Consider the following 281,749-nt stretch of genomic DNA (forward strand, 5'->3'; position numbering starts at 1 on the left):
GATTTGGAAATGGAATTGTAACCCCAAAAAATGGGATTTGGAAATGGAATTGTAACCCAAAAAATGGGATTTGGAAATGGAATTCTAGCTCAAATAAATGGAATTTGGAAATGGAATTGTGACTCAAATAAATGGGATTTGGAAATCCAGAATTCAGATTTTGAAATGGAATTCTAGTTCAAATAAATGGGATTTGGAAATGGAATTCTAGCCCAAAAATTGGGATTTTGATATCAAAAAAATGGGATTTTGAAATGGAATTCTAGTTCAAATAAATGGGATTTGGAAATGGAATTCTAGCCCAAAAATTGGGATTTTGATATCAAAAAAATGGGATTTTGAAATGGAATTGTAACTCGAATAAATGGGATTTGGAAATCCAAAAATTGGGATTTTGAAATGGAATTCTACCCCAAAAAATGGGACTTGGAAATGGAATTGTAACCCCCAAAAAATTGGGATTTTGAAATCCAAAATTGGGATTTTCAAATGGAATTCTAGCTCAAATAAATGGGATTTTGAAATGGAATTGTAACTCAAATAAATGGGATTTTGAAATCCAAAAAATGGGATTTGGAAATGGAATTGTAACCCCCCCCCAAAAAAAAGAGAATTTTGAAATCCAAAACTGGGATTTGGAAATTGAATTTTACCCCAAAAAATGGGATTTTGAAATGGAATTGTAACTCAAAAATTGGGATTTTGAAATCCAAAAAATGGGATTTGGAAATGGAATTCTAGCTCAAATAAATGGGATTTGGAAATGGAATTGTAACTCAAAAAAAAGAGAGGATTTTGAAATCCAAAACTGGGATTTGGAAATTGAATTTTACCCCTAAAATTGGGATTTTGAAATCCAAAAATTGGGATTTTGAAATGGAATTGTAGCTCAAATAAATGGGATTTGGAAATGGAATTTTACCCCAAAAAATGGGACTTGGAAATGGAATTGTAACTCAAAAATTGGGATTTTGAAATCCAAAAATCGGGATTTTGAAATGGAATTGTAACCCCCCCAAAAAAAGGGATTTTGAAATCCAAAAAATTGGAATTTTGAAATGGAATTGTAGCTCAAATAAATGGGATTTGGAAATGGAATTGTAACTCGAATAAATGGGATTTTGAAATCCAAAAAATGGGATTTGGAAATTGAATTTTACCCCAAAAAAAGGAACTTTGAAATGGAATTGTAACTCAAAAATTGGGATTTTGAAATGGAATTGTAACCCCCCCAAAAAAGGGATTTTGAAATCCAAAAAATGGGATTTTGAAATGGAATTCTAGCTCAAATAAATGTGATTTGGAAATGGAATTGTAACTCGAATAAATGGGATTTTGAAATCCAAAAAATGGGATTTCGAAATTGAATTTTACCCCAAAAAATGGAACTTTGAAATGGAATTGTAACTCAAAAATTGGGATTTTGAAATGGAATTCTCCCCCAAAAAATGGGATTTAGAGGAAGAACCCCGGGCCTGACCTCACCCCCCCAAATGAAATAAAATCACTTTCTTTAACTCCTCCTTTCTCCCTTGGGAGCCCAACTCTCCCAAATCCCGGAGCGAGCAGGAAAAGCCGATCCCGCTTGGATCCGGCACCGCAGCAAAGCCAAAATTGGAAAATTTGGGTTTTTTCCAGGCACCAAAAAGAGCCCAAAAAATCCCGAGGAGAGGGAGAATCACCAAACCCACCCAAAATGGCTCCGGCCGGGATTTTCCGCCGCCTCCGCTCGATCCAAGCAAAATTCCCAAATTTTCTTCTCCCAGTGCATCCCCTCCTTGTTCTGATCCGAGGAATTGGGGTGGGGGGAGGGGGAAAGGAACATTTGGGGATGGGGAGTTGGGGAGGGGGAGGGGAGCTCGTTAGAACCTGCGTAATTAAAGGAGTCATTAAGACGTGGCAATGATTACTCAGAGGCAGCAGCAGACTCGGCTTGGAATCCTCACCTTCATCAAAACCTGGGCAATCCTCCCTTAAATCCAAATATTCCAAAATATTCCAAAGGTTGGAAGGACCCCCCTTCAATTCCATGCTGATTTTATATCGATTTTATTGGGATTTTAATTGAGTTTTAATCCAATTTGCCCAATATTCCTTTTTTTTTCCCAGAGGCAGCAGCAAACTCTGATTTCAAATCCTGACTTTTACTCCCAAAACTGGGAAATCCTCCCTTAAATCCAAATATTCCAAAATCCAAAAATATTGGAAGAACCCCCTTCAATTCCATGCTGGTTTCCTATCGATTTTCTTGGGATTTTAATCAGATTTTCCAAATATTCCTTTTTTTTTTTTCCCAGACCCAGCACTAAGGTTGAATTTCGGATCCTCACTTTTAATCCAAAACTGGGAAATCCTCCCTTAAATCCAAATATTCCGAAATCCAAAAATATTGGAAGAACCCCCTTCAATTCCAGGCTGGTTCCTATGGATTTTATTGGGATTTTGATGGAATTTCATCAGATTTTCCCAATATTCTTTCTTTTCAAAGCCAGCAGGAAACTCGAATCGTGACTTTTACTCCCAAAATTGGGAGATCCTCCCTAAAATCCAAATATTCCGAAATCCAGGAATACTGGAAGACCCCCCTTCAATTTAAGCTCATTTAATAGAGAAATTATTGGGATTTTAATCAGATTTTCCCAATATTCCTTTTTTCTTTCCAGAGCCAGCAGCAAACCCGGATTTGGAATCCTCACTCTTAGTTGAAAACGGGGAGATCGTCCCTTAAATCCAAATATTCCAAAATCCAAAAATACTGGAAGACCCCCCTTCAATTTAAGCTCATTTAATAGAGATATTATTGGGATTTTAATCAGATTTTCCCAATATTCCTTTTTTCTTTCCAGAGCCAGCAGCAAACCCGGATTTGGAATCCTCACTCTTAGTTAAAAACGGGGAGATCGTCCCTTAAATCCAAATATTCCAAAATCCAGGAATATTGGAAGACCCCCCCCTTCAATTTAAGCTCATTTAATAGAGATATTATTGGGATTTTAATCAGATTTTCCAAATATTCCTTTTTTCCCAGACCCAGCTCTAAACTTGGGTTTCGAATCCTCACTTTTAGTTGAAAACTGGGAGATCCTCCCTAAAATCCAAATATTCCGAAATCCAGGAATATTGGAAGAGCCCCCTTCACTTCCATGCTCATTTTATACCAATTTTATTGGGATTTTAATTGAATTTGATCAGATTTTCCCAATATTCTTTCTTTTCAAATCCAGCAGTAACTCAAATCATGACTTTACTCTCAAGACTGGGAGATCCTCCCTAAAATCCAAATATTCCGAAATCCAGGAATATTGGAAGAGCCCCCTTCAGTTCCATGCTGGTTCCTATGGATTTGATTGGGATTTTGGGGGGTTTCAACGGGATTTCCCAAAAGTTGCCTTTCCTGCCCACCTTTCCCTGACACCTGGCTGCGAGCAGCCTTCCCCCCTCGTCTCCCTCCTCCTCCTCCAGCCCTGGATCTGCTCGGAGCTGCCCTGACTGGTTGGACTGGTTGTAAAATGAACGTTTGGATTCATGCGCTGCCCTCCCCTCCCCCAGCGCACACAAAACCTGATCTGTCCAACAAAACCCTCTCGGATCCACCTGGGGGGAGAAGGAGGAAGAGAAAAGAGGGAGGAATCCCGGAGAAAGTGAAGTGGGAGAGGGAATATCCATGGAAAAGCCCTCCAAGGAGTCGCTCTCGCACTCCGTAAATCCCATTTTTTCCCCCTCCCCGCTCTACCTGGATACTTTGGATCTTACCAGGACCAGCACAAAATCCAGGGAAAAACTTCAGTGCTGGGAGCTTCTCCCAAAGCCAGGCTGGCCTCCAGGCGGGGAAGGAATTTTGGGAGGATGAGGAGCCAGGAGAGTTTTCCTCTTCCGCATCCCGGAAAAGGCGACCTTGGATTTCGCGGGGAAATCGGCGCCGGAGCGAACGGTGGCAAAACCCCAGCCAGACCTGGAAAAACAACACCTCTACACCTCGTTAGGCTGCTGAAACCGAGCTTAAAACAACAAAACCCAGCTTAAAAGGGCAAAAAAGCAGGCCCGGGAAGGGCCGGGCCGAGCGCGGCGGCTCGGAGGAGCTGCGTGTTGGAGCTGGAATTGAGGAGGATGGTTGGGGAGCGAGGCCAAGGCTCGTCTTACATGGAGCCCTCCACCCCTCCCTGCGCAGGTGCACGCCCGGCCCAGCCAATCGCGCGGCCCCGTGGCCGACAGGTGTGTCCTGGCCTTGGGGAGCGGCCGCGGGAGCCGCCTCGGAGCCGCTGGGGCTGGGCCCGGCCTAACAAAGGCTGGGTTATTCCTGGAGCTCTGGGGGGGTGGCGTGCGGTGGAAGGGACGTTGGAGATCCAGGGTCACCCCAGGATGTGGGCAGGGACCTCACACCATCCCAGGGTGCTCCAAGCTGGACTTGGACACCTCCAGATTCTCGGATTCGCAGGCCGAGGCCTCGCTGCCCTCACAAGGAACAATTTCCTCCCTATTTCCCATTTAGTCCTGCCCTCATTCCACACAAAGCTGTTCCCCAGAAGGGACGTTGCAGATCCAGGGTCACCCCAGGAAGTGGGCAGGGACCTTCCACCATCCCAGGGTGCTCCAAGCTGGACTTGGACACCTCCAGATTCTCGGATTCGCAGGCCGAGGCCTCGCTGCCCTCAATTTCCTCCCAATTTCCCACCTAAACCTGCCCTCATTCCACACAAAGCCGTGCCCTGGAGGGACATTGGAGATCCAGGGTCACCCCAGGATGTGGGTAGGGACCTTCCATGACCCTGGGGTGCTCCAAGATGGACTTGGACACCTCCAGATTCGCAGGCCGAGGCCTCGCTGCCCTCACAAGGAACAATTTCCTCCCAATTTCCCATTTAGTCCTGCCCTCATTCCACACAAAGCCGTTCCCCAGAAGGGACATTGGAGATCCAGGGTCACCCCAGAAAGTGGGCAGGGACCTTCCATGACCCCAGGGTGCTCCAAGCTGGACTTGGACACCTCCAGATTCTCGGATTCGCAGGCCGAGGCCTCACTGCCCTCAGTTTCCTCCCAATTTCCCACCTAAACCTGCCCTCATTCCACACAAAGCCGTGCCCTGGAGGGACATTGGAGATCCAGGGTCACCCCAGGAAGTGGGCAGGGACCTTCCATGACCCCGGGGTGCTCCAAGATGGACTTGGACACTTCCAGGTTCCCAGGCCATGGATTCGCAGGCCGAGGCCTCGCTGCCCTCGCAAGGAACAATTTCCTCCCAATTTCCCATTTAGTCCTGCCCTCATTCCACTCCAAACCTTTCCCAGTGTCTTATTCCTGGTTCCAAATCCCTCTCCTGGAGCCCCTTTAGGCCCTGGAAGGGCTCTGAGCTCTCCCCCTCCTCCTGCACCCCTGAGCTTTGCCAAACCCACCCTCACAAGGAACAATTTCCTCCCAATTTCCCACCTGACCCTGACCTTACCCAGCCCAAACCCATTCCCTGTGTCCTGTCCCTCCATCTCTTACCCCAAATCCCTCTCCTGGAGCCCCTTTAGGCCCTGAAGGGCTCTGAGCTCTCCCCATTTAAAATAAAAACATTAAAAATAGGAGCATTTAATAGAAAAACATTTTAAACAAAAGCATTTAACAGAAAAGAATTGTTAAAAAATGAGAAGCGTGGCCTTCTAAATATCCTTTAAAAATGGGGAATCGTCCCCTTTCAAAGACGGTGTCGGAGAATTCCCCTCGGTGCCGTGAAAATCAAACAAAAACACCAAATGTTTTCTGCTTGTTACGAGGGCAGCAGGCTCGGATTTCCCAGGGAAGCTGCACTCCTGACTCCAATTATCCCCTTAATTGGCCCCCAATCCCCCCCAGAGCCGAGTTCTCCTCCTGAGATGCCCTGGGGAGCTCAGGGTGGCTCCGAGGGGGTTGAGCAGCACCAGCTGAGCTCCTGAGCTGCTCCTTCCCCCAGCTCCGCTTCCCGACAAACCTGGAACGAGCTGGGAGTGTGGGATTGGGGAATGGGGCCTGGAATCTGGGGGGCCGCGTTTGGGCTGGGTCCTGCCTGGGGCCGTGGGTGCCACGGGCAGGACACTGCCCAGAACGTTCCCAGAGAACATTCCCATTTGGTGACAATCCTAAATATTCCCTGCCCCACCAATCCCGGAGAACATTCCCAAAGAACATTCCCAAAGAACATTCCCATTGGAAGATCATCCTAAATATTCCCTACCCCATCAATCCTGGAGAACATTCCCAAAGAACATTCCCATTGGAAGATCATCTTAAATATTGTCTACCTCATCAATCCTGGAGAACATTCCCAAAGAACATTCCCAAAGAACATTCCCATTGGAAGATCATCTTAAATATTGTCTACCCCATCAGTCCTGGAGAACATTCCCAAAGAACATTCCCATTGGAAGATCATCCTAAATATTCCCTACCCCATCAATCCTGGAGAACATTCCCAAAGAACATTCCCATTTGGTGACAATCCTAAATATTCCCTGCCCCACCAATCCTGGAGAACATTCCCAGAGAACATTCCCATTTGGTGAAAATCCTAAATATTCCCTACCCCATCAACCCCACAGAGCATTCCCATTGGAAAATAATCCCAAATATTCCCTGCCCCAGCAATCCCAGAGAACATTCCCATTGGAGGATAATCTTCAATAATCTCTACCCCATCAACCCTGGAGAACATTCCCAAAGAACATTCCCAAAGAACATTCCCATTGGAGGATAATCCTAAATATTGTCTACCTCATCAATCCTGGAGAACATTCCCAAAGAACATTCCCATTGGAGGATAATCCCAAATATTCCCTGCCCACCAATCCCGGAGAACATTCCCAGAGAACATCCCCACAGAATGTTTCCATTGGAGGATAATCCTAAATATTCCCTACCCCTTCAACTCCACGGAACATTCCTGTTGGAGGATAATCCTAAATATTCCCTACCCCATCAACCCCACAGAACATTCCCAGAAAACATTCCCGTTGGAAGATAATCCTAAATATTCCCCATCCCATCAATCCAGGAGAGCATTCCCAGAGAACATTCCCATTTGGTGAGAATCCTAATTGTTTTCTACCCCATCAACCCCACAGAACATTCCTGTGTTGGAATAATCCCAAATATTCTCTACCCCATAAACCCTGGAGAACACTGGGGGAAGAAAAACCACAAAAGCTTTGGAAGAACCTTAAAATCGTTGGGAAAAAACCTCAAAAGCTTGGGGAAAAACCTCCAAATCTTTGAAATAACTGTCAATATTCCATATTTTTTCAGTTCCAGCCCTTGGCTCTCGCCGCAGGGCACAAGTGAAAGGGGAGATGGATCCCAAACCCCGGGAAGCATCCAGGGGTCCCAGGAGGGAATCAGGATCCCATTCATCAGCCCCAGGGGATTTGTTCCCTGCTCCAAGCACAGCAAACACAGGGAAATCAGAGCCCTTAAGCTGAGCTTAATTCCTGGTTCTGAATGAAACCCAGACCAATCAAATCATGATTGCTCAAGGCCTTTTACTCAGCTTTTAAATCACCCCGGGCTCGGCACAGGATTTGGAGAATCCAGCTTCAGAATTGTCCTTCAGACCTCAGACTCGGTTTTAAAACCATTCCTTGAGACCTGGGACTCAGAATTTTGAGAACCCAATTAAAAAACCTCCCTCGAGACCTTGGGCTCAGAATTTTGAGAACCCAGCTTAAAAACCCTTGGGATCAACAACACAGAATTTTGAGAATCTAACTTTAAAACCTTCCTCGAGACCTTGGGCTCAGAATTTTAAGAATTCAAGTTAAACCCTTGGGCCCAGCACAGAATTTTGGAAATCCAGTTTAAAAACCCTTGGGTTCAGCACAGAATTTTGGAAATCCAGTTTAAAAACCTTCCTTGAGATCTTGGGCTCAGAATTTTGAGAATTCAAGTGAAACCCTTGGGCCCAGCACAGAATTTTGAGAATTCAAGTGAAACCCTTGGGCCCAGCACAGAATTTTGGAAATCCAGTTTAAAAACCCTTGGGCTCAGCACAGAATTTTGAGAATTCAAGTGAAACCCTTGGGCCCAGCACAGAATTTTGGAAATCCAGTTTAAAAACCCTTGGGCTCAGCACAGAATTTTGGAAATCCAGTTTAAAAACCTTCCTTGAGATCTTGGGCTCAGAATTTTGAGAATTCAAGTGAAACCCTTGGGCCCAGCACAGAATTTTGAGAATTCAAGTGAAACCCTTGGGCTCAGCACGGAATTTTGGAAATCCAGTTTAAAAACCTTCCTTGAGACCTTGGGCTCAGAGTTTTGAGAATTCAAGTGAAACCCTTGGGCCCAGCACAGAATTTTGGAAATCCAGTTTAAAAACCCTTGGAACCAACAACACAGAATTTTAAGAATCCAGCTTAAACCCTTGGGCTCAGCACAGAATTTTCATAAACTGATTTAAAACCTGTCCTTGGCACCTTGGGCTGAGCAGAGAAGGCTGAAAGCTCCACATCCCCTCCTTCCCAGGAATTCCAGCCGTTCCTGCCCTTTCCTCCTGCCACTCCTCCCTGCCCGCGCTCGCTGATCCCGGCAGGACAAAGGGGACTGAAAAGAAAGAGGAAAAAAAGGAGGAAAAAAGGAACAAAGGCTTTCATCTGAGAGCAGGAAGATTTCACATCTGAAGCTTGGGGCTGCCGAGAGCCAGGCTGAGCTTAGGGATTGGTTTTCCAGATTGGTTTTCAGCCCATCCCGGGGGGTTTTGGGCCATCCTTTCCCTGCTTTTGTTTGTCCTGGAGCAGCTGAGGGGAGCAAAAATCCAAATTTAATCCCAGATTGGTTTTCAGCCCATCCTTTCCCTGCCTTTGTTTCCTCCTGGAGCGGTTGAGCGGAGCAAAAAAACCCAATTTAATCCCAGATTGGTTTTCAGACCATCCTGGATTTTCCAGGCCATCCTTTCCCTGCCTTTGTTTCCTCCTGGGGCGGCTGAGTGGAGCAAAAATCCAAATTAAATCCCAGGGCCTCTCATGGGTTCTCTGGGAAATCCATCCCAGGGATTTCTCAGTGTCCCAAGGAAGGATTTATCCTGAATTTCTCATCCCTGGCATCCAGAGTTGGGCAGCCATGGCTTCTTTGGGAATCCCATCCCAGGGAAGGATTTATCCTGAATTTCTGATCCCAGGGAAGGATTTATCCCGAATTTCTGATCCCAGGGAAGGATTTATCCCAAATTTCTGATCCCAGGGAAGGATTTATCCCAAATTTCTGACCCCAGGAAAGGATTTATCCCAAATTTCTGACCCCAGGAAAGGATTTATCCCAAATTTCTGATCCCAGGGAAGGATTTATCCCAAATTTCCAAACCCAGGGAAGGATTTATCCCAAATTTCTGATCCCAGGGAAGGATTTAACCCAAATTTCTGAACCCAAGGAAGGATTTATCCCAAATTTCCAATCCCAGGAAAGGATTTATCCCAAATTTCTGATCCCAGGGAAGGATTTATCCCAAATTTCCGAACCCAGGGAAGGATTTATCCCGAATTTCTGATCCCAGGGAAGGATTTATCCCGAATTTCTGACCCCAGGGAAGGATTTATCCCCAATTTCCGATCCCAGGGAAGGATTTATCCCAAATTTCTGACCCAAACAGGCAGAAGGCACGGGCAGCCACGGCTTATTTTGGGAATCCCATCCCAGGGAAGGATTTATCCCGAATTTCTGACCCCAGGGAAGAATTTATCCCGAATTTCTGAAGCCAGGGAAGGATTTATCCCTAATTTCTGACCCCAGGCAGCCGGGGATGGGGCAGCCACGGCTTATTTTGGGAATCCCATCCCAGGGAAGGATATATCCCGAATTTCCGATCCCAGGGAAGGATTTATCCCGAATTTCTGACCCCGGGCAGCCGGGGATGGGGCAGCCACGGCTCCTGTGGGAATCCCATCCCCGGGCAGGATTTCTCCCGGCTCTCTCCCGGCTCTGGCCGCGGGCGGTGCCCGGGGAGCGGGAAGCGCTCAGGTGTGCCAGGTGCTGCCAGCTCTGAGTCACCTGCGCGGGGAGAGCTCCGGGCACCTGCCCTGCCTCCCCCGGCGTGCCCCGACAGCTCCGGCCCCTCCTGCCCCAGCCCCGCACCCAGCACGGCTGGAATCCCACGGCCAAAATCCCAAATGGCCCCTGGGAAATCCCCAAATCGGGCAGGAAATGGTTAAAAATTCAATTTCCCGCAGATCCGTGTGAGAGGTTCTGGATTAAATCAATAAAAGGAAAGTAAAATTCACACCGAGCGCCTTCCCTTCCTTCTCCAAAGGTGAAAAACCCACGGCCCCACAGCAAAATCATCCCAAATCCAAATTCCCAAATATCCTCTGGAAAACCCCAAATCGGGGAGGAAATGGTTAAAAATTTAATTTCTGGCAGCCCAGTGTGGGCGGTTCTGGATTAAGACAATAAAAGGAATGAGCACCTTCCCTTCCTCCCACAAAGGGTGAGAAATCCACGACCCCACAGCGAAATTCCCAAATATCCAACCCCAAAACCTCTGGAAAACCCCAAACCGGGGAGGAAATGGTTAAAAATTCAATTTCTGGCAGCCCAGTGTGGGCGGTTCTGGATTAAGACAATAAAAAGAACATAAAACTCACACTGAGCACCTTCCCCTCCTCCCCCAAGGGTAAAAATCCACAACCCCACAGCAAAACCATCCCAAATCCAACCCAAACCCTCTGGAAAACCCCAAAAGAGGCTGGAAATGGTTAAAAACTCGATTTCTTGCAGCCCAGTGTGGGTGGTTCTGGATTAAATCAAGAAAAGGAAGATAAAATCCACATTGAGCACCTTCCCTTTTTACCCCAAAGGACAAAAACCCCACAGCGAAATCATCCCAAACCCCTGAGCCTCTGGAAAACCCCAAAAGAGGGCAAAAAACCCAAAAGAGGCTGGAAATGGTTAAAAACTCGATTTCTTGCAGCTCAATGTGGGTGGATCTGGATTAAATCAAGAAAAGGAAGATAAAATCCACATTGAGCACCTTCCATTTTACCCCAAAGGATAAAAACCCCACAGTGAGATCATCCCAAACCCCAAAAGAGGGCAAAAAACCCCAAAAGAGGCTGGAAATGGTTAAAAACTCGACTTTCCCCAGCGAGTGCAGCTGGAGTCAATAAAAGGGAGATAAAGGGCCGGGAGCTCTTTGTTGGGGTCAGGCCTCGCCTTGGGGTCGCTCTTCCCAACGGGAATTCCGCGGGAACGGCCCCAAAGCCCCCCGAGGGTGGGGCTGACCCGGGCTGGGTCACAGCAGGTGCAGGATGGGGATAAATCCCAAAAAAAAGGGGAAAAGTGGATTGGGGGTTAGGGACAGGTATGGCTTCAGTCATACAACTGGGATTTTCGTCATAAAAGCATTGGGTTTAGTCCTAAAATCATAATTTTAATCCTAAAATCATCATTTTAAACATAAAATCATCATTTTGAACATAAAATCATCATTTTAATCCTAAAATCATCATTTTGAACATAAATCATGGGGGAGTTTTGATCCTAAAATCATCATTTTAAACATAAAATCATCCTTTTAATCCTAAAATCATCCTTTTAAACATAAAATTATATGGTAGTTTTGATCCTAAAATCATCCTTTTAATCCTAAAATCATCATTTTGAACATAAAATTATAGGGTAGTTTTGATCCTAAAATCATCCTTTTAATCCTAAAATCATCCTTTTAAACATAAAATCATCCTTTTAATCCTAAAATCATCATTTTAAACATAAAATCATGGGGGAGTTTTGATCGTAAAAGCATCATTTTAATCCTAAAATCATCATTTTAAACACAAAATCACAGGGGAGTTTTGATCCTAAAGTCATCATTTTAATCATAAATCCTTAATTTTTATCAAAAATCTATCATCTTAATCCTAAAGCTATGGGATGGTGTTAATCCTAAAATCATCCTTTTAATCCTAAAATCATTGTTTTAATCCTAAAACCACGAGATGGTTTTGATCCTAAAACCGTAATTTTAATCCTAAAATCGTAATTTTTAGACACAAAACCATCATTTTAATGATAAAATCATGGGGGAGCTTTGATCCTAAAATCATCATTTTAATCATAAATCCATCACTGTAATCCCAAATCCATCATTTTAATCCTAAAGCCGTGGGATGGTGTTAATCCTAAAATCATCCTTTTAATCCCAATTCCTTCCCAGTCCAGGAGAGTTTAAACTGGGAATTCTCAGGGATATTTTTGGGGCAAGAATAAAAAATTCCCAAAAGTTTTTCCAGGGAGTTTGATCTGAATTTCCCTTTAAAAACCCCAAAAATCTGGGATGAATTCTCCTTCCTTATCAACCCCTCCCCAGTTCCCCAGATCCCATAAATCTGCTGGAACAGGGAATTTTCCTGAGGGATTAAGGTCCTTCCCCTGAATTTCCATCCCTATTTAAATATGGGATTAAAGGGGCTCGGGGCCACCTGCCAGGAAACAAATATGGGAATGATCCATGCAAATCCCAAGGGCTGGGGTTTGGGATTGCAGGGAAAAGAGGGGCCTGGGCCACCTCCCACCCCATGCAGTGGGGAATCGATGCAAATTCCCAGATTTCCTGCTGCAGCCACTCCCAGCTGCAGCTCCGAGCTCTGGGTTGGGGTTTTTTTGGGATGGTGACCCGGATTTATCCCTGAATCCTCCTGGATTTGGGGTGGGAAAGGCTCAAACCCCAAATTATCCCTGAATTCTCTCAGATTTGGGGTGGGAAAGGCTCAAACCCCAATTTATCCCTGAATCCTCTCAGATTTGGGGTGGGAAAGGCTCAGATCCCAATTTATCCCTGAATTCTCTCAGATTTGGGGTGGGAAAGGCTCAAACCCCAATTTATCCCTGAATCCTCCTGGATTTGGGGTGGGAAAAGTTCAAACCCCAATTTATCCCTGAATTCTCTCAGATTTGGGGTGGGAAAGGCTCAGACCCCAATTTATCCCTGAATCGTCCTGGATTTGGGGTGGGAAAAGCTCAAACCCCAAATTATCCCTGAATCCTCTCAGATTTGGGGTGGGAAAGGCTCAGACCCCAATTTATCCCTGAATCCTCTCAGATTTGGGGTGGGAAAGGCTCAGATCCCAATTTATCCCTGAATCCTCCTGGATTTGGGGTGGGAAAGGCTCAAACCCCAAATTATCCCTGAATCCTTTCAGATTTGGGGTGGGAAAGGCTCAGATCCCAAATTATCCCTGAATTCTCTCAGATTCGGGGTGGGAAAGGCTCAAACCCCAATTTATCCCTGAATCCTCCTGGATTTGGGGTGGAAAAGGCTCAAACCCCAATTTATCCCTGAATTCTCTCAGATTTGGGGTGGGAAAAGTTCAAACCCCAATTTATCCCTGAATCCTCTCAGATTTGGGGTGGGAAAGGCTCAGACCCCAAATTATCCCTGAATCCTCTCAGATTTGGGGTGGGAAAGGCTCAGACCCCAATTTATCCCTGAATCCTCCTGGATTTGGGGTGGGAAAGGCTCAAACCCCAATTTATCCCTGAATCCTCCTGGATTTGGGGTGGGAAAGGCTCAAACCCCAATTTATCCCTGAATTCTCTCAGATTTGGGGTGGGAAAGGCTCAAACCCCAAATTATCCCTGAATTCTCTCAGATTTAGGGTGGGAAAGGCTCAAACCCCAAATTATCCCTGAATCCTCCTGGATTTGGGGTGGGAAAGGCTCAAACCCCAATTTATCCCTGAATTCTCTCAGATTTGGGGTGGGAAAGGCTCAAACCCCAAATTATCCATGAATCCTCTCAGATTTGGGGTGGGAAAGGCTCAAACCCCAATTTATCCCTGAATCCTCTCAGATTTGGGGTGGGAAAGGCTCAGACCCCAATTTATCCCTGAATCCTCCTGGATTTGGGGTGGGAAAGGCTCAAACCCCAATTTATCCCTGAATCCTCTCAGATTTGGGGTGGGAAAGGCTCAAACCCCAATTTATCCCTGAATCCTCTCAGATTTGGGGTGGGAAAGGCTCAAACACCAATTTATCCCTGAATCCTCCTGGATTTGGGGTGGGAAAAGCTCAAACCCCAAATTATCCCTGAATCCTCTCAGATTTGGGGTGGGAAAGGCTCAGACCCCAATTTATCCCTGAATCCTCTCAGATTTGGGGTGGGAAAGGCTCAGACCCCAATTTATCCCTGAATTCTCTTAGGTTTGGGGTGGGAAAGGCTCAAACCCCAAATTATCCCTGAATCCTCTCAGATTTGGGGTGGGAAAGGCTCAAACCCTAATTTTCCCTGAATCCTCCTGGATTTGGGGTGGGAAAGGCTCAGACCCCAATTTATCCCTGAATCCTCCTGGATTTGGGGTGGGAAAAGTTCAAACCCCAATTTATCCCTGAATCCTCATGGATTTGGGGTGGGAAAGGCTCAAACCCCAATTTATCCCTGAATTCTCTCAGATTTGGGGTGGGAAAGGCTCAAACCCTAATTTTCCCTGAATCCTCTCAGATTTGGGGTGGGAAAAGCTCAAACCCCAAATTATCCCTGAATCCTCCTGGATTTGGGGTGGGAAAGGCTCAAACCCCAAATTATCCCTGAATCCTCTCAGATTTGGGGTGGGAAAGGCTCAAACCCCAATTTATCCCTGAATTCTCTCAGATTTGGGGTGGGAAAGGCTCAAACCCCAATTTATCCCTGAATCCTCTCAGATTTGGGGTGGGAAAGGCTCAAACCCCAATTTATCCCTGAATCCTCTCAGATTTGGGGTGGGAAAGGCTCAAACCCCAAATTATCCCTGAATCCTCTCAGATTTGGGGTGGGAAAGGCTCAAACCCTAATTTTCCCTGAATCCTCCTGGATTTGGGGTGGGAACGGCTCAGACGCCAATTTATCCCTGAATTCCCTCAGATTTGGGGTGGGAAAGGCTCAAACCCCAATTTATCCCTGAATCCTCCTGGATTTGGGGTGGGAAAGGCTCAAACCCCAATTTATCCCTGAATTCTCCTGGATTTGGGGTGGGAAAGGCTCAAACCCCAAATTATCCCTGAATTCTCTCAGATTTGGGGTGGGAAAGGCTCAAACCCCAATTTTCCCCCCACACCTCCTGGATTTGGGGTGGCACAGCCCCAGTGCCAGGCGGGGCCCTTTGCAGGAGGAAGTATCAGGTGACAATCTGGTGACATCTTGGTGACTCAGCTGTTAAAAAAAAAAACGCCCAAAAACAACAAAAGGGAGGTCACGGCCCCGGAAAACGTCCCCAGAATCGCTTTTTGGGGTTGGGGACCTCCGGGAAGGATGTCCCCGCAGTGATCAGTGTAATGGAGGGACCCCTGGGGGTGCTGTCCCCTCCCCTGGCCTCGATGTCCCCTCCCGGTGGCGCTGGCACTCCTTAAAGCCGGTTTATCTGGGCGGGGCTGGGCGGGAGTGCCAGGGCGGTGACACCGCGGTGACACCGGGGTGACACCGGGGTGACACCGGGGTGACACCGGGGTGACACGGGCCGGCAACCCTGCAGAGAGAGAGCCACGGCTCTGACACCGCGGTGACACTGATGTGACATTGATGTGACACCCATGTGACACCGATGTGACAGCAGGGTGACACCAATGTGACACTGATGTGACACCGATGTGACAGCAGGGTGACACCCATGTGACACTGATGTGACACTGATGTGACACCGATGTGACAGCAGGGTGACAGCAGGGTGACAGCAGGGTGACACTGGTCAGCAGGTCCCCAGAGTCCCCAGGCTGTGACACCGCTGTGACGTCACTGTGACACCGCTGTGACGTCACTGCGGCCCCGCTGTGACACCCACCAGAATTTCAGAGCCTTTGTCATTCCCCTCTTTTTTAAAAATCTCTTTTTCCTTGAACCCCTCGAGGATTCATCCCATGGATTTCCTGGGATCGTCTGAAAATCCCAAATAAAAATCTGGGAATTTGAAGGATCTGGAAAAAGGAAAACCACAGGGAAAGGGAGGGAAAACTGCCCGGAATTCCAGAGGGATTTCCCAATTTTTTCATTATTTTTTTTTCCTTAAACACCTCGAGGATTCATCCCATTATTTTCCCTGGATTCTTTGAATATCCCAAATAAATATCTGGGAATCTGAAGGAATTCTGAAGGAAGAACACGGAACAGGAGGGGGAAACTGCTCAGAATTCCAGAGGGATTTCCCAATTTTTTCATTATTTTTTTTTCCTTAAACACCTCAAGGATTCATCCCATTATTTTCCCTGGATTCTCTGAATATCCCAAATAAATATCTGGGAATCTGAAGGAATTCTGAAGGAAGAACAAGGAACAGGAGGGGGAAACTGCTCAGAATTCCAGAGAGATTTCCCAATTTCTTCATTCTTTTATCCTTAAAACCCCTCGAGGATTTATCCCATTATTTTCCCAGGATTGTTTGAATATCCCAAATAAATTTCCCTGAGCTCGTTTCACTTGCAAAGGAAATCAGGGAAGCTTTAAATCCCAGCAGGAAGGTGGAATTCCAGGCAAAACTATTCAAATCCACATTTTTCCCTGACAAAACCATCCCTGGCACCTGCCACACTTTCTTCGTGCCACGCGCTGCCCTCATTAATATTTAATTATGCAAATCAGGTGTTAATTAGGGGAGCCGGTGATTGCTTCTGCTGCGTCCCAGAGGTGAGTTCAAAAATCCCAGGAAAAGGAAGAAAATGTGGAGGTTTGGGTCTTCTGATCGGGAATAAAATGGAATTTCTCTGCCCTGGGAGTTTTAAGGCAGATCAAATTCATGATTAAATTTCAAATCATGGAATTCGGGAGGGGTTGGGGAATTTTTCCTCTTGGAGTTTGGGATTTTGAGAATTTATCTTTGGGATAGGCAGAAAATGGAGCAGAGGAAGAGAAACTCAGTGAAAATGGAGCTGGGGGATTGAAAAATTCCTGAATTTTGAGAACTCAGCCTTGAAATCGGCATCTCCCCCTTCCTAAACATTCCCAAAGATTTTCCAGCCTGGATCTGGGTGGAGCTGCTCCTTCCCAGGGCCCAAATCATTCCCAAATTTCCTCTTCCATCCTTTCCAACTCCATCCCCTGGCAGGAATGACCAGGAATGACCAGGAATTCTCACTCCAGGCCCCAAAACCATTCCCAGATTTCCTCTTCCATCCTTTCCAACTCCATCCCCTGGCAGGAATTACCAGGAATGACCAGGAATTCTCACTCCAGGCCCCAAAATCATTCCCAGATTTCCTCTTCCATCCTTTCCAACTCCATCCCCTGGCAGGAATGACCAGGAATGACCAGGAATTCTCACTCCAGGCCCCAAAACCATTCCCAAATTTCCTCTTCCATCCTTTTAAATTCCATCCCCTGGCAGGAATTCCCAGGAATGATCAGGAATAATCAGGAATTCCCAGGAATGATCAGGAATAATCAGGAATTTCCAGAAATTATCAGGAATGATCAGGAATTCTCCCCCCAAAACCATTCCCAAATCTTCTTTTCCATCCTTTAAATCTCTATTCCATGGCAGAAATGACCAGGAATTGCCAGGAATGACGAGAAATTCCCAGGAATTCTCACCCCACACCCACAGCTCCTGAGCTGGCACAAGGCTTTGGGATGGATCCCAAAAAGCCCCAAACCCTCCAGCCCCATCCCAAAAAAAGCATTCCCAGAAAAATTTGGGAAGCAGGTGCTGCCCAAGCCCAGCAGGATTTAAAACAAAAAAAATTGGGAATTTTCAGCTCCCATCAGCCTGGACAGGGATCCAACCCTAAAAAACAGGAAAAGGCCTGATCCCAAACACTGGGAGGGATTTTTGGCTCCTTCCCCATCCCGAAATTCCAGGAATTCAGGAGTTAACTCCGTGCCTGCACCTTTTATTTGCCTTGGATTTGCCCCAAGTTTGAGTCACGGAGTTCAAACAAAAGGAAAAAAAAAACCAAACCAACAGAAAACCCCAACCCTTTGTGTTTCATATCCCAAATATCCCTGGGAAAGGAGAACTTTGGGAATAATGAGGGCACATCTTTGTTTATCCAAAAAAAACCCCAGGGTGTGTTCAGAGCATTAAATAATCCAAATTTTCAGGGGCTGGAATTAATAAATGATGGCAAAATTCTGGATTTTCAGCAGCTCCACGGAAGTGCTGGAGGTGGCAGCGGGTTTTTATAGGATCAGGCTCCCAAAGGAACGTCAGGAATGTGGGGTGGAAACAGAGCAGAAAAATAGAGAAAAATCTGGATTTTTTTTCCTCTGAAAGAGAGCAGAAAAACAGAGAAAAATCTGGATTTCCCCCCATTTTCCTCTGAAAGAGAGCAGAAAAACAGAAAAATACGGATTTTTTTTTTTTCCCTCTGAAACAGAGAAGAAAAGCAGAAAAAAATCCGGATATTTTCTTCCAAAACAGAGCAGAAAATTAGAGAAAACATTCGGATTTTCCCCTCTGAAACAGAGCGGACCAAGAAAAACCTGGACCTTTTCCCCTTCTTCCTCTGAAAAAGAGCAGAGAAATAGAGAAAAATCTGGATTTCCTTCCATTTTCTTCTGAAACAGAGCAGACAAATAGCGAAAAATCAGCATTTTTTCCCTTTTTCAACTGAAAGATAGGAGAAAAATAGAGAAAAATCCGGATTTTTTTTCTCCATTTTTTCCTGTGAAACAGAGCAGAAAACCAGAGAAAAACCCGGATATTCCCCCCAAAACAGAGCAGAAAAATAGAGAAAAATCCGGATTTTTTCCCCCCGAAAGAGAGCAGAAAAATAGAGAAAAATCCGAATTTTTCCCCCCCGAAAGAGAGCAGAAAACCAGAGAAAAATCCGGATTTTTTTCCCTTTCCCCCCTGAAACAGAGAAGAAAACCGAGAAAAATCCGGATTTCCCCCCTGAAACAGAGCAGAAAAATAGAGAAAAATCCGGATTTTTCCAGCTGAAAGAGAGCAGAAGACCGAGGAAAATGCGGATTTTTTGCCTTTTTCGCCCTGAACAGAGCAGAAAAGCGAGAAACCCGCGGGTTTCCCCTTCCCCTCAGGGATCCCATGGAAACCGGGCCCGGCGCCGCGCCCGCAGCCCGCGGCCTTTTCCGGCTCCCTCAGGAGCTCCGGGAGCGGCTCCGGCGGCGCTCGGGGCTGCGGCTGAGGGGAAAAAGCCCAACGTGAGCCTTGAAACTTGCAGGGTTTTATCCTGCAGAGCCCAAAAATATCCAGCCTGGGCTGAGGGGAAAAAGCCCAACGTGAGCCTTGAAACTTGCAGGGTTTTATCCTGCAGAGCCCAGAGAAACCCGGCTTGAGCTGAGGGGAAAAAGCCCAACCTGAGCCTCGAACCTGGCAGGGATTTATCTTTCAGAGCCCAGAGAAACCCAGCCTGGGCTGAGGGGAAAAACCCCAACCTGAGCCTCAAAGCCGGCAGGGATTTATCCTGCAGAGCCCAGAGAAGCCCGGCCTGGGCTGAGGGGAAAAATCCCAACGTGAGCCTCGAACCTGGCAGGGATTTATCCTGCAGAGCCCAGAGAAACCCGGCTTGGGCTGAGGGGAAAAAGCCCAACCTGAGCCTCGAACCTGGCAGGGATTTATCCTGCAGAGCCCAGAGAAACCCGGCTTGAGCTGAGGGGAAAAATCCCAGCCTGAGCCTTGAAACTTGCAGGGTTTTATCCTGCAGAGCCCAAAAATATCCAGCCTGGGCTGAGGGGAAAAAACCCAACGTGAGTCTTGAAACTTGCAGGGTTTTGTCCTTCAGAGCCCAAAAAAACCCGGCCTGGGCTGAGGGGAAAAAACCCAACGTGAGCCTTGAAACTTGCAGGGTTTTATCCTGCAGAGCCCAAAAAAATCCAGCCTGGGCTGAGGGGAAAAAACCCAACGTGAGCCTCAAGCCCGGCAGGGTTTTATCCTGCAGACCCCAAAAAAACCCGGCCAGGGCTGAGGGGAAAAAGCCCAACCTGAGCCTCGAACCTGGCAGGGATTTATCCTGCAAAGCCCAGAGAAACCCGGCTTGAGCTGAGGGGAAAAATCCCAGCCTGAGCTTTGAAACTTGCAGGGTTTTATCCTGCAGAGCCCAGAGAAACCCAGCCTGGGCTGAGGGGAAAAAACCCAACGTGAGTCTTGAAACTTGCAGGGTTTTGTCCTTCAGAGCCCAAAAAAACCCGGCCAGGGCTGAGGGGAAAAATCCCAACCTGAGCCTTGAAACTTGCAGGGTTTTATCCTGCAGAGCCCAAAAAATCCGGCTTGAGCTGAGGGGAAAAATCCCAGCCTGAGCCTTGAAACTTGCAGGGTTTTATCTTGCAGAGCCCAGAGAAACCCAGCCTGGGCTGAGGGGAAAAATCCCAACCTGAGCCTTGAAACTTGCAGGGTTTTATCCTGCAGAGCCCAAAAAAACCCAGCCTGGGTTGAGGGGAAAAAGCCCAACCTGAGCCTCGAATCTGGCAGGGATTTATCCTGCAGAGCCCAGAGAAACCTGGCTTGAGCTGAGGGGAAAAAACCCAACGTGAGCCTTGAAACTTGCAGGGTTTTATCCTGCAGAGCCCAAAAAAACCCGGCCTGGGCTGAGGGGAAAAATCCCAACCTGAGCCTTGAAACTTGCAGGGTTTTATCCTGCAGAGCCCAGAGAAACCCAGCCTGGATGGGGAATAACTGGGGCAGCCTTGGGGCTGCACCCCGACTGCCAATTCAGGGGTCTGGGGGGGATTGAGGGATTTTTGGAAGGATTTGAGGGAGTCTCTGGATTATTTGAGGGATTTTTTTTTTTTTTTGGGTGGATTTTAGAGATTTTCAAGATGATTTTAGGATTTTTGGAGGATTTTAGGGAACCTCTAGGTGAGGAGGATTTGAGGGATTTTTTTTAAAGGATTTTAGGGGGTTTTGGGAAGATTTTAGCGACTTTTGGGTGATTTTAGAGATTTGGGGAGGATTTTTTTTATTATTTTAAGGATTTTTAGAGGATTTTAGGGATCTCTGGATGATTTTAGGGACCTCTGGAGGATTTTAGGGACCTCTCAATTGTTTTAGGAACCTTTGGATGATTTTAGGGAACGTCTGGATAATTTTAGGAACTTTTGGATGAATTTAGGGATATTCAATGTTGCCAGACCTCACAACAATTGTTATTATTATTTTTTGTCCCTGGGCTTTCAGCCCTTTCAGCACACCCCCAAAATCCAAGATTTCAATAAAATTCTCTCTCCAACCACATTTTAAGAATGATTCCCACTTTTTTTTTTGGCTCTGCAGGAAGAGAAGGGATTTGGGATTGTTCCAGGTTCCCACCAAGGTGGAAATCCCTGATTTTCCACCAGCTCTGGGACCCAGAAAATCCAGGAATATTCCGACATTCCAAGCTCCCTACAAACCACCCAAGATGTGATCCCAGACAACACAACCACAACACATCCCCGGGATTCCAGAAAATTGGGAAATAAGTGATTTATCCTTATATTTTCCAGTGGGAATTCCCTCTCAAACAACTGCATCCATGCCTGGGAATTTCCAGGGATCACCAGAAAACTGGGAAATACCTATTTTGTCCCTCAAGAAGTTTCCCTGTTATAATTCACCCCCAGCACCTCAAAATCCAGGATTTTTCACCCATTTTGCTCCTAAATTCCCTAAAAAAAAAAAAAAATCCCAATCCAAGAATCCCTCAGGAAAAAAAAAATATCCTTCCTTAGGAGAGGATAAAGTCCAACACTTACTTGTGGCGCCCAGATCTCTTGGTCCTTTAAACTCCAACAAAACCCCGGAGAAGAGGCCAAATCCTGATCCCAAAAGGAGAAAAAGGAGGGAAAACGAGGTGGGAATGGGAGCTGCCGATGGAATTTGGGATTTCTTCCTGCTCTGTTATCTCCAGGGAACGCTGGTGGAAATCTTTGCCTGGTACAGTCCGAGCCTCTGCTTCACAGGCCAGGAATTTTTACTTTGAATAATTTTTAACTTCGGCTCCCGGCAAGGAAAATGCTTCAAGGCTCTGCTTGGTTGGGTTTGTTATTTATTTCATGGGAGAGGGTTTTTTATTGAGGGGGGAAATGGGGGAATTTCTCCTTTTTTCCCATCGTTTCCCAGCTTCCAGGGGTGGAAGGGATTGGAACAATTTTCTTGGGAAAAAAGGAGATAACAGAGCTGGGAGAGGGGATCTTCAGGAACTTTAATCCTGTGAGCTCCGTTTGTTTTCTGCTTGGTTTTAAAATAGAAATAATTTTCCTGGCCTGTGGCTGAAGCAGCGCAATCCCCTCAGAGGTGCTGAAACAAAAGTAATTCACAATTGTGGTACTGAAATTGGTAAAAACACCGATTTATTGTTATTTTTATTCTTTTTACCTCTTTGAGGGTTGAAATTCAGGCACATTCCCCTCACAAACTGGGAGAAATCACCTTAAAACATAAAGGAGATAGAAAAAACTCCAGGCCAAGGAAAAGGCCCAAATCCCCTCAGAAGGGCCGAAACAAAAGTAATTAACAAACGTGACATTGAAATTGGTAAAAACAACAATTCACTGTTCTTTTTACCTCTTTGAGGGTTGAAATTCAGACATATTCCCCTCACAAATGGGGAGAATTCACCTTAAAACAGAAAGGAAGTTCTAAAAACTCAAGGCCAAGAAAAAGGGCCCAAATCCCCTCAGAGGTGCCGAAACGAAACTAATTAACAATTCTGATCACTGAAATTGGTAAAAACTACAATTTATTGCTATTTTCATTTTTTTTACCTCTTTGAGGGTTGAAATTCAGGCACATTCCCCACATAAACTGGGAGAATTCCCTTAAAACACAAAGGAAAAAGGCCAAATCCCCTCGGAAGTGCTGAAACGAAACTCATTAAACAATTATGATCACTGAAATTGGTAAAAACACCAATTTATTGTTATTTTTATTACTTTTACCTCTTAAAGGGTTGATATTCAGGCACATTCTCCTCACAAAGTGGGAGAATAAAACCTTAAAACACAAAAGAAATTTTAAAAACTCCAGGCCAAGGAAAAGGCCCAAATCCCCTCAGAAGGGCTGAAATAAAACTAAATAACAAATGTGATCATTGAAATTGGAAAAAAGAACAATTTACTATTATTTTTATTATTTTTACCTCTTAAAGGGTTGAAATTCGGGCACATTCCCCTCACAAAGTGGGAGAATAAAACCTTAAAACATAAAGGAAATTAAAAAAACTCCAGGCCAAGGAAAAGGCCCAAATCCCCTCAGCTCCCTGACGAAGGCAACAAAAGTGAGAAAATTTGGATTAGACCTCAAACTGCACCCAGACATCTCAAAAAACAACTTTTAAACCCACGGAGGTAGAAATAGCTCAGTGTAAAGTGAAGTTTTCCAGTATTTTCCCACCTGGGAACAGGAAATTGAGGAAGGAGCTGGAACAAAGCACAGCAGGAGAATGGAGCTGGGTGATTTTTGTGGGCGTTTTCCAGGATCCTGTGAGGAATTCCATGAAAAATTTTGGTTTCTCAGGGATGTTTTCCTCCCGGGGTGAGGAACCCTCAAGCAAATCCCCCCAAAAATCCAAATATCCCACCCAAAGCTTGAAGAATTTCTGCCCCATCCCCGTTTTTTACCCTCACGCTCACTCCCGGATGAGAAATTGATTTATTTTGTTTATTCCCACCCCAAATCCCAGTAGAAAAACTCCTTTATTTTTTGCTGGCAGTGCCAGCTGAGCCCCACCACAGATATCCCGGTGTTTTTATGGTGTTTGTCCTTGTTAAAGTCAAATTTAGCTCTTTTTTTTTCCTCTCAGCACCTGCCCTTTTCCATCCTGGGAGCTGCCGAGCACCTGCACAATTAAAGCTTCATTAAAACCGACTTTTTTAATTGCCTCTGGGTCGTTGGAGCAGGAAAAACAGCTGGAAAAAAAGCCTTGGACATGGTGAGGAAACAGCAAAAATTCCACGTTTTCTTGTCAGTTTTACTGTTGTGTTATTTTTATTTTATATACTCGCCATGGTGAACGTGGAATTCACCAAGCTGGAAGTGTCTGTCCTCAGTAATGAACTGGGAATAGAGAATAAATAAGGGTATTCCAGAGAAAAAGGGAATAATGATAATAATGATAATATTTATAATAATAATGATAATATTGATAATAATAATAATAATAATAATAATAATAATAATAATAATAATAATATAGAATAATAATAATAATAATCAGCAGCATATTCCAGAGAAAAAGGGAAGAATACTACTAATAAATAAGGAATAATAATAAAGAAAATGTAATAATGATAATAACAATGTTGGAATAATAAATTGAATTTAATAACAATAATAATCAGGATATTTTAGAGAAAAATGGAGTATTGATCATAATAATAATAGAGTAATAAAAAAATTAATAATAATAATCAGGATATTCCAGAGAAAAAGGGAACTATCCCCTCAAAATACGAATTATCACCACTCTTAACATTTACTCAGAGTTTTGTGATAAATTAAAGATATTTTTAAAGGTTTTTTAAGCCTTGGGGAAATGTTTTTCTTCCGCCAGGATTTTTTTTTGGAGCTGGATTTATCCTGGCCAAGCAAACAGCCCCAGCAGAGCCCAGCTTTTCATCAGGACCCATAAAATTGGATATTTTTTATTGGATTTCTGGCAACGCCCGGGAACGTTTGGTGCTTATCAGGCCCAGATAAGATAGCAGAGCTCGGGCTCGGCTCATTAAAGCCCGGCCTGGCAGCAGCAATTAACGAACTGGGTTTTTCCAGGGATGAGCAGCTCCAGAGGATTCCCGGGAAAAGCGCGGGAAAAGCTCCATGCCCTGGGCCAGGATCCCAGGATTGCAGAGCCAGAGGCAAAATCCTGGGATTGCTGAGCCAAAGGCAAAATCCTGGGATTGCTGAGCCAGAGACAAAATCCTGGGATTGCTGAGCCAGAGTCAGAATCCTGGGATTGCTGAGCCAGAGACAAAATCCTGGGATTGCTGAGCCAGAGGCCAAATCCTGGGATTGCTGAGCCAGAGACAAAATCCTGGGATTGCTGAGCCAGAGTCAGAATCCTGGGATTGCTGAGCCAGAGGCAAAATCCTGGGATTGCTGAGCCAGAGTCAGAATCCTGGGATTGCTGAGCCAGAGACAAAATCCTGGGATTGCTGAGCCAGAGTCAGAATCCTGGGATTGCTGAGCCAGAGTCAGAATCCTGGGATTGCTGAGCCAGACTCAAAATCCTGGGATTGCTGAGCCAGAGTCAGAATCCTGGGATTGCTGAGCCAGAGTCAGAATCCTGGGATTGCTGAGCCAGAGGCAAAATCCTGGGATTGCTGAGCCAGAGTCAGAATCCTGGGATTGCTGAGCCAGAGGCAAAATCCTGGGATTGCTGAGCCAAAGGCAAAATCCTGGGATTGCTGAGCCAGAGGCAAAATCCTGGGATTGCTGAGCCAGAGGCAAAATCCTGGGATTGCTGAGCCAGAATCAGAATCCTGGGATTGCTGAGCCAGAGGCAAAATCCTGGGATTGCTGAGCCAGAGACAAAATCCTGGGATTGCTGAGCCAAAGGCAAAATCCCAGGATTGCAGAGCCAGAGGCCAAATCCTGGGATTGCTGAGCCAGAGGCCAAATCCTGGGATTGCTGAGCCAGAGGCCAAATCCTGGGATTGCTGAGCCAGAGGCAAAATCCCAGGATTGCTGAGCCAGAGGCAAAATCCTGGGATTGCTGAGCCAGAGGCCAAATCCTGGGATTGCTGAGCCAGAGGCCAAATCCTGGGATTGCTGAGCCAGAGGCAAAATCCTGGGATTGCTGAGCCAGAGACAAAATCCCAGGGATTGCTGAGCCAGAGGCAAAATCCCAGGATTTGCTGAGCCAGAGACAAAATCCTGGGATTGCTAAGCCAGAGGCCAAATCCTGGGATTGCTGAGCCAGAGGCCAAATCCTGGGATTTGCTGAGCCAGAGGCAAAACCCCGGGATTTGCTGAGCCAGAGGCAATAAAGAAATTGGTTTTTCCCAGGAATTCCAGAGGATGAGCAGCTCCAGGAAGATTCACCTGTTCCTGGGAATTACTGGAGGATTGAGCTCCCTTCTCTGGACTCTCTTTGCCTTCGACTCCCCCCAGTGGCCACAGCTCCAGCGATTTCCAGGGGTGAAATGAAAAGAAATTGATGAAATTAGCAAGAAATCCTTTAAATGAAATACAAATTAAAAAAAAGAAATCCGTGGAATTCAAGGAAATCTGTGGAATTAAAGGGAAATCTATGGAGTTAAAAAGAAATTCAAAAGTGATCCGTGAAATTGAAAGGAAATCCATGGATTTGAAAGGAAATCCATGGAATTGAAAGGAAATCCATGGAATTGAAAGGAAATCCATGGATTTGAAAGGAAATCCATGGATTTGAAAGGAAATCCATGGAATTGAAAGGAAATCCATGGAATTGAAAGGAAATTAAAAGGAAATCTGTAGCATTAAAAAGAAATCCAGAAGAAATCGGTGAAATTAAAAAGAAATCCATGAAATTAAAAGAAAATCTGTGGAATTAAAGGACATCCAAAAGAAACCTGTGACATTTAAAAGAAATTCCAAAGAAATCCATGAAATTAAAAGGCAATCCAAAAGAAATCGATGGAATTCAAAGAAAATCCATGAAATTCCAAAGAAATCAGCCAAAAATCCCCAGTGGCAATGACATCACTGGGAAGGGGAGTTGGGAATTGCAGTGGGAATTTCCCCAATCCCAACCCCAGACCCCGAAATCCAATCCCAGTGGGGAATTGGGAGGGGAAAAAGGGAATTAAAGCCTGGCTTTACCTGCTTGATGTAAACATCTTAATTAAGCCCATGTTAATTGCTCGCTCCTAATTAAAGCTCTCCCAATTCCAGAGCCTCTGGAATTCAGGGATTTTCCACAAGGAAATTTCCCTGCTCAGCTCTCCCTGAGGGCCAGCACACGCTTGGCATTTGATTTTTCCCAACGTTTTTTCCCCTGTTTTATTTTCTAACCAACCTCCCCAAAAAAAGCTGAAAAGCCAGAAAAGAAAAGTTGAAATCTCTTTATTTTGGCACAGTTTACAAAGATACAAACGCAGGAAATCTTGGGGGGTTAAAACCGAGTTTAAAGTTCAATTTTATTGTTCTCAACCCAAAGCAGCACGTGGGGAAGGGAATTTGAGGGTGGAAAGGAAGGAGAAACCCAGAAAACTCCAAATTAAACCCACAGAACCAAAGCTCAACCCCAACCCCAAACTAACCCCACAAAGCTCAAACCCAAACCCCACAAAGCTCAACTCCAAACTAACCCCACAAAGCTCAAACCCAAACCCCACAAAGCTCAACCCCAACCCCAAACTAACCCCACAAAGCTCAACCCCAACCCCAAAACTAACCCCGTAAAATCAAACTAAACCCACAAAATTGCACCACAAAGCCCCAAATTAAACCCAGACCTTAACCCCAAATCTAAACCCACCAAACTCAAGCACAATCCCAAACCCACAAAACCTAAACCCACAAAACCCAAACCCACAAAACCCAAACCCAACCCCAAACCTAAACCCCACAAAACCAAACCCAAACCCACAAAACCCAAACCCAACCCCAAACCCAAACTAAACCCACAAAACCAAACCCAAACCCACAAAACCCAAACCCACAAAACCTAAACCCCAACCAAACCTAAACTCACAAAACCCAACCTTAAACCCAACCTCAAACTAAACCCACAAAACCAAACCCAAACCCACAAAACCCAACCCCAAAACCCAAACCCAACCCCAAACCCAAACTAAACCCACAAAACCAACCCCAAACCCACAAAACCCAACCCTAAACCCAAACTAACCCCACAAAACCAACCCCAAACCCACAAAACCCAACCCCAAAACCCAAACCCAACCCCAAACCCAAACTAACCCCACAAAACCAACCCCAAACCCACAAAACCCAACCCCAACCCCAAACCTAAACCCCACAAACTCCACCAGGAGTTCCCAGCAATGACAAAGCTGAACCACACCCCAGAAATGAGTAAAAATGTGGGGATTTTAACATTTTCTGGGTAAAAATGTCAGGATTTGGGGTAAAAATCTTGGGATTTTTTTATTTTCTGGGTAAAAAAATCACTGAGAAAAACTCGATTTTAATCACACACAGAATTAGATTTTTAGATGTTTACACAAATCCCACTTTTAAGGTCACAAATCCCATTTTTAGACAACAATCAAAACAAATCCCACACGAGAAGAGACAGAAAAAGGAGCTGATCCTTCAATAAATTAAAATTTCAGCAATTAAGCAGGACAGGAATTGACACACAGGAATTCCCAGCTCCTTGGAATTATTTGCATAGTTCCTCCTTTTTTTTTTTCCCCCTTTGGAATGCAGAAAATCCTCAGGAATTCTGAATTCCAGGATAAAACCTTCCTACTTGGGAAGGGAAAAAAAATCTCAGCAGCACAAAAAAAAAAAAAAAAGGAAATTATCAAAATTCCAAGTTGGAATTTCCCAAATCCTCCAAAAAATTGGGAATTTCAACTGGAATTCCTTGGCCAGGAGGAAAAGAATTTTATTTATCATAATAAAGAGGAAAAATTTGGAATTTTTTGGCACAGGAGCTTGTCCATGATTTGGGGTTTATCCCTAAAAATTCCACTTAAATCACTTTGTTTTTAAGGAGATAAAAGCAAATCCAGCTGCCCCAAAATTCCCAGAAAAAATGGGATTATTCCATGGGATAATTGGATTTCTTCCCATCCCAAATTCTCCTCCTGGAAGGTTTGAACCCCAGGGAAATGTGGGTTCTCCAGCTGGGAGCAGATCCAAGAGTTCTCATTTTCCCATTAAAAAAACTGGGAAAAAAGGGGAGAACCAAAGTTCCCAGCTCAGAGCTGGAATTCCTGGGGGACAGAGAAATTCCAGGGATTTGGGGTGGATTTGGGGTGGATTTGGGATGGATTTGGGGTGGATTTGGGGTGGATTTGGGGTGGATTTGGGGTGGATTTGGGATGGATTTGGGATGGATTTGGGGTGGATTTGGGATGGATTTGGGGTGGATTTGGGATGGATTTGGGGTGGATTTGGGATGGATTTGGGGTGGATTTGGGGTGGATTTGGGGTGGATTTGGGGTGGATTTGGGGTGGATTTGGGATGGATTTGGGATGGATTTGGGATGGATTTGGGATGGATTTGGGGTGGATTTGGGATGGATTTGGGGTGGATTTGGGGTGGATTTGGGGTGGATTTGGAATGGATTTGGGGTGGATTTGGGATGGATTTGGGGTGGATTTGGGATGGATCCCAGATCCAGCCCAGTCAGGAGGAAAAGCTGCAATTCCAGGGGGTGACAGTGACTCTGCCATGGATTTAGGATGGATTTAGGACTTTTCCATGGATTTAGGACTTTTCCATGGGTTTAGGATGGATTTAGGACTTTGCCATGGATTTAGGATGGATTTAGGACTTTTCCATGGATTTAGAACAGATTTAGGACTTTTCCATGGATTTAGGACTTTTCCATGGGTTTAGGATGGATTTAGGACTTTGCCATGGATTTAGGATGGATTTAGGACTTTTCCATGGATTTAGGACCCTCAGGCTTGGATGGAAAAGCTGCAGGAGGGAGACCCAGCCAGGAACAAAAATCCTTTTCCAGCTCTTGGAACTTCCCAAATTTCCCCATCAGGAATGAGATCCATGGGAGAGGCTGAGGCTGGGATTGGGGAATGCCTCTGGAGCTCCAATTCCAGGGATTTCCCACACCCACAATCCCATTTTCCCACACCCACAATCCCAAATTTCTCAGTCAGGAATGAGATCCATGGGAGAGGCTGAGGCTGGGATTGGGGAATGCCTCTGGAGCTCCGATTCCAGGGATTTCCCACACCCACAATCCCATTTTCCCACACCCACAATCCCAAATTTCCCCATCAGGAATGAGATCCATGGGAGAGGCTGAGGCTGGGATTGGGGAATGCCTCTGGAGCTCCGATTCCAGGGATTTCCCACACCCACAATCCCATTTTCCCACTGGCAGGAGTTGTCCCGATCCCTGAGGCTCATCCCAAAAATCCCTGAGTGCCCCAAAAGCAGGAATTCCCAAATCCAGGAACGGGTTATCCCTTGGAGAACACTGAACCCAAGGACTGAGCTGGAAAAATTCCCAAAAATATCCCAAGATTTGGGATCAGGCCTGGATTGAGCAGCAGGAGAGCGGGGAAATGCTCCCAGTGGGATCTGGGATTTGCTTCCAAAGGATTCTGCATCTTAATTATTGTCATAATTAATTAGCATGGTTAGTTAGCATAATTAATTAGCATAATTAATTGCTGTCCCAGGTTAAAGCAGTGGCACTTGAGAGGATCCCTTTGCCAAGTGTCCAGCCCGGAATGGATCCACATCCCAAATCCCAAAGGATTCTGGGGGCTCCAGTTTGGGGTCACATCCCAAGGAAAGTCCCCAAATTCCCAAAGGATTCTCTCCAAACAGGGAAAATCCCCCAAATTCCCAAAGGATTCTCTCCAAACAGGGAAAATCCCCCAAATTCCCAAAGGATTCTCTCCAAACAGGGAAAATCCCCCAAATTCCCAAAGGATTCTCTCCAAACAGGGAAAATCCCCCAAATTCCCAAAGGATTTGCTCCAAACAGGGAAAATCCCCCAAATTCCCAAAGGATTCTCTCCAAAGAGGGAAAATCCCCCAAATTCCCAAAGGATTCTCTCCAAACAGGGAAAAATCCCCCAAATTCCTTAAGGATTCTCTCCACGAGTCCCCAAATCCCTCAGGAATTCTCCCCAAACAGGAGAAATCCCCCAAATCCCTCAGGAATTCTCCCCAAACAGGAGAAATCCCCCAAATCCCTCAGGAATTCTCCCCCAACACCCAAACTCCCCGGAATCCCTGAGGAATTCCCTCAGGAATTCTCCCCAAACAGGAGAAATCCCCCAAATTCCTTAAGGATTCTCTCCAAACAGGGAAAATCCCCCAAATTCCCAAAGGATTCTCTCCAAACAGGGAAAGTCCCCCAAATTCCCAAAGGATTCTCTCCACGAGTCCCCAAATCCCTCAGGAATTCTCCCCAAACAGGAGAAATCCCCCAAATCCCTCAGGAATTCTCCCCAAACAGGAGAAATCCCCCAAATCCCTCAGGAATTCTCTCCAAACAGGGAAAATCCCCCAAATCCCTCAGGAATTCTCCCCAAACAGGAGAAATCCCCCAAATCCCTCAGGAATTCTCCCCCAACACCCAAACTCCCCGGAATCCCTGAGGAATTCCCCCATCCTCCGGCAGGAACCCCCGGAGCAGCACCAGGAGCCTCCAGAGCCCCCCGAGGTCCCCGGGCGGCGCTGGGGGTGAGAGTGGCACCAACCCTTCGGGATTCCCGTGGGATCAGCAGCTCCCGGGCTGCCCGGGGACGCTCCGGGCTCGCGCTCAGACGTTGCTGACCCGGCTGGCGGCGGGGCCGGGGCCGGGCGCGCCCAGCGAGCGCTCGCGGCGGACGTAGCGCGGCTTCCGCACTGCCGGGACAAAACGGCCCTGAAAGGCCTGGGAATGGGGAACCAGAGGGAATTCCCACAGGGACAGGGGGTGGGATGTGGGGATTGAGGTGCAGGAGGGTTTGGAGTTGGGATTTGGGTTTTGGCGATTTAGGGTTGGGGTTCGGTTTGGGTTTTAGCGCGGCTTCCGCACTGCCGGGACAAAACATTCCAAAAAAACCCCTGGGAATGGGGAACCAGAGGGAATTCCCAGAGGGAGAAAGGGGTGGGATGTGGGGATTGAGGTGCAGCGGGGTTTGGGGTTGGGATTTGGGGGTTTGGGGTTGGGTTTTGTAGGTTGGGATTTGAGCGCGGCTTCCGCACTGCCGGGACAAAATATTCCAAAAACCCCTGGGAATGGGGAACCAGAGGGAATTCCCAGAGGGAGACGGGGTGGGATGTGGGGATTGAGGCCCAGCAGGGTTTGGGGTTCGGTTCTGGTTTGGGATTTGGGGTTGGGGTTGGGTTTTGGCGATTTAGGGTTGGGGTTCGGTTTGGGTTTTAGCGCGGCTTCCGCACTGCCGGGACAAAACGGCCCTGAAACCCCTGGGAATGGGGAACCAGAGGGAATTCCCAGAGGGAGAGGGGGTGGGATGTGGGGATTGAGGTGCAGCGGGGTTTGGGGTTCGGTTCTGGTTTGGGATTTGGGTTTGGGGTTGGGTTTTGGCAGTTTAGGGTTGGGGTTCGGTTTGGGTTTTAGCGCGGCTTCCGCACTGCCGGGACAAAACATTCCAAAAACCCCTGGGAATGGGGAACCAGAGGGAATTCCCAGAGGTACAGGGGGGTGGGATGTGGGGATTGAGGTGCAGGAGGGTTTGGGGTTGAGTTCTGGTTTGGGATTTGGGGTTGGGGTTGAGTTTTGTGGGTTTGGGGTTGGGTTTTGTGTTTTAGTGCGGCTTCCGCACTGCCGGGACAAAACATCCCAAAAAAATCCCTGGGAATGGGGAACCAGAGGGAATTCCCAAAGGGAGAGGGAGGTGGGATGTGGGACTGAGGTGCAGGAGGGTTTGGGGTTGGGATTTGGGGGTTTGGGGTTGGGTTTTGTGTTTTTTAACCCCACTAAACCCAAACCTAAAACTCAACCACAAAACCAAGCCTAAAGCCCCAAAACTCAACCCCCCAAACCAAACCCACAAAACCCAACCAAAAACCCAAAATTAAACCCCAAACCCAAACCAAGCCCACAAAACTCAACCAAAAACCCAAAATTAAACCCCAAAACCCAAACTAAACCCACAAAACCCAACTAAAAACCCAAAATTGAACCCCCAAACCCAAACTAAACCCACAAAACCCAACCAAAAACCCAAAACTGAACCCCCAAACCCAAACCAAGCCCACAAAACTCAACCAAAAACCCAAAATTAAACCCCAAAACCCAAACTAAACCCACAAAACCCAACCAAAAACCCAAAATAGAACCTCAAACCCAAACTAAACCCACAAAACCCAACCAAAACCCAAAATTGAACCCCAAACCCAAACTAAACCCACAAAACTCAACCAAAACCCCAAAATTAAACCCCAAAACCAAAACTAAAACCCACAAAACTCAACCAAAACCCCAAAATTAAACCCCAAAACCCAAACTAAACCCACAAAACCCAACTAAAAACCCTAAATTAAACCCCAAACCCAAACTAAACACACAAAACCCAACCAAAACCCCAAAATTAAACCTCCAAACCCAAACTAAACCCACAAAACTCAACTAAAACCCAAAATTAAACCCCCAAACCCAAACTAAACCCACAAAACCCAACCAAAAACCCAAAATAGAACCCAAACCCAAACTAAACCCACAAAACCCAACCAAAAACCCAAAATAGAACCCAAACCCAAACTAAACCCACAAAACCCAACCAAAAACCCAAAACTGAACCCCCAAACCCAAACTAAACCCACAAAACCCAACCAAAAACCCCAAAATTAAACCCCAAACCCAAACTAAACCCACAAAACCCAACCAAAAACCCAAAATTAAACCCCAAACCCAAACTAAACCCACAAAACTCAACCAAAAACCCAAAATTAAACCCCAAACCCAAACTAAACCCACAAAATTCAACCAAAACCCCAAAATTAAACCCCCAAACCCAAACTAAACCCACAAAACCCAACCAAAACCCCAAAATTAAACCCCAAAACCCAAACTAAACCCACAAAACCCAACCAAAACCCCAAAATTAAACCCCCAAACCCAAACTAAACCCACAAAACCCAACCAAAAACCCAAAATTAAACCCCAAACCCAAACTAAACCCACAAAACCCAACCAAAACCCCAAAATTAAACCTCCAAACCCAAACTAAACCCACAAAACCCAACCAAAAACCCAAAATTAAACCCCAAACCCAAACTAAACCCACAAAACCCAACCAAAACCCCAAAATTAAACCTCCAAACCCAAACTAAAACCCACAAAACCCAACCAAAAACCAAAATTAAACCCCAAACCCAAACCAAACCCACAAAACCCAACCAAAACCCAAAATTAAACCCCAAACCCAAACTAAACCCACAAAACTCAACCAAAAACCCAAAATTAAACCCCAAACCCAAACTAAAACTCACAAAACCCAACCAAAAACCCAAAATTAAACCTCCAAACCCAAACTAAAACTCACAAAACCCAACCAAAAACCCAAAATTAAACCCCAAACCCAAACCAAACCCACAAAACCCAACCAAAACCCCAAAATTATACCCCCAAACCCAAACTAAACCCACAAAACCCAACCAAAAACCCAAAATTGAACCCCAAAACCAAACCAAACCCACAAAACTCAACCAAAAACCCAAAATTAAACCCCAAAACCAAAACTAAAACCCACAAAACTCAACCAAAAACCCAAAATTAAACCCCAAACCCAAACTAAACCCACAAAACTCAACCAAAACCCCAAAATTGAACCCCCAAACCCAAACTAAACCCACAAAACCCGACCAAAACCCCAAAATTAAACCCCAAAACCAAAACTAAACCCACAAAATTCAACCAAAAACCCAAAATAGAACCCCAAACCCAAACTAAACCCACAAAACTCAACTAAAACCCAAAATTAAACCCCCAAACCCAAACCAAACCCACAAAACTCAACCAAAAACCCAAAATTGAACCCCCAAACCCAAACCAAACCCACAAAACCCAACCAAAAACCCAAAATTAAACCCCAAACCCAAACTAAACCCACAAAACCCAACCAAAAACCCAAAATTATACCCCCAAACCCAAACTAAACCCACAAAACTCAACTAAAACCCAAAATTAAACCCCCAAACCCAAACCAAACCCACAAAACCCAACCAAAAACCCAAAATTAAACCCCAAACCCAAACTAAACCCACAAAACTCAACCAAAAACCAGAAATTAAACCCAAAACCCAAACTAAAACCCACAAAATTCAACCAAAAACCCAAAATTAAACCCCAAACCCAAACTAAACCCACAAAACCCAACCAAAACCCAAAATTAAACCCCAAACCCAAACTAAACCCACAAAACCCAACCAAAAACCCAAAATTAAACCCAAAACCCAAACTAAACCCACAAAACCCAACCAAAACCCCAAAATTGAACCCCCAAACCCAAACTAAACCCACAAAACCCAACCAAAAACCAGAAATTAAACACCAAACCCAAACTAAACCCACAAAATTCAAACAAAACCCAAAACTGAACCCCCAAACCCAAACTAAAACCCACAAAATTCAACCAAAATCCCAAAATTAAACCCCAAACCCAAACCAAACCCACAAAACCCAACTAAAAACCCAAAATTAAACCCCAAACCCAAACCAAACCCACAAAACCCAACCAAAAACCCAAAATTAAACACCAAACCCAAACTAAACCCACAAAACTCAACCAAAACCCCAAAATTGAACCCCCAAACCCAAACTAAACCCACAAAACCCAACCAAAAACCCAAAATTGAACCCCCAAACCCAAACTAAACCCACAAAACCCAACCAAAACCCCAAAATTAAACCCCAAACCCAAACTAAACCCACAAAACTCAACCAAAAACCCAAAATTAAACCCCAAAACCCAAACTAAACCCACAAAACCCAACCAAAAACCCAAAATTAAATCCCAAACTAAAACCCACAAAACCCAACCAAAACCCCAAAACTGAACCTCCAACCCTCAAACCCAAAAAACTCAACCCCAAAACCCCAAATAAATCCACAAGACCCAACCCCAACCCCAACCCCAACCCCAAAATGGATTTCCCACCACGAATTAAAGGAACAAATCCTGTCAGATTGGGTTTCTGTTCCTCAGCCCCAGAACTTTTGGGATTTTCTGTTTATTTTTAGCACATTCCAGGGGAAATTTCCTCACCTGAAGGAGCTGGAGGAGGGATCATGGATGCCTGTGGAACAGAAGGATAATGTCAAAAACCCCAATTTTTAACAGTTTTTCCTCAAAAAAACCAGGAATTTTTTACAATTCCTGTAATATTCATGCCAAAAAAGCACTTTTGAACAGTTTTTCCTTAAAAAAATCTAGGAATTTTTTAGGATTCCTGTAATTTTTAGTGTGTACAGAGTTTCTTCTTGGAAAAAACCCTCAGTTTTTCCATTTTTGTCCCAGTTTGGATCCAAAAACCACCAAAATATCTTTAATTTTATTTCAGTCTCAATCATCAATTAAGGACTTGCTTAATTGATCCCAATTTAGTTAATTAAAATGGAAATGATTGTTAATTAAAATGGAAATTCTTGTTTGTTTAATGTTCCTATAAAAGCAGAATTCACTCACTGTTTCACTGGGCTGGAGAACAGATGCTAAAAGAGAAAGAAAAAAAAGATTCATTAACATGATTTTAATTAATTTGAAGACTGGGATTGTTCATTTTCCAAAAATACAGCCATGGGGGGAATCATTGTCTTGTTAAAAAAAGGAATTTTGTCTCAAAAATCCAACCAAAATATTCAAAAATCCCATTTGGAGAATTCATTGGGGGTAGGGCTCTCAGGACTGGAGAATTTATTGGCACAAAATGGGGAATTTGCTCCACAAAATTGGCAATTTTCTCCACAGAATGAGAACTTATGAGCTCAGAACTGGGGTTTTCTCCACAGAATGGGAATTTATTGGCACAAAATGGGAATTTTCTTCACAAAATGGAGATTTATGAGCTCAAAACTGGAATTTTCTCCACAAAATGGGAATTTATTGGCACAAAATGGGAATTTTCTCCACAGAATGGGAATTTATTGGCACAAAATGGGAATTTTCTCCACAAAATGGGAATTTATTGGCACAAAATGGGAATTTTCTTCACAGAATGGGAATTTATTGGCACAAAACTGGAATTTTCTACACAGAATGGGGATTTATTGGCACAAAATGGGAATTTTCTCCACAAAATGAGAATTTATGAGCTCAAAACTGGGATTTTCTCCACAGAATGGGAATTTATTGGCACAAAATGGGAATTTTCTCCACAGAATGGGAATTTATTGGCACAAAATGGGAATTTTCTTCACAGAATGGGAATTTATTGGCACAAAATGGGAATTTTCTCCACAGAATGGCAATTTATTGGCACAAAATGGGAATTTTCTCCACAGAATGGGAATTTATTGGCACAAAATGGGAATTTTCTTCAAAAAATGGAGATTTATGAGCTCAAAACTGGGATTTTCTCCATACAAAATGGGAATTTTCTTCACAGAATGGGAATTTATTGGCACAAAATGGGAATTTTCTGCACAAAATGGGAATTTATGAGCTCAGAACTGGAATTTTCTCCATACAAAATGGGAATTTCCTCCACAGAATGGCAATTTATTTGCAAAAAATGGGAATTTTCTCCACAGAATGGCAATTTATTTGCAAAAAATGGGAATTTTCTCCACAGAATGGGAATTTATTGGCACAAAATGGGAATTTTCTTCACAAAATGGAAATTTATGAGCTCAAAACTGGGATTTTCTCCACAGAATGGGAATTTATTGGCACAAAATGGGAATTTTCTCCACAGAATGGCAATTTATTGGCACAAAATGGGAATTTTCTCCACGGAATGGGAATTTATTGGCACAAAATGGGAATTTTCTCCACGGAATGGGAATTTATTGGCACAAAATGGGAATTTTCTCCACAAAATGGGAATTTATTGGCACAAAATGGGAATTTTCTTCACAGAATGGGAATTTATTGGCACAAAACTGGAATTTTCTTCACAGAATGGGGATTTTATTGGCACAAAATGGGAATTTTCTCCACAAAATGAGAATTTATGAGCTCAAAACTGGGATTTTCTCCACAGAATGGGAATTTATTGGCACAAAACTGGGATTTTCTCCACAGAATGGGAATTTATTGGCACAAAATGTGAATTTTCTCCACGGAATGGGAATTTATTGGCACAAAATGGGAATTTTCTCCACGGAATGGGAATTTATTGACACAAAATGGGAATTTTCTCCACGGAATGGGGAATTTTCAAGGAAAAACCCCCCTCTCAGCCAATTAAGAGCGTTAATTCATTAATCAGTGCCCCTCTGAAGGGTTGCTTTACCTTTGTTCCTCCTGTAGAAGATCTTTGGGAGTTTGTTGGCTCGTTTGAGGTAGAAAAAAGAAGCCACAGAAAGGATCAGCAACAAACTGAGGAGAAACGTCCCCAGGATCAGAGAGGCGGCGACTTCGGGGCCCCCTGGAGACCAAAAATGGCCCAAAAGTCAGAGAAATCAGAGAAATCTGCCCTGCAGCAAAGACCTCTTTCCCTCCAAGGATTAAATGCCAGTAAAGAGGGAATTCCTGATTTTTAGGTGCTGCTGGATCATCCCAGGGCCGGAGACTGAGCTGCAGGGGCAGGGGCGGCTGCCAGGGATTGGATCAGTTGGGACTTCTTTTCATCAATGAGTCACTTTGGACATTTGAGCACTTCTTGAACTCATCTCAACAAATTAAACCGCTTTAAATCCCTTTTTAAATACATTTTAACAAATTAAACCGCTTTAAATCCCTTTTAAAATTCATTTTAACAAATTAAACCGCTTTAAATCCCTTTTTAAATACATTTTAACAAATTAAACCGCTTTAAATCCCTTTTTGAACTCATTTTAACAAATTAAACCGTTTTAAATCCCTTTATAAATACATTTTAACAAATTAAACCACTTTAAATCCCTTTTTAAACTCATTTTAACAAATTAAACCGCTTTAAATCCCTTTTTAAACTCATCTCAACAAATGAAACCACTTTAAATCCATATTTAAACTCATTTTAACAAATATTAAACCACTTCAAATCCCTTTTAAACTCATTTTAACAAATTAAACCACTTTAAATCCCTTTTTAAATTCATTTTAACAAATTAAACCGCTTTAAATCCATATTTAAACTCATTTTAACAAATTAAACCACTTTAAATCCCTTTTTAAACTCATCTCAACAAATTAAACCACTTTAAATCCCTTTTTAAACTCATTTTAACAAATTAAACCACTTTAAATCCCTTTTTAAATACATTTTAACAAATTAAACCGCTTTAAATCCCTTTTTAAACTCATTTTAACAAATATTAAACCACTTTAAATCCCTTTTTAAACTCATCTCAACAAATGAAACCACTTTAAATCCCTTTTTAAACTCATCTCAACAAATTAAACCACTTTAAATCCCTTTTAAAATTCATTTTAACATATTAAACCACTTTAAATCCCTTTTTAAGCTCATCTCAACAAATTAAACCACTTTAAATCCCTTTTTAAACTCATTTTAACAAATATTAAACCACTTTAAATCCATATTTAAACTCATTTTAACAAATTAAACCACTTTAAATCCCTTTTTAAATTCATTTTAACAAATATTAAACCGCTTTAAATCCCTTTTTAAATTCATCTCAACAAATGAAACCACTTTAAATCCCTTTTTAAACTCATTTTAGCAAATTAAACCACTTTAAATCCCTTTTAAAACTCATCTCAACAAATTAAACCACTTTAAATCCCTTTTAAAACTCATTTTAACAAATTAAACCACTTTAAATCCATATTTAAACTCATTTTAACAAATGAAACCACTTTGAATCCCTTTTTAAATTCATTTTAACAAATATTAAACCACTTTAAATCCCTTTTTAAACTCATCTCAACAAATTAAACCACTTCAAATCCCTTTTAAAACTCATTTTAACAAACTAAACCACTTTAAATCCCTTTTTAAATACATTTTAACAAATTAAACCACTTTAAATCCCTTTTTAAACTCATTTTAACAAATTAAACCACTTTAAATCCGTTTTTAAACTCATTTTAACAAATTAAACCACTTTAAATCAATAGTTAAACTCATTTCAACAAATATTAAACCACTTTAAATCCCTTTTTAAACTCATTTCAACAAATTAAACCACTTTAAATCCATATTTAAACTCATTTTAACAAATATTAAACCACTTTAAATCCCTTTTAAAACTCATTTTAACAAATTAAACCACTTTAAATCCATATTTAAACTCATTTTAACAAATTAAACCGCTTTAAATCCCTTTTTGAACTCATCTCAACAAATTAAACCACTTCAAATCCCTTTTTAAACTCATCTCAACAAATGAAACCACTTTAAATCCCTTTTTAAATTCATTTTAACAAATATTAAACCACTTTAAATCCCTTTTTAAACTCATCTCAACAAATGAAACCGCTTTAAATCCCTTTTAAAATTCATTTTAACAAATTAAACCACTTTAAATCCCTTTTTAAACTCATTTTAACAAATATTAAACCACTTTAAATCCCTTTTTAAACTCATCTCAACAAATGAAACCGCTTTAAATCCCTTTTAAAATTCATTTTAACAAATTAAACCACTTTAAATCCATATTTAAACTCATTTTAACAAATATTAAACCACTTTAAATCCCTTTTTAAACTCATCTCAACAAATTAAACCACTTAAAATCCCTTTTTAAACTCATCTCAACAAATTAAACCACTCTAAACCCATTAAATCACTTTTTAAACTCATTTTAACAAATTAAACCATTTCAAACCCATCAAATCACTTTAAAAACTCATTCAATCCATTTTTTTAAAACTCATTTCAACAAATGAAAGCACTTTCACTGGTTAAACTCTTTTGAAAGTCATTAAATCACTTTTTAGACTAATTTTAAGAAATTCAAACACTTTTAACTCATGAAATCCCTTTAAAAACTCATTTTAACAAATTTAATCATTTGTAACTCATTAAATCCCTTGTTAAACTCAATAAATCACTTTTAAAAATCATTTTAACAAATTGAATCACTTTTAACTCATTAAATCCCTTTCTAAACTCATTTTAACAAATTCAATCACTTTTTAAACTCATTTAACAAATTCAGTTGCTTTTTGACTCATAAAATCCCTTTTTAAACTCATTAAATCCCATTTTAAACTCATAAAATCCCGTTTTAACCTCATAAAATCCCCTTTTAAACTCATAAAATCCCCTTTTAAACTCATAAAATCCCCTTTTAAACCCATAAAATCCCGTTTTAAACTCATTAAATCCCATTTTAAACTCATAAAATCCCGTTTTAAACTCATAAAATCCCATTTTAAACCCATTAAATCCCATTTTAAACTCATAAAATCCCATTTTAAACTCATAAAATCCCATTTTAAACCCATTAAATCCCTTTTTAAACTCATAAAATCCCATTTTAAACCCATTAAATCCCTTTTTAAACTCATAAAATCCCATTTTAAACCCATTAAATCCCTTTTTAAACTCATAAAATCCCATTTTAAACTCATTAAATCCCGTTTTAAACTCATAAAATCCCATTTCAAACCCATAAAATCCCGTTTTAAACTCATAAAATCCCTTTTTAAACTCATAAAATCCCATTTTAAACTCATAAAATCCCCTTTTAAACTCATAAAATCCCATTTTAATCTGATAAAATCCCGTTTTAAACTCATAAAATTCCATTTTAAACCCATTAAATCCCTTTTTAAACTGATAAAATCCCGTTTTAAACTCAGAAAATCCCATTTTAAACTCATAAAATCCCATTTTAAACTCATAAAATCCCGTTTTAAACTCATTAAATCCCATTTTAAACTCATAAAATCCCATTTTAAACCCATTAAATCCCATTTTAAACTCATAAAATCCCTTTTAAACCCATTAAATCCCATTTTAAACTCATTAAATCCCCTTTTAAACTCATTAAATCCCGTTTTAAACTCAAAAAATCCCGTTTTAAACTAATAAAATCCCCTTTTAAACCCATTAAATCCCGTTTTAAAATCATAAAATCCCCTTTTAACTCATAAAATCCCGTTTTAAACCCATTAAATCCCCTTTTAAACTCATTAAATCCCGTTTTAAACTCATTAAATCCCTTTTTAAAACTCATTAAATCCCATTTTAAACTCATTAAATCCCATTTTAAACTCATAAAATCCCGTTTAAACTCATAAAATCCCATTTTAAACTCATTAAATCCCCTTTTAAACCCATTAAATCCCATTTTAAACTCATAAAATCCCCTTTTAAACTCACAAAATCCCATTTTAAACTCATAAAATCCCGTTTCAAACTCATTAAATCCCATTTTAAACTCATTAAATCCCATTTTAAACTCATTAAATCCCATTTTCAACCCATTAAATCCCCTTTTAAACTCATAAAATCCCATTTTAAACCCATTAAATCCCATTTTAAATTCATAAAATCCCGTTTTAAACCCATAAAATCCCATTTTAAACTCATTAAATCCCATTTTAAACTCACAAAATCCCATTTTAAACCCATTAAATCCCTTTTTAAACTCATAAAATCCCATTTTAAACTCATAAAATCCCTTTTAAACCCATTAAATCCCGTTTTAAACTCATAAAATCCCCTTTTAAACTCATTAAATCCCATTTTAAACTCATTCAATCCCATTTTAAACTCATAAAATCCCATTTTAAACTCATTAAATCCCATTTAAACTCATAAAATCCCATTTTAAACTCATTAAATCCCCTTTTAAACTCATAAAATCCCATTTTAAACTCATAAAATCCCATTTTAAAGTCACAAAATCCCATTTTAAACTCATAAAATCCCCTTTTAAACTCATTAAATCCCATTTTAAACTCATTAAATCCCCTTTTAAACCCATTAAATCCCGTTTTAAACTCATAAAATCCGGTTTTAAACTCATAAAATCCCGTTTTAACCTCATAAAATCCCATTTTAAACCCATTAAATCCCATTTAAACTCATAAAATCCCATTTTAAACTCATTAAATCCCCTTTTAAACTCATAAAATCCCATTTTAAACTCATAAAATCCCATTTTAAAGTCACAAAATCCCATTTTAAACTCATAAAATCCCATTTTAAACTCATTAAATCCCGTTTTAAACTCATAAAATCCCGTTTTAACCTCAGAAAATCCCATTTTAAACTCATAAAATCCCATTTTAAACCCATTTTACCATTTTTTACTCCTCAGCTCCCTTCTGTCATTCCCCCATTCCAGGTTCTCACCGAAGTTCTGGATGAAGGTTGAGCTCACGTTCACCGGGGGATTCATCCCTCTGCTCCCAGCTGGGAAAAAATCAGAATATTTCACATTTTCCCCCCTTCCTGCACACCAAATTCCCATATTCCCAAAGCTTTTCCTGCTCCAAGTCCCACCTGGAGCTTGGGAAAGGTTTTTGGATTCCATGGAATGAAAATCTCCATTTTTGCTGCATTTTTGCAGAGTTATTGATGCCAATAATTACCAAAAATATTTAAATTTAAAGTTAATTAAATCCAAATTAATGGGATAAAAATCTCCATTTTTTTATTGCTTTTTGGTGAATTTTTGCTGCAGGAATTGATGCCAATAATCACCAAAAATAAGTTAATTAAATTCAAATTAATTTCAGGATGTGGGATTAAAATCTCAATTTTTTGCTGCATTTCTGAGGAATTTTTGCTGCAGGAATTGATGCCAAAAATTACCAAAAATATTTGAATTTAAAGTTAATTAAATTCAAATTAATGGGATAAAAATCTCCATTTTTTTATTGCTTTTTGGTGAATTTTTGCTGCAGGAATTGATGCCAATAATTACCAGAAATAATTACATTTAAAGTTAATTAAATTCAAATTAATTCCAGGACGTGGGATTAAAATCTCAATTTTTTGCTGCATTTCTGAGGAATTTTTGCTGCAGGAATTGATGTCAATAATTACCAAAATTAATTACATTTAAAGTTAATTAACTCCAAATTAATTCCAGGATGTGGGATTAAAAAAATCTCCTTTTTTTTCTGTATTTTTGAGGAGATTTTGCTGCAGGAATTGATGCCAATAATTACCAAAAATAATTACATTTAAAGTTAATTAACTCCAAATTAATGGGATAAAAACCTCCATTTTTGCTGTCTTTCTGAGGAATTTTTGCTGCAGGAATTGATGCCAAAAATTACCAGAAATAATTAAATTTAAAGTTAATTAAATCCAAATTAATGGGATAAAAATCTCCATTTTTTTATTGCCTTTTGGTGGAATTTTTACTGCAGGAATTGATGCCAATAATTACCAAAAATAATTACATTTAAAGTTAATTAAATCCAAATTAATGGGATAAAAATCTCCATTTTTTTATTGCTTTTTGGTGAATTTTTGCTGCAGGAATTGATGCCAAAAATTACCAAAAATATTTGAATTTAAAGTTAATTAAACCCAAATTAATGGGATACAAATCTCCATTTTTTGCTGGATTTCTGAGGAATTTTTGCTGCAGGAATTGATGCCAAAAATTACCAAAAATATTTAAATTTAAAGTTAATTAACTCCAAATTAATCGGATAAAAATCTCCATTTTTTTATTGCCTTTTGGTGGAATTTTTGCTGCAGGAATTGATGCCAATAATTACCAAAAATATTTAAATTTAAAGTTAATTAACTCCAAATTAATGGGATAAAAATCTCCATTTTTTGCTGGATTTCTGAGGAATTTTTGCTGCAGGAATTGATACCAATAACTACCAAAAATAATTAAATTTAAAGTTAATTAACTCCAAATTAATGGGATACAAATCTCCATTTTTGCTGCAGGAATTGATACCAATAACTACCAAAAATAATTACATTTAAAGTTAAGTAACTCCAAGTTAATGGGATAAAAATCTCCATTTTTTGCTGCATTCCTGAGCAGTTTTACTGCAGGAATTGATGCCAAAAATTACCAAAAATATTGAAATTTAAAGTTAATTAAACCCAAATTAATGGGATAAAAATCTCCATTTTTTGCTGGATTTGTGAGGAATTTTTGCTGCAGGAATTGATACCAATAATTACCAGAAATAATTAAATTAAACGTTAATTTAATCCAAATGAATGGGATAAAAGTCTCCATTTTTGCTGCAGGAATTGATACCAAAAATTACCAGAAATAATTAAATTTAAAATTAATTAACTGCAAATTAATGGGATAAAAATCTCCATTTTTGCTGCAGGAATTGATACCAAAAATTACCAAAAATATTGAAATTTAAAGTTAATTAACTCCAAGTTAATGGGATACAAATCTCCATTTTTTGCTGCATTCCTGAGGAATTTTTGCAGCAGGAATTGATGCCAAAAATTACCAGAAATAATTAAATTTAAAGTTAATTAACTCCAAGTTAATGGGATACAAATCTCCATTTTTTGCTGCATTCCTGAGGAATTTTTGCAGCAGGAATTGATACCAATAATTACCAGAAATAATTAAATTTAAAGTTAATTAACTCCAAATTAATGGGATACAAATCTCCATTTTTGCTGCAGGAATTGATACCAAAAATTACAAAAAATAATTAAATTAAAGTTAATTAAACCCAAATTAATGGGATACAAATCTCCATTTTTGCTGCAGGAATTGATACCAAAAATTACCAAAAATATTGAAATTTAAAGTTAATTAACTCCAAGTTAATGCCATACAAATCTCCATTTTTTGCTGGATTTCTGAGGAATTTTTGCTGCAGGAATTGATACCAAAAATTACCAGAAATAATTAAATTAAACGTTAATTTAATCCAAATTAATGGGATACAAATCTCCATTTTTGCTGCAGGAATTGATACCGAAAAGTACCAGAAATAATTAAATTTAAAGTTAATTAACTCCAAATTAATGGGATAAAAATCTCCATTTTTTTGCTGCATTCCTGAGGAATTTTTGCTGCAGGAATTGATACCAAAAATTACCAGAAATAATTAAATTAAAAGTTAATTAAACCCAAATTAATGGGATACAAATCTCCATTTTCGCTGCAGGAATTGATACCAAAAATAATTAAATTAAAAGTTAATTAACTCCAAGTTAATGGGATACAAATCTCCATTTTTGCTGCAGGAATTGATACCAAAAATTACCAGAAATATTGAAATTTAAAAGTTAATTAAACCCAAATTAATGGGACACAAATCTCCATATTTTGCTGCATTCCTGAGGAATTTTTGCTGCAGGAATTGATACCAAAAATTACCAAAAATATTGAAATTTAAAGTTAATTAAACCCAAATTAATGGGATAAAAATCTCCATTTTTTGCTGGATTCCTGAGGAATTTTTGCAGCAGGAATTGATACCAATAACTACCAAAAATAATTAAATTTAAAGTTAATTAAACCCAAATTAATGGGATAAAAATCTCCATTTTTGCTGCAGGAATTGATACCAAAAATTACAAAAAATAATTAAATTAAAGTTAATTAACTCCAAATTAATGGGATACAAATCTCCATTTTTGCTGCAGGAATTGATACCAATAACTACCAAAAATAATTAAATTAAAAGTTAATTAAACCCAAATTAATGGGATAAAAGTCTCCATTTTTGCTGCAGGAATTGATACCAAAAATTACAAAAAATATTGAAATTTGAAAGTTAATTAAACCCAAATTAATGGGATACAAATCTCCATTTTTTGCTGGATTTCTGAGGAATTTTTGCTGCAGGAATTGATGCTAAAAATTACCAAAAATAATTAAATTAAAGTTAATTAAACCCAAATTAATGGGACACAAATCTCCATTTTTGCTGCAGGAATTGATACCAAAAATTACCAAAAATAATTAAATTAAAGATAATTAAACCCAAATTAATGGGACACAAACCTCCATTTTTGCTGCAGGGATTGATACCAAAAATTACCAAAAATATTGAAATTTAAAGTTAATTAACTCCAAATTAATGGGATACAAATCTCCATTTTTGCTGCAGGAATTGATACCAAAAACTACCAAAAATAATTAAATTAAAAGTTAATTAAACCCAAATTAATGGGATACAAATCTCCATTTTTGCTGCAGGAATTGATACCAAAAATTACCAAAAATATTGAAATTTAAAGTTAATTAACTCCAAGTTAATGGGATAAAAATCTCCATTTTTGCTGCAGGAATTGATACCGAAAATTACCAAAAATATTGAAATTAAAGTTAATTAAACCCAAGTTAATGGGACACAAATCTCCATTTTTTGCTGCCTTTCGGCGGCGTTTTCGCGGCGATCGCCACCGAGCGATCCCGATCCATTTTCCCAATGGATTTAATGAATTTAATGAGTTTAATTAAAAAGAATTAATTCAAAAAGGGGGCACTCACAGCTCCTGCACTCGCTGAGGTTGTGCCCCGAGGGGCTGGCCAGGCTCTGGTTCCTGCACCTGACGCAGCTGCTGCTCCCGTCCTCGTTCCACCTCCGGTAGCATCCTGCCCCAAAAACCCCAAAAATGGAGAAAAACAACCCAAATCCCCATTTTCTGGCAATGCCCAGGTTTTAGAGGGGGAACAAAGCAGAAATTCAGAAATTCCCTTTTTTTTTTTCTGGAGGAAAACAGCTCCTGATCCCCCTTTGGCCAAACAAAAAAGGTTTTATCGCAAATTTTATTCCAAATTTTATTCCCAATGTTCATCCCAAAAAAAGAAAACTTTCCCAGGGTAAAATGGAGAAGGAATGGTGAGGAAATAATATGAATTAATGAATTAATTAGCACTCCCCAGCTGCTGGAGTTTGGTAATAAAGTGCAGAAATTCAGGAATTTGGGATCCCTGGAATTCTCCCAGTGATTATCCCAGAAAATTAAAATTTCCCAAAGGGATGAAAGGAGGAGGAATGATGAGGAAATAATATTAATTAATGAATTAATTAGCACTCCCCAGCTGCTGGAGTTTGGTAATAAAGTGCAGAAATTCTGGGAATTTTTATCCCTGGAATTCTCCAAGGCCTCAGTGATTATCCCAGGAAATTAAAATTTTCCAAAGGGATGAAAGGAGGAGGAATGATGAGGAAATAATATTAATTAATGAATTAATTAGCACTCCCCAGCTGCTGGAGTTTGGTAATAAAGTGCAGAAATTCAGGAATTTGGGATCCCTGGAATTCTCCAAGGCCCCAGTGATTATCCCAGAAAATTAAAACTTTCCCAGGGTAAAATGGAGAAGGAATTATGTGGAAATAATATTAATTAATGAATTAATTAGCACTCCCCAGCTGCTGGATTTTGGTAATAAAGTGCAGAAATTCTGGGAATTTGGGATCCCTGGAATTCTCCCAGTGATTATCCCAGAAAATTAAAATTTTCCAAGGGGATGAAAGGAGGAGGAATGATGAGGAAATAATATGAATTAATGAATTAATGAGCTGCTGGATTTTGGTAATCAAGTGCAGAAATTCTGGGAATTTTGGATCCCTGGAATTCTCCCAGTGATTATCCCAGAAAATTAAAACTTTCCAAGGAATAGAAGGAGGAGGAATGATGAGGAAATAATATTTATTAATGAATTAATGAGCTGCTGGATTTTGGTAACAAAGTGCAGAAATTCAGGAATTTGGGATCCCTGGAATTCTCCCAGTGATTATCCCAGAAAATTAAAATATTCCAAAGGGGAAAAAGGAGTGAAAAATAAAAGGGAATAATATTTATTAATGAATTAATGAGCTGCTGGAGTTTGGTGTTCAAGTGCAGAAATTCAGGAATTTTGACCCCTGGAATTCTCCCAGTGTTTATCCCAGAAAATTAAAACTTCCCAAGGGATAAAAGGAGAAGGAATTAAAAGGGAGTAATATTTATTAATGAATTAATGAGCTGCTGGATTTTGGTGTTCAAGTGCAGAAATTCAGGAATTTTGATCCCTGGAATTCTCCCAGTGTTTATCCCAGAAAATTAAAATTTCCCAAGGGATAAAAGGAGGAGGAATGATGAGGAAATAATATGAATTAATGATTTAATGAGCTGCTGGATTTTGGTAATAAAGTGCAGAAATTCAGGAATTTTGATCCCTGGAATTCTCCCAGTGATTATCCCAGAAAATTAAAATATTCCAAAGGTGAAAAAGGAGTGAAAATTAAAAGGAAATAATATGAATTAATGAATTAATGAGCTGCTGGATTTTGGTAATAAAGTGCAGAAATTCTGGGAGTTTTTATCCCTGGAATTCTCCAAGGCCCCACTGATTATCCCAGAAAATTAAAACTTTCCAAAGGGCTAAAAGGAGGAGGAATGATGAGGAAATAATATTTATTAATGAATTAATGAGCTGCTGGAGTTTGGTAATAAAGTGCAGAAATTCTGGGAATTTTGGATCCCTGGAATTCTCCCAGTGATTATCCCAGAAAATTAAAATATTCCAAAGGTGAAAAAGGAGTGAAAAATAAAAGGGAATAACAGAAATTTGGATCCCTGGAATTCTCCAAGGCCTCAGTGATTATCCCAGGGAAATAAAACTTCCCAAGGGGATGAAAGGAGGAGGAATGATGAGGAAATAATATTTATTAATGAATTAATGAACTGCTGGATTTTGGTAATAAAGTGCAGAAATTCAGGAATTTTGATCCCTGGAATTCTCCCAGTGATTATCCCAGAAAAATAAAATATTCCAAGGCCCCAGTGATTATCCCAGAAAATTAAAATATTCCAAAGGAATAAAAGGAGAAGGAATTATGAGGAAATAATATGAATTAATGAATTAATGAGCTGCTGGATTTTGGTAATAAAGTGCAGAAATTCAGGAATTTGGGATCCCTGGAATTCTCCCAGTGATTATCCCAGAAAATTAAAATTTCCCAAGGGGATGAAAGGAGGAGGAATGATGAGGAAATAATATTTATTAATGAATTAATGAGCTGCTGGATTTTGGTAATAAAGTGCAGAAATTCAGGGAATTTTGGATCCCTGGAATTCTCTCAGTGTTTATCCCAGAAAATTAAAATATTCCAAAGGAATAGAAGGAGGAGGAATGATGAGGAAATAATATGAATTAATGAATTAATGAGCTGCTGGATTTTGGTGTTCAAGTGCAGAAATTCTGGGAATTTTGGATCCCTGGAATTCTCCCAGTGATTATCCCAGAAAAATAAAATATTCCAAGGCCCCAGTGTTTATCCCAGAAAATTAAAATTTTCCAAAGGGATAAAAGGAGGAGGAATGATGAGGAAATAATATGAATTAATGAATTAATGAGCTGCTGGAGTTTGGTAATAAAGTGCAGAAATTCTGGAATTTGGGATCCCTGGAATTCTCCCAGTGATTATCCCAGAAATATAAAATATTCCAAGGCCCCAGTGATTATCCTAGAAAATTAAAATTTCCCAAAGGAATAAAAGGAGGAGGAATGATGAGGAAATAACACGAATTAATGATTTAATGAGCTGCTGGATTTTGGTAATAAAGTGCAGAAATTCTGGGAATTTTGGATCCCTGGAATTCTCCCAGTGATTATCCCAGAAAATTAAAATATTCCAAAGGTGAAAAAGGAGTGAAAAATAAAAGGGAATAACAGAAATTTGGATCCCTGGAATTCTCCAAGGCCTCAGTGATTATCCCAGGGAAATAAAACTTCCCAAGGGGATGAAAGGAGGAGGAATGATGAGGAAATAATATTTATTAATGAATTAATGAGCTGCTGGAGTTTGGTGTTCAAGTGCAGAAATTCAGGAATTTTGATCCCTGGAATTCTCCCAGTGATTATCCCAGAAAAATAAAATATTCCAAGGCCCCAGTGATTATCCTAGAAAATTAAAATATTCCAAAGGGATAAAAGGAGGAGGAATGATGAGGAAATAATATGAATTAAGGAGGAGGAATGATGAGGAAATAATATGAATTAATGATTTAATGAGCTGCTGGATTTTGGTGTTCAAGTGCAGAAATTCAGGAATTTGGGATCCCTGGAATTCTCTCAGTGTTTATTCCAGAAAAATAAAATATTCCAAAGGTGAAAAAGGAGTGAAAAATAAAAGGGAATAATATGAATTAATGAATTAATTAACTGCTGGATTTTGGTAATAAAGTGCAGAAATTCAGGAATTTGGGATCCCTGGAATTCTCCCAGTGATTATCCCAGAAAATTAAAACTTCCCAAAGGGATAAAAGGAGGAGGAATTATGAGGAAATAATATTTATTAATGAATTAATGAGCTGCTGGAGTTTGGTGTTCAAGTGCAGAAATTCAGGAATTTGGATCCCTGGAGTTCTCTCAGTGTTTATCCCAGAAAATTAAAATATTCCAAAGGGGAAAAAGGAGTGAAAATTAAAAGGGAATAACACGAATTAATGAATTAATGAGCTGCTGGATTTTGGTGTTCAAGTGCAGAAATCTGGGAATTTTGATCCCTGGAATTCTCCCAGTGATTATCCCAGAAAAATAAAACTTCCCAAGGGGATGAAAGGAGGAGGAATGATGAGGAAATAATATTTATTAATGAATTAACTGCTGGAGTTTGGTGTTCAAGTGCAGAAATTCAGGAATTTTTGATCCCTGGAATTCCCCTGGCCAGCCCAGCCCTGCCCATGGAGTCAAGGCTCCTCAATCCCAAATTCCTGATTTTTATCCCATTTTCTCCCTGCCCTACCTGGGCTGCACTGCTGGCTGGCCGGGCAGGAGCTGTTGGATTCCAACATTTCCACACAACATCCCGGGGCTGCCACCTGAGGAGAGAAATTCCCAAGGAATTCCCACCTTGCCACCAAGGAAATGATCATAAATATAAAAAGAAATTTAAATCCCCACAGAAAGAAAGGGAGAATTCACTTAAAACCCACTGGAATTTATTTTTTCCAGCAGGGAGAGGAAAACTTGGTTTATTTTTAATTTAATTTTTATTTTATAAATCATTTTTATTTTTCTGTATCCGTTCTATTTTTATTTTAGATAGAAATTTTATTTTTAAAAAATCTCTTTTATTTTGCTTTTATCCATCAAATTAATTTTTCTTTCATCAATACATTTCATTTTTTATTTTCTAAATAAAAATTGCAGAAAATGTGGGATAAAAATAAAATTAATTTTTTTTAATTTAATAATAAAAAATAAAAATAAAAATAAAAATAGAAATAAAAAATAGAATAGAATAAAATAGAAAAAATAGAATAGAATAAAATAGAAAAAAATAAAATAGACTAGAATAAAATAGAAAAAAATAAAATAGAATAGAATAAAATGGAAAAAATAAAATGGAAAAAATAAAAGAGAAAAACATATAAAATAGAAAAAATATATAAAATAAAATAAAATATAGAAAATAAAATAAAATATAGAAAATAAAATAAAATATAGAAAATAAAATAAAATATATAAAATAAAATAAAATGGAAAAAATGAAATGGAAAAAATAAAATGGAAAAAATATAAAATAGAAAAAATATAAAATAGAAAAAATATACAAAATAAAATAAAATATATAAAATAAAATGGAAAAAAATAAAATGGAAAAAAAAATGGAAAAAATATAAAATAGAAAAAAAATATAAAATAGAAAAAATATATAAAATAAAATGAAATATATAAAATAAAATAAAATAAAATAAAATAAAATAAAATAAAATAAAATAAAATAAAATGGAAAAAAAATAAAATGGAAAAATATATAAAATAGAAAAAAATATAAAATAAAATAAAATATATAAAATAAAATAAAATAAAATAAAATATATAAAATAAAATATATAAAATATATAAAATAGAATAGAATAGAATAGAATAGAATAAAATAAAATAAAATAAAATAAAATAAAATAAAATAAAATAAAATAAAATAAAATAAAATAAAATAAAATAAAATAGAATAAAATTCCTGCAGCACCCACTGAGTTTTCCGTGGATTTTCCTGCAACTTCTGCCACCAGCCTGGTCAGGAGAAGCACGAAGGGCACCTCCATTCCCAGGAAAAACACAGATCTGGAGAAAATTTGGGAATAAATTCAAATTATTCATTAATGGCACTGGAATTCTGCTTCCCTTTAAAGATGTTAAAGAAGTTTAGGGGAAAAAAGGGGTGGGAAGAGTAAGGAAACACAGATGGAAAGGGATTCTTGACTATAAAACACAACAAAATTAAATTATTTCGATTTTTGTCAATATCTGAATATTAAGAAAACACAGATGAAAAGGGATTCTTGATTATAAAACCATAAAAAAATTAAATTATTTAGATTTTTGTCAATATTTGAATATTAAGAAAACACAGATGGAAAAGGATTCTTGATTATAAAACATAATAAAATTAAATTATTTCGATTTTTGTCAATATCTGAATATTAAGGAAACACAGATGGAAAAGGATTCTTGACTATAAAACATAATAAAATTAAATTATTTCGATTTTTGTCAATATCTGAATATTAAGAAAACAGAGGTGAAAAGGGATTCTTGATTATAAAACATAACAAAATTAAATTATTTCGATTTTTGTCAATATCTGAATATTAAGAAAACACAGATGGAAAGGGATTCTTGATTATAAAACCATAAAAAAATTAAATTTTTATTTAGATTCCTGCCAACACCTGCTCATTCAAACACAGAAGAGGAAGGATTATTGATAAAAATCCACACTAAAATCCACACTAAAATTCCAAGTTCCTGGGGGAACTGGGAGCTCCTGGGGGAACTGGGAGCTCCTGGGGGAGGCCCTGGCTGGATCAGCTCAGCCCTGCCTGGATTCCCATCCCTGAAACACACACAGAGCAGCCCGGGGCCATCACTGCCACTTCTTTCCAGCAGTCAATCACGTTAATTTCCATCAATCAATCACTTTTATTGATTTCCATCACCCAATCATTTTTATTGATTTCCATCACCCAATTGTTTTTATTTATTTCCATCAATCATTTTTATTTCCATCACCCAATCGTTTTTATTTCCAATCATTTTTATTTCCATCACCCAATCATTTTTATTTATTTCCATCAATCAATCATTTTAATTTATTTCCATCAATCATTTTTATTGATTTCCATCAATCAATCATTTTTATTTCCATCAGCCAATCATTTTTATTGATTTCCATCAATCAATCATTTTATTTATTTCCATCAGCCAATCATTTTTATTTCCATCAGCCAATCATTTTTATTTCCAATCGTTTTTATTTCCATCACCCAATCGTTTTTATTTACTTCCATCAGCCAATCATTTTTATTTCCATCAGCCAATCATTTTAATTTAATTCCATCAATCAATCATTTTTATTTCCAATCATTTTTATTTCCATCAATCAATCACTTCTATTTCCATCACCCAATCATTTTTAATTCCAATACCCAATCATTTTTATTTCCAATCATTTTTATTTATTTCCATCACCCAATCATTTTTATTTATTTCCATCACCCAATCATTTTTATTTATTTCCATCACCCAATCATTTTTATTTCCAATCATTTTTATTTCCATCACCCAATCAATCATTTTTATTTCCATCACCCAATCATTTTTATTTATTTCCATCAATCATTTTTATTGATTTCCATCAATCATTTTTATTTCCATCAGCCAATCATTTTTATTTATTTCCATCACCCAATCATTTGGGTGATGGAAATAAATAAATGGGGAAAATGAGGAGAAAAGCTGAAACTATGAAACTGAGTGGAGAATTAAAGGGTTTTAGACATTGAAATGATAAAACTGAGAGAAGAATCAAGGGTTGGAAATGCTGAAATGATAAAACTGAGAAGAAAAGTTGAAATTATAAAACTGAGTGGAGAATTAAAGGGTTTTAGACATTGAAATGATAAATCTGAGAGAAAAATCCAGAGTTGGAAATGCTGAAATGATAAAATAGAGCAGAATCAGAGAGGTTTTAAAAGCTGGAATGATAAAATTGAGGAGAAAAGTTGAAATTATAAAACTGAGAGAAGAATTAAAGGGTTTTAGACATTGAAATGATAAATCTGAGAGGAATGGGAGGGTTTTAAACATTGAAATGATAAAGCAGAGAGGAATGGGAGGGTTTTAAACACTGAAATTATAAAACTGAGAGAAGAATGGAAGATTTTTAAAAGTTAAAATTAAAAAACTGAGAAGAAAAGTTGGCCATGATAAAACTGAGAGAGGAATGGAAGGGTTTTAAACATTGAAATGATAAAATTGAGAAGGATGGAAGGGTTTTAAACATTGAAATGATAAAATTGAGAAGGATGGAAGGATTTTAAACATTGAAATGATAAAGCAGAGAGGAATGGGAGGGTTTTAAACACTGAAATGATAAAGCAGAGAAGGATGGAAGGGTTTTAAACACTGAAATTATAAAGCAGAGAGGAATGGAAGGGTTTTAAACACTGAAATGATAAAATTGAGAAGGATGGAAGGATTTTAAACATTGAAATGATAAAGCAGAGAGGAATGGGAGGGTTTTAAACACTGACATGATAAAGCAGAGAGGAATGGGAGGGTTTAAGAGCTGCAAGTGTCACTCACCTGCAGGCTCCCAGGAGCCCTGTGCACCTTGCCCAGCTGCCAGCAAACACCTGAGGCTGGTGCTTTGCTGCTCATTTCACCAGGAACCTGCTGGGGCACAGAGAGAGCATTAACAGAACAATCTTTTATCAATCCCAGCTGGAGCAGGACTCGTTTTTCCAGCTCAGTCCTGCCCTTTCCACAGCTGGGGTTTTGTAACAGAGCCCAGCAATTACAAGCTGGGTTTAGTCACAGCCACCTTAAGCCAGGCTTTGCTGCAAAAGCTGCTCCACACCTGCCTTGAGCAAACATTCATTCCTGTTTACTGCTGGGACACCTGCTGCTCTTACAGCACACGCTGCAGCACGAAAAATCAGCAGGAGATGTGAATATTCCACAGGGAAAAGTGGTTTGGGGAAGGAGAAATTCATATTCCACAGGAAAAAGTGGTTTGGAGAAGGAGAAATTCATATTCCACAGGGAAAACTGGTTTGGGGAAGGAGAAATTCATATTATACAGGGAGAAGTGGTTTGGGGAAAGAGAAATGGATTTTATACAGGGAGAAGTGAATATTCTGCAGGGAAAAGTGGTTTGGGGAAGAAGAAATTCATATTCCACAAGGAAAAGTGGTTTGGGGAAGAGAAATTCATATTCCCCAGGGAAAAGTGGTTTGGGGAAGGAGATGTGAATATTCCACAGGGAAAAGTGGTTTGGGGAAAGAGAAATGGATATTATACAGGGAGAAGTGAATATTCCACAGGGAAAAGTGGTTTGGGGAAAGAGAAATTCATATTCCACGGGGAAAAGTGGTTTGGGGAAGGAGAAATGGATATTATACAGGGAGAAGTAGTTTGGGGAAGGAGAAATGGATTTTATACAGGGAGAAGTGAATATTCTGCAGGGAAAAGTGGTTTGGGAAGGAGAAAGTCATATTCCACAAGGAAAAGTAGTTTGGGAAAGAAGAAATGGATATTATACAGGGAGAAGTGAATATTCCACAGGGAAAAGTGGTTTGGGGAAGGAGAAATTCATATTCCACAGGGAAAAGTGGTTTGGGGAAAGAGAAATTCATATTCCACAGGGAAAAGTGGTTTGGGGAAAGAGAAATTCATATTCCACAAGGAAGAGTGGTTTGGGAAGGAGAAATGGATATTGTACAGGGAGAAGTGAATATTCCACAGGGAAAACTGGTTTGGGGAAGGAGAAATGGATATTATACAGGGAGAAGTGAATATTCCACAGGGAAAAGTGGTTTGGGGAAAGAGAAATTCATATTCCACAAGGAAAAGTGGTTTGGGGAAAGAGAAATTCATATTCCACAGGGAAAAGTGGTTTGGGGAAGGAGAAATGGATTTTATACAGGGAGAAGTGAATATTCCACAGGGAAAAGTGGTTTGGGGAAAGAGAAATTCATAATCCACAGGGAAAAGTGGTTTGGGGAAGGAGAAATGGATTTTATACAGGGAAAAGTAGTTTGGGAAGGAGAAATTAATATTATACAGGGAGAAGTAAATATTCTGCAGGGAAAAGTGGTTTGGGGAAGAGAAATTCATATTCCACAGGGAAAAGTGGTTTGGGAAGGAGAAATGAATGTTATACAGGGAGACGTGGTTTGGGAAGGAGAAATTCATATTCTGCGAGGAAAAGTGGTTTGGGAATGGGATAAAGGAATGGGCTGGAAGGGATTTAAAGGGCATGCAGTGTCACCTTGCTCTGCCCCAGGTGGCTCCAATGCTGTCCAGCATTCCAGGGATGGGATATCCCTGGGATAACCAGTGCCAGCATCCCAGCAGCCTCGCTGGGAGGGGTTTCTCCCCAAAATCCAAGCTAAACCCCCTCCTTGTCGCTTGGAATCCATTTCCCCATGCGTCACTCCATCCCTTGGAAATTCCCCTTCCTGCAGCTCGGGAAGGTCACGGCGAGGTCGCCCCAAAGCTTTCCCTCTCCAGGCTCAACAATCCCAATGTTTCTATGGCAAACTGGGGGTTTTTCACCGCTAAACGGGGCACCAAACCCCCTATTACTGGGATAATATATGCACATTGTTGGGATGTGCATTTTGGGGAAGCTCAGCCAGGATAACACACCAAAACAACATCACCGCACACCCAGCACCCCAACAAGCTCAGATCGGCAAAAAATCCCCTTCAACCGAGCCAAATTATTCGGAAATAAAAGTTTCACGGGGGAATGAGAAAGAGAGGATTCCTTTCCAAAGGCAGCTGGCCCCAAGAGCGCTGGGCAAGGAGCAGGGACAAGGGGCGACTTTTAATCCCAAATTCAGCCCCTCCGACCCCGCCGCCGCCGATTTCCCCGGAGAGCTCGGGGACTCCATCAGGAACCGCTGCCCACCGCGAACAATGGGGCCCCACCCAGGGCTCGCCGCTCGCCCCGGGGCTCGCCGCCCGTTCCCCCTCCCGCTCCCTCCTCCTCCTCCTCACCTGAGGGCTCCCCCGAGCATCCCCCCGGCACCGCCGAGGTTCCCGTTCGTACCCCCCGCCCTCCACCGGCGCCCAGCCCGCTGCGCCCGGCGGCACCCTGGGAGTTGTAGTCCCGCGGCCGCCGCCCGCCTCGCCGCTTCGCCTAGCGGTGGCTCCGCCAGGAACTACAAATCCCAACAGCACCCGCGGCGCGCCCCACCTGTCCCCTACTCCCCGCAGGTAAATACGCTTTCTCAGCCTTTTCGCGCGGCGCCGCGGTGCCTGCTGGGAAAGCGAGTCCCGCGCTGCCGGCGGGACGCGGGGGCGGTGGGGCCTCCGCACTACAGCTCCCGGCGTGCTCCGCGCGCGCGCCGCCATTTTAGGCGTTGCCTGGCAACGCTGACGCGGCGGGAGGGAGGAGGCGGCGGGCTCGAGGCCTGGGCGCCCCAAAATCCCGGGAATTCGGGAAAATCGGGAAAATCGGGAAAATCGGGAAAAACAGCTGCGCCAGATACGGCTGCTCCATCCCTGGCAGTGTCCGAGGCCAGCCTGGAGCAACCTGGAACAGGGGGAGGTGTCCCTGCCCAGGGAAAGGGGTGGGACAGGATGGGATTTAAGATCCCACCCAAAACATTCCATAATTCCATGAAGGAAACCGTGTGGCTCATTTCCCCTAAACAGCTCCTTCTTCTGTGGTTTATTTCCCCCTACAAATCTCCTTTAATGTGGTTTATTTACCCAAAAAAATCTCCTTTCATGTGGTTTATTTCCCCTTTTAACCCCGTGTTGTTTTGCATGCGGATGAGGAGCAGCTCCTTCCGCAATCCCAGAATTTTCCTCATTCCTTGGAGCACAAATCCATTTAAATTTGGCATTTCCCAAGCCAGCTCCTGATTTCCCTCAGGGTTTGTTTTGTTTTCTTTTAGCTGACAAAAGCGTAAATAAAAAACCTCAAAGGCCTCATTTAGCCAAATTTGGAGCTGCTCCTCACCTTTATTTTGAGGAAAAAAAATCTGTTTTTCCGCTTAAATTATCATGGAGAAGATTCCTGGAGGTTTTGGATGTCTTCCCTAAACTTTTTTAGGACTGGAAGTTGCAAATTACACACAAAATATGGATTGGTTTTGTCGGATTTTTCTGAATTTTAAAGCGAGACTGCCTCGAAATGCAAATATTTGTAAAGGTAGGAGGTGAAAAATGCCATGAATATTCATAAAATATGGTAATGATCCCCATTCCAGCTAACGAGGTAATCTTGCTTCATTTCCGTGGCTTTGTAAATATTGTTTTTTAAAATAAAAGGGAAGGAGGGAGAGAAGGAGACGGGGAATCGCTCCTGAAGCGCCAAAATGAAACCTAAAAAAATTATAAATATTAAAAAAAAAAGATCCGTGAAGGATTTTCCGACTTAGTTCCCTGAATAAAGGGGGAAAAAAAATCCCTGGAAGTGGGAGAGCCTTGGAATTCCTGGGGTTTGGGGCTGGGCTGGAATTCCTGGGTGGGTTTTCTGTGTTGGAAATTCCCATGGGGATGGGAATATGGGAAATTGGGAATATGGGAAATTGGGAATGGGAAATGGGGATGGGAAATGGGGATGGAGATGGGAATATGGGAAATTGGGAATATGGGAAATGGGGATGAAGATGGGAATATGGGAAATTGGGAATATGGGAACAGGATTGGGAATTGATGGGAATAGGAATAGGACAGGGACATGGGAATGGGGATGGGGAATTCCTGGATTCACTGAATTCCTGATTCCTTGGAATCCCAGCTCCTCCTTCCTACCTGGATGTGCTCTGGGCAGTGCAAACCATCCTGGGAATTCCTGGGCTGTGAGGATCCCATGGATCCAGGAAAAGCAGGAATGGGGAATCCTGGGCTGAGGAAAAGCTGGAGTGAGGGATCCTTGGCTGTGAGGGTCCCATGGATCCAGGAAAAGCAGGAATGGGGAATCCTGGGGTGAGGAAAAGCTGGAATGGGGAATCCTTGGGCTGTCAAGATCCCATGGATCCAGGCTGGAAAAGCTGGAATGGGGAATCCTTGGCTGCGAGGATCCCATGGATCCAGGAAAAACAGGAATGGGGAATCCTTGGGCTGAGGAAAAACAGGAATGGGGAATCCTGGGATGAGGAAAAGCTGGAATGGGGAATCCTTGGCTGTGAGGATCCCACGGATCCAGGAAAAGCAAGAATGGGGAATCCCTGGGCAGTGAGGATTCCATGGATGCTGGAAAAATAGGAATGGGGAATCCTGGGCTGAGGAAAAGCTGGAATGGGGAATCCTTGGCTGTGAGGATCCCATGGATTCAGGAAAAACAGGAATGAGGAATCCTGGGATGAGGAAAAGCAGGAATGGGGAATCCCTGGGCTGAGGAACAGCTGGAATGGGGAATCCTTGGGCTGTGAGAAAGCAGGAATGGGGAATCCTTTTGCCATGAGCATCCCATGGATCCAGGAAAAGCAGGAATGGGGAATCCTGGGCTGAGGAAGAGCAGGAATGGGGAATCCTGGGCTGAGGAAAAGCAGGAATGGGGAATCCCTGGGCTGAGGAAAAGCAGGAATGGGGAATCCTGGGCTGAGGAACAGCTGGAATGGGGAATCCTGGGATGTGAGGATCCCATGGATCCAGGAAAAACAGGAATGGGGAATGCTGGGCTGAGGAAAAGCAGGAATGGGGAATCCTGGGCTGAGGAAAAGCTGGAATGGGGAATCCCTGGGATGAGGAACAGCAGGAATGGGGAATCCTGGGATGAGGAAAAGCGGGAATGGGGAATCCCTGGGATGAGGAAAAGCAGGAATGGGGAATGCTGGGCTGAGGAACAGCAGGAATGGGGAATCCTGGGCTGTGAGGATCCCATGGATCCAGGAAAAACAGGAATGGGGAATCCTGGGATGAGGAAAAACAGGAATGGGGAATCCTTGGGCTGTGAGAAAGCAGGAATGAGGGATCCTGGGCTGTCAAGATCCCATGGATGCTGGAAAAGCAGGAATGGGGAATCCCTGGGATGAGGAACAGCAGGAATGGGGAATCCCTGGGATGAGGAACAGCAGGAATGGGGAATCCCTGGGCTGAGGAAAAGCGGGAATGGGGAATGCTGGGCTGAGGAACAGCAGGAATGGGGAATCCTTTTGCCGCGAGGATCCCATGGATCCAGGAACAGCAGGAATGGGGAATCCTGGGCTGAGGAAAAGCTGGAATGGGGAATCCCTGGGCTGAGGAACAGCAGGAATGGGGAATGCTGGGCTGAGGAACAGCAGGAATGGGGAATCCCTGGGATGAGGAAAAGCGGGAATGGGGAATCCTGGGATGAGGAAAAGCAGGAATGGGGAATCCCTGGGATGTGAGGATCCCATGGATCCTGGAACAGCAGGAATGGGGAATCCTGGGATGAGGAAAAACAGGAATGGGGAATCCTGGGCTGAGGAACAGCAGGAATGGGGAATCCTTTTGCCGCGAGGATCCCAGGGGTCCGGGCTGGAGCCGCAGGAATTCCGCCGGCAGAGGGCCGGAGGGTTTGCCTGGGTCCGGAACAGCGGGAGAGGAGCGGCAGGAGCGCTCCTGGGAACATTCCCCTGCCCGGAGTCATTCCCGGCGGAGGGAAGTGACTCAGCGCCGCGGGACAGGAACGGGACAGGCTCGGGACAGGCTCGGGACAGGCTCGGGACAGGCTCGGGACAGGAACGGGACAGGCTCGGGACAGGCACGGGACAGGCTCGGGACAGGCTCGGGACAGGCTCGGGACAGGCTCGGGACAGGCACGGGACAGGCTCGGGACAGGCTCGGGACAGGCTCGGGACAGGCACGGGACAGGCTCGGGACAGGCACGGGACAGGCTCGGGACAGGCTCGGGACAGGCTCGGGACAGGCTCGGGACAGTGAGAGAGCTCCGGCACCTGCTGGGAAAGGCGGGAGATCCAGGATGGGTTAAAACGTCATCAGCACATCCTGTAAATAAACAACAATATCGTGAATAGTCCGTGTGAATTCTGTATTTAAAATTTCTGACTTATTTCTGACTTATTTCTGATTTATTTCTGATTTATTTCTGATTTATTTCTACTTTATTTCTGACTTATTTCTGATTTATTTCTGACTTATTTCTGATTTATTTCTGATTTATTTCTACTTTATTTCTGACTTATTTCTGATTTATTTCTACTTTATTTCTGATTTATTTCTGACTTATTTCTGATTTATTTCTGCTTTATTTCTACTTTATTTCTGATTTATTTCTGCTTTATTTCTGATTTATTTCTGACTTATTTCTGATTTATTTCTGCTTTATTTCTACTTTATTTCTGATTTATTTCTGCTTTATTTCTACTTTATTTCTGACTTATTTCTGATTTATTCCTGCTTTATGTCTGATTTATTTCTGACTTATTTCTGCTTTATTTCTGACTTATTTCTGCTTTATTTCTGACATTTCTGCTTTATTTCTGGCTTATTTCTGATTTATTTCTGATTTATTTCTGACTTATTTCTACTTTATTTCTGCTTTATTCCTGCTTTATTCCTGCTTTATTTCTGGCTTATTCCTGACTTATTTCTGATTTATTTCTGACTTATTTCTGCTTTATTTCTACTTTATTTCTGATTTTCCAGCAGCTCCCCAGCTCCTGGAATGCAGGGAGAACACCCTGGAAATACCCAGGGGAAACACACTGAGCTCTCCTCCTCCCTCCTGGCAGCTCTGCCAGACACAATTCCCAGCTCTGTCCCTGCAGCATTCCCGGAATTCCCAGGAATTCCATCTGCAGGGAAGTTCCAGAGAAACAATTCCCAGCTCTGTCCCTGCAGCATTCCCGGAATTCCCAGGAATTCCATCTGCAGGGAACTTCCAGAGAAGAATTCCCTGAACTCAGCTCTGTCCCTGCAGCATTCCCAGGATTCTGAGGCTGGGAATTCCCAGTCCAGCCTGGAAACTGGGAACGGTTCCCAGCCTTGTTCTGCTCCTGGCTCCAGAGAAACAATTCCCAGCTCTGTCCCTGCAGCATTCCTGGGATTCCCGGTGCTCCATCAAGGAATGGTTCCCAGCCTGGTTCTGCTCCTGGATCCAAACAATTCCCAGCTCTGTCCCTGCAGCATCGCAGAATTCCCAGGAATTCCATCTGCAGGGAAGTTCCAGAGGAGAATTCCCTGAGCTCAGCTCTGTCCCTGCAGCATTCCCAGAAATCCAAGACCGGGAATTCCCTCTCCAGGAATGGAACCAGGGAACGGTTCCCAAACTTTTCTCCTCTGGCTCCAGAGAAAAATTCCCAGCTCTGTCCCTGCAGCATTCCCAGAATTCCCAGGAATTCCATCTGCAGGGAACTTCCAGAGAAACAATTCCCAGCTCTGTCCCTGCAGCATTCCCAGGGAATTCCCGGCGCTCCAGCAGGGAAGGGTTCCCAGGCTTTCCCCTCCTGGCCGGGCTTGGCTCTGCAGTTCCCAGGATGCCAAATTCCAGTGGGAATTCCAGAGGCTGCGCTGGCTCCTGCCAGGAAGGAACTGGTGAGTCAACCTGGGGCTGACCCTGGCATGGAGCCTAATCATTTTTATTTTATTTTATTTTATTTTATTTTATTTTATTTTATTTTATTTTATTTTAATTTAATTTTTATTTTACTTTATTTTATTATTTTATTTTATTTTATTATTTTATTTTATTTTATTTTATTTTAATTTTTATTTTACTTTATTTTATTTTATTTTATTTTATTTTATTTTAATGTAATATTGTATTGCATTTTATGTTTTATTTTAAAATTAATTTTAAAAAAATATTTTATTTAATTTTATATTTTATTTTACTGTATTTCAGATTTTATATGATATATATATATTTAAACTTTATTGTATATTGTATATTTTATTTTATTTTATTTTATTTTGCCCTGCTCTGTTCCTTCCAGACAATCTCGAGAGGGATCAGTGATGGAAACTGATGGAAAACAACAGAAAATTCTGGAAACCCCTCAAAACCAGAATATCCCAGCCTTTAACTTCCAGGGACCCTGGGGAAAAAGGATAAATTAGAGAAAAATTTTTTAAAATGCTCAAAAATAGGATTTCCCAACCTGGAAAACAGGGATAAATTAGGGAAAATTAAAAAAAAAACTTCAAAAATCGAATTTCCCAAGCTGGAAAAGAGGGATAAATTAGGGAAAATTTAAAAAAAACCCTGGAAATCAGAATTTCCCAGGCTGGAAAAGAGTGATGGGAATGGATGAAAAATGAGAGAAAATGTTTTAAAACCTCTCAAAACTCGAATTTCCCAGGCTGGAAAAGAGGGATAAATTAGGGAAAATTTTAAAAATGCTCAAAAATAGGATTTCCCATCCTGTAAAACAGGGATAAATTAGGGAAAATTTTAAAAACCCCTTCAAAAATCAAATATCCTCGCCTGGAAAAGAGGGATCACAGATAGAAATTGATGAAAAATGAGAGAAAATTTTTTAAAACCCCTCAAAACTCGGATTTCCCAGGCTGGAAAAGAGGGAATAAATTAGGGAAAAATTTTTTAAACCCTCAAAACTCAGATTTCCCAGGCTGGAAAAGAGGGATCAGAGACAGAAATGGATGGGGAAGGAGAGGAAATGTTTCAAACCCCCCAAAGTGAGATTTCCCAGGCTGGAAAAGAGGGAATAAATTAGGGGAAAATTTTTTAAACCCTCAAAACTCGGATTTCCCAGGCTGGAAAGGAGGGATCGGTGGTGGAAATGGGGGGAAAGGGGAGGGAATGTTCCAGAACCCCAGCCCGGGGGTGCCGGGTGTTTTCCCCGCGGCCCCGGAGCATTCCAGGCTGGCTGCGGGTGATTCCAGCCGTGATTCAGCGGATGGGGCCGGGCGGGCGGAGCAGGAAAAGTCACCTGGGCAGGAAGGGACAAACTCAACCTCACCTGGGCAGGAAGGGACAAACTCACCTGGGCAGGAAGGGACAAAGTCACCTGGGCAGGAAGGGACAAACTCACCTGGGCAGGAAGGGACAACCTCACCTGGGCAGGAAGGGACAACCTCACCTGGGCAGGAAGGGACAAACTCACCTGGGCAGGAAGGGACAAGCTCAAAGTGCCCTGGGCTGGCCCCGCGCCGCTTCCCGCTCCGGGAGATCCCGCGGCGCATCCCGGCTCGGCTCCCGGGGATCCAGTCCCGCATTCCCGCGGATTCCCGGAGGATTCCCGCGGATTCCTGGAGGATTCCCGCGGATTTCTGGAGGATTCCTGGAGGATTCCTGGAGGATTCCTGGAGGATTCCGGGGCTTTGGGAGAGCAGGAGATGGTTTGGTCCCTCTAACCGCACCTGAACAGGTATTGGTGGGGCTGGGGGAGAAATCCCACCGAGCCAGGTCTGGGACTGGGATCAGGGGGAGTGGGGAACTGGGACTGGGATCAGTGGGAGTGGGGAACTGGGACTGGGATCAGTGGGAGTGGGGAACTGGGACTGGGATCACTGGGATCAGGGGGAGTGGGGAACTGGGACTGGGATCAGTGGGAGTGGGGAACTGGGACTGGGATCAGTGGGAGTGGGGAACTGGGACTGGGATCACTGGGATCAGTGGGACAGGGGAACTGGGACTGGGATCAGTGGGACTGGGATCAGTGGGAGTGGGGAACTGGGACTGGGATCACTGGGATCAGGGGGAGTGGGGAACTGGGACTGGGATCACTGGGATCAGGGGGAGTGGGGAACTGGGACTGGGATCACTGGGATCAGTGGGACAGGGGAACTGGGACTGGGATCAGTGGGATCAGGGGGAGTGGGGAACTGGGACTGGGATCACTGGGATCAGGGGGAGTGGGGAACTGGGACTGGGATCACTGGGATCAGGGGGAGTGAGGAACTGGGACTGGGATCACTGGGATCAGGGGGAGTGGGGAACTGGGACTGGGATCAGGGGGAGTGGGGAACTGGGACTGGGATGACTGGGATCACTGGGATCAGTGGGAGTGGGGAACTGGGACTGGGATCACTGGGATCAGTGGGAGTGGGGAACTGGGACTGGGATCAGTGGGAGTGGGGAACTGGGACTGGGATCAGTGGGATCAGTGGGACTGGGATCATTAGGAGTGGGGAACTGGGACCAGGGAACTGGAATAGGGACTGTTATGACTGGGATCAGTGGGATCAGTGGGACTGGGGAACTGGAACTGGCATTGTTGGGACTGTGATCAGTGGGACTGGGACTGGGGAACTGGAATTGGGACTGTTGGGACTGGGATCAGTGGAACTGGGATCACTGGGATCAGTGGCACTGGGGAACTGGGACTGGGACTGTTGGGACTGGGATCAGTGGGACAGGGATTGTTGGGACTGGGGTACTGGAATTGGGATTGTGGGAACTGAACTGGAATCACTGGGGTTGGGATCACTGGGACTGGGATTGGTGGAACTGGGATCAGTGGAACTGGGGAACTGGAATAGGGATTTTGGAACTGGGATCAGTGGGACTGGGATCAGTGGGACTGGGATTGTTGGAACTGGGATCAGTGGAATAGGGACTGTTGGAACTGAACTGGGATCGTTGGAACTGAACTGGGATCGTTGGAACTGAACTGGGATTGTTGGAACTGGGATCCCTGGGACTGGGGAATTGGAACTGGGATCACTGGAACAGGGATTGTTGGAACTGAACTGGGATTGTTGGAATGGGGATCCCTGGGACTGGGATCCCTGGGACTGTTGGAACTGGGATCACAGGAACAGGGATTGTAGAACTGGGATCATGGGAACTGGGATCCCTGGGACTGGGATCATGGGACTGGGATCCCTGGGACTGGGATCAGTGAGACTGGGATTGTAGGACTGGGATCAGTGGGACTGGGATCAGTGGGACTGGGATCAGTGGGACTGGGATCAGTGGGACTGGGATCATGGGACTGGGATCAGTGGGACTGGGATCGTGGAACTGGGATCCCTGGGACTGGGATCAGTGGGACTGGGATCAGTGGAACTGGGATCATGGAACTGGGATCATGGAACTGGGATCCCTGGAACTGGGATCATGGGACTGGGATCATGGGACTGGGATCATGGGACTGGGATCATGGGACTGGGATCATGGGACTGGGATCATGGAACTGGGATCATGGGACTGGGATCAGTGGGACTGGGATCAGTGGGACTGGGATCAGTGGGACTGGGATCATGGAACTGGGATCAGTGGGACTGGGATCATGGAACTGGGATCATGGGACTGGGATCAGTGGGACTGGGATCATGGGACTGGGATCCCTGGAACTGGGATCATGGGACTGGGATCAGTGGGACTGGCATCCCCAGGACTGGGATCATGGGACTGGGATCCCTGGGACTGGGATCAGTGGGACTGGGATCAGTGGGACTGGGATCATGGGACTGGGATCCCTGGAACTGGGATCATGGAACTGGGATCATGGGACTGGGATCAGTGGGACTGGGATCAGTGGGACTGGGATCAGTGGAACTGGGATCCCCAGGACTGGGATCAGTGGGACTGGGATCATGGGACTGGGATCATGGGACTGGGATCAGTGGAACTGGGATCCCCAGGACTGGGATCCCTGGAACTGGGATCATGGACTGGGATCATGGACTGGGATCATGGGACTGGGATCATGGGACTGGGATCATGGACTGGGATCATGGGACTGGGATCATGGGACTGGGATCATGGGAACTGGGATCAGTGAGACTGGGATCATGGGACTGGGATCATGGGACTGGGATCATGGGACTGGGATCATGGACTGGGATCCCCAGGACTGGGATCATGGGACTGGGATCCCTGGGACTGGGATCCCTGGGACAGGAGAAATCCCAATCCTACAGCCCCAACCCCATCCCAGCCGTGGCCCCTCTCTCGCTGCTTTTATGGCACAAAAAGATTCCCAGAATTTACAAAACTCGAGGAATTCTCCCTTTGTCTCCCTCTCCTGGATGGTTTCGTTGTTTCCTGGAGCTCCTGGAAATTCCCAGGAAATACCTGGGAAGAGGAGAGGCTCTGGACTGGGAACAAAAATCAGAAATTCAAACAAAAAAGCCCCTAAACCCCAAATAATTCTGTTAAAAAGCTGCAGGGGGGGAAGGGTGGGGGATTAAAAACCTCCCAGCCTCAGCTCCAAACCCCCAAAAATCAAAATATCACACCAAAAATAAGCAGGAAAAAGGATAAAAAGAAGGAAAAAATCTCAATTTCCTCAAACCAAGAAACTTCCAGAAGGCCAGGATCGCATTTAGCAGATGGCAAAGTTTGAATTTTTTATTATTTTGGGGTAAATTTGGAGTTGAATTCAGGATTTTGCTGGGCTGGAGCCATGAAAATGCCCAGAAATTTCGTAATTCATCATTAATAATTAATAATTAATAATTTCTCATCATTCCTGATTGGGCAGGAAGAGCCTGGGCAAGCCAAGGCTCCTTCCTGAAAATCCTGAGACAGCCCCAGGAGCTGCCAAAATCTGAATTTAGGGGGTGGGAAAAAGGGAATATTGAGCAAAAAAAATAAAGATAAAAAGGAAAAAACTCCCTCAGGTTTTTGGGCCAGTTTGGGCTGGGATTGGTGAATTTTCTGTAAGGAAAAAAAAATTAAAAATAGATTTAAACCCATTAAAATCAGCTGGAAATGCACAAAATTTAACGCCAGGAGAAGGTGCACCCGAAAAACAAAAATAATTCTGTGTTTAAATGAAGAGGAGCACAAAAAAAGAGAAGTTCTGAGGGGAATCATGGAATAAATAAAAATAAAAATAAAAATAAAAATAAATATAAAGGAGAAGTTCTGAAGGGAATTATAGCATAAATATAGATATAAATATAAAGGAGGAGTTCTGAAGGAATTATAGAATAAATATAAATATAAATATAAATATAAATATAAAGGAGGAGTTCTGAAGGAATTATAGAATAAATATAAATATAAATATAAATATAAATATAAATATAAATATAAATATAAATATAAATATAAATATAAATATAAATATAAATATAAATATAAAGGAGGAGTTCTGAAGGAATTATAGAATAAATATAAATATAAATATAAATATAAATATAAATATAAATATAAATATAAATATAAATATAAATATAAATATAAATATAAATATAAAGGAGAAGTTCTGAAGGAATTATAGAATAAAAAATAAAAATAAAAATAAAAATAAAAATAAAAATAAAAATAAAAATATAAATATAAATATAAATATAAATATAAATATAAAGGAGAAGTTCTGAAGAGAAGTATATAAATATAAATATAAATATAAATATAAATATAAATATAAAATATAAACAAAAATATAAATATAAATGTAAATATAAATGTAAATATAAATATAAAGGAGAAGTTCTGAAGGGAATTATAGAATAAATAAATATAAATATAAATACAAATACAAATACAAATACAAATATAAATATAAATATAAAAATGTATTATTATAAATAGATAATTAGGTATATAAATAGATGTATCTATAAATAAATCTCTAAACATAAATAAAAATACATTTTCTATAAATATAGCAATAAATATACACACTATAGACATAATTTCGATTAAAAAATAGATATTACAAGAATAATACAAATAATGGGAAATAATAGAATTATTATAAATTACAAATTAGAAATTGCAATGATTATAAATGGTAATAAATGTACAAATTTATAATTTGTTATAGATGATAAATTTATAACAAATTATAAATTTATAAATTTATAATATAAATTTATTATCGATTTGTTATAAATTTATTATCAAATGTGCTATAAATTTGCTATAAATTTATTATAAATTTGTTCTGAATTTATTATAAATTTGATATAAATTTGTTATTAATTTATTATAAATTTGATATAAATTTACTATAAATTTGTTCTGAATTTATTATAAATTTGATATAAATTTATTATCGATTTTGATATAAATTTATTATAAATTTATTATGAATTTTTTATCAAATTTGCCATAAATTTGTAATAATAATTAGTTATAAATTGATTATAAATTTCCAAATTCTCCCTTGCAATCATTCCGAATGCCCCGCCATAAATCACAGAGATTTTTTGGGTTTTCCCTTAAGGAATGTGAGGAAAATTCGGTGTTTCCTGACAGAAATTGGGGTTTAATTGCCAGGTGAGCTGTGAGGGCAGCCAGGTGAGCTGAAAATCAGGTTCTTGTTGCTGATGTGACCTGAAATAATCCAAATTTCGGGGGATTCCAGGAGGGATGAAGCTCAAAATTTGGGTCTGGGTGCAGGTGTTGCTAAAATAATCTGAATTTTGGGGGATAAAGAGTTGAGATTTGGGTCTGGGTGCAGAGAATCCCTGAAATAATCTGAATTTTGGGGGATAAAGTGCTGGAATTTGGGTCTGGGTGCAGGTGATCCCTAAAATAATCTGAATTTTGGGGGATTCCAGGAGGGATGAAGGGACAGGAGCTGAGATTTGGGTCTGGCTGAAGGCAGAGCCTAAAATAATCTGAATTTTGGGGGATTCCAGGAAGGATGAAGCTCTAAATTTGGGTCTGGGTGCAGGTGTTGCTAAAATAATCAGAATTTTGGGGGATAAAGAACTGAAATTTGGGTCTGGGTGCAGCTGGGCCCTGAAATAATCTGAATTTTGGGGGATTCTGAGGGGGATGGAGAGACAGGAGCTGAAATTTTGGGTCTGGGTGAAGGCAGAGCCTAAAATAACCCAAATTTTGGGGGATTCCAGGAAGGATGAAGGGACAGGAGCAGAGATTTGGGTCTGGGGGCAGCTGGGCCCTGAAATAATCTGAATTTTGGGGGATTCCAGAAAGGATGAAGCTCAAAATTTGGGTCTGGGTGCAGGTGGAGCTGAAATAACCCAAATTTTGGGGGATTTCAAGAAGGATGAAGCTGAAATTTTGGCTCTGGGTGCTGATGTGACCTAAAATAATCCAAATTTTGGGGAATTTTGAGGGGATAAAGAGACAGGAGCTGAAATTTTGGCTCTGGGTGCTGATGTGGCCTAAAATAATCCAAATTTTGTGGGATTTTGAGGGGGATGAAGGGATAGGAGCTGAAATTTTGGCTCTGGGTGTTGATGTGACCTAAAATAATCTGAATTTTGGGGAATTTTGAGGGGATGAAGGGACAGGAGCTGAAATTTTGGCTCTGGGTGCAGGTGACCCCTGAAATAATCTGAATTTTGGGGGATTCCAGGAAGGATGAAGGGACAGGAGCTGAGATTTGGGTCTGGGTGCTGATGTTGCCTAAAATAATCCGAATTTTGGGGGGATTTTGAGGGGATGAAGGGACAGGAGCTGAAATTTGGCTCTGGGTGCTGATGGTGCCTAAAATAATCCAAATTTCGTGGGATTTTGAGGGGATGAAGGGACAGGAACTGAAATTTGGCTCTGGGTGCTGATGTGACCTAAAATAATCCAAATTTTGGGGGATTCCATGGGGATGAAGGGACAGGAACTGAAATTTGGCTCTGGGTGCAGGTGATCCCTGAAATAATCCGAATTTTGGGGGGATTTTGAGGGGGATGAAGGGACAGGAACTGAAATTTTGGCTCTGGGTGCTGATGTGGCCTAAAATAATCCAAATTTTGGGGAATTTTGAGGGGATGAAGGGACAGGAGCCATTTCCTCCTCTGGAGCTGCAGCTCCAGGCTGAGAATTCCTCACTTTTCCCAGGAAAAACCCGAATTTCCCCCTTTCCCTGGGGTTTTTCTGGAATTCCAGCTCCCAGGCTCCCCAAAAAAAGCTTTTTTTCCCCCTGTTCCTCCCTCTGAAAATGTCACCGTCTCTCTTAGGCCCGGCTCAAGCTCCGTAAGCCCAGAATTCAGAGATTCCCCATGGAATCCTCTGCTCTCCTCCCTGCTCCCAGCAGCCGGGGTAGGTCCAGTTCTGGAACTTTCTGCCCCAAAAGGAGGAACTGGGCGGGAATTTCGCTCCTGGCAATTCCTGGAGTTCCTGGTGGGAAAGGGCTGGGGGAGCTCCGAGGGCTCTTGGCTTCTCTTGAGGGGCTTTGTGGGGCCAAGGGCAGGTAAAATTAGGAGAAAAAATAAAATAAAATAAAATAAAATAAAATATAAAATAAAATGAAATAAAACAAAATAAAACAAAATAAAATAAAATAAAATAAAATAATAAAAAATAAAAAAAATAAATTAAGAAAAAATAAGAAAAAATAAAATAAAATAAAATAAAATAAAATAAAATAAAATAAAATAAAATAAAATAAAATAAAATAAAATAAAATAATAAAAAATAAAATAAATGAAATAAAATAATAAAATAAAAATTTAAAAAATAAAATAAAAAAAATTAAATTAGAAACGGGTAATTCTGAATAAATAAAATAAGAGACTAAAATAAAATAAAATAACATTGAATAAATGAAATTAAGAGCAGGTGATGCTGAATAGATAAAATAAAATGTGGGTGATTCTGAATAGATAAATAAAATAGAATAAAATAGAATAAAATAAATAAAATTGAATGAAAAGTGGGTGATTCTGAATAGATCAATAGAATAGAAGAAAGAGAATGAAATAAATGAAATGAAATAAAAAGTGGGTGATTCTGAATAAATAAAATAGAATAAAATAAATAAAATGAAATAAAAATGGGTGATTCTGAATAGATAAATGGAATAAAAGAAAGAGAATGAAATAAATGAAACTAAATAAAAAGTGGGTAATTCTGAATAAATAAATAAATAAAATAAAAAGGCGGGTGCTTCTGAATAAATAAATAAAATAAAATAAATACGAGGAAATAAAAAGGGGGGGATTCTGACTAAATGAGTAAATAAATAAATAAATGAAAGAAAATAATGTAAAATAAAGGAATAAAATAAATAAATTTGGAATGGAATGGAATGGAATGGAATGGAATGGAATGGAATGGAATGGAATAGAATAGAATAGAATAGAATAGAATAGAATAGAATAGAATAGAATAGAATAGAATGAAATAAAATAGAAAATAAAATAGACCAAAGAGCTAGAAGAGTGGAATCAAACGAGTGCCGTGCTGTTGTTCTCCTGCAGGGTCTGCCCGGGCTCCGTTCCCCTCGGGGGGCTCCATCATGTCCTGCTTCCCCCAGCTGTGGCACTCCAGCACGCCCGAGTCTCCCTCCAGCCCGGTGCCCAGCCCGGTGCCCAGCCCGGTGCCCGGCGCGGTGCCCGGCGCGGTGCCCGCGGTGCCGCTCAGCCCGGTGGCGCTGCCGTCGCCGGGCGATGCCCGCAGGAAGGGCCGCTCCCCCGCGGGCTCCCCGAGCTGCGCCAGCCCCGGCTCGCCCAAGCCGGCCTCGCCCGTGGAGTGCTCCATCTGCTTCAACACCTACGACAACACCTTCAAGACGCCCAAGCTGCTGCAGTGCTCGCACGTGTTCTGCCTGGAGTGCGTGGCGCGGCTGAGCGCGGCGCTGGGCGCCGGCCAGGAGCTGCTGCCGTGCCCCTTCTGCCGCCAGCCCACCAGCCTGCCCAGGCAGGGCGCGCCCGGCCTGCGCACCAGCAAGGAGCTGCTGGCCACGCTGCCGCCCGAGCTGCAGCGAGAGCGCGAGCTCTGGATGGACGGCACCAAGCTCTGCTGCCGCCGCGCCTCGGCCGACGCCGAGAACCCCGAGTCGTGCCTGTCCGTGGACGTGGCCCTGAGCAAGGCCGAGAGCGCCGAGGCGGCTCCGGGGGGCCTGGCGGGGCGGCTGTCGCGCTGCGAGCTCTGCGACGACTGGAAGCGCGTGGTGCTGCTCTCGGCGCTGCTCATCATCCTCTTCTGCGTCATCCTGTGGCCCGTGCAGTGCGCGCTCAAGACGGGCAACCTGCGCTGCTTCACGCGGACTGCGGCCGTCAGCCGGCCCGAGCTGCTGCCCCCCAAAGCCACCGCGGCCGCCGCGGCGGTGACACGGCCGCCCTTCCAGTAGGGACAGAGCCCTGGGGATGCTCAGGGATGGGGACAAGAATGGGACCTTCTGTCCTGGCAGAATCTGTCACATGGCCGCCTTTCCAGTTGGGACAGGGCCCTGGGGCTGCTCAGGGATGGGGATAAGGATGGGACCTTCTGTCCTGGCAGAATCTGTCACACGGCCACCCTTCCAGTAGGGACAGGCCACTGGAGCTGCTCAGGGATGGGGACAGGGACAGGACCTGCTGCCCTGACAGGACCTGGGACAAAACCCCCTCTCCAGTAGCACCAGGAGCTCCTGGATCTGCTCAGGGATGGGACCTTTTGTCCCGGCAGAATCTGTCACACGGCCGCCCTTCCAGTAGGGACAGAGCCCTGGGGATGCTCAGGGATGGGGACAAGGATGGGGCCGTCTGTCCTGGCAGAATTTGAGACAAAATCCCCGTTCCAGTAGTGCCAGCACCTCTGGATCTGCTCAGGGATGAGGACAGGGACAGAACCTACTGCCCTGTCAGGACCTGGGACAAAACCCCTCTCCAGCAGCACCAGGAGCTCCTGGATCCGCTCAGGGATGAGGACAGGGACAGGACCTGCTGCCCTGGCAGGATCTGGGACAAAATCCCCATTCCAGCAGAGCCAGAGCCCCTGGATCTGCTCAGCTCCATGGGGACAAGGGACAGGACCTGCTGCCCTGACAGGGCTTGGGACAAAACCCCTCTTCAGCAGCACCAGGAGCTCCTGGATCTGCCCAGGAATGAGGGACAGGACAAAGCCCTTTGTCTGTCTGTCTGTCCTTCCTTCTCGGCTCCACGGGGACAAGGGACAGGACAAAGCCCTTTGTCTGTCTGTCTGTCTGTCCTTCCTTCTCGGCTCCACGGGGACAAGGGACAGGACAAAGCCCTTTGTCTGTCTGTCTGTCTGTCCTTCCTTCTCGGCTCCATGGGGACAAGGGACAGGACAAAGCCTTTCCTGGATCTCGGCTCCACCCTCAGGGCGGCGGTGCCAAGCAGGACCCGCTGCATTCCTGGGATCCCCGGCAGATCCCACATCCCGCTCACCGCGCCCCCGAGCCTCTGGAATGTCCTTCCGTGCCTCTGGAATGTTCTTCCCGTGCCTCTGGAATGTCCTTGTGCCTCTGGAATGTCCTTCCCGTGCCTCTGGAATGTCCTTGTGCCTCTGGAATGTCCTTCCCGTGCCTCTGGAATGTCCTTCCCGTGCATCCCGCTGCCAGGCTCTCGTGGAATCCAGGGCTGGGAATGCACCCAGAGCTCCCCAGGCTCCCCCTTCCTCCAGCTCCTGAGGGAATAAAGGGATTTCTTTTTTCTGGAGCAGCTCAGTGATCATTCCTGTGAGGAGCTGGGATGGGGAGGGCTGGATGAGCAGATGGGAAACACCAGAATTCCAGAGGCTGGGAGGGTGAAACACCAGAATTCCAGAGGCTGGGAGGGTGAAACACCAGAATTCCAGAGGCTGGGAATGTGAATCTGGAATTCCAGAGGCTGGGAAGGGGAAACCCCAGAATTCCAGAGGTTGGGAGGGTGAAACCCAAATTCCAGAGACTGGGAATGTGAATCCTGAATTCCAGACGTTGGGAGGGTGAAACCCCAGAATTCCAGAGGTTGGGAGGGTGAAACCTGAATTCCAGAGGTTGGGAGGGTGAAACACCCAGGTTCCAGAGGCTGGGAAGGCTCCCTGGTGCTGAGGGGATAAAAGAGACAAATAAGGAGAAGGGGAGACTCCCACGAGCTGACACCACAGAGCAGAGGAAGGAAAACCACAAAACTCCTGCAAAACCCTGGGAGTGGGTTGGAATTCCTGGCCAAACGGAATTCAGGAGACGCAGGAGCTTCCCCTGCCCTGCCCAGCAAACAGCACCAAGGAAAGCAGGATTCTCCTTCATCCTGGGGAAAAGGAAGAAGCAGCAGGCCCCTTAAAAACCTCTTTAATCGTTTCCAAACTTTATTTCTGGGTGATTGGACGAAAGACACGAGTTAGTAATGGTTACATCATGCTGCTCCTCTACTGCCAGGACTCAGCCAGCAGCTCCCCAGGGATTCACCCTCTCCATGGACACCTCAGGGGTTTTAAATTAAAAAAAAGCCAAAAAAAAAAAAAATCAAAACCAGAAAAAAAAACCCCAACCTCAATGTCTTTTTTTTTTGGATTTTTTTTTTTTTTTTTTTTTTTTTTTTGCAGGTTCTGTGGTAGAAATGTTGTTAAAAACAAAGCCCAGGTGAATGTGCTGCTGGAAATTCCAAATGCTCCCCCACAAGGACACAAATCCTGGTTTAAGGCATTTCCAAGCCCCAGCAAAAGCAGAATGGGGTTTTTATATTTATTTTTGTTCCATTCTTGGGGTTTTTTTTTTTGCTCTTTCCTGACTTCATTCCTGAAAATCAGCAAAATCAGCAGCTTCCCCGTCCCTCTGGAGCTGGAACACCAGCCCAGCTGGGAATGCCATTCCCAAACAGGGCCAGGGGCACTCCCAGACCCCTCCCTCCCATCCCACCCCAGCATTTCCCACCAGGAATCCCAGTCTGGAGCCAGCAGCCCCCAAAAATGGGAATTTTGGCACGCACAGAACCCCCAGGCACAGCAGAGCCCTCATCCCTCACAGGGCACAGCCCCCATGGAATGTCTGACCCTGCCTTTCCCACAGCAATGTCACAGGTTGGGAATATTTATTTTTTTTTTAATCAAATAAATGAAATCAGAGCAGATCCAAGTGGTTTTTCCATTGGTTTTCCCTCTTGGTTCCACCTTTGTTCAGAGCTCACCCTGAGAGAAGAACTTTGACCTTTCCTGGCTCAAAAGTTGGTGCCAAAACCCCCATTTCAAAGGGTGCCCTGCAAGGTGGGGTAGAAATTTAGGGAAAAAAAGCCAAATTCTGGCACCTCGGGCAGGAACCCCCACCCAGATCCTGCAGATGAATCCCCAAAGTTGTTTTTTCCACAGAGAAATTCCAGCTGAGGGTGGGAAAGGGACACAGAGGCCACAAACCAGCAGGAAATCCTTCCATGGAGAAGGAATCCCAAAGGAAGATGGGATTTCTTCCAGAGCTGGGATCCAGCTCCACCTCCAGGAGATCCCAAGCTGCAGCCACACCCCAGAAACTTCACAACTGGCCCCAAAATTTTCCTTTCCTGGAAGAAAATGCTGCAAATTCCCCCCAAGGACTCCCCAGCCCCGCTCCTGCTCCTGTTGGAGCTGTTCCTGCAGAGCTGGCAGCATCCAGAGAATGTGGAAGACCCAAAAACTTCCAAGTCCAAGGTGAAAAATTCCAAATTTTCTTGGTGGGAGAGGCTCCAGTGGCAGCTCTGCCTTGCCAGGCTGGGAGCCAGAGGCTGGAGAAGGCTGTGGGGCGTGGAAGGACACGTCCAGGAGATCTCTGAGGAGGGAAAAGGGATTCTCCTGGTCCTCCTGGAAGAGGGAGAGAATTCCCAGCTCTTGGAGAGGAGCTCCAGGTGATCCCCAGCACGAGTGAGGCCGAGGCTCGGTGGCCGGGGAGGGGCCAGGACCAACACAAAATGTGGCAATGAGGTTTCACAGCTGCTCCTGCACGTGTCCAGGAGGGAGAGGAGGAGGAGAACCGCTGGAAAAATCCACATTTTTGCCTCCCCAGCACCTCTGAGTCCAGCAAAGAGTCCCGAGGCGAGCGCAGAGCGAAGCTGGGGCCCGGCTCTCTCCCTTCCAGTGCGTGGCATCCCTGATTTGAGCAGAGCTCGGAGGAGAAAAGCACTTGAGATCCTTACACACATAAATTACAGTGAGAGGAACGGGGGGCAGCAGGAATCAGGTGAACACGGGGCCAGGAGAAGGTTTGGAAGAGCCAGAGCCCGGAGCAGGGTGGGAATTCCCACCCCGTGAATCCGTGAAGGCCTCGCCAGCACCAGCAGCGTTTCCCCCACAGGAAAACAGGGTTGTTTTTGGGAACAAACCCCCCAAAAACACCAGGAAAAAAAAGGGGGGAAAACAACCCCAAAACAAAAGAAGCTTCAAGTATGAAGAAGATCGACGCTGCAGTGGGAGAGTTCTGGTGTCCCCCTCGAGCTCTGCTCCGCTGCCCGGGCCGAGCCTCGCCGCCCCCAGAGCCCGACAGCAAAAAGGGTTTCCTGCCCTCCCTGTCCCCCCCAAAAATATAAAAAGCAATAAGTTTACAAAAATAGAAAATAATTACAGCAATAGGCAGGAGGGAGGGAGGAGGGAGGCGGGAGGGAGGGAGGTCCCTGGGCTCTACTGGGCCGAGCAGTGCAATATCCTGGGCTGGTTCAGGGCGTCCTCCAGCAGGTGCAGCTCCCGCCGGTCCACGAGCACGTCCCGCATGCAGCCCACGAAACCCGTGCTGAAGGCCTTGGGCAGGCGCTGGGGCACACTCAGCTTGTCCAGACCCCCTGGGAACAGAGCAGGGGTCAGCTGGGACGGGGACACAGCAGGGGACAGAGCAGGGGACAGCACAGGGGACAGGGGACAGAGCAGGGGACAGGGACACGTCCCGCATGCAGCCCACGAAACCCGTGCTGAAGGCCTTGGGCAGGCGCTGGGGCACGCTCAGCTTGTCCAGGCCCCCTGGGAACAGAGCAGGGGTCAGCTGGGACGGGGACACAGCAGGGGACAGGACAGGGGACAGAGCAGGGGACAGGGACACGTCCCGCATGCAGCCCACGAAACCCGTGCTGAAGGCCTTGGGGCACGCTCAGCTTGTCCAGGCCCCCTGGGAACAGAGCAGGGGTCAGCTGGGATGGGGACACAGCAGGGGTCAGCAAAGGGGACAGGGGACAGAGCAGGGGACAGCACAGGGGACAGCACAGGGGACAGGGGACAGAGCAGGGGACAGGGACACGTCCTGCATGTAGCCCACGAAACCCGTGCTGAAGGCCTTGGGGCACGCTCAGCTTGTCCAGCCCCCCTGGGAACAGAGCAGGGGTCAGCTGGGACAGGGACACAGCAGGGGACAGCACAGGGGACAGGGGACAGAGCAGGGGACAGCACAGGGGACAGGGGACAGAGCAGGGGACAGAGCAGGGGACAAAGCAGGGGACAGGGGACAGAGCAGGGGACAGCACAGGGGACGGGGGGCAGAGCAGGGGACACGACAAAACCTTGTTCCAGCTGAACCCCTGGAACAGAACAGGGTCAGCTAGGACTGGGGACAGCACAGGGATCAGGGGACAGCACAGGGGACAAGGGACAGCCCCCCTGAAATGGCACAGCATCAGCCCAGGGCAGGGGGTAGGGGACAGACAGACAGGACAGCACAGGGGACAGGGCACTTTTGAGCCACCTGAGAGGGCTGAAGGGAGGGAGGGAGGGAGGTCCCCAAGGTCCCCAGCCCAGCACAGCCCCCAGCCCTCCCGGGGACCCCGGAGTGTCCCCTCCCTGCCCGCTCACCCAGCCACAGCGCCCCGTCCGTGTCCAGCTGCGTGGCCCCGAGCGGAGAGGAGCCGGCGATGGGGGCCTCGTTCCCAACCTGCAGGGAGCCTTCCCTCTGCACCCTGCTCCAGGGAGGGGCAACAGCAGGAATTCAGCAACGGCCCCAGAGCCAGCCCAGAGCTGCCCCCTGCAAGTCCTGACACTGGGGCAGATTTTGGGATCATCTCCACCCCATCTGGGATATCCCCACCACTGCTTTTCCAGCTGCAGGGCTGTGGTTTATTTTTTCTGTATCCTAAACTCTAAAATTCCTTTACTGACCGTGTGTCTGCTTTAAACTCTCAATCCTCATTCTCACTTCTGGCCCCAAAGTCTGGGAGCCTTTTCCAAGGTCTCAGATCAAATCCTGGGTTTAATTATAAGCTCTGGCCTCCAGGCCCAAAGCGCTGAGAGTTCTTATCCAAGGGGAGATCCTTGGGGATCATGGGGCTCAGCTGCCTCATTCCCAGCTTTTCCACCCTGATCCCAATCCTGATCCCAATCTAGATCCCGATCCCAATCCTGATCCCGATCCAAATCCAGATCCAGAGCCTAATCCCAATCCTGATCCAGATCCGGATCCTGATCCCGATCCGGATCCTGATCCCAATCCTCCCAATCCTGATCCAGAGCCTGATCCTGATCCCAATCCAGATACCAATTCTGATACAGAGCCTGATCCCAATCCTGATCCAGATCCCAATACCGATCCTGATTCCAATCCCAATCCTCCCAATCCTGATCCAGAGCCTGATCCCAATCTAGATCCCGATCCCAATCCCAATCCAGATCCTGATCTGAATCCCGATCCTGATCCCAATCTAGATCCCGATCCCAATCTAGATCCCCATCCCGATCCTGATCCCAATCTAGATCCCGATCCCAATCTAGATCCCAATCCCAATCTAGATCCCCATCCCGATCCTGATCCCAATCTAGATCCCGATCCCAATCTAGATCCCAATCCCAATCTAGATCCCAATCACAATCCTGACCCCAGTCCCAATCCAGATCCAAATCCTGACCCCAATCCAGATCCTGACCCTGATCCCGATCCAGATCCCAACTCCAATCCAGACCCCAATCCTGCCCCCAATCCAGACCCCAATCCTGCCCCCGATCCAGACCCCAATCCTGCCCCAAATCCTGCCCCCAATCCAGACCCCAATCCTGCCCCCAATCCAGATCCCAATCCAGACCCCAATCCTGCCCCCAATCCAGATCCCAATCCAGACCCCAATCCTGCCCCCAATCCAGACCCCAATCCTGCCCCAAATCCTGCCCCCGATCCAGACCCCAATCCTGCCCCCAATCCAGATCCACATCCCAATCCCGATCCACATCCCAATCCTGTCCCCAATCCAGATCCCGATCCTGACCCCAATCCTGCCCCCAATCCCGATCCAGATCCCAATCCTGCCCCCAATCCAGATCCCGATCCCGCCCCCGCCCCGATCCCGCCCCGCGGCGCTGACCTGGAGGCGCGGATGTGCACCCACTGGTTGGTGTTGACGGGCACGCTGGAGCGCAGGGTGACGGCCTTGGAGCCCAGGTCGTAGCTGAGCTGCACGAAGCCGTCCACGATGGCCAGGGCGATGTAATCCGACCTGTCCAGCCCCTTCCCGCTCCACAGCAGCAGCCCCTGCGTGGCCTCCGTCTTGATGCTCAGCTCAAAGTGGTTGGACTGCAGCGCCTTCTCACTGCGGGGACACCACGGGCAGCTCTGCCAGCAGCCTCCCCCTCATCCTCATCCTCATCCTCATCCTCATCCTCATCCTCATCCTCCTCCTCCCCAGGGGATGAACTCCCCGCCTGTCCCCACCTGCTGGCCTGGAGGGTCACGGGTTTGGGATAATCTCCATCCCACCCCGCAGCTCGGAGCTGGGATAACCTCCATCCCACTGCTGGGATCACAGGAAAGGTCTGGGCCCACCTACTGCCCTAAAGGTGCCAGATTTTGGGATAACCTCCATCCCACTGCTGGGATTCACAGGAAAGGTCTGGGCCCACCTGCTGCCCTAAAGGTGCCAGATTTTGGGATAACCTCCATCCCACTGCTGGGATCACAGGAAAGGTCTGGGCCCACCTGCTGCCCTAAAGGTGCCAGATTTTGGGATAACCTCCATCCCACTGCTGGGATTCACAGGAAAGGTCTGGGCCCACCTGCTGCCCTAAAGGTGCCAGATTTTGGGATAACCTCCATCCCACTGCTGGGATCACAGGAAAGGTCTGGGCCCACCTGCTGCCCTAAAGGTGCCAGATTTTGGGATAACCTCCATCCCACTGCTGGGATTCACAGGAAAGGTCTGGGCCCACCTGCTGCCCCTGAAGGGTGCCAGATTTTGGGATAACCTCCATCCCATTCCTGGGATACACAGGAAAGGTCTGGGCCCACCAGCTGCCCTAAAGGTGCCAGATTTTGGGATAACCTCCATCCCACTGCTGGGATCACAGGAAAGGTCTGGGCCCACCTGCTGCCCTAAAGGTGCCAGATTTTGGGATAACCTCCATCCCACTGCTGGAATCACAGGAAAGGTCTGGGCCCACCTGCTGCCCTAAAGGTGCCAGATTTTGGGATAACCTCCATCCCATTCCTGGGATACACAGGAAAGGTCTGGGCCCACCTGCTGCCCTAAAGGTGCCAGATTTTGGGATAACCTCCATCCCACTGCTGGGATCACAGGAAAGGTCTGGGCCCACCTGCTGCCCTAAAGGTGCCAGATTTTGGGATAACCTCCATCCCACTGCTGGGATTCACAGGAAAGGTCTGGGCCCACCTGCTGCCCTAAAGGTGCCAGATTTTGGGATAACCTCCATCCCACTGCTGGGATTCACAGGAAAGGTCTGGGCCCACCTGCTGCCCTAAAGGTGCCAGATTTTGGGATAACCTCCATCCCACTGCTGGGATTCACAGGAAAGGTCTGGGCCCACCTGCTGCCCTAAAGGTGCCAGATTTTGGGATAACCTCCATCCCATTCCTGGGATACACAGGAAAGGTCTGGGCCCACCTGCTGCCCTGAAGGTGCCAGATTTTGGGATAACCTCCATCCCATTCCTGGGATACACAGGAAAGGTCTGGGCCCACCTGCTGCCCTAAAGGTGCCAGATTTTGGGATAACCTCCATCCCATTCCTGGGATACACAGGAAAGGTCTGGGCCCACCTGCTGCCCCCTGAAGGTGCCAGATTTTGGGATAACCTCCATCCCACTGCTGGGATTCACAGGAAAGGTGTGGGCCCACCTGCTGCCCTAAAGGTGCCAGATTTTGGGATAACCTCCATCCCACTCCTGGGATTGGGATACACAGGAAGGAGATTCTTGCTTTTATCCTCATAGAGCACAAGGATCAATCCCTGCCCGCTGTGACACAGGAGCTGTGGCACCCTGTGGACTGTCACAGCAAGGGCATGGAGGAACAAAACCTTTTCCCAAGGGAGGAGGGAAGGAAAGATGGGATTTTCCCCAGGCTGGATCCTGATTTTTGCCTCTGGAACAGGCACGAGGCTCCTGGCAACAGCTGGAGTGGGACACACAGAGACACCACAGAGAGCTTTTTATTCCCGAGGGATGCTGCATCCAGGGGGTGGGACACGGTCCTGCTGTCCCTGCAGGGTCCCTCAGCCTGGGGCTGGTGGCACTTTGCCATCCCCCCTTGTGCAGAGCTCATCCCTCACGGATAAAAAGCCAGGACAGGGACACAGAGGACACACACAGGGACACAGGGACATGCTGAGGCACGGGCAGAGCAGGGGACAGGCACACCTGGACACTCACCTGGGCTCCGAGGGGAAATCCAGCGCCTCGGGACTCGGATGGGAGAAAAGGGGAGCGAGCCATAAGCGAGGGGCAGCGAGGAGACCCTGCCTGCCTTCCTTTCCTTTTTCCCTTCCCTTTCCTTTCCCTCTTCCTTTTTCCTTTCCCTTTCCTTTCCTTTCCCTTTCCCTCTTCCTCACCCTGGAGGAGGAAAAATCCACTTTTATGGGCAGCCAAACCCAGCAGGGGGTGTGGGAGAAGCACAGCCCAAACTGGCTGGGAAAAGCCTGGGAAAAGGCTGGGAATGGTGACATTCCCTCTGCAGGGACACAAGGCAGCAGGGATGTGGCTCAGGGAGGGGACACAGGGACAGCTGTGAGCTCACACTGCTGCAGGGCACTGCCCAGCTTAGGAGGATGCTCAGGATAATCCTGAAATTCCTAAAAATCCCTTTGCAGCCCCTCCCAATGGCGTGGACATGCAGGTGGTGGCTCTGCAGCCCCCCATGCACAGGCACAGCTCAGCCCCCACAGCCCTGAGGGCACACAGTGAGCTGGGATGGGATGGGATGGGATGGGATGGGACAGGCAGGGATCCCCCCAAATCCCCCCTTCCCACAGCAGGGAATGCTCTGCACAGAGCAGGGAATTGTAGGATCCCTTTTAGGGCTTCCCTTCCATGCAGGACAGACACACAGCAAATCTCAGCTGTCCAGGGATTGGGATTTGTCCCCATCCTCCTGCCCTGACCCTTTTTCTGACCCCTCACCCATGCTGGAGATGTTCTGAGGGGTTCCCAGTGCCACATCCACACGGGAAAAATCAAGGATCAGCACCCCCAGTTTCCATCTCCAACACCTCAGGCTGCTGCTGGAGCAGGAAGCCACAGGAATTTTCCTTCCCTGTGCTCATCCTTATTAAAATCATACTTAAAAATTCACTTGAGGCATGCTGGGGGGACAGCAGCTGGCTGTGGCAGGGTGGGGACAACACCTGGATGTGACACAGGTGAAGCAGCTCCTGCTGTCAGCACCTGGGCCCTCCTCCCCCTGGAATGGGAAGAGTTTTCCACCAAAAACCCCGGGAGAGGCCCCAGATTCCTCCCCCCAGCCCTGCCCTGAGCTGCCCCGGGGTCTGGGGTGACAATGGGGACGTGGTGAGGGTGGCAGGGCCGTACTTACACTGGGATCTCATTGCTCAGGTGGCTTGGAAACAGAGAAACAGTGACATTGAGAAGGGACAGACACCCAGAGAGGGACAGACAGACACCCAGAGAGGGACAGACAGCAGCTCCACATGGACACCCCCCCAGCAGGGCTGGGACACCGGGAATGGGACTGGCAGGAGGACACGGGAATCTCCTGAAGGAGGAATTTCCAGCCTGGAGGAGCTCAGGGGGAGCTCTGCTCATTCCCAGAGGGAATTCCAGAATTCCAGACGGAGTTCCCAAGGACAAGGAGGAGTTTCCAGCTCAGGGGGAGCTCTGCTCATTCCCAGGAGGAATTCCCAAGGACAAGGAGGAATTTCCAGCTCAGGGGGAGCTCTGCTCATTCCCAGGAGGAATTCCCAAGGACAAGGAGGAATTTCCAGCCTGGAGGAGCTCTACTCATTCCCAGGAGGAATTCCCAAGGACAAGGAGGAATTTCCAGCTCAGGGGGAGCTCTGCTCATTCCCAGGAGGAATTCCCAAGGAGCAGCACATCCATGGCCACCCCAGGGTCCTCTCCAGCACAAGGCTGGGACAGTCCCATGTGTCCCATCCCTGAGGGACACTCGGGATCCTTCTCCACTCCATTCCCAGCACCACAGCCAGGCCTGGAGCTGGGAATTTGGGGGAAACCAAGAGGGGAGAACCAGGAACATCCAGCCCGGTGTGGAGCTCCTGGATCCCAGCTTTTCCTCCCCAGATCAGCCCTGGTTGGGCAGGTACCTCTTGGTGACGCCGTTGTGGTACTCCAGGTACGTGCGGCCATCGAAGGCCACGGCCTCGGTGTCCCCTGCTGCCTTCTCGATGATCACTGAGGGGAGACAGGGAGATGGGAGAGGAACAGCCAGGAAAGGCAGGGAACTCCTGGGAGATGGGAAAGGAAGGGCCAGGAAAGGCAGGGAACTCCTGGGAGACGGGAAAGGAAGGGCCAGGAAAGGCAGGGAACTCCTGGGAGATGGGAAAGGAATGGCCAGGAAAGGCAGGGAACTCCTGGGAGATGGGAGAGGAAGGGCCAGGAAAGGCAGGGAACTCCTGGGAGATGGGAAAGGAACAGCCAGGAAAGGCAGGGAACTCCTGGGAGATGGGAGAGGAACGGCCAGGAAAGGCAGGGAACTCCTGGGAGATGGGAAAGGAAGGGCCAGGAAAGGCAGGGAACTCCTGGGAGATGGGAAAGGAACAGCCAGGAAAGGCAGGGAACTCCTGGGAGATGGGAAAGGAATGGCCAGGAAAGGCAGGGAACTCCTGGGAGATGGGAGAGGAACTGCCAGGAAAGGCAGGGAACTCCTGGGAGATGGGAGAGGAACGGCCAGGAAAGGCAGGGAACTCGTGGGAGATGGGAGAGGAAGCCAACCCATCCCATGGTTCCCCAGCCCAGCTCTCCAAGGGTTCTCTCCCAGAACTTCCTGATTTGTGCTAATTTTCATCACAACCCCTGCTGGACGTGCTGAACTTCTGCTGGAGGTTTTCCATCCAGCCTCCCAGTGCCACCTCCAACCCCCTGGGCCACCTCCACCTTCCCAGGGCCACCTCCAGCTCCCTGGGCCACCCCAGGTCCCCATGGCCACCTCCAACCCCCTGGGCCACCTCCAGCCCCCCATGGCCACCTCCACCTTCCCTGTGCCACCTCCAGGTCCCCATGGCCACCTCCAACCTTCTGGGCCACTCCCAGCCCCCTGTGCCACCTCCAGGCTCCCACGGCCACCTCCAACCTCGTGGGCCAGCCCAGCTGCCCACGGCCACCCCTGTGGCCCCCCTGGTGACACCCCAGCCCCGGTGGCACTCACCCTTCTCGCAGTGTGCCCCCGAGAAGCCCCTGTGGCAGGAGCACTGGTAGCTGCCCAGGCTGGGGCTGCAGGTGCCGCCGTGCTGGCACGGGTTGGGTTTCTGGGTGCAGGGGTGCCCCCGGAACGGGGAGACCTCCCTGGCACTGCGGATGTTCTGCTCCTTCAGCACGGGCACGCCGCCCACCGAGATCTGCGGGAGCAGGAAGGGCTCAGCCAGGAGCTGCTCAGGGCCTGGCAGGGACTTCCCAGAAAAATGGGAATTCCCATCCCCGGCAGCGTGCCAGGCCGGGCTGGGTGGGGCTGGGATGGTGGAAGGTGTCCCTGCCCATGGCACAGGGGCAGCTTGAAGGTTTCTCCAACCCAAACCAGGCTGGGATCCTCTGATGGTCCTTCCCCACCCACCTCTGGTCTTCTGGGGACACCAGGCAGGGACCGTGGGGACAAGAGGAGATGGGAACCCATCCCTAGGGTGGGAACCCATCCCAAAGGTGGGAATGCATCCCTAAAATGGGAATCCATCCCGAAGATGATAGGAACCCATCCCAAAGGTGGGAACCCATCCCAAAGGTGGGAACCCATCCCAAAGGTGGGAACCCATCCCTGAGGTGGGAACCCATCCCTGAGGTGGGAATCCATCCCGAAGATGATAGGAACCCATCCCAAAGGTGCAAATCCATCCCTGAGGTGGTGGGAATCCATTCCAAGCATCCCCAAACTCCCCTTCTGTCCCCCACTGGTGCCACTTTTCCACCACCAGGACAGCTCCTGGGTCCATCCCAGGACAGGTGGGACACTGGGCTGTCCCAGCAGGACACTGGGCTGTCCCAGGGGACACTGGGCTGTCCCAGCAGGACCTCACCCTCTGCACAGCTCCCTCGAAGCCACTGGAGATGGCAGCTGCTCGAGCCAGCTTGGAGAAATCGGGGGCTCCCCCCACGTAGAAGGGCTCCTTCAGGTTCAGCACCATGTGAGGCACCTGGGGGAACAGGGACAGCAAGGACAAGGTGTCAGCTCGTCCCTGGCTGTCCCATGCAGGGCCAGGAGCTGGCCTTGATCATCCTGGTGGCTCTCTCCGTTTGGGAGATTGGATGATAATTTATTTGATGGTAATTTATTTGATGGTAATTTATTTGATGATATCTTATTTATGATTCTACAGATGGAGCCTCCAGGAAACCTCCTCATGCCAAGGACTGCCAGGTCCCACCCCCAGCAGGGAAAGGTTTGAATTTTGGGGAGAGGCTCTTCCCACACCCTCAGGCCTGGAGAGGGGCTCTGCTTTCGTGTGCCCCCCAAAATTGGGGTACCCAGACACCCTGAGAGCCCCTGCAGGGCTGCTGCCCAATCCCAGCCTGGCTGCCCCAAGGCTGGAGGAGCAGGTTCAGGTTTTCTCCTGCACCCCACGGCTTGAGGAGGTTCTCCTGCACCCCACGTGGTGGTTTTGGAGGAGAAAATTCCCTCCTTGCTGTCACCAGCCCCAGGATTCCTGGGAATTCTCTGGGATGGAGGCAGGGCCACAGCAAGGACGGGGTGACATGGAGCACTAAGGAATGCTTTGTGGGATTAACACAAAATAAATGACCAGATTAATTGAAATGGTCCCAAAACAAGAAGTGACAACTGGCTGGGAATGAAGGACAGGAGAGGGAATGAGGGGCTCTAAGCTACAGGGATCCTAAACCAGATGGGCAAGATGAAAACCACAGGAAGGAGGGAAGGAAGGAAGGAGGTGCCAATGGCAGATGAGATGGAGGCGTGGGGGGGTCATACTTATCTGTACCTTACGGGATTTCTGGGATCCAGACAGCAGGGGAGGGGGAAATACAAAGGAAAATCAAAGGGAGAGAGAAAAAAAAGAGAGAAAAGGGACATCAGTGGGGAGCCATTGCAACAGGCAGGGCTGCCACAGCCCCGCTGCCACCAGGGCTGGGTGGCTCTGGGGGTGGCAGGAGGTGGCAGGAGGGTCACTGCCACCCAGGGATCTGCTTTGCTCAGAGAGGAGCTTGGAAAGAGGAGAGTGAGGGGAGGAAATGCCTGGTTTGGATCTGGGGGTTTGGGGGTGAGCTCGGCAGCCAGCAGGGCTTATCCTGCCTTCTCCTGGAGAGGGAGGGAAGGGACCCCCAGGAATGGGGGGAAGGGACCCCCAGGAATGCAGGGACAGCAGCAGGGAGGGACAGGGAGAAGAGCAGAGCAAGCACCAAGGGATGCAGCAGCAGCAGGGCCTGGGGCTCTCCTGCTCCCTGAGCTCCTCTCACTGCTGGGGGGCTCTTAATTAACCATTAATTAGTGACCCAGGGGTGCCTCACATGGCTGTCCCAACACAGGAACGGGTGAGGATCTGGAATGAGGGGTGGGGGTCCAGGAGAGGGTGGGGGGTTCATCCAAGGCATCCCTGGAACCTGGCTGAGCTCCTGGGCAGGGACAGGGAGGGACAGGGGCTGCAAGGGATGCAGGGATCCTTCCCTGCCTGCTTCTCCACCCTCAAATCCACCATCTAAAAAAGCCCAAGAACCTGAGAAGTTCCACTCTCCCACCTTAAAATTCATGATTTAAAGCCCAGGAACCTGAGCCACCATCTAAAGCCCAGGAACCTGAGAAATTCCACTCCAATCCACGATTTAAAGACCAAGAACCTGAAAAATTCCACTTTTCTACCTTCAAACCCGTGGTTTAAAGCCCAGGAGCTTGAGAATTCTACTCTTCCACCCTCAAATCCAGAATTTAAAGCCCAAGAACCTGAGAAATTCCACTTCTTCACCTTCAAATCCATAATTTAAAGTTCAGGAACCTGAGCCATGATTTAAAGCCCAGGAACCTGAGAAACTCCACTCAAACCCAGAATTTAAAGCCCAGGAACCTGAGAAACTCCACTCAAACCCAGAATTTAAAGCCCAGGAGCCTGAGAAACTCCACTCAAACCCAGAATTTAAAGCCCAGGAACCTGAGAAACTCCACTCAAACCCAGAATTTAAAGCCCAGGAGCCTCAGAAACTCCACTCAAACCAGAATTTAAAGCCCAGGAGCCTGAGAAACTCCACTCAAACCCACAATTTAAAGCCCAGGAGCCTGAGAAACTCCACTCAAACCCAGAATTTAAAGCCCAGGAGCCTCAGAAACTCCACTCAAATCCACAATTTAAAGCCCAGGAATCTGAGAAACTCCACTCAAACCCAGAATTTAAAGCCCAGAAACATGAGAAACTCCACTCAAACCCAGAATTTAAAGCCCAGGAATCTGAGAAACTCCACTCAAACCCACAATTTAAAGCCCAGGAGCCTGAGAAACTCCACTCAAACCCAGAATTTAAAGCCCAGGAGCCTGAGAAACCGCCCCAGGTGAGCAGGGCAGGGCTGGGGTCCCTCCCCACTCACCGGGGACTCCCCTGTCACCCTCTGGCCGTTGTTGACCCTCAGGACGCCCTTGCGGCCGCTCCTCTCCAGCAGGACACTGACCCACGTGTCCAGGGGCACGGGCTCCTTGCTCCTGGGGGAAAGGGAAAAAAGGCTTCAAAACCTGGGAGAGGTCCCCAAAGACGGATGGTGCGAGATCAAAGAGAAACTCCTCTTGGATCTGCTCCGACAGATGGAAGGGGTGACAATCATCCCAAAGGACAAAGGTGGGACAAAGGGGTGACAATCATCCCAAAGGACAAAGGTGGGACAAAGGGGTGACAATCATCCCAAAGGACAAAGGTGTGACAATCATCCCAAAGGACAAAGGTGGGACAAAGGGGTGACAATCATACCAAAGGACACAAGATGTGACAAAGGTGTGACAATCATCCCAAGGAGCTGCAGTGGTGGTGGGATGTCACACCAACACAAACTGCTCCCCTTGTGGGCATCTAGGGCCAGAGTGCCACCAAAGTGCCACCTGTGCCCTCACCTGGGCAGGGCAGAATGCCACCTGTGCCCTCACCTGAGCAGGGCAGAGTGCCCCCAGTGCCCTCACCTGAGCAAGGCAGAGTGCCCCCATTGCCCTCACCTGGGCAGGGCAGAGTGCCACCAGAGTGCCACCTGTGCCCTCACCTGGGCAGGGCAGAATGCCACCTGTGCCCTCACCTGAGCAGTGCCCCCAGTGCCCTCACCTGAGCAGGGCTGGCCCTTTGCCCAGGTCGTATCTGTACTCCAGGTGGCCCTGGTGCAGTGCCAGGGACACAAAGTCCCCTTTGCCATCGGTCTTCTGGCCGTTGTAGAAGATCATCCCGCTGGGCTTCTTGGCCAGGAACACCACCTCCATGGACATCTTGTCCCTGAGAGAGCAGGGGGGGTCATTGATTATTGATTATTGATTGGGGGTTATGGGGTATTGATTGGGGTTGTGGGCTGTGGGTTACGGGTTATTAATTGTGGGTTATGGGTTATTGATTAAAGGTTATGGGTTATGGATTATTGATTGTGGGTTATGGGCTGTGGGTTATGGGTTATGGGCTGTGGGTTATGGGTTATTGATCATGGGTTATTGATTATGGATTTTGGATTGTGGGTTATGGATTGTGGGTTATGGATTGTGGACTGTGGGTTATGGGTTATTGAATATGGGTTATGGGTTATTGATTATGGGTTATGGATCGTGGATTATGGGTTGTGTACTGTGGGTTATGGGGTATGGATTATTGATTATGGGTAATGGATTATTGATTATGGATTGTGGACTGGGTTATGGACTATGGGTTATGGATTGTGGGTTATAGATTATTAATTGTGGGTTACGGATTACGGGTTATGGATTGTGGGCTATGGACTATGGATTATAGGTTATGGATCATGGGTTTTGGGTTATGGACTGTGGGTTATGGGTTATGGACTGTGGGTTATGGGGTATGGATTGTGGGCTATGGATTATGGATTATAGGTAATGGACTGTGGGTTATGGGTTATAGGTTATGGGTTATGGATTGTGGGCTATGGATTATAGGTAAGGGATTGTGGGTTATGGGTTGTAGGTGATGGATTGTGGGCTATGGATTATGGATTATAGGTTATGGATCATGGGTTACGGACTGTGGGTTATGGGTTATGGATTGTGGGCTATGGATTGTGGGCTATGGATTATGGATTATAGGTTATGGATCATGGGTTACGGACTGTGGGTTATGGGTTATGGATTGTGGGCTATGGATTGTGGGCTATGGATTATGGATTATAGGTTCTGGATCATGGGTTATGGACTGTGGGCTATGGGTTATGGGTTATGGATCATGGGTTATGGACTGTGGGTTATAGGTTATGGATCATGGGTTATGGACTGTGGGCTATGGGTTATGGATCCCCTCCCATCCAGCCGCTCTCGGGATAACCCCGAGGCCGGGGCAGTGGCAGCAGTGCCAGCCCTGCCAGCCGTGGGGTGCCCCGGGCGCTGTGGGGCAGGCTGTGTCCCTCCTGTCCCTGCACTCACTGCAGGTCGGGCACGAAGCTCTGCAGCCCGCTGAGCTCCAGGTAGGAGAAGCCGCTGAACTCGGGCAGGAAGGGCACGGACTGGTCCTGCTCTGTCACTGGGCACAAAGCGGGCAGCGTGAGGGACACGGGGCACGGCACGCGGCCCAGGGGCCACGCCGGGCTGGGGACGCCCCCGCCGTCCCACCTCGCTCGCAGAGGTCCCCCTCACGGCCCATGGGACAGGCACACAGGGCCCCCCCGGCGGGCAGCACCAGGCAGGTGGCAGAGGCGTGGCACGGAGAGGGCTCGCACGGGTTCCTCTCGAAGGCACACGTGGGGCCTGAGGGACAGGCAGATTGTCACCAGACCCCTGACACACATCCCCAGTGTCCCCCACAGCCCCAGTGTCCCCCACAGCCCCAGTGTCCCCAGTGTCCCCCACAGCCCCAATGTCTCCCATGTCCCCCATGTCCCCAGTGTCCCCACAGTCTCTCGAAGGCACACGGGGGGCCTGTGGGACAGGCAGATTGTCACCAGCCCCCATGGCCCCAGTGTTTCCTACGGCCCCAGTGTCCCCCATGTCCTCAACGTTCCCCATGGGCATGTAGGCATCAAGGCACTGGCACAACGACCCCAAAAACTCCCTCAGAACCCCCCCAGAGGGATGAGAACCCCATGGTGCCCATCCCTGTACCCCAAAAACTCCCTCAGAACCCCCTTGCTGCCCACCCCACACCCCCTCAGACCCCTCAGTGCCCACCCCACACCCCAAACCCCCCTCAGATCCCTCAGTGCCCACCCCACACCCCCTCAGACCCCCTCTGTGCCCACCCCACACCCCAAACCCTCCTCGGTGCCCACCCCACCCCCCAAACCCTCCTCGGTGCCCACCCCACACCCCAAACCTCCCTCAGACCCCTCGGTGCCCACCCCACATCCCAAACCTCCCTCAGCACCCCTCAGTGCCCACCCCACACCCCAAAAACCCCCTCAGACCCCTCGGTGCCCACCCCACACCCCAAACCCCCTCAGTGCCCCCCACACCCCCTCAGACCCCTCAGTGCCCACCCCACACCCCAAAATCCCCTCGGTGCCCCCCCACACCCCCTCAGACCCCTCAGTGCCCACACCCACACCCCAAACCCCCTCAGTGCCCCCCCCCCACCCCCTCAGGCCCCTCGGTGCCCCCCCACCCCCTCAGGCCCCACCGTACCCGTGTAGGCCTCGGGGCACTGGCAGTGGAACATGTCGGCCTCCCTGGCGTGGCAGGTGCCGCCGTGGTGGCAGGGGCTGGGCTGGCAGGGGTCGGTGCCACACTCGCCCACGGCCGTGGCGTACAGGACGTCGCCGGCGCCCTGGCGCAGCTCGTGCCCGCGGTTGTTGATGCCCAGGGCCCGCACGCAGCCCCGCAGGCCGCCCGTGGCACCCGTGCGCTCGGCCACCCTGAGGGGACAGGGGGGCACAGGGTTTGTCACTGTGGGGGGCCACAGGGTTTGTCACTGTGGGGGGCCACCCTGAGGGGACAGGGGGGCACAGGGTTTGTCACTAGGGGGGGCCACCCTGAGGGGACAGGGGGGCACAGGGTTTGTCACTGTGGGGGGCCACCCTGAGGGGACAGGGCACACAGTTTGTCACTAGGGGGGGCCACCCTGAGGGGACATGGGGGCACAGGGTTTGTCACTGTGGGGGGCCACCCTGAGGGGACACAGCACCAGGGTTTGTCACTGGGGGGTGGCAGGGCCCCCATGCGCTCGGCCACCCTGAGGGAACATGGTGGCACAGGGTTTGTCACCAAGGGGAGCCACCCTGAGGGGACATGGGGGCACAGGGTTTGTCACTGGGGGGAGGGGGCCACCCTGAGGGGACAGGGGGGCACAGGGTTTGTCACTGTGGGGGGGGGGAACCACCCTGAGGGGACAGGGGGGCACAGGGTTTGTCACTAGGGAGGGCCACCCTGAGGGGACATGGGGGCACAGGGTTTGTCACTGGGGGGGGGGGAGCCACCCTGAGGGGACAGGGGGGCACAGGGTTTGTCACTGTGGGGGGCCACAGGGTTTGTCACTGTGGGGGGCCACCCTGAGGGGACAGGGCACAGGGTTTGTCACTGGGGGTGCCACCCTGAGGGGACATGGGGGCACAGGGTTTGTCACTGTGGGGAGCCACCCTGAGGGGACATGGGGGCACAGGGTTTGTCACTGTGGGGGTGGGGGGGGAGCCACTCTGAGGGGACATGGTGGCACAGGGTTTGTCACTATGGGGGTATGGGGGGCCACCCTGAGGGGACAGGGCACAGGGTTTGTCACTGTGGGGGGCCACCCTGAGGGGACAGGGGGGCACAGGGTTTGTCACTAGGGAGGGCCACCCTGAGGGGACAGGGCACACAGTTTGTCACTAGGGGGGGCCACCCTGAGGGGACAGGGCACAGGGTTTGTCACTGGGGGGGGCCACCCTGAGGGGACATGGTGGCACAGGGTTTGTCACTATGGGGGGGCCACTCTGAGGGGACATGGTGGCACAGGGTTTGTCACTGTGGGGGGCCACCCTGAGGGGACAGGGCACAGGGTTTGTCACTGTGGGGTGGCAGGGCCCCAATGCACTCGGCCACCCTGAGGGGACATGGTGCCAGGGTTTGTTTGTCCCCAGGGTGGCACAGGGAGTGGCAATGGGTTCTGGCCCCCATGTGCTCAGCCACCCTGAGGGGACACAGCACCAGGGTTTGTCCCGCCACACTCACAGGGACAGTGCCCCCTCATGGGGCAGTGCCAGACTCCCAGGCCCCGTGCCACACTCACAGCAGCAGTGCCACCCTCCAGGCCTGGTGCCACCAGGTCTCCGTGACACATGCACAGTGCCACCCGCCAGGCCCAGTGCCGCCTCCCTGTCCCCGTGCCACCCTCACAGTGCCACTCTTGCAGGCTCAGTGCCACCTCCCTGTCCCCATGCCACCCTCACAGTGCCACCCTAGCAAGCCCAGTGCCACACTCCCAGTGCCACCCTTGCAGGCCCTATGCCACACTCCCAGTGCCACACTCCAGGCCCAGTGCCATCCCTGCAGGCCCCATGCCACCTCCCAGTCCCTGTGCCACCCTCACAGTGCCACGCTTGCAAGCCCAGTGCCACACTCCCAGTGCCACACTCCAGGCCCAGTGCCACCTCCCTGTCCCCGTGCCACCCTCACAGTGCCACCCTTGCAGGCCCCATGCTACACTCCCAGTGCCACACTCCAGGCCCAGTGCCACCTCCCTGTCCCCGTGCCACCCTCACAGTGCCACCCTTGCAGGCCCTATGCCACACTCCCAGTGCCACACTCCAGGCCCAGTGCCACCTCCCTGTCCCCGTGCCACCCTCACAGTGCCACCCTTGCAGGCCCAGTGCCACACTCCCAGTGCCACACTCCAGGCCCAGTGCCACCTCCCTGTCCCCGTGCCCCACTCACAGTGCCACCCTTGCAGGCCCAGTGCCACACTCCCAGTGCCACACTCCCAGTGCCACACTCCAGGCCCAGTGCCACCTCCCTGTCCCCGTGCCCCACTCACAGCGCCATGTGCTCGTGGGGCACTCCCCCGATGAAGAGCTCGGTGTCCAGGTTGAGCCCGTCGGTGCCCGGGGGGCTGTGCCCGCTCACCGGGGGCTCCCCGTCCACGGCCAGCGTGCCCGTGCGCCGGTTCCGCGTCACCACCAGCCGGTGCCAGCGCCCCGGCTCCACCCGCACCCGGCTGGTGACCGTGCCCGTGCCAGAGCCCGTGTCAAACCTGCCAAAGCACGGCGTGGGTGCCCCGAGGTGCCAGCTGGGCTGTGCCAGGGGTGACTGGCACTGGGAGCACCTGGGGACCCCCTCCCTCCCTCCCTCCTGCCTTCTCTCCCTCCCTCTTTCTTTCCTTCCCTCCCTCCTTCCCCTCCCTCTTTCCATCCCTCCTCCTCTTCTTGTCTCCTTCCCCTCCTTCCCTCCCTCTTTCTTTCCTTCCCCTCTCCTGTCCCACTTTCCCTCTCTGCTTCCCTCCCTCCTTCTTTCCATCCCTCCTCCTCTTCTTGTCTCCTTCCCCTCCTTCCCTCCCTCCTTCTCCTCTTCCCCTCCCTCCTGTCCCACTTTCCCTCTCTGCTTCCCTCCCTCCTTCTTCTCTTCCCCTCCCTCCTTCTCTCCCTCCTTCTTTCCATCCCTCCTCCTCTTCTTGTCTCCTTCCCCTCCTTCCCTCCCTCTTTCTTTCCTTCCCCTCCCTCCTGTCCCACTTTCCCTCTCTCCTTCCCTCCCTCCCTCCCTCTTTCCATCCCTCCTCCTCTTCTTGTCTCCTTTCCCTCCCTCCCTCCCTCCCTCCCTCCCTCCCTCCCTCCCTCCCTCCTTCTCCTCTCCCCCTCCCTCCTGTCCCACTTCCCTCTCTCCTTCCCTCCCTCCCTCTTTCCATCCCTTCTTCTCGTCTCCTTCCCCTCCTTCCCTCCCTCCTTCTCCCCCTCCCTCCTGTCCCACTTTCCCTCTCTCCTTCCCTCCCTCCTTCTTTCCATCCCTTCTTCTCTTCTTGTCTCCTTTCCCTCCCTCCCTCCCTCTCTCTTTCTTTCCTTCCCCTCCCTCCCTCTCCCTCCTCTCTTTCTTCTCCTCCCTCCTCTCTCCTTCCCTCCCCTCTCTCCCCTCCCTTCATCTTTCCCTCCTTCTCTCCCCCTCTTTCCATCCCTCCTTCTTCCCCGCCCTCTCTCCTTCTCTCCTTCCCCGCCCTCTCTCCTTCTCTCCTTCCCCACCCTCTCTCCTTCTCTCCTTCCCCTCCCTCTCTCCTTCTCTCCTTCCCCTCCCTCTCTCCTTCTCTCCTTCCCCTCCCTCTCTCCTTCTCTCCTTCCCCTCCCTCTCTCCTTCTCTCCTTCCCCTCCCTCTCTCCTTCTCTCCTTCCCCTCCCTCTCTCCCCATCCCTCCCTGCCCTGCCCTCCCCCTCCCTCACTCCAAACCTATCCCCTTGGATTCTGGAATACAAAAAAAGCCACTCTGGCTCTTTCCTCTCTTCCCTTTTTTCCCCATCCCAGTTAAAAAAAAAAAAAAACCCACCAAAAAAAGATCTCTCAAAAAAACTCAACCTGCCAAAAAAAAAAACCCAAACCTGCCAAAAAACCCAACCTCCTCAAAAAATCCAACCTGCCAAAAAAACCCAACCTCCCACACTTCAGAGCTTTTTGAAATTCCAAGTGAGACAATCGTTTCACTTGGTGGAAAGAGGGAACAGGCTCCCTCAGTATTCCAGCCACACACACCCCAAAAAACAAAAAAAAACCCTATTTTTGTCCACTTGGAGGCCTTTTAGGATCCAAATCCCCATCCTGGGGCTCACCTGAACGCTTCCAACCCCATCCCCAAAAATAAAAAAAAAAAAAATCCCAATTTTTGTCCACTTGGAGGCCTTTTAGGATGCCAATTCCCTGTCCTGGGTCCAGGGACTCACCTGAGCTCAAGCTCCCTCAGTATTCTCGCCACATCCCCAAAAATTTTAAAAATCCTGATTTTTGTCCACTTTGAGGTTTTTTTAGGATACAAATTCCCTGTCCTGGGTCCTGGGGCTCACCTGAGCTCGAGTATTCCAGTCACACCCTCCCAAAAACAAAAAAAAATATCCCAATTTCTGTCCAGTTTGAGGCTTTTTAAGATGCCAATTCCCCCTGCTGGGATGCAAATTCCTGAATTCCCTGTCCTGGGTCTCACCATCCTGGGGGACTCACCCGAGCTCGAGCTCCCTCAACACTCCAGCCACATCCCCAAAAATATTAAAAAATCCCAATTTCTGTCCACTTTGAGGCCTTTCAGGATGCCAATTCCCCCTGCTGGGATCCCAGTGTCCCTTTGAGGACCCAAGCCCACCCCGGGCTGACCTGAGCTCCACGAAGCCCCCGAGCAGGGCCAGGGAGATGAAGTCCTTGCCGTGGCGCTGGGCGTTGTAGAGCAGCAGCCCCTGGGGCTCCAGCGCGCGGAACTCCATGGAGATCCTGACGGTGTGGTAGGCGCGCATGGTCCGGAACGCCAGCACCGAGCTGCCCCCGAAACGGGGGATGGAGCTGCTGGGGGCTGGGGGGGAAACAGGGGAAAAAACGGGAGGGGAAATGGGGAAGAGAGTGGGACAGAGGAGGGAAAAGGGGGGGAAAGAAAGGGGGGGAAAGGGGTGAAGAATGGGGGGCAAAGGGTAGAAGAACGGGGGAAGAGAAGGGAGGAGAGAGAAGGGAGAAGGGAGAAGGGAGAAGGGAGAAGGGAGAAGGGAGGAGAGAGAAGGGAGGAGAGAGAAGGGAGAAGGGAGAAGGGAGAAGGGAGAAGGGAGAAGGGAGAAGGGAGAAGGGAGAAGGGAGAAAAGAGAAGGGAGAAAAGAGAAGGGAGAAAAGAGAAGGGAGAAAAGAGAAGGGAGAAGGGAGAAGGGAGAAAAGAGAAGGGAGAAAAGAGAAGGGAGAAAAGAGAAGGGAGAAAAGAGAAGGGAGAAAAGAGAAGGGAGAAAAGAGAAGGGAGAAAAGAGAAGGGAGAAGGGTGAAAAAGGTGGAAAAGGGGGGGAAAGAAAGGGGGGAAAAGGGGTGAATAATGGGTGAAGTATGGGGGAGAAAGGGGGGGAAATGGGAGAAGAACGGGGGAAGAGAAGGGAGGAGAGAGAAGGAAGGAGAGAGAAGGGAGGAGAGAGAAGGGAGGAGAGAGAAGGGAGAAGAGAGAAGGGAGAAAAGAGAAGGGAGAAGAGAGAAGGGAAAAGAGAGAAGGGAAAAGAGAGAAGGGAAAAGAGAGAAGGGAAAAGGGAGAAGGGAAAAGGGAGAAGGGAAAAGGGAGAAGGGAAAAGGGAGAAGGGAAAAGGGAGAAGGGAAAAGGGAGAAGGGAAAAGGGAGAAGGGAAAAGGGAGAAGGGAAAAGGGAGAAGGGAAAAGGGAGAAGGGAAAAGGGAGAAGGGAAAAGGGAGAAGGGAAAAGGGAGAAGGGAAAAGGGAGAAGGGAAAAGGGAGAAGGGAAAAGGGAGAAGGGAAAAGGGAGAAGGGAAAAGGGAGAAGGGAAAAGGGAGAAGGGAAAAGGGAGAAGGGAAAAGGGAGAAGAGAGAAGGGAGAAGGGAAAAGGGAGAAGGGAAAAGGGAGAAGGGAAAAGGGAGAAGAGAGAAGGGAGAAGAGAGAAGGGGGATAAAGGTGGAAGAGTAAGGGGAGAATGAAGGACAAACGGGGGGAAGAGAGGGGGGAAGAGAAGGGGGAAGAAAGAAAGGGAAAAGAAAGAACACAGGGGAAAAAGAGGGGGGAAAAGGCAACTTTTATTGAGCTTGGGTTCATGAAAAGGGCAACTTGTCTGTGCCTCCCTTGAGGTGATCTGGGATTCCAAATCCTGTTAAACCAGCAGGGCTGGACACCCACTGTCGTTTTCCATGGGATTTGTGAGATCAAATCCCATTAAACCAGCAGGGCTGCACACCCACAGCTTGGAGATCTCCAGGTGAGTGGGTTTTGAGCTGCTTCCCACCTCTGGAAATGCCCAAATCCAGTTTGGCACAGCCTGGCACAGGGTGGGGGTGGCATCCTACCCACGTCGAGGGGTGGGAAGTGATTTTAAAGAGCCCAAATTTGTGATTTCTCACAGCACCACCTACATTTCTCACAGAGAGCCCCTCCTGTGCCCGCGGGGCAGCTGCAGGTGAAGTGGTGCCCGTCGTCCTGGCAGGTGCCACCGTGCAGGCAGGGCTGGGACTCGCAGGGCCGTGGGGTGCCAGGGGGCAGCTGGGTGGGCTTCCCCCTCCTGCTGCTGCTGCTGGTGCCAGGGCTCCGGGTGCTGCCCACGGGGCCGGGGCTGCCCACGGGCTGGGCGTGCTGCCCCAGGGCCGCGGTGGCCGCGGGCACCCTGCGCGTGGTGCCAGGGGCCATGGTGGTGGCCGTGGTGGTGGTGACAGTGGTGGTGAAGAGCCGGGGGATCCAGTCTGGAACACAGCAGGGCTGGGGTCAGCTGGGGCTGGGGGCAGCTGGGGCTGGGGGCAGCTGCGGGTTGGTTTTAGGGTCAGATGTGGGTTTGGGTTGGGGTCAGGTGTGAGTTAAGATCGGCTGTGGGACAGGGTTAGGGTCAGGTGTGGGTTAGGGCCAGGTTTGGGTTAGGGTCAGGTTTGGGTTAGGTTTAGGGTCAGGTGTGGGTTAGGGTCAGGGTCAGGTGTGGGTTAGGGTCAGGTTTGGGTTAGGTTTAAGGACAAGTGTGGGTTAGGTTTAGTGTCACATATGAGTTAGTCCTAGGGACAGGTGTGGGTTAGTTTTAGGGTCATGTGAGGGTTAGGGTCAGGTTTGGGTTAGGTTTAGGGCCAGGTTTGGGTTAGGTTTAGGGTCAGGTGTGGGTTAGGGTCAGGTATGGATTTAGGCTAAAATTAGCATTAGGGTTAGTGTCAGGTATGGGTTAGGTTTAGGGTCACATGTGGGTTAGGGTCAGGTTTGGGTTAGTTTTAGGGACAAGTGTGGGTTAGTTTTAGGGTCAGGTATGGGTTAGGTTTAGGGTCAGTTATGGATTTGGGCTAAAATTAGCATTAGGGTTAGTGTCAGGTATGGGTTGGTTTTAGGGTTTTAGGGTCAGGTGTGGGTTTGGAAGTGTCCAAGCACCCTGTGGAAGATCCCAGCCCACGTCCAGACCCCTCTAAGGTCCCTCCCAACCCCAAACATTCCAGGACCCACCCGGGGAAGATTTTGGAGGGTTGGCACGACCAGCAGAGCCCCCCTGGCATTCTGAAACCCCAAAGCAAGCGAGGACTCACCGAAATCCATGAATTTGATGTGCTCCTGCTGGGGCTTCTTCACCAGGATGGTTTTTCTCCTGGCAGCTCGGAGCTGCTTCAGCAGAGCCCCCTGGACATCGGCGGCCGTGAAGGACGTGGCTGAGCCCAGCCAGGAGGGCAAACGAGGGGAGCAACAGTGAGCATTCCAATGGGAATTTCCTTCCCGTGACCTCCCCAAATCCCTCCTTTTCCAAGGAAATAATCCTCCTTTCCCAAGGAAATAATCCTTCTTTCCCAAGGAAAATAACTCTCCTTTCCCAAGGAAAATAACTCTTCTTTCCCAAGGAAAATAACTCTCCAAGGAAAACAATCCTCCTTCCCAAAGAAAATAAACCTCCATTCCCAAGGAAAATAAACCACCTTCCCCAGGGAAAATAACTCTCCTTTCCCAAGGGAAATAATCCTCCTTTCCAAGGAAAATAATCTCTCCATTCCCAATGAAAATAATCCTCCCTTCCAAGGAAAATAACTCTCCATTCCCAAGGAAAATAAACCACCTTTCCAAGGAAAATAAACCTCCCTTCCAAGGATAATAATCTCTCCATTCCCAAGAAAAATAATCCTCCTTTCCCAAGGAAAATAAACCTCCCAAGGAAATAATCTTCCTTTTCCAAGGAAAATAATCCCTCCATTCCCAAGGAAAACCCTTCCAGCTTCCTTAGCGTGCAGCTCCTCCCATCCCTGCTCACATGGAAATTTTGCAGGATAAAAGACCCAACCCCACTGAATCTTAGGATGGTTCTTTCCTTCTCCTCCCCAGGCAGATTTCCCAGCCAGAATTCCCGCTGGGAATGCCCAGGGAATGGCCCCACCTGGGTCAAAGTGGGCCTCCACGATGACCCTGACGGCGCTGCTCTGGCCCAGGTCCCGCACTCGGATGCTCCTGAAATCCTTCCTGACATCAGAACCCCGGAACAGCTCATCCAGCTGCGGAAGGAAAGGGTTAACAGGGAGATCCTGGCATGGGGATCCTGCCAGGGAAAGATCCAGGCTTGGATCTGCTTCCCAGCCTTTTGCAAGGCAGCCTGGTGACAGGGAGGGGACAGGGGACAATTCCAGCTGCTCTTTAGGGCCAAGAGAACAACAGGATCCATAAATTGGGACAGGGATGTTCTGTGACAATTCCAGCTGTTCTTTAGGGCCAAGGGAAGAATGGGATCCATAAATTGGGACAGGGACATTCTGTGACAATTCCAGCTGCTCTTTAGGGCCAAGGGAACAACAGGATCCATAAATTGGGACAGGGACGTTCTGTGACAATTCCAGCTGTTCTTTAGGGCCAAGGGAAGAATGGGATCCATAAATTGGGACAGGGACGTTCTGTGACAATTCCAGCTGTTCTTTAGGGCCAAGGGAAGAATGGGATCCATAAATTGGGACAGGGACGTTCTGTGACAATTCCAGCTGTTCTTTAGGGCCAAGGGAAGAACGGGATCCATAAAGCAGGACAGGAACGTTCTGTGACACTTCCAGCTGCTCTTTAGGGCCAAGGGAAGAATGGGATCCATAAATTGGGACAAGGATGTTCTGTGACAATTCCAGCTGTTCTTTAGGGCCAAGGGAAGAATGGGATCCATAAATCAATTGGGACAGGGAACTGTCGTCCATTTTGTGACCATTTCGGGTTCATCTTGGGTGTGGGCCCATTGAGGAGATGCTTTTAATAAATCCCTGCTTTGCTCTGTAGCTCTGCTCTGGGGCAGCCTCTCAGGGCACCAGCAGGGCTCCCCCTGTGCCAGGTGCCAGCTGTGCCCCACGAGGGGCACGGGGCTCACCGCGCTCTCGATGCTCCGCGCCGTCTCCCCGAAGAGCTCGGATTTGGGGTCGGCCATCTCCGGGGTGTAGAAGAGCTCCTGGCCCTCCACCTCCTCCAGGATCAGCACCCCTTGGAACACTTTGGTGGCTGGGGGAGGAGGGAACACAAGACAAAGCCCTTGAGCTGGGCAGGGGTGGCGAGGGAGCGCCGCAGTCCCTGGCAGAGGGGAATGGCAGTGTGGGGGTAGTGCCAGTGCCGGGTTAGTCGGGATGGGACGGGGACAGCCATGGAGGATTAGTGCTGGAGCAGATGGCAAGGACCAGGCTGGAGATGGCAGCTTTTACCAGACGGGTTCCTGCGAGCTCCGGCCCGGAGAGCGGCCCCCCTGCACCGCTGGGTGACAAGAGAGACACGTTAGAGGACACGCCACGCCCGGGGGCACCCACGGGGCACAGCGGGGCCACCCGGGGCTGGGGGCGAGGGGGACACCTGGCACGGGGCAACCACAGCCCGGCCAAACCAGCCTGGAACTGCAGCAGGAATGCCAGGGCTGATCCTGCCCTGGGTGCAGAGGATGGAGAGATCCTGCTGTGGGAACCACTCAGGAGGTTCCTTTTCCTTTCCATTTTCCCTTTCCCTCTTCCTTTTCTCTCTCCCCTTTTCCCTCTCCCTTTCCCCTTTCTTTCTCCTTTTCCCTCTCCCTTTCCCTTCACACAGGACTTTTGACCCTTTGTGGGTTAAAAGGGAAAGTGCTGGGTTTTTTTCCCAGAGGAAAAGGGGATGTTCCACTGGAAACCCCAGGAACAAGGAAGGACTTGAGTGAGGAAAAATCTGGGACATGGTCCCTGAGGAACAATTTTCAGGATAACGGGGATATTCTGACAGAGCAGAGGTGGGGCTGTGCTTCCTCAGATTGTGAGATCCCAGCTGGATCAGGGAGCAGAAAAGATCCCCAGGAAGATCCCAAATCTCCCTCCAGCCCCAAATCCACCTGGGCAGTTCTGTGTGCCACTCCCCTGGAGAGATCTCCAACTCCTGACCCCAAAGGGATCCCAAACCAGCCCCAAATCCACCTGGGCAGTTCTGGGTCATCCCCCTTGAGAGATTCCAATTGTTGACCCCAAAGGGATCCCAAACCAGCCCCAAATCCACCTGAGCAGTTCTGGGTCATCCCCCTTGAGAGATCCTAAACTCCTCACTCCAAATGGACCCCAAACCCTCTCCCAGCCCCAAATCCACCTGGAGAGCTCTGTGTGTCATTCCCCTCGAAAGATCCCCAACTCCTGACCCCAAACCTTCCCAAACCAGCCCCAAATCCACCTGGGCAGCTCTGTGTCCCCCCACCCTGAGAGATCCCCAACTCCTGACCCCAAAGGAACCCCAAACCTGCCTCAAACCCAGCTGGGCAGTTCTTTGTCATTCCCCTTGAGAGATCCTAAACTCCCAACCCCAAACCAGCCCCAAATCCACCTGGGCAGTTCAGTGTCCCCCCACCCTGACAGATCCCAAACTCCTGACCCCAAGGGGACCCCAAGGGGACCCCAAGGGGACCCCAACCCCCCAGCCCCAGGCTCACCGGGGCAGTTGCTGCCCTCGGCGTCGGCCGCGGCGGTTTTGCCGTCGGAGCAGCAGCCCAGGGCGCTGTTGTAGCACGTGGCCCTCTCGATGGCAGGCGTGGATGTCACCTGGCCCTCGTCCAGCTCCTCCTCACCTGGGGGACAGCCAAGGGACACCCAGCAGTGACACCTCTGAGCGGCACCCACCCCGCTTGTGGTGACACCCAGGGGGTGGCTGAAGCTGCCAGGGGACATTCAGTGGCCTGAGGACACTCAGTGGCACTGCCCTGGGGACATCCAGTGGCCTGGGGACACTCACTGTAGCACTGCCCTGGGGACATCCAGTGGCCTGGGGACACTCACTGTGGCACTGCCCTGGGGGCACTCAATGGCATTGCCCTGGGGACACTCAGTGGCACTGCCCAGGGGACATCCAGTGGCCTGGGGACACTCACTGTGGCACTGCCCAGGGGGCACTCAATTGGATTGCCCTGGGGACACTCAGTGGCACTGCCCAGGGGACACTCAGTGGCACTGCCCAGGGGACACTCAGTGGCATTGCCCAGGGACACTGAGCATGGCACTGCCCTGGGGACACTCAGTGGCACTTCCATGGGGACACTCAGTGGCATTGCCCAAGGGACACTGAGCATGGCACTGCCCTGGGGACACTCAGTGGCACCCCAGAGCCCCAGGGTGGCACTCACCGGCAGATCCCGCCCCGCTGGACTCCTGGTCACCGCTGGTCCCCATGTCCTGGTCCCCGCTGCCCTCAGCACTGCCGGACTCGCCGTAGCTGGGCTGGCTGGTGGCCGCCACCACGGGGACAGTGGCCAGCGGGCGGATGGTGGCCTTGTGCACGCCGTGGGTGACCCAGGGCGTGGTGGCCGGCCTGGCTGTTGTCACACGCCTGGTGGTGGGGTGGCCTCGCTCTGTGGGCCTGGCTGGTGGCGCTGGTGACAAGGTGGTGGCCGCCCCGGTGGGCAGGGGGGATGGCAGGGTGGCCCGAGGGGGCGCGGGCAGCTCCGGGGGCACCGTGGGCAGCGGCGTGGGGGACACCGGGGGGCTGGCGTGGGTGATGGACTCTGCAGGGACACAGACACGGGAGGTGAGCAGGGGTGGCACCGGGAAGGGGGTGACAAAGTCTGGGAAGGGCAGCTGCTGTGCCAGGGGATGTCCCGTGGGGTGGCACGGCCAGCCTCAGGACACGGGGCTGGCACTGCCCTGGGGACACTCAGTGGCACTGCCCTGGGGACACTCACCGTGGCACTGCCCCGGGTGGCACTGCCCCGGGGACACTCAGTGGCACTGCCCCAGTGGATACTCAGTGTGGCACTGCCCCGGGGACACTCACTGTGGCACTGCCCTGGGGACACTGAGCATGGCACTGCCCTGGGGACACTCACCGTGGCACTGCCCAGGGGACACTCACCATGGCACTGCCCCACGTGCTTGACCGTGATGTGCTGGCCCTGCCTGCAGGCGATGGTCCGCAGCTGGCACTGGTCCCCGTAGGTGACACCATCAGAGCCACACACCTGGGGACACAGGGGACACCAGAGCTGAATGCTGGCAGCGTTTGTGGGGGGCTCCCCTGGGGCACAGAGGGACCCAGGGCAGCTCAGGAGTGCCAGGGGACATCCGTGACCCGTGAGTCCCCCTTGCCCAGCAGGGAACAGCTCCTGCAGGGTTCTGTGTCCCACCCCAAACGTCCCCGAGCCCCCAGGGGTGTCCCCAAACCTTGGTGGTGTTGGCCTCGGGGCACAGCGGGGACGGGCACTCGCAGTGGGCGAAGCCGTTCAGCTCCACGCACGAGGCCCCGAAGTCACAGCTCAGCTCCTCGCAGGACCTGGGGGCTGAGGGGTCTGGGCAGGGCAGAGGGGATCCGGGGAAACACCCCAGTTAGCCAGGAGCCAAAACCCCAAATAGCCAGGAGCCAAAATCCCAAATAGCCAGGAGCCAAAATCCCAGTTATCCAGGAGCCAAAATCCCAGTTATCCAGGAGCCAAAATCCCAGTTAGCCAGGAGCCAAAATCCCAAACAGACAGGAGCCAAAATCCCAAACAGACAGGAGCCAAAATCCCAAATAGACAGGAGCCAAAATCCCAAATAAACAGGAGCCAAAATCCCAAATAGACAGGAGCCAAAATCCCAAATAGACAGGAGCCAAAATCCCAAACAGACAGGAGCCAAAATCCCAAATAGACAGGAGCCAAAATCCCAAATAGACAGGAGCCAAAATCCCAAATAGCCAGGAGCCAAAATCCCAAATAGACAGGAGCCAAAATCCCAAATAGACAGGAGCCAAAATCCCAAATAGACAGGAGCCAAAATCCCAAATAGCCAGGAGCCAAAATCCCAAATAGACAGGACGCAAAATCCCAAATAAACAGGTGCCCAAAATCCCAAATAGACAGGAGCCAAAATCCCAAAAAGACAGGTGCCAAAATCCCAAATAACCAGGACCCAAACCCCAAATAAGCAGGACCCCAACCCCAAATAAGCAGGACCCCAACCCCAAATAAGCAGGACCCAAAACCCCAAATAAGCAGGACCCAACCCCAAACAAACAGGACCCAAAACCCCAAATAAGCAGGACCCAACCCCTAAATAAGCAGGGCCCCAACCCCAAATAAGCAGGACCCAACCCCAAACAAACAGGACCCAAAACCCCAAACAAGCAGGACCCAAAACCCCAAAAAAGCAGGACCCCCACCCCAACAAGCAGGAGCCAAGCCCTCAGCCCTCACCCTTGTGGCAGCCCGCGGTGCCCAGGCTGCTGCCGTCGGGGCACTGGGTGCACTTCATGCCCGTGATGCCCGTCCTGCAGGAGCACAGCCCCGACATCTGCTCGCAGTCATCCCGCACCGAGCCCACGGGGTCACAGTGGCACGCTGGACACGGGGACAGAGCCACGGTGGGGACGGGGGAGCACAGAGTCATGGGGTGGGGACGGGGGAGGACAGAGTTATGGGGTGGGGACGGGGGAGGACAGAGTCACGGGGTGGGGACGGGGGAGCACAGAGTTATGGGGTGGGGACGGGGGAGAGAACAGAGTTATGGGGTGGGAATGGGGAGAGGACAGAGTTATGGGGTGGGAATGGGGAGAGAACAGAGTTATGGGGTGGGAATGGGGAGAGAACAGAGTTATGGGGTGGGAATGGGGAGAGAACAGAGTTATGGGGTGGGAATGGGGAGAGGACAGAGTTATGGGGTGGGAATGGGGAGAGAACAGAGTTATGGGGTGGGAATGGGGAGAGAACAGAGTTATGGGGTGGGAATGGGGAGAGAACAGAGTTATGGGGTGGGAATGGGGAGAGAATAGAGTTATGGGGTGGGAATGGGGAGAGGACAGAGTTATGGGGTGGGAATGGGGAGAGAACAGAGTTATGGGGTGGGGACGGGGGAGGACAGAGTCATGGGGTGGGGAAGGGGGAGAGAACAGAGTCATGGGGTGGGGACGGGGGAGGACAGAGTTATGGGGTGGGAATGGGGGAGAGGACAGAGTTATGGGGTGGGGACAGGGGGAGAGAACAGAGTTATGGGGTGGGGAAGGGGGGAGAACAGAGTTATGGGGTGGGAATGGGGGAGAACAGAGTTATGGGGTGGGGACGGGGGAGGACAGAGTTATGGGGTGGGGACGGGGGAGAGAACAGTTATGGGGTGGGAATGGGGGAGAGAACAGTTATGGGGTGGGAATGGGGGAGAGAACAGTTATGGGGTGGGGACGGGGGCAGGACAGAGTTATGGGGTGGGAATGGGGGAGAACAGAGTTATGGGGTGGGAATGGGGAGAGAACAGAGTTATGGGATGGGAATGGGGAGAGAACAGAGTTATGGGGTGGGGACGGGGGGAGGACAGAGTTATGGGGTGGAGATGGGGGAGAGAACAGAGTTATGGGGTGGGAATGGGGAGAGAACAGAGTTATGGGGTGGGGACGGGGGGAGGACAGAGTTATGGGGTGGGGACGGGGGGAGGACAGAGTTATGGGGTGGGGACGGGGGGAGGACAGAGTTATGGGGTGGGAATGGGGGAGAGAACAGAGTTATGGGGTGGGAATGGGGGAGAGAACAGTTATGGGGTGGGGAATGTGAGAGAACAGTTATGGGGTGGGAATGGGGAGAGAACAGAGTTATGGGGTGGGGAAGGGGAGAGAACAGAGTTATGGGGTGGGGAAGGGGAGAGAACAGAGTTATGGGGTGGGGAAGGGGGAGAACAGAGTTATGGGGTGGGGAAGGGGAAAAACCAAAGGGGGCAATGGTTATGAGGTGGGAATGGGGGAAATCCCCACTGTTATAGGGTGGGAAAAGGGGAAATGCAGTTATAGGGCGGGAAAGGGGGAAGGGGGCCTGGCAGCCACGTGGGAATGGGGGTGGTGCCATCTGTGTCACTCAGGGAAGTGTCCCACCCCTGTCCCACCCCTGTCCCACCCGTGGGCAGTGTCCCCTCACTGTCACTCAGGGGGTAACACCCTTGTCCCAGTCACGGGGTGCCTCATCCCTGTCACTCAGGGGTGTCCCCTTGCTGTCACTCAGGGATGACACTCTGTCCCCCTCGAGGGCAGTGTCCCTTTGCTGTCACTCAGGGGGTGCTCCATCCCTGTCACTCATGGGTGTTCCCTTGCTGTCGCTGTCACTCGTGGGTGACACCCCTGTCCCCCTCAGCAGTGTCCCCTGGCTGTCCCCATCCCTGTCGGGTGACACCCCATCCCCCAGCAGTGTCCCATCACTGTCACTTGTGGGTGACACCCCTGTCCCCCTCACGGGCAGTGTCCCCCGGCTGTCCCAGTCCCCCAGCAGTGTCCCCTGGCTGTCCCTGTCAGGTGACACCCTGTCCCCCAGCAGTGTCCCCTGGCTGTCCCAGCCCCCAGCAGTGTCCCCTGGCTGTCCCAGTCCCCCAGCAGTGTCCCCTGTCCCCCAGCAGTGTCCCCTGGCTGTCCCAGTCCCCCAGCAGTGTCCCCTGTCCCCCAGCAGTGTCCCCTGGCTGTCGCAGCCCCCAGCAGTGTCCCCTGGCTGTCCCTGCCCCCAGCAGTGTCCCCTGGCTGTCCCAGCCCTCAGCAGTGTCCCCTGGCTGTCCCAGTCCCCCAGCAGTGTCCCCTGGCTGTCCCAGCCCCCAGCAGTGTCCCCTGGCTATCCCAGTCCCCCAGCAGTGTCCCCTGGCTGTCCCTGCCCCCAGCAGTGTCCCCTGGCTATCCCAGTCCCCCAGCAGTGTCCCCTGGCTGTCCCTGTCCCCCAGCAGTGTCCCCTGTCCCCCAGCAGTGTCCCCTGGCTGTCCCAGCCCCCAGCAGTGTCCCCTGGCTGTCCCTGCCCCCAGCAGTGTCCCCTGGCTGTCCCAGTCCCCCAGCAGTGTCCCCTGGCTGTCCCAGCCCCCAGCAGTGTCCCCTGGCTGTCCCAGCCCCCAGCAGTGTCCCCTGGCTGTCCCTGTCCCCATCCCTCACGCGTGCAGCCGCTCCGGCCGTCGGTGACGATGCCGCGGAAGTTCCAGAAGCCGGGCTCGCAGCGGTCGCACTTGAGGCCGCCCACGCCGGGCTTGCAGGAGCACTGGCCCGTGCCCGGGTCACAGGAGCCACCGTAGGAGCCGTAGGGGTTGCACTGGCACGTGCCTGAGGGCAGGGACACAGGGACAGCCGTGTCACCCTGTGCCACCAGCCGCTCTCCTCCAGCAGCCCCCGGGCTGAGCCGCCTCGTCAGGAGCTGTCTCTCATTAGCATCAAAGGGGAAGGAAGCCATTAGAGGGTGATTATTAATTCATTAACGAGCAGCTCGATGGAGGGAAGGCAGCCAAAGATAGACAGCCAGACGCTGTCCTTGTCCCAGTGGGAAGGGGACAGGGAGGGACACAAAGGGACACCTGGGGAGCAGCGGGGATGGAGTGAGGACATCCCAGGGGCAGGGAAAGGGAATTTCCATGGATAAACCTGGCCCAGGGGTTCAAGCTGCTCCCTGAGTGGTGAGGGACACGGGTGGGACAGGGATGGGACACGGGTGGGACACAAACTGGTGTCATTTGTGTCCATGGACTGGGGAGGGACAGGATTTCCACTGGAAACACCAATCCATGGATTCCACGGACTGGGGGGCAGAATTCCCATCAGGAAACCCAAAGACCATCACTGCCAGAGCCATGGAAATGCTCCTGTCCCCTGGAGCATCCCCTGGGCACCTCCCCCACAGCTCCTGCAGCCTTGCCCATTCTCCAGGTGGTTTTTTCCCATTTTCCAGCTGTCTTTTCCATTATCCAGCTGCTTTTCCACCATTACCCAGCTGTGCTCTCCCCCATCACCCAGCTGTGTTTTTCCCTTTATCCAGCTGTTTTTTCCCCTACTATCCAGCTGCTTTCCCCCATTATCCAGCTGTTTTTCCCCCCATTATCCAGCTGTTTTTCCCTTTATCCAGCTGCTTTTCCCCCACTATCCAGCTGTTTTTTCCCCTACTATCCAGCTGCTTTCCCCCATTATCCATCTGTTTTTCCCCCCATTATCCAGCTGTTTTACCCCCCATTATCCAGCTGTTTTACCCCCATCACCCAGCTGTTTTTCCCCCACTATCCAGCTGTTTTCCCCATCACCCAGCTGTTTTTCCCCCACCATCCAGCTGTTTTTTCCCCCACCATCCAGCTGTTTTTTCCTCATCACCCAGCTGTTTTTTCCTCATCACCCAGCTGTTTTTTCCCCCATTATCCAGCTGCTTTTCCCCCATCACCCAGCTGTTTTTTCCCCCATCACCCAGCTGTTTTTTCCCCCATCACCCAGCTGTTTTTCCCCATCATCCAGCTGTTTCCCCCCATTACCCAGCCCTCCCTGCTCAGCACTGCCCCACCCTGGAGCTGTGTCTCCACGGGCTGATGTTTCCCCCATCAGGCAGCCACAGCCTCAGCTGTTCAGAGCCTTTCAAAACGCTCCTGCTGGCTCAGATAATTAGTGAATAAATATTAATGAGCCCCTGGCCAGCTCAGCTTCCTGCACAGGGGGTCACCCAGCTGTCACTGGGCCTCTGGCAGGTCCCAGGTGACACGTTTCCCTCCATGGAATATTCTGTCACTCAGGTAGGTGGATGTCCCCAAGCCCAGCTGCGGGCTGAAGGCACCAAGGCCCTGGAGGGACCTCTGGGGACACCAAAGTGTCCCCTGCAGCACCCTGCCCTCCTGCATTCCCAAGGGATTGAGGCCTGGGAGCTGAATCAGGGATTTTGGAAGGATGGGAGGATGACCAGCAGTGGGAGGTTGTGGGGCAGGAGGGGTCAGTCCCTTCTCCCAGGGGACAAGGGACAGGACCAGAGGAAAAGCTGCACCAGGGGAGGTTCAGGTTGGATATTTGGGAAGATTTGTTCCCTGGAAGAGTGGTCAGGTTTGGAATGGGCTCTCCAGGGAAGCAATGGACTCACCACCCCTGGAAATGCCCAAACCCTGAGCGTGTGGCACTTGGGGACAGGATTTTGTGGTGACCACAGCGGTGCTGCAGCTCAGGAGGGCTCTTCCACCCTGAATACCCCACAGTCCTACAGCCAGGGAAGGTCCAGCTTCATCTCCCGGGGACAGGACCCCAGATCCTCCCTCCAGCTGCTCCTCCGGCCCCCCGAGGGTCCCCTGGTGTCCCCAGGGGTGGCACTCACTGGGACATCCAGCAGCTCCCACGCCCAGCGCCAGGGTGACGTTGTCGGGGCAGCAGCCGTAGACGCTCTGGCTGCAGTGCACGACCAGCAGGGGTGGCGGGGTGGTGGCCAGGGCTGCAGGGGGGGGACAGGGACACAAAGGTCACCTCGGCACCCAGGATGTGGCAGCATTCCCACAAATCCTCCTGGAGGTGCTGGGAACTGGAGGGGAGGCCCGGGACAGGGGACAGCAGAGCACAGGGACAGGAGGGTGGCCCCGAGAGCAATTCCTGCTCATTCCCAGGGAAAGGACACTGGGGACACAGCTGGGGACACAGCCACCAGGGAGGGGTGGCTGCCATCAGGGGACACACCCAGGGACACGCCCAGCAGGGAGAGCATGGCTTCCTTTAGGGGACACACCCAGGGACACGCCCAGCTGGGAGAGCATGGCTTCCTTTAGGGGACACACCCAGGGACACGCCCAGCTGGGAGAGCATGGCTTCCTTTAGGGGACACACCCAGGGACACACCCAGCAGGGAGAGCATGGCTTCCTTTAGGGGACACACCCAGGGACACGCCCAGCTGGGAGAGCATGGCTTCCTTTAGGGGACACACCCAGGGACACGCCCAGCTGGGAGAGCATGGCTTCCTTTAGGGGACACACCCAGCAGGGAGAGCATGGCTTCCTTTAGGGGACACACCCAGGGACACGCCCAGCAGGGAGAGCATGGCTTCCTTTAGGGGACACACCCAGGGACACGCCCAGCTGGGAGAGCATGGCTTCCTTTAGGGGACACACCCAGGGACACGCCCAGCAGGGAGAGCATGGCTTCCTTTAGGGGACACACCCAGGGACACACCCAGCAGGGAGAGCATGGCTTCCTTTAGGGGACACACCCAGGGACACGCCCAGCAGGGAGAGCATGGCTTCCTTTAGGGGACACACCCAGGGACACGCCCAGCTGGGAGAGCATGGCTTCCTTTAGGGGACACACCCAGGGACACGCCCAGCTGGGAGAGCATGGCTTCCTTTAGGGGACACACCCAGGGACACGCCCAGCAGGGAGAGCATGGCTTCCTTTAGGGGACACACCCAGGGACACACCCAGCAGGGAGAGCATGGCTTCCTTTAGGGGACACACCCAGGGACACGCCCAGCTGGGAGGGGTGGCTGCCATCAGGGGACACACCCAGGGACACGCCCAGCTGGGAGAGGATGGCTTCCTTTAGGGGACACACCCAGGGACATGCCCAGCTGGGAGGGGTGGCTGCCATCAGGGGACACACCTGGGACACACCCAGCAGGGGGGAGTGGCCTCCCTCAGGGGACATTGGTGTGGACACACCTGGGGACACACCCAGCGGGGGGATGGCCTCCCCAGGGGACTCACCCCGGCAGGCTCCCTGGCTGGTGACAAAGAGCTCCTGGCGTTTCTCGCACCGCGTCTTCTTCAGCTGGCACTCGCTGCCGTAGGTGACACCGTCGGAGCCACACACCTGCCAGCAGGGCCAGGGCAGGGCTCAGGGCAGCCCCTGGCACGGCCGTGCCCCCCAGGAAGGCGACAGGAGGAGGGCAGGGCTCACCGGGCTGTGGGACAGTCCCCGAGGAGGGGACAGGAGGAGGGCAGGGCTCACCGGGCTGTGGGACAGTCCCCAGGCAGGGGACAGGAGGAGGGCAGGGCTCACCGGGCTGCAGGACAGACTCCCGGGGAGGGACAGGAGGAGGGCAGGGCTCACCGGGCTGCGGGACAGTCCCCAGGAAGGGGACAGGAGGAGGACAGGGCTCACCGGGCTGCAGGACAGACCCCCAGGGAGGGGACAGGAGGAGGGCAGGGCTCACCGGGCTGTGGGACAGTCCCCGAGGAGGGGACAGGAGGAGGGCAGGGCTCACCGGGCTGCGGGACAGACCCCCAGGGAGGGGACAGGAGGAGGGCAGGGCTCACCGGGCTGTGGGACAGTCCCCAGGAAGGGGACAGAAGGAGGGCAGGGCTCACCGGGCTGCAGGACAGTCCCCGAGGAGGGGACAGAAGGAGGGCAGGGCTCACCGGGCTGCAGGACAGTCCCCAGGAAGGGGACAGGAGGAGGACAGGGCTCACCGGGCTGCAGGACAGTCCCCGAGGAGGGGACAGAAGGAGGGCAGGGCTCACCGGGCTGTGGGACAGTCCCCAGGAAGGGGACAGGAGGAGGGCAGGGCTCACCGGGCTGTGGGACAGTCCCCAGGAAGGGGACAGGAGGAGGGCAGGGCTCACCGGGCTGCAGGACAGTCCCCGAGGAGGGGACAGGAGGAGGGCAGGGCTCACCGGGCTGCAGGACAGTCCCCAGGAAGGGGACAGGAGGAGGGCAGGGCTCACCGGGCTGCGGGACAGTCCCCAGGAAGGGGACAGGAGGAGGGCAGGGCTCACCGGGCTGCGGGACAGTCCCCAGGAAGGGGACAGGAGGAGGGCAGGGCTCACCGGGCTGTGGGACAGTCCCCTAGGGAGGGGACAGAAGGAGGGCAGGGCTCACCGGGCTGCAGGACAGTCCCCGAGGAGGGGACAGAAGGAGGGCAGGGCTCACCGGGCTGCGGGACAGTCCCCGAGGAGGGGACAGGAGGAGGGCAGGGCTCACCGGGCTGTGGGACAGTCCCCGGGGAGGGGACAGGAGGAGGGCAGGGCTCACCGGGCTGTGGGACAGTCCCCGGGGAGGGGACAGGAGGAGGGCAGGGCTCACCGGGCTGTGGGACAGTCCCCGAGGAGGGGACAGGAGGAGGGCAGGGCTCACCGGGCTGCAGGACAGCCCCCCAGGAAGGGGACAGGAGGAGGGCAGGGCTCACCGGGCTGCGGGACAGTCCCCCAGGAAGGGGACAGGAGGGCAGGGCTCACCGGGCTGCAGGACAGTCCCCGAGGAGGGGACAGAAGGAGGGCAGGGCTCACCGGGCTGCGGGACAGTCCCCGAGGAGGGGACAGAAGGAGGGCAGGGCTCACCGGGCTGCGGGACAGTCCCCAAGGAGGGGACCGGAGGAGGGCAGGGCTCACCGGGCTGCGGGACAGTCCCCGGGGAGGGGACAGGAGGAGGGCAGGGCTCACCGGGCTGTGGGACAGTCCCCGGGGAGGGGACAGGAGGAGGGCAGGGCTCACCGGGCTGTGGGACAGTCCCCTGGGGAGGGGACAGGAGGAGGGCAGGGCTCACCGGGCTGCAGGACAGCCCCCCAGGAAGGGGACAGGAGGAGGGCAGGGCTCACCGGGCTGCGGGGCAGGGCCGTGCAGGTGAAGTCACAGACGCAGGGCTCGTCCTCGGCGTCCTCGTCCCACCAGCCCCCGAAGTGGCGGCAGCGCTCCTGCTCGCACTCGCGGCCGTCCCCCGAGCCAGAGCCCCCCGAGCCACACTCTGGGCACAGGGAGGGAAGGGCTTTACTCCCTGAGCTCGGTTTTATGAGCTTTAGGATGAATTTGTGAGGCTGGAGGCAGTTCTGCTGCTTGGAATGGTGTGGAATTATTGGAGGTCGTGTTGGACATAGAAGAAGGTTTAGTAAAAGGTAAAATAACAAAGGTTTTACAGAGGAAAACTCCAGTTAGGGGGAAGAGGTTCTTGCTCTTGCTGAAAAACTCTACAGAAGTGATTATTTCCTTTGTTCTCTTTTTTTTTTGGTGAATTACTCAGGTGGGATTCCTTGGCCTCTGTCCAGTTGGACAGCTTTAGGTTTGAGGTGGTCTCAAAGGTCTTATGAGGTGTCTTTGTACCAAAGTGAGGAGAGAAACTTCTGGGCTTTTTGCCTTTTTAGGCAGACAAAGGATAATTTGGTCACTCCATCAAGAGGAGGCACATTCCTGCAAGGATGGCCACGGTGACATTTTGGGGGGACACGTGCAGGGGATGGGGACAAAGCCCTGTCCTGGTTTGGGGACATGCCTGGAGCTGCACTGCTCCAAAGCCCAGAAGATTTCACCTTTCAGCCCCAAAATCCTGCCCACACAGAGGGGGATGGACAATTCAACTGCAGAGGGGCTCCAGCAGGTGGTCTGAGCTCCTCCTCCCCCACAGGAGCCAAACCAGGAGCCCCTGGTCACCCAGCTGCCAGCAGGGCCGGCTGCCACCTGCTTTGGTGACAGTTCCACTCCATGCCTTGATCCAGGAACCTGGATCTGAAACCTGAACTGTGCAGGACCCAAAATCCCAAATAAACAGGAACCTAAATCCCAGTTAAACAGGAACCTAAATCCCAAAGAGACAGAAACCAAAATCCCAATTGTGCAGGAGCCAAAATTCCAAATAAACAGGAACCAAAATCCCAAATAAACAGGAGCCAAAATCCCAAACAGACAGGAGCCAAAATCCCAAACAGACAGGAGCCAAAATCCCAGTTATGAGGAACCAAAATCCCAGTTATGAGGAACCGAAATCCCAAATAAACAGGAGCCAAAATCCCAAACAGACAGGAGCCAAAATCCCAAACAGACAGGAGCCAAAATCCCAAATAGACAGGAGCCAAAATCCCAAACAGACAGGAGCCAAAATCCCAAACAGACAGGAGCCAAAATCCCAAATAAACAGGAGCCAAAATCCCAAACAGACAGGAGCCAAAATCCCAAATAAACAGGACCCAAAATCCCAGTTATGAGGAACCGAAATCCCAAATAAACAGGAGCCAAAATCCCAAACAGACAGGAGCCAAAATCCCAAATAAAGAGGAGCCAAAATCCCAAACAGACAGGAGCCAAAATCCCAAATAAAGAGGAGCCAAAATCCCAAACAGACAGGAGCCAAAATTCCAGTTATGCAGGAGCCAAAATCCCAAATAAACACCCCAAAGTGTGCACAGGGAGATTGTGGGTGACGTGGAGCTGGGGAAGGGCTGGGATTTGGGGCTGGGATTTGGGGCTGGGAGAGGACTGAACCCCCTGGAGCTCTGCAGGATCAGCAGCAGCAGCAGCAGCAGGGACGTGGCTGATTTCAAAGGCTGCTGGAAGGGGAAAAGGGATGGGGGAAGGGGAACCTGGCCCTTTTTCTGCCGTGATCAAAGGCTGGGCTTTGGCATTACACACAGAATTATTCAGGCTCTGCCTGCGGAGGGACAGCAACCTGAAATCCCCCGAGCAGGGCTGTGATCAAACACCCTGCTCTGCCTTCTCCCCTCTGCCTCAGCTCTGCCATCCTCCCCCAGGCAACCTCAGCTGCCTCCCCGTGCCAGCAGGAGCCCACAGCTTTCCCCTGAGTGGGAAAACTCGGCGGGTTCTTTATTTTTAGGCTCACCAAGCTGACACCAAAACCTTCCCTGGAGCTCTGCTGAGGCAACAGAGCCGTGGGATGGGATGGGTTGGATGGGAACTTAAAAATCATCCAGTCCCAAAGCCCTGCCAGGGGCCAGGGATGGCACTGGGGAGGGAAAATTAACACAGGATGCAGAGACAGGACAAGGGGGAATGGCTTCAAATGGAAAACCAGGAAATTCAGGTGGAAAATAGGGAAAAAATGGGAAAATTTACAGGAGATGCAGCGACAGGACAAGGGAGAATGGCTTCAGACTGAAAACCAAGAAATTGAGGTGAGATACGGGGAAAAAATTCCTCCCTGTAGTTTGGCTAGAATTGGAAAAAACTGGGATAGTGAAATGGGGTTGGAATTAGAAGGGGCTGGCACAGGACTGGGGGTGCTGGGGCTCCTTTGGGGCACGGAGGGGCAGCCAGGGAAGCATGGCTGGCACAGGCCCTGCTGCTCTGGGGGGTCTGGGGTCTCACAGGGCACAGAGGGACAATGAGGGAAGCATGGCTGGCACACGAGCTGCTGTTTTGGAGGGTTTGGGGTCTCACAGGGCACAGAGGGCACAGAGGGAAGCATGGCTGGCACAGGCCCTGCTGCTCTGGGGGGTCTGGGGTCTCACAGGGCACAGAGGGCACAGAGGGAAGCATGGCTGGCACAGGCCCTGCTGCTCTGGGGGGTTTTTGGGGTCTCACAGGGCACAGAGGGACAATGAGGGAAGCATGGCTGGCACACGAGCTGCTGTTTTGGAGGGTTTGGGGTCTCAGAGGGCACAGAGGGACAATGAGGGAAGCATGGCTGGCACAGGCCCTGCTGCTCTGGGGGGTTTGGGGTCTCACAGGGCACAGAGGGACAATGAGGGAAGCATGGCTGGCACAGGCCCTGCTGCTCTGGGGTCTCACAGGGCACACAGGGGATGCTTTGAGGGGTTCGGGGTCTCACAGGGCACAGCAAGTGAAGCTCCCCTCTCTCCTTCCTCCCTTTCCCTCGCCCCAGGCAGACTCAGGACCAACCTACCGTCCTCACAGGGTCCCATCTTGGCCACCTCGATGCTCTTCTGCAGCTGGCACGAGGCCACCTGCAGCTGGCAGGGGCTGTCGTAGGTGACGCCGTCGGTGCCGCAGACGGGGGCCGGGGGCTGGCGCTGGCAGCGCGGGCACAGGCACTGCCCAGCCACACAGCGGCTCCCAAAGGAGCACACGGAGCTGCCACACGACTCTGGGCCACAGGGAGGGACACACTCAGCCACCCTGAGTGGCTCCCGTGGCCACCAGGGTGTTGTCACAGAGCTGGGGGCGTTATCGTTATTAATTCGTTATTAATTCGTTATTAATTCGTTATTCCTTATTTAATCCCTGCAAACTGGGTGCCCACCCTGAGGATTTTGGATTCCCAGCAGCTCTTTCTGGAGGGAAAAAAAAACTCCCATTTCATCATTTATTTTGGGAGGCAGCTGCCACCCTCAGCCATCCTCCCCCAGGTTGTTGGGGAATCTCAGCCCAGCTGGACAGGTTTGTGTGAGGCTGAAATCACCAGCAGCTTTTGTAATAACCAAGGAGCCGAGCAGGGCTTTTAATTCATTAAGAAATTAGCCCAGACAGCTCCCCGGGCTGGGGAGTGGGGAGGAAAGCAGGAACAAAGAGGAATTGAGCCCAGGGGATGGAGGGGAGGGAGGGGATCAAACACAGCCCTGCTCTCACTTCTGCTGCTGGCTGTTAACACGTTTTTATCCTAATTCCTGCCCCGGCCTCACGGACATTAATCCAATTTCTCTGCTTGGCTCAGACAAATAACACAGGGGGCACTTCCAGCGAGGGAGGGGGAAACCAAAGCTGCTGGAGAGCCTGGAAACAGCCAATCATCCCCCAGGTAAAAGGGGAAATCACCCAGGCAGGGCGTGAGCGCGACCACATCCGCGCGATGAACTCCGCGGAGCGGCGGGGCCGAGCTCCGGTGACACGGGGGGACAAAGAGGGGGGACACTATGGGGGGACAAAGGGGACGCTGTGACACTCACTGCAGGGGCCCTGGGCGGCCACCAGGATGTCCTTCTGCTGGGTGCAGGCCCGCACGTGCAGCTCGCACTCGCTGCCGTAGGTGTTGCCGTCGGTGCCGCAGACGGGCTGCGCCGAGGGCACGCACTCGGTGGGGCACACGCAGCGCCCCGACTCCGCCTCGCAGATGGCACCAAACTGGCACTTCCCACAGCGCTCTGGGCAGGGCAGGGCAAGAAACAGAGTCAGGACAGCTCTGGAGCCCGGGCTGGCTTGCTGCGGGGGGGGCTGGGCTGGAGGGAAAGCCATTTTTGAGTGTGCTTCAACCCGGACACTCCCAGGGATGAGGCAGGCACGGATTCTCTGACAGCTCCCCACTGTCTGTTACTAAATACCTATTACTGGGTAGTATTAGCTATTATTATTATTAGGAAATATTACTATATATTTTATATTTATATATAAGTTGTCTGGGCTGGAGGGAAAGCTCATTTTTGAGTGTGCTTCAACCTGGATGGTCCCAGGGATGAGGCAGGCACGGATTCTCTGCAACTCCCCACTGTCTGTTACTAAATACCTATTATTAGAAAATATTATTAGATTTTTATATATTCCTATATAAAATATATATTCATATTCATTGTCTGCGTTGGAGATAAAGGTGATTTTTGAGAGATGGCTTCTGCTCTTCAACACAAACACTTCCAAGGATGAGGCAGGCACGGATTCTCTGACAACTCCCCACTGTCTGTTACTAAATACCTATTACTGGGTAGTATTAGCTATTATTATTATTAGGAAATATTACTATATATTTTATATTTATATATAAGTTGTCTGGGCTGGAGGGAAAGCTCATTTTTGAGTGTGCTTCAACCTGGATGGTCCCAGGGATGAGGCAGGCACGGATTCTCTGCAACTCCCCACTGTCTGTTACTAAATACCTATTATTAGAAAATATTATTAGATTTTTATATATTCCTATATAAAATATATATTCATATTCATTGTCTGCGTTGGAGATAAAGGTGATTTTTGAGAGATGGCTTCTGCTCTTCAACACAAACACTTCCAAGGATGAGGCAGGCACGGATTCTCTGACAACTCCCCACTGTCTGTTACTAAATACCTATTACTGGGTAGTATTAGCTATTATTATTATTAGGAAATATTACTATATATTTTATATTTATATATAAGTTGTCTGGGCTGGAGGGAAAGCCATTTTCGAGTGCGCTTCAACCCGGACACTCCCAGGGATGAGGCAGGCACGGATTCTCTGCAACTCCCCACTGTCTGTTACTAAATACCTATTATTAGAAAATATTATTAGATTTTTATATATTCCTATATAAAATATATATTCATATTCATTGTCTGGGTTGGAGGTAAAGGTGATTTTTGAGAGATGGCTTCTGCTCTTCAACACACACACTTCCAAGGATGAGGCAGGCACAGATTCTCTGACAACTCCCCACTGTCTGTTACTAAATACCTATTACTGGGTAGTATTAGCTATTATTATTATTAGGAAATATTACTATATATTTTATATTTATATATAAGTTGTCTGGGTTGGAGGTAAAGCCATTTTTGAGTGTGCTTCAACCCGGACACTCCCAGGCATGAGGCAGGCACGGATTCTCTGCAACTCCCCACTGTCTGTTACTAAATACCTATTATTAGAAAATATTATTAGATTTTTATATATTCCTATATAAAATATATATTCATATTCATTGTCTGGGTTGGAGGTAAAGGTGATTTTTGAGTGCTCTTCAACCTGGATGCTCCCAGGGATGAGGCAGGCACGGATTCTCTGACAACTCCCCACTATCTGTCATTAAATACCTATCATTAGGAAACGTTATATTTGTGTATATTTCTATTTTTATCTTAATATTTACACAATATTATTACATTTTCCCCTATTATTAGGAAATATTTAGAATAGAGACCCGACAAGGCAAAGGCCTTGTTGAGCCTCTAAAGGGGGGAAATGATGCCTCAGGTTTTGGCTTTTCTAATATTCAGATTCTGTGCTGCTTTCCTGTGCAGTTCTGAGCTTCACATCAAGGTTCACGTTGGGTTTTTTCTGGGGGCACAGAAAAACCTTGATTTTGTACAAAACCCCTCTGCAAGCAGCACGCACATCCCCTGGCTCCTGGGGATTCACTGATTCATCCTCCCCTCCCAACACCTCCCCTCCCTCCCTGCCAGTCACTGCACCAGGAATTTGGCTCCAAGGTGCTTTTCCTGCTTTTCTCCTGCACACAGCAGCTGCTGCCTTGGCATGGGGGAGGAGGAGGCACCAACCCCCTGCTCAGCTCCTGCTGCTGGCCTGGAGGCTTTTATTCTGGTTTTTATCCTGGCTTGGAGGTTTTTATTCTGGTCTGGAGGCTTTTATTCTGGTTTTTATCCTGGACTGGGTTTTTTATCCTGGCCTGGAGGTTTTTATTCTGGTTTTTATCCTGCACTAGGGTTTTTTATCCTGGCCTGGAGGTTTCCATCCTAACCAGGAGGTTTTCATCCTAACCAGGGGGTTTTCATCCTGGCCTGGAGGATTTTATTCTGGTCTGGAGGTTTTTATCCCAGCCAAGAGGTTTTTCTTTAAACAACAACAAAATAATCCCCCACAAATCTCACCACAGGGTCCTTTGTCCTTCACCCTGCTGTCCCTTTGAGGTCACAGGCCATGAACAACAACAAACCCCAAATCTCACCACAGAGCCCCTTGTGCTTGACCCTGATGTCCCTTTTGAGCACACAGCCACCACCAGCAGCAGCACAATCCCAGCCCAAATCTCACATCAGGGCCCCTTGTCCTTCAGTCCAATGTCCTTTAGAGGACACAGCCACCACCCTCCCTCCAGCCCCAGCCATGTCTCACTGCAGGGCCCCTTGTTTTACACCCTGATGTCCCTTTTGAGCACACAGCCACCCCCCAAGCCCAGCCCCAGCCGTGTCTCACTGCAGGGTCCCCTGTGCCTGATGCCGATGTCCCTTTGATGACACAGCCACCACCACCAGCACAATCCCAGCCCAAATCTTACCACAGTGCCCCTTGTCCTTGACCCTGGTGTCCCTTTTGAGGACACAGCCACCCCCCCAGGCGTGTCTAACTGCAGGGCCCCTTGTCCCTGATGCCAGTGTCCCCCCCCAGCCATGCCCAGCTGTGTCTCACTGCAGGGTCCCTTGTTTTACACCCTGATGTCCCCTCGATGACACAGCCACCCCCCAGCCGTGTCTCACCGCAGGGCCCCTTGTCCCCAATGCCAATGTTCCCCCCAGCCGTGTCTCACCACAGGGCCCCTTGTTTTACACCCTGATGTCCCTTTGATGACACAGCCACCCCCCAACCGTGTCTCACTGCAAGGCCCCTTGTCCCTGATGTCTCCTCGATGACACAGCCACCCCCCAGCCGTGTCTCACCGCAGGGCCCCTTGTCCCTGATGTCCTTTTGAGGACACAGTCACCCCCCAGCTGTGTTTCACCGCAGGGCCCCTTGTCCCCAATGCCAGTGTCCCCCCCAGCCATGTCTCACCGCAGGGCCCCTTGTTTTACACCCTGATGTCCCTTTGATGACACAGCCACCCCTCAGCCTTGTCTCACTGCAGGGCCCCTTGTCCCTGATGTCCTTTTGAGGACACAGCCACCCCCCAGCCGTGTCTCACCGCAGGGCCCCTTGTCCCCGATGCCAATGTCCCCCCCAGCCGTGTCTCACTGCAGGGCCCCTTGTTTTACACCCTGATGTCCCCTCGATGACACAGCCACCCCCCAGCCGTGTCTCACCGCAGGGCCCCTTGTCCCCGATGCCAATGTCCCCCCCAGCTGTGTCTCACCACAGGGCCCCTTGTTTTACACCCTGATGTCCCCTCGATGACACAGCCACCCCCCAGCCGTGTCTCACCGCAGGGCCCCTTGTCCCCGATGCCAATGTCCCCCCCCAGCCGTGTCTCACCGCAGGGCCCATGTCCCCGATGCCAGTGTCCCCCCAGCCGTGTCTCACCGCAGGGTCCCTTGTCCCCAATGCCAGTGTCCCCCCCCAGCCGTGTCTCACTGCAGGGCCCCTTGTCCCCAATGTCAATGTCCTCCCAGCCGTGCCCAGCTGTGTCTCACCGCAGGGCCCCTTGTCCCCAATGCCAGTGTCCCCCCCCCAGCCGTGTCTCACCGCAGGGTCCCTGGTCCCCAATGCCAGTGTCCCCCCCCAGCCGTGTCTCACCGCAGGGTCCCTGGTCCCCAATGCCAGTGTCCCCCCCCCCAGCCGTGTCTCACTGCAGGGTCCCTTGTTTTACACCCTGATGTCCCCTTGATGACACAGCCACCCCCAGCCGTGTCTCACCACAGGGCCCCTTGCCCCCAATGCCAATGTCACCCCCCAGCCGTGTCTCACCGCAGGGTCCCTTGTCCCCGATGCCAATGTCCCCCCCAACCCGTGTCTCACCGCAGGGCCCCTTGTCCCCAATGCCAGTGTCCCCCCCCAGCCGTGTCTCACCGCAGGGTCCCTTGTCCCCAATGCCAGTGTCCCCCCCCCCAGCTGTGTCTCACCGCAGGGGCCCATGTCCCCAGTGCCAGTGTCCCCCCCAGCCGTGCCCAGCTGTGTCTCACCGCAGGGTCCCCTGTGCCTGACGCCGATGTCCCTCTGCAGCAGGCAGGCCATGGCGTGCAGCTCGCAGGGGCTGCCGTAGCTGCGCTGGTCGGTGCCGCACACGGGGTCGTAGCGGCCCTGGCACTGCTGCTGGCACTCGCACACGGCCTCCTGGTTCTTCACCACACACGTGGCCCCGAAGGAGCACTCCACGCTCAGGCAGGGGCTGGGAGCACCCAGGTCTGGAGGGGACAGGGACAGCGCGGCTGGCATGGGGCAGGGTGGGACAGCGTCCCACGGGGGCACCTGCCTGCCCCGAGCCGTGGTGGGTGTGCAGAGCTGCTGGGCTCTGTGCCCTCCATGCCAGCCTGGCCTGCCCAGCACAGCCCCCGTGCCTGGCAGAGGTGAGGGATGGGCAGCAGGCACGGGGACAGGACTGCCACCTCGTCCCCTGGCCAGAAACGGGAGCAGCAGCACTGGCGGAACCTTCCAGAGAGCTCCCTCAGGGAGGGGTCACTGCTGGGATCACACTGCTCCCTGGAAAACTCCCTTCCCTGGGATCCACACTGCTCCCTTCCCTGGGATCCACACTGCTCCCCCTTCCCTGGGATCCCACTGCTCCCTTCCCTGGGATCCACACTGCTCCCTTCCCTGGATCCCACTGCTCCCTTCCCTGGATCCCACTGCTCCCTTCCCCGGGATCCACCCTGCTCCCTTCCCTGGATCCACACTGCTCCCTTCTCCGGGATCCACACTGCTCCCTTCCCTGGGATCCACACTGCTCCCCCTTCCCTGGGATCCACACTGCTCCCTTCCCTGGGATCCACACTGCTCCCTTCCCTGGGATCCACACTGCTCCCTTCCCTGGGATCCACACTGCTCCCTTCCCCGGGATCCACACTGCTCCCTTCCCTGGGATCCCACTGCTCCCTTCCCTGGGATCCACACTGCTCCCTTCCCTGGGATCCACACTGCTCCCTTCCCTGGATCCCACTGCTCCCTTCCCTGGATCCCACTGCTCCCTTCCCCGGGATCCACCCTGCTCCCTTCCCTGGATCCACACTGCTCCCTTCCCCGGGATCCACACTGCTCCCCCTTCCCTGGATCCCACTGCTCCCTTCCCTGGGATCCACACTGCTCCCTTCCCTGGGATCCACACTGCTCCCTTCCCTGGATCCACACTGCTCCCCTCCCTGGATCCCACTGTTCCCTTCCCTGGATCCCACTGTTCCCTTCCCTGGATCCCACTGCTCCCTTCCCTGGGATCCCACTGCTCCCTTCCCTGGGATCCACACTGCTCCCTTCCCCGGGATCCACACTGCTCCCCCTTCCCTAGGATCCCGCTGCTCCCTTCCCTGGGATCCACACTGCTCCCTTCCCCGGGATCCACACTGCTCCCTTCCCTGGGATCCACACTGCTCCCTTCCCCGGGATCCACACTGCTCCCCCTTCCCTGGGATCCCACTGCTCCCCCTTCCCTGGGATCCACACTGCTCCCTTCCCTGGGATCCCACTGCTCCCTTCCCTGGATCCACACTGCTCCCTTCCCTGGGATCCACACTGCTCCCTTCCCCGGGATCCACACTGCTCCCCCTTCCCTGGGATCCACACTGCTCCCTTCCCTGGGATCCCACTGCTCCCTTCCCTGGATCCCACTGTTCCCTTCCCTGGGATCCACATTGCTCCCTTCCCTGGGATCCCACTGCTCCCTTCCCTGGATCCACATTGCTCCCTTCCCTGGGATCCACACTGCTCCCTTTCCCGGGATCCACACTGGTCCCCCTTCCCCTGGATCCACACTGCTCCCTTCCCTGGGATCCCACTGCTCCCTTCCCTGGGATCCACACTGCTCCCTTCCCTGGATCCACACTGCTCCCTTTCCCTGGGATCCACACTGCTGCCTTCCCCTGGGATCCACACTGCTCCCCCTTCCCTGGGATCCACACTGCTCCCTTCCCTGGGATCCACACTGCTCCCCCTTCCCTGGATCCACACTGCTCCCTTCCCTGGGATCCACACTGCCCCCTTCCCTGGATCCACCCTGCTCCCTTCCCTGGATCCACACTGCTCCCTTCCCTGGGATCCTGCTGCTCCCTGAAAAGCTCCTGGGGCTCCCCAGGAGGAGCTGGCTGGGGAGGACACACCTGGTTCCACCACGCTGCTCATCCCCCAGCCCATTCTCTTCCCTCCTCTTCCCAGGGAGCTGCTGTGGGGCAGGATGGGGACAGCCTGTGTCCTGCCCTCAGCTCAGCCCTGGGGCTGGAATTCCCCCTGGCTGCACAGCCCTGGCCCAGCAGTGGCACCTCCCTGGGGGATGCCCAGCGGTGACAAAGTGCCAGCAGAGAGCACAGGCCGTGTCCCACTCCCTGCTGGCAGGGACACCCCAGGGGTTGACCCCAGCTCCCAACCAGGAATCCCCCCAGCATGGAGGTGAGGAAGGAGAGGCCGTGCTGCTGGGGACAGAGCCAGCACTGCCCAGTGACCCTCTGGGACAAGGAAAGGACACCACGGGTTTCACCTGGGCTGGACAGTGACAAGGACACAGGACAAGGACACAGGTGGGGACAGACAATGCAGCCTGGAGGAGATGGAGCGACAGCAGACACAGCACAGCCCTGGCAGCGAGGCAGAGCTGGGGAAGGTCCCTCTGCAGTGGCCCTGGGCACCTCCCCTGCCACCAGCACGGTGGTGGCACCTCTGTGGCACACCTGGGCCAGGCAGCCAGGAAGGGCCTGGATCAGGATCTACCCACCTAGTCCCAGCCTAGAGCCAAGGTCTGCAAAGGAACAGGGAGAGGGGACAGCTCAGGCACAAGGACACAGCTCTGTCCCCAACTGCAGCTCAGGCACAAGGACACAGCTCTGTCCCCAACTTCAGGCACAAGGACACAGCTCTGTCCCCAACTTCAGGCACAAGGACACGACTCCAGCTCTGTCCCAAACTTCAGGCACAAGGACACAGCTCTGTCCCCAACTTCAGGCACAAGGACACAGCTCCAGCTCTGTCCCCACCTGCAGCCCAGGCACAAGGACACGACTCCAGCTCTGTCCCCAACTTCCCTCAGCTCTGAGCTCTTCCCAAGGCCCAGGAACTGCTCCCTGGGCTGCTGCCCCCACGTTTGTTTCCCTTTTTTATCCCATAACCACGGCCCCCCAACACAGAGCCACGATTCCATGGGGAAACATTCCCAGGGAAGAGCCAAGTGCGAGCAGAACCAGCTCCTCTGAGCCTGGCAGAGGGAGCTGGGAGCCCTGGGCTGGGACAGGGGACAAGCAGGACACACGGCACAGCTGGGGCAGCACAGCTGGGGCAGCACAGCTGGGGCAGCACAGCTGGGGCAGCACTCCAGGAAGGAGGAGCTGGGGAAGCCAGGGGGGTTAGTTGGGAGCAGAAGGAGAGGGAAAATCAACCAGGAGCATCCAGAGAGATGCAGCAGCCCTGGGGGGGCTGGCTGAGGAGTGGGGGGCTCCCAGCACCCACCTCTGCTCCCACTCTCCTTTGCCTGGAAGGCACAGCGAGCATCGGGCAAGAGCAATTTCCACTCCAGCAGGGTTTGGGGCCGGGGGTGGGACAAAGGCCGGGGCAAGCTCTCCATCCTGGGGGCTCTCAGGCCAAGCTAGAGACAGGTGGGAGCAGTGAGAGGGGGCCAGGAGAGGCCCTGGCCATGGAGCAGGGGCAGAGGCGAGCTCCCAGCAGAGGTGTCCGGGCAGGGAGCAGGAGGGTGGTGCCAGGACAGAATTCCTTCCTCCACACAGGCAACACTGTAAAACACAAGACACAGACGAAACAGGAAAGAGAGAGAGAGAGAAAGAGAGGACAGCAGAGAGAGGAAAAGACAGATGCAACTACAGACACCTTCCTTCCTTCTTTCCTTCACTCCTGGCCAGCTCAGCCTCATCCCATCCCTTCTTTCTCAGCTGCAGCACCCAGAGGGATTCAAACCAAGAAATTTGGTGATGAATGCCTATGAAGAATTATTATTTTACCAACTGAAATTGCAGAACTTGTTTTTGAATGCAGTCCTGAGCTGAAAACAAACAAACAAGCGAGCTCTTAACAGCTAGCTACAAAACAGAAATTCCTGTGTGATGTGTTTTCCAATTATTCCAATCACTTTCTTCTCTTTTAATGGCTTGGATGGTTTTGTTTGGCTTTGCCTCCCTGGCCTGGCTGCTGGGAGAGGCAGGAGAGCTCAGGGTTTGTCAGGCAGGTGCTTGTGAGGGGTTAAAATGCTGCCAAGCCCTTCCCCAGCTCTGCATTCCCTCAGCTCCCAGGCACGGATGAGCTCCCCAGCTCTGAGCTTTTCCTTTTCCTTTCCAGAGCTGACAGGGCTAAAAAAATCTGCTCACACCTCCTGGGGATGGGCTCCAGGACTGCCTGGAGCTGTCACAGGCACTCTGCAACCCCAGCTCTGGCAGACAGAGCCCTGGTTTTGATTTGTTCCCTCGTTTTCTGCTCCTGTCCCACCAGGACGCAGCTCCTGGAAGCAGATGTGTGCTGGGCAGGAGGGAGGGGAGCTGGGAGGGAGCTGAAATCAAGGAGAGGGAGGTGGAGAGAGGAGTGGCAGGTGCACCAGGGCCTCATCCTGCTGCTCCTGGCCTTTTTCCACAGAACACGGTGGAAATGATGCGTGGCTGATGCTCAGAGCAGCGTGAATTCCCTGCTCATCCCAGAAATTCGGGAATTTTCAGCCTCTCAAGGAGGTGCAGGGAAGGGTTTGAGGGGAGCCAGGGCTGCAAAAAATCCCCCCCAATGGGATCACAGCCCTTCCCACAGGGAAAACCTGGGGAATTGACTCCCAGCCATTCCCCCACCAGGAACACAGAGAAACGGATGCTTAAAAATAACAGCTGTGATTATTCCGAGTGGGATTTTGGGAGCCTGACAAATTCTTCTCCAGCAGCTGGGTCTGGCAGCCTCGAAATCCTCCAGCAGGAGCACAAAGCCAACAAAACACATCCCCAGCGTGGGATTCTGATTGCCAAGCACTTCAGGAGGCTCAACCCAGCTGATACCTGATCAAACATCAGCTTAAAAGAACAGGACGCAGTTCCAGAGGTGGGAAAAACCCAAACTGAGCCGGAAGGAGCAGCTTGTAACTCATCCAAATGAGTGCAGGGGCTGCTTGAACCTCCTTCACTTCCCGGGGCAGAGCCTCACCCCTGGGCACTCCCAGCATCCTAAGGATCCAAAGCCCCATCCCATCCCATCCTCCTGAGAAAGGTCCATTGGGGAGCTTCTCCTAGAGACGAGACAAAGACACGGTGAGAGCTCCAGAGAGGGCACGGAGGGAAGAGATCGCGGCGGAGAGAAGCAGGCAGGCATGGAAGGGAGAGCATGGAAGGGTCTGGAGACTGGCACTACCCCGGGAGGAGCAATGGATGGCATGGCTTGAAGGGAACGTGGTGGGGAGGGACAGAAACCAGCAGGAGGTCACAGACACGTGGTTCAAACACGGATGGGTGTCCCCTGCGTCACACAGCAGACAGAGACAGGACCAGGACAGCGAGACGTGCACACAGCAGGGTGCTGGAAGGACAGAAACACGGCCAGGGACGCTCCAGGTTGAGCCCAGGGTGTGCCCTCTGCAGCCCCTCAGCATGCCACCCTGCCTGGAGGGGGCTGGGAAGGGCCAGGGGTGGGTGGGGGATCGGCACTGCCACAGGAGAGGGGGGACAGCATCCCCATGGACAGCATCCCTGAGGGACAGGGGAGAACCAGAATCCCTGCGGGATGAGGGAGACCAGCAGCCCCATGGACAGGAGGGACCAAAATCCCTGCAGGACAATTTGGGGACTGACACCTCCATGGGGCAATTTGGGGACCAGCATCACCACGGGACAGCATCGCTGTGGGACCAGAATCCTCCCTGTGGGATGAGGGGTACCAGCATCTCCATGGGATGATTTGGGGACACCATCCCCATGGGACAGGAGGGACCAGCATTCCCACAGGACACCATCCCTGCAGGCCAACTTGGGGACCACCACCCCTACAGGACAATTTGGGGCCCACCATCCCCACATGACACCCCACCCCTGTGGGACAACTTGGGGACCACATCCCTATATGACACCACTCCTACAGGACAACTCGGGGCCCACCATCCTTGTGGGACAACTTGGGGACCACCACCCCTACAGGACACCATCCCTGCAGGCCAATTTAGGGATCACCACCCCTACAGGACAATCTGGGGACAATCATCCCTACAGGACAGGAGGGACCAGTATCCCCACAGGACAACTTAGGGCCCACCATCCCTGTGGGACAACTCGGGGCCCACCAACCCTACAGGACAACTTGGGGACCACCAACCCTACGGGACACCATCCCTGCAGGACAACTCAGGGCCCACCAACCCTGCAGGACACCATCCCTGTGGGACAACTTGGGGCCCACCAACCCTACAGGCCAATTTGGGGCCCACCATCCCCACATGACACCACCTCTACAGGACAACTTGGGGCACACCAACCCTGCAGGACACCATCCCTGCAGGACAACTCAGGGCCCACCATCCCCACATGACACCACCTCTACAGGACAACTTGGGGACCACCATCCCTACATGACACCACCCCTACAAGACAACTTGGAGCCCACCAACCCTACATGACACCATCCCTGTGGGACAACTCAGGGCCCACCAACCCTACAGGACAACTCAGGGCCCACCATCCCCACATGACACCATCCCTGTGGGACAACTCAGGGCCCACCATCCCTACATGACACCACCCCTACAAGACAACTTGGGGCCCACCATCCCCACACGATACCATCCCTGTGGGACAACTTCGGGCCCACCATCCCCACATGACACCACCCCTACAGGACAACTTGGGGCCCACCATCCCCACATGACACCACCTCTACAGGACAACTTTGGGCCCACCAACCCCATATGACACCACCCCTACAGGACAACTTGGGGCCCACCATCCCCACATGACACCATCCCTGTGGGACAACTTGCGGCCCACCAACCCTACATGACACCATCCCTGTGGGACAACTCAGGGCCCACCAACCCTACATGACACCACCTCTACAGGACAACTCAAGGCCCACCATCCCCACATGACACCATCCCTGTGGGACAATTTGGGGCCCACCAACCCTACAGGACAACTCGGGGCCCACCATCCCCACATGACACCACCCCCGGTGCCCGCCGCTCACCGCAGGGCCCGCTGTGGCGGGCGGGGATGTGCTGCTGCTGCAGGCACTCGGCGCGGCGGCGCTGGCAGTCGCTGCCGTAGGTGCGGCCGTCGCGGGCGCACAGGGGCCGGAAGGCGCCGTCGCAGGCGATGCGCTCGCAGGAGCAGCGCGCGGCCCCGCGCCGGTTCAGGCAGACGGCGCCCAGCCGGCACGGCTCCTGGCACTGGTCTGCACGGGGACAGGCACCGCGTCACAGCCCGCCCCGCACCGCCGCAGCGGGCTGCTTCGGGGGCTGGCTGTTTTAGGATTTTTCAGGTTCTCTACTCATTTTTTTAATATATTTTTCAGGTTCTGTACTGATACTTAAGGGGTTTTTTTTTGGTATTTTTTAAAATATTTTTCAGGTTCTCTATTGAATTTTTTAAATATATTTTTCAGGTTCTCCACTCATTTTTTTAATATATTTTTCAGGTTCTCCACTCATTTTTTTAATATATTTTTCAGGTTCTCTATGATCTTTAAATATATTTTTCAGGTTCTGTACTGATACTTTAGGGGTTTTTTTTTGGTATTTTATCAGCACAGAACCTGAAAAATATTTTAAAAAAATTAGTAGAGAACCTGAAAAATATTTTAAAAAATACCAAAAGAAAAACCCTAAAGCATCAGTACCGAACCTGAAAAATATATTAAAAAAATGAGTGGAGAACCTGAAAAATATAAAAAAAAAACTTAAAATATTTTTCAGGTTCTCTATTGAATTTTTTAAATATATTTTTCAGGTTCTGTAGTGACACATCAGTATTCTTTTTAAGTTTTTTCTTATATTTTTCAGGTTCTCTACTCATTTTTTTAATATATTTTTCAGGTTCTCTACTGATTTTTTTAATATATTTTTCAGGTTCTCTACTGATTTTTTTAATATTTTTTCAGGTTCTGTACTGATACTTAAGGGTATTTTTTTTTTGGTATTTTTAAAAATATTTTTCAGGTTCTCTAGTGAATTTTTTAAATATATTTTTCAGGTTCTGTAGTGACACATCAGTATTCTTTTTAAGTTTTTTTTTCTATATTTTTCAGGTTCTCTACTCATTTTTTTAATATATTTTCCAGGTTCTGTACTGATGCTTTAGGGTTTTTCTTTTGGTATTTTTTAAAATATTTTTCAGGTTCTCTACTCATTTTTTTAATATATTTTTCAGGTTCTGTAGTGACACATCAGTATTCTTTTTAAGGTTTTTTTTTAAATTTTTCAGGTTCTCTATTAAATTTTTAAAATATATTTTTCGGGTTCTGCACTGATACTTTAGGGTTTTTTTTGGTATTTTTAAAAATATTTTTCAGGTTCTCTACTGAATTTTTAAAATATATTTTTCAGGTTCTGTACTGATACCTTAAGTTTTGGCTTTTATATATTAATATACATATATAGCATTATAATAAATTATACTAATGATATAGTTATATGTCACATATTGTATGTATATTTATTATGTGTACCTATATGATGTTTATATAATATGATTAATATATTATATTGTATATAACATATATTTTATATTGTAATTATTTTACATATTTAATTTATATTATATAAAATATATTACAAATAAAATATATTGCAATGATAACATATTTTATAAAATGTATTGTCTAGAAGATTGTTATATGAATAAACATACATAATGTATAATTTTTATATATTTATATATAAAATATATATTTTATATTTGGATATAATTATACAATAAACAATAATAATCAAATATTTATAATTTTATATTTTAAAATATTTTATTATATAAAATATTGATTATAGAATAAAATATATAAATTTTATAATTTATATCGTTCTATATATTTATATAATATATAGGTATATTTTTATATATTTATATAAATATATATTTTATATATTTTATATATTTTATATATTCTATATATTTTATATTTATATTTGATATATTTTTATATATATTAATACATATTTTATATATTTTATGTATTTATGCATTTATGTATTTTATATATTTCTATTTTATATATTTCTATATATTTCTATATATTTTTATATATATTTATATTTTATATATTTATATATTTAATATATCTATATAAAATATATATTTTATATATTCTATATATTTTTATTTATATATTTACACATTTATATTTAATATATTTTATATATTTATATGTATTTTTATAAATTTTTATATATTTTTATATATTTATGCATTTATGTATTTTATATATTTATATTTATATATTTTTATATTTTGTATATTTATATAAGATATATATTTTATCTATTTTATCTTCTATATATTTACATATTTATATTTAATATATTTTTCTATATTTATATATTTTTTTATAAATTTTTCTATATTTATGTATTTTATATATTTCTATCTTTATATATATTTTTATATTTTATATATTTATACATTTTTATATATTTATATATTTATAAATTAGACAACACCCAGGGGATGCTCCGGGAGAGGAGGAGGAGGAAGAAGAAGAGGAAGGAGGAAGAAGAAGAAGAAGAGGAAGGAGGAGAAGGAAGAAGAAGGAGGAAGAAGAAGAGGGAGGAGGAGGAAGAAGAAGGAGGAAGAAGAAGAGGGAGGAGGAGGAAGAAGAAGGAGGAAGAAGAAGGAGGAAGAAGAAGGAGGAAGAAGAAGGAGGAAGAAGAAGGAGGAAGAAGAAGGAGGAAGAAGAAGGAGGAAGAAGAAGGAGGAAGAAGAAGGAGGAAGAAGAAGGAGGAAGAAGAAGGAGGAAGAAGAAGGAGGAAGAAGAAGAAGGAAGAAGAAGAAGGAAGAAGAAGAAGGAAGGAGGAGGAGGAGGAGGAGGAGGAGGAGGGCGGGCACTCACCCTGCGGCTGGCACTGCCCCGAGCGCACCTTCTGGATCTCCATGCCGCGGATGGCCCCGGAGCGCGCCATGGCGCACTCGCTCTCGTAGGTGACGCCGTCGTCGCCGCACACCGGGTCCGTGCCCGGGGGACAGCCCTCGGGCCGGGGCAGCAGCTCGGCCCGCCGCGTCCGCGGGTTCACCCGGCACACGCGGCCCGGCTCGCTCGGCACGGCCTGGCACGGGTCTGGCACGGGGGGGAGCCCGGGGTCACGCCCTGCCTGCCCGGACCGCGGCTTCCCAGGCTCGGCTCCTTCTCTGCACAACCCCAAGAGCCCCCAGATCTTCTCTGTGTCCCAAGGAGTCACCTCCCTCCCTGCCCAAACTGGGGCTTCCCAGGCTTGGCTCCTTCCCCAAGAGCCCCCAGATCTTCTCTGTGTCCCAAGGAGTCACTCCCTGCCCAGACCGCGGCTTCCCAGGCTCGGTTCCTTCCCCAAGAGCCACTACATCTTCCCTTGTGTCCCAGGGAGTCACTCCCTGCCCAAACTGGGGCTTCCCAGGCTCTGCTCCTTCCCCAAGAGCCCCCAGATCTTCCTTTGTGCTCCTAAGGAGTCACTCCCTGCCCAGACCCTGCCCAGACCGCAGCTTCCCAGGCTCGGCTCCTTCCCCAAGAGCCCCCAAATCTTCTCTGTGTCCCAAGGAGTCACTCCCTGCCCAAACCCTGCCCAGACCGCGGCTTCCCAGGCTTGGCTCCTTCTCTGCACAACCTGCAGAGCCCCCACATCTTCTCTGTGCTCCAAGGAGTCACTCCCTGCCCAGACCGCGGCTTCCCAGGCTCGTCTCCTTCCCCAAGAGCCACCACATCTCCCCTTGTGTCTCAGGGAGTCACTCCCTGCCCAAATTGGGGCTTCCCAGGCTTGGCTCCTTCTCTGCACAACCCCAAGAGCCCCCAAATCTCCCCTTGTGTCCCAAGGAGTCACTCCCTGCCCAAACTGGGGCTTCCCAGGCTCGGCTCCTTCCCCAAGAGCCACCAAATCTTCCTTTGTGCTCCTAAGGACTCAGTCCATACTGAGCCCATTTCAGAGGGAACAGCACTGGGATAAACTCTGCTTCTTTCCCCATGCTGCAACTCCAGGATGCTTTAATTCCAGGAGCGGTTTGGGATGCTCTGATTCCAGGACATTTTGATTCCAGGAACCGTTTGGGATGCTCAAACTCCAGGAGCGGTTTGGGATGCTCAGACTCCAGGATATTTTGATTTCAGGAACTGTTTGGGATTCTCAGACTCCAGGATGTTTTGGCTCCAGGAGCTGTTTGGGATGCCGGGCAGCAGCAGCAGGAGCAGGAGCTGACCCCGGTGCTGGAGTCGCTCTCTGGGTCAGCGGGGCTGGAGCACAAACACCCGGGGGAAGGAGGCACTGCCTCGGCTCAGCAGCTGTCACCAGAGTGACCTTCTCCTGCCCAGAGTGACCTTCCACTGCCCAGAGTGACCTTCCACTGCCCAGAGTGACCTTCCACTGCCCAGAGTGACCACCTCCTGCCCAGAGTGACCACCTCCTGCCCAGAGTGACCTTCCACTGCCCAGAGTGACCTTCCACTGCCCAGAGTGACCTACTCCTGCCCAGAGTGACCTTCCACTGCCCAGAGTGACCTTCCACTGCCCAGAGTGACCACCTCCTGTCCAGAGTGACCTTCCACTGCCCAGAGTGACCACCTCCTGTCCAGAGTGACCTTCCACTGCCCAGAGTGACCACCTCCTGCCCAGAGTGACCACCTCCTGCCCAGAGTGACCACCTCCTGCCCAGAGTGACCTTCCACTGCCCAGAGTGACCTTCCACTGCCCAGAGTGACCTTCCACTGCCCAGAGGGACCTTCCACTGCTCAGAGGGACCTTCCACTGCCCAGAGTGACCTTCTCCTGCCCAGAGTGACCTTCCACTGCCCAGAGTGACCTTCCACTGCCCAGAGTGACCACCTCCTGCCCAGAGTGACCTTCCACTGCCCAAACCACCCCTTTTCTACCCAAAACACCTTTGCCTCCCCAAACCTCCCCTGTCCCTCCCCAAACCTCCCCTTTCCTCCCCAAACCGCCCCTTTCCAGCCCCCACTGACCCTTCTGATCCGACAGCCCCCTCCTCAACCCCTCTCCCACCTCTCCCTCCCCCAACATCCCCACCCCAGGCGGGCACCGTTTTTAACCCCCTCCTCCCCGAGGCGTTTGAACCCCTGCTCACCACAGGGGCCATCGAACTTCTTGAAGACGTTCTCCTGCTTGTCACAGGCGTGCTTGTTGAGGTGGCACTGGCTGCGGTAGTCGCGGCCGTCGCTGCCGCACACGGGGCTCTCGGCCACGCCGCTGCACGACGAGGGACACACGCACTTGGCCCCCTGGCCGTCAGGGGAGGAGACACAGGTGCTGCCAAAGCTGCACGTCACCTCCGCACAGGGGTCCTTGGAGCCTGAGGGACAGAGGAGGGGACACGGGTGAGGGCGCGGCACGGGATGCTCTGTTCCTCTCATGGAATAACCCAGATATAACCCAATATGCCCCAAATCCATCCCCCTGGAATGGAATAACCTGTTCCACTCATGGAATAACCCAGATCCATTCCTCTGGAATGGAATAACCTGTTCCACTCATGGAATAACCCAAATCCATCCCTCTGGAATGGAATAACCTGTTCCACTCATGGAATAACCCAGATATATCCCAATATGCCCCAAATCCATCCCTCTGGATTGGAATAACCTGTTCCACTCATGGAATAACCCAGATATAACCCAATATGCCCCAAATCCATCCCCCTGGAATGGAATAACCTGTTCCACTCATGGAATAACCCAAATCCATCCCTCTGGAATGGAATAACCTGTTCCACTCATGGAATAACCCAAATCCATCCCCCTGGAATGGAATAACCCAGATATATCCCAATATGCCCCAAATCCATTCCTCTAGAATAACCCAAATCCATCCCTCTGGAATGGAATAACCTGTTCCACTCATGGAATAACCCAAATCCATCCCTCTGGAATGGAATAACCCAGATATATCCCAATATGCCCCAAATCCATCCCTCTGGAATGGAATAACCTGTTCCACTCATGGAATAACCCAGATCCATCCCCCTGGATTGGAATAACCTGTTCCACTCATGGAATAACCCAAATCCATCCCTCTGGAATGGAATAACCTGTTCCACTCATGGAATAACCCAAATCCATCCCTCTGGAATGGAATAACCTGTTCCACTCATGGAATAACCCAGATATATCCCAATATGCCCCAAATCCATCCCCCTGGAATGGAATAACCTGTTCCACTCATGGAATAATCCAAATCCATCCCTCTGGAATGGAATAACCCAGATATATCCCAATATGCCCCAAATCCATTCCTCTAGAATAACCCAAATCCATCCCTCTGGAATGGAATAACCTGTTCCACTCATGGAATAACCCAACTCCATCCATCTGGAATGGAATAACCTGTTCCACTCATGGAATAACCCAGATATATCCCAATATGCCCCAAATCCATCCCTCTGGATTGGAATAACCTGTTCCACTCATGGAATAACCCAAATCCATCCCTCTGGAATGGAATAACCTGTTCCACTCATGGAATAACCCAAATCCATCCCTCTGGAATGGAATAACCCAGATATATCCCAATATGCCCCAAATCCATCCCCCTGGAATGGAATAACCTGTTCCACTCATGGAATAACCCAGATATATCCCAATATGCCCCAGATCCATCCCTCTGGAATGGAATAACCTGTTCCACTCATGGAATAACCCAAATCCATCCCCCTGGATTGGAATAACCTGTTCCACTCATGGAATAACCCAAATATATCCCAAATGTCCCAAATCCATCCCCCCCCGGAATGGAATAACCTGTTCCACTCATGGAATAACCCAGATATACCCCAAATGTCCCAATCCAACAGTAATGGATAATTTTCCACAGCCCCAGTGGATCCTTGGAGCCCGAGGGACAGAGGAGGGGACACAGGTGAGAGCGTGGCATGGGTGAGGACACGGCACAGGATGTCCCATTTCTCTCATGGAATAACCCCAATATATCCCAATATCCCCCAAATCCATCCCTCCAAAAGCCCCAATCCAGCCCCACTGGATAATTTTCCACAGCTTCAGGGGATCCTTGGATCCTGAGGGACAGAGGAGGGGACACAGCACAGGATGTGCTCCCATTCCTCTCACGGAATACCCCAAATATATCCTGATATCCCCCCAAATCCATCCTCCAAATGCCCCAATCCAGCAGCAATGGATAATTTCCCATCATTTTTCCTTCTGATCACACTTTACTGACCCCCAAAGCAGAGCTGGTGGTTCCTCAGTGCCCTCTGCCACCAACCCTGTCCCCACCCCCAGGACATCAGAGACGTCCCAGACTGGGCTGTTCATCATGGAGCTGACACACACCCCTTGACCATCATTTTTCCATGATTCTTCCATGAGTTTTCCACCACTTTTCATCCTGATCACAGTTTGCTGACCCCCAAAGCAGAGCTGGTGATTCCTCAGCGTCCCTTCCCAGCCTTTGGTGTCCCTGGCCCAGCCTGTGGCCATCATTTCTCCATCGTTTCCCCACCATTTCTCCATCGTTTCCCACCATTTCTCCATCGTTTCCCCACCATTTCTCCATCATTATTTCCCCACCATTTCTCCATTGTTTTCCCACCATTTCTCCATCATTATTTCCCCACCATTTCTCCATCATTTCCCACCATTTCTCCATTGTTTTCCCACCATTTCTCCATCATTATTTCCCCACCATTTCTCCATCATCATTTCCCCACCATTTCTCCATCATCATTTCCCCACCATTTCTCCATCATCATTTCCCCACCATTTCTCCATCATTTCCCACCATTTCTCCATCATTTCCCACCATTTCTCCATCATTTCCCACCATTCCTCCATCGTTTCCCCACCATTTCTCCATCATTTCCCACCATTTCTCCATTGTTTTCCCACCATTTCTCCATCATTTCCCCACCATTCCTCCATCATTATTCCCCCACCATTCCTCCATCATTATTCCCCCACCATTTCTCCATCATTATTCCCCCACCATTCCTCCATCATCATTTCCCACCATTTCTCCATTGTTTTCCCACCATTTCTCCATCATTTCCCCACACTTTCTCCATCATTTCCCCACCATTTCTCCATCGTTTTCCCACCATTCCTCCATCATCATTTCCCCACCATTTCTCCATCATTATTTCCCCACCATTTCTCCATCATTATTTCCCCACCATTTCTCCATCATCATTTCCCCACCATTTCTCCATCATTTCCCCACCATTTCTCCATCATTTCCCCACCATTTCTCCATCATTTCCCACCATTTCTCCATCATTATTTCCCCACCATTTCTCCATCATTATTTCCCCACCATTTCTCCATCATTATTTCCCCACCATTTCTCCATCATTATTTCCCCACCATTTCTCCATCATTTCCCACCATTTCTCCATCGTTTCCCCACCATTTCTCCATCATCATTTCCCCACCATTTCTCCATCATTTCCCCACCATTTCTCCATCATTATTTCCCCACCATTTCTCCATCATTATTTCCCCACCATTTCTCCATCATTTCCCCACCATTCCTCCATCATTATTCCCCCACCATTCCTCCATCATTATTTCCCCACCATTCCTCCATCATTGTTTCCCCACCATTCCTCCATCGTTTCCCCACCATTCCTCCATCGTTTCCCCACCACTTCTCCTCCTCATCACTCTGCTGACCCCCAGGCAGCTCTGACGACCCCGCAGTGCCCCCAGCCCTGTGCCCCCACCCCGCAGTGTCCCTGCCAGCCCTGGGGACAGCCAGCGTCCCTCACTCACCGCAGGGTCCCTTGCTGACCACCTTGATCCTCCTCTGCTGGTTGCACTGGGCCCTGTCCAGCTCGCACTCGTTGCTGTAGGTGGAGTGGTCGGAGCCGCACACCGGGGCCACCACGGGGGCACAGGGACCCTTCCTGCACACGCACGAGGCCTGGCCCGGCTCCGAGGGGCTGCGCTCGCACACGGCCCCGAAGCCACAGAGCATCCCCCGGCACCCTGCGGGCACAGGGACACGAGTGGGCACAGGGACACATGGCCCCGAAGCCACAGAGCATCCCCCGGCACCCTGCGGGCACAGGGACATGTGTGGGCACAGGGACATCCCATGGGCACAGGGACACGTGTGGGCACAGGGACACGTGGCCCCGAAGCCACAGAGCATCCCCCGGCACCCTGCGGGCACAGGGACATCCCATGGGCACAGGGACATCCCATGGGCACAGGGACACGTGTGGGCACAGGGACACGTGTGGGCACAGGGACACGTGGCCCCGAAGCCACGGAGCATCCCCTGGCACCCTGCGGGCACAGGGACACATGTGGGCACAGGGACACGTGTGGGCACAGGGACATCCCGCGGGCACAGGGACACATGGCCTCAAACCCACAGAGCATCCCCCGGCACCCTGCGGGCACAGGGACATCCCGTGGGCACAGGGACATGTGTGGGCACAGGGACACGTGGCCCCGAAGCCACACAGCATCCCCTGGCACCCTGCGGGCACAGGGACATGTGTGGGCACAGGGACATCCCATGGGCACAGGGACATCCCGTGGGCACAGGGACACATGGCCTCAAACCCACAGAGCGTCCCCCGGCACCGTGTGGGCACAGGGACACACGGCCCCAAAGCCACAGAGCATCCCCCGGCACCCTGCGGGCACAGGGACATCCCGTGGGCAGAGGGACATCCCATGGGCACAGGGACACGTGTGGGCACAGGGACACGTGTGGGCACAGGGACACATGGCCCCAAAGCCACAGAGCAACCCCTGGCACCCTGCAGGCACAGGGACATATGTGGGCACAGGGACATCCCATGGGCACAGGGACATCCCGTGGGCACAGGGACACATGGCCCCAAACCCACAGAGCATCCCCCAGCACCCTGCGGGCACAGGGACATCCTGTGGGCACAGGGACATGTGGCCCCAAAGCCACAGAGCATCCCCTAGCACCGTGTGGGCACAGGGACACGAGTGGGCACAGGGACACACGGCCCCGAAGCCACACAGCATCCCCCAGCACCGTGTGGGCACAGGGACATCCCATGGGCACAGGGACACGTGTGGGCACAGGGACATCCCGTGGGCACAGGGACATCCCGTGGGCACAGGGACATCCCATGGGCACAGGGACACGTGTGGGCACAGGGACACGTGTGGGCACAGGGACACGTGTGGGCACAGGGACATCCCGTGGGCACAGGGACACGTGGCCCCAAAAGCACAGAGCATCCCCCGGCACCCTGCGGGCACAGGGACATCCCATGGGCACAGGGACACGTGTGGGCACAGGGACACGTGTGGGCACAGGGACATCCCATGGGCACAGGGAGAAGGGGAGGGGGAAAAAGGAGAAGGAAAGGTGGGGAAAAAGTGCAGGGGGAAAAAAGGTAGGGAAAAAAGCAGGGAAGAAGTGGGAAAAGGGGTGGGGGAAAGGAGGAAAAGGCAAGGGGAAAAAAGGTGGGGAAAAGAGGGGAAAAGGTGGGAAAAAAGGTGGGAAAAATAGTACAAAGGCAGGAAAAAAATACAGGGAAAAAAGAGGATGAAAAAGGAGGAAAAAGAGGATAAAAAAGGAGGAAAAAAGGCAATCCATGGAATAAGCAGTGCCAGGCCCTCCCCGTCCTCCCAGGAAAGAATTCCTCCCACAATCCCACCTAAAGCTCCTTTTCCAGCCAGGCCACCTCCTCCCTTCCTAATTAGCCCAGAATTAGCCCAGCTTCGTTAGCAGGGCAGCCCTGGCAGGTGGGGGCTCCGCAGGGGCTGCCAGGGCAGATGGCACCGGTGCCACCCCCTGCCCAACGGTGCCCAGGGGCTGCAGGGACAGCTGGCACCGGGGAGGGGACGGGCAGGGACAGCCCGGGAGGGGCCACCAGCCAGCCTGGAGTGGCCACCAGCCACCTTGGGGAGGGGAAGGGCAGGGACAGTCCAGGAGTGGCCACCAGCCACCTGGGAATGGCCACCAGGCAGGAAAACTCTGGAATTCCAGGGAATGCCACCAGGGAGCAGCCCTGGGATGCCAAGGGACGAGCTGGGCTGCACCCCCCTGCACATGCCCTGGGACACAGAGTTAATTCCCAATTTAAAGTAAAAGTCTATTTCAGATTTCAATGAAATGGATGAAATTATTTCGTTTGCAGTTTACTCACAGAGATGAAGAGTGCTGCTTTAAGCTGTTTAATCTGTTAAATTTACTGTGCTCAAAAAAAGCTTAAATTGGCAAAAAAACCTTGTGTCCAAAAGGGGCAGTGGGAACGGCTGGGCTGGGCATTAATTAATTCGGGGTGGGCATTAATTAATTTGGGCTGGGCATTAATTTGGGCTGGGCATTAATAATTTGGGCTGGGGCACTAATTAATTCGGGCTGGGCGTTAATTAATTCCGCCTGAGCGAGGTGCCCGTTGCCATGGAGAGTGGCTGAGTGTCCCCCAGCCCAGCCCTGCTCATCAATATTCAAATATTCACCCTGCTCATCAATATTCAAATATTTGGCCCCACCCTACCAATATCCAAATATTCGGCCCGGCTCATCAATATTCAAATATTCAGTCCTGCTCATCAATATTCAAATATTCAGCCCTGCTCATCAATATTCAAATTTTCATCGCCCCACCCGGGGTGGGGAGCGAGGAGGAGCTGCCCAACCCCGCTCCAAGCTCTGCCAGCACCTGCCTGACCTCACCTGCTGCAGGGAAATTCCTGCACCCCAAACTCCAGCTCTGGCTTTGTTAGGCTGGACAGTGACCCTGCCCAGCTCTGCAGCCTTTTCCTGCACCCCAAACTCCAGCTCTGGCTTTGTTAGGCTGGACAGTGACCCTGCCCAGCTCTGCAGCCCCTTCCTGCACCCCAAACCCCAGCTCTGGCTTTGTTAGGCTGCACAGTGACCCTGCCCAGCTCTGCAGCCCCTTCCTGCACCCCAAACCTGAGCTCTGGCTTTGTTAGGCTGCACAGTGACCCTGCCCAGCTCTGCAGCCCCTTCCTGCCCCCCAAACCCCAGCTCTGGCTTTGTTAGGCTGGACAGTGACCCTGCCCAGCTCTGCAGCCCCTTCCTGCCCCCCAAACCCCAGCTCTGGCTTTGTTAGGCTGGACAGTGACCCTGCCCAGCTCTGCAGCCTTTTCCTGCACCCCAGACTCCAGCTCTGGCTTTGTTAGGCTGCACAGTGACCCTGCCCAGCTCTGCAGCCTTTTCCTGCACCCCAGACTCCAGCTCTGGCTTTGTTAGGCTGCACAGTGACCCTGCCCAGCTCTGCAGCCCCTTCCTGCACCCCAAACCCGAGCTCTGGCTTTGTTAGGCCAGACCATGACCCTGCCCAGCTTTGGGAGGGGAAGGGACCCCCCCCAAACCTCCAGGTTTATCCAACCCTTCCTCCCCCCAGCTCCTGAGCCAACCTCATCCAAATCCCAGCATTTTCCCGGCCCAAACCCTGTCCCAGAGCGACCCCAGCCCCTCCCCCAGCAGGGACCCCTGCCCCCCCAACCCCTCCTACACCCCAGAGCAGGAATTCTCCCCCCAGGACGGGCACCTCTCCCTCTCCCAAGGATCTTTTGGAAGTCTGGCATCTGCCTGGGCCGGGCTGTTCATGTTTTGGAGCCCTGAGCAAGGAGTTCCACCCACGTGGGGGTTTATTTTTTGCTCGAGATGCTTTTCCCTGGGGCCAATTATAGATTAATCACATTTTATCTCACGTCCTTTTCTCCCCCCCCCACCCCCCAGCAGGGGAGGCAAAAATTAGGGAAAAAAAAAAGGGAAAAAAAGAAAAAAAAGCAACGAGCAGGTTATTAATTGGCTGCTGGTTTCTGTTTGCTGGGCTCTTATCTGAGCACGTGAAGGTGGGGGAGAGCTGCCAGCAAAGGCAGGGGGTTTAAGCCTGGTTTTAAAAGGGAACAAAGCTCCTGGGATGGTTTTATCTCAGTCTGGGCTTGCCTGCCCTGCATCCTGCAGCTCCTGAGGCTGATAAGAACCTCACAAAAATGTAAAAAAAAAAAAAAACCAAACCCAACCCAAAGTTCTCTGTGAAAGCAGAGGAAAGGTGGGAGAGCAAGGATGAAAATGCAAGGCTGCAGGAAATTCACCTTTTCCAGCACTTTCCTGCTTCCAGCCAGAAAAATCCCTGGAAAAGGGAGAGCCCTGAGGGGTTCCTGCCTTCCCTCCTCACCCAAATCCTGAATCCCAGAAAAATCCCTGGAAAAGGGAGCACTGAGGGGTTCCTGCCTTCCCTCCTCACCCAAATCCTGCACCCCCAGGAAAATCCCTGGAAAAGGGAGCACTGAGGGGCTCCTGCCCTCCCTCCTCACCCAAATCCTGCCTTCCTTCCTCACCCAAATCCTGAATCCCAGGAAAATCCCTGGAAAAGGGAGAGCCCTGGGGGGTTTCTGCCTTCCCTCCTCACCCAAATCCTGAATCCCAGGAATATCCCTGGAAAAGGGAGCACTGAGGGGGCGCCTGCCCTCCCTCCTCACCCAAATCCTGCCTTCCTTCCTCATCCAAATCCTGAATCCCAGGAAAATCCCTGGAAAAGGGAGAGCCTTGGGTGTTCCTGCCCTCCCTCCTCACCCAAATCCTGCACATCCCTGGAAAAGGGAGCACTGAGGGGTTCCTACCCTCCCTCCTCACCCAAATCCTGAATCCCAGGAAAATCCCTGAAAAAGGGAGAGCCATGGGTGTTCCTGCCTTCCCTCCTCACCCAAATCCTGCACCCCCAGGAAAATCCCTGGAAAAGGGAGCACTGAGGGGTTCCTGCCCTCCCTCCTCACCCAAATCCTAAATCCCAGGAAAATCCCTGGAAAAGGGAGCCCTGAGGGGCACTGCCTGCCTTCCTCACCCAAATCCTGCACATCCCTGGAAAAGGGAGCACTGGGGGGGCTCCTGCCCTCCCTCCTCACCCAAATCCTGAATCCCAGGAAAATCCCTGGAAAAGGGAGCCCTGAGGGGGCGCCTGCCCTCCCTCCTCACCCAAATCCTGCCTTCCTTCCTCACCCAAATCCTGAATCCCAGGAATATCCCTGGAAAAGGGAGCCCTGGGTGCTCCTGCCCTCCCTCCTCACCCAGGGCTCAGGGAGCAGCCAGGCTGGAAGGAACCCAAGCCCCCACGGGTCAGTGGGCTCAGGAGATATTCCCCTGAGGGCAGGGCCAGCCCAGGAGTGGCTGCTGCTGTCCCCAGGGGTTTGGGGACACTCTGCACTCACCATCCCGCGGCGGCGGCGGCGTCTGCGTGAAGTAACTGTTGGGTTTGTCTGCAAGGAAACAAAAACCACGGAGCTGTCACGGGTTCCTCGGGCACAACCCTGCCCCCAGCCCTGTTTGGGAGGCTGTTTCATCCCCTCCTTGAGCAGGTTTGGCTCCCAGGAGCTCCTGGAAGCAGAAGGGAGCAGCAGGAAGGGGAGGCAGCATCACCAAAACTCAGTTTGGGATAGCCCCAGGTATCAATGGAGCTGTCACAGGCACAACCCTGCCCCCAGCCCTTTTTGGGATGGTGTTTCATCCCTCCTTGAGCAGGTTTGGCTCCCAGGAGGAGTCAGGAACCCCCAAAGCCAGTCTGGGACAGCCCCAGGTGCCGGGGGAGCATCTCTGGTGTGGGATCTGGAGCAGCCCCCGGTGCCTGGCAGGGCTGGACCTGCCCCAGCCTGTCCTGCCCCATCTCCTGGGGGCTCCCAGGCCAGTCCTGCTGTGGATCCCCCCACACACACCTGGCCACGCAGCCAGCAGCTCATCCCAGAGCAGGAATGCTGCAGCCCCCAAAAAGTGGGAGACAGGGCTGGCAGAACTGCGAGGTCCCCAGGCAAGGGTCACCGGCCACCCCTCTCTTTGGGGACCCTGAAGGAGCAGTGGGGGAGCTGAGCTGAGCTCCCTCAGGCTCCAAAACCCCTCCCAGGCTGCAGGGGAACCACCCAAAGCCCGGGATTTGGGATGGGGCTGGGCTGTGGCAGATAACCCCAGCCCAGCACGCTCCAGGCGCCCTGGAGGCACCCGTGGGCTCATCCCCGAGCTCAGCTCCCCCAGGAGGGGCTGCACACCCCAAGGCTGGGCTGGAGGATCTGCCTGCACTCCAGGGCTTTCCCCACAGCCAGGCCTGAGGATGGAAGGGGGGCAGGAGCCCAGCAGAAATACCTGGATCCACATCCAGGGGTGGGATCGACCCAGCTGCAGCAGGGATCAGATTCACAGCCAGACCTCAGGGGAATCCTCACAGCCCCTGGGTCATCTCCTGCCCTTCCCAAATCCTCACAGCCCCTGGGTCATCTCCTGCCCTTCCCAAATCCTCACAGCCCCTGGGTCATCTCCTGCCCTTCCCAAATCCTCACATCCCCCTGATCATCACGAGCCCTTCCCAAATCCTGCCCTCCCCTGGATCATCTCCAGCCCTTCCCAAATTCTCACATCTCCCAGACCATCTCCTGCCTTTTCCAAATCCTCACATCCCCCAATCATCACCTGCACCAGCCCTTCTAGAACCTCACATCCCCCTGATCATCACCAGCCCTTCCCAAATCCTCACATCCCTCAGATCATCACGAGCCCTTCCCAAATCTTCACATCCCCCTGATCATCACCAGCCCTTCCCAAATCCTCACATCCCTCAGATCATCTCCTGCCCTTCCCAAATCCTCACATCCCCCTGATCATCTCCAACCCTTCCCAAATCCTCACATCCCCCTGATCATCTCTTGCCCTTCCCAAATCCTCACAACCTCCTGATCATCTCCAGCCCTTCCCGAATCCCCCATCCCTGGATCATCACCAGCCCTTCCCAAATCCTCACATCCCTCAGATCATCTCCTGCCCTTCCCAAATCCTCACAACCTCCTGATCATTTCCTGCCCTTCCCAAATCCTCACATCCTCCTGATCATCACCAGCCCTTCCCAAACACCCCCATCCCTGGATCCCCACCCAGATTTGGGATGGAGCCTGCCAGGAGCAGCAGCAGCAGCAGCAGGTGGGAGCTGTCCTGGCCCACGCAGCGCCGCCCTCACAGCTCTGCTCCCTCTTCCCTGCCAGGGAAAAGTGGGGCAGGGAGCTGCCAAAGCCGGGATTGTCCCCAGTGCAGCCAGGAGCTCCGGGAGGAGCCGAGCTGGTGGCCCGGGGAGCCCCCGGTGGCCACGCTGCCCTCTCGGGGACACCTACAGTTATTGAGGAAGAGCAGCACGGCGAATCCCAGCGTGGAGGTGGCCAGCAGGATGAGGCAGATGTTGCAGGGGATCATGAAGTAGCGCACCACCAGGGACACCTTGTGCTGGTACAGCCGGTCCCGCTCCAGGGCCCCCGGCGCCATGGGGTACTGGCACGCTGTCATGCTGGGCTCTCACACCCCGAGGAGTCACCAGGAGGCTCCCGTGGATCCCTTCCTCTGTCCCCGGGCGTTTTTGGCAGTTTAAGTTTTCCCAGAGGTTCCCATCTCGGCCGGCAGCAGGATGGGGGCACCTTCAGGACTCTGTGCCCGGCGATGCCATGGCAGAGGCGTGGCCTTGGGGACAGCTTGGGGACAGCTCCAGCGGCACAGGGACGCTCAGCCAGCCCCGAGGTGTCAATCCAGGGGTGCTCGCAGGAAGCAAACCAAAATGCCCAGAAAGCAAACCAAAATCCTGGTGCCGAGGGCTCCAAATCCGTGGCTGAGCCCAGCAGGACAAGGACACGGTGGGAATGTCACAGCAGGAGCAGTGCTGGGACAGGGACAGCACAGGAGTGCTCCCAGGGTTGGGAATATCGCTGTCCTCTGGGATATCTTCTAGGATCCTCCTGGATAGCCTCTTGGATCCTCTGGGATATCCTCTGAGATCCTTCAGGATAATCTCTGGGATGCTCCACAATAACCTCTCAGATCCTCCAGGATCACCTCTCAGATCCTCTGGGATATCCTCTGAGATCCTTCAGGATAATCTCTGGAATTCTCCACAATAACCTCTTGGATCCTCCAGGATCACCTCTCAGATCCTCTGGGATATCCTCTGAGATCCTTCAGGATAATCTCTGAATTCTCCACAATAACCTCTCAGATCCTCCGGGATCACCTCTCAGATCCACGCCGGCCTCGCTCCAGGCACACGGAGCTCCCTGCGCTGTCCAGCAGCTCCTCCAGGACTCATCCAGCAGCCTCTGACCCTCCGCAGGTCCCCGCAGTCAGGAGCAGCCAAGATTCCGGGAGAAACCCAAATTTCCAGGAGCAGCCAAGATTCCAGGAGCAGCCCAAGGATTCCCAGAGAAGCCCAAAGGATTCCGGGAGCAGCCAAGGATTCCAGGAGAAGCCCAAAATTCCAGGATCAGCCCAAAGGATTCCGGGAGCAACCAAGATTCTGGGATCAGCCCAAGGGTTCCGGGAGAAACCCAAAATTCCGGGAGCAGCCCAAGGATCCGGGAGCAGCCCAAGGATTCAGGGATGCAGCTCAGCCGCGCCGCTCAGCCCAAGGCAGACGCTCCCTCTCGCCCTCCGAGGCTCCCCTCAGCTCCATCCCCGCTCCCTCCCCGGGCCAGCCCGGCTCTCCAGCGCCTTGCCGAGGCTCGGCCCGGCGGGCAGGGGCCCGGCTCGGCCCGGGCGGGGGCCGGTGCCCGCCTCACGCCGCTCGGACATGCCGGTGCCGCCCGGCCGGAGCGCGGCTCCGCGCGGAGCCCGGCATGGAGCGGCTGGGAGGGAGGGAGGGAGGGAGGATGGAGGGGTGGGAGGGGGGATGGATGGGTGGGAGGGAGGTGGATCTCTAATCCCGGTGGTCTCCGTGCGCCCCCCGCGCGGGGAAGGGGCCGCGCAGCATCAGACAAGGGAGCGGCAGCGCGGAGCGAGCACGGAGCTCCCCCCGCCCTGCAACCTTCCCTCCCCTCTCCTCCCTCCCTCCGCCCGCCCCTCGGCCCGACCCCGGCGAGGGGGGGCGCGGCGAGAGCCCCTCCGAGCGCTCGGCGGCCAACAAAGGGGAGCGGGGGCGCAGGGGCGCGGCGCAGACAAAGAGCGGGGGCGGCGGGGGTCGCGCAGGAGCCGCTCCCCACCCGGGCACGGCGTGGGCAGCGCAGGGAAGGGTGGGGGGACCCTCCCCAGGACCCCCCGGGATGAGCAGGGAGGGGGTGGGGGCTCAGCCCCTCCGCCTGCTCGCACCTCTGCCGGCATCGCCCCCCGAGAGACCCCCGGGGACGGCAGAGCCGCGGCGACAGCGGGAGAGAAGCCCGGTATTATTTTTTAGGATGTTATCGGCGCGGACTCCCCAAAACCAGCCGGGAAAAAGGAGCAGGGATTGAACTGCTCCGTGCCTGGGGGCTCCCGGCTTTTCCTGCTCCCCTCTCGGCCGCAGGGATGGGGAAGGTGCCACCAGCAGGGCTGGGTGAAAGCCAGAGCCAGGGGAAGGTCCAACAATGGGCTGAGAGCGCTGCCACAGCCCCGGGCAGGGATTGCTGCTGCCCCAAAGACAAATCCAGGAGCTCACCCCGCCCTCCCTCGGGGGGAGGCTCGGCCAGGATGGCATTCCTGGCAAAACACAAACGCGTTCCCTGCCACTGGAATGGCACTTTCAGGGCACCAGGACACGCTGGGTTCATTTCCCAGCCACCACAGCCGAGCTCTTCCTCACCAGGGAGGAGCTGGGCAGCTCTGGAGGCTGCAGGAAAACCCCCAAGAGGAAGGTGACAGAGAACCCGGGCTGAGCCCACAGCTGTGCCACGCCAGGGGCTGGGTTATCCCCAAAACCAGGGCAGGAGGGGGCTGGGTTATCCCCAAAACCAGAGCAGGAGGGGGCTGGGTTATCCCCAAAAACGGGGCAGGAGGGGGCTGGGTTATCCCCAAAAACGGGGCAGGAGGGGGCTGGGTTATCCCCAAAAACGGGGCAGGAGGGTGCTGGGTTATCCCCAAAAACAGGGCAGGAGGGGGCTGGGTTATCCCCAAAAACGGGGCAGGAGGGGGCTGCAGAGGGGCTGGCAGCACCAGCAGGGATCCTCCAACCCCCCCAGGACAGATGGACACCGTGGGGGTGCGGGGAGTGGGAAGCTCCGGGCAGAGCAGCTGTTCCGAGCCCCTCCGGTTTCCCCGAGCTCAGCAGCAGCAGGAAGGGAAGCTCAGCTTCCCCTGCAGCCTCCAGGGGCTTCCCTCTCCCTCGGGGGGCTGGGGGCTGCTCAGAATTCCTGCTCTCCGCTGGATTCCTGCTCTCTGCTCCTCCAAAAAGCAACAACCCGGGACAAAAACCTTTGCCGGGGGCAGGTTCCCCTCCCAGCCCTTCCAAGAATCCTTCCCTCACCTTGGCAATGCACCTGCAGCCCGAGGGACACAAAGATTAAAGAGTCCTCCCACCCTCCCCTCCCACGGGGACACGTGGGGGACACTGGGTGGTCCCCAGCAGGGCACTCCTCCAGGAGCCTGCAGCTCCCTGTGGGATGGGCACAAGTTACCCCCCAGCCACCCCACAAACCCCCCTGCTCCTCTCCGAGGGCTGGGAGCATCCTGAGGTGCAAATCCAAGGAAAAAAAAACAGAGAAAAGAGGGAGAAAAACCCCAAGTCACGTCCAGGAGATTGCTCCTCTAGAAACCTGCCTCGCTCCCTGCGTTCTGCTGCTGCTCCTGCATCCTTCAGTGCCTTCTCCTGCATCCTTCCCATCCCAGCCCCTCCATCCTTCCCAGCCCAACTCCCCAATCCTTCTCCTGTTCCTGCATCCTTCCCAGCCCAGCCCCTCCATCATTCCCATCCCAGCTCCTCCATCCTTCCCATCCCAGCCCCTCCATCCTTCCCATCCCAGCACGTCCATCCTTCCCATCCCAGCCCCTCCATCCTTCCCATCCCAGCCCCTCCATCCTTCCCATCCCAGCCCCTCCATCCTTCCCATCCCAGCCCCTCCATCCTTCCCATCCCAGCTCCCCAATCCTTCTCCTGTTCCTGCCTCCTTCCCATCCCAGCCCCTCCATCCTTCCCAGCCCAACTCCCCAATCCTTCTCCTGTTCCTGCATCCTTCCCAGCCCAGCCCCTCCATCCTTCCCATCCCAGCCCCTCCATCCTTCCCAGCCCAGCTCCTCCATCCTTCTCCTGTTCCTGCCTCCTTCCCATCCCAGCCCCTCCATCCTTCCCAGGTGCCCAATTCCTGCCCGCTGCCCCCACCTGGGCCCTGCCCTGCTGTCACCTCTCTGTGCCCATCCCTGTCCCCTCCACAGCCCCAGGGCAGGGCTCCAGAGCCAGCCCAGCAATCCAGGACAGGGCCCACGCTTGGCTGTGAACAATTCCCAGAGGGAATGGAGCACGGCGTGCTCCCTGTGCTGTTTTCACATGCAAATCAGCCACGTCCCTTTCTGTCCCCTGCAGCCACCGCGGGGCCACTTTGAGGGGCAGCCTTTGTGTCCCCAGCTCCAGCATGGACACGCTGGCTCCTCATCCCCCTGGGAAACCCAAACACTGTGCCCCGTGTGGGATTTGGGATGGCACCTGGCACTCTCAGGGTCCCTTTGCCCTGCTGTGACCCCACACAGGGTGGGGTGGCATTCTGGTCCATCAGTGTCCCTGTCCCCAGAGCTATCCAGCTGTCACCTCTTTGGTGACAGGGACAGCCCCGCGTGCCACACCTGCTCCCTCGGCCAGCCAGGGACACCCAGCCCTTCCCTGGACACTTTGGGATGTGTCCTTGGGGAATGAGGGGCCAGGAAGGAGAAGCCAGCAGGAGATGGCCAAGGAAAAAAGGCCAGAAAAGGGAAAAGAAAAAAAAAAAAAAAAAAAGAAGAGCAAAAAGGCAAAAAAAAAAAAAAAGGCCATAAAAGCCAAAATGGCCATAAAAGCCAAAATGGCCACAGAAGCAAAAAGAGGCCATAAAAGCAAAAAAAAAAGGATCTAAAAGTCACTTTTGGCTCCAGAAGGGGCCAATCCAGGTATGCAGAGCCCGCCCAGTGCCTGGTGTTTGTCTCTGAAGGAGCAGGGATGGATTCATCCATCATCCCCCTGCACCACAGCCTTCCTCCTCCTCCTCCTCCTCCTCCTCCTGGCAGCAGCCAGGTGCCCAGGGCACAGCCAGCCCCAGCAGGGGACAGGAGGCACAAAGCCACCGTGGCTGCTGTGACAGAGGAGGGAGGGACAAGGACAGGTGGCCAAGGGAGCCCCTCAGAGGGTAAATCCATCATTTCCCAGCTGATCCTCACCCCTGCCTGGAATTTCTCCTGGAATCGTTCCCTGCACCCAGGGCGAGCTCCTGGCTTTGCTTCTGTCACAGCCGGGCCAGAAGGTGACAGGAGGGGCTGGGGACAGCAGGGAGGGGTTATCCCAAAATTCCCACGGCGTGGAGCTGCCAGGAGCTCCACGGGAGCAGCAGGACACACTTCCACCCTTGGGAAGCGACAGCACCACCAGCAGCCTGAGCTTCAATTCCTTCCCGTTTCTCCCAGCTCCCAAAAACCTGATCTGCTGCTTCGGGGGATGATTGACAGCTGTCAGTCACGCCCTCCGAGCCGCAGCTCCTGCTGTTGCCAGGCTGATTCCCCACCTGGCTGGCTTCCCGCTAATCCTGTTTGGCAGGGAGCTAATTGGGATTTATCTGACAGCACCCAGAGCCTCTGCGAGGCCGGGGGAGGAGGAGGAGGAGGAGGAAGGGGAGGAGGAGGAGGAGGGAGCCTGCGAAAGGCGCTCGCTCCTTCTCCCTTTCCCTTTCCCCATCCCCTCCCGCAGTTTTTTTCCCCGGCTAATTACCGGCGTTACGGAGAGAGGAGCGGGAAGGGGGGAAGTGGGGATTTTAATTATTTCATTTAACACTTGGCAGGACCCAGCTTGACTCCCCGCTGAGCAGCGCCTGGAAATAAAGAGCTTTTAAAGGCTCTCGGCGGGAGAGGAGGGAGCGGGGCTGGGAGACGGGGCTGGGGTGGCCGCGCTGGGCTGGCGTGTGCGGGGAGGGGATGGAAATTCACACCCCATCCAGGAAACATTCCCGAAACGCGCTCCCAATAAACGCTGCCCCTCCCGGAGTGCTGGGTAAGCGCTGCCCCTTCTGAAAAAGGAGTTTTCCCCAGGAAACATTCCCAAAATGCACTCCCAATAAACTCTGCCCCTTCTGAAAAAGGGGTTTTGCTCTCCCAATAAACTCTTCCCTTTCTGAAAAAGGAGTTTTCCCCAGGAAACATTCCCAAAACGCACTCCCAATAAACTCTGCCCTTTTTGAAAAAGGAGTTTTGCACTCCCAATAAACTCTGCCCCTTCTGAAGAAGGGTTTTTTCCCCAGGAAACATTCCCAAAATGCACTCCCAATAAACTCTGCCCCTTCTAAAAAAGGAGTTTTCCCCAGGAAGCATTCCCAAAACTCACTCCAAATAAACTCTGCCCCTTCTGAAAAAGGGGTTTTGCACTCCCAATAAACTCTGCCCTTTTTGAAAAAGGGTTTTTCCCCAGGAAACATTCCCAAAGCGCACTCCCAATAAACTCTGCCCCTTCTGAAAAAGGGGTTTTGCTCTCCCAATAAACTCTTCCCTTTCTGAAAAAGGGGTTTGTCCCAGGAAACATTCCCAAAACTCACTCCAAATAAACTCTGCCCCATCTGAAAAAGGAGTTTTCCCTAGGAAACATTCCCAAAACGCACTCCCAACAAACTCTGCCCCTTCTGAAAAAGGGTTTTTTCCCCAGGAAACATTCCCAAAACTCACTCCCAACAAACTCTGCCCCTTCTGAAAAAGGGTTTTTTTCCCCCAGAGAAGAACTCTGTCCAAGCAGGTCCAACCCTGCGCCACATAGATGTGCTCAGGGATGGAAAATCCCTGGAAAAGGGGTGGGAAAGCTCCCGAATGGAGTGGTGGGACACAAATCTGTGCCCGGGGACTCCAGGTCCCCCCCTGCCAGCCCAGCTGAGCCTTCCCTGCTCTCTCCCTCTGTCCCTGTCCCCAGTGAGACCCCACAAATCCCACCCAGCATCGGGGCCGTTCTCACGGGTCTGCCTCTCCCCTAAATCCAGAAAAATCCCAGCGAGGTTCACACAGAGCTTGGATGGTCTGGAAGGACAAAAAGCCAAAGGGAACCTCGGGAAGCACCTGGAGCTGAAGCCACACAATTCCCACTGCTCCAAGGACCCGGAGCATCCCCTCACCTCAGCCCTGCCCAAGCCGAGCTGCTGCCCCGTCCTGGGCACGGCTCACACGGAGCTCTGGGACCCCATTCCCGGCGGGAACTGCAGCTCCAGAGGCTGTTCCAGAGCAAGGCAGCGAATCTGGGATGTCACAACCTCGGCGGGCACCGCCTCCCCTTCCCCGGGACCGGCAGGAGGGAGAGGAGCTGGGGAGAGCAGCCAGGAGGGAGGCAGGGCGGGGATGGGGACAAACCCCCGAGGGTGTCCCCTGTCCCCAACAGCAGCCAGGAGGGAGGCAGGGCGGGGATGGGGACAAACCCCCGAGGGTGTCCCCTGTCCCCAACAGCAGCCAGGAGGGAGGCAGGGCAGGGTGGGGATGGGGACAAACCCCCGAGGGTGTCCCCAACAGCAGCCAGGGCAGAGCAGGGCAGGGTGGGGATGGGGACAAACCCCCGAGGGTGTCCCCAACAGCAGTCAGGACAGAGCAGGGCAGTGCTGGTGACATGCCCCTGAGGATGTCCCCTCTCCAGGACAGAGCAAGGCAGGGCGGGGATGGGGACAAACCCCCGAGGGTGTCCCCTGTCCTCAACAGGAGCCAGGACAGAGGCAAGGCAGGGCGAGGATGGGGACAACCCCCCGAGGGTGTCCCCTGCCCCCTGTCCCCAATAGCAGCCAGGAGAGACACACAGCAGGGCAGAGATGGGGACAAACCCCAGAGCGTGTCCCCTGTCCCCAACAGCAACCAGCAGAGAGGCAGGGCGGGGATGGGGACAAACCCCCGAGGGTGCCCCCTCTCCAGGACGGAGCAGCGCGGTGCCGGTGCCACCCTCCCGATGCTGTCCCCTGTCCCCTCGCGGTGCTCCGGGAGCGGGGCCCGGCTCCGCCGGCAGGGGAAGCCCAGCCGGGGCGGGCGCGCTCTCCGCGGGCTCGCACCGCCACCTGCCGCCCCTGGCGAGCCTCTCCCGCCGGCAGGAACCCGGCAGCGAGCTCCAGAGGGAGCGGGGCAGAGCCCGGAGCAGCCCCAGAGACCCGCACAGGGGAGGGGACACACAGGGACACACACAGGGGGACACGCGGGACCCGTCCAACACTGGCCCATCGCACCCAGAGGGGCTCGAGGGCTGCACGGAGCACAGCCAGGGCATTCCCAGGAACCCAGCTCCTTTTCCAGCTGCCCAGCAGCTCTGGGGGAGCCAAGAGCAGCCAGCCCCAGCACCCACGGCAGTGGCACCCCTGGCAGCGGGCAGGGACTGCCAGCGGGAAGCGGGAGGGATTCCCTGGATGCAGGAGGAGCGGGGAGCGGCAGCCAGCAGAGGATGCTGTGGGCTTGGGAAACGTCCCCGTGCTCCTCCCGCGGCCGCCCGGCCCGTTCGGTGTCCCCGAGTTCGCTGTCCCCGGGTTCGCTGTCCCCGTGTCCCCCGGGCCACGCCCTGGCGGCGGGACACGCTCCCAGCACATCCCTCGGGATCAGCCCACGGGCAGGGAGGAAATCCGGCTTTATCCAGCTCCTCCACAGCTGGGGCTGGTTCAATCCCCTCAGCTCCTCTGGCAACAAGGGGCAGCTGAGCTGGCACAGCCTCGTCCCACCCCACACCACCCCAAAAGCTGCTTTGGGCTGGCAGTAAAACTCCTGGGTGAGCAGAGAAGTGGGAAGAGGAGCAGCTCCAGCCCCAAATCTGGGGCACTCCTAGTCCAATCCCTTCTCAGCTCCTCTGGCACCTGTGGACAGAGCTGGCACAGCCTCATCCCACCCCACACCACCCCAAAAGCTGCTTTGGGTTGGCAGTGATCCTAAAACTCCTGGGGTGAGCAGAGAAGTGGGAAGAGGAGCAGCTCCAGCCCCAAATCTGGGGCACTCCTAGTCCAATCCCTTCTCCTCAGCTCCTCTGGCAGCCAAGCCCTGTCCAGCCCGGCCCTGGGCACTTCCAGGGATGGGGCAGCTCCTCTGGGCACCAGTGCCAGCGTTTGCCACCCTCATTGTTGAAATTCCTTTATTCCATCAAGCCTAAACCCTCCCTCCTCCAGCTGAAACCCTCCCCTGCCTCTCCTCGCTTTCCCCTGAACCTTCCCAAGGAATTGCTGCACACCTGGAGCTCCCAGCTCAGCCAGGACCAGGGCAGGAATTCCCTGGATCTCAGCAATGCCCAACCTCCCCCCTGAGCAGCCCAGTGCTCCCAGTTTGCTCCCAGTGCCAGCCCAGAGAGCCCTGCCCGCCCTCCCAGGCCGCTGGTGGAGATGAGAGGCTGAGGATGGAGAGGAAGATGAGGCAAGCACTAGGTGAGAGGAGCCCTTAGATCACAGCTCCACTCCCTGAGCGTGGGGACAAGCCCAGAGAGGGAGGAGGGGACAGCCAGCAGCTGCCCCAGCTGTGATCTAACAGCAATGGTGGCCCCGGGGGTGGCAGCACAGCCCCGGGGGTGGCAGCACAGCCCCGGGGGCTCCCATTGCTCCAGCACATCCCGAGGGATGAGGATGACAGGGACTAAGCCAGCCAGGCTGATGGTGGATGGAGAAAATGGCAATTTTGGGGTTTTTTTTTGGTGTGACAGCCCCACCACTTACCGGCCAGAAGTTTCCTATGTTCTTTAGAAAGCAGAGGAGGAGAAAAAGGAGAGAAGAAATCAGGTTAGAAGCAGGAAAACAGGAGCAGCCCCCAAGCTTTCCTCCTCCCCAAGCCCCCTGTGCCACCCGGGGCACTCCCTGGTGTCTCTGCCAGGCTGGATCCTGCCCCACATCCCAGGGGTCCCGGGCAGGAATTCTTTATCCCAAATCTCACGGGTAAGCAGCAGGAGGAGGTGCCAGGGAACAGAGCTGGCTGCTTTTCCCACCGGCAGCAGGTCCTGGAAGGGAATCCAAGGCCAAGGATTGGCCACAGATCCTCCTCAGCTCCTCTGGCAGAGCTGGCACAGCTCTGTCCCACCTCAAGTCACCCCCAAAAGCTGCTCTGGGCTCGGCAGTGAGGCTGAAACTCTTGGGGTGAGCACAGGAGCTCGAGAGTGGGGAGAATCCAGAGAATCCACAGGGTCCAGATCCAGCTGGGAAGAGCAGGGACAGAGGGACAGCAGGACTGGCACTGCCACCTTCCCTTCCAGCACAGGAACGGGCAGCGTTTACCCCAAAAATCCAAACTCTTCCTCAGTTCACCCTCATTTCAGCTCATTGCCACCCCTGCCCTCCCAGCACGTGGCTTTAACCACGTTGGAGCGGCAGCAGGAGCTCCCAAATCCCCAAGGAATGGGAACAGCCGGGTCCTGCTGATCCCAGGGATCCCACACAGCAACAGCCTGGAAAAATCAGGGGAACAGCCCAGGAGACCAAGCCAGAGGCAAGCACAGCACCAACCCCAGCAGCGACTCCGGGGTGACCGTCCTGGATTTGATCCTCAGGATCTGATCCACAAGGAGCTGGAACTCGAGGGGATCCTGGGGAATGTCCCACACGCTCAGAACTTCCATGAATCCCCTTAAATCCCGTGGATTTTCTGCTCCCAGGGATGATTTTCTGAAACCTGAGGAGCTGCACCCGGAGCTGCCACGGCTCCAGGTGCTGCCCTGTCCCATCCCTGAGGCATCACCTGTGCCGGGAGCACTTTTGGGGCCGAGGAGAGCAGAGCAGGGATGATGAGAGGAGCTGCAGGGTGAAGAGCTGAGCATTCCCACAGCCCTGCCCAGCCCGGGCTGTCCCTCAGGGAGCCGGGGAACTCCCGGGACTCCTGGAATCCCTGCGGAGCAGGAGCTGTCACCCGGCCAGGGGAGCTCCGGGGGGAACCCAACCCTCGGCCCCTCCTTTCTGTTCGTGGATGGGACCTCAAATCCCACCCCACCCCGGGGGGGTCCACTCCAGGCTGGCCTCGGGCACTTCCAGGAGCCAGGGATGGCGGGGAAAGCCCTGCCAGGGAGGAACTGCCTCCAGGGGACACCAGGGGGACACGGAGGGGACAGCAGGGCTGGCTGCTGTGGGGTTTGGGGACATTACCCCTGACAGGGAACTGCCCTCAGGGGTGTGGTGGCATCCCAGGGGACACCAGGGGGACACGGGGGGACAGCAGGGCTGGCTGCTGTGGGGTTTGGGGACATTACCCCTGACAGGGAACTGCCCTCAGGGGTGTGGTGGCATCCCAGGGGACACCAGGGGGACAACAGGAAATGGGGAGGGGACAGCAGGGCTGGCTGCTGGGGGGTTTGGGGACATTATCCCTGACAGGGAGGAACTGCCCCCAGGGGACACCAGGGGGACACAGAGGGGACAGCAGGGCTGGCTGCTGGGGGTTTTGGGGACATTACCCCTGACAAGGAGGAACTGCCCTCAGGGGTGTGGTGGCATCCCAGGGGACACCAGGGGGACAAGGAGGGACACAGCAGGGCTGGCTGCTGTGGGGTTTGGGGACATTACCCCTAACAAGGAGGAACTGCCTCCAGGGGACACCAGGGGGACAAGGAGGGGACAGCAGGGCTGGCTGCTGGGGGGTTTGGGGACATTACCCCTGACAGGGAACTGCCCTCAGGGGTGTGGTGGCATCCCAGGGGACACCAGGGGGACAAGGAGGGACACAGCAGGGCTGGCTGCTGGGGGGTTTGGGGACATTATCCCTGCCAGGGAGGAACTGCCTCCAGGGGACACCAGGGGGACGAGGAGGGGACAGCAGGGCTGGCTGCTGGGGGGTTTGGGGACATTACCCCTGACAAGGAGGAACTGCCCTCAGGGGTGTGGTGGCATCCCAGGGGACACCAGGGGGACACGGAGGGACACAGCAGGGCTGGCTGCTGGGGGTTTTGGGGACATTATCCCTGCCAGGGAGGAACTGCCTCCAGGGGACACCAGGGGGACAAGGAGGGGACAGCAGGGCTGGCTGCTGGGGGGTTTGGGGACATTACCCCTGACAGGGAACTGCCCTCAGGGGACACCAGGGGGACAAGGAGGGGACAGCAGGGCTGGCTGCTGGGGGGTTTGGGGACATTACCCCTGACAGGGAGGAACTGCCTCCAGGGGTGTGGTGGCATCCCAGGGGACACCAGGGGGACAAGGAGGGGACAGCAGGGCTGGCTGCTGGGGGGTTTGGGGACATTACCCCTGACAGGGAGGAACTGCCTCCAGGGGACACCAGGGGGACACAGAGGGGACAGCAGGGCTGGCTGCTGTGGGGTTTGGGGACATTACCCCTGACAGGGAACTGCCCTCAGGGGTGTGGTGGCATCCCAGGGGACACCAGGGGGACAAGGAGGGGACAGCAGGGCTGGCTGCTGTGGGGTTTGGGGGCATTATCCCTGCCAGGGAGGAACTGCCTCCAGGGGACACCAGGGGGACAAGGAGGGGACAGCAGGGCTGGCTGCTGTGGGGTTTGGGGACATTGGTGTCAGGCAGCTCTGACTGTCACCTCGGGGACAATGGCACAGTGCCTGGTGCCACATCAGGGCAGTGCTCCCAGAGCTGTGCCTGGCACAGGAGCTGCTGCCACCACCCCTGGCACTCCCTGGTGTCCCCTGGCACGCCACCACACCCCTGAGGGCAGCCCGGATGTGCCCGGGACAAGTGACACGGGACAAGTGACACGGGACAAGTGACACGTGCCCAAGGCCAGCAGGGAGGAGCAGAGCCAGGGGGACACAGCTCCATTCCTGGGCATTCCCAAACCTCCCCTGGCCATGTCCCCCCCGGGCTGTGGTGGCCCCAGGGCTCGGTGCTGGTGACAAAGTGTCAGTGCCACCTCCCAGCGTCAACAACTGGGAATCTCCTCCCCAGGATCCAGGGAGATCCAGGGCAGGGAGGAGATGGAGCTGCCTGGCCAGGAGCCCCCAGAATTCCCTCAGGGAACGGGAACTGCAGCTCTGAGCACCAGGAGGGGACAGGAGGGGACAGGAAGGGGAGCCAAACCCCGAAGCTGCCCTCAGGGGGGAGGTGGAGAGAGGGGGAAGTGGGGAGCAGGGTCGGGGTGCTCTGGGAGAGCTGCTGGGGCTGCTTTGGGGTGGGGAACGTGGTCCCTCAAGGGTTAAAAGGGCCTTGGGGTGCCCTCGGCCACACTGGACACTTGACCACGAGCCAAGGGTCACTCACAGGGACACCAGACCTCTCCTGTGCTCGGCCACCTCCACCCACGGGTCTGCATGGACACTCCAGCCCCTGCCCACACAATTCCTGTCCTCTCCACGGCCCCCTGTCCCTCAGAGACCCCCCAGCCACACTGGACACTTGACCACGAGCCAAGGGTCACTCATGGGGACACCAGACCTGTTCTGTGCTCGGCCACATCCACCCACGGGTCTGCATGGACACTCCAGCCCCTTCCCACACAATTCCTGTCCTCTCCACAGCCCCCTGTCCCTCAGAGACCCCCACTGCCACACTGGACACTTGAATGACTCCTGGATGACTCCTGGAGACTCCAGACCTGTTCTATGCTCAGCCACATCCACTCACAGCTCAGGATGGACACTCCAGCCCCTTCCCACACAATTCCTGTCCTCTCCACAGCCCCCTGTCCCTCAGAGACCCCCCCAGCCACACTGGACACTTGACCACGAGCCAAGGGTCACTGACAGGGACACCAGACCTCTCCTGTGCTCGGCCACATCCACCCACAGGTCTGCATGGACACTCCAGCCCCTTCCCACACAATTCCTGTCCATCCTGCAGCCCCCTGTCCCTCAGAGACCCCCACAGCCACACTGGACACCTGACCCCACGGAGCCACAAGCCAAGGATGACTCCTGGATGACTCCAGACCTGTTCTATGCTCAGCCACATCCACCCACGGGTCTGCATGGACACTCCAGCCCCTGCCCACACAATTCCTGTCCTCTCCACAGCCCCCTGTCCCTCAGAGACCCCCCCAGCCACACTGGACACCTGACCACGAGCCAAGGGTCACTGACAGGGACACCAGACCATTCCTGTGCTCGGCCACCTCCACCCACAGGTCTGGATGGACACTCCAGCCCCTTCCCACACAATTCCTGTCCATCCTGCAGCTCTGTGTCCCTCAGAGACCCCCCCAGCCACACTGGACACTTGAATGACTCCTGGCTGACTCCTGGAGACTCCAGACAATTCCTGTGCTCAGCCACATCCACTCACAGCTCCAGACAGACATCCCAGCCCCTTCCCACACAATTCCCACCCAGAGACCCCCCCAGCCCAGCAGGGCTGACACGTTCCCCTCGGATTTCCAAACAAAAGTGCAATTGAGCCGAGCCTGGCTCTCCTTTCAACTCCTGCAGAATTCCCCTGGCTTTGATTTCCCCTTCACGGAGCTGCAGCTCCGTGGGGCAGCTGTGAACATCAAGGAGAGAGGAGAGGAGTTTGTTTTAGCCCAGATTAAATCAACCCAAACCCCAAAGGAGGGCGGGAGGCTCCGTCCCAAGGTCAGTGGGAAGTTTCCCTGGGCAGAGGGAGCTGGGATCACTCCCGAGGAGGGAGGATGGTGCTGGGCACTTCCATGTGGCACAAAGCTGCCCTTCCCTGCCTGTCCCTTCCCTCCTGAGGCACCCAGGCCGTGCCTTTGACTCACTGCTGGGAAGCCACGTGTGGCCTGGCCAAGCCACCCTGGAGCTGCTCCTGAGTCACTGCTGGGCTTTAATCCAGGCCAAGGGACAGGGGCAAAGCTCAGCTGGGCAAGCTGCTCCTGGGAAAAGCCTGCCTGGAGATCCCAGCCTGGAAAGGAGGCTCTGGAAGTGGCTCCAACCCAGCCACGGGCAGGGCAGGGGGTGCCTTTCCCAGTTATCCCGAGGGATTGGGCACCTGGCAGTGCCCAGAGCCAGGACAAGGGGCTGGCAGGAGTCAGGACAGGCACCAGCAGCTCCCAGCAATTCCATCTAGCTACCCCTCGGAGGGTTCCTCCCTCTTCCTCCAGCCTGGCAAGGGAGTGAGGAATTCTCTGAAGTCTGGGGCACGCTTTTGTTAATTACACACTAATTAGGCACGTTACAGCACATCAGCACCAAACACCGAGCCTGCCTCCCTGCAGGGCCGAGATTCTGGGATTGGGAGACGAGGTTTTGGGATTGGGAGATGGGATGGGAGCTCAGGAGCATCCCCAGAGAGGGAATGGGAGCTCAGGAGCATCCCCAGGGCTGGGATGGGAGCTCAGGAGCATCCCCAGAGAGGGGATGGGAGCTCAGGAGCATCCCCAGAGCTGGAATGGGAATTCAGGAGCATCTCCAGAGCTGGGATGGGAGCTCAGGAGCATCCCCAGAGCTGGGATGGGAGCTCAGGAGCATCCCCAGAGCTGGAATGGGAATTCAGGAGCATCCCCAGAGCTGGGATGGGAGCTCAGGAGCATCCCCAGAGAGGGGATGGGAGCTCAGGAGCATCCCCAGAGCTGGGATGGGAGCTCAGGAGCATCCCCAGAGCTGGAATGGGAGCTCAGGAGCATTCCCAGGGCCGGGATGGGAGCTCAGGAGCATCCCCAGGGCCGAGATGGGAGCTCAGGAGCATCCCCAGGACTGGGATGGGAGCTCAGGAGCATCCCCAGGGCTGGGATGGGAGCTCAGGAGCATCCCCAGGGCTGGGATGGGAGCTCAGGAGCATCCCCAGGGCTGGGGTGGGAGCTCAGGAGCATCTCCAGAGCTGGGATGGGAGCTCAGGAGCATCCCCAGAGCTGGAATGGGAATTCAGGAGCATCCCCGGGGCTGGGATGGGAATTCAGGAGCATCCCCAGGGCCGGGATGGGAGCTCAGGAGCATCCCCAGAGCCACCTTGGGGCAGAGGGAGGGGAAGAGGCCGGGACTGCCCCACTTTCCTCCCTTCCCGAGCTCTGCAAGCCCCCGAAACGCCGCCAGGATTGAAACCAGATGTGTAGGAAGTGTCTCATTAGCAGTAATTGCTTCGGGAGGATTTGAGGTTTCCCCTCTCTGCCACCACCACCAAAAACACTCGGAAGGAGCAAGAGACAAGGGGAAAAAACAACGCCTCAAGGCAGAGTTTGTGCTGCACAAACGTTTGGGATTGAAGGCAGGGAAAGTTTATTCAGCCGGGGCTGGCAGCAGGCTGAGGGATCTGAAACCATCCCGGCAGATTAGGCTGGAAAAACTCCGCCTAAATCCCACTTTCCTGCCTCAGCGGGGCCAAATGAGTCGTGAAATGGGCTCAGAGGAAAACGGGCTCAGAGGGAAACGGGGAGAGGGGATCACGGGGAGAGGGGATCACACTGAAAGGGGCTCATGGGGAGAGGGGCTCACAGCTCAGTCCGTGGCACCCTCCTGGATTCCAGAGAGGGAAAACAGGCACGGGACACGCCAGGAGCTCCTTCCCCAGGAGCTCCTTCCCCAAAGTTTGGGACACTCCAGGAGCTCCTTCCCCACAGCTCAGGGCATTCCAAGAGCTCCTTCCCCACAGCTCAGGAAATTCCAGGAGCTCCTTCCCCACAGCTCAGGACACTCCAGGAGCTCCCTCCCCATAGCCTGGGACACTCCAGGAGCTCCCTCCCCATAGCCTGGGACACTCCAGGAGCTCCCTCCCCAGACCCTGGGACACTCCAGGAGCTCCCTCCCCACAGCTCAGGACACTCCAGGAGCTCCCTCCCCAGACCCTGGGACACTCCAGGAGCTCCTTCCCCAGACCCTGGGACACTCCAGCAGCTCCTTCCCCACAGCCTGGGACACTCCAGGAGCTCCTTCCCCAAAGTTTGGGACACTCCAGCAGCTCCTTCCCCACAGCTCAGGGAATTCCAGGAGCTCCTTCCCCATAGCCTGGGACACTCCAGGAGCTCCTTCCCCAAAGTTTGGGACACTCCAGGAGCTCCTTCCCCACAGCTCAGGGTTCCTCCAGGGATGTGGCAGCAGCTCCAGGCATCCCTGACCCATCCCTGGGTTCCAAGGTTTTCCCTGGGTTACAGTGCTGGATCCAAGAACTCAGAGCAGGCAGGTCCTGGCAGGGAACGGGCTCAGAGCAGGGAGACCCAAACCAAGGCAGGATTCAGAGTTTCCTGGGGTCTGGATGGGATCCAAGCCCTTCCCAAGGCCCCGTGGCTCCCAGAGCCAATCCTCCCCTGTGCTGCACAAGTTTCCCACGCCAGGTGTGACTTTGCACCTGCTCCCTAAATCACCTCTTTGTTCTCGGGCTGAATTCCCACTCCTCCCCATGAAACCACCCCAGAATTCCCAATTTATGGTGTGGATCTCTCCACAGCTCTCCCCACCAGCGCTGGATTTGGTCCCTCCTCCCTCAGGGAGCAGAGCAGAGCCACCCTGCTGTCCCCAGCTCTGGATCCCTCCCCTCCATGGGGCTGAGCTGAGCCCTGCTGAGGGGTCTGGGGGTGCTCACAGACAGAGAATCCCGGGGAGCAGCTCCCTGCATCCCAAACCCCGCCAGCATCCCGCTGCAGGATCCCTCAGGGACAGCAGGGGGGGGACACAAAGCTGCACCAGCCTTTTGTCACCACAGCCCTGTCCCCAGAGCCAGTCCCAACAGCAGGACAGGACCCCCAGCCCGGGTGGGGCCCCGCTTCCTCCCGCAGCCCTGGGGACAAAGGCGCCTTTGCTGGGGACAAGGCGCCTGTCACCAGCCCCGCGTGGCTCAGAGGAGGAGCTGCAGCCACTTGATTTTCAGTGGGAGCAGCACCAGTGGGGCCAGCAGAGCTGTGGGGCTCCTGGGCTCCTCCTGGGGTGTCCCTGTCCCCTGTCCCAGCGCAGCCCCCGGCGCTGGAAGCACAAAGGGCGCTTGTGTTGGAGCCTGGCGCTGTTTCCTGGGCAGGGAGCCAGGGCTGGCAGCTCCCAGCAGAGCCATCAAAGCCTCGTTTGTGCTGCCGAGCCCCCCGAGCGGCGCTGGGGCACCCACGCGGGGAGGCAAGGCCACAGCAGCCTGCTGGGGACAGCCACAGCCCTGCTCACAGATGGGGACAGGGGGACAGCCACAGCCCTGCTCATGGATGGGGACATGGGGACACAGGGACAGCCACAGCCCTGCACATGGATGGGGACATGGGGACAGCCACAGCCCTGCTCACAGATGGGGACAGGGGGACAGCCACAGCCCCGCACATGGATGGGGACATGGGGACAGCCACAGCCCTGCACACAGATGGGGACACAGGGACAGCCACAGCCCTGCACACAGATGGGGACACAGGGACAGCCACAGCCCCGCACATGGATGGGAACATGGGGACACAGGGACAGCCACAGCCCTGCTCACAGATGGGGACACAGGGACAGCCACAGCCCTGCTCACAGATGGGGACATGGGGACAGCCACGGCCCTGCACATGGATGGGGACATGGGGACACAGGGACAGCCATAGCCCTGCACATGGATGGGGACATGGGGACACAGGGACAGCCACAGCCCTGCTCATGGATGGGGACAGGGGGACAGCCACAGCCCTGCTCACAGATGGGGACAGGGGGACAGCCACGGCCCTGCACACGGATGGGGACAGGGGGACAGCCACAGCCCTGCTCATGGATGGGGACATGGGGACACAGGGACAGCCACAGCCCTGCTCACAGATGGGGACACGGGGACTGCCACAGCCCTGCTCACAGATGGGGACATGGGGACACAGGGACAGCCACAGCCCTGCTCATGGATGGGGACACGGGGACAGCCACAGCCCTGCACACAGATGGGGACATGGGGACACAGGGACAGCCATAGCCCTGCACATGGATGGGGACACGGGGACAGCCACAGCCCTGCACACAGATGGGGACATGGGGACAGCCACAGCCCTGCACATGGATGGGGACACAGGGACAGCCACAGCCCTGCACACAGATGGGGACATGGGGACAGCCACAGCCCTGCACATGGATGGGGACACAGGGACAGCCACAGCCCTGCTCATGGATGGGGACACGGGGACAGCCATGGCCCTGCTCATGGATGGGGACATGGGGACAGCCACAGCCCTGCACACAGATGGGGACATGGGGACACAGGGACAGCCACAGCCCTGCACATGGATGGGGACAGGGGGACAGCCACGGCCCTGCACATGGATGGGGACACGGGGACACAGGGACAGCCACAGCCCTGCACAGGGAAGGGGGCATGGGGACAGCCACAGCCCTGCACACAGATGGGGACAGGGGGACAGCCACAGCCCTGCTCACAGATGGGGACATGGGGACAGCCACAGCCCTGCACATGGATGGGGACATGGGGACAGCCACAGCCCTGCACACAGATGGGGACAGGGGGACAGCCCTGGCCCTGCTCACAGATGGGGACAGGGGGACAGCCACAGCCCTGCACATGGATGGGGACATGGGGACAGCCACAGACCAACACACAGATGGGGACAGGGTGACAGCCACGGTCCTGCTCACAGATGGGGACATGGGGACACAGGGACAGCCACAGCCCTGCTCATGGATGGGGACATGGGGACAGGGGGACAGCCACAGCCCTGCTCACAGATGGGGACATGGGGACACAGGGACAGCCACAGCCCTGCTCATGGATGGGGACACAGGGACAGCCACAGCCCTGCTCACAGATGGGGACAGGGGGACAGCCACAGCCCTGCTCACAGATGGGGACATGGGGACACAGGGACAGCCACAGCCCTGCACATGGATGGGGACAGGGGGACAGCCACAGCCCTGCACACAGATGGGGACAGGGGGACAGCCACAGCCCCGCACATGGATGGGGACATGGGGACAGCCACAGCCCTGCTCATGGATGGGGACAGGGGGACAGCCACAGCCCTGCTCATGGATGGGGACAGGGGGACAGCCACAGCCCTGCTCACAGATGGGGACATGGGGACAGCCACAGCCCTGCTCACAGATGGGGACATGGGGACACAGGGACAGCCACAGCCCTGCACACAGATGGGGACATGGGGACAGCCACAGCCCTGCACATGGATGGGGATACAGGGACAGCCACAGCCCTGCTCATGGATGGGGACATGGGGACACAGGGACAGCCACAGCCCTGCACACAGACGGGGACACGATGGGGACACGAGCCAGCCTGGGCCAGGGAAAGGCTGTGCCACAGGTACGGGCGGGTTCCAGGATCCCAAAAAACCCTTCCCTTCCCAGGGCAGGAGCTGGGGATGGATCCAGGATGGATCCCTGCTCCACCACTCCAGCATGGACACCCCCAAATCCCTCCTGGGTCAGGGAATTCTGTGAGCCCACATTCCCAGCCCGGATCCCACAGGATCAGAGCCATGGCAGGCTCCAGGATCCCAAAATCCCCTTCCCTTCCCAGGGCAGGGACTGGGAATGGTGTCCCAGGCCAGGATTCATCCCTGTCCCCACCATTCCAGCACGGACACCCCCAAATCCCCCCTGCTGCTGGCACAGATCTGGTGATGCTGAAACTGACTGGGATCAGCTCCCAGCGGGAATTCTGAGCCCACATTCCCAGCACGGACCCCACCCCAGGCAGTGCATCCCAACTTCCCAAACCCCCTCCTTCCCAGTGTCCCCATTTCCCTGCCATGTCCCCGGATGCAGATTCCCTCCAGGAATCCCAGTGGCCTCTCCTTTCCCTCTCCTGCTTTAAAGTCGCTTTTCCGCCGCCCTGAATAATTGAGGGGAACATGAAAATTTAAAGTCTTTCAAGATTCCATTAAAATTCATTCCCTCCCCTTTGGAGAACGGCCACTGCCAGGCTCCCATGCAGGGCAGCTGCCTCCCTTCCCAGGATTCACCTCCGGAGCCAATTCCCTGGGAATGGTTTCATGGAGACCCCGAAACAGCGCCCTGCATCCCTCCCCATCAGCCTGCTCATCCCATCCCTCCCGACTCCAGCAGCAATCCTGCAGCTCTGCCTCCTCCTGCCCACTGAGGATCCTGCCTTTCCCAGCACCCCTGCATTCCCAGGACAATGATTCCTGCATTTCCCAGCACCCCAGCATTCCCAGGACAATGATTCCTGCCTTTCCCAGCACCCCTGCATTCCCAGGACAATGATTCCTGCCTTTCCCAGCACCCCTGCATTCCCAGGATGATGGATCCTGCCTTTCCCAGCACCCCAGCATTCCCAGGATGATGGATCCTGCATTTCCCTGCATCCCAACATTCCCAGGATGATGGATCCTGCATTTCCCAGCACCCCTGCATTCCCAGGACAATGATTCCTGCATTTCCCTGCATCCCAGCATTCCCAGGATGATGGATCCTGCCTTTCCCTGCATTCCCAGGATGATGGATCCTGCCTTTCCCAGCACCCCAACATTCCCAGGATGATGGATCCAGCACTTCCCAGCACACCAGCATTCCCAGGACAATGATTCCTGCATTTCCCAGCACCCCTGCATTCACAGGACAATCATTCCAGCATTTCCCAGCACCCCAACATTCCCAGGATGATGGATCCAGCATTTCCCAGCACCCCTGCATTCCCAGGATGATGGATCCTGCCTTTCCCAGCACCCCAGCATTCCCAGGACAATGATTCCGGCATTTCCCAGCACCCCAACATTCCCAGGATGATGGATCCTGCCTTTCCCAGCACCCCAACATTCCCAGGATGATGGATCCTGCATTTCTCAGCATTCCCAGGATGATGGATCCTGCTCTGATCCAGGGCTGCAGCCCCTCATCCCCTTCCTCACAGGAATTGTGGGGTGGGATTCCCAAAATCCCTCATCCCCAGCTATTCCTGTTGTGCATCCCATCTTCCCTGACCCTGAGGACTAACCTCAGGAATAATCTAAAGAATAACTGAGGAGTAACCTAAGGAATGACCTGAGGAACAACTGAGGGATAATCTAAGGAATGACCTGAGGAATAACTGAGGAATGACCTGAGGAATAATGTAAGGAATGACCTGAGGAAACCATCACACAGCATTTAAAAAACCAGTAAAAATTAAAGGCCAGAGCTGCTTTCAGTGCTCTTACAACGCCACCAAGGCCACCAACCCCTTTTCTGGGAGCACCCTCTGCTTCCCAGCTGCTTCCCAGCCCCTTCCAGCCCTCCGGAGGCTGCTGGGGCAGGCTCAGATTTCCCAGGGAAGCTGGAGTTAATTACTGCCACACCCTTGGGCAAAGCCCTCCCAATTTACCCCACTTGACCAAGTGACCCCGAGGATTTGGAGCGGGCCCCATAAATCCCAAAGCCACGTGGGGTTTGTTTTCCAGGAGGGAATGATCAGGGAATGCTGGCGGGGAGTTCACACCTCCCTTTCCAGCACAAGGGGACTCCATCCTCAGCATCCCTGAGATTCCCTTTCCCCAGGGAATGTTTTATCCACACTCCTCCTATGAGGAGAGAGGGGTTTTATCCTGTCCCCTCTGTGCCCAGGGGAGCTCCAAGGAAGAGGCAGATCCAAGGAATCCCACCACACCACCTCAGGAACCACACAAACCACCCTTGTGTGGCCTCTCCCGCCCCACTCCCCACCCCAAAGAGAAGAGGAATGATGTTCTTACCTAATGAATAATCCACAATCCACCAGGGATGGGGCAGCACATGGAAAAAAACACAGGGAAAACAGCTGGATCAGACCAGGGGAAATCCTGCTCAGGAAAAGGGCCCAGCCCTGCTCCTGCCTGGGCAGCCCAGGGTGGGTCTGCTGGCCATGGACAGCAGCTGGACCCTCACCCCAAAAATGCTGCAGCCCCCTCCCTCTAGAGCAGAGATTCCCCCCAAAAAAGGTGCAGCACCTCAGGGAAGAGATTTCCCCCCAAAAAGCTCCGGCCCACCCTGCAGAAATTCCCCCCAAAAAAGCTGCACCCCCAGAGATTCACCCCAAAAATCTGAAGTCTCAGAGATCACGGGGTCACCCAATACATTTGCAGCCCCCAGGGCAAAGATTCACCCCAAAACCACTGCATTTTCCCCCAAAAATTCACCCCAGAAAACCCGCAATTCCCCTGAGAGATTCACCCCAAAAAAACCTACATTTCCCCCAAGAGATTCACCCCCAAAAAATCTGCAATTCCCCTGAGAGATTCACCCCAAAAAACCTACATTTCCCCCAAGAGATTCACCCCCAAAAAATCTGCAATTCCCCTGAGATTCACCCCAAAAAAACCTGAATTTCCCCCCAGAGATTCACCCCCAAAAGCTGCAGCCCCTCAGGGAAGAGATTCACCCCCAAAAGCTGCAGCCCCTCAGGGAAGAGATTCACCCCCAAAAGCTGCTTCCTCCAGATATTCACCCCCCAAAAAACTGCATTTCCCCCCAGAGATTCACTCCCCAAAACCCTGCATTTCCTCACAGAGATTCACCCCAAAAAAACCTGCATTTCCCTCCAGAGATTCACCCAAAAAAGCTGTAATTCTTCACAGAGATTCACGCCAAAAAAACCTGAATTTCCCCCCAGAGATTCATCCCAAAAATCCTGCATTTCCCCCAAAAGATTCATCCCAAAAAGCTGCATTTCCTCACAGAGTTTCACCCCAAAAAAACTTGCATTTCCCCCCAAGATTCACCCCCAGAGCAGGGGCTCACCCCAAAGCTGCAGCCCCCAGAGCAGGGGGTCACCCCCAAAATTCAGCCCCCAGAGCAGGGGGTCATCCCAAAGCTGCAGCCCCCAGAGCAGGGGGTCACCCCCAAAATTCAGCCCCCAGAGCAGGGGGTCACCCCAAAGCTGCAGCCCCCAGAGCAGGGGGTCACCCCCAAAAGCTGCAGCCCCCAGAGCAGGGGCTCACCCCCAAAAGCTGCAGCCCCCAGAGCAGGGGCTCACCCCGAAAGCTGCAGCCCCCAGAGCAGGGGCTCACCCCCAAGAGCTGCAGCCCCCAGAGCAGGGGCTCACCCCAAAGCTGCAGCCCCCAAGAGCAGGGGCTCACCCTGAAGCTGCAGCCCCCAGAGCAGGGGGTCACCCCAAAGCTGCAGCACCCAGAGCAGGGGGTCACCCCAAGAGCTGCAGCCCCCAGAGCTGGGCTCACCCCCAAAGCTGCAGCACCCAGAGCAGGGGCTCACCCTGAAGCTGCAGCCCCCAGAGCAGGGGGTCACCCCAAAGCTGCAGCCCCCAGAGCAGGGGGTCACCCCAAAATTCAGCCCCCAGAGCAGGGGGTCACCCCAAGAGCTGCAGCCCCCAGAGCTGGGCTCACCCCCAAAGCTGCAGCCCCCAGTGCAGGGGGTCACCCCAAAGCTGCAGCCCCCAGAGCAGGGTGTCACCCCAAAGCTGCAGCCCCCAGAGCAGGGGCTCACCCCCAAAATTCAGCCCCCAGAGCAGGGGGTCACCCCAAAGCTGCAGCCCCCAGAGCAGGGCTCACCCCAAAAGCTGCAGCCCCCAGAGCAGGGCTCACCCCAAAAGCTGCAGCCCCAAGAGCAGGGGCTCACCCCGAAGCTGCAGCCCCCAGAGCAGGGGCTCACCCCCAAGATTCAGCCCCCAGAGCAGGGGGTCACCCCCAAAAGCTGCAGCCCCCAGAGCAGGGGCTCACCCCAAGAGCTGCAGCCCCCAGAGCAGGGGCTCACCCCCAAAAGCTGCAGCCCCCAGAGCAGGGGCTCACCCCCAAGAGCTGCAGCCCCCAGAGCAGGGGCTCACCCCAAAAGCTGCAGCCCCCAGAGCAGGGGCTCACCCCCAAAAGCTGCAGCCCCCAGAGCAGGGGCTCACCCCCAAGAGCTGCAGCCCCCAGAGCAGGGGCTCACCCCCAAGAGCTGCAGCCCCCAGAGCAGGGGCTCACCCCAAAGCTGCAGCACCCAGAGCAGGGGCTCACCCCCAAGAGCTGCAGCCCCCAGAGCAGGGGTCACCCCAAAAGCTGCAGCCCCCAGAGCAGGGGCTCATCCCAAAAGCTGCAGCCCCAAGAGCAGGGGCTCACCCCAAAAGCTGCAGCCTCCAGAGCAGGGGCTCACCCCAAAAGCTGCAGCCCCCAGAGCAGGGGGTCACCCCCAAGATTCAGCCCCCAGAGCTGGGCTCACCCCCAAAAGCTGCAGCCCCAAGAGCAAGAGCTGCAGCCCCAAGAGCAGGGGGTCACCCCAAAGCTGCAGCCCCAAAAGCAGGGGCTCACCCCCAAAATTCAGCCCCCAGAGCAGGGGTCACCCCCAAAAGCTGCAGCCCCAGAGGGGCAGTGGGGCCCAGCAGAGGCAGGGAAGGGCTCCTGTCCCAAAGCAGGGGGCAGAGGGGCGGCAGGGCCGGCTCCAGCAGCAGCTGCTGCTGCCAGGGCTGGTGCCAGGGTTGCCAAGGCTGCCGGGCTCTGTTATCCACCAACAGCCTTTGAAGTCAGGGCCCAGGAATGTGCCTGCCAGGGAAGGAGGGACAGGGACCCCAGAGCCACCCAGAGCCACCAGAGCCATCTGGCTGCTCCCCAGGAGCATCCCGGGGCACATCCCCTACCCAGGGACTCACAGCAGGGCCAGCAGGAGCTCACAGAATCCACAGAATTTTTACAGAATCACAGAATGCCAGAATTCACAGAATCCACAGAATCACATAATCCACAGAATGCCAGAATTCTCAGAATCCAAAGAATCCACAGAATCCACAGAATCCACAGAATCCACAGAATCCACAGAATCACATAATCCACAGAATGCCAGAATTCACAGAATCACATAATCCACAGAATTCACAGAATTTACAGAATCACAGAATGCCAGAATTCACAGAATCCACAGAATCACAGAATCCACAGAATTCACAGAATCCACAGAATCCACAGAATCACATAATCCACAGAATTTACAGAATCCACAGAATGCCAGAATTTCCAGAATCCACAGAATCACATAATCCACAGAATTCACAGAATGCCAGAACTCACAGAATCCACAGAATTCTGGAATCCCAGAATTCAAAGAATCCCAGAATTCACAGATTCCACAGAATCACATAATCACAGAACCCCAGAATTTACAGAATTCACAGAATTCTGGAATCCCAGAATCCACAGAATTCCCAGAATCCCCAGGTTGGAAGAGACCTCCAAGACCATCAAATCCAGCCCAGCCCCAACCCTTCACCTCAACCCTGGCACCCAGTGCCACCTCCAGGCTTTGTTAAACCCACCAGGGATGGTGACTCCACCACCTCCCTGGGCAGAACATTCCAGAACTTTCTCACCTTTCTGTAAAAACCTTTATCACCTTTCTGTGAAAAACTTCTCCCCAACATCCACCTGGATGTCCCCACTGGAGGGGAAGGAGGAGTTCCCTGAGGAACTGAGCTCTGACCTCCTTGTCATGGTGCAGCTGGAAGGACCCAGCAGAGCCAATTATCCATTTTTTATCCGTTCTTTATCCATTTTTTATCCGTTTTTATCCATTCTCCACCCATTCCAGAGCTGAGATGTGACTTCCCCCCCTCTGGCCACACCACCCACAGCCTGGATCCCAGGATCAGCACCCTGAGCTCCTCCAGGCCATTCCCAGGTCACAGCTCCCCGGGCCACATTCCAGCCTCTTCCTGACAGGGCCACCCCCCGGGAGCCCTCTGGACAGACAGACAGACAGCTGGGAAGTGTCTGTCCTGCAGATCCCAGGGCACGGGGTCAGGCTGCAGAGCTCTCAGGAAAAAATCCCCGCTGGAAAATGGAGCAAAAGGCAGGGGCTGTGTGTGTGGAGAGCAGGATTCTGGATGTGGGGCTGGGCCCTTCTCCTGTCAGGACAGATGTGGTGGCCAGAGGGTCCCCAGGGTCCCCAGAGCAGCAGCTCCAGCCCCCCCTGCTGCTTCCTTCCACCCGGGATGGATTCCAGAGCTCCTCCAAAGGGTTCCCACGCCTGGAGGGGCTGGAATGTCCAAAATCCTCCCCCTGGGATGGAGCAAGGCTGTCAACACACAGCTCCTGCTGCTGCACGGGCCGTGGAAACACCAGAGCCCAGTGCTCCCAGTGCTCCCAGTGCTCCCAGTGCCCTGGGATGCTCCCATGGGATGCTCCCGAGGAGGAGGAGGAGGAGGAGGAGGAAGGATAATGCACAGGCTGCAGCAGCAGCAATGTCCCTCACCCTCCTAAAGGGCTCCTCCACTCCTCCTTCCCCCAGGCTGGGAAAGCCCAGCCTGCAGGACCAAACCTCCATGGAAAAGGAGGATCTGGGCTGGAAGGAATCCCGAGGGAGCCCCAGCACCCACCCCCCTGAACCCCCAAACCCACAGCAGGGACAGGGCTGAGGCAGCCAGGCACTTCCAGAGGCTGGAAAAGGCTCCCTCGGGCACAGAGAGGACAAGTGCAGGGTCTGAGCAGGGCTGGAGCTGTCTGGGAGGAACGGAAAAACAATTCCAGCTGGGATTTCTGTGGATTGCCTCAGTGCCTGGGAACTGGGGCCTGGCCAGCAGCGCTGGGCTCGGGGCTTCCATGAGCCACAGCAGCACAGAGAGGGGCAGCTGGAGGCAGGAGAAGCTCTGGGATGCAGAGTTTAAAGGGAATTTGGCAGGAATGCTCAGTCTGAAACCCCTCCCAAACCTCCCAGCAGTTTTTATCCGTCACTTCCAAGTGGAAGAATCCTGTTGTGTCCAAAGCCATTTGGACATGAAACCCTGACTGGTTCCTGGTGCTGCATCCCAAAAAAAGCTTCATCCCACTCCAGCAGCAGGGAAATTCCAGGTCCTGCCCCCTCCCCTGAGCAAATCCTGGGGGAGCAGAGCAGGAACCTGGGTCTGTCTGTCTGTCCAAGACAGGAAAAAGAAGGCAGCAGGCCTGGGAGGTGTCCTGGATTAAAGCAGCTCTGGACTAAAAAATAGCCCTGCACCAAAAAAACCAGCCCTGGACTCAAAAAAAACCAGCCCTGGACCCCAAAAAAACCAGCCCTGGACCAAAAAAACCAGCCCTGGACCAAAAAAAATCAGCCTTGGACCCAAAAAAAATCAGCCTTGGACGTCAAAAAAACCAGCCATGGACGTCAAAAAAACCAGCCCTGGACCAAAAAAAACCAGCCTTGGACCCAAAAAAACCAGCCCTGGACCCAAAAAAAACCAGCCATGGACCCAAAACACCAGCCCTGGACCCCAAAAAACCAGCCCTGGACCCAAAAAAAACCAGCCCTGGACCCAACCCCAGCCCAGCCCCCAGTGTTTTCCTGAGTGAGTGGGTGGGAAAGTCCAGCCTTTGATGTTCCACTGAGCGGCTCCAAAACAAAGCTGGGCCATGGGAGATAAAAACACCAAACAAACCTCGCCACGGGACACATCCGGGAGATGGAGTGGGAAAGAATTCCATTTCCATGGAGGGCACGGCTGCCCCAGCACCATGGAAAAACCACAGCACAGCTGCTTTCCACTCCCAGCAGGGCAGCAGAGCCCAGATCCAGCAAGCTGGGAAAAACCATCCTGAAAAAGCTGCTCTGGGCAAGGCAGGTGCCTCCCCAGTATTCCCTGTGCAGCCTCTGGCACGGCCTGGATTCCCTGGAATTGAGGCACCACGGTGCCTTCCTGATATTCCCCTCACACCCCTGGAAATTGCCCAAATTCCCTGGAGCAGGCAGCAGTGGCACCTCCCCAAAATTCCTCTTGCATCCCTTGAAACTGCCCGAATTCCCTGGAAACGAGGTACCAATGGTGCCTCCCCAGTATCCCACTCACACCCCTGGAAGTTCCCCAAAATTCCACGGAAGAGGCACCAATGGGGCTCCCCAATATTCCCCTCACACCCCTGGAAACTGCCCAAATTCCCTGGAAGAGGCACCAGCACTGCCTCCCCAGTTTTCCCCTCAGAGCACTCGGCGAGCTCTGGCATTGCCCAAATTCCCCGGAACTGAGGCACCAACGATGAATCCTGATAATCCCTCACACCCCTGGAAAGTGCCCAAATTCCCTGGAAAAGGCACCAGTGGGGCTCCACAATATTCCCCTCACATCCCTGGAAATTCCCCAGATTCCCTGGAATCGAGGCACCAATGATAATCCTAATAATCCTCTCAAACCCCTGGAAATTGCCCAAATTCCCTGGAGCAGGCAGCAGTGGCACCTCCCCAAAATTCCTCTCGCATCCCTTGAAATTCCCCGAATTCCCTGGAACTGAGGCACCAATGGGGCTCCCCAGTTTTCCCCTCACATCCCTGGAAAGTGCCCAAACTCCCTGGAGCAGCAGCAGTGGCACCTCCCGAGCCCTGGCATTGCCCAGATTCCCGGGAAGTGCCCGGAGCTGCTGGCAGGGTCCCAAGGGGAGGCTGCCCTGGATCCCAGGGATGCATAGCTGGAATTCCAGGCTGGCAGGGCAGGATCTGTGCCAGGACAGGGCATGGGAACACAGCTCGGGCAGGGGGAACTGGGAAGGGACTGGGCAGGGCTACTGGGCAGGGACTGGGCAGAAGGAAACTGGTCAGGCCAAGGTTACTGGGAAAAGAGTGACCAGTCCAGGGCTACTGGGAAAAGAGAAACTGGTCAGGCCAGGGTTACTGGGAAAAGAGTGACCAGTCCAGGGCTACTGGGAAAAGAGAAACTGGTCAGGCCAGTGTTACTGGGAAAAGAGTGACCAGTCCAGAACTCCTGGGCAGAGAGAAACTGGGCAGGGCTACTGGGCAGAGAATGGTCAGGGCTACTGGGAAAAGACTGACCAGTCCAGAGCTACTGGGAAAAGAGAAACTGGTCAGGTCAGGGCTACTGGGAAAAGACTGGCCAGGCCAGGGCTACTGGGCAGAGAATGGTCAGGGCTACTGGGAAAAGACTGACCAGTCCAGAGCTACTGGGAAAAGAGAAACTGGTCAGGCCAGGGTTACTGGGAAAAGAGTGACCAGTCCAGAGCTACTGGGAAAAGAGAAACTGGGCAGGGCTATTGGGCAGAGAATGGTCAGGGCTACTGGGAAAATACTGACCAGTCCAGAGCTACTGGGAAAAGAGAAACTGGTCAGGCCAGGGTTACTGGGAAAAGACTGGCCAGGCCAGGGCTACTGGGCAGAGAGAAACTGGGCAGGGCTACTGGGCAGAGACTGGTCAGGGCTATTGGGCAGGGGGAAATGTCCAGGGCTACTGGGCAGAGACTGGTCAGGGCTACTGGGCAGAAAGTGACCAGTCCAGGGATGCTGGACCCAGAGAAACTGACCAATCCAGGGATGCTGGGCAGGAGGAAACTGGGCAGAGACTGGTCAGGGCTACTGGGCAGAGACTGACCAGTCCAGGGCTCCTGGGCAGAGAGAAACTGGTCAGTCAGGGATCCTGGGCAGGGGGAAATGTCCAGGGCTACTGGGAAAAGAGAAACTGGTCAGGTCAGGGCTACTGGACAGGAGGAAACTGGGCAGAGACTGGTCAGGGCTACTGGGCAGAGACTGGTCAGGGCTACTGGGCAGAGACTGACCAGTCCAGAGCTCCTGGGCAGAGAGAAACTGGTTAGGCCAGAGCTACTGGGCAAAAACTGGTCAGGGCTACTGGGAAAACAGAAACTGGCCAGGCCAGGGCTACCGGGCAGAGACTGAGCAGTCCAGAACTCCTGGGCAGAGAGAAGCTGATCTGGGCTACTGGGCAGAGACTGGTCAGTCCAGGGCTCCTGAGCAGAGAGAAACTGGTCAGTCAGGGATCCTGGGCAGGGGGAAATGTCCAGGGCTACTGGGAAAAGAGAAACTGGTCAGTCCAGGGCTACTGGACAGGAGGAAACTGGGCAGAGACTGGTCAGGGCTACTGGGCAGAGACTGGTCAGAGCTACTGGGCAGAGACTGGTCAGGGCTACTGGGCAGAGACTGACCAGTCCAGAGCTCCTGGGCAGAGAGAAACTGGTTAGGCCAGAGCTACTGGGCAAAAACTGGTCAGGGCTACTGGGAAAACAGAAACTGGCCAGGCCAGGGCTACTGGGCAGAGACTGAGCAGTCCAGAACTCCTGGGCAGAGAGAAGCTGATCTGGGCTACTGGGCAGAGACTGGTCAGTCCAGGGCTCCTGAGCAGAGAGAAACTGGTCAGTCAGGGATCCTGGGCAGGGGGAAATGTCCAGGGCTACTGGGAAAAGAGAAACTGGTCAGGTCAGGGCTACTGGGCAGAGACTGACCAGTCCAGGGATGCTGGGCAGGAAGAAACTGGGCAGAGACTGGTCAGGCCTACTGGGCAGAGACTGGTCAGGGCTACTGGGCAGAGACTGGTCAGTCCAGGGCTCCTGGGCAGGAGGAATGGCCTGGCAGCCTCGGGAGCTGATCCTGCAGGAAGTGCTGCAGGATGTCCCAGCCTCCCACTCCAGATTAAAATTCCACAGGAATTTGCTCAACAAATGGAGCCTCTCAGCTCCTGCCACCAGCCCGGGGGTGTTTCACATTTCTGCCACTGGGAGGGAGGGCAGGGACCCTGGGGCTTGGGGGTGACAGGGATGGGACAGGGCAGGGATCCTAAATCATCACCTGCCCATCACCCACTGACCCCAAAATCAGTGCCACACACAAACCAGCATGACACCCCTCAAGCACCACCCCTGCTCATCCAGGGGCTGATAACCCCACAAAAAAAAACCACAAAAACCCCAGAACAGCCTCACCCTCCACGCAGTGCTCCACCTCCTCCAGGTTGTGCATCGTGATGCACATCAGGCTGGAGTTGGACTGCCCATTCAGGGGCTGGGAATCCCACAAAACTCCACAAAAATCCCACAAAAAAAACCCTCAAAAGAACCCCAAAAAACCCCAAAAAAGCCCCAAAAATCCCCCCAAAGTCCTCACCTTCCACGCAGTGCTCCACCTGCTCCAGGCTGCGCAGGGTGATGCACATCAGGCTGGAGTTGGACTGCCCATTCAGGGGCTGGGAATCCCACAAAAACTCCACAAAAACCCCCCAAAAAAACCCCTAGAACAGCCTCACCTTCCACGCAGTGCTCCACCTCCTGCAGGCTGCGCAGGCTGATGCTTACTAGGCTGGATTTGAACTGCCCATTCAGGGGCTGCAAACCCCACAAAACCCCACAAAAATCCTACCAAAAAAACCCCAAAAAAACCCCAAAAAAGCCCAAAAAAATCCCTCAAAGTCCTCAACTTCCACACAGTGCTCCACCTCCTCCAGGTTGCGCAGGGTGATGCGCATCAGGCTGGAGCTGAACTGCCCATTCAGGGGCTGGGAACCCCACAAAACCCCATAAAAATCCCCCAAAAAAAACCCCCAAAAACCCCAAAAAAACCTCACAAAATCCCCTCAAAGTCCTCACCTTCCACGCAGTGCTCCACCTCCTCCAGGCTGCGCAGGGTGATGCGCATCAGGCTGGATTTGAACTGCCCATTCAGGGGCTGCAAACCCCACAAAACCCATAAAAATCCCACAAAAAAACCCCAAAAAAACCCCAAAAAACCCCTCAAAGTCCTCACCTTCCACGCAGTGCTCCACCTCCTCCAGGCTGTGCATCGTGATGCGCATCAGGCTGGAGTTGAGCTGCCCGCTCAGGGGCTGCAAACCCCACAAAACCCCATAAAAATCCCACAAAAAAACCCTAAAAAACCCCCAAAAAAACCCCTCAAAGTCCTCACCTTCCACGCAGTGCTCCACCTCCTCCAGGTTGCGCAGGGTGATGCGCATCAGGCTGGAGTTGAGCATGAGCTCGTTGCGGTGCGCCGGCCACAGCGCCTGCGGCGCGGGGTTGACGAAGAAGATGCGCGTGTCCCCCGTGGCCACCTGGTTGTCACAGATCAGAGGGTCCCCGAAGCCCCCGATCACCACCTTGTTGCCCCCGTCCAGCAGGATCTCGTGGGTGATGATGTCCTTGCCCTTCAGGTAGCGCCAGACCCGCACCTGGCATGGGGAAGGGGAGAGGTCACCAAGTTGGTGTGTTTTGGGGCATCCTGTTTTGCTCTCTTTTCCCTCCCTAGGCTCCTGTTTTCCTCCCTGGACTGCTCTTTTCCCTCCCTGAGCTGTTCTTCCCCCTCCCTGGGCTCCCATTTTCCCTCCCTGGGCTCCTCTTTCCCCTCCCTGGGCTGCTCCTTCCTCTTCTGGGCTCCCATTTTCTCTCCCTGGGCTGCTCCTTCCTCTTCTGGGCTCCCATTTTCTCTCCCTGGGCTGCTCCTTCCTCTTCTGGGCTCCCATTTTCTCTCCCTGAGCTCCTCTTTCCCGTTCCTGGTCTCCTCTTGCCCTCCCTGGGCTCCTCTTTTCTCTCTCTGGGCTCTCATTTTCCCTTCCTGAGCTGTTCTTTCCCCTCCCTGGGCTCCCATTTTCCCTCTCTGGGCTCCTCTTTCCCCTTCCTGGGCTCCTGTTTTCCTCCCTGTGCTGCTCCTTCCTCTTCTGGGCTCCCATCTTTTCTCCCTGGACTCCTCTTTTCCCTCTTTGGTCTCCTCTTTTCAGTCCCTGGTCTCCTCTTGCTCTTCCTGAACTCCTCTTTCCCCTGCCTGGGCTCCCATTTTCTCTCCCTGGACTTCTCTTTTCCCTCTTTGGTCTCCTCTTTTCAGTCCCTGGTCTCCTCTTGCTCTTCCTGAACTCCTCTTTCCCCTCCCTGGGCTTCTCTTCTCCCTTTTTGGCCTCCTCTTTTCCCTCCCTGGTCTCTTCTTGCCCTTCCTGGACTCCTCTTTTCCCTCTCTGACCTCCCATTTTTCCTTCCTCAGCTGTTTTTCCCCCTCCCTGGGCTCCTGGTGGCCCTGGCAGACAGATTTTATCCCCCTGGAAAAGGAGCCATTCCCACTTTTCTGCCTGGGCCCTTCAGGTGTCCCCCCTGGATCTGAGGGGCTGTTCAGACACAGAGACTCTTCCCCTGTGCCAAATTCCTCCCTGAGTGCCTCCAGCCCAGATCTGAGGCTGCAGAGTTCAAACCAGGGGCTGAAACCTCGCTGGGGGCCCCGGGGAACGCAAATCCTCTGATCCCTGATCAATCTCGGAAATTTAATTTTTTTGTTGTTGTTGTTTTTGCAGCCTGAGCTCCAGAATTTCAGCCCTGATGGAAAAGGCTCCAAAGTTCACACTGAGCTGGAGCCAAACTCCTCCAGAGTGTCCCTGGCAGGGCTGGGAGGACGGGAATGGGGTCATTCCCACATTCCCTGTGGCCACGGCAGCCACAAGCCAGAGCCAGCCTCACCTGCCAAGCAGGAAAAGGGAATAAATTCAGCATCAATTCAGCACTGCCTGTGCCCTGCAGGCACAAATCAAGGTGAAGAACCGAGTTTAGGAGTTTATCTTTCCCTCACAGCCTCCTGTTTTCCTCACACTTTCTCCTGCTGGTGAAATATTCGGAGCAGGACCCCGGGCTTGGGGGGTCTGAGCTCCCAGGCAGCACAGCCGTCCAAAAAAAGCAATAAATTACCCCAATTATCCTCCCAACAACTGCACCCTCCCTGCCCTGCTGCATACCTGAGCTGCAGGAGCAGCCCAGGTGCAAACAGGGCTGTGACAGCTCCTCTGGAGCTGCACATGCCTCGGCTGCTCCCAGGCGTGGAGAGCTCAGCCAGCAGGAAAGGTGGGGGTCCCCCGGGGGGGGCTGAGCCACCCCAAAGCTCCAAAAGAAAAAAAAAAAAATTAATAGAAAAAATATAGAATGGTTAAAATAGAATGATAAAAGTAGAATTTAAAAATAGGATTATTAATATGGATTTATAAAAGTGGGATTTTAAAAATAGAATTATAAAAATAGAATTTTTAAAATAGTTATAAAAAATAGAATTATAAAAATAGAATTTTTAAAATAGTTATAAAAAAATAGAATTATAAAAATAGAATTTAAAATGTATTTTTATAAAGATGTATTTTATAAAAATAAATGATAATGGAAAAATTCCTACGTGGGATGTGTCCCTCCCTGCACATCCCAGATCCGAGCTGCTGGGCAGGGACAGGGACAAAGTTTTGCTCCCCCTGCAAAGCCACTGAGGGGCTGCTCCCAGGTCTCCACGGGATTTTCTCTCCTCTGTGGTCCTTCAGCACAAGGCCAGCTCCCAGCAGGGTGAAAGGAGTGCTTAAAGCCCAAATCCCACCAGGGAGGGCAGAAATCTCCCCAAAATTTGCTGAGGTTGAACTCAAAAAAGCCCCACTCGTGCTCATCCTCCTCCTCATCCTCCCCGGAGCGAGGATGGAGCAGGAGCACCACTTTCCATGGATATCTGGGAATGAGAGGGGCCTGGAAGGCTCCAGCTCCCCCAGGAGGGACAGCTCTGGCTTCTGCTGGCTGGGAGCAGGGACAGCACCTGAGGGAACACCTGGAGCTGGGCCAGGAGAGGTCTGGGATGGAGAGAGGCTCGGGATGGAGAGAGGCCTGGGATGGAGAGAGGCCTGGGATGGAGAGAGGCCTGGGATGGAGAGAGGCCTGGGATGGAGAGAGGTTCAGGTTTAGGATGGAGAAGTTTAGGATAAAGAGGTCTAGGTTCAGGATGGAGAGGTTCAGGTTCAGGATGGAGAGGTTCAGGTTCAGGATGGAGAGGTTTAGGTTCAGGATGGAGAGGTTCAGGATGAAGACCAGGACATTTCCTTCCCCCAGAAGCTGTTGGGACACTGGAATTTCCCCGGCTGCTCCCAGGGATGCCCAGGTGGGATTTCTACAGGGATAAGAGTCGGACTCTCCTCCCTGCAGGTCCCCCCCGACCCCAAAACCATTCCAGGACTCCCTGAAGGAGCCTGGAGGAGCCTCCCTGCCCTGACCCCAGAGGAACCGCGGCACCCCCAGCGCCACGGGCCAGCCCAGGTGAGCCCTGGGGAAGGTGTGGAGGGCACAGCCCTGCTCGCAGCCAGCCCTGCTGCCTCCCCAGCCGCTCCTCCTGCCTCCTGCCCGGCCCTGAGCTGCTCTCTCCCCGCAAGTCAAGTCGAGACACCTTCCCGCAGCCGCACCTCCTGCAGCCCCGGGGCAGGCTCCGGAGGAGGTGAGCAGCAAACCAGGGCAAAAACCCAGCCAGACAAAGGAGGAAAAAGAGGAAAAAAAAAAAAACCACCCCTCCTCCTCCAGCAGTAGAAAACACAGCCCGGGGCTGTGCGGGGCATTTTCACAGCTCGGGGTTTGGTTTTTTTGTTTTTTTGGGTGGGGAAAAGCTGAATTCTCCCCCAGCTCTGCAGCAGATGGGGATTGGCGTTAATTGGCGTGGCTGGGGCGCTCAGGCAGCTCCGAGCCAGGCCACAGAAACATCAGAGTCCGGCGGCCTCCTCCCCACCCTAATGAATGGATGTGCGAGGCTCCAAAGCCCGGCAATTACCTGCGGGGCATCCCATTCATCAGCGCGGCGCAATTAAGACTTTGTCACCGCTGACTCACCGGCGGCAGCGAGCATCGGGGGAGAAAAGGAAGGGAGACAGAGAAAATGGGGCTGGGACCTGTTGGGAGGAGGACCCTGCCCTGGAGAGCTCTGTTTTTCCAGGGAGAACAGAAAACGCGGGGTTTTAAGGGGGTTTTAAAGCTCCGTGAAAGCACAGGAGGAGCAGCCACAACTTTATCCGGGGGGAAAACTAAAATCCCCAAAATAAAAGGGTTTTCCAACATGCCGGGGGGTGGCATGCTGTAATAGGGAAGGGGACCACCTGTACAGGAACATTCCTGCCAGGAAAACGCCGCGGGAAATGCCAGGTTTGGTTGTGTAAGTTGGAGCAAAGTCCCCTCTGGAGGAGCTGTCACTCGGGATGGGAAGCGCCGAAAGGGATCACCCGGAAATTTAGGGAGATAAAAGCCAGAATCAGCTCTGCTTCCACGAATTTTTTGGAATTTTGGGAGATAAAAGCCAGAATCAGCTCTGCTTCCAACCCTTCCCCCTCCCCTTTTTTGTCTCTCCGTGTGCCTTTTCCCTGCCCCTTCCCCAGGACCCACAAAACCCCCCCAAAATCTCTGCTCCATTGTCCGGAACAGGATCCACTTCCTTTTCCACACTTCCTACGGCACTCACAGAACCTGGATTTAGCCTATAAATAGCAACTGCCTTCCTAACCATCGGGACAGCCCAGAAAAAGGCACTTCAGGGGGCCCGAGCAGGAAGGGACAATGCCAGCAGCAGCAGCTTTGGGCAGAAGTCAGAAACTGCAAGCAGGAATACCAGATCCCTTGGAGAAAGGGCACAGCAGCCACTTTTTGGGAATTCTGTCAGCCCGTTCCTCCTCCCCTCAGCTCCCCTGGCAGCCCAGGCATGGCTGGCAGCTATTTCGGGGTGTTTATCTAACATTAACTTCACATTTCTCCCGGTGCTTATCTGTGTCTATCGAAGCGGGGTTTGGAGCCGGGCTGGGAAGAACAATGCCCCAGCACGGAATTCACAGATCCCCACGTGCCCGCTCCCTCCCGGACCACCCAGCTCCAGCAAAACTCGGGATTTGGGGTGTGGGAACTCCCCACACGCGCTGGGCCCTCGCCTTTCCTCTGCAGATAAGGGAGAGGCTGTCAGGAGATAACGGCGAGTCCGGGGAGCAGCGAGGGCAGGACAGAAGGAATTGGGGCAGGAATTTCCTCAGCACAAGATCCTGGATTTCTCCCAGCTCCCCCGGGGGCAGTGCAAGGACAGCAGGAGCCAGGGGTCAGGCTTAATCCCGAGCTGCTGCTGGAATTTAGGTTAAAAACAAAACCAAAACAAAACAAACTGCAGGCATGGCAAATCCACACGGTTCCAATTCCAAGACTTGGGAAGATCTGAGGAGGGCAATGAGCCAAGAGCTGCTGCAAAGCTGCACATCCCCGAGTCACTGCAGTGACAGGAGATTTATCTGCTCCCAGGTCCTCGGGACACCCCAAATCCCATTCCAAAGCTGCTTTTCCCTGCAAAGACACCACGGAATGCCACTAAAAATGACACAGGAAGGGCTGATGGGCAGGGAAAGGGACAGGGAGCCGCTGTCCTGTGAAAATTCCCGAATGTCACAGCACTGCCACAACGGGATGATGGGATGGGATGAAAGCTTTCCTGCTTTCACTTTGACACGACTCCAAGGCTGGAACGATCTCTCAGGAACCTGTCCTGGCCCTTCTGAGCTCTTTGGAGACCAGGAACGGGCAGGAGCAAAATCCCAAACTCCAGAGCAAGCAGCACAAACCTCACCCGGGCACTGCTCAGGGAAAGGCAGGGAAGAGATTCCCTTCCCAGTGTGAGGAATTCAGACTGTGCTTCCCAGAAAGCCACCACGGGCAGCCCCATCCCACTCCTGGCTGCTCCAGCTGGGGCTGGATTGCACCTTGCAAAGGCAGAGCTGCTTCTCCCATCCCAGCTTTTCCTTATCCCAGCTTTTCCTTATCCCAGCTTTTCCTTATCCCAGCTTTTCCTTATCCCAGCTTCTCCCCCATCTCAGCTTCTCCCCCATCCCAGAGTCCTGCCCTGCTGCTGCAGGATGATTTTCTGCCAGGCAGACACCTCGCTGCGAGTCCGCAGTGGGGAGAAAAGGGATTTATTTCTCACCCTGGCATTTCTGCCTCGCCACCAGCGCCACTGGGCCACCTCCTGTGGCCACCTCGCGCCGGCCTCAGGTGGCCACATCCATCTGTGCCCCACAGGCACAGCTCATTAATGCTCGGCGGAGCACCCAGGATGTGCCAGACACTCTGCAAACAGACGGTGCCGGCTCTCGCCCAGGGGGGCTGCGAGCTGCAGATGGGTCGGGGGGCGCTGGGAGCGGGCAGGGGCTGGGGGATGCTCGGGGGATGCTCCAGAGCTCCGCAGGGAGAGTTCTCCGAAGGGAAAGTTCACCTTCCTCTCCGCCACCAAAGCATCGCCCCCGGCCCTGCCTGGCACCAAGCAAAAGCAGGGTTTTTAGGAGGAAAAGGGGAACGGGGAGAAGAGGGAAAGGCAAGGGAGGAGCGTGTCCTTGCCGGCGAGATTCCTGCCCCGGCAAGGGTTAAGGCATCCGGCACGTTTTCTGTCAAGCGGGCGGATGGGATTTCAGGTTGCTCGGGACTTCAGCGTCTCTCCGCTTCGGGGGGAGATAAAAAAACCCCAGAGCCCGAGGCCAGGTTGGTGGTTAAACAATAGCTCGGGCTGCAGGAACTCGAGATGCTGCTAAAGTCAACAGGAGAGGCTCTCAGCACCTCCCGGAAAGTTGGGAGGCAGCTCCGCATCACGCCAAAGCCAAAGAGGGAAATGCCCATAAAAAGCAACCTCTGGAGATCCCCCCCACCCCCCCCGGGCCACACAGCAGCTGGAGCCTCTCCACAACCCAAAAAACCCCCGATTCCAGCCCGAACCGCACAGGGCGAAAGTTCCCCGCGCGGTTTTTACCTTGCACGAGTAGGTGTGGTGCACCGGGTCCACGTTCATGATCTCCTCCACCGTGCCCGTGAGCACCACGTTGGCCTCCTCCTCCCGGCGCTCCAGCTCCCGCTCGGGGCAGCTGGCCCGTGCCAGTGCCAGCAGTGCCACCGCCATCAGTGCCGGCAGCGCCCGGCCACCGGCCGCCCGCCGTGTCCCCATGGTGGCGGTGGCGGTGGCGGCCCGGTGGCGGTGCCGGGGAGCCCGGCAGACAAAGCGGCCCCGCTCGCAGGCAGCGCTGGCGCAGCCGAAAGGGCCACTTTTGTTCCAGGAGGTGAAAAGGAGGAAAGAAAGAGAGGAGGGAGGGAAAGGGAGGGAGGGAGGGAGGCAGCGAGGGGAGGGGAGAAGGAGGAAAATCCCAGGAGGAGGAGGAGGAGGAGGAGGAGGAGATCTGGAAGGCGCCGAGGAGCGCTCGGCTCTCGCTGCCGTGGCCCTGGAAGAAAGCGCGCAGATTTGCATGCAATCTGAATTGCTGATAAGGAGGGAGCGGGGGTTAGGGGGGAGACGAGGGAGGGAGGGAGGGAGAAAGGAAGGGAGGAAGGCAGCGCGGCCGCCCGCCCGCCCTGCTGGCAGCGCTCGGTGCGAACGCCGCCCCCAGGAAAGGGAGCCGCGGTTAATGGATAATCAGCGCCGCAACGTGAGGAGACTTTTAAAGGTGTAGGGACCGCAGCCGGCCCCGCCACCCCCTCAGCGTGAGTGGCAGCTGTCCCCAATTCTGGCCCGGGGTGTCCCTGGCTCCGTCCCGCACCCCCGAGATGCTCAAAGGGAGGGTTTGTCCCTCCTTGTCACCCACACTTTGAGTGGCAGCTGTCCCCAGCTCTGTTTTGGGCTGTCCTGTCTCCATCCTGCACCCCCGAGGTGCTCAAAGAGAGGTGGCATTTCCCTCCGTGTCACCCCCAGCCCTGTCCCGGGGTATCCCTCACTCCATCCTGCACCGCCGAGGTGCTCAAAGAGAGGTGGCATTTCCCTCCGTGTCACCCCCAGCCATGTCCCGGGGTGTCCCTCACTCCATCCTGCACCCCCGAGGTGCTCAAAGAGAGGTGGCATTTCCCTCCCTGTCACCCCCAGCCCTGTCCCGGGGTGTCCCTCACTCCATCCTGCATCCCCGAGGTGCTCAAAGAGAGGTGGCATTTCCCTCCGTGTCACCCCCAGCCCTGTCCTGGGGTGTCCCTCACTCCATCCTGCACCCCTGAGGTGCTCAAAGAGAGGTGGCATTTCCCTCCGTGTCACCCCCAGCCATGTCCCGGGGTGTCCCTCGCTCCATCCTGCACCCCCAAGGTGCTCAAAGAGAGGTGGCATTTCCCTCCGTGTCACCCCCAGCCATGTCCCGGGGTGTCCCTCACTCCATCCTGCACCCCCGAGGTGCTCAAAGAGAGGTGGCATTTCCATCTCCGTGTCACCCCCAGCCCTGTCCTGGGGTGTCCCTCACTCCATCCTGCACCCCCGAGGTGCTCAAAGAGAGGTGGCATTTCCCTCCGTGTCACCCCCAGCCATGTCCCGGGGTGTCCCTCACTCCATCCTGCACCCCCGAGGTGCTCAAAGAGAGGTGGCATTTCCCTCCGTGTCACCCCCAGCCTGAGCAGTGGCTGTCCCCACCGCTGTCCCCTCCATCCTGCCGCCCCGAGGTGCTCAGAGGGCTGGCATTTCCCTCCGTGTCACCCCGGTCCCTGTCCTGGGGTGTCCCTCACTCCATCCTGCACCCCCGAGGTGCTCAAAGAGAGCTGGCATTTCCCTCCATGTCACCTCCCCAGCCCTGTCCCGGGGTGTCCCTCACTCCATCCTGCACCCCTGAGGTGCTCAAAGAGAGGTGGCATTTCCCTCCGTGTCACCCCCAGCCATGTCCCGGGGTGTCCCTCACTCCATCCTGCACCCCCGAGGTGCTCAAAGAGAGGTGGCATTTCCCTCCGTGTCACCCCCAGCCTGAGCAGTGGCTGTCCCCACCGCTGTCCCCTCCATCCTGCCGCCCCGAGGTGCTCAGAGGGCTGGCATTTCCCTCCCTGTCACCCCCGGTCCCATCCCAAAGATTCTCCCGGTTTTTCCCCACAGGAAAACTGAGGCAGGGCTGGTCCTGCTCCACTGGGAGCCCACGGGTCCCTCCCTGTGCCCAGGGGTGACCCGCACTGGGGACACGAACCGTGACAGAGCCACCCGTGGAGCCATGGAATGGTTGGAAAGAACTTTAAATCAGCTCATCCCAGCCCTTTCCCGTCCCAGGCCGCTCCAGGCCGTGACCCCCGGCCTGGCTCCCCGGGGGCTGCAGGGGGATTTCCCCACATGTCCCAGCAATTAGGGCAGATAGAAAATGAAAAGTTAAGTGGCACCGGGGGAGGGATGTTGTTTGTGCCCTCCATAAATCAGCCGGCCCCCAGAGGCGCTTTACGAGGCCTGTTTCACTTGATGGCCCTAAAAAAATCCCCTCGTTTCACTTGATGGCCCTAAAAAAAAATCTCCTGGTGTGACCCAGCCGAGCTCCTGATCCCAGGGTGAAGTTTAACCACCTGCCAGTGAGGATGTGACAAGTGAGGTGTCCACATGTCCTGTGATGAACAAATTTCAACCCTCAGCAGCATCCTGCCTTGTGTGCTCCTCTCCCTCCCGAAATTCTCAAATAATTCATTCCCTAAATCTCGAGCGCTCTGTGCTGTGGGTGCCACACTCCTTTTCCTTCCTTTCTCTCATTTATGTAATATATAGAAGTAAATAAATCTTGCTGAGTGTTCCATAGTTTGTCCCTGAAGAGGATGGAGCAACAGAGATTCCATAAATCCTGGAAATATCCCAGATCCTGTGGGGTTTGCAGGGAATGCACCTTGGACATTTTAGGTCTTAACCCATTCCCACAGTGTAACCCCACGGATCCTCCCAATTCTTTCCACTCAAAACTTCCATTTGTACGCTGGAAAATTGAATTTCCCAGGTCAGCACTGAGGGAAGGCTGCCTGATCCAAAGCAGGCAGGGTTTCATCACCTCAGGGGTAAAATCCTTATCAAAAAGGGCTTCAGGGAGATTATATTCCCTAAAAAAGCAGCCCAGAGCCTGCTCAGGCCTGCAGGAAACCTCTCAGGGAATAACTTCCAAATCTGCCAGACTTCCCTGCATTGTAAAGCACCAAAAAGCTGGAGGATGAAGTAACCTGAAGAAAATTCTCATTTTCTCACCAAAAACTTCCCCAAAACCCCTGGATTTTGGCTGAGGGGCACTGGGAGGCCTCCATCCCTCAAAGGCAAGGCCAGGCCCCACAGGCCGCACATCCCAGGGCTTTTTCCACTCAAAACTTCCCCCAGAAAGTTCCAGGATTAAATGACCTAAGGAAAATTCTTATTTTCTCACCAAAAACTTCCCCAAAACCCCTGGATTTTGGCTGAGGGGCACTGGGAGGCCTCCATCCCTCAAAGGCAAGGCCAGGCCCCACAGGCCTCACATCCCAGGGCTCTTTCCACTCAAAACTTCCCCCAGGAAATTCCAGGATGAAGTGACCTGAAGAAAAATCCACATAATTCAATTTTCTCACCCCAAAACTTCCCCCCCAAACCCTGGATTTTTTTGGCTGAGGGGCACTGGGAAGCCTCAAAGCCAAGGCCAGGCCCCACCACTCCTGACAGAGGAGCTCCATTCCTCCATTTCTGTTGTTCTAAACTCCAGCAATCAGCTAAAAATACTTCAGTGCCCTGGCAGCTGATTTTTTTTTTAATCCTGCTGTTTTAATAATTAATTTTTATTGTATTCCTCGAGCGCTGCTGGAGTGGAAATCCCAGGAAGAAGCTCAGCTCGAGGTGGAAGGAACCAGCTGGGACTCCCTGCTCCAGAACCTGGCAGGGGAGGAGAGGGGAGGAATTATTTCTGCTGAATTTTGACAATTTTCTGGGTTTGAGTTGTCTCCTTTTAGCCCCACCCCTCCATCTGCTTTCAGAGCTGGGATGTGAGGAGAAAAATGGATTTCACAGCTTTTTTTTTTTTTTGCTTTTTTTTTTTTTTTTTTAATTGATGTTTTTGCCCCAATCTGGTGTGGCTTCAGTGGAATTAGTTGGCCCTGAGGGGTTTTTTGGTGGAGGTGAGATGTGAGGAGCTCGATCTGCTTGGGGGGGTTTCATGGGATTCAGAAGGACAAGGATTTTCCAAAAGGCAGGAAAATAATAAAATCACCTTTTTTTAGGGCCAATGTGCAGGGAGCAGCACGTTCCCACAGGGAATTGCTCAGCCTCAAGCTGATAAAAGGAGAAACAAGCAGAAAAACCTGGGATGTTTCTGTGGGAAAACCGAAGTGAATTCCTTGGCAAATCAGCGCCCAAAACAAATAAACAGCAGCTCCTAAAAATACACAAAACACCGGGGTTTGTCCCAGCTCTTCCTTGTGAACCTGGGGCTCGGGAAAACTTCTGGAAATGCCTTTGGAGGTCTCAGTCTGCCCTTGGAAAATCAAAATATCTCGGAAAAACTGCGAGGAATTAGGCAGGGTTTGCTTCCTCACACTGCTGCGTGATTTTGGGTGGGAATTCCAAGGGTTTTTATGGAGGGAGTGGGGGCTAAATGGAGGAGGGAAGGGGAGGAGAAAAGAGGGAAGGGAAGGGAGGGCCTGGCACTGCCCACATGTCAGGGCAGGAACCCCTCAGGGTCTGGAGCCAAATATTTGCCTGGAAAGCAAATAAAGGCACTGGTGAGGAAAACCCAGCCCCAAGAGGTGATAGCAGTGTCCCCATCTCTGATTTCCAGTGTCCCCATCCCTGCTTCCATCCCTGCTCCATCTCTATAAGCTCTAAAATGATTTAATGTGATTTTCCTCCTTATTTCTCTTTCAAGTTTAATCCCTCCCGATGCTTCCTGCCACTGTCAAATTCCTTTTGTGCTGTTAGAAACCCTCTGGATGTCACTCAGGAGCAGCTGGAACAAGCTGCCCCTGGGATGCTCCGGGATAATGAGTCCCAAATTAGTAAATCTGTTAATTAGAGTGGGGCTGAGGGCTGAGAGCAGCCCCACATTCGGGGGAGCAGCTTCACCTCGGCCACTCCAGCGCCCAAGGTGGGGTCACTCTGTCCCTCTGCTGTGCTGGGGGACGGGAAAACTTGGGCCTTTCCCCCCCCAAAAAAATCAAGGAACTCACAGGAAAACTTGGGCCTTTCCCAAAAACAAACAAACAAACAAACAAACAAAAAAAAAATCAAAGAACTCACAGGAAAACTTGTGCTTTTCCCCCCAAAAATCAAGGAACTCACAGGGAGCTGTCACATCCTGGAGAAAAAAAATCAAGAATTTGGCTTTTTTCCTCCCCAAATTCCAGAGGAATTCTTGTGTTCAGTGTAAGGGGCACTGGGAATTTTGTCCAGGTGGAATTGGGCATTCCCAGTCCCTGCTCTCATCCCAGCCCAGGATTCTCTGGGTTGTCCCAGGATTTGATGTGGGAGCCATGGATGCAGAGATGAAGAATATCTGGAGTAGAACACCAAAAACCCTTCCTGCTTTAAATTCACATCCAGGAGAAAAAAAAAAAAAAAAAAAAATCAAGAATTTGGTGTTTTCTTCCCCAAATCGGGCCAGCAGCCTTGAATTGGGTTAAAAACTCGGTGAAAACAGGGTTAAAAATTCCCAGCTGATCTCCTGGAGCCCCTGGGATCCAAGCTTTGCCCCAGAGGCAGGAAAAGCAGGGAATTGTGATGAATGTACCCAAATTCCTGGGAGGGACTGCAGGAGAAAACCCCAAACCAGGGCGGGTTCTGAGCTCTAATGACAGGGTGACAGGAATTCAGGCTGGAATGGGATCAAGGGCTGGGATTTCTGGGATTTTCAGCCCCTGATGCTTGGGATCAGAGCCCCCCACACCCCTACAGGTGTTTTAGGGCTGGGTTTAGCAGCCCTGAACCTCCAGCAGGGTTTAACTGAACCCCAGCTCAGGGGCAAAAGCACCCAGTGAACCACAAGGAACCAAAATCCAAAGGGAAAAAGGGAGAGGTTCTTTGACCCACAATCCAAAGGGAAAAAGGGAGAGGAGCAGAAGGAAAACCCAGCGTGAACTTGAGGGCAAAGGATCCCCCAGGATCAACTCCCATCCTCAAAAACACCTGGGGGGCTGCTGGAATTCCTCCTGCTGGAATTCTACGTGGCCACAGAGACTCCCTAATGTGGATTGATGGCCTCAATCTGCTCTCCCTGCAGGGAAAAGAGAGCCCTGGCCCCTGATATCCATTTTTTTTCCTCCCAGAAATCCCAACCTAAGTAGATTTCCCTGTGCTGCATCCAGGAGAAAATGTCTCCATCCATCCCCCCACGGCAGGCAGCAGCAGAGGGAAGCGTTCCCACCTGATTCCTCCCGCCCCTGGATTGATTACAGCCACGCCAGGATTAATTGGGGAGAGTAAAAATGCTTCTCTGGGCCATCAATCTTCCCCTGGTTCCCTCACCTTGTCATCCGCTAATAACTGGGAAATCAAAATTCCCCTCCTGGCTGCCTCGTGCCTGCAAATGGATTTCTCTGCTGCATTGCTGGGAATCCTTAAAAGGCGTTTTGGGAGCAGCCAGGAGACAAATGGGATTAGCTGGGCAGGGAAAGTGCAGCCACAGCATTTCTGCACTGCCAGCAAGGGGAAATTCAGCCCTGGCAGGCTCCGGGGATGGGGAGAGCCTCGGGATGTGGAGCGGGGTTTGGGGTGGGTGCATCAGGGGGGCTGAGGGATATTTGGAATGGAACACAAAAATCTTTTCCTGGTTTGAATTCCAGAGGGATTCCTGTGTTCAGTGTAAGGGGCGCTGGGAATTTTGTCCAGGAATTTGGACGTCAGTCCTCTTATCCCACGCTCTGGATTCAACGTGGGACCCATGGGTGCAGAGATGAAGAATACCTGGAGCAGAACGCCAAAAACCTTTCCTGGTTTAAATTCCAGAGAATTTCTGAGCCCGTTTTCTGTGTAAGGGGCATTGGGAATTTTGTCCAGCTGGAACTGGACATCCCCAGTCGCTCCTGTCATCCCACCCCAGAATTCCCTGGATTTGATGTGGGAGCCGTGGGTGCAGAGATTAGGAATATTTGGAGTCAAACACCAAAAACCTTTCCTGCCTTAAATTCCAGAATTCCCTGCCTAGTCCCAGTGTGTTCCCAGCTGTTTGGGTCTGGGTTTCCCAGCTGGCCACGCCATGCCAAGGACATCTGGGGGATGTCACCATCTCTGGAACGTCAAATTTGGCTCAAATTTATCACAAGGAGCTGAGAACCTGGCCCTGTCCGAGGGAAATGAGGGATCCTGGAATGGTTTAGGTGGGAAGGGACCTAAAAGCTGATCCCATCCCTCCCCCTGCATTCCAGGGACACCTTCCACCATCCCAGGCTGCTCCTTGGACAATTCCAGGGCTGAATCCACAGCTCCTCCTGGCAAATCCCACTTATTTCCTCCTGCCATGAATCTGGGAAATCCCACAGCCAGGGCAGTCCCAGTTCCCTCCAGTGACGTTCCCTGTGCTCTGGGGGGATCCCAGGGGGTCCCTGGGTGCCCAGGGCTGGCACTGCCCCATCCCACGAAGGCTCCCAAAGCTTCCAGGAGCTCCCTGATGGAAAACACCGATTGTGCTGGGAAGCAGAACGACCTGTAAGAGGAAAGATTAAGATTCAGAGCATGCAGGGATCCAGCTTTTCCCTTTCTCCCTCTTTTTTTTTTTTTTGGAGGATTGAAGGAGCCAAGGTTTTCCCAGTCCCTCCGAGGGCCCTTGGCAACCCCTGGGAAGCTGCTGGAGCCTCTCCCAGAAGGGCTGGAATGCCCAGGGCTGGGCACAGAGGGAGCCAGCCCTCCCAAATCGTGGTTTCACACTCCCCCGACCCCATTTCATCCTCTGAGCAGGATTTATTGGCCCAGGCTCTCCAGGAGATGAAGGCTTTTGTGTGGAATTTTATCCCAAACCCTTCCTGCAGCTGCTGCGTGGGCAAAAGAAAAATAAAATAAAAAAAAACCAGAGGGAGAGAGAGAGAAGGGTGGGGGGGAGGAAAGAATAAAAAAGACATTGAAAGTGTGAGGTTTGAAAAGATTTCTGCTCTCTGGAATCAGTTGTGAGTCACACAGAGGGAATGACCAGGGAATATTTCATCCTGCCGGGGCCACGCTGAGAGGAGGCAGCGCCGGGATCTGAATCTGCCCAAAGCTCGGCTCTGCATTCGTCATTCCGCGCACACACGGAGCGGGCAGCGGGCTTTAACCTCTTCCTGCCCGCTCCTCCCGGGCTGCTGCCCCCGCCTGCGGCACTGACCGCTCTCCTCCCGCTTTTTCCTGCTGTGAAACGGGGACAACGCCGGGATGCTGTCCCAGAGAGGCTGAAACACCAAAACCCACGGGAATCATTCCCAGCCTCACTCCTGGCTCAGCTCAGGCCCTGCAGGGAGAGGGGGAGCAGGAAAAGGGGAGCTGGGGGTGCTCTGCACCTGCTGGCCAGGGAGTGAGCGGGGTTTTGGGAGGAATCCCCTTCCCTAGGAGGGGAACAGCCTCAGGGAGAGCCAAGGAATCGCCAGCTGGAGGTGGAGGAGGATGGAGGGATGGATGGAGGGATGGATGGATGGATCCATGGATGGATGGATCCATGGATGGATGGATCCATGGATGGATGGATGGATGGATCCATGGATGGAGGGATGGAGAGCTCCTTTCCCTGAATCTGCCTCTTGGATCCCCTGCAAAGTGCTGAATCCGAATTTTAGAGCCCCAACAAAAAGCGGCAGGAGAGGAAGGGAAAAATCCAGGGGGGATCACAGCACAGGGCAGTGGGAGTGGATGACCTCTAAAGAGCTCTTCCAACCCAACCCAACCCTTTCCAGGATTCTCTGATCCTTTCCCCTCCAAATCTCCTTTTCTGGGCTGTGGAAGAGAAGGGAAGCCAAGGGAAGCTCCCTCAGCTCTGCCAGGACCCAAACCTGCCCTAAGCCCTCAGCTAAGCTAAAACCACCTGGTGAGGCACCCCGGTCCCTCCAAGGCCACCGAGTTTGCTGCAGGGAGTGGGAGAGGAGCCAAGGAGCCTCCAGATTCTGTGTCAGCTGCTCAGGAGCTGTCAGGGCAGCACATCCTGGCACAGCCTTCCAATTATCCAAAGTGCTCTCCAGGAGCTGCAGCCTCATCCATTAGGGCTGCTCTGACTCAGGCACTCCAGACCAGCTCTCCTCCTCTCCTCCCGCCGTGTTCCAGCTGGGAAAAGGGGGACAAGCAGGGGGCAGAGGGGGAAAAGCTGAGCCCACCTGGAAAACCTGAATTTCCCAGCTCCAGGCTGGCTGGGCTCGGTTTTAGCAGCAAAAGTGGGGCTGGTGCAGTGTCCAGGAAAGCTTGGGGATGTTTTGGGGCAGGCAGGGAGGGCAGTGCCAGGGGGACAGAGCCCGTGGGTGCCACCCTGAGTGCCCACACCCCCCTCGAGAGGGTTCCTGAGCGTCTCTGCTCCTGGCTCAGCTGCAAACCCCGCTCCTGCTCCTTTCCTGGAGCCATGAAAGTGCTCTTTGTTAGGCAAGAGCTGGAAAACAGCTGCCGAGGGCTTGTCCAGACACATAATCCCGGCTGGAGAGCAGGGCTGGGAGCGGAGCCCCGCCCGTGTCCCCTGCCCGGGCAGCGACAGTGGCACCATTGACACCGCGGGGCCGGGGGCACCCCTGGCCGTGCCCTGGCAGCTCCGCAGCCTCTGCCGCTGCTGGCAGAGTGGCACGGGGGGGATTCGGGCAGGAGGGAGGCTCTGGGGGTGGAGGAGCTGACTGCAGCCACTGCAGCTCGGCTCCCGCTCCAAGGAAGGATCCTGGCTGGTTTTCCCCCATTCCAGGGCTGAAAGAGCTTTAGGTGAGGGTGGGGAGGCGCTGGAGGAGATTTGCTTGATAAACCGTGGCTGCCCCATCCCTGGGAGTGTGCAAGGCCGGGCTGGAGCACCCTGGGGTGCTGGGGGGGTGTCCCTGCCCATGGGAATGGGGTGATCTTCAAAGCCCCTTCCACCCCAAACCGGTCTGGGGTCGGGAACAGGATCCTGTCCTGCAGAGCTGTCGGATCCCATCCCGCTCACGGGAACAAAACAAAGGAGAATATTCCAAAATGGAAAAGGCAGAAGGTTGAATCCAGAGGCTTTGATGAAAGGGAAGGAAATCTGCCCTGGCTGAGCTCAAATCAAAGCTCAGCCTGGGACCAGAGCCTTGCCCAGGGCTTGCTCCCAGTCCAGTCAGGCAGGATTTGCTGCAAGCAGCTCCCTCTCTCTTCTGGCTTCATAATCGAGTCAATCAAACCCTGCTGGAAACGAGGAGTGCCCCAGGAATCTCCATGGGAAGGGGCAGGCGGCTCCTGTGAGGATGCTCAGCCTGGGAAAGGCTGGCAAGGCACAAATATTCATTAAATTTCTGCTTTTTATAGCAAACGTGGCCAAACCAGGCTGGCTGGTGCTGGGCCCTGCACAGAAACCCTCTCCTCCCTCTGATATCCTGCTCCACCCCAGTGAAAAACCAGTTTAAAGCTGGGTTGATCCTTCCTGTACTGGTTTTGTCCCAGTTTGGGTGGTCCAGGCCATGGCAGCCCCTCCAGCCCGGAACAGGAGCTGGGCAGGGGGGTGGCAGCAGCATCTCTGCCCCTTCCCCTTCTCCCAAAGTTCTGCCAGAGCCAAGGAGATGCTTCAGGATGGGCCCAGTCCCGGTGCTGGGCCTGGATTTGGGATCAGAGGGGATCAAGCCTGACGTGCCAGAGGGGTCTGAGGGAAGAGGCCCCAGAGCAGAGCAGGCAAAGCTCTCTGCAGGGAAACCCCCTCCCTTGTTTTCAGGGAATCAGGGAATGGTTTGGGGTGTGAAAGACCTTCAGGAGCATCCCATTCCAGCCCTGCCTTCCAGGGACAACTCCCACTGTCCCAGGGTGCTCCAGCCTGCCCTGGGGAAATCCAGGGGCAGCCACAGCATTTTGGGAAACCTGTCCAGTGCCATCAGGAACTGACAGCTGATCCCATTTTCCTCAGGACTTTCCCCTTCGTTGCCCTCCTTCAGCCAGGAGGATGTCCATTTTCCCTCCCAGAAATCCCATCTAAATGGATTTCCCCGTGCCACATCCAGGAGAAAACACCTCCATCCATCCCCCCCAAGAGGGAGCAGCAGAGGGAAGAGCTCCCACCTGATTCCTCAGCCCACTGAGGGCAGGTCCCTCTGCCAGTGCCACCTCCATCCATCCTTTCCCTTCCCTGCAGCCCTGGAAGCCACCCAAGGCTGGAGGAGCAGGAGGCAGAGAACGTTCAATTAAAGATCAGCACAGGGCTGAGCCAGGAGATTTAATGGAAGGGCTGGCTGGGGCCCCTGGCAGCAGCAGGGCTGAGTGGAATGAAATCCCATAAACCTCCAGAAGTGGGGAACAGCCAGGAAGAGAGTGGGTGTCAGTCCCAGTGACTGGAAAATCAATGGATCCCGCAGTGCAGAGAGACACTGGGGATTTGGGATGAGTGATGAAAGTGCTGGCACGGGGAGAGGAGAGGAAAAGGAACCAGGAGGGTGAGACCAGCCCAGCCTCCCTCTGCTCTTCTGCAGGATTCTCAGAATCCAGGAGGGACCCCAGAGCCCTCAGCAGGGCCATCCCAGGGCACAGGATGGTGCCCAGCTGCCTCTGGAATATCCCCACCCTTCTGGAGCATCCCCACCCCTCTGGAGCATCCTCACCCCTCTGGAGCACCCCCACCCCTCTCCGGGCTCGGGCACTGCCCAGGGAAGTTCTGCCTCCTGCCTAGGGGGAATTTCCTGCCCCCCAAGTCTTTGAAGTTTTCCCACTGTGATTTCTGGTCCCTTCCTGTCCCCTGGGCACACTTGGAGGGGTCACTGCCCTCCTTGCCAGGGTCCTTCCAGCAAGGCACAGTGGGGTTCATGGAATGGGAAAGCTTGGGAAGGATCAGAGTGGCTCTGGGATCTGCTCCAAGCTCTCTGCAGGCTCGTCCTGGAGGACACTGCCCTCGGATCCTTCTGGAAGTGTGGAGTGGAAGGTCCCTATGGAATGAGATTGAAGGTCCTTTCCAATCCAAACCATTCTGGAATTCCCAGCTGAGGTTTTCCCCTGGCGGGAGATTCTGGATCTGCTGACACCAGAGGTGGGAAACCTCCAGGCTTCTCTGCTCCCACCTGGCTCCCTGCAATGCCAAAGGAATTATTTAAGGAGATACAACCCCAAAGAAAAACTCCAGAGAAGTTTCGTAACAATTCCTCTCTTCCTGGCAAGAAGAAGTGAGGAAAAGTTGGGAAGGAGCTGGGCGGGAAATCCCAAAAAGCCACGAACTGGGAGAAGCATCCAGCGCCAGGTTCCCCTTCCAGCCTTTCCCTGGCGCCGCAGCAGCAAACGCGAGAGGAAAGTGGCCTCTCGTGGATGGAAATTGTGCTGCAGCTCCATAAAAGTGCAGGAAAACGGAGGGGAAAAAAGCTGTGGAGCAGCAGAGGGTCCCCAGGAAGGCAGGTGGGGACAGCACGGGGACACCAGGGCTGGCACCGTGCCCTGGGAGCGGTGGCACACGGGTCCTGCCGCCAGGGAGGGATGTGAGCGGGGAAATTTGGGCACAGCGCGGGCATCTCCCTCCCCACGCCGGAGCTGCAGGAGGGCTGAGGAAGGGCGTCCCTGCTCCAGCAGATCCATGGATAATCGCGGGATCCGGACTGGGGGGGTTAGGGTGAATTAGGGGAAGGAAATCCTGCCCTGTGAGGGTGGTGAGACACAGGAAGGGGGTGCCCAGAAATGTCCCATCCCTGGAAGTGTCCAAGGACAGGGCTTGGAGCACCCTGGGGTGGTGGAAGGTTCCCTGCCCAGGAAATGGGATGGGATTGAAGGTCCCTTCCATCCAAACCATTCCAGGATTCTGTCACTCCGCTCTCCCACGGCTCGGCTGCAGCTGCATCCCAACCCAGCCCCTCCCGAGCTCTCCCAGGCTCCTGCAGGGATTTCACAGAACGAAGAGCTGCCGATCCAGGGGGTTCCATCCCCGCTCCGCCGGGCAGGGACCGGCAGAGGGCACGAGCGGCCCGCGGGAGCCGCGGGGACGGACGGGGCGGCGACACCGCGGGAGCGCCCCCGGCCCCTTCCCGCCGAGGGACCCCGCCCTCCGCACGGAGCCGGCCCCTCCGGCGGGAGCCGTGGCCTTGGAGGTCCGAGCTGCGGGGCTTTCCCAGTGGCGTTCCCATGGCATTCCCAGTGGCATTCCTGTGCCATTCCCAATGGCATTCCCAGTGCCATTCCCGTGCCATTCCCAGTGCCATTCCCAGTGTCATTCCCGTGCCATTCCCAGTGCCATTCCCAGTGTCATTCCCGTGCCATTCCCTGTGCCATTCCCAATGGCATTCCCGTGCCATTCCCTGTGCCATTCCCAATGGCATTCTCAGTGCCATTCCCTGTGCCATTCCCAATGGCATTCTGGTGACATTCCCATTTCCCAGGGACATGCCGTTGCCGGGAAGTTTCCTGTTTCCTGTTCCCCCAGATGTCAGCCGTGTGTTCCCATAAAAAGCGGGATTGTTCCCGATCCGTGGAGCCTCCCCGGCAGCTGGAGCAGCCCCCGGCTCCCGGATGTCAGCCGAGTGTTCCCACAAAAAGCGGGATTGTTCCCGGGAGCTGCAGCAGCCCCTGGCTCCAGCTGTGTGCTCTGTGCCCCTGGCGCGGCTCCCTCGGGGCGGGACAGCTCCGAGCCCGGCTCGCAGGGACAGGGACGGGATGCAGGGAATGGCTGGAGCTGTGCCAGGGGGCTGGGATGGGTTTGAGGGAATTCTCCCCCCTGAGGGTGCTCCCCAGGGAATGGGAACATTCCCGAGGCTGCCGGAGCTGCAGGAGAACAGCGCTCCCAGGGTGGGATTTTGGGATGTGGGTGCAGGGATAAAGGTTGGATTGATCCCTGTGGATCCCTTCCCACTCCCTGTCTCACCTGCAGATCCCTGAGGGTGCCACAGCGCCCTGGGATGGAGACTCCAGGATTTCTCCATCCTTCCCAACTTCCCCCCCTCAGCAGGAGCTGGTATTTCCAATTCCACAAAACCTTCCTGGGATGCTCCAAGCCCCATCCCTCAAAACTCCAAAGGCTGTGGGAAGCATCAAAGCCTGGCAGAGGGAGGGCTGATTAAAGCTTTTTCAACACGGGCATTAATTCAATTTATTTCTTTCTTCGTTTGGGTCCCCTGCCTTTGGAACCACCCCCTCCACGTGCTGCAGCCATCTGCAGAGCACATGGAGCAGGGAATTCCACATGCTCCCCATATGGATGGCTCCCCAGGGAGGGCAGGGCCGGCCAGGAGTGCTTGCAGAGCTCTGCCAGGGCTACTGTTGGACTCCCTGAGCAGGGCCACGGCCCCAGGGAGCTGCTGGGGAGGGACTCCCGGCCTGGAATTGTGCTTGGCTTCCATCCCCAGGCTCCTGTTTGGCTCCTTCGTGCCAGCTCTCTCTGGGCAAAGGGTTGGAAGTGACCTTGAACGTCCCCCTGTCCCCTCCCTGCCGTGGCAGAGGCACTGCCACCATCCCAGGCTGCTCCAAGCCTGGCCTTGGACACCTCCAGGGATGGGGAATCCATGGAATCACCTGTGCCAGGGCCTCCCCACCCCCCCAGGGAAGAATTCCTTCCTAAAATCCATCTAAATCTCTCCTCTTTTGTTTAAACCCCTTCTCCCTGTCCTGTCTCCACCTGCCCCTGGAAAAAGGAGGCTTCCTCTGGTTTTAAGCCCCCTTTAGGCACCGGGAGAGGCTCCAAAATCTCCCTGGAGCCTCCCCTCTCCAGGCTGAGCCCCCCAGCTGTCCCAGCCCGGTTCTGGGTGGAAACAGAGCTGCTGAGCTGGCCTGGCTCTGCTGCCCCAGCTCCAGACTGAGATTCCTCCTTCCCTATCTCCAAACCAGCTGATTCCCAGATTTCCCCACATCCGTGGAGCCGGCAGTGGGATCAGTGGGATTAGGGCTGGGAAGAGGTGGCTGATTATCCCCAAAAAAGGCAGCCTGGGGAGCCCAGCACTGTGCAGGAACCTGTTCCCAATTTCCTGGTCCTTCTGCTCCACAGGATGTGGCTTTCCCAGCCCCCAGCACGGCCCTGGAGGGAGATTCAGGGAGCACTGGTGGCTCGGAGCCCGAGGAGCAGAGGCAGATCCCTCCTCATCCCCGAGAGGGAGCACTAATTCCAGCTGGGAGCACAAATTCCAGCTGGGAAAGGTCCCATTCCCTAAAGTTCCCACATTCCCCAAAAATTCCCATATCCCCCAAAGGTTCCCCCATTCCCCTGCCCTAGAGGAGAGCAGGTGAAAAGCTGTGCACAAAAAAAAGAGAGAGAAAATCATAAAATCATGGGAAAATTCGGGTTGGGATGGATCTTAAAGATCTCCCACCCACCCCAGAGACACCTCAGAGGTGTCAGGCAGCAGCTGCTCCTCCTGCCCTTCACTTCCCTGGCCCCCTCCAGGGATTTCTCCAGGAAATTTTTCTCCCCAGAGCCCTTGGGAAAAGCTCTTTCCTTTCCACTTCACGCTCCAGCTGCCAAGGCCGGTGCCGAGCTCGTGGAATGATGCCCCTGTGGAATAGAGGGAAGGTTCTTAGAGCAAGGAAAAAATGAAAGCAAAAAATTAAATAGGACTTCCTTTCCTCGCTCTGCTTTGCCCTGACCCTGATTTATGCCTGAATTTCCTGGGATTCCTCAGGTCTGGGGACAGCTTAAACTCCAAATTTCATCCAGGTCACACCTCCTGCACCTCTCACTCAGCCCGTGGGGAGCAGGGGCTTGTCTGGCCACAGTCTGGGGGAAATCCGGGGTTGTTCCCATCCTGGAGGAGAAATCCAGGGGTTATTCCCATCCTGGAGGAGAAATCCAGGGGTTATTCCCATCCTAGAAGGGAAATCCAGGGGTTATTCCCATCCTGGAGGAGAAATCCAGGGGTTATTCCCATCCTAGCAGGGGAATTCAGGGGTTATAACTCTGGTTTGCCACCTTAGACTGGGCTGGATGGGAATAACTCCATGATTTTCCTCCCTAAAATGGGAATAACCCCTGGATTTCCCTCCTAGGATGGGAATAACCCCTGGATTTCCCTCCTAGGATGGGAATAACTCCATGATTTCCCTCCTAGGCTGGAAATAACCCCTGGATGTCCCTCCTAGGATGGGAATAACCCCTGGATTTCCCTTCTAGGATGGGAATAACTCCATAATTTCCCTCCAGGATGGGAATAACCCCTGGATTTCCCTCCTAGGATGGGAATAACTCCATGATTTCCCTCCTAGGATGGGAATAACCCCTGGATGTCCCTCCTAGGATGGGAATAACCCCTGAGCATCCTCAGCTCCCTCCTCCACCCCTCCTGTCGCACCTGGAACACCGGGACGAGTCCCAGGGACACGAGAGAGGCCGGAGCTGCTCCTCCCCTCTCCCCTGTCCCGCTTCTCACCCGCCTTTAACGAGATTAAACCCGAATAAATTATGCAGAGCCCACCCCCGCCAGCCCGCGCGGCACGGCCGCTAATTAGCATGGTTAATGAGGCCGTGACAATCAGAGCTGTCAGCCGGGCTCTGGGGGATGCTGAAGTGTCCCTGGGGCTTTTTGTCCCCGACTCGAGTCCCCTTTGTGGCGGGCAGGAGTGGAAGGGGAGGCTCTGCTTTCCCTGGGGCCACCAAAGCGCCACCAAAGCGCCACCAAAAGCCTTCCCCGAGCCCGGGGGTTCGCAGAGCTGCTCTCGCTCCCACCCCGCGAGGAGAATTCCATTTTTCCATGGAATTCCCAGCTCGGCGCGATAAACCCGAGGCGGTGGCCGCTGCCGTGGCCTGGTGGCCGCGGGGGTGGCACCGCCACCGCTGTCCCCAAGGCGGCCCCTAATGAGCAGCACGTCGGGAGCGGATGTGTTAAAGGTTTCTGGTTCAGCGGAGGGAAAAATCCCCACAAAGGAAGGTGTACAAATATTGTGGGAAATCTATTGGCCCCTTAATATTTGATGAGGGCCCGGGCCATTGAGGCGCGGAGAATTCCCCAGCAAGGTCTCATTCAGGCGGCATCAATGGGAAACTTTTAATTGAGAGGCTCCTCATTCAGGGCCCGCGGGTCATTCAGAGCCGGGGGCTTTCCGAGCTGGAATTTAAAAAAAAAAAAAAATTAAAATAAAACCCCCTCTGTTTCCTGCTCTGAATGGTGAGGGGTTTAATCCCAGCAGAAGGAAGAAGTGATTCCAAGTTTTAAAAATTCGTTTCTCGAACCAAAAAAAGAAAAAAAAAGAAGAAAAAGAAAAAATAAAGAGGTGGGGGGGGAAGCATAAAAGGGAGCAGGCAAAGGATGGGGCTGGGTGGAGCTCCAGGGGTGGCTCCATTGCTGGGAAAAAGCCTGGATGCCCTTCCCTGGGAGCAATTCCCGCTTCTTGGAGGGGTTGAGGTTTCTTTTGTTTTCTTGTTGTTTTGGGAGGGATTTTTTTGTTGTTTGGTTGTTTTTTTTTTTAAGACCCCAACGATGGGGCGGGCTCTTCCCCGCTCCGCTTTTGCAGAGGGGAAGAAATTCCCTCCAGGAGCCGCAGCACCTTTCCATGACCTCCCTCCCCCGGCAGCCCCCCGAGCGAGGCTCCCCCAAGCTCCACCGAGTTAAACCCGAGCTTTGCTAAGCCGTGAGCCCACAAAGGGCGGGAGGCTCCTGGCCGGGTGCGGAGGGAGGTGAGGCCGGAATTCCCGAGCAGGGACAGGGACAGGACAGGGACAGGGACAGGGCAGGACCGCGCTGGCTGCGGCTCCCACGCCGCGGTTTCCAGGGTGACGCTGCCGGCCCCGCATCCCTGTCCCGTCCCGCTGGGTCCCGGCCAGCCCCGGGGGCTGCGCTCCCTCCGCTCCCAGCTGGAGCCCGGCCCGAGCTGCGCTTGGCACCAGATGGAAAAGGGGGAAAAAAATAATCGTCAATAACAACGGCGCTCGTGAGCGCCTTGGAGAGAGAGGGGAGGGCAGGGGCTGCGATTCTGGCCTTCCACAGGAATGATTTGTCAATTTTATTGAGATATTTATTTATATATTTATTTATATATTATATATTACAGTATATATTTATAATATATATTATATATCATAATATATATTTATATATTTATATTGTATTTATAAATTATTTTATAAATTGTATTTATAAGTATTTTATAAATTCTAGTTTGAGAATTTTATTTATAATTTATTTTATAAGCTGTATCGGAATTTTATTCATAAATTATTTTATAAAATTGATTTTAGGAGCTGTATTTTTAAAATATTTCATAAAATTTATAAGGATTTTATTTATTAATTATTTTATAAATTCTATCATAATTTTATTCATGAATTATTGTATAAATGTCATTTTAATAATTTTATTTATAAATAAACACTAATTTTATTTATACATTATTTTATAAATTCTATAATAATTTTATTCATAATTTATTTTATAATTTTTATTTTAATATATTTCTTTATAATTGATTTTCTAGATTACATAATAATTTTATAATTATTTTATAATTATTTTATTAATACATTATTTTATAAATTCTATCAGGATTTGATTTATAAATTATTTTATTAATGATATCAGAATTTTATTCATAAATTATTTTATTAATTCTATCAGGATTTGATTTATAAATTATTTTATTAATGATATCAGAATTTTATTCATAAATTCTTTGTGGGACAGCCGCCTCCATCCCGGGATTCCCAGCCCACGGCAAAGGTGGGAATGGGACCCAACATGGAGAAGGGAATTCTTGGAATTCCTGCTGCCAAACCCCCAAATCCTCCAGAGGCTGTGGATACATCCTGAAATGAGAATTATGGATTGGTGAATGAAGATTCCCAAATTTCCAGCTGACCCCGACCTGTCCATCTTGGAGAGCTCAGGAATGCACCTGGAGAAGGGAATCCTTGGGAATTCCTGCTGCCAAACAAGGGAATTTTGGGGGAGCATCCTCAGGGGGATCCCAGCCCATCCTGGGAGGGAACCGCAGCTCCCAGCAGCTCCAACTGGGGCATTCCCAGTGGGATACTGGGCCATTCCCACACCCCTCTGTACCCCAAAGCTCCACCCCACTAATTTATGCACGAGGGCCCAATTAGCACAGGCCCCTGATGAGCCCCAGGCAATTAATTCGTGTTTGATTGCTCAATTAGGCCGCACTTGAGCGCTCCTTAGGACCACCTTGGCATCACACCTGGGCGCCCAATTAATTTATGCATGGCCGCCCAATTAATTTATGCATGACTGCCCAATTAACATATGCATGAGCGCACAATGACGTCATGCACGCGCGCCCAATTAATGTATGCATGAATGCCCAATTACATCACAGCTATTTCATGCATGGGCACCCAATTAATTTATGCATGGGTGCAAAATTAATTTATTCGTGTCGGCCAATTAATTTGTGCGTGAGAGCCCAATTAATTAATTAATGTATGGGCCCCCAGTTGTTCACACATCCCCTTCCAAGACTGAGGAATTTTGCTGAGCCAAAGCCTGGCCCGAGGTGGCCACCAAAGGGTCACTGGAAGGGGCACAGGAGGTGACAGGAAAGGATTTTTGGAGGAAAAAAAGGCACAGGGAAAATGGAGGTGAAGAGCACGAGGAGGGAAAATGAGGTGGATAAATCCTAAATTAAAAAATCCTAAATTAAAAAAAAAATCTAAATTTAAAAAAATCTAAATTAAAAAAAATCTAAATTAAAAAATCCACGACATGAGAGGGTGGAGGAGGGAAATCCAGGTGAGCAGAGGACGAGATAAAAAGCAGAGAATTCCCAATATTCTCCTTGAAGGGAGGAATTTCCAGGCTGGGCACAAAGGCCAAAGGGAGGAGAGGAAGGAGAAGGGACAGGGAATGGGGACATGGGATGGAGACAGGACAGGGGATGGGGACATGGGGACAGGGAATGGGGACAGGGTCTGTGAAACCCCACAGAGGGGGGAAGGGGTGTGGGGTGAGCACTGGGAATCGGGGTGGCCACAAAGAGGAAGAGCCTGATTATTCCTCTAATTTCTCAGGAATTCTGTCATTCCTGCACTTCCCAACGCCATCAGGGCTTTTCTCAGGCTCCTGGCTGTGCCTCAGCTGCAGTGGGAACTTCCAATTAAAGGAAAGACAAAGGAGGAGCCCAGCCTGCCTTAATTGAAACGGGTTTCAGGCTAATGAGGATTAGGTTCAATCCAGTCCCGGGCGGTGGAGGCACCGCAGCCCCTTCCCCTGCAGAATTCCCTTTTCCAGCTCCATCCCTAATCCCATCTTCACCCCTTTCCTGGCTCCATCCTGAGCCCCAGTCTCATCCCTAACCCCATCTCCATCCCCATCCCAGCTCCATCCATCCATCCATCCATCCATCCATCCATCCATCCATCCATCCCCATCCCAGCTCCATCCATCCATCATCCATCCATCCATCCATCCATCCATCCATCCATCCATCCATCCATCCATCCATCCATCCCTCCCTCCATCCATCCATCCATCCATCCATCCATCCATCCATCCATCCATCCATCCCTCCCTCCATCCATCCATCCATCCATCCATCCATCCATCCATCCATCCATCCATCCATCCATCCATCCATCCATCCATCCATCCATCCATCCATCCATCCATCCATCCATCCATCCATCCATCCATCTCCATCTCCATCTCCATCTCCATCCCCCTCCCAGCTCCATCCATCCCCTTTCCCGGCTCCATCCCCATCCCGATCCCGGCACCGCGCGGGGGCACTCGCAGCCCGGCCGCGCTGCCGGAGCGGCTCCGGGACGGCTCCGGGACGGCTCCGGGACGGCTCCGGGATGGCTCCGGGATGGCTCCGGGCCGTCCCTGCCCGCCCCGCTCCCCCTCAGCTGGCCCGGATGGGACCCTCAGGAGGCGCCGATTTCCTTCTGTTCCAAATGCAGCCGCGGTGGGGAGGGGGCGGCGGCGGATCCCGCCGGGAATGTGTCCATGGAGCCCCGGCGGGAGCGAGAGCTCCTCGGCTGATCCCACCGAGGCTCCCGCGGTCCTGGCTGGCCACAAAGAGCAGGGCAGAAGCACCGATTGCTAATGAGTTACTTAACTCAGCTGCCAGGTCCTGCCGGGTCCTGGACCAGCAGGGTCCCGGTCCTGCGGGAGCATCCCCAGAGCATCCCAGAGCTGCTCTCTGCTCATCCCCCTCCTGCCCCGCACCCTCATCCGGGGGGAATTCTCCAGGATCCAGCGTACACAGCCTCTGGGAGCGAGGTTTTAGGGAGCAGCTGGATCCACAGTGAGGTTTTGGGGAGCAGCTGGATCCAGAGTGAGGTTTTAGGGATCAGCTAATCCAGAGGGAGGTTTTAGGGAGCAGCTGGATCCACAGTGAAGTTTTGGGGATCAGCTGGATCCTGGTGTGCTTCAGGGGCTGGAAGGCAGCTGTGACAGGAGAGGCACCACAGGAGATTTCCCATTTTCTCCTGTGAATTACGATCCCCCAATACACAAACCCCGGAAAATCTCGGAGTGGGAGTGCAGGTATCCCATGCTTTGAGTCAGCAGAGGTGGGAGCAGGTGGCAAACCCGATCTGTCATCTCCCGAGGGGGGGAATTCTGGCCGTGACTGACAGGCAGGTCCTCGCTGTCGCTGTCGCTGTCTCTGCCAGCCCTCCCTCCTCCCTCCCGGCTGGGGCTCTCTCCGCCTCCCCCCGCATTAATCATCCCCGGGATGCTGCCCACGCCTCTGCTGGCTCCAGGTCGTGCCAGTCTCATCCCACCCACCCTCCGCAGTCACGTTCCAGCCCCCGGCACAGCCATGTGGGGCTGCCTGAGCCCCGCTCCTCCCCAAGCCTTCCCGGGGGTGCGACAGGGCCAGCCCGGCCCCGGGGTGGGTGACAGCCGTGCCACCACCCGTCCCCGGAGCCAGCCAGGCTGGTGGCACGCCGGGGCCAGACTGCCAGTGATTATTGGCTCTGCGTGTGGCCGCAAGATGCGTCTGGAGCTGCTGCTGCCGGCGCAGGAGCTGCAAATCGCGGCTGCGGGAGGAGCTGCAGAGGGAGGAGAGGCTTCCCGGGCATGGGGAGGGAGGGGGAGGCTCTGGGGTCACCGGGGACAAGGACACGGGAGGGGAGAGCTGGGCTAAGGGCAGCTCCCCTTTTATCTCCCCTCCCTGTTCTGGCAGTTTTGGGGATTCTGGATCTGCTGGGATGGAGGCCAGGGAGGGGTGAGAGGTGCAGGAGCCTCTGTGGGTGCTAAAATTCAGGTTTGGCACGCACAGGTGAGGCAAAATCCACGTCACGTTCCATATCATGGAGTCATGCAATGGTTTGGGCTGGAAGGGTCTAAAATCCCATCCATTCCCATCCCACCCTCGGGATCCCTTCCAGCGCCCCCCGGGCTGCTCCTCCCCCTTCCCCGCCGTGTCACCTCCCTGCCCTGAGGTCACCCAGCGCTGTCACCATCCCCTGCCTGTGCCAACCCCATCTGTAGGATCAGGGGACACCCCGAGCCCCCCCGAGCCCCCTCCTCACCTGGGGCTGCTCCCCTCTGGAGCAGGAGCTGGAAAATGGGATTAAAAGCAGCGATTTGCTTTCCCATGCTGAGAAGAAAATAAGGACAAGGGATTAGCCCCAGACATGTCCCACCACACCTGCTGCCCCCCAGGGCTGGGGACAGGATTATCACCTTGTCCCAGCCCTTCCAGCCTCTTGGATAAGCCAGTCCTGCACTCCCTGGAGCTTCTGGAGCTCTGGCCCTGTGCTGGACACTGGATCCCAGCATGGTCCCACTGGGAAGGGGATCTGGGGACAAGGAGTCCCAGCACTACCTCCCCCCAGCTCAAGGTGAAGGCTGTAAGGATAAAAATACCCTGGAAGTGGGAGAAAATCCTGATTTTCAGACCCAGGCTCCAGTGCTTCCTCAGGGCTGAGAGGTGCCAAGGTGCAATTCCAGAAAATCAGAGTTTGGATCACAGAGGCTTTGCCTGGGACAACCTGGGGGAGGTTCTGATGGGGAAACCACTTTCATCACATCTCTGCTCCCAAATCCTTCTCCTGGCCTGTTTGTCTGGCTGGGAGACAGGGCCAGCAGCGTTCCCAAGCCCTCAGGAAGGCCTGGAAAATGTCTCTTTGCAAAGGGGGCATTGGGCTTTGCATTAAAATCCAGCCAGGAGCTGCGAGAGGGCAATAAAAGAAGATGAACGATGTGCAGGTGCTGGCTGGGATCCCCTGGAATGAGCTGCTCCGAGTCCCCAGCCCCTCTCACCATCCTGTGTGCTTTTCCCACTGTTTTTTACAGCAGGGAATTTTAAATTTCTTTTTTTCTTTTTTTTTTTTTTTTTTTGTTGGGGGGGGGGAGCGTGTGGCTCGTGCTGGGAAATTTCCACCCTCTCTGCTCCCCCACACATTCAGCTGCAGAGACACTGAACGTTCTGGGCTTTTCCTGCCTGGATCTGTCTCTCATGCCGTTGTTAAACCCCGGGAATTGTGATGGATTGAAAAGGAAAACTCGCAGCAAAGCTCGCTGGGGAAGAACCTGTGGAGGTTTGAAAGATGAGTAGGAAGGAAACGGAGCTGAGTTTGTGCTCTGCAAAAAAACTCTGCCTGTTCCAGACCTGCTTCAGCTCCAAACCACCGCGGGTCACAGGCTTTAAATTAGAAGTGGAGCTGAAATTTGGGAACTCTAGGCCCTGGGAAAGCAGCATCCCTGATCCTATCCAGCAGTGCCAGGTGGAGACAGTAAATATTGCAGGGAAATCAGACACCCCGAGCTCTTCCCGAGCATTCCCACCCTCAGTGTCTTCCCGCTGAGCTCTCCCAGCTCCCTCTCCCGGGTCATTCCCAGCAACTGGGATTCAACTGGATCCGCTCCCGCTGCTCCCGTGGGAATGGGAGGGGCGGCAGAGAGGAGAAATTCCCTGGGATTTCTCAGCAAGGGTGGCCAAACCGAGCAGCTGCCCCTGCCCCTGCAGGGAGCTGAACGCGCCCGTGGTTTTCAGCATTCCAGCAAAATCCCGCGGCGCTCGGATTGCACAGCATGGCAGAGCTGGGCTGCGGGATGTCACCGTGGGGAGGGCGACAGTCCCTGCCTGCTCCGCTCCTCCCTCTCCCGCTGCCGCGCTTCCTCCCAGCCCCGGCACCTGCGGCTCTGCCCATCTGCTGCCCCCAGGGCTCTGCCCGCTCCTCTGCCCCTGCAGCCACCCCCGGCGACATCCCGCGACACCCGGGGCACGGTGCCACCCACCAGGGGCAGCCAAAGCCCTGCCCGCAATCCCGGCTGGAAAAAGGCGCAGCCGGGCCGGGGGTTCCCGGGGAATCTGGGGGTTCCCGGGGGGATCGGGGAGTTCCGGGGGAATCGGGGGGTTCCCGGGGAATCGGGGGGTTCCCGGGGGATCGGGGGGTTCCCGGGGGATCGGGGGGTTCCGGGGGGATCGGGGGGTTCCCGGGGATCGGGGGGTTCTCGGGGGGTCGGGGGGTTTCCGGGGGATCGGGGGGTTCCGGGGGATCGGGGGGTTCCGGGGGGATCGGGGGGTTCCCGGGGGATCGGGGGGTTCTCGGGGGGTCGGGGGGTTCCCGGGGGATCGGGGAGTTCTCGGGGGGTTCCCGGTGAATGGGGGGTTCCCGGGGGATCGGGGGGTTCCCGGGGGATCGGGGGGTTCCGGTGAATAGAGGGGTTCCCGGTGGATGGATCAGGGGGAAGGGGCTCGGATCCCGCCCAGCAGCCCCAGGCGGGCTGGGGGCGATGCAGGCGCTGACTCAGCAGCTGCCGGAGCTGATAAGCGGCGTTATCGCTGCCCCGGCTCCTCTCCCGCCGCCCGGACTCGCTCGGGGCGCGCTTTGGGGCGGATCGGCCGCGCTCCTGCCCAGCGGGGGATTGGATTTCTCCCGGAGCGCTGCCTGACGGAGCCTTTCCCAAATGGATGCTGACACCAGCCCGCATTTCCCAGCGCAGGCGCCGCCGACCCGGCAGCCGCTCCCTGCTGTCACTCGCGTGTGTCCCCGGGTGACATTTGTCACCGAGTGAAGGCACAGCAGCTCCGCGACACCTTCGCGGCCCTCCGGAGCTTCCCGCTGCTCCTGCACATCCCTTTTCCTCCCCGCTGGAAGGGTGGGTGTTCATCCACAGCTGGCTGCCCTCAGGAAGGGCTGGCACCTTCGGCAGGGAGAGAGAAACGCAGAAATCCTGCAAATGTGAGGGCACAGAACCGCAGAAATCCTGGATATTTGGGGGCACAGAGGGCACAGAGCCTCTCTGGTGGGATTCCTGCCTCTGGAATTCTCCCCTCCACACGGCTCTGCTCCGGGGGAAGCCAATTCCAGGCTGGAATTGCTGCGCTTGGAGCTGGCTGAGGGCAGGCAGGAGGAGGATTCCTGGGAAATTGGTTCCTCTGCATCGGATCAGATGGGGGATAATTCCCACTGGGAATTGTCCTGTGCTGGGGGCACGTCCTGGACTGGCAGCTTGTCCTGAGCCCTGGGAGTGGGGATGGGAATGGGAAATGGAAATTAATGGGAATGGGAATGGGGATGGGAATCGGGATGGGGATGGGGATGGGAATGGGGATGGGAATGGGAATGGGGATGGGGATGGGAATGGGGATGAATGGGAATGGGAAGGCTTTGTGGGCAAACTGGGAGATGGAGAGTGAGAATGGGAATGGGAAAGGGAATGGGAATGGAGATGGGAATGGAAATGGAAATGGGAATGGGAAAGGAATGGGAATGGAAATGGGAAAGGGAATGGGAAGGCTTTGTGGGCAAACTGGGGGACTCCAGTGCTGCTGGCTCTGCCACGCAGCGCTGCAGAATTCCCACGAGGAGGAATTTCGGTGCCGAAACTCCTCCACCTCCCCTCCCTCGGCACTGGACCCTCTTCTCCTCCCCTCCCCGTTAATCACCCCTCGAGAGCTCCGTGTTTTGGCTCCGAGCTCTGTCTGGCCTCCCGGAGCCCCCCTCGTCGGCCGGGGCAGCCGCTCCCCCCGCGCTGCCATCGTCCCCCTCCCCTCGAGCACCTGGAGACCTCCTCGGAAAAACTTCATTTGCCGGGGCCAGCTTTGATGGAAGCGGCCTGGCGGGGAGGCCGCGCCGCTCCCGAGTCAATATTGGCTTTGGAGCAGATGGGGGTGACGGCAGGAGCGGGGGGGGACCCGAGCGGCGGTGCCAGCGCCCGGGCAGGGGATGCTGTGGCTGGATGCCTCGGTGGCAGCGCCCGGGGAGTGGCAGGAGGCCCTCGGAGATCAAAGTGGGGCAGCCCCGGAGAGGTGGAGCAGCTCCCCCGTGCGCGCTGGAAACGCCGGCGAACAAAAGCATCAAAGGGAATCCAATGAAACTAATTGAAGGGCTGGAGCGCTAAATAACGAGCGCCGGGCTTTCATGGAACGCCAGCTCCTTCCCGTCACCAGCCGCGGGGACGCGCTTCCAAGAAAACCCCAGGGACAGCCCCCCCTCCCCAAAAACAACAACAACAACAACAAAACCCCAAACCCGAACGCCTCGCGCAGAAGAACGGCGGATCCCGCCCGGCGCTGCCGCTCCCGGGGCACCGGGCGGGATTTGAGGGATTTCAGGGATTATTTGAGGTCCTTTCCACCCCAAACCAGGCTGGGACTCCGGGATTCCATGGCTTGGGCTGGATCGGTTGTGGCAAACAAGGACCCAGTGCCCTCCCTTATATCAGGTGCCCAAACAAGGCCCCACTGCTTTCCCAAATCTTTGAGGTGCCCAAACAAGACCCCAGTGCCCTCCCAGGTCTTTGGGGGGCTCAAAAAAGGCCCCAGTGCTCTCTCCGATCTTTGGGGTGCCCAAACAAGATCCCGTTCCTCTCCCTGATCTCTTGCATGCCAAGACAAGGTCCCATGGTCCTCCCAGATCTCTGGGGTGCCCAAAAAGGTCCAGCTGCTCTCCTTGATCCCTTGGGTGCCCAAACAAGACTCCAGTGCCCTCCCTGATCCCTTGGGTGCCCAAACAAGACTCCAGTGCCCTCCCTGATCCCTTGAGTGCCCAGACAAGACCCCAATGCCCTCCCTGATCCCTTGGGTGCCCAAAAAAGACCCCAGTGCCCTCCCTGATCTTTGGGATGCCCAAACAAGACCCCAATGCCCTCCCTGATCCCTGGGGTGCCCAAACAAGACCCCAGTGCCCTCCCTGCTCCCTTGGGTGCTCCCTCTCTGCGAAGCCTCTCCCCTCCCCTTCCCAGAGCCCCGGGGAAAGGGAAGGGAGCAGCCGAGCTGGCCCAGCCGGGAAGGGGCTCGCTGGCCCCTGGCGAGCCCGGCCCGATGCCAGGAGCCCCGCGGTGCCGGTCCCAGGGAAGGGGAGGCAGCCCGGCCCCAGGCGGGCTCGGTGTCTGCCCTGCCCCGCGGCCGCCACGCATCCATCACCGATCAAGGGAAGCCCCCGCAGGTTGTGTTAAACCGGGGCCAGCGGGAGCTCGGGCTAATGAGCCAAATCTGAGCATTCCTCACATTTCCCGTCCGTCCCCAGCGCGGGGAGGGCGGCGGAGGGGGATGGGGACAGCATCTCCTTCTGGAGAGGGACAGGGGAGCAAATCCCTGTCCTGATCCATGGGGTGGCAAAGTTCTCCTGGAGGGGAGGACACGAACCCTTCCCTGTCCTTTCCCTCCTTGCCTATGGAACCCAGACTCCCCTGGGCTCTGAAGGGCAGCTGGGAGGGGCTTGGGACACACCGTGCTCCCTGCCAGCTCCTTTATCCCCCTTGGAATTCCCAGCCCAGCTCCAGGGCAGCACCAGGGCCAGCAGAGCAGCCCCCATTCCCGGGTATTCCATGATTTCCCCTGGAGATGGCTTTTCCTCCAGGAAAACCCTGTTCAGCACCAGCCTCACCCAGGGCAAAGCCAACCAGAAACCCACCCCAGCTCTGCAGAGCTCTCCAAAGGGGCTGCACGGCTGGGGAAATGTCCTTAAAAGGGTAAAAAAAGGGGATTTTAAAGAGGGAAGAAGAGGGAGAACAACCAGGCCAGGTCAGTGCAATCCTGGTGCTCCGAGCTCGCCCCTGCCAAGGACTCACAGAACTTCCCTGGCATCCTCTGGGATTTGTGGCAGAGCTGGGAAGGATCCCAGCCAGGGCTGCCCTGGGAGCCTGGGGCACCCCAAAGATCAGGATCAGGCCTTGGCAGCCCCTCCTGGGACACCCCAAAGATCAGGATCAGGGCTTGGCAGCCCCTCCTGGGGCACCCCAAAGATCAGGATCAGGCCTTGGCAGCCCCTCCTGGGGCACCCCAAAGATCAGGATCAGGCCTTGGCAGCCCCTCCTGGGGCACCCCAAAGATCAGGATCAGGGCTTGGCAGCCCCTCCTGGGGCACCCCAAAGATCAGGATCAGGGCTTGGCAGCCCCTCCTAAGGCACCCCAAAGATCAGGATCAGGCCTTGGCAGCCCTTCCTGGGACACCCCAAAGATCAGGATCAGGGCTTGGCAGCCCCTCCTGGGGCACCCCAAAGATCAGGATCAGGCCTTGGCAGCCCCTCCTGGGGCACCCCAAAGATCAGGATCAGGCCTTGGCAGCCTTTTCCTGGGGCACCCCAAAGATCAGGATCAGGGCTTGGCAGCCCCTCCTGGGGCACCCCAAAGATCAGGATCAGGGTTTGGCAGCCCCTTCCCAGGGCACCCCAAGGATCAGGATCAGGGCTTGGCAACCCCTCCTGGGGCACCCCAAAGATCAGGATCAGGCCTTGGTAGCCCCCAACTGGGGCACCCCAAAGATCAGGATCAGGGCCTGGCAGCCCCTTCCTGGGGCACCCCAAAGATCAGGATCAGGCCTTGGCAGCCCCTCCTGGGGCACCCCCAGATTGTGGAGGGAAGGGCTGGAGCAATCCTGGCTTCCCACATCAGCTCCGAGCTGCTGGTTCTGTTTGTCCTTCAGGCCGTGATTTTTTTTAAATTTTTTTAAGAGAGGAAAACACACGAATTTCTCAACAATAAGTTGATAGATTATTTTTTTTCATTAATTAAAGCAGCCCAGGTTCCTCTCCCCACACCTCCCTCGGTTCCTCACTGCTCTCCTCCCTGCTTCCCCATCTCCCCGGCTCTCTCCCCCTGGGATTTTAATTACATTCATCAATTTCCACTCACTGCCTCTGTCACTGGGCTGTAATTATTGCCGGAGCCGAGCGGATTAAGGCTCCTCCAGCGCCTCTTTCCCACCCCCGGTGCCAGCTCCGTGCCCGGGGCTGACAGATGGGCAGGGGCCGCTGATTGCCCCTAACGAGCTGCCACGAAGGGGCGGCGCCCCAGACTCCGCCGCGTTTGGGGTCGCTCCAAACGCCCCCGGACCCCCAGGGAGGGAAGGTGGGGATGGGGGATCCTGGGGGGGTCAGAGGAGCCGGGGCTGCGGGGTTTGATCAGCTCCAGGGGTCCCCAAGCTCAGCTCAGGAGCTCTCCAGATTTAAATCCACGTGGGATGAGCTCCAGAGCTCTCCAAACTGAGTTCAGGAGCTCTCCAGATTTAATCCCACGTGGGATGAGCTCTAGAGTTTCCCAAGATCAGTTTGGGACCTCACCAGCTTTACATCCATGTGGGATGAGCTCCAGAGGTCCCCAAACTCCTTTTGGGAGCTCTCCAATTTAAATCCTCATGGGATGAGCTCCAGGGTTCCCCAAGATCAGTTTGGGAGCTCTCCAGCTTTAATCCACATGGGATGAGCTCCAGAGCTCCCCAAACTCAGTTTGGGAGCTCTCCAGATTTAATCCCACGTGGGATGAGCTCCAGAGTTCTCCAAGCCCTGCTCAGGAGCTCTCCAGATTTAAATCCTCATGGGATGAGCTCCAGGGTTCCCCAAGATCAGTTTGGGACATCTCCAGCTTTAAATCCACATGGGATGAGTTCCAGAGCTCTCCAAACTGAGTTTGGGAGCTCTCCAGATTTAATCCCACGTGGGATGAGCTCTAGAGTTTCCCAAGATCAGTTTGGGACCTCACCAGCTTTACATCCATGTGGGATGAGCTCCAGAGGTCCCCAAACTCCTTTTGGGAGCTCTCCAATTTAAATCCACATGGGATGAGCTCCAGGTTTCCCCCACCCCAGTTCAGGAGCTCTCCAGCTTTAAATCCTCATGGGATGAGCTCCAGGGTTCTCCAAGCCCAGCTCAGGAGCTCTCCAGATTTACACCCCCCAGATAAAGCCTGGATGAGCCCCAGCTCACTTTTCCCTCCCCAGGGACTGTCAGACACGAGGCTGAGCCCACGAAAACCAGCCCAGCCACCAAACTGAGCCCAGAGCAGTGAGAGCGAACCCCAGGGCACGGAGGGGAGGCACAAATGCCCAACAATCCCAGGCACGAGCGCACGAGGAGAGATTAGGGCATGAAAAGGGAGCGTGGGGCTCTGGGGGATTTGTGCCAGCTCAAAGCTGAGCTCCAAAGTGGATTTGCTTTAACCCTCGGCGGAGGAGCTGGGCACTGCTCCCTCCCCTTGGCTTGTCCCAGATGATTAAAATGTGAATTTTCTTCCAGAGCTGCCAGGGTGGGGGTGGAGGGTGCCCAAACCCACCCTGTGCCCACTCCCACCCAGCTGCCTCCTCCTCTGGCCTCAGCTGAAATCCACAAATTCTCCTTTTTTTTTGCAATTCCAAGGGAGAAGCAGCTGGGTCATCCCCTGTGATCCAGGATTTGGGTGGGATCTTCCCCGTGGGGAGAGAGGGAGGGAGGGAAAAACCCTTCCCGAATTCCCTTCCCGAATTCCCTTCCCCCTCTGCCCGCTCCCAGGGGTTCTGCTGGGTGGGCACAGCTTCCTCGGGGAGGGAATGAGAAAATCCCGGGGTTTCAATGGTTAAACCCATGGAAAACCCCCAGGGAAGGAGTCAGTGGAGCCTGGAGCTCCCTCTGCTCCTCGGGTTTGGGATCTGGGAATGGTTTTGTTGGAATCTCAGGCTCCAGCTGCTCAGGTCTGGGAGACTGAGCCGCGTTTTTCCTGGGATGAGAATTCCCCTGGGATGGAGAGCTCCTGAGCAGCAGGAAGGGCGGTGGCTGCCAGGACATTTGCCAGGACATTTCCTCCCGATTGTCACCTCTGGGGCTCGGCAAAACCTGAGCCCCGCTGGGGGGATAATCCCATTTCCCAAGGCCGTTTCCCAATCCCACCCATTTTCCAGAGGGATCACCTGGGAGAGAGGCACAGCCCGAGGGCCCCTGGGCTGCCACAACCTCCGTGCGGGGCTCCAAATGTCCCGGGGAACCCGAGGGGCTTTGGGAATTCCACGGGAATGGAAACCCCCCAGCAGAGGAGGGGAGCTGGCCCTGCTGGCCTGGCCCAAATCCAGCTCGGGGGAATTTTATTTCCCCTCTGGAGCCCTCGGGGTTTGTGGCAGCAGGGAAAAGCTGAATTCGGGGGGATTCAGGCCCAGCTCGTTAAAAGGCCACATTTGCAGGTCCCCTTGGAAGTGTTTATCCATTATTGAAAATCCCATATGTTCCACGTCCGGGAGGATCAGCTCTCAGCCGCGAGATAAGCGGCGTCCATTTATTGTTCTCCCCTCTCTCCCTCCTCCCCTTCTGCCTCCTCCGGGGCTTTTAATTACATCCATCACCTCCCAGCCCTCCGGAGCCGCCGGCTCCGGGTCCCCCCAGCCCAGCACGGCCCATTTTCACCCCCTTGGAAGGGGAGCCATTGTTTCTCTCCCCTCTCCCAAGTCCTGGAGCGAGAGGCAGAGACATTTAGCAGCCGCTGTGAAATTTCAGCCGGGATTGGAATTTATTTTAAGACGCCGGCCTTTAAATTTTTCATTAAAGCCTTTCTCCCCCTGCCAGGCAGCGGGGAGCCGGGGAGGGGGTGTTGATATGCCTGGGAGAGGATGGAGGATTTTACCCCCCCCCGGGCAAAGCCCGCAGCCTCCCCCGGCTCTGTTTGGAGCTCCGGGATCCAAATTCCTGGCTGGAATTCCCGATGCCACCCGATCCCAGCCCAGCCCTGCCCCAGGCGCCTTCTCCATCCAGGGGTGGCCTTTCCTGGGCTGGCTGAGCTGCCGGGGCGGTGCTGGAGCAGAATCTGGGATCGCTGCCGGCTCCAGGGAGCGCTTGGAGCATCCCGGGAAGGAGCTGGGGGTTCGCGGCTGGAGCTCGGCCAGACCTCGGGTGCCTGAGCCGGGATTATTCCGAGCTGGGCGGCTCCAGGGGAGGAGATGCCCGCGGGGGGCTCGGAGGGGATGGAGGTGCCCGGAGGAAATGTTCCTTCTTCTGCCCACGTGCTCCTTCCACATCTCCCTTCCATCTCCTGCTGCATTTCCCACTCATCTCCTGCTGCATTTCCCTTCCAGTTCCTGCTGCATTTCCCTTCCATCTCCTGCTGCATTTCCCACTCATCTCCTGCTGCATTTCCCTTCCATCTCCTGCTGCATTTCCCTTCCATCTCCTGCTGCATTTCCCATCCATCTCCTGCTGCATTTCCCATCCATCTCCTGCTGCATTTCCCTTCCATCTCCTGCTGCATTTCCCATCCATCTCCTGCTGCATTTCCATCCATCTCCTGCTGCATTTCCCACTCATCTCCTGCTGCATTTCCCATCCATCTCCTGCTGCATTTCCATCCATCTCCTGCTGCATTTCCCACTCATCTCCTGCTGCATTTCCATCCATCTCCTGCTGCATTTCCCTTCCATCTCCTGCTGCATTTCCCACTCATCTCCTGCTGCATTTCCCATCCATCTCCTGCTGCATTTCCCACTCATCTCCTGCTGCATTTCCATCCATCTCCTGCTGCATTTCCATCCATCTCCTGATGCATTTCCCATCCATCTCCTGCTGCATTTCCCTTCCATCTCCTGCTGCATTTCCCATCCATCTCCTGCTGCATTCCCATCCATCTCCTGCTGCATTTCCCTTCCATCTCCTGCTGCATTTCCATCCATCTCCTGCTGCATTTCCATCCATCTCCTGCTGCATTTCCCATCCATCTCCTGCTGCATTTCCCTTCCATCTCCTGCTGCATTTCCCATCCATCTCCTGCTGCATTTCCCTTCCATCTCCTGCTGCATTTCCCTTCCATCTCCTGCTGCATTTCCATCCATCTCCTGCTGCATTTCCCATCCATCTCCTGCTGCATTTCCCTTCCATCTCCTGCTGCATTTCCCATCCATCTCCTGCTGCATTTCCATCCATCTCCTGCTGCATTTCCCTTCCAGTTCCTGCTGCATTTCCCATCCATCTCCTGCTGCATTTCCCATCCATCTCCTGCTGCATTTCCCACGCATTTTGGGCTGCATTTCCCATCCATCTCCTGCTGCATTCCCATCCATCTCCTGCTGCATTTCCCACTCATCTCCTGCTGCATTTCCCTTCCATCTCCTGCTGCATTTCCCTTCCATCTCCTGCTGCATTCCCATCCATCTCCTGCTGCATTTCCCATCCATCTCCTGCTGCATTTCCCATCCATCTCCTGCTGCATTTCCCATCCATCTCCTGCTGCATTTCCCATCCATCTCCTGCTGCATTTCCCTTCCAGTTCCTGCTGCATTTCCCATCCATCTCCTGCTGCATTTCCCATCCATCTCCTGCTGCATTTCCCATCCATCTCCTGCTGCATTTCCCTTCCATCTCCTGCTGCATTTCCCATCCATCTCCTGCTGCATTTCCCACGCATTTTGGGCTGCATTTCCCATCCATCTCCTGCTGCATTTCCCATCCATCTCCTGCTGCATTTCCCACTCATCTCCTGCTGCATTTCCCATCCATCTCCTGCTGCATTTCCCATCCATCTCCTGCTGCATTTCCATCCATCTCCTGCTGCATTTCCCATCCATCTCCTGCTGCATTTCCCTTCCATCTCCTGCTGCATTTCCCTTCCATCTCCTGCTGCATTTCCATCCATCTCCTGCTGCATTTCCCTTCCATCTCCTGCTGCATTTCCCACGCATTTTGGGCTGCATTTCCCATCCATCTCCTGCTGCATTTCCCTCCCAGCTCCATGAGGGTCTCCATGGCCATGGTTTCCTCATATCCCGATCCCAAATATCCATCCTGACCCCACTTCTGGGGTTTAATCCCAAAACTCCCAGGGCTCCCCACCCCATTCTAGCTCCCGGTTTAATTCCGGCTCCCCCCTCGTTAATTGATTAATTATTCATGGGGCGCCAGACGGGCAGGCAGAGCCCAGCCGGGAGGAGCCCAGCGCATCCCCAGCCTCTCCTGATGTCACCACTCCCTCCCCAGTCACGGCCACCTTGTCACCAGTTGTCACCGGCCACCTGCTCGGCGCTGGGCGATCCTTGTTAAAATCCCAATTAGCATAGAATGAGGTCGGGACGAATCCCGGCTTTCCCAAGCCCCAACTTCCTTTCTTTTCCTGTCTATTTTTATTGTTTTTATAAAACAGAAAGTTTCCAGCTGTTCAAACCCGGGGTAAGAACCAGGCTGTGGACCCAGGGTCACATCCCAGCCCGGGACTGACCAGGCAGCTGCTGGGACACTTGGGAAGAGCCTGGAAAACTGAGAATTCCGTGTCCCCTCGAGCTGGCTGAATGGTCCTGGAGTCCTCCAGAGGGGCTGGCTGAGTTTTCCATGCTGGAAAAGCCCCTCCACAGTGGGAGCAATTCCCTTTTTGGGGGGGTGGGAATCACCATCCCTGCTGGGGACACGCTTTGGGGGCGCTGGGCTGATGTCACCACTCCATGGGCAGCTTTTTGGGACCTCACGGGTTAAACTGTGCCGGGATTTTGGCCACTTCCCTCTGGATGTGCCCATTTTCCTTCCTCCCACACTCCACAACGTCCCTTGGAGCCACCAGCCAGGTTAAACTCAGATTAAGAACAAACCAAAATCCAGATCCAAACCCTCCACTCGCTTATTCCCATTTAATTTTCCAACAGCTCTCACTCATCATTTCTTCAGGAAGAGAAACGGGAACAAAAATTGACATTTTCCCCTCTCGAAGGACGTTTGGGGCAGTCGGGTTCCAAGCCTGGAGAGCAAAAGCTCCAGGAGGAGCCGAGTGTCACCGTCCCCAGCAAAGCCCCCGAGGCAGGGAGGGACAGCGCTGTCCCCGCCACCGCCGGGGAGGTGGCCCAGGCTGGCTGTCCTGCCCGTCCCCCCCCAGCCGAGACAACTCTTTCTTGCCATCCCATTGAATTTTTGATATAAACCGATACCATGAAAAATGAGCATCTCTCTGCCGGGCAGACAGTGGGGGGTTTCTCAGGGAGCTGTGGAGCTCTTTGTGCGCTCCGTGGGGTTTGCTGTGCTCGCTCCTGACGCGGGCCAGTCTTGTCAAAGGCGCGGGGTGACAGCGAGCCGCGGGGACAATGGCAGGGAGGCAGTCCCGGCGTTAATCTGCTCGGGAGAGGTGGGAACTGCCCTGAGCGCCACGAAATCCTCCCCACAAGGAGCCCGCCCGAGGGGCCAATCACAAAGTCACGGAAGGGGAAATCCTGGGGGAAAAGGCTCTGGAATGATGAGGACAGAAGGAGCTTTAATAGTTGGGATTTTGGGTTTGGCAAGGAGGAGAGGGGAACCGAGGGAATGGAACGGTTGGGGTTGGAAGGGACCTCGAAGCTCTTCCCACCATCCCAGGTTGTTGCAGGAACCATCTCCAAACTCATCCCAGCGAGGAGCCCCCAGCCCCATTTCAGTGACGGGATGAGAGGAAGAGAATTCCTCTTGGACATCAGGAGGAATTTCCTCCTGGAAGGGCCCTGAAAGTTTGGAATGTGCCATCCAAGGAGGTCTGGAGCCCCCAGCCCTGGAGGTGCCCACGGAATGCTTGCATGGGGCTGGGGACAAGGTGGGGACAAACCGGGCCCAGCTTGGACTCGGTGACCTTGGGAGGCTTTTCCAGCCTCGGAGATTCTGGGATTCTGGATTGGATCAGGAATTCTGGATGGGATCAGGAATTCTGGACGGGATCAGGAATTCTGGATGGGATCAGGAATTCTGGATTGGATCAGGAATTCTGGACGGGATCAGGAATTCTGGACGGGATCAGGAATTCTGGATGGGATCAGGAATTCTGGATGGGATCAGGAGTTCTGGACGGGATCAGGAATTCTGGACGGGATCAGGAATTCTGGATGGGATCAGGAACTCTGGATTGGATCAGGAATTCTGGATTGGACGAGGAATTCTGGATGGGATCAGGAATTCTGGACGGGATCAGGAATTCTGGATGGGATCAGGAATTCTGGATGGGATCAGGAATTCTGGTTTGTGAGGATTACAACTGGGATTCTGGATTGGATCAGGAATCCTGGATTGGATCAGGAATTCTGGATGGGATCAGGAATTCTGGACGGGATCAGGAATTCTGGACGGGATCAGGAATTCTGGATTGGATCAGGAATTCTTGTGTGTGGAGATCCCAACTGGGGTTCTGGATTGGATCAGGAATTCTGGATTGGATCAGGAATTCTGGATCGGATCAGGAATTCTGGATGGGATCAGGAATTCTGGATGAGATCAGGAATTCTGGACAGGATCAGGAATTCTGGATTGAATCAGGAATTCTGGACGGGATCAGGAATTCTGGATGGGATCAGGAATTCTGCTGTGTGAAGGTCCCAGACAGATTTTTTTCCGGGTGCCTGCCAGAAGAAGAACAGCATGAAGACCCAAAATTCCAAAACCCTGGAGCTGTAGCTTTCTTTTCCTTGGTTCTCCCCAGGGTTGTTTGACGGGAGGGGGCAAAGGACAGACCCCAAAGCGTGTCCCAGCACCCAGGGACACATCCAGGTGTTAAAACAAGCCGGGCTTTCCCCAGAGTTTTCCCCAGAAATTCCATGTCGGGCCTGGAATGGATGTCCCGGCTCCTGGGGAATTCCAGTCCCTCTTCCCGCGGGTGCTCCCGATGCCTCAGTGCGCGGCTTTAAAGGAATTTCTCCCCTCTTCTGGATTAGTGACCCATTCTAACAGCTCCTCATGGCGCGGCTCTCAAAGGCCCCATTGGATCGAGCTTACAAAGGAGCTGAGCCGGAGATGAAGAGTTTACAAAAAGTTTGTAGGAAGCCGCGGAGTCCTTTCAAAAGAGAATAAACTGCCACTGCTGTGTCTGGGTTGAGTTAATCTGATTAGGCCAAGCTCATCAACAGCCCCGGTGAAAGGAATGAGGCGGGGGAAAGCCGCGGACAGGGCCGGGAAGAAAAAAAACCCGAAAAACCCAGAGACCCTTTTAGCAGGGAAGTCAAACAAACCCCATTGTGGGGGAGCACGCTCGCCTGCAGATGGCAAAATGACAAATCTGCTCAAAGCAAAGCAAACAGAGGCGATGGCTTCTCCCCCTCCCTCCTTTTCCCCAGGTATGGAGCAGGGATGGGGGAACTCCCAGGGGAGGGGCTGGGGGATGTGGGGGCGGCAGAGCAGGGTGGGGGTCACCTGCTCTGAGGGATGAAAGGATTTCCTGAGGTTTCCATGCTGCCGTCTCCCTGAGGAGCCATCACTGCCCTGCTCCAGCCACATCTGGGCTTTCCCAAGCTCTGGAAGCAGCAGCACCCACCCGAGGAGGAACGAGCCGGGAATGAATCCCTTGGGAAGCTGCGCCAGGCACGGAAAGGGACGATGCCACCACCACCCCAGTGTCTCATGGGGACATTTTTATTGAGTGCCAACCAAAACCTCTCACTTAAACCCCCACCAGAACATCCCGTCCCCACCTCCCGGGGGAGATTTCCAGCTCTGCCCTGGGAGCGGCTGGAATTGTGCTGGGCTCAAACACCTCCGATAATTAAGAACAACATCAGTGCCAGGCGTGGCGGGAGCTTTTCTGCCCCGGGCCGCCTCCCAGCGCTGTAATTGACTCTATTTTCTGCCTCCTGCACACGCAGGGCTGAGGCTCAGCCCCTTTCTGTGTCCCCAGAGGAGCAGGAGCCCCTGAAAGGGACCCTGGGCTGTGGGAAATCCGGGCAGGACGCGGCTCCGCTCCCTCTTTTCATCCCCGCCGCCTTTTCAAGATGTTTTCCAGGGAAGGGAAAGTCAGCAGATCCGTGCCTGGGCAGAGTTTTTGGCACTCGCAGAAGAAGGGAACATCTGTCTCAATCAGCTGGGCTATTCTGTGCGCCGGCTCCTCCTCAGCTCTCAGCACCGGGAGAGACAAAACCGGGGCAAAACCTCCCAAAAAGGGGTTTTGTCTACGCCGCCGCAATTTCCTTTTAGGAGAATTTCCAAGGGCGGGGAAGGAGGAAAGGAGGGGAGAAAAGAAATTAAAGCCCATTTGCTTCCTGGTGAAAAAGAGGGAAAAATACCCACCCCAAACCCCCAAAATCTCCATTTCTAACGGGAGAGGTTCCTTGCCAGCCCTCAGAAGGGTGTCCTTAACAGCAGCGGCGGGATGAAGAGGAGTTAATTAGTGCAGGCAGGAATTTTCTTGGAAATGTCTCCCCTTTCAGCTGGAGGAGCCCCCAGAGCTCCCGGGCACGGGAGCTGGGTCTGGGAGCTCCTGGAACCCAGGGAGAAACTCAGGAATGAGGGAGGCCCTTGGCACACCTCGGGGCACGGGTGTGGATCCCTGGGATCGGGGAATCCTGGAGCTTTAAAGGTTGGGAAAGGCCTCGAGGCCCAACCATCACCACCCGGTGATGTCCTTGAGCTGCATCCACGCGACTCCCAAACAATTCCGGGATTTGGGGCTCCCCCACTGCCCATTCCCGGTGTTTACAGCCCTTTCCATGACTTTGTTCTCCCCAATATCAGATCTAAATAAAAGAGGGAAGAGCCTCTGGCCCGTGAGACCCGGCCTGGACTGCGGAGCTTTGGAAACATCCAGGGTTTGGAGAAGATTTTGGGAGCTGGCCGAGCTGGAGCCGTCCCTGGGGATTTTCCCTGCTCTGACGCTGTTGGGAATGATTTCAGCTGGGCCTGGAGGGATGGGAGAAGCGGAGCTCAGCAGGGATGGGACAGGAGCAGGACAGAGATCAGGACACAAAAACTTCCCCGCACGATTTCCCCAAACCCCTTCGTGGCCCCGGCCTTGTTTGGAGGGGGGATTTTGGCGGCCACATGACCCCTGCTAATTAATTTCAGCTGATTAGAGCTGGAAACTCCGCGGGGACAAAAGAGGCCACGGGAGGTTTGCCGGGGATGCTCGGGGCTGGAGGCTGCGCTGTAATTTGTTCCCCATTATGGGCCGCCAAAAAAAAAAAAAAAAGAAAAAAAGAAAAAAAACCAAAAACCAAAACAAGAAAAAAGCTCCTCGCGAGCTGCCAGCCCTTAATGTCTTCATTTCTGCCGCTGCATTGCCTGTGACACATCCCGGGGTGATGGATGGGATCAAGGCCGGGGAAATCCCGGAGGATTAGAGCCCAATCCCTGCGCAAACAGCGCTGGAGAGGCTGAGCAGCCCCAGCTGTCCCCAACAATGGGCGAGCAAACAGCGCCAGGGAGGGGCTCGGGGACAGCGACACAAACCCCGCTCAGCCCCCCGGGACCTTTTATGAGCCTCTTCCCCCCTTGGGCTGCAGAGCTTTTCAGCGGCGTTTCCAGATTCTAGCGGGCTGGATGCAATAAAACGGGGTTTAGGATCAAAGGGACGAGCGGGGACGGCCACCAGCGTTTGTCCCCTGCCCTGTCCCCTGCCTCGTGTCCTCGGCCCCGGTACGGGCATGAATAACCCGTCTCACACCATCAGAATTCAAAGCTTTTAAGCTGTTTTTATTTAAAAACACGTATGAAGGCGAGGGTTTTATATATATATATATTTTTTTTTTTTTTTAAGGGATCAAGATTAAAAATAGGCCATGCCCAGAGAGGAATCACAGGGACTTTGCACACAAAGCCCCGAGAAGGAAAATCCCAGGTCTCCATCCAGAGGTTGTTTAAAGGCTTCCACTTCCCAGCACAAGCTGGAAAAGCCGAATTACCCCAGGCTGGGGGAGCTCCCAGGGAGGAATTGCGGGAGGGGAGGGGGAAATAATTGCAATTCCAGCCGCGAGGGCACCGACGCCGCGGGATCAAAGCTGCCATCCCGGGATTCGCCACTCCTGGCGTTCGTTTCCTTGGCATCTCCCGCGGACCTTGCACGGGGGATGAAATAGATGGAAAAGAGATGTAAAACGTGGGCTGGGCTGGAGAAAAGCGGCTTAGAGGAAGAAAAGCCCCGGGGAGGGGAGGCTGCGCTCAGCAGCGCTGCCATCCCAGCGCCCCCCGTTTCCTGATGTCCCCCAAAACTCCCAATTTTGGGATGCGGGATCTTTTCCCAGAGTGCCAACAGGGAATTTTCCGGGCTCCCTCTGGGAGTTTTCCAGCTGCAGGGGTGGGAAGTCGGGGCGGGCACAGCTGGCCACAGCTGGGAGGGTGGCAGGGGGGGTTTGTGTCCCCATCCTGTCCCCTTTGTGCGGCTTCGGTGGCCACTAAAAGGGTGTAAAACCCCGCGGAATGGGAAACGGCCCTGGGCACATTTGTGGGGGACAAAACAACAACAAAAAAACCCAGAAACAAAACCAAAACAAACCCGCAGCCCCAAAAGCCAGTGCTGGCGGAGGGCAGGATTCCGGCTCCCTCTGAACTGGAGGAAATGAGGTTTTTTCCCCCGAGCTTTGGAAGCCGGAGGGGGTGGGAAGTGGAGGAGCGGGGCTGGGGGCGATGCCGGGGGCTCGGAGCCGCGGGAATGCTCCCGAGTTATCCCCTGGAATTCCCTCCGGAGAGCGGCACAGCCAGCCAGGGCTGCTCCCAGCCCGGGAGTTGCATCACTTGATGTGGATTCTGCTGAAATCCTGCAGTCGTGACTCTTTTTTATTATTTTTTTTTCAGTGTAATTATGTAATTAATGCGTTCGGAACGAGCTGCCGAAGGAGGGACATAATTTTTATTTTTTTTATTATTATTGTTATTATTATCGTGACTTATTTCCTCCCGGGATTTTTACAGCCTCCCTTATTTTCAGGGAGATTGCACAAGGGGCTGTTGTTCTGCAGTTTATTGCTCTCAGAAGGACACTGAGCCCCGAACCTTTGCAATGACACTCAAAAAGCCCTTTAATGGCATTTATTCCTCCCCAGGGACACAACCTGCACCCTTCCTCCAGAGGAATGGGCTCCACTCTGCTGCCACTCGGACTCCTCCAGAAAAACAACACCTCCCACACAGCAAAAATCATAATTCAGCCCGGAATTGCTGCTCCTGCGGTCACGTGTGCCTTGGGGAGAGAGAGGAAAAGGCTCCTGAAAGAAATGAATTCTCCTGGAGCCTTTGATGTCTGCGGGAGGATGGAGCCGCTTCCCGGCGCGGCCGCCTTGGGTGCTGCTGGCAGAGCACCTGGAACTGCTCCGCAGATGAAAGGGCCGGGATGCGATCACCGCCAGGCGGGAACGCTTCCAAGAGCTTTTCTTTCCCTTTTTTCCATCTTGTTTTCCCATCTTCCTTCCTTCCTCTCCTTCCTCTCCTTCTTTTCCTTCCCTTCCCTTCCCTTCCTTCCCTTCCCTCCCTTCCTTCCTTCCTTCCTTCCTTCCTTCCTTCCTTCCTTCCTTCCTTCCTTCCTTCCTTCCTTCCTTCCTTCCTTCCTTCCTTCCTTCCTTCCTTCCTTCCTTCCTTCCTTCCTTCCTTCCTTCCTTCCTTCCTTCCTTCCTTCCTTCCTTCCTTCCTTCCTTCCTCACCTTCCCTTCCCTTCCCTTCCCTTCCCTTCCCTTCCCTTCCCTTCCCTTCCCTTCCCTTCCCTTCCCTTCCCTTCCCTTCCCTTCCCTTCCCTTCCCTTCCCTTCCCTTCCCTTCCCTTCCCTTCCCTTCCCTTCCCTTCCCTTCCCTTCCCTTCCCTTCCCTTCCCTTCCCTTCCCTTCCCTTCCCTTCCCTTCCCTTCCCTTCCCTTCCCTTCCCTTCCCTTCCCTTCCCTTCCCTTCCCTTCCCTTCCCTTCCCTTCCCTTCCCAAACCTTCCCTTCCCTTCCCAAACCTTCCCTTCCCAAACCTTCCCTTCCCAAACCTTCCCTTCCCTTCCCAAACCTTCCCAAACCTTCCCAAACCTTCCCAAACCTTCCCTTCCCTTCCCAAACCTTCCCAAACCTTCCCTTCCCAAACCTTCCCAAATCTTCCCAAACCTTCCCAAACCTTCCCAAACCTTCCCTTCCCTCTGGCAATGATTCCCTGCAGTGGATTCAGAGCAGGAGCTGGGCCAGCAGTGGGGATTAAATTCCACGTGTGGTTCCCTTCTCCTCCCAAAGAATTCCCAAACTCAGCCGGGTCACCCTCGGTTCTCAGCTGCAAAAACCGGACGTGTTTTCCTGAGAGTTTCCACACTTTTTTTCCTCAATTTTACCCCTCAGAATGGCTGAGGAGAGAGGGGAAAAGGAGCAGCCCAGGAACGCAGCTCTGAGCCGTCAGCCTGCGCGGAGCTCATTCCCAATTTCTGATTATTAAAAGATGAAAGTGAGATTTCACACCAGGGCTGCCTTCGCAGAGAGGCCTTAAACAGGCAGGGCTGGAAGGGAGCCACGGGCTGGGGGCTGCCCGCGGCGGGGGTCCCGCCTCAGGGGGATTTCTGGGACACGGGAACGGGACTGAGCCCGGTGGGCACCGTCACCCCTCAGCCACGGCACAAACCCACAGCTTTTGGGGTCTCCCAAATTCCCGCAGCTTTTGGGGTCTCCCAAATTCCCAGAGCTTTTGGGGTCTCCCAAAGCACCTCAGCTTTTGGGGTTTCCCAAATTCCCACAGCTTTTGGGGTCTCCCAAATTCCCAGAGCTTTTGGGGTTTCCCAAATTCCCACAGTTTTTGGGGTCTCCCAAATTCCCGCAGCTTTTGGGGTCTCCCAAATTCCCACAGCTTTTGGGGTCTCCCAAATTCCTACAGCTTTTGGGGTCTCCCAAATTCCCACAGCTTTTGGGGTTTCCCAAAGTCCTTCAGATTTTGGGGTTTCCCAAATTCCCACAGCTTTTGGGGTTTCCCAAATTCCCACAGCTTTTGGGGTTTCCCAAATTCCCAGAGCTTTTGGAGTCTCCCAAAGCCCCTCAGCTTTTGGGGTCTCCCAAAGCCCCTCAGCTTTTGGGGTTTCCCAAATTCCCACAGCTTTTGGGGTCTCCCAAAGCCCCTCAGCTTTTGGGGTCTCCCAAATTGCCAGAGCTTTTGGGGTTTCCCAAATTCCCACAGTTTTTGGGGTCTCCCAAATTCCCACAGCTTTTGGGGTCTCCCAAATTCCTACAGCTTTTGGGGTCTCCCAAATTCCCAGAGCTTTTGGGGTCTCCCAAAGCACCTCAGCTTTTGGGGTATCCCAAATTCCCACAGCTTTTGGGGTTTCCCAAATTCCCAGAGCTTTTGGGGTCTCCCAAATTCCCACAGATTTTGGGGTTTCCCAAATTCCCACAGCTTTTGGGGTCTCCCAAAGCCCTTCAGCTTTTGGGGTTTCCCAAATTGCCAGAGCTTTTGGGGTCTCCCAAATTCCCACAGCTTTTGGGGTCTCCCAAATTCCCACAGCTTTTGGGGTTTCCCAAAGTCCTTCAGATTTTGGGGTTTCCCAAATTCCCACAGATTTTGGGGTTTCCCAAATTCCCACAGCTTTTGGGGTTTCCCAAATTCCCAGAGCTTTTGGAGTCTCCCAAAGCCCCTCAGCTTTTGGGGTTTCCCAAAGCCCCTCAGCTTTTGGGACGCGCTGTTCCCATCCCAAAGGGAGCCCCAGGGTTTGTCTGAGGGGGTGGCACAGAAAAACGGGGTGAGGGGGGTTGGCCCCTCCCTTGGCACGCTGTGCTGGCGGGCACAGAGCCCCGTTTGAACCAGCCTTGGTGACAAAAAGCAGCAGAATGGGGACAAGAGGCCAAGCCCCCCCTGGAGGGGCACGGAAGGGATTTTTGGGGAGGGCCACTCCTGCCAAGCCCCAATTTCACAGAGGAGGGGGGGACAAGTTCCCAGGGACTTGGGCAGGGGTGTGACACCCGGAGGTGGTGACACAAGGGGGGTCCCTCCCGACTCCGGGGGGTTCTGCCCCCTCCAGCCCCGTTAAACCGGGGGGGGGCACCGGAGCACAACCGGGGGTGGGAGGAGGCGCTGGGGGCTTCTCCCCCCGAACCCCGCAGCGAAATTTGCTCCGGGGGGGAGAACAGGGGGGAAATAAGGGCGAGAGGGGCAGATGGGGGTCCCTCAAGAGCCGGGGGGTCCTGACCCCTCCTGACCCGTTAAACCGGGGGGGGGTCGCGGCGCACCGGGGAACCCCCGGGGGTGGGAGAAAGCGCTGGGGGTTGCTCATCCAGCTTCCTCCCGCTCCGGCACCGCCGGGATCGGTTTGCCGGGGGCCGGAGGGAGCGGGGGGGAAGCGGGCAGGGAGGCAGCGCAGGAAGGCGGCAGCCCCGCGGGCGGTGCGGCGGGGCGGCTGCCGCTGGCGGGCGGCGGCGGGGCGGGGTTTTCCCATGGAGCCGGGAGCCGGGAGCGCTCCGGCACGTGCTCCAACGGGAGAACGGGGGGGGGCGGAGAGGAGCAATGGGAATGGGGATGGGAACGGGGGGCGGGGGGAGCGCTGGGAACGGGGGGAACCGGGGGGAACCGAGGGGAGCGCGAGCCGCGGCCGTGATTGACAGCGGCGCCCCCGCCAGCCAATGGGAGCCCAGAGCGCCCGCGCGGCCGCCCGCACCCCCCGCCCATTGGCCGCCCGCCGGCCGCGGCCTCGCGTGCCGCGCCAGCCGCCGCCGCCGCCGCCGCCCCCGGGCCGGGTGTCACAGGGCGGCGAGCGAGGCCGCGGCCGGGGCCAGCGCGGCGGCGGTGCCGGGGCCAGCCCCGCCCGCGCTCTGCCCTCCCACTCCACCTCCCCCCCCACACGCACCGCTCCCCCCGCCTTCCTCACCCCACGTGGCCGCGCTGAGGGGAGGGGGCGTTCCCCGCGCGCGTGACGGGGCGGGGCGGGGCTTCCCGCCCCGCGCGGGGCAGGGATGGGGGGTGGAAGGGTGAGGGGGGTGAGGCGCGGACCAATGGGAGCGCGGGACGCGCGGGCGCCGGGCGCGGGCCGGGCGCTGATTGGCTGCGCGCGAGTGTGGGAACGGCGGCGGCGGCGGGTTCACACGAATGGGCGCCGCCGCCGCCGCCGCCGCCGCGGCCGCCGGGCTATAAAAGGGCGCGGGCGAGGGGCGGGGGGCGCCGCCGCCGCACGCCCCGCGCCCGCCGCACGCGCCCCGCGCCCGCCGCCGCACGCGCTCGCTTCGCCCCCTCCGGTTTCTTTTTTCCTCCCCCCCCCCTCCTTCCTCCCTCCCCTCCTTTCCCTCCCCGCCTACCATCCCCGGTTCTGCCGCTCTCCCCGTCGTTCCTTCTTCCCGGTCGCTGCACCGTACCTCAGCCATGCCCGCCGACACGGGCATGGAGAAACCGACCGCCTCGCCCATCGCCGGCGCGCCCGCCAGCGCCAGCCACACGCCGGACAAGCCGCGGAGCGCCAGCGAGCACCGGAAGGTAAATGGAGGAGGAGGAGGAGGAGGGTGCCGGTCGGGGCGCAGCAACGGTGGCGGCGGAGCTGGATGGCGGCAAGCCCGCGGCCGTGCTGAGGTCGGTGATGGTCGGGGTTGACGGTCGGGGGCGGTGCTGGGGGTCCCGGGGCTGTGCGGGGGGCGCTGACCGGCTCCGCTCTCCCCGCAGTCGTCCAAGCCCATCATGGAGAAGCGGCGCCGGGCGCGGATCAATGAGAGCCTGGGGCAGCTCAAGACGCTCATCCTGGACGCGCTCAAGAAGGACGTAAGTGGGGCTGCGGGGACACCGGGGGGGACACCGGGCGATGTCCGGCCGCGGGCAGCCCTGAGCGAGCCGCTGTTGTCCCGCAGAGCTCGCGGCACTCCAAGCTGGAGAAGGCGGACATCCTGGAGATGACCGTCAAGCACCTGCGGAACCTGCAGCGGGCGCAGATGACCGGTGAGCGCCAGCCCCGGGGGCACCGGCCATGGGGAGAGGGCACCGGGATCCCCACCGGGGTCTGCACCGGGAGCTGAGGACAAGGGGTCAGGGATGGGGATCGGGAATCGGGGACAGAGAACGGGGACGGGGATCCGGACCGAAGGCAGCGCACCGGGAACCGGGCTGTGCACCAGTGACCGGGGACTGAGGACGAGGAAACGGGAGCTGGCGACAGGAGACCGGGACGAGGCTCCTTACAGGGAACCGGGGGCTGGGTTCCGGGAACCGGGCTGCAGACCAAGGGTTAGGGACAGGGGACCGGGAACCGGGCTGGACACCCGGGGTTAGGGACCGGGAACCGGGCTGGACACCGGGGTCAGGGACAGGGCACCGGCAACCGGGGTTAGGGCCAGAGGACCGGGCGCTGGGGACAGGGTACCGGGGCCGGTACTCCGGACCTGCCACTCACCTGCCGCCCCCTCCCTCCCCAACCCCCCAGCCGCGCTCAGCGCCGACCCCACCGTCCTCGGCAAGTACCGGGCCGGCTTCAACGAGTGCATGAACGAGGTGACCCGGTTCCTGTCCACCTGCGAAGGGGTCAACACGGACGTGCGCACGCGGCTCCTGAGCCACCTCTCGGCGTGCCTGGGCCAGATCGTGGCCATGAACTACCCCCCTCCTCCTCCTCCCCCGCCGCCGCCCGCCCAGCCCGCACATCTGGCGCAGCAGCCGCTGCACGTCCAGCTGCCCCCGGGCGCGGCCGGAGCCGTGCCCGTGCCCTGCAAGCTGAACCCCGCCGAGGCGCTGTCCCCCAAGGTCTACGGCGGCTTCCAGCTCGTTCCGGCCACCGACGGCCAGTTCGCCTTCCTCATCCCCAACCCGGCCTTCCCGCCCAGCTCCGGACCGGTTATTCCTCTCTATGCCAACGCCAACGTGCCGGTGGCGGCGGGCGGCGGCTCGGGGAACGCGGCCGCCACCCCCTCGGCGTCGCCGGTGCAAGGCTTGACATCATTTGGGGGCAGCATCGGGCCAGCGTCGCAGGCCGGGAGTCCCGTTGGAGAGCGCAGCGAATCCGTCTGGAGACCCTGGTGACTTCCTCCGAGTCATTCCCCCTCTCCAAAAACAACAAAAAAAAAATAACAACGAACTCTCGTCGGCTCCGTTGTATGGAGCCCCTGTTATGTCCTGGGGTTTTTTAAGCAGATTTAAAGCAGAAAGGAAGAAAAGGACCTGGCTATGAACGTGCTATTTATTATTTTCAGAGGTTGGGATCTCGACTTGTATTTTTACTCCTTTAAAATGCCTTTATTTGAGATACTTTTTTTAAAGAAACGAACAAAAGAAAAAAATAAATGAGAAATAGTTTTGTAACGAATATTCAAAAAGTTATAATGCCAAAGTTGTTTGTATCCCGTTGGTCTGTGGGTGTGTGCGTGCCTGTGTCGAAGACTTCCAAAAACGAAAAGAGAAAAAAAATGCAGGTGTTTCAATAAAGGAACTCTTTGAAATAGATTTTTTTTTCCCACCCTTTCATTTTGTTTGAGAGCGGGCAAGGACGAGCTCATCCTCTGTGTGCAAAAAAAAAAATATACTAAATAGGACTGGACTTTATGGCTTTATTTAAGAATAATTGGAAGGGATTTGGGTAAGAAATTGGGGGGAAAGCGATGGAGCTGAGGTGGGGGGGGTTAGATATCCCCTGAGTTTTGCAGTCAGAAGAAGGATTCCTAAAAAAACCTGCTGGAAGCTGAGCAAACCCCTCGAGCCTGCTACCTGCACCCGCAATCCCAAAACCTCCGCAGCTTTTCCCCCTCCCTCGCACCTCTGGGGTGGGGGTGGGCTGCCCAGGACTTACTCCGGGCCCACAAAAGCGGCGAGAGAGCCCGTCCCTATTGTCAGGAGGGTAATTAGGAGGTATAAAGGGTCTCATCGAGTATGCAGCGGGCTCTTTGGCAACTTGGGAGCCCTATTGAAGCGCCTGGGAACTCGGAGCTGAGGGTTAATGTGTGTCTTTTTTTTTCCCCGGCGCTCTCATTGACAGGGCCAGATAGACTCTGATACTCAATGCTGTTGTAAATTCAATTGCCTGGCCTCACAATGCCCACCTCATAAAAGAGAATAACTCGGGGTTGTGGCTTTTTCTTTGCCGCTGAGCAGGGGGACTGAGGAAAAGACAGTTTTGCCACCCATTCTGACTCACCCCCGGCACTTGAATCGTGGCCAAGTGGAAGCAATTGCAGCCTCTCGCACACGGAGAATGAGCCACTTCCAATTGTCACCAATTAAAAAGGGCCGCGGCGCGGGAGAAAAGACCATTAGGAGGGAAAGCTCGGGGTGCCAGGCCGAGCTTTGTGCGCCCTGCCCCGAATCTGTGAGCTGGGGCTGTCCTGGAATCCGCAGGAGAAACGCCAGGAGGTGAGGTGGGAGTGCCAGAGGCATCTCCCACCTTGCCTGGGGGTCTGTGGGATCCTGACTTCCCCGATCCCCCTTCCTGGGACCCTGGGGGTCTGTGGGATCCTGATTTCCCCAATCCCCCTTCCCAGGACCCTGGGGGTCTGTGGGATCCTGATTTCCCGATCCCCCCTTCCCGGAACCCTGGGGGTCTGTGGGATCGATCTCCCTTCCCAGGACCCTGGGGGTCTGTGGGATCCTGATTTCCCCAATCCTCCCTTCCTGGGACCCTGGGGGTCTGTGGGATCGATCTCCCTTCCCAGGACCCTGGGGGTCTGTGGGATCGATCTCCCTTCCCAGGACCCTGGGGGTCTGTGGGATCCTGATTTCCCGATCCCCCCTTCCCGGGACCCCTGGGATTGTCCTGGTGGGTGGGCAGGGGGGATGAGCCCGGTGGCACCAGCAGCGTTTCTCAGCTCAGAGAACGAGCTGAGATTTGCAGAGCATCCAACGACACAAACCCAGGCATTTATTATTTTTTATCTCTCTTTTTTTTTTTTTTAAGAACAGAAATGCAATTCCGTCCTTCAAGGTCTGCTCCCATTAACAACCGGGCTGCAGCTTCTGTGAGAGCAGGGCCTGTGGCTGTGTGTGCTGGGGGTATAAAAAGCAGATTATCGGCTCCTGAAGGCTTTTTACAGCTTCCTGATGGCTCAGGCGCGGCTCGATAAAGGAGCACAGGCTGCTCGGAGCCCGGTACCGATCCAGTCCAGCAATTCCTGCGCACCGCAGCGTGGGCAATCGATCAGTCTGAGAGCCCTCCATCAGCCGGGCACAACGAGGGATCCATCTGAATCAGGAGGTTCCCAGGAGGTTTCGTTATGCAATCACAGACATAAAATCATGTTACAGCAATTCTCCTCCATCCCCCACAGCCCTACCCCTCCTCTTCTGTCTGAAGGAGGCTCGCAAGAGCAGATGAAAGCCTGGCTGTCGCCTGCCTGCAACCAAATCCCTCCCTGGGGCAGCCCCGCGCCCCCGGCCCGGCTCCCCCCGAGATCCGGCACATTCCCTTTATTGCCGGGAGGGCTGCGGAGCGCGGGCAGAGCCCAGCCCGCTCCTCCCGAGGGGGCTCGGAGCGATGGCAGCAGCGCAAACACGACCCGGAGCGCGGCGCTCCCCGGGGACGCGGCTGCCGGCGCGGGGGAAGCGGCTCTGCCTGTGGAGTGACAGCCTGGGATGTCACCACGGTGTCACCTCAGCCCCCAGAGAGCCCCCGGAGCCACCTCTGCCACCTGCTCCGCGCGGGGGGCAGCAGCTGGGCTGTGACGCCCCAGAAATTCCAAATCCTTCCGAGGAAAGGATTCCAAATCCTTCCGAGGAAAGGATTCCAAATCCACCTCCTCGCGGCCACGGGCTCCAGGTGGCTCTGGGAGATGCTCAGCTCTGTCCCCTCCCTCATTGCTGCCACCGGTTCTGAGCTGTGCTTTGTGTGGCCTGACTCTTCTGTTATCTTCCACCCCGAGTGTTTCCACCGTGAGGTTTCTTGTGTTTTTGATGCAGAAACTTCTGGCGCTGCGTTTCGAACTTCTGTGGCCGCACTGGCACCAGCTTCTCCCGTTTCTTTACCAGCTCATCCCTTCCAGGTTGTTCCCCTCCAACAGCAGCGCTGCCCAGCCCCTCCAAAGGCTCCCGAGGGCTTTTCCAGAGGCTTCTAAATTCGCCCTTACCCCTTTAAACCTGCAGGGAAAGAGCAAAGTGCGCGGCTGCCCAGAGGTGAAAGTCCAAAGGGATGCGATAAAGGCAGCCCGGAATTCCCGGGAATGGTGGAACGATCGGGGTGTGGTGGGGGAAGGAGAGCTGGGAGAGCTGGTGGGGAGGGGAAAAAATCGGAGATTCCTCCTCACGCGACCCGAGCTGGAGCAGCTGCGCCTCGATCCATGGGAAAGGATGTGGGGAGAGGTGTTAACGAGCCATTTCCAGCTGAACGGAGCCCGGGATGGAGTTCCAGGTGCAAAAACCGCTGGAATGTTCGGCGGGGGCTCAGCTGTGGCTCTGCAGCGCCATGACCCCAAGGGCATCCCGAGAAATCCTGTCCGGAGCAGGGAAAGGCTTCCCCAAGCTCAGGGCAAGGAACCAAAGCCCTTCCCAGCTCCTGGGCCTGCCCAGGTCACAGGGGAAAAGGAAAACTCCTGGAAAGTCGAGGTTCTGGATGAGACTTTTCCCCTTCCCAGCTCCTGGGCCTGCCCAGGTCACAGGGGAAAAGGAAAAACCCCTGGAAAATCACTGGAGGTTCTGGATGAGACTTTTCCCCTTCCCATCTCCCAGGCCTGCCCAGGTCACAGGGGAAAAGGAAAAACCCCTGGAAAATCACTGGAGGTTCTGGATGAGCCTTTCCCCCTTCCCAGCTCCTCTCCTGGTGCCTTTGGATTCTGCTTCCCAGTTTCCCACCGAGCAGGGGGTTGGGAGAGCTTCAAGGCTCCTTTCAACCCGACCCACTCCATGATCCTGTGACACTTTCTGGGATTATCCTCCTGCCTCCCACGGCATTTCCCCACCTTCTGCCTCCAGCAGCCACATCTGCATCCCTGCCCTGAGGGAGCGGGCAGCCCAGGAGGGGCTGGAAAAGGGGGCACAGCCACCCCTCCCTTCCCACATTCCCACATTCCCACATTCCCACATTTCCCACGGGAGGTGGAGAAGGCTCTCAGAGGGATGGGGAGCTCCGGGGCTGTGTCCCTGATATTCCAAAGGCTCCTAATGAAGGGATGAAGGCATCCCCGAGCCCCAGGGCCGTGACTCGGGCAATCCCACAGCCGGCCCGGAGCCCCGGGACGAGGAGGAGGAGGAGGAGGAGGAGGAGGAGGAGGAGGAGTAGGAGGGGGAGCGGGAGCCCGGCTCAATGGACGCGGGCAGCTTTCCTCGGGCTGTTAAGCTGATTAATTGAAATGAAGTTCCTCCCGAGCCTCGGCGCGTTCTTTGAGGTCAGGGTCACCGCACTGAGACGCTTAATCAGATCTTCCCATTTAGCCCCTCTTAGCCTGGCAGGGCTGGAATGCGGCCCTTTCAAAGCCGGGCTCTTGGCGCCAAATTCCTGCTCTATCTCCCTCTCCCATTCCATGGGAGCAGCACATCCACCATCGGGAAATCAAACCCAACGCCGCCGACCCGGCTCAGGTGAGGTTTCCACCGCCGGGGCCGGCAGGGAAGGAAATAAAACATCAAATCAGCAGGTTGATGCTGGGGCTGTGGAGTCTGTGATGCCGGGGCTCTTTTCCTTTTGCTTTTTCTGTGGAAAAGCAGAACGGGGAGCAGCAGAGCTTCTCCCAGGCAAATATTTGTAAACAGCCTGGTTTCCAGAGGAGGGGAGGATTCCAAGGCCGAGCACAAAAATAGAGCAGAGCAGATGGAGAAGAGCCCCAGAGTCCACGGAGGCTCAGCAGAGGAGCTTGGAGCAGCCCAAGGGGGTTTTGGCAGCGTTTGGGGGCTCAACCAGCAGCAAATCCCCAGCTCAGGGGCTCGGCTGGGATTTCCCAGATCCTCCGGGAGCACCGCGGGCAGGGGAGGGATGCTGAGCTGCAGGGGTGAATGCAAAACCTTCCCCAGACCCCAAAATCCATCAGCAGCAGCAGGAGCTGAATCGAGCTCCGGTTCTGGAGGCAGCCCCTGGTTCTGAGGTTGCTCACTGAAGCTGTTTCCATGTCCAGAGAGCCCAGGATGAATCCAGATAAATCCAGGCTGCTCACCCGGGGCAGTTCCCAGGTTTTCTCTGGGAAGACAAAACAGGATCAGCTGGGAGAGGGAGGCTCAGATTGTCACCTTGGGTTGGTGTCACTCTGTTTAAAACCTGTCCCCTCGCATAGGAGGAGCCCCAAAAATGGTACCAAACCCCCATTTTCTCTTTGGGAACCCTAAAGCAAAGCCCTGACCCAGTGAGACCCACGCTGTGATCCCAGGGCTTTTCATGGAGCAATGGAATGAAGCCAGGCTGATTTAATCAGAATATTGGCATTTTTCACCCTTCCTGCTCCTGTTCCAGCTCCCCTGGCTGCTCCTGGTGCTCCCACAGGTGGGATGTGGGCAAAACTGAGCTCCTGGGGTCTGCAGGGTCCCCTTTTATCCTCCAGCATCCCAGGAGAAGGGGGAACAAATCCGGGTGCTGAGCAAAGCTCCTGGTGGCCCCCAGAGAAATCAGCACGGGTTTTTTAGCACACATTGCTTTCTGAGCAGCTTTCCCCACTATAATCCAGCTGGGAATTCTTTTCCCCTCGGTGCTGAGCATGGGAAGCTCAGTGTTTTTTTGGGGAGCAGGAGGCAGAGCTGCACCCAGCCCTGGGAGAGGCCCCGAGGTGCTTTATTTAACTCCCAACTCGCTCAGCCACATCCACTGCCGGGTATTTTTAGTGGGCACCAAAGGGCAGCGACCTGCAGGGGAGGAGGGGGAGCTGGGCTGCCCTGGAGCTGCTCCACGGGATGGGAAAGGGTAAAATGTCCCTGGCTGGGCTGGTGACACCGCCAAGGTGACCTGGGGACAGCCCTTCAGAGCCGGGGTGTTTACAGGGCTTGAAGTGCCCTGGGGGAGCTGCCGGCGCTCCTGGCACAGAGATTCTGGAGGGACAAGGTCAGTGCAGGAATGAGGCACAGAGACATTCCACGGAGCTTCTTCCTTCTTTCCCATTGCTTTTCTTCCTTCTTTCCCATTGTTTTTCTTCCTTTTTCCCCATTGCTTTTCTTCTTTATTTCCCATTGCTTTTTTCTTTCTTTCCCATTGCTTTTTTCTTTCTTTTCCATTGCTTTTCTTCCTTCTTTCCCATTGCTTTCCTTCCTTCTTTCCCATTGCTTTTCTTCTTTATTTCCCATTGCTTTTCTTCCTTTTTTCCCATTGCTTTTCTTCCTTCTTTCCCATTGTTTTTCTTCCCTCCTTCCTGTTGCTTTTCCTCTTTATTTCCCATTGCTTTTCTTCTTTATTTCCCATTGCTTTTTTCTTTCTTTCCCATTGCTTTTCTTCTTTATTTCCCATTGCTTTTCTTCCTTTTTTCCCATTGCTTTTCTTCCTTCTTTCCCATTGTTTTTCTTCTCTCCTTCCCATTACTTTTCCTCTTTATTTCCCATTGCTTTTCTTCCTTTTCCCCCATTGTTTTTCTTCCTTTTCCCCCATTGCTTTTCTTCCTTCTTTACCATTGTTTTCTTCTTTTTCCCCATTACTTTTCCTCTTTCTTTCCCATTGCTTTCCTTCCTTCTTTCCCATTGATTTTCTTCCTTTTTCCCCATTGCTTTTTTCCCTTCTTTACCATTGTTTTTCTTCCCTCCTTCCCACTGCTTTTCCTCTTTCCTTCCCATTTTCTTCCTTCTTTTCCATCATTTTCTCCCTTTCCCCTCCACTGCTTTTCTTCCTCCCTTCCCATTATTTTTTTCCCCTATTTCCCACTGTTTTTCTTCTTTCCCAGCACTGCTAAAACCCCTGGCTAAGCTCTGCTCTCAGAGCCACGGAATCCTGGCACATCCTGAGCAGGATCTTCGATTTTCCTCCCGTTCTCTTCATCCTGCCTCAAATTCCCCCCCAGAAGAGTTTGGACAGGGGATGGAAATTCCCATTTTCCATGTGCTGCCCTTCCAGGATTGCTCAGAGCCAAACCCACCCTGAGCCCTGTCAGATCCCATCTCCCGGGCGGGCAGGGATGTGCAGGAAGGGCTGGGATGGAGCTGATAATGAAGGGATGCTGGAAGTGTCCCAGTGCTGCCCTGCCAGGCCGGGCTGGGATGACACATTCCGAGATAACAACCCGGGCTGTCACTCACGGCAGAGCCTGACCTGACAGCTCTGCCTGACAACAGCTCTGACTGACAGCTGCAGGGATTGCAGCCTCTGCAGTGGGAGCAGGGCTCCTCTCCAGCTGGACACGGCCTTTGGAAGGGTTTAAAACCCCTGGAAAAAACAGGGGAGGTTTTTGGGCAGGGCACCTCGTGCTGGTAATTCCTGCTGGGAATGTTCGGGGCTGGGCTGTGGGAGCTGTTGGGGCTTCCTGGTGGAAATCCCAAATCCTGGGGGTTCTGGTGTCACATCAGAGATGCCTCTCCCTCCCAATTTCCAGGTCTGGCTGCTCCCCAAAATCGGAGCAGCCACCTCTGTCCCCTCTGCTGTGTCCTGCACCTTGGTCCCCTTTGTCCCCAGCTCTGCCAGGGCAGCTCCATGGCCAGGGGGGACAATTTGGGGAGCACAGAATTCCCTGGAGCAGTGGCTGCTCCTGCTCCTTTTGGCCCCAGGGCTGGAGCACAGCTCAGAAACTCCACCTGGAATCCTGGGTTAGAGCAGGCAGTGCAGGGAACCACGGAATCATGGAACCCCTGAAGCTGGAAAAGAAATTCCCTGTGTGCCACCATCAGCCCAGCACCGCCAGGCCGAGCAGGGCACTAAAAACTGTCCCCAGGTGTCACATCCACGTGGTTTTTGTGCACTCTCGGGGTGGGGATTCCACCACTGCCCTGGCCAATCTGATCCAATGCTTGCCCATCCTTCCAGTGGAGTTTTTCCCTGATATCCAACCTAAAACTCCTCTGGTGCAACTTGAGGATTTTTTCTATTTTTTTTTTTTTAATTTGAGGATTTTTTCTTTTTTCTTTTTGAGGATTTTTTTTTAATTTGAGGATTTATTTTTCTTTTTGGGGATTTTTCCTTTTTTCTTTTTCTTTCTTTTGAGTTTTTTTTTTTTTTTGAGGATTTATCTTTTTTTTCTTTCTTTTTTTTTTTTTTTTCCTGAGGATTGTTCCTGTTCTCCTCTCCAGGAGGAGAGGCTGGAATCTGGAACAGCAGGATGGGAAGCACAGTTTGGGCAGCCAATTCCAGCCATTCCTGCAGCTTTCCCTGGCCCTCTCCCTGCTGCCCGCTCACCCCAAGCCCCGCCGGGCCAGCTCCTTTCTCCGGGGGCACTTTCAGCGCTCCAGCTTTCCCCATCCCTGTTCCCTCTGCCCTGAACCCTCTCAGCTATTTCGGGCGAGCACCCGGAGCCAGCTCGGTGTCCCAGGAGGGGCAGGGAGGATCCAGCCAGCTGCTGAATCACCGGCAGGCTGAGGCACGCTCTGGGCCGTGCCTTTAGGGAAATTATTCATCTCCTCCTCCAGCCCGGCTTCCCCATCTCAGAGCCACGGAATCCTGGCACATCCTGAGCAGGATCTTCGATTTTCCTCCCGTTCTCTTCATCCTGCCTCAAATTCCCCCTCAGAAGAGTTTGGACAGGGGATGGAAATTCCCATTTTCCATGTGCTGCCCTTCCAGGATAGCTCAGAGCCAAACCCACCCTGAGCCCTGTCAGATCCCATCTCCCGGGCGGGCAGGGATGTGCAGGAAGGGCTGGGATGGAGCTGACAATGAAGGGATGCTGGGATTCTCCCAGTGCTGCCCTGCCAGGCTGGGATGGAGCTGACAATGAAGGGATCCTGGGATTCTCCCAGTGCTGCCCTGCCAGGCTGGGATGTGCAGGAAGGGCTGGGATGGAACTGATAATGGATGGATCCTGGGATTCTCCCAGTGCTGCCCTGCCAGGCTGGGATGGAGCTGATAATGAATGGATGCTGGGATTCTCCCAGTGCTGCCCTGCCAGGCCGGGCTGGGATGTGCAGATGGAGCTGCGGGGCTGGGAGTGTCCCCGCATCCCGCCGGGCCACCAGCCTGGGAAAGTGGGAGCCTGCCAGGCTGCCAGGATGCTTTAATGGCATTATTGCAACACCCGCGGGTTTCGCCTCCTCCCGAGCCGCGGCGGGCACGGGAGGAGGGCAGGGATGGCAGCGGGGAGCCGAGGCACTGGGGCAAAGGCGGCGGGGCAGCCACGGTGCCCTCGGTGCCCGGGGCCGGGGACAGCCGGGAGCCACGCAGGGAGGAGCCCCGGCCGCGGGGGGTTTGGGAATCGGCAGGGAAAGGGGGGTCTGGGGTGGGTCTGGGGCTCTGAGGGAGAGGAATGGGAGGGAAGAGGGGCAAAGGCGGCTGGGTGCTCAGGGAGAGGCTCCCCCAGCCCCTCTGCCGTGCTAAATCCATTTATTCCGTGTCAGGGAACCAGGGAGAGCTTCCCAAGGGAGGAGGCAGATCCTGGGTGGTGCTGAGCCCCCAGACCCCCTCCTGCAGGGGTTTGGGATGGCTGGGTGCTCTCCAAATCCTCCAATTCCCATCCCAGCTCTCCCAGTGCTCCCAGTGCTCCCAGCGCTCCCAGCACTCCCAGTGCTCCCAGTGCTCCTGTGCTCCCAGTGCTCCCAGTGCTCCCAGCACTCCCAGTGCTCCCAGTGCTCCTGTGTTCCCAGTGCTCCCAGTGCTCCCAGTATTCCCAGTGCTCCCCTCGCTCCCAATGCTCCCAGCACTCCCAGTGCTCCCAGTGCTCCTGTGTTCCCAGTGCTCCCAGTGCTCCCAGTATTCCCAGTGCTCCCCTCGCTTCCAATGCTCCCGTGTTCCCAGTGCTCCCAGTGCTCCCAGTGCTCCCAGTGCTCCCGTGTTCCCAGTGTTCCCAGTGCTCCCAGTGCTCCCAGTGCTCTCCTCTCTCCCAGTGCTCCCAGTGCTCCCAGTGCTCCCGTGTTCCCAGTGCTCCCAGTGCTCCCAGTGGTTGGCAGCCACGAGCAGCTCGTGTGGCGATGCCCCGATAAGCCGGGCAGGGCCGGTCCCACCTCCATCCCTGCTCCCTCCATTCAACCTTTCAACAGCTCCTTTTTCTCCTTTTTCTCCTTTTTCTCCTTTTTCTCCTTTTTCTCCTTTTTTTTTTTTTTTTTCCCTTTATTTCCCTCTTTTTTTTTAATTTTTTTTTTTTTTTGGCTTTTCCCCGCAGCCTCTTAAATCAAACCTAACCCGGCTCCGCCGAGGGAAATCCGGAGCTGCTCGGGGCAAGAGTTAAAATGTGTTAAGCACCGAGATCCAGGCCAGATGTGGAACTCTCCGGGGCCACCACGGGGCTTTGAGCCGCTGGTTTGACACCTCTGCTTTCGACATCAGGAGTCCCAGCGGGGAGGAAATCCTCCTGGCTGGAGTTATGTGCTATTTACCGAGGGGGTCAGCCCTTGAAAGGAGTCCCAATAAAACCTGGAATAAGAGTAAATTATTAGCATAGGCTGGGAAAAGAGGTTTATTTTTTAAGGCAGCTGCTTTTATGGATTTTTTCCCTTTTTTTTTTGCATTGCTGGATGAAGATAAAACTCCTCCTGCCTCTGAGGGATAAGGGAATGCTGGAAGTGTGTGAGAGCTCCAGGTCCCGTTTGGAAAAGCACTCAGCAGGCAATAAACCCCTGCTCTCCCTGCTCCATTGCTGCCCTGGGAGAGCAGAGGCTTCTCCCCTCCCCAGTCAGATGTGGGGAGGAAAATTCAGGAATTACTGGCTGGATGCTCCAAGTCCCCGTTTGGAATCTCCCCCTCTCTCTGCTCCCCTCTGTTCCAGGATTTTCCTGTGGTTCAGGGAAGTGCTGGAATCCCTGGAAATGTCCAAAAAAAGTGTGAGTGCAGCCCTTGGGGGCCTGGCTTCACGGTGGCCACGGTTAAAGGTTTGACTCCCTGATTTTTGGGGGTTTTTCCAGACTTATCCCAGTGCTGTGGGACAGATCCCAGCACCCCGGCTCCTGTCCCATCTGCTGGGGGAGCTGTGGGGTTTGTGGGATCTGTGGGGTCTGTGGGATTTGTGGGAGCTGTGGGGTTTGTGGGGTCTGTGGGGTCTGTGGGATCTGTGGGATCTATGGGATCTGTGGGGTCTGTGGGGTCTGTGGGGTCTGTGGGTATGTGGGAGCTATGGGGTCTGGGGGATCTGGGAGAGCTGTGGGATCTGTGGGATTTGTTGGGTCTGTGGGGTCTGTGGGGTCTGTGGGAGCTGGGGGATCTGGGGGAGCTGTGGGATCTGTGGGATCTGTGGGGTCTGGGAGCTGGGGGATCTGTGGGAGCTGTGGGGTCTGGGGGATCTGTGGAGTGTGTGGGGTCTGGGAGCTGTGGGGTCTGGGGGATCTGTGGGGTGTGTGGGTCTGTGGGATCTGTGGGATCTGTGGGATCTGTGATCTGTGGGATCTGGGAGCTGTGGGGTCTGTGGGATCTGGGAGCTGTGGGATCTGGGGGAGCTGTGGGATCTGGGAGCCATGGGAAAGGGATTAAGGACCTGCTCCTGCCTTTCCCAGCTTTCTCCACAGTGGATTTCATCCTTTCTGGCCCTCCTAGAATAAAAGGAACGACCCTTAAGTTGCAAGGAAAGGATTTCCCTAAGCTCAGAGGGCTCAGGAATTTTCCCAGGCCTCTTCCCCCTCACCTGGGAATCCCACCTGGCTCAGAGGCCACCAAGCAGGGACAGAGGGTGCTGACAGGGCTGGCTTTGAGGCAGAACTCCCAGAATGGGTGAGCAAAGCCCTGAGGCTGGAATCACAAACCCTGATGTGGATCGTGGCCCCTCTCCCGAGGGCTCCACCGCAGCTGTCAGAGCCCCCCGGGCTGAGCCTGCCCAGGGTGCTGGGTCCGTGTCTGCTCGCTCTCCTGTGCCCTGACATGACTGCAAGTGGCAGGGCTGCTCCTGCCCATCACTGCCTGCCCTTCACTTCTCTTCCAGACACGCTGATGCTTTTTTTTTTTTTTTTTTTTTTCTTTTTTTTTCCCCTCCCAGGGTTTGATTTCCTTGCTTGTTTGTTTTCCTCCCTGCTCGGTGTCAGAGCAGCTCCAGGGCTGGTTCTGAGGCTGACAGGACTCAAGGGACGGGGTTTTTCTGCTGGGGAGAGGCTGCTGCAGAGAAATCCTTCTCTTTTCATCCAGAAGGACACAGCCAGCGCTGGCTGGGGATCCAAAGGTGCCAAAGGCTTGCAGGGGAGAGGAGGAGCTCCTCCATCCCCTGGAGATCCCTCCCGGGGCTGGAGGGATCCCTTCTGCCTGGAGATCCCTCCCGAGGCTGCTGGGAAGGGCTCCATGGTTCAGAGGGAGCAGAGAACTCCTGAAAATACGATTTTACTGGGAATTCTGCTCACAAATAAGTACAAATAAAGGGGTCCCAGGGCTGTCCTGGAGTGTCCCAGGGGTGTCCCAGGGGTTTCCCAGTTCTGTCCCAGTTCTATCCCAGTTCTGTCCCAGTTCTATCCCAGTTCTGTCCCAGGGCTCCCCCAGGATTCTCCCAGTTCTGTCCCAGTTCTGTTCCAGTGCTGTCCCAGGATTCTCCCAGTGCTGTCCCGGGTCTGTCCCGGGGCTGTCCCACTCCTGAGTCACCCAGGCCCCGGGCACACTCCCAGCCCAGCCCTGCCCTGCCCTGCCCGAGGTTCCCATGGCCAGCAGCCTCTCCGTGCCCCTCCTGACTCAGCCCGGACCTGCCGGGCTGGCCCAGCCGGTCTCTCCCAGGCGTGGCCGCGTTATTTGCTCGCTGATTACCGGAATAAAACCATCACCGAGCTGCTGCTGCCACCCCGCCGGGCGTGTGCCTCCCGTCTGCAGCCAGCCCCCCGCTCCCTGCCAGCCCCGGGGTGCCCTTTGGGGCCAGAGGTGCTCACCTTGACCCCACACTTGCCGGGTTTGTGCCCTATCCCATTCCTGGGAGTGGGAAGGGAAAGCAGAGGAGGAAGGATGGGGCTTGGGGAGTGCCCAGAACTCGGCACTGGCTCCATCTCTTTGCTAGAAAAGGGGGGAATGACATCTTAAATTACATCTTAAATTACATCTTAAATTACATCTTAAATTACAGCTGAAATGACATTTTAAATTGCATTTGAGACTGAGGCATTCCTCACAAACACAGGCTGAGCCCCTGGAGCACAGCTGGCTGTCTCAGGGCAGGGATTTGCTGGGTTTGTCCTGCCCCAATGCCACATCTCAGAGCTCAGGGCTGACCCCAACTGCTCAAGGCCACCAGCAGTGGCACAGTGTGGCACGTGTGTCCCAGCCCCCGGGGAGTCTGGCCGGGCTCTGCATCCTGGGAAATCCCTGGGAGCAGCTCTGGGCTGAAAGAGCTCCTTGTGTGGCCACAGCAGTCCCTGACATGTCCCCAGGGCTGGCACTGTCCCTGCTCCTCCAGCTGTGCCACAGTGACCCCAGAGCTGTCCCCAAAATTCCCCACCCTTAAGGGTGACCCAGCTCTGGGCTCACACCTGGCCAGGTGTGGGCGTGGCACAGAGGGACTCTGCAGTGACAGGGACAGAGGTGGCAGAGGTGACAATTCCCTCACACGCTGCCAGAGCCCGGGGTTATTCAGCAGGAGCCCTTCCCTCCACCTTTGGGGGTTTCATCCATTCCAGGGAGAGAAAAGCACAGAACTCCCAGAAATTAATTTGCAGCCCCTCTGCATATTATAAAAACAAAATTAAAAAATCAGATTTCCCCCATTTGAAGCAGTGATTCCTTCTCACTTTTTTTTCCCTGTGACACCAAAGCATCTCCTGTGACATTCCAGAGGCTGCAGAGTTCTGCTGCCAGCTCCTGCTGGTGTCAGACACGTGGAGCCCCAGGGATGCAGCCCAGGTGTGAGACAGGATCGACTCTGCTTCTCCAAAACCACCAAAATTCCCCAGCAGGACGGGCTGGGAATGACCTGGAACAGCCCAGGTGTGGGACAGGATCGACTCTGCCTCTCCAAAACCACTGAAATTCCCCAGCAGGACAGGCTGGGAATGTCCTGGAACAGCCCAGACCTGGGACAGGATCGACTCTGCTTCTCCAAAACCACTGAAATTCCCCAGCAGGACGGGCTGGGAATGACCTGGAACAGCCCAGACCTGGGACAGGATCGACTCTGCCTCTCCAAAACCACCGAAATTCCCCAGCAGGACGGGCTGGGAATGTCCTGGAACAGCCCAGCCCTGGGACAGGATCGACTCTGCTTCTCCAAAACCACCGAAATTCCCCAGCAGGACGGGCTGGGAATGACCTGGAACAGCCCAGGTGTGGGACAGGATCGACTCTGCTTCTCCAAAACCACCGAAATTCCCCAGCAGGACAGGCTGGGAATGTCCTGGAACAGCCCAGGTGTGGGACAGGATCGACTCTGCCTCTCCAAAACCACTGAAATTCCCCAGCAGGACAGGCTGGGAATGTCCTGGAACAGCCCAGGTGTGGGACAGGATCGACTCTGCCTCTCCAAAACCACTGAAATTCCCCAGCAGGACAGGCTGGGAATGTCCTGGAACAGCCCAGGTGTGGGACAGGATCGACTCTGCTTCTCCAAAACCACCGAAATTCCCCAGCAGGACAGGCTGGGAATGTCCTGGAACAGCCCAGACCTGGGACAGGATCGACTCTGCCTCTCCAAAACCACCGAAATTCCCCAGCAGGACGGGCTGGGAATGTCCTGGAACAGCCCAGCCCTGCAGAGAGCAGCTGACATTCCCACCTGGCTGGAAATGTGTGAAAGCCTGGAGGATTTCTGGAGGAAAGGGGGTAAATTTGGGTCAGGTTGCTGTGTGCTGAGAGCAGGGCAGGAAGTGGCTGTGTTGACAGGGCTGGAGCTGTTTTTTCCTGTGGCACACACACGGAATTCTCTCGGAGCCTGGAAACGTTTTTATGGGAGAGAGCAATTATCCTGCAGGGTGAATAAAAAATATTTGTGTGGGAAATGAATTTGTAGAATAAAAAATAGTCGGCTTGTGATTGTAACAGCATGAATTGTAACATCTGCATTGTCTCACCCTTCACATAAGGCTGAAAACAGGATAAAAGTTTTTAAAACACCTCTCCTTACCCCATCTCTAAGTCCAAAAAAAGCTTCATCCGACAATTTGGAGCGGAGAGCTTTGGGATATGGAGAGAGCAGCAGGCAGCAGCTTTGGGAAAGGATTTTCCAAGGGGTCAGGTGGCGTGGGAGGCTGGAGCAGCCATCTGGGGAGGGAAGGAGGGCAGAGAGGAGGAAAAGGCCCTTTATGACCAGCCCAAATGTTAAAGGCTGCGGGAAAGGCGGGAATGATCCCATCAAGGACCAAATGGATGCCATAAACCAGGGTTTCCTCCTTTCTTTGGGGTTATTTCTATTGCTTTCATCCCAATCAAAAACATTCTCAGCCTTCTGCTGTGGCTTTGTGGGCGAGGCTTTGCCAGGGAAGGAGTTCCTTAGGGTGGCCTTTTCCTCCTGGTGCAAATTCCCAGATTTCCAACGGAAAACTCCCCTCTCACAGCAATCCCAAGGAAAAGCTGAGCTGGGTCTCCTCCCTCCACGACCCCAGCCTGCCCTGATGCTGAGGAGCAGGAGGGATGTCGGGATAATTAACAAAGAACGGGAGGCCAGGGCTCCTTCCCAAACTTGGGGGGATGTTGGGATGCCAGGCGGGATTGGCGTCACTTCCTCCCCGCCAGCCTCACCTTCCTTTCTCTCCCTGCTGATGAAACCATCCTGCTCAGGGCCGGGGATGTCCTGCATGGCCCAGATCCTGTTTAGAAAACCAAACCCGCCGGAATTCCGGGCCGGGATGGGAAAATCCGGGACACCGCGGGCTCCTCCTGCAGCTGGAAGCCTCTGGCCCGGTTTTCACCTCCCCTTTTGCTCGGTGTTGTTTCTTCTCCTGCTCTCACCAGCTCAAGAAGAGCAATTTTCCTTTCAAATGCAAGGCCTGGCCATAAACTTGGCAGGAAGATCCCTCCCAAGCAAATGGCAAGGGAAGGAGAGGGAATTTTGCTGTCCTGGGGGGAGTTTTGCTGCCTGCCTGCCCTGCGTGGATCCTGGCTAAGACTCCTTCAAAAACTGATTTAAAACACCCCAAGCCACATCAAAACAGGCTGATAAATATCCCAAATGAAGAATTTCAGTGGGTGCAAAATCCCAAATAAAGAATTTCACAATTCCAAGGAGAAGAGCTGGTTTTTCCTGGGAGAAGCTGGGAGACTTCAAACTCAGGCATGAAATCTCCAGCTGAGAAGGACTCTGGGATGTATGAATGAAAATATTAATGAAAAAATTAATGAAAATATTAATGAAAATATTAATGAAAATAAAGCCTTTTTCCCCACACAAAGGGGATATCACTGGTTTAATTGCCATCATTTTTAAGACCCTGCTGCAAAGGTATTTACCTCCACCTCAGGCACCTGTGGGAATCAGGGCAGAGAAAATGATGGAATTTCTGTGTCCCAAGGAGATTTGGAAGAGATCTCCTGGAGAGCAGCCTCTGGGAGGGCTCTGTCACACTCCTGGCTGCAGGAATTCCCTCTCTGGGTGCCACAAGACAAGAGAAATCCCTGGAATTTTTTGTCTTCCCTGTCCTGGCTGCAGGAATTCCCTCTCCAAGTGCTGTGACACTTCTGAGGCAAGAAGGACTCCTGGATTTTATGTTTTCCCAGTCCTGGCTGCAGGAATTCCCTCTCTGAGTGCCACAAGACAAGAGGGACCCTGGATTTTGAGAGAAGAGGGACCCTGGAATTTTTGCTCTCCCAGTCCTGGCTGCAGGAATTCCCTGACCAAGTGCCACAACGCTTTGGGACAGGAGGAAACCCTGGAATTTGTGCCTGGACCACCAAACTGCCAGGAAATAAGGGGATAAGGGGCCCTGGTGGTGCAGCTGGACACAAAGTCACACCCTGAGATGAAAGGGGGAATGCAGCTGATCCCAGGCCCCTCACAGCAGGGCTGGGGACAGCAGCCAGGAGGAGCTGAGCTCTGACAGCACCCCCAGCATCCTGGCTCAGCCCCCTCTGGGAGAAATTCTCCTCTCCAGGCACAAAATCTGCATTTTTGTGAACATTGCAAAGTTTAGTACATTGATTACTAAGGGGATTTTTCATTTTCTCTGCTGAAGGATCCAGGGGGGATCCAGGGGTGATCCAGGGGGGATCCAGGGGTGATCCAGGGGTGATCCAGGGGGGATCCAGGGGGGATTCAGGTAGGATCCCAGGGGATTCAGGTGGGATCCAGGGCCAGGGGGACCCTCAGCCTGAGCCCCCTTCAAAAGCTGGGAATGTTCACCTGGAGAAGAAAAGGAGATCTCAGAGACCCTTCCAGTGCCCAAAGGGGCTCCAGGAGAGCTGGAGAGGGACTGGGGACGTGGAAAAATGCCAATATTCTGATTACATCAGCATCCCTGTGGCTTTATCCCATTGCTCTGTGAAAAATCACTGAAAGAGGGAAGGGTTAGTTGGGATATTGGGAAGAAATTCCTCCTGTGAGGGTGATGAGGGGCTGGGATGGAATTCCATGGCTGCCCCATCCCTGGAAGCGTCCAAGGCCGGGCTGGAGCAGCCTGGGATGGTGGAAGGTGTCCCTGCCCATGGCAGTGGTTGGGATTTCAGGTCTCTTTGACCCCAAACCGCTCTGGAACTCCAGCACCGGGAGCTCTCCCCGCTGCGACCCGCGCCCATTCAGCTTCCAATCAAGTGGAAAGCAAACATCTCTGGGACATGGAGAGCCTTTTCTTCCTGCCTTTATCTCCTTCCTCCCCTCTGCCATTCTCCCTTTAGTGCTCAGGGGCTGAGGTTTCAGCGGGAGCAAAGCCCCCAAACAAACGGGGGGAGGGAGCGGCCTAGGCCCGCTGCCTCGGCCTAGGCGCGAGTAGGCCGGGCCTAAGCAGGCCGGGGACCAAGAAGGGGCTGAGGGCCGCTCATTGTGGGGCTGCCCGGGGTCAGCACGGACCATATGTCACCATTCCAGTGCCAGGGTCTCCATGGAGCCCCCTCGGCCCGGCCCTTTGTCGCCGTGTCCCCCCAGATATATTCATGGCCTGGCCGGGCCGTGCCCGGGGACAGAAACAAATTGCTACAAGGCAGGCCCACCCCGTCGGGCTGCCAGCAGCAGACAATCATAAAAGGCCGGTGCAGACTGTTTAAAAGCTGGAGAAAGGGCCGGTTGCCATGGCGATGGGATGGGAGGCCTGTTGCGGCCCATTAAACTCCAATCACATGTAAATTTATCCCCAGGCCTCCAGCGAGGGGGGACCCCCAGAGCTGCAGAATAGCCCCCGACAATAAGCAGTTTGTTTATCAATTCAGGTGCCGTTTAATTGGCTCCATTCAAGCCCCTCTTTGTTTAAAGTAATAACCTTCACAAAGCCCCACTGATTTATCATTTCCAGCACTCCATTAGATGGGCTTCTTGAAATCCTTGCAACCACCTCATCTGCGGGGAGAATAAATCAAGAGGGGATGCTCTGAGGTGGTGCTGTGGGTGGAGGGCTCTGGAATCCCTGAGGAGTTCCCTGGGATCCCTTCCATGGCCTGGGCCGTGTCTGGAGCAGCTGGAATGACCTTGCTGTAAACTTTGGCTCCTCGTCAGCCTGGAGGAGTGTGAAGGTCACCCTGGAGGTTTGCAAAGAGAAAAAACCATCCCCGAGCTGATGGGCAGCAAGGGAAAACTGATTTTTAATGAGGATCTCCATGGAGGAGAAGGGTTTGCTCCTTCTGATGGTTTTTAGTGGAAGAAGTGGTGGAGAGGCTCAGGGTGAAGCCACAACCAGGGACAGAGGGGCTGCCACAACCAGAGGCACAGAGAAGGAATTGTCCAAGCCAAGGTTGGTTGGATGGAGCAACCTGGCACAGTGGGACCCATGGGATGGGTGACACTGGATGACCTTCAAGCCCCTTTCCAATCCAAACCATTCCATGGAGGGCTCAGTGGGTTCTTTCTCACTGCTCCTAAACACCAAGAAATGCAGAGTTAGTGACAGCCAGGGATCGATGGATACCCAGGGATTGATGGACATCCAGGGATGGATGGACATCCAGGGATGGATGGATGTCCAACAGCACAGCCAAGAGTGGCAGATGAGCCCCTGGGGGAAGCATTGTGCATCCTGCACCTCCCATTCCACAAATCCCACTGGAATTCCCTTTATTCCTCGTGTGCAGAATGAGGCAGGTTGGGGCTGGACCCTCTCCAAGTCTGGAGTCCCTGGGTTGCTCAATAACTTCAGCTCTGCCCACAGAAATTGCAGGGGAAAGGTAAAAATGGAGTCTCCAAGGGGACAGGGACGAGGAAAGCAAAAAGGACATCAGATGTGTCTGGGCTTGGTGGCAGCTGGGTTGGGCTGGCTCCTTAATCCACCAGCACCTGATGGAGGGGCTTGAACACAGAATCACGGAGTCATTGAGTCTGGGAGGAAGTCCCAAAACTTTTGGAAAAGTTTGGCAAAATCTCCAAGATGCTGAAATCCAACCTCGGAGCCAACACCCCCAGCATTCCCCCCAAACCATTTCCCCCAGTGCCACCAAAATCCTCAATTTTCCAGCTCTTCCAGGGGTGGTGACTCCAGCACTTCCCTGGGGTGGGGGTAATTAGATCTGCCTCATTAGCAAAGCTCCCGGTGGGTTTTTAGCTGCAGAGGGGACAGCGAGAAAAGCAGCCTGAGAGGAGCTGGGATCCCGGAGGATCCCCTCTGGAGCGGGATGGGAAGCAGCACGGGAGGTCAGGGGTTAAACGGCAGCACTGGGAAGTTTTTTGCAAGTGAAAAGTGGGGTTTGCAAACCCGGGAATAATCCCGAGGCTTTCCAAAGCTTCCCAAGGTGCCCCCCAGCCCAGGGAAAGCTGCCCAGGGGCAGAGGGAGCAAATCCATGAATTCATTATCCCGCACAATGAGCTCCCTCCCAAGCTCCCCTTTCCGAACCAGACTTTTAAAAACCCCCAAATCTGACACAAACCTGAAAACCCCCTCGCTTTTCCCCTCTCTTTTCCAGGCTCTGGAGGCAGAGAAGCTGCTGGGAATCACCTCCTCCCCGATAGGGAGCCACACTCTAATTAAGAAGAAACCTCCACAAGCCCCTTACAAAGTCTGAGTGGCAGCTGATTATTGTAGCAAAGTGCAACCTCTGCCATTTTGTCAAGCAAGCCCATCAAATTAGGGCGAAATAAGATGTCCATCTGTTTCCTGAATGGCAGCGCCGCCAAAAAATCAGATTCCCACCAGTTCCTTAAGTCCCAATTATTCCCAGATTATCTTTTGAGATGGGGAGATCGGCGCTGAATAAACCTCGTGGCCTCGTTACTGACAGCCCGGTGCATCCCTAAGGAGGGCGGGGGGGCTCGGGTGACAATCCCCGGGGTGACCCCGGGGCTGGCCGTGCTGGCCCGGTGGCGACTGACAGCGGATAAACATTCCCGGGATAAACATTCCCGGCTCCCGCCCCGGGCTCTGCAGGGAAACGGGGCCTCGGGAAGTTAAAGAATAACGAGGCAGCAGCAGGAGGGGTGGGGAGTGGCAGAAAATCGGGGCTCCAGCCTGGCTTTGGGGGTGGCAAAGCAAAGGTGAAAGGGATCGTTTCGGGAGGAGGAAGGGAAAAGTCATCCCGTGCTCCCCAGTGGGCTACCAAGCTCAGAAAGGCCTTGCAGGTGGCACAGGAATTGTAATTTCATTGCAATAATTGTAATTTTTTAAGGCATTTCCAGCGTTTTCCTGAATGCCTCAAGTTCTGTTTCCTCCCCTGCTCCTGCTGGGAAAGGATTTCCTTGGAGAGCAAAAGTCTTGTCCAGCTCTTCCCACCCATCCCCAGACGGATTTTCTCACCCCTCATCTCCCCTCTCATTTCCCCAACAAGGCCACGGTTTCCTCCCCTCTCTCTGTCAGGACTTTTGAAAAATGAAATTCTCTTGATGGAACCCCAGAGTTTGGGGTTGGAATCCCAGGTTTGGGGCTGGAATCCCAGGTTTGAGGCTGGAATCCCAGGTTTGGGGCTGGAATCCCAGGTTTGGGGTTGGAATTTCAGGTTTGGGGCTGGAATCCCAGGTTTGGGGTTGGAATCCCAGGTTTGGGGTTGGAATCCCAAGTTTGGGGCTGGAATCCCAGGTTTGGGGCTGGAATCCCAGGTTTGGGGTTGGAAGGGTCTTTAAAGATCATCTCATTCCAAACCCTTGACTTGCTCGCAGACTTTTGCTGTGGAATTTTTGACCTCTCAACTCTCCCCCAAAATCCACTCAGTTAAAAAAGAGGAATGAGATTGGCAATACAAGGTAAGAATTCCAATTTGTTCTCTTCCCTCTGCTTCACCCACCAAGTTTAATCCTGACTTTTCCGTACCAAAGCAGAGACATTTTCTCTTGGAAGCCAAGCAATGACAACACTGTCCAGAAAGGCAAATCTGTGTCCCACAGGATTAAATTCCATCATCCTCTTTCCACCAAAAAGGGAGATAAGAGATTTTGGGAGCCACCCCCATTCCCATAGCCTGTAAATGAGGCAAGAAAACCCCACAGCTCTTTCCCAGACAGCCCAGAACGTGGAAAAACTTTTTGATGCCTTTTTTCCTTCCTTTTCCCCCCCCCCATTCCGAGGCTTTGATTGCAAATCCTTTTGTCTCCCAGCTCCAGGGAACTCCCCCTCTTGCAGGTGGTGCTTGGCAGGCGAGGGGGAACTTCAGAGATTCCAGACTGTGCCCGGAGAGAGGCCGGGGATGAGCTGGGCTGGGGTGGGAGGGAGGAACTTTTATTACACGGATCTAACAAGCAAAGCTTCCCAGAACGTTGCTGGGAGCATCCAGGCTCCAAATCTGCATGAATTTCCACTTCAAACGCTGCACAGAAGCATCTTTATCACTCAAACCGCGGGGCCAGGCTCCCCTGAATGAAAGATTCTCCCATCCCTCCCCAAAAGCTCTGCTGAAGTTAAAAAAAAACCAACAAAAAACCCAAGCAACACAAAACAGAAGGGAAAAAAAAAGCCTCAGAGGTTGGTGGTGGTGGTTTCTGTCTGGAGATGTCCCAGCTCAGGTTGGTGTGGAGATCTTAAAGCACTGCAGATCTTAAATTGGAAATGAGGAGCTCTGACCGCAGCAGATCCCAACATTTCACCCAGAAGATTCCCAAAACTCAGCCTGGAGTTTTCAAATGAATTCCCAGCAGCTTTTTGCCCCAGAATAAATCCCCTTCCCCTGGCTGCTGCTGTGTTGGGACCCAGGAGGGACGGGACCAAGCTCCCAGGGGTTTTGGTGGCCGGGGAATGAAGTTCCCAGAGGCTGTGGGTGAGCTCTGACCCCTGGGGAAGGTGCCCAGCACCCCGGAATTGAGGCAGAATGAGGGGAAAACAGGAATGGTTTGGGAGCTGCCAACGGGAATGCAAATCCTTCTGGGAAAAGCAGCTGGAGAGAGGCAGGAGGCTGAAGGAATGCATCAATATTCCAGGGAAAACTTCCCTGGATGCACCCTGGGGCAAGGCAGAGATGTGGGACTGTCCCAGATTCCCCGTGGGGAGGAGTCCAGGGGTGCCTTTCTCCTCTCCAAAGGCGTTGAGAGCCCAAAAAAAAGAAAAAGAGGGGGAAAAGCCAACAGCTTTTCCTGCGTGACCCAGATTGTTTTTGAATGTTCCTGGGGAGGGCAAAAATAAACAAGGGTCTGCTCTGCTGGAGTGGGGACACCTCGCAGGTCAACCCCGGCATTAAATTGTGGGATGGCACCATTTCCATACAAATGCTGCAAGGGGAGAGTTGGGGAAGAGAAAAGGCAAAAAAAAAAAAGGAGGGAAAAAAAATAATAAAAGCCCTCCACAAGGCCCAGCCAGAAAACTGCAACTCTTGATTTCATTGTGCGCCGGTGACAAGAGCAAACCCAAAATCAAAGAGTTTCATGGTCATTTTTCTATCAGCAAGTGATGCCGGGTGAATAACTTATTTACATGCCAATGTGGAGGCCTGAAATGGCCCGGGATGGGAAAAAGCAGCTCCTCTGTTATCAACAATGATAGCAGCAGCTCCTGGGAGCCACCCCGGGAGGAGGGCCCTAACGAGGCCGGGCTGCAGCAGCAGAATGGCAATGGGTTTTTAATTGGTGACACATTATATTTATCAAGCTGACAGCAGAGGGGCAGAGCAGCAACCTCCTCGTTGTGTGTTTGCCTTCCACGACTTCCTTTGAACCCATTCACGTGTGAAAAGAATTTAAAGGTTATGGGAAGGAGGTGGGGGGGGAGGAGGAGGAAGAGGAGGAGGGGGAGGACGGGAGGGAAGGAAGCCTTGTAATAATCCAGCATCATCCTGAGTGATAACACTGAATTATTCAGGAGGGTCCTTAAAAGGGGGGGTAAATCAAGGCTGAAACAAAAGAGGAGTGAGGCCATTGTGCCTGGCTCCCTCCCCTCTGGAGCTCCTGGAATCAGGGCAGGGAAAAAGGGGGAAAAGCGGGAAAAGGGGGAAAAGGGGGAAAAGTCCTGTCAGAGTCGTTTGGTGGAGCAGAATGGACTCTGTGGCAGGGCAGAGTTAGCAAAAGTGTTTCACGTTTGTAATGTTTGTAATGTTTGTAATATTTGTAATGTTTGTGAACTCGGGGGTGGAGGGAGAGCCTGGGGAGCAAAGGGAGCCCTCCCAGCCTGGAAAAGTCATTGAGAGGTTTGGGATGGGATGGGATCAGTGGGATGGGATGGGATGGGATGGGATGGGATGGGATGGGATGGGATCAGTGGGATGGGATCAGTGGGATGGGATGGGATCAGTGGGATGGGATGGGATGGGATGGGATGGGATGGGATCAGTGGGATGGGATGGGATGGGATCAGTGGAATGGGATGGGATGGGATGGGATGGGATGGGATCAGTGGGATGGGATGGGATGGGATCAGTGGAATGGGATGGGATGGGATGGGATGGGATGGGATGGGATCAGTGGAATGGGATGGGATCAGTGGGATGGGATGGGGTGGGATGGGATGGGATCAGTGGGATGGGATCAGTGGGATGGTATGAGTGGGATGGGATGGGATCAGTGGGATGGGATGGGGTGGGATGGGATGGGATCAGTGGGATGGGATGAGATGGGATCAGTGGGATGGGATCAGTGGGATGGTATGAGTGGGATGGGATGGGATCAGTGGGATAGGATGAGATGGGATCAGTGGGATGGGATCAATGGGATGGGACCAATGGTACTTCTGGCTTTTCCTTCCCCACCTTCTCTTCCTGCAGCCTTCACATCTTTGGCCACAGAGGAGGTTTGGCTGGGGAATTAGGAATAAATCCTTCCCTGGGAGGGTGGTGGGGCCCTGGCACAGGTGATTCCACGTCCCTGAAGTGCCCAAGGCCAGCCTGGGATGCTGGAGTGTCCCTGCCCATGGCAGGGCTGGAATGAGCTGAGTTTGAAGCCCCTTCCAAGCCAACCATTCCATCATTCCATGACCTCCCTCGGGATCTCCCACCACCCCAGGAGCTGGAATGCACCCACCAGGTGCCTGAGAACCTTTTCCAAACCTCCCCAGCCCCTCTGGCTGCGGCCTTTCAGTGCTGCTCTGCCTAAATAAACAGAAAAAACTATTTCAAAACTTATTTCAAGTTCAGTTTAGTTTCATTTAAAAACTATTTCACCTGGGCGAGTTTCTTTTTCCCTTTGTAATTCCAGCCAGGACAGCAGCACCAGGAGCTTCCTCCAAACCCATCCCTTCCCCTCCTTCAAACCTCTCCTTTAATCATTTGTTGACCCAGAGTTTTCATCTCCTCTTTGTTTTCATGTCCACTTCGGCTTTTTTTTTTTTTTTTTTAATTTTTTTAAAACCCAGAGCAGGTAAAAAAAAAAAAAAAAAGGGCGAAAAGAAAGGCGCGAGAAGAGCCTAATGAAATATTTAAGATTTTTTTTTCTTTCCCTCGGAGGGAAAGCCTTGGAAGTGCTGACAAAGGTTTTGTTTGTTGCCGGCTTTTGTGCGAGCGCTCGGGGATGAGCCCGGAGCAGGTTGCAGAAAGCACCGGGGTCACTCCATATTGAGGGGAGCTGTGTTGGATTGGTCACAGCTGTGCCCGCCCGGCTCCCGGCTGGGCCACCAGCCCCCCGGCCTTTGTGGGCAGGCAGAGGTGATGGCGGGGCGCCTTTGTTCACGCCCGCAGCCACACTCACCGCCCCGACCCACAAAAAAACAGCCGCGCTCGGACAATGGGATGAATTCCTCCACTGCTGCGCCGCATAATGAACTCAAACGCTGCTGCCCTGCCTCGGAGGGGGGGAGAAAAAACCCCAAAAAACAAAACCCAACCCCGTATCCCACTGCTTTGCTCCTTGGAACCTGATTTTTTCCCACTAACTGCTGCCTGATTTATGGAGCCTCTCCTGCGCCCGGCGTTTGTGGCTCCGGGCGTTTGGCATTCGCTGACATTTTCACTGAAGCAACTGTGAAAGGGCAAATTTTCCTGGAAACGGAGCTGCAGCAGGGAAAACACACGGAGCTGCCTGCCCTCCCTTCTCCCTGGATCTGGGCAGGGGCCTGGAGCACCCCTGATGGGAGAGGCTGGAGCCAGGAGGGCACATCCCAGCTCCTTCTCCATCAGGAGGGCCCATCCCAGCTCCTCTTCCATCATTCCAGCTCCTTCTCCATCAGGAGGGCTCATCCCAGCTCCTCTTCCATCATCTCAGCTCCTTCTCCATCAGGAGGGCTCATCCCAGCTCCTCTTCCATCATCTCAGCTCCTTCTCCATCAGGAGGGCTCATCCCAGCTCCTCTTCCATCATCCCATCTCCTCTTCTGCCAGGAGGCCCATCCCAGCTCTTTTTCCATCAGGAGGGCCCATCCCAGCTCCTTTTCCATCATCTCAGCTCCTTCTCCATCAGGAGGGCCCATCCCAGCTCCTCTTCTACCAGGAGGCCCATCCCAGCTCTTTTTCCGTCAGGAAGGCACATTCCAGTTCCTTCTCCATCAGGAGGGCTCATCCCAGCTTCTTGTCCATTAGGAGGGCTCATCCCAGCTCTTTTTCCATCATCTCAGATCCTTCTCCATCAGGAAGCCCATCCCAGCTCTTTTTCCATCACGAAGGCACATTCCAGTTCCTTCTCCATCAGGAGGGCTCATCCCAGCTTCTTCTTCATTAGGAGGGCTCATCCCAGCTCCTTTTTCATAATTCTAGTGCCTTTTTCATCAGGAGACCTATCCCAACTCCTTCTCCATCATTCCAGTTCCTTCTCCATCAGGAGGGCTCATCTCAGTTCCTTCTCCATCATTCCAGTTCCTTCTCCATCAGGAGGGCCCATCCCAGCTCCTCTCCCACCATCCCAGTTCCTCTCCCATCATCCCAGCTCCTCTCCCATCATCCCAGCTCCTTCTCCATCATCCCAGCTCCTCTCCCATCATCCCAGCTCCTCTCCCACCATCCCAGCTCCTCTCCCATCATCCCAGCTCCTCTCCCATCATCCCAGCTCCTTCTCCATCATCCCAGCTCCTTTCCCATCATCCCAGCTCCTCTCCCATCATCCCAGCTCCTTTCCCACCATCCCAGCTCCTTCTCCATCATCCCAGCTCCTCTCCCATCATCCCAGCTCCTCTCCCACCATCCCAGCTCCTTCTCCATCATCCCAGCTCCTCTCCCATCATCCCAGCTCCTTTCCCATCATCCCAGCTCCTCTCCCATCATCCCAGCTCCTCTCCCATCATCCCAGCTCCTCTCCCATCATCCCAGCTCCTTTTCCATCATCCCAGCTCCTTTCCCATCATCCCAGCTCCTTCTCCATCATCCCAGCTCCTTTCCCATCATCCCAGCTCCTCTCCCATCATCCCAGCTCCTTCTCCATCATCCCAGCTCCTTCTCCATCATCCCAGCTCCTTTTCCACCATAAAATCGCTCCAGGGCTTCTCTGTCCATTCCCGATCTGTCCCTGCCAGTTCTCTGAGCCCTCTCCCTGCTCTGGGGCTGTTTGGGACGGGCAGATCTGGAAGTTCTTTCTAAATGTGGATTCCTCATCGTTCACCCCCTTCTGACAGGGAGCTCAAAGGGTGCTGCAGCAGCTCCTGATGGATTGGGAATTTGGAGGAGCATTCCGAGCTGGGAACAGACAGGTCTGTGTCACACTGTGCCTCCAAAGGAGAGATAATAAATGCATGAGCAGCCTATTTATAAAAATGGCATCAGCCAGGCAGGAAAATCACTGGGGAATATTTAGCAACCCCAAAAAGGGGGGAGGAGGAAGAGCCTGAGCTGATCCCGAAGCTCTGCCCACGGCTGGGGATGGGTCTGGAGGACAGGGGGGCACCCCAGGTGCCATTCCAGCAGGGAGGGTCCTTAAACCCTGGGATAATGGCTCTGGGATTCTGGAATTCTGATCCCTGCTATTGCCACTGTCCCTGCTCATCCTGACAGGACTCACAGGGAACACGAACCCGCCCCGAGAATATTCTCAGGGGGAAAAAATTAATTAAAAATCACATTGTGCTGCTTGCTCCACAGTGAATGCTGTGACATTCCTGCTTCTGCTGGGCTGGATTTTCTGGGAATATTCCTGGGAAGGTCTGAGCATGGAGGGGTCAAATTAGGGAAAGGTTTGTTAAAGAAAAAGGAGTTTTATGGCAATTGCAGCATTCCCTGAGCATGGCCCCCAGTCCAAGGCCTGAGCAGAGGCTCCACTCCCTGCTCCAACAAAGCCTTTGGACTAAAATATGGATGGAAAAGCCAAATTAACTTTGCTGGGAGTCCTCTGGAGCTGCTGGAACAGGGATGGAGCCAGCCCAGGCTGGGGGTGATTGAAAAGGGGGAAATATCCAGTGGAACACCCCAAAATTCAGGGAGAGGAAACATCCAGTGCAACACCCCAAATTCAGGGAGAGGAAATATCCAGTGGAACAGCCCAAACCTCAGGGAGAGGAAATATCCAGTGGAACAGCCCAAACCTCAGGGAGAGGAAATATCCAGTGGAACACCCCAAACCTCAGGGAGAGGAAATATCCAGTGGAACAGCCAGCTCTGAGAGGGAAATCCCTCGTGCCAAAGGCCAGCACCAACCCTGAGCTCCAGGAATTCTCCAGGGTGAATTCCACCTGGGAAATGAGGATTGAACCCAGCCCCTCACGCATAAAAGCCCAGCCAGAAATGATCTGGGTCTGACCCAGCTGATTTGGGAATTGCTGGGAGAGAGGGAGGCTCTGATTGATTTTTTTCTTTTTTTAAAATCTAATTTCCTTCTGGATATTTTTCCAGAAGAGCTTTCCAGGGAAGCTGGCATGCAAGGCCTGGTAATAAGAATAAATGAGAGCACTTTGGTGAGCTCCTTCAGAGCTGCTGGCTCCTTCCCTGGCCCTGATCTGGGGAAGATTGAGTTTTCAGGGTGAGCCTGCTGCTGCAGAGCCTCGTTTCTGCAGAGCTTCTCCCATCCTGGAGTGGTTTTCATCCAGGTTTCAGCTCCTGGAGTCAGCAGAAAAATCAGCTTGGAGTTGGAATTTATATTATATATATTATAAAAAGAATTATATATATATATTGTTTATATATATATATTGTTTATATATAATATAAAAATAGTATGTTATTTATTATATTTATATTATAAAGAAAAAGCTTTTTAAGCTTTTTCCAGGTCATGAAAAATAACCTTTAGTGATTCCAGAGGGGGATTTTGCTGGGTCTGGCTGCTCAATCTGCAAGTGGCACCAGAGGGAAAGTCCCCTGTGGAAAGAAAACCTGGATTTTCCTACTTAATTGATGCTTAAGTGCATTGATTTAGCTGTAATTAAATGATCTTTGAGGTGCCTTCCAGCCCAAACCATTGCAGGATTCCCAGTGGGCTGTGCCCTGTATCCACTGGGCACTGCAGAGATGGAGACCCCTGCCCTCCTTTTCCAGAAGCAGGGATGGAGCAGAGCTTTAATCCCTGGCCCTTTTCCTGGTGATCTGTGTCAGCAAACCCTGGGATGGTTTGGGCTGGAAGGGGTTTCATCCCTCTCCCTGCAGACCCCATCCCTCTCTCCCTGCAGACCCCATCCCTCTCTCCCTGCAGACCCCATCCCTCTCCCTGCAGACCCCATCCCTTTCCCTATAGACCCCCCTCTCCCTGCAGACCCCCCATCTCTGCAGACCCCATCCCTCTCCCTGCAGACCCCATCCCTCTCCCTATAGACCCCCCTCTCCCTGCAGACCCCATCCCTCTCCCTGCAGACCCCATCCCTCTCCCTGCAGACCCCATCCCTCTCTCCCTGCAGACCCCATCCCTTTCCCTGCAGACCCCATCCCTCTCTCCCTGCAGACCCCCTCTCCCTGCAGACCCCCTCTCCCTGCAGACCCCATCCCTCTCCCTGCAGACCCCATCCCTTTCCCTGCAGACCCCATCCCTCTCTCCCTGCAGACCCCCTCTCCCTGCAGACCCCCTCTCCCTGCAGACCCCATCCCTCTCCCTGCAGACCCCCCTCTCCCTGCAGACCCCCCTCTCCCTGCAGACCCCATCCCTCTCCCTGCAGACCCCCCTCTCCCTGCAGACCCCATCCCTCTCCCTGCAGACCCCATCCCTCTCCCTGCAGACCCCCTCTCCCTGCAGACCCCCCTCTCCCTGCAGACCCCATCCCTCTCCCTGCAGACCCCATCCCTCTCCCTGCAGACCCCATCCCTTTCCCTGCAGACCCCATCCCTCTCCCTGCAGACCCCCCATCTCTGCAGACCCCATCCCTCTCCCTGCAGACCCCCTCTCCCTGCAGACCCCATCCCTCTCCCTGCAGACCCCATCCCTCTCCCTGCAGACCCCCTCTCCCTGCAGACCCCATCCCTCTCCCTGCAGACCCCATCCCTCTCCCTGCAGACCCCCTCTCCCTGCAGACCCCATCCCTCTGCACGGGGAGGGGACACGGTGACAGCCCCGGGGGTGACATCCCTGCCGGGGGTGGCTCAGCCCCTGCACGGCTCCAGGCTGGGCTCATTAATTAGCGGTAATTAATGATCCCCGCGGTCCCGCCGAGCCGGTGGGGCTGTGCTCGGCCGCAGCTGGAGCGAGCTTTGCGGGCGGAGGGACGGAGGGCGGCCCGCAGCGCTGCCCGGGGGCTCCGGGGGGCTCCGCGGAGGAAGCGGCCCCGCGGCCCCCCGGGCGTGGGAACCGCTCCAGACCCTCCCTGCCCTCCCCTCCCTCCTCCGGGCAGGAAAGGGAGGCTCCCCTGGGCTTGCCTTGGCTGAGAAAAGTCAGCCCGAGAGGCGGGAGGGGAGGGGAAGGGAAGGGAGGGGAGGGGAGGGAAAAGGGGAAGTGGGGGACGGGAAAGAGGAAGGGGAAAAGGGGAAAAGGAAAAGGGAAAAGCTCCTCTTGGATGGAGAAGTGGGAGGGAGGGAGGGATGGGAGCATCCCAACTTATCCATGGCTGTGAGGAGGAAGGGAGGGAAGGGATGGGATTGGGACCCGCAGGGATGGGGAGGGATGGGCCCAGGATCTGCAGGGATGGGAATGGATGGGGATGGATGGATCCAGGATCTGCAGGGATGGGAATGGGATCAGAATCAGCTGGAATGGGGATGGATGGGCCCAGGATCTGCAGGGATGGGATGGATGGATCCAGGCCCTGCAGGGATGGGATGGATGGATCCAGGCCCTGCAGGGATGGGATGGATGGATCCAGGATTTGCAGGGATGGAATGGATGGATCCAGGATTTGCAGGGATGGGATGGATGGATCCAGGCCCTGCAGGGATGGAACAGATGGGGATGGATGGATCCAGGATCTACAGGGATGGAATGGATGGATCCAGGATCTACAGGGATGGAATGGATGGATCCAGGCCCTGCAGGGATGGGATGGATGGATCCAGGCCCTGCAGGGATGGGGATGGATGGATCCAGGCCCTGCAGGGATGGGATGGATGGATCCAGGATCTACAGGGATGGAATGGATGGATCCAGGCCCTGCAGGGATGGAATGGATGGATCCAGGCTCTGCAGGGATGGAACAGATGGGGATGGATGGATCCAGGATCTACAGGGATGGGATGGATGGATCCAGGCCCTGCAGGGATGGGATGGATGGATCCAGGCCCTGCAGGGATGGGGATGGATGGATCCAGGCCCTGCAGGGATGGAACAGATGGGGATGGATGGATCCAGGCCCTGCAGGGATGGGGATGGATGGATCCAGGATCTACAGGGATGGAATGGATGGATCCAGGCCCTGCAGGGATGGGATGGATGGATCCAGGCCCTGCAGGGATGGAATGGATGGGGATGGATGGATCCAGGCCCTGCAGGGATGGGGATGGATGGATCCAGGCCCTGCAGGGATGGAACAGATGGGGATGGATGGATCCAGGCCCTGCAGGGATGGAATGGATGGATCCAGGCTCTGCAGGGATGGAACAGATGGGGATGGATGGATCCAGGATCTACAGGGATGGGATGGATGGATCCAGGATCTACAGGGATGGAATGGATGGATCCAGGCCCTGCAGGGATGGGATGGATGGATCCAGGCCCTGCAGGGATGGGGATGGATGGATCCAGGCCCTGCAGGGATGGGGATGGATGGATCCAGGATCTACAGGGATGGAATGGATGGATCCAGGCCCTGCAGGGATGGGATGGATGGATCCAGGCCCTGCAGGGATGGGATGGATGGATCCAGGCCCTGCAGGGACAGCAGCAGAGGACCCATCCCGGCTCTGCTCAGCAGTTCCACTGAAAAAGCAGCAGCAGGCAGAGCCGGACGTGCAGGAAGCTCCACCTGACCCTGAGGAAGAAGCTGATTGTGAGCTCCAGGCCAGGCAGCCCCAGCAGGGCGTGCAGCGTCCCCGGCTGGAGCCATTCCAGAACCTTCCGGCCACGTGCTGGGCCCAGCAGCCGGGAGCAGAGCGGCCGCTGTGGGCCCTTCCTGTGACCCCGCCGAGGCCGGGCAGGGCCGCAGCCCCATCCCTGCTCCCAGAGCTCGCCGTTCCAGGCTTCCATCCCGCCGTGGGGAGGACCCCTGGCCCGCTGCCACCGCCGCCGGCGGCCAAGCGCCGTCCCGGAGCGCGCGGGGGCCACCGGGGCCACCGGGTGACCTCAGGGCTGGCTGCGGCCCAGCCTTGGCAGGGAGAGCGTGAGAAAGCAGGGGGCGACACCCAAGTGTCATCACAGCTGCAAAAACTGCTGAGCAGAAAGAGCCTAATTACAAAAATATGCGCCCGGAGGCTTTTCCGTGATGAAAACAGAGCCGCGCTTCAGCCCAGCCTGGCAGGGCTGCTAAGCCGGGCTTTGCCGGCCAGGGGGGGCTTAACGAGCCCGGGGGGGCTCGGGGTGGCCGGGGGCTCCATAAGGCTTGTCATCACCCCGTGTGGCATATCTGCCAGATGAAGGAGGAACATAACACACCCCATTAAAATTAACAAAGCCCTTTTTCTTCCTGCTTGGCTTTTCCTCCCTCCTCTCCCCCCCTCCTCCTCCTCCTCCTGGCTGCCCCTCACCCCCGGCTCCTTGGCTGCCGCTGTTTGCAGAGTGACTTCAGGAACTGATAAAGCTCTTTAAGGGCAGCCAAACACCGTGCTGGCCTCGCATGGCAACGCTGGGAGGAATGTCCCACCACCGCACAGCACGGGCGTGACATTAAAATGGAATCTGCTCGCTTGACGCAGGCAAAAAAAAAAAAAAAAAAAAAAAAAAAAACAGCCCAAAAAAAACCAACCCAGGCATGTGCCACCATGTCCCCAAGGCCTGCTTCTCTGTGCCCTTGACACGTGGCTTGCAGGCGGGCAGTGCCACCAGAGCTGCACTGCTTTAACCTCGCTGGCAGCAGGGGACAGCCAGAAAAACAAAAAGGGAATTTCTGCGCTGCTGGTGTCCCCTGGGGAAGGGATGGGAGGGTCTGTCCCCTGCCAAGCCCTGGGACATCAGGCCATGGTGATCAGGCTGTGGGGACCCTGCTAATTAATTAATTAATTAATTAATTGCAGGTCAGCTCGTGGGGAGGCTGTGACCTCCCTCGGCTGGGATGTGGATCCCAGGGAAGTGCCCTTTGCTCCTGCCCCGCCACAGCTCCAGGCATGTGACATCCCACCCTTCCCCCACCAGGCATCGGCATCCTGTCCCCCTCCTGAGCCCCCGAGGAGCAGGGACAGCAGATCTCTGCTGTCCCAATGTCCCCAAATCTCTGCTGTCCCCATCCCCAGATCTCTGCTGTCCCATCCCCAGATCTCCACTGTCCCAATTCCTAAATCTCTGCAGTTCCCATCCCCAGATCTCTGCGGTCCCAATTCCCAAATCTCTGTTGTCCCAATCCCCAGACCTCTGCTGTCCCAATGTCCCCAAATCTCTGCTGTCCCAATTCCTAAATCTCTGTTGTCCCAATCCCCAGATCTCTGCTGTCCCAATGTCCCCAAATCTCTGCTGTCCCCATCCCCAGATCTCTGCTGTCCCAATTCCTAAATATCTGTTGTCCCAATCCCCAGATCTCTGCTGTCCCAATGTCTCCAGATCTCTGCTGTCCCCAGATCTCTGCTGTCCCCATCCCCAGACCTCTGCTGTCCCAATGTCCCCAGATGTCCCAGCTGCAGCACCCCACTCCCCTCTGCTCTCAGAGCCACCCCAGAGACCCCCAGCCAGCCCCACCAGACCCTGCCCACCTGCCAGGGCTTGCTGCACCTGCTGCAGGTGTCCCCCACCCCGAGCTGTCCCTGCTGCAGGACAGGAGGGAACATCCCACCCAAACCAGCTCCCAGCCCCTTCCCCTCCTGCAGGAGGGACCCCAGCCCTGGGGCTGTGTCCCCACACCCAGGAGGTGCCTGGGCCTCCAGGAAATCTCTGCTGCTGCACTCGAGTGGCCTCCAGCAAGCAGAGGTTATGGTCCAGGTGTAAACAGGAGTATCTCCAGTCTTTATCTAATCAAAGTTACATTTTTATCTTTACTGCCACTGCTGTTTAAATGTTTGCACTACTTTTTTAACAGGCAAAATGTAAGAGGGGCCATAAATCCGGGCTGCATTTCCACTGCAGCGCTTTGGGTGCTGCGTTTGCTCTTCCAGCCAATGCCAGCCTCGGTTCCTGGCGTGACCAAGGAGCCCCAGCAGAGGCAGGGCCACCAGCAGGTGCTGCTGAGGGGGACATGCCCCAGAAACGGGGATTTACCCATCCCAGGCACATTCAGCCCCACTGCCTCCAGTTCAGCCCCACCACACGGCAGCAGGAGCAGAGCTCTCCGCAGGCCCCCGGCTGCTTGCCGGGCTGCAGGTCTAAAATGAGATATTTTAACCCCAGAAATGCCCTAAAGGCTGCGAGGAGAAGCAGAAAAAGCCCGTGGGAAGGGCTGGCTGAGGCCTGGGGAGGTGTGTGGGGCTGACAGCAGCCACACGAGGCACGGGAGGAGATTTCCAGCGGGGAGAGGAGCAGTCCTGGAGGAGAGTGGGGTCCCAGGCTCCCAGTGCCTCTCTGCTGGGATTGTTAACAGCCCTACAATCCCTTTTCTCTCTCAGAAGGACACAGGAGATGGAGCTCAGGTGTTTGCCCACGCAGCCTGAGGTGGTTTGGGTGAAAGTCCAGCCCAGGAGGGCGAGATCCCCCGTTCCCTCTGGAAGCCCTCAGGTGGATCCTCCTCCCCCTGCCCTGCTGCCCTCCTTCCCCTGGCTCTGAGCACGCAGGGAAGGGCTGGCTCCCCATAAAACCCCAGGGCACGGGTGGCGTTTGTCCCTGTCAGGGTCAACGCCACGGGGAAAAATTCCAGCCATAAAAAAAAAAAAAATTAAAAAAAAACTATTAAAAAACCCAAAACAAAACAAAACAAAAAAAAACGAACAAAAAAAAAAAAAAAAAAGAAAAACAATCCAAACAAACAAACAAACAAAAAAGAAAACCAGAGCAAGAGGAGACAAGAGGAGAGACGAGAGAGAGTGAGAGCATCGGTGCCAGCAGTGCCAACAGGAGCCAGGGCACAGGGCATGAGTCACCCCGGAGCTCCCCAGAGGGAAGGGACGGCTCCAGCTCCACATTCCAGCGCCCAGAGCCCCCAGACAGGGCGGGGGAAGCTCCATCTGCCCCTCCTGGAGCCCGCTCGGGGCAGGATTGCCACATCCCCCAGCCAGGGAGGGGCTCGGGGGCACTGGGTGACAAAGCCGAGCTGGATGCCAGCTGTGCCCTCCTGGGAACCACGAGCTGGAGCTGATGCCAGCTGTGCCCTCCTGGGAACCCTGAGCTGGAGCTGATGCCAGCTGTGCCCCCCTGGGAACCCTGAGCTGGAGCTGATGCCAGCTGTGCCCTCCTGGGAACCCCGAGCTGGAGCTGATGCCAGCTGTGCCCTCCTGGGAACCATGAGCTGATGCCAGCTGTGCCCTCCTGGGAACCCTGAGCTGGAGCTGATGCCAGCTGTGCCCTCCTGGGAACCACGAGCTGATGCCAGCTGTGCCCTCCTGGGAACTCCGAGCTGGAGCTGATGCCAGCTGTGCCCTCCTGAGAACCCCGAGCTGGAGCTGATGCCAGCTGTGCCCTCCTGAGAACCCCGAGCTGGAGCTGATGCCAGCTGTGCCCTCCTGGGAACCACGAGCTGATGCCAGCTGTGCCCTCCTGAGAACCCCGAGCTGGAGCTGATGCCAGCTGTGCCCTCCTGGGAACCATGAGCTGATGCCAGCTGTGCTCTCCTGGGAACCCCGAGCTGGAGCTGATGCCAGCTGTGCCCCCCTGGGAACCCTGAGCTGGAGCTGATGCCAGCTGTGCCCTCCTGGGAACCCCGAGCTGGAGCTGATGCCAGCTGTGCCCTCCTGGGAACCCCCAGCTGTGCCCTCCCTGGGCAGGTGGGAGGGGAGCTCAGGTGCTCCTTGTGCCACTCTTTGCTCTGTGAGCTGAGGGAGGGTGACACGGGAGGGGACAGCAGCACGTTGGGGGTCCAGAGGCACCCCACGGCCCTGGGGACACGCTGCTGGCCACAGGACAAGGGACAGACCCCGCAGCTGTCCCCAGACCTGCTGCTTTTCAAAGTGCCTCCGTGTCTGCCACAGGAGGGTGTGATGCAACACATCCTGAACCTGGGTTCTTGGGGTCCTGTGTGGTTCTTTTAGGTCCTGCTTGCCCTCCCCAGCCCCAGGTTCCAGAGCTGATCCTGCAGGGCACACACAGGTGGCGTTTCCAGCCTCCAGCAGCACAAAGAGGAGAGTTTTTTTAAAAATACCTTCTTTTAAGAATGCAGCTCTCCGGGTGCTGTAACTGGGATTCATATCAGGACTCTCTAAACATTCCCTACCCATGCAGAGCTGTGGCACCAAGAAAACCCCAAGTGCTTTCCTGCTCCAGCTCCTCCCTGTTTCACCAGCAGGAGCAGAGCAGGAGATAAAGGGAAATAAAAAAAAAATCTAGGGCAAAGCCAAGCTCCAACTCCCCCTCAGCTCAGCTTTTGTCACGCTGATTAAAGTTACAGAGAGCCAGGCTGGGGTGATTGATCCTCTGCAGAACGGCTGAGGCTGACCTAAATGAGCTGATCAATAATTGCACCAGGCTCTCTCCGAGGCACCCAGAGCTCCCCAGGCCTGGACAATCCCCATTTCCACCAGGGAAGGCAGGACCTCGGGGTGAAGGGGAGAAAAGCATGGCCCAAAGGGAGCCCACAGCTGGCAGGGCCAGGTCAGCTGAGGTTTATTTAAATCCCACGCTCTGGAATTGCTCCAACCTCCCCAAAATTCAGTGTGGTCCTCTGTGCCCTGACCTGGATGTCTTGTCCTCACCAGGTGACACCAGTTTGTACTGGGATCCCCCAGTAAACTCCTCCCTGAGACACCAGTGCTCCAAGCAGAGCCTGCTCTGCCCCAAAACCTTCCCCAGGTCTGGCTTCTGCCTTTTAATTGGGAATTAACGATGTGCCCTCTGCCTGGCTGCCCGGGCACCATGCCACCCTGTGCCAGCCATCCCTGGAATGACCCAGCAGCTTCCACGGCTTTGGAAAGGGATTCAGAGAGGGGCTGGGGCTGGGGCTGGGGCTGGGGCTGGGACAGGGGAGGGAGCAGCAGGGATGGGGTGGGAGCACAGCAGGGACAGGGCTGGGAGCAGCAGGGACAGGGCTGGGAGCAGCAGGGACAGGGCTGGGAGCACAGCAGGGACAGGGGTGGGAGCACAGCAGGGACAGGGGTGGGAGCACAGCAGGGACAGAGGTGGGAGCACAGCAGGGACAGGGGTGGGAGCACAGCAGGGACAGGGTGGGAGCACAGCAGGGACAGAGGTGGGAGCAGCAGCAGGGACAGGGCTGGGAGCACAGCAGGGACAGGGGTGGGAGCAGCAGGGACAGGGCTGGGAGCAGCAGGGACAGGGCTGGGAGCAGCAGCAGGCACATCCTAATGACCATTTCTCCGTGCGGGGGGAGCTGCTTCGTGCCTGGGAAAGGCGAGCCAGGCACGCAGCCTGCGCTGCCACCCACGCAGCCGCCACTGGAGCTGCTGGCGTGTGTCACAGGAGCTCCTCGTCATCCTCCTCCCCCTCCTCCTCCTCCTCCTCCGCTGTCACTCGTGCAGCCACCTCGCCGCTGCCAGGGGCTGCGGGGCCGGGCTCATCCCCCTTCCCAAAATTGTCTGTGCCGCGTTCTCAGCGTGGGCTGAGCCGGGGCCGCTTCTCCATCCTGCCCCGCTCACCCCCGGAGCGCGGCGTGTGTTTATTTCTGTGTTTGCACACATGCCTCCCCTTCCTTCCTCCTCTCCCGGGCTATTTTTTCTCCTGGCCTGAGCTTCTCTCGCTGTCAGCCTCCCCTCCTGCCTGGTGAGAACAAACATTGCCCAGCCGCTAATTCCTATCTGCTCCAGCCAAAACACCGGCAGCTGGACAAGACGGATGGGCTGCTCCTGCGGGCTCTGACAGGGAGCAGCTCCGATCCCTGCCGAGGAGGGAGCGCCCCCAAAATGCCCTCCCGGAGCAGCAGCTCCTCCGGGATGACCTGGATAACCTCCTGCCCTCGGCGGGCAGCGCTGGGTTAATTCCCCAAGCACCGAGGGGCTGCTGCGTCCCTCTGGCTGTGGCTGGGTGTTCCCTGTGGTGCGGGCAGATTCCTGATCCCTGCTCCTCTGATCCCTGCTAGATCTCATCCCAGCTCCATCTGATCCCTGCTCCTCTGACCCCGGCTAGATCTCATCCCAGCTCCATCTGATCCCAGCTTCACCTGATCCTAGCTTCATCTGATCCCAGCTCTACTTGAACCCAGCTCCACCTGATGCTAGCTCCTCTGATCCCAGCTCCATCTAATCCCAAATCCTCTGATCCCAGCTCCATTTGAACCCAGCTCCATTTGAACCCAGCTCCATCTAATCCCATCTCCTCTGATCCCAGCTCTATCTAATCCCAGCTCTATCTAATCCCAGCTCCATCTAATCCCAGCTCCACCTGATCCCAGCTCCACCTGATCCCAGCTCCTGTGATCCCAGCTGCTCCTGCCTGCCCCGTGCTGATGGATCCCTCAAGGAGTGTTTGGGGTGGGATCTCTGAGATCAGTCAGAGGCTGAGGGAAATCCTGCTGTTCTGGTGTCCCTGGGTCTCTAGACATTTTAGGGAGCTGCAGGCACCATGCAGCCACGGGGAGCCTGGAGTTTGACACCTCCTGGAAGATCCAGGGATGCAGGATGGGGATGGGGATGGGGATGGGGATGGTTCAGTCAGTGATGCCATCACCAGCTCTGGGAATTTAACACCTGGAGGAGTTTGACACCTCCTGGAGGATCCAGGGATGCAGGATGGGGATGGGGATGAGGATGGGGATGAGGATGGGGATGGGGATGAGGATGGGGATGAGGATGGGGATGGGGATGAGGATGGGGATGGGGATGGGGATGGTTCAGTCAGTGATGCCATCACCAGCTCTGGGAATTTAAACATCTCCCACACCTCAGGCCAGCCCTGCTGCAAATGCTGGGAGCAGAACCAGGGGCCAAGTGCACAGATCTCAGGGGAGAGCTGCTTCTTCAGAGAGCTGGCTGCAAACTGTGCCAAAGGGAGGGAGATCTGGATCTCTGGGTGCCTCAAGGTGCTCCAGGAACGGGGAACTGAAATTCCACAGGGCTGGGCTGGCCCAGCACAAGGCTCAGCTCCAGAACGTGGCCTCGGCCCCCGGTGGCTGATGACCCCCAGGAGCCCCCCGATCTCCCCTTCCCCACGGCCAGGACGCTGCCCAGGGTCCCTTTGGACTGAAATCCCAGTGACAGCCATTACCCAGACTGCCTCCAGCCCAGCCCAGGCACGGCAGAGGCTCCTGGAGGAAGTTAAACCCAAGGAATCCGGAGTCAGGGAACCTTGGCAAGCAGCGCTCTCCAGGATTTGCTTCAGTGCTGTCCCGTGGGAAAGGGAAGCCTTGGGGTTTATTTTTTATCCTTTTCTATCCCTTCTTTTATTTTCCAGGCTAAGCCCTCGCAGCGGATGCGCTATCCCAGAAATCCAATTCATTTTCCAGTGACGAGTTTGCTTTTTAAACACAGGCACAAGACAGATCTCTTTTCTTTTTATTTTTTTTTCCTCTCTCTCCCAAGGACAAGTGGAACATCTCTTCCCTCACTTGTACCTGGGTGTTATTGCTGGCTGGCAAAGCCTTCCCTGCAAGCAGCTCCTGGGGTTTTCCTGGATCCCTGGAAGTGTCCAAGGCCAGGCTGGACACTGGGATGGTGGAACGTGTCCCTGCCCATGGATGGGGTTGGAAAAGCAGGGTCTTCAACCAAAACCCAAACCATCCCATGATTTCCTGCTCCTCCAAAGGTCTTCAACCAAAACCCAACCCATTCCATGATTTCCTGCTCCTCCTAAGGTCTTCAACCAAAACCCAACCCATTCCATGATTTCCCACTCCTCCAAAGGTCTTCAACCAAAACCCAAACCATCCCATGAATTCCTGCTCCTCTAAAGGTCTTCAACCATTCCAACCCAAACCATTCCAAGATTTCCTACTCCTCCAAAGGTCTTCAACCAAAACCCAAACCATCCCATGATTTCCTGCTCCTCTAAAGGTCTTCAACCATTACAAACCATTCCATGATTTCCTGCTCCTCCTAAAGCCTTCAGCCATTCCAACCCAAACCATTCCAAGATTTCCCACTCCACCAAAGGTCTTCAACCAAAACCCAAACCATTCCATGATTTCCTGCTCCTCCTAAAGCCTTCAACCATTCCAACCCAAACCATTCCAAGATTTCCCACTTCTCCTAAAGCCTTCAGCCATCCCAACCCAAACCATTCCAAGATTTCCCACTCCTCCTAAAGCCTTCAGCCATTCCAACCCAAACCATTCCAAGATTTCCCACTCCTCCAAAGGACAGGGAGCAGTTCCTGTGTCCCTGGGGCCGAGCCAGGAGCGCACCGGGGACAGACCTCAGTGAGGGGGAGAGGAAGAGGAAGAGGCAGCCAGAGCCTGTTCAGGTTTTTATTGTTGTGAGCTGCTCCTGTCCCGGCCACATCCGAGCTCGGGTGCCAAATTTGTCATTCCTGACATAAACCGAGGTGCTAAAAATAAACACGGCAGCTCGGAGGGAAGAACTCACACGGCGGGGAGCCAGAAGCCTCTCCTCACGTGGCACCATCCCCTGCCTGCTGAGAACACAAACCTGGGGCTGCTGGCCTGCTCCACCCGGGCCAGAACCGGGATAAAGCACCCCGAGCTGGGATAAAGCACCCTGAATTGGGATAAATCAGCCCAAACTGGGATAAAGCACCCTGAACTGGGATAAATCAGCCCAAACTGGGATAAATCAGCCCAAACTGGGATAAAGCACCCTAAACTGGGATAAAGCACCCTGAACTGGGATAAATCAGCCTAAACTGGGATAAAGCACCCTGAACTGGGATAAATCAGCCTAAACCGGGATAAACCACCCTGAACTGGGATAAATCAGCCCAAACTGGGACAAATCAGCCCAAACTGGGATAAAGCACCCTAAACTGGGATAAATCAGCCCAAACTGGGATAAAGCACCCTGAACTGGGATAAAGCACCTCAAACGGGGATAAGTCACCTCAAACCAGGATAAATCACCCCAAACAGGGATAGATCACCTTGAACAGGGATAAATCAGCCCAAACAGGGGCAAATCAGCCCAAACAGGGATAAATCACCCTGAACAGGGATAAATCAGCCCAAACCGGGATAAATCACCCCGAACTGGGACAAATCACCCCAAACAGGGATAAATCACCCTGAACTGGGATAAATCACCGCTCCCCTCCCCGCAGCCACCTCGGAGTGTGTGCAGTAACCTCGGCCTCCCCGGGGTACCGTGAGCTCTAATTGCTTGCAGACGGCCCCGAGCTCCTCCAAGACTTGCAGAAGAGCAGAGGAATACGAATGGCCCGGCCCGGCACGCACATTTCCCATCCTTATCCATCCTGCCCGGCTGGAGCCGCTCCCAGCCTTTTGCTCCGGCGGTTTTTGCCTCGTTTAATCCATTTTAATTACCTCGCGCTGATTGCTTTTGCCCTTTGTTTAAAACATTTCAGATTCTTAATTGCAGCCCGGCTTTCTCCCATCCGTCGCTGTCGGGGCTGGTTCTTATCAGCCGGGCTGGGTTTGTTTTGCAGGGCTCTCGGGGAGAGGGGAGCCAGGCACTGCTGGGATGGGGAGGGAGGCACCGAAACCCCACTCGGGGTCATGTTTATTTGTTTGCTTTCCCGGTGCAGGAACTGGGCAGGTTTTCACAGCTTCTCCAGGAAAGAGGCCACCCATTCTGCGGTCTGCGCTGTGCTAACAGATCATTGAGGGCTTGAAAGCAAACAGGCGATTTTTGGCCGCCTCCCGTGGTAAATGAGAGGTTCTTGGGGCTTTTTTTGGGGGCGGCTGCAGCAGTGGAGCAGCCTGAGACCTCGCCTGAACCTTGCAAGGTTCAGCCCGGGGTGGGTTCTGGGGTGTTCTGAAACCCAGGGTGGTTTTTGGGATGCTCCAAAGCCCGGGGTGGTTTTTGGGATGCTCCAAAGGCCAGGGTGGTTTTTGGGGTGCTCTGAAACCCAGGGTGGTTTTTGGGATGCTCCGAAGCCCAGGGTGGTTTTTGGGGTGCTGCAGAGGCCAGAGTGGGTTCAGGGATGTTCCAAAGCCCAGGGTGGGTTCTGGGATGCTCCAAAGGCCAGGTTCAGAAGGAAAGAACCCAAACTCCAGCAAGAACCCAAATTCCCCTCAGCACCAGCACCAAAAAGCAACCTGAAAACTGAGGAAGGAAGTGTGAACCCAGTGAGACGGGTGGACATGCAGAGAGCCCAAACTGGGCACATCCAGCCCAAACTGGGCACACCCAGAACCCAAACTGGGCACACAGAGCCCAAACTGGGCACTCACAGCCCAAACTGGGCACACAGAGCCCAAACTGGGCACTCACAGCCCAAACTGGGCACACAGAGCCCAAACTGGGCACAAAGAACCCAAATGGGCACTCACAGCCCAAGCTGGGCACACAGAACCCAAACTGGGCACACCCAGTCCAACCTAGACACACACAGAACCCAAACTGGGCACACACTGAACCCAAATGGGCACTCACAGCCCAAGCTGGGCACACAGAACCCAAACTGGGCACTCACAGCCCAAACTGGGCACACAGAGCCCAAACTGGGCACACCCAGCCCAACCTGGGCACCCACACACGGTGACAGCCCCGTGCCAGGCGTGCGCCCGCAGCTCCGGGCTGGGTGTGGCACTCCCAGTTACCCAGCCACGTGTCCCTGTGCCTTGGGGACAGCCGTGCCTGGCCCGCCCTGCACCCCCCAGGGTCCTGGCACAGCCCAGAGCCACTGCCAGGGCCACCAGGAGGGGCCACAGCGGGGCAGGACGTGCGGGCTGCTGTGACAGCAGGACCTGCCCGGTGGTCCCAGCATCCCAAAGCGGGAGGGACATGGAGGCCACCCCGGAGGGCATCAGGGATGTCTGAGCAGAGCCCAAACCCAGCTCAGGGATTCTCGGAGCCGCCCTTCCCGTGCCTGAGGAGCGTGGGGAACTTTGTCCCTTGGGCCGTGCCACCCTCAGCCTTCCCACCTGGCTGTGCTCCAGCTCCCGCCCTTCCTCTGCTCCCTCTCCCTCCTCATCCTCTGCGCCCCAGCCCTGAGTGTCCCCACGCCCCAGCTGCCACCCGCTGTTGGTTGTGTCACCTTTCGGGTGCCATGCCAGGCGGGGCTGGCACCTGGCACACGCCAAGGCGCTGCTTGCCATAAATCCCCGCCTCTGCCTCCCCTGCTCCTTCCCCGCGCTGCTGGCACTGTCCCCTCCCAGGCAGGCGTGTCCCTGTCACCCCCGAGGAGCCGTGGCAGTGTCGTTGTCACTTGTTTGCTCCAGCAGGGTTTTCTCTGCCTGGCTGGGGATGCGTGGGGAGCGCATCGGCTCTGCCTCGCCTCTAACGAGGCGCTGACAGCCAAGATCGAGTGGGCAGAAATCTCAGTCCTGGATTCTCTCCAGGCTTTTTTTTTTTTTTTTTCCTATTTTTTTTTTTTTAAATCCACGGGAGCCCAAAGCCTTTCAGCATTTGGGAAAGCAGCAACAGGAAACGAGGCAGGGGGAGTTTTAGGAGCTGTTGAGATGGCTGCGGTGTTTGACATTCCCAGAACGCAGCGGGCAGGCGGCTGCCCGGCCCATCCACCCCCCGAGCTGCCCTCCTGCCCCGCAAGCACATCCCAGCAGCACGCCAGGCACGATCCCAGCCCGGGGCTCACGGAAAACCGGGAATCACCGGCAGCTGGGGCCCCTCCTGGACCTGCTCTGCCGCCTGCCACCGGCTCGGCTTCAGCCCGAGCAGCCCCTGTCCTTCAGGACAGGATCCCGAAACTCCCCCTGGAGAGGATCCTGAAATTCCCCTGGACAGGATCCTTGAATTCCCCTGGTGACACGGATCCCCAAATTCCCCTGGACAGGATCCTTGAATTCCCCTGGTGACACGGATCCCCAAATTCCCCTGGACAGGATCCTTGAATTCCCCCTGCAGAGGATCCCCAAATTCCCCTGGACAGGATCCTTGAATTCTCCCTGCAGAGGATCCTGAAATTCCCCTGGACAGGATCCTTGAATTCCCCCTGGTGACACAGATCCCCAAATTCCCCTGGACAGGATCCTTGAATTCCCCCTGCAGAGGATCCCCAAATTCCCCTGGACAGGATCCTGAATTCCCCCTGGTGACACGGATCCCCAAATTCCCCTGGACAGGATCCTTGAATTCCCCTGGTGACACGGATCTCAGAATTCCCCTGGACAGGATCCTTGAATTCCCCCTGCAGAGAATCCCCAAATTCCCCTGGACAGGATCCCCGAATTCCCCTGGTGACACGGATCCCATCCTTGGGACGCTCGCAGCTGGATTCCCGTGGCAGCAGCCTGTGGGGAAATCTGGGAAGGAGCCGCGGGTTTTTTTCCCCAGGAAGACTTGGAAGCCTCCCCGTTTTTTTTTCCCAGGAAGGCTCGGGAAGCCTCCCTGGTTTATCCCGCAGGAAGGCTCGGAAGCCTCCCCGGCGGGGCTGCGCTCAGCTGGATGCTCTGTCACATCCGTGTTTTTCTTCCTCCTCGGCCCAGCTGCCGGGGCTGCTCTCCAGACCCCCCCAGCACGCTCTCGCTGCCCCGTGCAGAGCTCATCCCACGCCTCCAGGAAAGCTCTGGAGCCCGTCCCGAGGCCGTGTGGATGCGGGGATGCTGCCGCAGCTCCAGCCCGGTGCCCTGGGGAGCTCCTCGGGGCTCAGGGTCAGGCTCCGTCAGCGGGGCTGTGTGAAGGAAGCCACGGCATTAATTAGAGGAGCCGTGTGGCTGCCAGGAGTCAAAGCCCGTCCCTGGAAGCTCGCACGGGGCTGGGCTGGAAAAAACCTTGGCATCCAGAGGTGACCACTGGCAGCCTGGCACGGGCTCAGCAGAAAAGCCCCGCTGGCTGCTCCCTCCCCTACCTGCTGAAGGAAATCTGGCCGGGAGAAAAGCCAAAAACCTCCTCCCTTTTCCCATCCCGGCCCCCGGAGCGAGGCAGGGGCCGCAGTGCCAGAATTCCTCCCCCCAAAGGCAGCTGGAGAGCAGCCGAGCCCTGCACACAAAGGGAAGGGGAGGATGAAGGCGGCAGGCACGCACAGGGCACGGACACACACACGGGCTGGGGGGATGGAGAGGGGGAGCCGCTGGGAGGGTGCCTGGGTGGTGAGGAAAAATTTCATGCTGGCCTCTTTAAAGGTGTGTTATTTGTTCAAGGCTGTCCAAACATTTGCGGAGCGCTGGCAGCCCCGGAATGCGAGCGAGAGCTGCGGCGGCGTGGCTGAGGCGTGGGAAAGCTCTGCTCTCCTCAACCTTTACAGGCTTGTTCCCCCTCAGGCAGGGATTCAATAAAACCCGAGCCAGAGATTTATTGAGCTGATAATGACAGCTCCAGTCAGCAGGCAGACACCAGCAGGGCCCTCCGGAGGGGGAGAGGGACTCCCAAGTCGCTGAGGAGGGAGCAGAGAGCCCAGAGCCTGCCTGGGGTGGGATGTGGGACAGGACTGGGGGTGGGGGGCTGCACCTCGGGTACCCCAAGTGGGTCAGGAGAGATCCCAGAGCAGGGCTGGGGGCTGAACTTCGGGTATCCCAAATGGGTGAGCAGGGATCAGAGAGCCCAGAGCCTTCCTGGGGTGGGATGTGGGGCAGGACGGGGTGTGGGGTGGGCTGGGGGCTGCACCTTGGGTACCCCAAATGGGTGAGCAGGGATCAGAGAGCCCAGAGCCTTCCCAAAATAGGGCTGGGCCCTGAACTTTGGGTATCCCAAATGAGTGAGCAGGGATCAGAGAGCCCAGAGCAGGGCTGGGTGCTGCACCTTGGTTATCCCAAATGGGTCAGGAGGGATCCTGGAGCTTTGCCAGGACAGGGCTGGGGGCTGCACCTCGGTTCCCAGCAAGGTCAGAGCCCGATTTCAGCCCCTGTCACCCTGCCAGGTGAGCTCCTGGCAGGTGTGCAGCACTCCCTGCTGTGGGAATGGCTGCTGGCCTTGTCCTGGGGTCACAGTGTCCTGGCTGTGCCATGGGATGGGCTGGGCACCTGTGCTGGGGTCACAGCTGGCTCTGGGTGCCGTGGGATGGGCTGGGCACCTGTGCTGGGGTCACAGCTGGCTCTGGGTGCCATGGGACAGGCTGGGCACCTGTGCTGGGGTCACAGCTGGCTCTGGGTGCCATGGGGTGGGCTGGGCACCTGTGCTGGGGTCACAGTGTCCTGGCTGTGCCATGGGATGGGCTGGGCACCTGTGCTGAGGTCACAGCTGGCTCTGGGTGCCGTGGGATGGGCTGGGAACCTGTGCTGGGGTCACAGCTGGCTCTGGGTGCCATGGGATGAGTTTGGCACCTGTGCTGGGGTCACAGCTGGCTCTGGGTGCCATGGGACAGGCTGGGCACCTGTGCTGGGGTCACAGCTGGCTCTGGGGGCTGTGCCAAGCTGGCCCCAGGCCACCTGCCCGAGTTGCTTCACCTCCCTCTCTGCCACCGCCCTGGCACTGCCAGCCCTGGGTGATTGCCCAGGTGAGGGAAGGCTCCAGCCTGAGCTGCTCCCAGTTCTGGGGGCTCTGGGGTCTCTGGGAAAAGCTCTGCCCTCCCTGGGCAGCTGCAGGAGAGCTTTGCTGCAGTCTGGGCTGATTGGGGACAGCGAAATCACCCCGGGACAGAGCCCTGTGTCCCACTGAGCCACCAGCCCGGGGTCCCTCCTGCTGCCTGGTGGTCCTGGAGGGCTTTTCCAGGAATTTTAGCTCAGGTGAAAGGCAGGGCAGCCCAGCAGTGCTTGTCCCTTCCCTGCTGGCCCTGCTGCTTTCCGGCCGTGCTGGAGCTCAGTCCCACAAGCACACCTGTGCTTCCCAAATAAATAAATAAGTAAATAAAATAATTCCTTCTTGCAATAATTCCCCTTCTCGCCAGGGGAACGCTGCTAGAGGGGAAGTGACTCACCCAGCAGGGCCAGGGGCCAGCCTCGCTGCCCCCTGCCCAAACACCCCCGGGTTGCTGTGCCCACACTCAGCCCTGGCACCGACCCCCCCTGCCAGCCCACCCCAATCCCCCACCTGCAAACATCCCAAACATCTGTCACCTCGGGCTGGGGTGGGAGTTGTGGCTGTTTTAACGGAGAGGTCCCAAGGAAAAGCCTTCCCTCAGCCCTGCCCGGGACACAGAGGCAAGGCTGAGCCCTGGCACCTCTGCTGGCAGAGCAGAGCTGCAGGAAGGGACCTGGCCTGGCCTCTCCCAGGGAACGATTCCCGTCTGGGCTCTCCCCCGCAGCTCCCGAGGTTCCCCCGCAGTCAGAGCGCTCTGAGCTCAGCCCGAGCTGCCGGGCTTGCCTCAGCCGGGTTTAAATCCCGGCAGGAGCTGCCGGGGCTGGGCGTGGGGAGGGCTGCAGCAGCTCGGCTGTCAGCAGCCAGGGCAGCTGCTTCCTGCAATAAACACCTCGGCATGGCTTTCCGGAGAGCTGCTGCTGCTGCTCGGCCTGGGGGCTGGGGACGGGGACAGTGCAGGAGCGGCAGCGCTGCCTCCCCTGGCTCCAACAGCTGGGATGGGACAGGAGCTGCTCTGCAGCCCTGGATGGGTGTTGGGGCTCTGCCTGCTGGGAATTTCACCAGATATAAAATATAGATCTATAATTTACAATTATTTCATTTATTTATTTATTTATAATATATATTTATATTAATATTTAATATATTAATATTTATTTATTTATAATATATAAATTTATATTAATATTTAATATAGATTTAACATCTATTTCTATATTATAAATATAAAATATTAATATATTATAAATGCACCAAACGATTACAAATAGAGATATTTATATACTTATATATATTTAATATCTATTTGTGAATATATATATTTATATATTCTAAATATATAATAGAAATATATTATAAATGCATCAAAGTAATATTACAAATATGGATATTTATATAGATATCGAAATTCTCTATAAATATCTATATTTGTAATATTTATATAGATATCAAAATTCTCTATAAATATCTATATTTGTAACATTTATATAGATATCGAAATTCTCTATAAATATCTATATTTGTAATATTATTTTGATATGGATATTTATGATATCTATAATATTTTCTATTTTTGTATTTGTAATATTTACGTCTACTTCTAATAATTAAAAATTAAATAATTATTATATTTATAATTTTATAATAATATAATACGATAAATTTAATAGTAATATTATATATGACTATTATGATATTAACATTAATATGAAATATTATTTTAACATTTGTGTTACCTGTGTGCAGCATTCCCCCTGGCAGCAGCAGCCTCCTGGTGCTTTAACCCCGAGCAGAGCTGCAGGGGTTTGTCCCCGAGGCCACGTCCAGGGGACAGGGACAGGGCCAGCCCTGCGTGCCACAGCTGAGCAGGTGGCCCTGGCCCGGCTGGGGACAAAGCTGTCCTTGTGCCTCCCGGTGGGAACAGCCTGTGCCGGGGCAGGGACACGCAGGGGACACTGTGACAGAGCCACGGAGCCTCTGGGAGCACCCGGGCTTTACCCACGGGGGAATGTGCTGGGAAGCTCAGCTGAGAGCTCTGATTTCCCCAAAAATGCTGCAGAAAAAGCATAAATCCACCTGGGGTTCCACCTGGAGGGCCCCGTGCAGCCCCTGCACCGCTGCCATTTGTCACCCTGAAATTGTCACTGTGGCCAACATGAGGGGTCTGGCTGCAGGGACAGCTGGGGACTCTCAGCATTGCAGGTCTCTGGATTCCCATGGAGATTAAAAGTGATCCCACTCCACCCCACAGACACCTCCCAGGGTGCCCCAGCCTGGCCTGGGACACTTCCAGGGATGGGACAGCCACAGCTCCGGTGGGAAATCCATCCCAGGGCCTCCCAGGGATGACTTTTTCATCCCCAAATCCCACCTAAGGCTGTCCCTGGCACTTTGAGGCCGCTCCTCCCTGCCCAGGCAAGGGGAGCTGCGAGCCCCCGAGGGATCCAGGGCGAGGTGAGGCTCTAGGTGACATCTCCAGGTGACACCTCATGTGGCACAGAAGCCAGACGTAGCTCCCAGGTGACACCTCAGGTGACACAGAAGCCAGCTGTGGCTCCCAGGTGACACCTCAGGTGACACAGGAGCAGCCATGGCTCCCAGGTGACACCTCAGGTGACACAGAAGCCAGCCGTGGCTCCCAGGTGACACCTCAGGTGACACAGGAGCAGCCGTGGCTCCCTTCCCGAGGAGCACCGGCAGCCGGAGCGCTGAGTCCACCCAAGGGCTGGGCGCTCCAATTAGCGGGCGGCGCTAATTCCCTCTAATTAGCTGCTCTCCAAGGGTTCACCGGGGGCGGTGGTGACACGCAGGGCTGTGGGTGACACCCAGGGCAGGCTCTGGGGCGCTGTCGCAGCTTCCCTGCTGGCCACACCCGGCACAATTCCAGCGCTGCCACCCCCGCCGGCCCGGCAGCTCCAGGCTGGGCAGAGCTGAGGAATAAAGCAGGGATTTATTAAAGGATCTTCTCCAGGGATCCACCTCGGGCAGCACCAGAGCCCAGCCAGGGCTGCGCCCAGGATGAACCAAAATGGTCCCAAAATGAACCCAAGATGAACAAAAATGGTCCCAAAATGGTCCCAAAATGAACCAAAATGGTCCCAAAATGGTCCCAAAATGAACCCAAGATGAACAAAAATGGTCCCAAAGTGAACCCAGGATGAACCAAAATGGTCCCAACATGGTCCCAGGATGAACCAAAATTGTCCCAAAATGGTCCCAAAATGAACCCAGGATGAACCAAAATGGACCAAAATGAACCCAAGATGAACCAAAATGGTCCCAAAATGAACCCAGAATGAACCAAAATGGACCAAAATAAACCCACGATGAACCAAAATGGTCCCAAAATGAACCCAAGATGAGCCAAAATGGTCCCAAAATGAACCCAGAATGAACCAAAATGGACCAAAATGAACCCAAGATGAACCAAAATGGTCCCAAGAAATGGATGATTGCTCACAAAATGATCAGCTCTGCTCCATGTGCACCTTGCAGTTCACTGTCCCATCCCAGCCTTAGCCCAGGCAGTCCCACCCTTGTTTTTCTCTCTCCTGCCCACGGGGTTTGTGCTCCTGGGCTGAGATTTGGCTCATTTGTCCTTGGTGCCCAGCTGGAGCAGGAATTGTTTTGTCTCCCTGCTCTGTGCCCAGAGCTCACCATCCCCTGATGTGAACCCAGACCCACCCACTAAAGCAGAATCTGAAAAGTATAAAAGCTAAAACCTGAGGCATCAGTGCAGAGCCTGAGAAACAGAAAAGCCAAAACCTGAGGCATCAGTGCAGAGCCTGAGAAACAGAAGAGCCCGAGCTGAAAGGCAGCGGGGCCGTTTCCGTGTCAGGGAGCTCACCCCGGAGAAGGGGAAGCCCTGCCCGCTCCTGCCCTGCCCTGCTTCCTCCTGCGGCTCCGTGCGTGTGTGGCGTTGCCTTTGGCTCCCAGGAGGGTGTTTGCTCTTTTCCATACAGGATAACACGGCTGGAGAGGAATCTGGCTTGGGGAAAAAAGAAATTAAAAAAAAAAAAAAAAAAAAAAAAAAAAAAAAAAAAAAGAGACAGAAAGAGCAAACCCCAAACTGCAGCTGGAAAAACACTGCGAGCTCCAGGGTGGCCAAGATCAACGGCAAGGACAGGCTGCTGCCCTCGGAGGGGGACGGGGAAGGGGTTTGCTGTCCCGATTTGGGATGAGAACAGTGCCGGGAGGAGGGTGATGGCTGCCTGGCCCTCCCAGCCTTTCACGGCTCATTTGTGGCTCCGGGAAGGACTTCTGGGGCACCCGTGCTGCAAGAGACTTCATTTTTTTGGGCTGTCAGTTTTCCTTAAGTCCTGGAGCGGTGTCATCCTGACGGAGGGAGGAATCACCGGTCCTTGCCCCTGCCCTGTCTCTGTCAATTGTCTCCAGGACTTCCCTCTCTCGCCCACCTTTCCAGTCCAGCTCTTTTTTCACTCTCAATTGCCTTATTGGCATGACACGGTCGGCGAGCATTGCCAAAGTTAATTCATCAAGCGGCCCTCCCTGGAGCCGGCTTTTCTCGGCACAATTGCTCCCCAAAGACTCCCGGACGCTCCGGCCACGGCTGAGCGCTGGGGTTTAATGTCCTC

At 53.3% G+C, this 281,749-nt stretch overlaps 5 protein-coding genes and 4 long non-coding RNA genes across 21 annotated transcripts; 4 read left to right on the plus strand and 5 right to left on the minus strand.

The window, feature by feature from the left end:
• Window positions 1-516: 516 nt before the first annotated feature.
• Window positions 517-4,149, minus strand: LOC132337736 (uncharacterized). Its single transcript, XR_009489263.1, has 2 exons — window positions 834-4,149; window positions 517-741 (listed from the first exon to the last, which is right to left on the minus strand). It is a non-coding gene; the product is annotated as an uncharacterized LOC132337736 (long non-coding RNA).
• Window positions 4,150-18,999: 14,850 nt separating this feature from the next.
• LOC132337752 (uncharacterized) lies at window positions 19,000-26,358 on the plus strand. The gene is made up of 3 exons (XR_009489265.1): window positions 19,000-19,063; window positions 23,641-23,769; window positions 25,845-26,358. It is a non-coding gene; the product is annotated as an uncharacterized LOC132337752 (long non-coding RNA).
• Window positions 26,359-27,900: 1,542 nt separating this feature from the next.
• C23H1orf159 (chromosome 23 C1orf159 homolog) lies at window positions 27,901-57,564 on the minus strand. 7 transcript variants are annotated; one of them, XM_059866640.1, is made up of 10 exons: window positions 57,473-57,564; window positions 55,052-55,138; window positions 52,438-52,528; window positions 51,204-51,279; window positions 46,958-47,062; window positions 42,859-42,918; window positions 37,897-38,031; window positions 36,129-36,154; window positions 35,709-35,739; window positions 27,901-31,341 (listed from the first exon to the last, which is right to left on the minus strand). In XM_059866640.1, exons 3-10 carry the CDS (start codon window positions 52,507-52,509, stop codon window positions 31,256-31,258), a joined length of 591 nt encoding a protein of 196 aa, XP_059722623.1. In that variant the 5' UTR covers window positions 52,510-52,528; window positions 55,052-55,138; window positions 57,473-57,564; the 3' UTR covers window positions 27,901-31,255. The 7 variants fall into 7 exon arrangements, with proteins under 7 accessions (XP_059722623.1, XP_059722624.1, XP_059722629.1 ...); XM_059866641.1 differs by having other exon boundaries at window positions 55,052-55,141; window positions 57,473-57,511; XM_059866642.1 differs by lacking the exon at window positions 27,901-31,341 and adding an exon at window positions 32,040-32,072.
• A 1,005-nt stretch (window positions 57,565-58,569) lies between these two features.
• Window positions 58,570-59,373, minus strand: LOC132337846 (uncharacterized). The gene is made up of 2 exons (XR_009489278.1): window positions 59,240-59,373; window positions 58,570-58,807 (listed from the first exon to the last, which is right to left on the minus strand). It is a non-coding gene; the product is annotated as an uncharacterized LOC132337846 (long non-coding RNA).
• A 1,488-nt stretch (window positions 59,374-60,861) lies between these two features.
• LOC132337847 (uncharacterized) lies at window positions 60,862-64,327 on the minus strand. Its single transcript, XR_009489279.1, has 3 exons — window positions 64,306-64,327; window positions 61,348-61,399; window positions 60,862-60,872 (listed from the first exon to the last, which is right to left on the minus strand). It is a non-coding gene; the product is annotated as an uncharacterized LOC132337847 (long non-coding RNA).
• RNF223 (ring finger protein 223) lies at window positions 62,595-76,018 on the plus strand. Of its 2 annotated transcripts, XR_009489277.1 has the most exons (5): window positions 62,595-62,947; window positions 63,349-64,743; window positions 71,204-71,285; window positions 72,446-74,827; window positions 74,946-76,018. XR_009489277.1 is itself a non-coding variant. In XM_059866785.1 (4 exons), the coding sequence occupies exons 2-4, from the start codon at window positions 64,156-64,158 to the stop codon at window positions 73,315-73,317; spliced, it is 1,542 nt and encodes a 513-aa protein (XP_059722768.1). In that variant the 5' UTR covers window positions 62,595-62,947; window positions 63,349-64,155; the 3' UTR covers window positions 73,318-76,018. The 2 variants fall into 2 exon arrangements, 1 of the variants encoding a protein (XP_059722768.1); XM_059866785.1 differs by having other exon boundaries at window positions 72,446-76,018.
• AGRN (agrin) lies at window positions 75,240-184,744 on the minus strand. Of its 4 annotated transcripts, XM_059866781.1 has the most exons (36): window positions 184,218-184,744; window positions 177,597-177,858; window positions 143,590-143,637; window positions 138,181-138,396; window positions 134,523-134,747; window positions 132,312-132,536; window positions 129,456-129,662; window positions 122,291-122,512; window positions 117,706-117,900; window positions 116,706-116,906; window positions 113,674-113,819; window positions 111,845-111,950; window positions 110,471-110,584; window positions 108,298-108,462; window positions 105,611-105,754; window positions 104,601-104,725; window positions 104,293-104,398; window positions 103,568-103,945; window positions 102,881-103,015; window positions 101,324-101,451; window positions 100,361-100,475; window positions 99,528-99,647; window positions 98,391-98,714; window positions 96,669-96,861; window positions 94,364-94,579; window positions 92,041-92,270; window positions 91,033-91,167; window positions 90,847-90,943; window positions 89,537-89,701; window positions 88,821-88,932; window positions 86,309-86,425; window positions 85,450-85,639; window positions 84,389-84,476; window positions 80,183-80,407; window positions 78,687-78,790; window positions 75,240-77,689 (listed from the first exon to the last, which is right to left on the minus strand). In XM_059866781.1, exons 1-36 carry the CDS (start codon window positions 184,704-184,706, stop codon window positions 77,532-77,534), a joined length of 6,426 nt encoding a protein of 2,141 aa, XP_059722764.1. In that variant the 5' UTR covers window positions 184,707-184,744; the 3' UTR covers window positions 75,240-77,531. The 4 variants fall into 4 exon arrangements, with proteins under 4 accessions (XP_059722764.1, XP_059722767.1, XP_059722766.1 ...); XM_059866784.1 differs by lacking the exons at window positions 177,597-177,858; window positions 184,218-184,744 and adding an exon at window positions 177,281-177,355; XM_059866783.1 differs by lacking the exons at window positions 177,597-177,858; window positions 184,218-184,744 and adding an exon at window positions 177,111-177,167.
• A 44,358-nt stretch (window positions 184,745-229,102) lies between these two features.
• On the plus strand, window positions 229,103-231,346 carry HES4 (hes family bHLH transcription factor 4). 2 transcript variants are annotated; one of them, XM_059866787.1, is made up of 4 exons: window positions 229,103-229,492; window positions 229,583-229,678; window positions 229,765-229,852; window positions 230,334-231,346. In XM_059866787.1, the coding sequence occupies exons 1-4, from the start codon at window positions 229,289-229,291 to the stop codon at window positions 230,924-230,926; spliced, it is 981 nt and encodes a 326-aa protein (XP_059722770.1). In that variant the 5' UTR covers window positions 229,103-229,288; the 3' UTR covers window positions 230,927-231,346. The 2 variants fall into 2 exon arrangements, with proteins under 2 accessions (XP_059722770.1, XP_059722771.1); XM_059866788.1 differs by having other exon boundaries at window positions 229,103-229,399.
• A 12,235-nt stretch (window positions 231,347-243,581) lies between these two features.
• Window positions 243,582-245,868, plus strand: LOC132337818 (uncharacterized). Of its 2 annotated transcripts, none has more exons than XM_059866724.1 (2): window positions 243,582-243,717; window positions 244,574-245,868. In XM_059866724.1, exon 2 carries the CDS (start codon window positions 244,727-244,729, stop codon window positions 245,753-245,755), a length of 1,029 nt encoding a protein of 342 aa, XP_059722707.1. In that variant the 5' UTR covers window positions 243,582-243,717; window positions 244,574-244,726; the 3' UTR covers window positions 245,756-245,868. The 2 variants fall into 2 exon arrangements, with proteins under 2 accessions (XP_059722707.1, XP_059722708.1); XM_059866725.1 differs by having other exon boundaries at window positions 244,594-245,868.
• The last annotated feature ends 35,881 nt before the right edge of the window (window positions 245,869-281,749 follow it).

Source organism: Haemorhous mexicanus, chromosome 23 (genome assembly GCF_027477595.1).
Source record: "Haemorhous mexicanus isolate bHaeMex1 chromosome 23, bHaeMex1.pri, whole genome shotgun sequence".
In the NCBI taxonomy this organism is placed as follows: domain Eukaryota; kingdom Metazoa; phylum Chordata; class Aves; order Passeriformes; family Fringillidae; genus Haemorhous; species Haemorhous mexicanus.

What these genes read in the sequence shown, in the direction of transcription:
- HES4 (XM_059866787.1), top strand. Translation starts at nt 229,289, where the DNA reads ATGCCCGCCGACACGGGCATGGAGAAACCGACCGCCTCGCCCATCGCC. An exon ending in AAGCCCGCGGCCGTGCTGAG is followed by an intron (nt 229,493 to 229,582) that starts GTCGGTGATGGT and finishes CTCTCCCCGCAG; the next exon opens with TCGTCCAAGCCCATCATGGA. An exon ending in GCAGCGGGCGCAGATGACCG is followed by an intron (nt 229,853 to 230,333) that starts GTGAGCGCCAGC and finishes CCAACCCCCCAG; the next exon opens with CCGCGCTCAGCGCCGACCCC.
- RNF223 (XM_059866785.1), top strand. Translation starts at nt 64,156, where the DNA reads ATGGGGGGAAAGGGGAGGGAATGTTCCAGAACCCCAGCCCGGGGGTGC. An exon ending in CTCTAACCGCACCTGAACAG is followed by an intron (nt 64,744 to 71,203) that starts GTATTGGTGGGG and finishes CGTCTCTCTTAG; the next exon opens with GCCCGGCTCAAGCTCCGTAA. An exon ending in CCCTGCTCCCAGCAGCCGGG is followed by an intron (nt 71,286 to 72,445) that starts GTAGGTCCAGTT and finishes GTTCTCCTGCAG; the next exon opens with GGTCTGCCCGGGCTCCGTTC.
- AGRN (XM_059866781.1), bottom strand. Translation starts at nt 184,706, where the DNA reads ATGCAAATCTGCGCGCTTTCTTCCAGGGCCACGGCAGCGAGAGCCGAG. An exon ending in CACCGCGGGCTGCCACAAGG is followed by an intron (nt 104,726 to 105,610) that starts GTGAGGGCTGAG and finishes TGCCCTGCCCAG; the next exon opens with ACCCCTCAGCCCCCAGGTCC. An exon ending in GGGTGACAGGGGAGTCCCCG is followed by an intron (nt 86,426 to 88,820) that starts GTGAGTGGGGAG and finishes CTGTTCCCCCAG; the next exon opens with GTGCCTCACATGGTGCTGAA.
- C23H1orf159 (XM_059866640.1), bottom strand. Translation starts at nt 52,509, where the DNA reads ATGGAGGTGCCCTTCGTGCTTCTCCTGACCAGGCTGGTGGCAGAAGTT. An exon ending in CTTCTACAGGAGGAACAAAG is followed by an intron (nt 36,155 to 37,896) that starts GTAAAGCAACCC and finishes TTTCTCTTTTAG; the next exon opens with CATCTGTTCTCCAGCCCAGT. An exon ending in CCCTCCTCCAGCTCCTTCAG is followed by an intron (nt 31,342 to 35,708) that starts GTGAGGAAATTT and finishes TTGTCCCGGCAG; the next exon opens with TGCGGAAGCCGCGCTACGTC.
- LOC132337818 (XM_059866724.1), top strand. Translation starts at nt 244,727, where the DNA reads ATGACCTGGAACAGCCCAGGTGTGGGACAGGATCGACTCTGCCTCTCC.